The sequence below is a fragment of the Schistocerca serialis genome, chromosome 10 (genome assembly GCF_023864345.2).
Source record: "Schistocerca serialis cubense isolate TAMUIC-IGC-003099 chromosome 10, iqSchSeri2.2, whole genome shotgun sequence".
NCBI lineage: Eukaryota > Metazoa > Arthropoda > Insecta > Orthoptera > Acrididae > Schistocerca > Schistocerca serialis.
In genome coordinates this window covers 87,681,292-87,969,649 of record NC_064647.1, presented here as the reverse complement: position 1 = coordinate 87,969,649, position 288,358 = coordinate 87,681,292, and the positions used below count along the sequence as shown (strand labels likewise).

General features: G+C 43.7%; 1 protein-coding gene and 1 pseudogene across 2 annotated transcripts; both read right to left on the bottom strand.

The window, feature by feature from the left end:
• Positions 1 to 49,823: 49,823 nt before the first annotated feature.
• On the bottom strand, positions 49,824 to 207,513 carry LOC126424827 (cytochrome P450 4g15-like). Of its 2 annotated transcripts, none has more exons than XM_050087621.1 (7): positions 207,452 to 207,513; positions 173,050 to 173,287; positions 149,668 to 149,869; positions 128,928 to 129,161; positions 105,671 to 105,901; positions 89,029 to 89,229; positions 49,824 to 55,071 (listed from the first exon to the last, which is right to left on the bottom strand). In XM_050087621.1, exons 2-7 carry the CDS (start codon positions 173,262 to 173,264, stop codon positions 54,643 to 54,645), a joined length of 1,512 nt encoding a protein of 503 aa, XP_049943578.1. In that variant the 5' UTR covers positions 173,265 to 173,287; positions 207,452 to 207,513; the 3' UTR covers positions 49,824 to 54,642. The 2 variants fall into 2 exon arrangements, with proteins under 2 accessions (XP_049943578.1, XP_049943577.1); XM_050087620.1 differs by lacking the exon at positions 207,452 to 207,513 and adding an exon at positions 187,228 to 187,283.
• On the bottom strand, positions 154,807 to 154,924 carry LOC126425635 (5S ribosomal RNA; annotated as a pseudogene).
• Positions 207,514 to 288,358: the final 80,845 nt, after the last annotated feature.

Below are 288,358 nucleotides of genomic sequence, written 5' to 3'. Positions count from 1 at the left end.
AGTCGTGCTTGAGTAGCTCAGATGGTAGAGCAGTTCCCCGCGAAAGGGGAAGGTCCCGAGTTCGAGTCTCGGTCGGGCACACAATTTTAATCTGCCAGGTAGTTTCAACGTTCTACATATTCATTGTTCAAGCCTACATATCCTCAACCTTCTGCCGCTAGAGGTCTCCGGATTGTACCGTGTAACATGGCAAGGTGTAACGTAACGAAGCCGGAGCGTGATAAAAAGCGTGCTGTAATCCAGTTTCGAATTCGAAGAGTCCATCCACATATGAAGCACCCTCTCTTCAGGATGGCAACGCCAGACCACACATGAGCACTGTGACATCTGTAATAATTTGTCGCCTTGCGTTCTTTGTGACTGATCATCCTCCATACAGTCGCGACTTGGCCCCGTCCGATTTTCATGTGTTTCCGTAACTTAATGAACACCTTAGAGGATTTCAGTTTCATAGTGATGAAGCAGTGCAAGCAGAGGCGAGGTTGCAACTCGATCAACAAAGTCAAATATTCCACAGTGTCAACAAACTGGCCTCTCTTTGGGAGAAATGTGTTTGTCGCCATGGTGACTAAGTTGAGAGATAAGTGTGCAGATGTGAAGAGTAGTAGAATGTTAATAACGTTTGTTTTGAAACAGCCCCCAGGCTGTGGCTAAGCCATGTCTCCGCAGTATCCTTTCTTACACGAGTGCTAGTACTAGAAGGTTCGCAGGAGAGCTTCTGTGACGTTTGGGAAGCAGGAAACGACGTACTGGTGGAAGTAAAGCTGCGAGGACGGCGCGTGTGTCGTGCTTGGGTAGCTCAGTCGATCAGCGTGTTCGATCAGAGCTGGCTGCTCTCTGTACTACAAAAACTGAGTGAAGCGATCAACAACGAACTGCAACGGAAGTCATGTGACGTCCGCTACGACCAAACAAAGCGAACAATAACGAACAACAATGAAAAAAGTCGGTAGAGCACTTTCCCGCGAAATGCAAAGGTCCGGAGCTCGAATCTCGGCCCAGCAGACAGTTTTAATCTGCCAGGAAGTTTCATATCAGCGCACTCTCCGCTGCAGAGTGAAAATCTCATTCTGGTAACGTCTGCTTTATTTCGAAAGGTTATAGATATTTCGGAAAAAATTCGGATGCATTACTATTCAGCAGTTCTTCGTACATTTCGATTTTTTCGGAAAATGGTTAGTGGTTCGTACCCTCAGTTCCACCGTTCATCTGCCAATCTATACAGCAGACAGCTGCTGTGTAAACGCAAACAGACGAGACTCAGAACAGGAATGAAACACCCGAGGACGCCGCAGCAGACTGACTTATCCCGAGTAGTGGATCGAGACAAGCAAGTGGCTCGCGTGAAAAGGTTTCTCTAGGTGCGCGTTTCTCGCGCGCGCTCTCCGGCCTCAGTGAGGGATTCCCCTTGCGCCGGCTGGTTCAGCCAGGCCACGTGCCGTACTTACTCGTTAGACTATTTATTTCCATCTTTCAGTTTATCGAGCAAAGCTAGAGTAGGTTATAACTTTTTTCACGTAGTGACAGGTATTCTTCTGGATGAAACATTTCGAAACACGGCGGCCTCTTGTCATGCATACTCCACACCTCCTCGTCGGTCTCTCTTTCGTTGTACCTGTCAATAACTGAGAATACCGCCTGGTTTTAAGACGAGTCGCTTTTGGTGATGGAGATGGACCCGCAGGTGACGAGCGTTGTTGTGTAGGGAATACGACCAACTATTCTCCATAATCAATTTTTGCGAAGTTGCTGCGTGCCGTTGTGATTTAATTGTGGCATCGTGTTTCACGCAGTCAGTGAACAGCGGACGCTTGCAGTCAAGGGAAAACGTCATTATCACTTTCGCGGAGCTGGAGTGCCCGTTGCCTCGAGTACGATGCACAAGTTTCCATGGGAAACCCGTACGCATCGTCTATGCGGTCCCGATTTCTCCCCCTTGCGATTTATTCCCCATGCGATTTTCGTGCCTCGGACGAAGAAGTGCACAACTGGGAACAATCGTAGTCCCACAGGCAACTGCAAATTCTTTTCCATGATGGCACTGGTCCTCTTATTTCACTGTGGGAGAAATACAGAGTGTATCAAAAAGATTGATCCTATTTAATAAAATCGTAACAATTATTTTATTTGGGATACGTGCGTGAACAACGTAGCGTTGGAAAGAGCAAACTCTCGAGTCTTATATGGTTCCCGCTAAGTAGCAGCAGTGCGCGCCCACTTCAGTTCTAGTAAAAATGGTGTCGGGACAACAGAAAGTGTTTTGCGTTCCACGTTTTGCGAAGTACGGGTCAGTAATAACTGTTTGCGTGATTTAGAGGCGTGGATCCACCTACAACACAGAGCATTAGACGCTGGAGTGAACAATTCAAAGAAACAGGTTGTTTGTGTAAAGGGATATCGGCAGGCCGTCAGCGTGTGTCTGATACAGGCGTGGAACTCATCCGCCATAGTCTCACAAGGAGTCCGCAGAAATTCGTTCTCCGAGCAGCTCGACAGATCAGCATGCCCCCGATGTCTGTCTGGCGTGTGTCGCGTCGAAGTTTACACATGAAAAAGTACAAAATTCATCCGCTGCGAGCTCCTCGTGAAGGTGACAAACTGCAATGTATGGAGTTCTGTAATTTCATCCTTGTCAAGATGGAGGATGGCAGTTCTGTTCCACGCTTAGCGTTTAGTGATGAGGCAACATTCCATTTAAATGTAAAAGTGAACCGTCATGGTGTGAGAATATGGGGTACAGAACAACCACATGAGGTTGTACAACATGAGAGGGAGTCTCCATAATTTGATTTCTTTTGTGCAGTTTTACGGGAAACGGTTTATGGTCCATTTTTCTTTGCCGAGAACACTGTTACAGGAAGCACATATATCGATATGTTTGAAAACTTTCTTTTCCTATTAGAGGCTGATTCGAAAGACTTTATTTACCAACAGGATGCGGCACCGATACAGTGGCATCTGGAAGTGGTGGAGTTTTTAAAACAAAGCATTACTGAAAGATGGATCGTTCGCACAGGACCAAATGATTCAGCCTTACATTACTGACTTCCAAGGTCACCGGATCTGACTGTATGTGATTGTTTCTAGTGGGGGTTTGTAAAAGATTATGTTTATGTGCCCCCACTTCCAAAAACAACGAATGAACTGAGACATCGCATAATAGCAGCAGTGGAAGCTGTAACTCAAGGCATGTTTGCAGTGTGGGAACAATTTGAATACACCACTGACGTGTGCCATGCATCTCAAGGGGGGCATATCGAACACCTATGAAATGCAATGAAAAAACTTTTTGAGTTTCCTGTTAATTAATAAACTAAATTCATTGTATATGTTTATTAGTTTCAGGAATATAGACATGCGAAATTGGATGATTCTTTTTGGTACACCCTGTATATTAAGCGTTATGACGATAGCTTTTGAAATAACAAACAGTTTACTTACTTTATTCCATGTGTCTCGTTTCCATTTGACTGCCCCTTTTATTTTGACGACGCCTTCTGCTTTATTCTTTATTTAATTTTACACAGTGGATTGTTTGTGTACGTTTAGATTCGTATAAGAAACTGTAAAAAATTGAAAAGAAATATGGAAAATTGATGAGTTTCCTTTGATTTAGTTTAGTAATTTTTTGAGTTGATGTTTACTGAATTTTATCGGTGCAAGTGTTCCATATTGTCCGAGTGATTCTCCATCTCTGGGATTCACTTACTCTAACAATTATACTGGTATTGTTCAGAAGCGTGTATAGCGAATCTCTCTGATTTAGGCGATTCCATTAAATTCTTCTGGAGATCAATGACGCTCAGCTCTCAGAGATATCATGCAGGGAAAATCTTTAGTATGATGAATCTTTTGAAACAACTGTATATATATTAACATCACAAAAATATGACAAAATGTTGAGTGAAAAACTGGAAGGTGACTTAGTGAATTTCTTCTGATTCTTCGACAGCATCCTTGACTGGAAGCATTTTTCCCAACGAAACATATAAACGCATTTAATGATTCATGTTATAAATGTGAAAAATATCCTCCACAGCAAAGAATGGTATACACACACTCCGTAGACGGTCTGCTGCGTTACCTCTGTTCATTATGTACATAAAATATCTATGTGAAAATTTGATAATGTAGTTTGCATTTTTCAACGTGTACCGCGTACTGATGTGAGTTTTCGCGTAAATAAGTGAAAAGATTTTCTTCCGAGTTCGCCATTAACTACACATTGTTGTGGGTGTTTATAGAGGCTGTTAACCTTAACTGTTTACAGCGTACCACAGTGGCGTAGGGGAAGTCGAGACGAGCTACTTGCTAACGGGACACTGGCAGTCTCTTAGGCAGGGAAACAACTTCGAACTGGCGGACGTGCGCGCTCTCTTAATGCCAGTCCACGCGCAGTCTGCGCAAATTTCTACGCGCCTCACATCTGCGCAGAAAGATCGTTAAGTGAGCAAACCTGGAAGTTGGAGTTGGAAATCTGGATGAAATTGCTGAAATCAGTGGGTTCAAATCACATCTGCACAGACAAGCTGGAGAGTGTGGACAGGAGGTCGCCGCAAATCTGGCGCTGTTCGCTCAGGTGTTTCTCGCGCGTGTGTGTGTGTGTGTGTGTGTGTGTGTGTTTCTGTGTGTGTCTGCAGAGTGATTTTTAAAATGGCAGATGAACGTCAGTGTTTTAGATACCAGTTGTTCATTGCCGAATATATAGAAGTGTACAGGAGGAGGCATTCATGTTTATGGAAAATTAGAAACAAGGAATGTAGCGTTAGGGACAAGAAGGTAACCTGCTTATAATTCCTTAATGGTGAAATTGCGAGCGGTTGACCCTACGGCAAACAGGTAAGCGATACGTAGTCATAAAAAAATCGCTGCGGACCGTTTACTGCAAACAGTTAAGCAAAGTAACGAAATATTTTCGATCTGGTAGCTTTGAATTGCTAGCATACTCTCACTCAGTGCTGTCCTGTGCCATAATCTAACGTGAGTTGTGGAAACGCAGCGGAGAAAAGAGGGTCCTATTTGTTCTAAAGAAGAGCGTAGTTTGATTATTGTGTTAAGCTGATAATGGAAGACCTTGGAACAGTACCATCGAGGACGTAGCAGTAATTACTATTACACTTGTTTTACTTCTCAATATAATACGTAGTTAATAACAAGAGTGATTTACAGGCGAACTGTATAATTCACTACCACCGTACTACAAGTAAGACCTTCCAGATAAATTATGAATCCATGTCTCGAGTTCGCCGGCCGGGGTGGCCGTGCGGTTCTAGGCGCTACAGTCCGGAACCGCGGGACTGCTACGGTCGCAGGTTCGAATCCTGCCTCGGGCATGGATGTGTGTGATGTGGTTAGGTTAGTTAGGTTTAAGTAGTTCTAAGTTCTAGGGGACTGATGACCTAAGATGTTAAGTCCCATAGTACTCAGAGCCATTTGAACCATGTCTCGAGTTCAGAATGGAACTTTATATTCTGCTGCAAAAGTTGCTGGCAGAATTCAACCAGGGAACTGAAAACGTCGACTTAGAAACAAGCTGAGCTGAAGCTCATTGCCCACTTATGTAACTTCTAGCAATATGCTGTGTCTCAGACGTGTTTAAAACTGTAAAAATATGATCTCTAACTTGTCAGACTCGAACTTTACTTGCTTTTACAAAATCTTCCTTCAAAAGAGCGTAAATAGCACGCATGTGTTGGGTACTCTTTCACTCAATCCTTTTTCGAAATTCCAGAAGCAGATTCTCGTCATACCAGTCTTTTTCCGAATTATACTAGGAGTTATGAGCGTCAAAAAATAATCATACGTCTCTAAATCCTTCCTTAAATAATTATGCCACCCTTAGAGTTTGCCGTGCAACTCGTGAAGTAAACTTATGTGCAAGAGCTACGTTTGTTTAAGCAACCACTTTGTGGACCATTTCAAACTGTCTTTCTGTTCCTCATGTTTTGTTTGCTTTTTGTTTCTTGCAACACAGGTTGCGAACGTAGACCGTAATAGAATTTCCTTAATTTTTGAATAAATGAAATAAACTTTGAAGTTACGTACAGTACGGAAGTGTAGTCGCTTGCCACTGAAATTTCTTCTCGCACCGACAGATGGCGATCGAGCAGTAGACTGGAACTTGTGTCGTGTGAACCTACCACATCTTCAGATATGTGTTCCGCGTACACGTAAACACATTCGCGCAGATATCTGCGCCGACAGATAGTTGTGTGTACACGCTTATATCTCTAATATCATTAATTTAAGCTTTCCCTTGAAGGTAATGAAAGAAAAAAGACTTTTATAAATATTATGCTAAAATTGATTACATTTAGAATTTGATCTAAATTTAATACTTACAAGCACAGTTGTTTAATACTAAGAAGGCCACACAAACAAAACTATTTACTCAGTTCACACAAACGTCAATTTTGCATTTTGTGCATGGCTAAAGAGTTAATAACACTGAAGGAGGATTTTATCTCATGACAGGCATGCGATTTGGCTTACGTGGCTTTTGTAGGACAATTTAAGTCGGCTTGTCGGCAACAAATTAGGCCACAAGTGTCCCGCATATCAATTTGGTGGTCTCGACTTCCCCTCCACCACCGTGGTATATTGCAAAAAATTGTTTACACCGGCGTATTATAGTAAAGGCAACAGAAAAATGCAGCACTACACACTTCAGTAACATCATTCACAAATGCCGCATGAAAATGTGAAAAATACAAATCATTACCTGAAAAGCGACGTGCCTGAAAGAAATAAACCAAAATCGTGTCTCGTAGTAAAAAAAAATTAGAAGTTAATTAAAAGTAAACCACTGGTTTTTATTTTCGCAGTCTTTCAAAAACCGTTTATAATGGATAAAAATAAGATGTGCTTATGTGTATCTTTAGTAAATGATTTTTACGGCTCCGTAGCACAATCGGTAAAAACGGAACCCTCATAGGATGACTCCGTTATTCGCCTTTGTCTGTTTGTCCGACGGTCCAAAACCTTTTTTCTGAGGAAAGGGTGGGCGTATCAAGTGGAAATTTATGTCAGATATTACGGTCTTCGGTCTCCTGGCGATGTAAAAAATTAAAGCATCTAAGTCAGTGAAACGAAAAGCTACGGCCACTTACGTTACATATATCGATATTCGGAAATTCACTCATTAGAACCTAGAGGGTAATTCCCTTGACCGTGAATCACGAAATTTGCAAGGTAGCTCTCTTTACAGTACAAGTAAAGGGAAAAAATCAGAAAATTATTACCTTTTTGTTTCGGTCTTCAGTCCAGAGGCTGATTTGATGCAGCTCTCGATGCTACTCTACCGTGTGCAAGCCTCCATTTCCGAATGACTACTGCTACATCCTTCTGAATCTGCTCACTGTATCATCTCTTGGTCTCCCTCCACGCTTTTCTCTGATACTAAACTGGTGATCCCTCGATACCCCAAAACGTGTTCTCCCAACCGATCCCTTCTTCTAGTCAAGTTCTGCCACAAATTCCTCTTCTTCCCCATTATATTCAATACCTCCTCATTACTTACGTGATCTACCCATTTAATCTTCAACATTCTTCTGCAGCACCACATTTCGAAAGCTTATATTCTCTCCTTGTCTAAACTATTTATTGTCCATGTTTCACTTCCATACATGGCTGCACTCCATACAAATACTTTCAGAAAAGACTTCCTGCCACTTAAATCTGTAGTTGACATTAGCAAACTTCTCTTCTTCAGAAACGCTTTCCTTGCCATAGCCTGTCTACATTTTATTCCCTCTCTACTTCGACCATCATCAGTTATTTTTCTCCCAAATAGCAAAACTCATCTACTTCTTTCAGTGTCTCATTTCCTAACCTAATTCCCTCAGCATCACAGGATTTAATTCGACTACATTCCATTATCGTCCTTTTGCTTATGTTAATCTTACATCCATCTTTCAAGACAGTGTAATTGTATCATAGGAAAATATTTCCTTTGTCGCTTGCTGTACTACTTCATATTTGTGACTAAAAAATTCTCAAAATCTTGCAGTTCGTGGGACCGATATCTTGCCAGTAACAATACCGATAACAGGCAAAAATCTTCGACATCATCCATTCTCGGAATGGGTGAACCGTCTGTATACCTAAATGAGTTCTTACGGAACCCTCCGCGGAGTTCTACTTGCACCTAGCCAGTTCTTTGAAACGTTTGAACCTCACTTTTCCAGTTCTCTACAGTTTACTTTCGTCAATACTCTAGGATACAGAATTTGTTTACCCATAAATAAATACTATATTCCTTTTGTAAATAAAAGACACCTTTTCCTTGCTGCACTGTGTTTCATTTGTTCGAGATATGTTACGCCTTTTATTTTAAGGTATCTTCAGTGGATCCTATTATGATGCAGTTTTGTTTTCATATGTGGTGTTAGTAGATTATAAAACAGTTCACGTTTACTTTACTATTCTCCAACATTTGTTCAGCACGCCACCTCGTAACTTTCCTTTGACCAGAGACGTTGTCTTTACGAAGCAATCTGTGTGAAGACAGTTCTGTTTGACTGTGACGTTGCCTTTCGTTCCGTTCCCATCCGGTAACATCGGGTGTGAGTCAGCCTTTGTACAGTGGCGCCTTAAATCTGACGTTTAGGCCGCCCGCAGAGCGTATGTGTGTTGCAGTCTGCGGCCGTTTGGATGGCCCCTGTGGAGCTGCGTCCCTTGTGCGACTTACGAGGCACAATTCACTGTGAACTCACCAGACAAAGTATTAGTCACCACTTTAAGGGCAGGAGGTACCTCCCATATCCGCCATGTTAAATTGATCGGTTTAAATATACCTTTTCTCAGAATGTATTAACAGTAGAACAGGGAAATTTTTTCAACTACATTAACAGCACTTGCTAACAGTGTGGAATTTTTCAGAATGATGTATAAAAACAGTAATTTGAAATTTTTTAAATAATTACCATTTTCTGGGCAAATTTTTTAAATTAAACACGTCAGGGTGTCCTTTATAACACAGCTAGAGAGCTGAAAAAATGGTACTTCATCCCTAACTACTAAGACAATTGGTTGATAGAATTTCTTTGCTCTGGGATAAACGGTTTCAGAGGAAAGGTACGTTAAGCTCGGAAAAACAATGCTTAAGAGAAACTGCTACGTTTTTATGTTCAAAACTAACATATGACTTCTTATTTCACAAAAGACGAAATAAATATTCCATAATTGCAATCTAGAACCGCCAGTCCGAGTAACTAAGATATTCTCGCTGTAGCGAAGCAGCTTAAATCATTGTACAAGGACAAGGCCTTCGGCCCAGATTGTATAACAACCAAGTTCCTTTCAGAGTATGCTGATACAATAGCCCCATACTTAGCAATCATACACAAACACATGCTCGTAGAAAGATCCTTATCCAAATACTGGAAATTTGACCAAGTCATACCAATACTGAAGACGGGAAGTACGAGTAATACGCTGAATTACCGACCCATAATCGCTAACGTCGATTTCCAGTGGGGTCAGGAACATATACTGAGTTTGAACATTATGACTCACCTAAAAAAAACGACTTATTGACAAATAGTCAACATGGATTCAGAAAATATAGTTCTTGTGAAACACAACTAGCTTTTCATACTCATGAAGTAATGAATGCTACCAACAGGGGATCTCAAGTCGATTCTGAGTTTCTAGATTTTCAAACGGCTTTTGACGCCGTTCCTCAAAAGCGGCTTCTAATCAAATTATGTGCCTATGAAGTATCGTCTCAGTTGTGTGACTGGATTCGTGATTTCCTGTCCGAAAGATCACATTTCGTGGTAATTTACGGAAAGTCAACGAGCAAAACGGAAATGATATCTGGCGTTCCTAAACTATGCAAATGATTTAGGAGGCAATCTGAGCAGCCCTCTTAGATTGTTTGCAGATGATGCTGTTATTTTACCGTCTTGTTAAGTCCTGAGATTATCAAAACTAACTGCAAAATGAAACTGTGTGCCGGACCGAGACTCGCTCGGGACCTTTCCCTTAAGCGGGCAAGTGCTCTACCCAAGCACGACTCACGCCCCGTCCTCACAGCTTTAATTCCGCCAGTACCTCGTCTCCTACCTTCCAAACTTCACAGAAGCTCTCCTGCGAACCCTGCAGAACTAAGCCATGTGGGTGTCACGATTGCCACGAGTTGGGGTGGCAGTCATTAAAACAACAGTGTTTTTTTCACTGCTGCAGGATCTACTCACCAATCACCAACTTTCTCCTCAGAATATGAAAAACTATTGTTCGTGTGTACTTACATAGGGAGAAATTATGATTATAAGAAATTCCGCGGTAAAGCGGCGGTGCCATTAAGATATGGAACAGAAGATACTAAAATATGGCACCGGACTGGCTGTAAGAATAAGAGAGAACGTACATTCGCGACAAAATGAGACCACAAAAAATAATCCTATGTTTCTCTAATATTTATGTTGTTTAGTTACGTGTCCCTATATGAGTCTGGCGATATACCATCTGACTTTCGGGAAAGCATCATCCACACAATTCCGAAGACGGCAAAAGCTGACAAGTGCGAGAATTATCGCACAATCAGCTTAACAGCTCATGCATCGAAGCTGCTTACAAGAATAATATACAGAAGAATGGAAAAGAAAATTGAGAATGCGCTAGGTGACGATCAGTTTGGCTTTAGGAAAAGTAAAGGGACGAGAGAGGCAATTCTGACGTTACGGCTAATAATGGAAGCAAGGCTAAAGAAAAATCAAGACACTTTCATAGGATTTGTCGACCTGGAAAAAGCGTTCGACAATGTAAAATGGTGCAAGCTGTTCGAGATTCTGAAAAAAGTAGTGGTAAGCCATAGGGAGAGACGGGTCATATACAATATGTACAACAACCAAGAGGGAATAATAAGAGTGGACGATCAGGAACGAAGTGCTCGTATTAAGAAGGGTGTAAGACAAGGCTGTAGCCTTTCGCCCCTACTCTTCAATCTGTACATCGAGGAAGCAATGATGGAAATAAAAGAAAGGTTCAGGAGTGGAATTAAAATACAAGGTGAAAGGATATCAATGATACGATTCGCTGATGACATTGCTATCCTGAGTGAAAGTGAAGAAGAAATAATTGATCTGCTGAACGGAATGAACAGTCTAATGAGTACACAGTATGGTTTGAGAGTAAATCGGAGAAAGACGAAGGTAATGAGAAGTAGTAGAAATGAGAACAGCGAGAAACTTAACATCAGGATTGATGGTCACGAAGTCAATGAAGTTAAGGAATTCTGCTACCTAAGCAGTAAAATAACCAATGACGGACGGAGCAAGGAGGGCATCAAAATCAGACTCGCTATGGCAAAAAAGGAATTTCTGGCCAAGAGAAGTCTACTAATATCAAATACCGGCCTTAATTTGAGGAAGAAATTTCTGAGGATGTACGTCTGGAATACAGCATTGTATGGTAGTGAAACATGGACTGTGGGAAAACCGGAAGAGAAGAGAATCGAAGCATTTGAGATGTGGTGCTATAGACGAATGTTGAAAATTAGGTGGACTGATAAGGTAAGGAATGAGGAGGTTCTATGCAGAATCGGAGAGGAAAGGAATATGTGGAAAACACTGATAAGGAGAAGGAACAGGATGATAGGACATCTGCTAAGAAATGAGGAAATGACTTCCATGGTACTAGAGGGAGCTGTAGAGGGCAAAAACTGTAGAGGAAGACAGAGATTGGAATACGTCAAGCAAATAATTGAGGACGTAGGTTGCAAGTGCTACTCTGAGATGAAGAGGTTAGCACAGGAAAGGAATTCGTGGCGGGCCGCATCAAACCAGTCAGTAGACTGATGGCAAAAAAAAATAAATAAATACAATAAAAAAATAAAAATGTGAAACTCGCGAACGTACATTTCGTTTAGAGGCACGCAAGGCTTGTGCCTTGTTGCCTTTGCAAAGAAAAGTTTGGGAAAAATACATTCATTTTATGTTTAAAGAAATAGACTGGATCGGACTTCGTGAAAGAAAATAGTTACAGGTTCGTGGTCGCGGCTTACCATGAGCTAAGAACAAAATTAAATATGGTGGCCACAAAAGGAAGTAGGTAAGAGCATTCACGTACCTCAGTTTTTATGCAGCGTCGTATCGAAGCTCGGTGCCCAATCTTATATAAGATTTTGGAAAGGAAATTTCCAAGAAATAACTTCACGGGATTCCAAGGTTATGGATTCCTTGGACTGTCAATCAAAAACAGTGTCGATACGTTTTACATAGTAATTATTCAACATTTTGCACACAACCTTCTCATGCGTCTTTACCATTCGACTCACAGATAACAAAAGGCGACTCTTCGTCGAGGGGAAAAAAAAACTGAAGGTGAAGCGGTTCTTTGTTTTTCCTGGTTCTCCCTTCCTACAACTTACACACTAAAAGTACAGAAACTTACGTACTATTTGCTAACATTGAAACATCGTTGCCTGCACAAAATACAGACATAAAAACAAGTTTTGCGCCACTCCGATTCCCAGAAATCCTAAAGATAGACGTTGAGTGTGGATATTGTATCACAGACAGAGTCCCTTTGACTGTTCAGACATGTACTAAACCCGCCCATTGATGTAAACAACCATGCATGAGCTGCGCCTTTTAGACAGAGGGGGCCGACAGCGGATCAGTTCCAGTCATTCCATCAGGAAGAAGGTACACGGCTCATGTCGTCTGTAGTTCAACCATGCCTAGACGGTCAATACCACGGTTCGATAGCGTCCGCATTGTTACTTTGTCCTATGAGCGGCTCTCGACATGGAAAGTGTCCAGGCGTCTCCGAGTGATCCGAAGAGATGTTGTTCGGACATGGACAAGACAGGAAGTGTCGGTGACTTCCCTCGCTCAGGCCGCTCAAGGGCAACTACTGCAGTACCTATCTATTATGGCTACCTACCTATTATAGCTCGCAGGAACCCTGACAGCAACGCCACCATGTTGCATTATGCTTTTCGTGCAGCCACAGGACGTCGTGTTACGACTCAAACTGTGCGCAGTATTCTGCACGATGCGCAACTTCATTCCCGACGTCCATGGCGAGGTCCATCTGCAAAAACGACAGCATGCCGAATGTACCGCTCAGGATTGGCATCACGTTCTCTTCATTGATGAGTGTCGCCTATGCCTTCAACCAGACAACGTCGGAGACGTGTTTGGAGGCAACCTGGTCAGGCTGAACACTCTGTCCAGCGAGTCCAGCAAGATGCAGATTCCCTGATGTTTTGGGGTGGCATGATGTGGGGCCGAAGTACGCTGCAACCACGTCGGCAGCATATAGGCGACGCATTTGCCTTCTGGACGACAATTCGCACCCCCATCGTGCACATCTTGTGAATAACTTCCTTCAGGATAACGACATCGCTCGACTAGAGCGGCCAGCATGTACTCCAGACATGAACCCTATTGACACATGCCTGGGATAGTTTGAAAAGGGCTGTTTATGGACGACCTGACCCACCAACTACTCTGAGTAATCTACGCAGAATTTCCGTTGAGGAGTGGGACAATCTGCACCAACAGTGCCTTGATGAAGTTGTGGATAGTATGCCACGACGAATGTAGGCATGCATCAATGCAAGAGGACGTGCCACTGGGACATGCTACGTGTGATTTTAATGGGCAGTAAAAAGGGCGGAAATGGTGTTAATGTTGATCTCTATTCCTATTTTCTTTACAGGTTCCGGAACCCTCGGAACCTAGATGTTGCAGAACTTTGTTTGATGTGTGTATATCCATTCTTGCATCACATTATACACCAAAAGAAACCGTGTTATATGACCATTTCTCAAGTCTTTGGTTGCGACAAAATTACAGTCTACATTATTCATGACATAAGAAAACTTTCATATGTAAAATTGTTTATGTGTTCGCTGTGTCGATCCAGGCTGAATGTTTGGTAGGCATGCCTGGAGTAGTATCAACTCTACAGACATTCGGTCCAAATATATATATTCTCCGAGGCTCTCTTCCTGTGTACGCGGATCAGTTCACTATTTCTCATTACTCCTTTATTTTCTACTGTGTTTCATATCAGCCTCTCATCACAGACACATTTACATGAAACAGATAAAATTTTTGTTGATTAATACTTAAGTTGACTTAATTATATACATAAATTCACGGATAACTTCCATGGATAGGTTCACTGAACTTGTGTGTCGCGTTTAATTATGGACGTGGGCCAGATATCATGAGCTGTAGTGGTGCTGGTCTCTTTCGAGGTTCTAATATTCCCCCTTCCTCTTTTGTTTGCTTTATTGGCTGTCCAGTTAATATTGTGTTTCACTTTTGAATTTAAATTGCACTCTCACAATACGTCGTCAGTCAATATAATGCCAGTAGCGCGGCGTGAGGCCTACGCGACAATCACAATTGGCTGCAGGACAGAGCGACAGGCACCGCCCAGATTCGCTGCACAAAAAAAGTACTAAATTTTTCTCTTTTAGCGCGGCTACAGCACACTGCGTCTTTGTACAAACACTCATGAGGTAGCTAGCTTCCTTTAGTCACCAAGTCCTTTTCAGTTCGAAGTAAGTGGTTCGTGATACAAAAACTGTTCTCACTTACACTTAACCCTAGAGTTCACTTATCACTGAGTATGTCATTGTCACTCGCAAAAATGTTCACTTTCCCTAATCAGTTGAACATTAATATTGTAGCTCATGATACTACCAGCTCATATATGTGAGTTTATGCCCGCGTTCATTATTGATTTCCGAAAATGAGTTACACGACTTCGTTTATAATAACACTGCTCCTTATAGCTCAAAATACAAATTACTAGTAGGTGAATGCAATCCCAGCATATGCGTTGCCACTTGCATTTAATTCGTGATTGTGAGTAAAATTCTACACTTCACGGGCACAAGAGAATACGTAATTCAGGAATAACAGCACCCCTCTAATATGCGATCTTCCTGCAAATGCACAAGACCACCGAAATGACTCTACCGGCGAGTTTCTGGGGTGGGGGGGATTTCATCTTTACCTCACCCAACATTGTAACTACGCGTGGTACACACATCAAAAACAAGTAGAATGAAAGAAAAACACATAAATAAGCAAATCACTATACATAAATTCACACATAAATAGAAAACTGAAATGCTAGGTAATATAAACATCTGATTGATAATGAGACTTGGCTGCTGTACGCTATACTGTTTCTTAAGTCTATAGCTATGTTTGTAGATGTTTTCATGTTTTTGTTTTCATCATTGTATCATTGGTATGGGCACCATTTTTTTTCATATTAAACATGACATTAGTCGCTCCTTACTTTACTTCTTCCACAAAATATATTCAGATTGGATAAAATATTATAAACATAAGAGAAAAATCAGTGTATTATTCTTCTAAGGTCAACGTAAATTCTTAAAACTTTTCTGGTACCGAGCGCCGCGGGTTTCGAATTCGCGCCAGATGGCATGGACCTCGGTTACCACTAAAGTTCCCTGCAGCCGTCGCGCCGTAAGCTGTGGCTGCTCGCGCTCCTGGCCTGTGTATAATGTGAGGGCGCCACTGTGGAGCACGTGGTCCCAGCGGCCAATAGCGACGTATCCTATCGTGTATTTAAGCTCCTGTCTCTCACTCAGCGAGCCTCTCCGGCGGTAATCCGGAAGGATACCGCCCTTCGATTGGCCTTTCGGTTCTAATCGAAGCGTTAGGTATATTGCAGGTGCCAGCCACCCTACAACGGTCCAGCCAGCAGCCAGCACTCGAGCAGCGGTTCCTGCCAGCAGCCAGCGCAGTTCCTGCCTGCAGCCAGCAGCCTGCGTCCAGCAGTGGTCCCAGCCAGCGTCCAGCAGCCAGCAGCAGCAGCAGCGTCCACACAGGCCAGCCAGCCAGGTTGCCTCCCCCGCCAGCAGCAGCAGAGTGGGGCTTCAGCCCCAGTCTCCTTCATCGTTCTCCGTCCCTTTTACTCTGTGTCCCTCATCGCCTTGCCCATCCCTCGTTTGCTTCTTTGTCCTGTCCTGTGTTTTTCCCCTTATCGTAATGTCGACCCCGACCACCTCCAATACTGCCACCACCACTGCCACCATATACACATCCCGCTGCACCGCCGCCACCACTATCACGTGGTGTGCCTCATCCCCCCCCCCTCAGTCCATCCCCCCACTCCTCACTTTCCCATCTCCCTCACTATTTGTCGCCCCATCCTCGGCTCCTTCTTCCCGCGCCTCCTCTGATCTCTTCCCTCCACTCCCTCCCTCTGCTCCTTCCGTTTCTGCGGCCCCCACTAGGGTGGTCACCCGGAGGGTCACGGCCTACACTCAACTCTCCCCTTCGCCTTCATCATCATCATCATCACCGTCGCCTTCGCCATCGCCCACACCATCACCAGCGCCGACTCCAGCACCGGGACCTGCCACTCCCCACCACATTCCAGTGGCTCCCATCCCCCATACCTCCTCCACCGCCGTCAAGCACCCCAGTGGCACCCCTGCCTCCTCTACTCCCAAAAAGGCTCCACCTCATCCCCCTTCCCCAGCCCATGATGCCATGGATGTCTCCCCACCTGTCCCTGCCCCCTCCCCGTCCTCCTCCTCCACCCCCTCCTCTTACCGCTACCTCCTCTCCCGTCGTGACCCCTCTCTTCTTGAGGCCCGGAACCTCGCCATCTTCCTTCGCCAGAATTTTCCTGGTGCCCCCATCTCCCTCCTCACTCCTCACAGTCATTCACTCCTCATCTCCTCCCCCACCCCTACCATCCACACAGATCTCCTTTCTCGCATCCCTGTCACCCGCTTTGGCCCTAATGCCTCCCTCACGCCTGCTCCTTCCCCGCCTCCCTCTCGCCAACCCCAACCCCCGCGTCGCCCGCCGACCCTCACCACCATGATCACTCGGCTTAGTCCGGCGATCACGGAGGAGGAGGTGTTGGCGGAGCTCAAGGCACATCCCCATCTGGAGGTGCGTGCGGTTCGTCACATCCGTAACTCAGCCAGCCCCACCCACCTTATGCGGGTCTTTTCCAAACACGCCCCCTCCATAGACCGACTTCTGAAGGAGGGTGCCCTTCTCTTTCACCAACGCTACCAAGTTGACCCTTCCTGTTCCCCTCCTCAATCCCTCCACTGCCAAAGGTGCTTGCAGTATAATGCACACCTGACATCTGAGTGCCGCGAGGCCCCCACCTGCCCGCACTGTAGGCAAGCCCACTTTTTACGGCAGTGCCCCAATCTCCAGTCGCCACCCCTCCCCTCCTGTAATACCTGTAACCTCCCTCATCATACTTATTCCCAGAAATGTAAGGCCCGACCCCCTTCTACCACCCCTGAACTCAACGTTCCTGTCCGCCCTCTGGACGCCCCCACCCCTCCCGGCAATTCCATTCGTCCAGCCCCTACCGCTGAAAACATCATCAGATTCCTCACCATCGTCCTCCAAAATGTTCACCCGTTCCAGCGCCCTCACACCCTCCAACAGATATCCCTCGCTGCCCGTTCCATTTTCCACTTAAAAATGTATGCCACCTACTCCAACAACCAGGCCCATTTCACCTTCTCCCGTCTTTGCTTTGTCTAAATCCCTGTCATGGCGCGACAGCACCGTATCCTTTTCAACAACATCCGCTCTCTTCCCGCCAACAAGAACCTCTTCCTGCACACCCTAGCAGGATTTCGTGAGGTTTTCGATTGTGACTCCGTTGCTTCTTGCGTGTTTCTGTTCTTGGTGTCGCGCTCGGTCGCCTGTCGTTGTGTGTGTCCATTCTTCCCCGTTCGTCCGTCTTGTATGTTCGCGGGCCGCTCCCCTTCTACCCGGCCAGCGTGCGACCGGAACGGCCGCGGTTATAACAACTTTCGTGTCGAAGAAAAGACAAATTACTCAAAATAACTGGTGTTACTGAGCATCAAGTAGTGTATTTCTCAGCGAACTTGGTAATATTTCATAACGCTGATCGTAAATCGTAGTGACATTACTGTAACTTAGCTGCCTCTCAGCGCCGGTTGAAGTCTCGTAGCTTCTCTATGAACGCCACGTGAAGAAGAAATATGTTTGTTTCGGCATTAACTGATTTCTCTGCTGGTCAGTTTCCTGTAACGTACGTCGTACACACTTCTTTATTTTTATTTTACGAAACTGTTAAGTTTGCCACAGATAACGTTTACAAATCGTACCTCAACTGTGTACTTGCATTCTAACGTGTGTAAAAAGCTAAAAAATTATTTTTATTTCAGTAAGATCACATTAGTTTTTGTTTATAGGTTATATCTTTAGATGCACTTTACTTAGATTAGGTTGTCGTATATGGTGTATACCACGCTAAACTTACATTAGCAGCTACAAACCGTTTCATCCCCTACCAGCTACTTTGTTCCGACGTCTGTGCTAATTGTTCGCTCCACAGCCCTTAGTGCATGAACTTAAAGACTAAAATACCACTATGATCATAAAGTATTCAGTCAAACATTCCAAGTACACACTGTCCTAACAGTGCTAGTCAGCAATTGATGTGTATGTCCTAGCTTGCTTGTGTATTATATCCACAGCCACTGAAAAACGTAAACAAAGGTATTGAAATGCTCTGATTCACGTAGCTGCGTAAAATATACTTATTTTACCATAATCGTTTTCCTTCTTTTTACCATAGGTTACTGTTTTCACTCGTGTGTATAGACAGATGTGAAGTGTGATACTTAAATATGGTATAATTTCCTGAAGTCTCTATATGCATAGCGTCTTTTGATTTTACCATTGTAAAGATACACATGTAAATGACATCCATTATGCGAAATATTTACAGTAATGTATGGACCAGCATACCTCATTTGCCACTTTGCGTTTTTCTTGGCTAACAGACAAGATTTCGCATGGGTCTTAAGTAGTACTTTTTCTCTAACCACAAAGTGTTCCTTACAGCGTTGAGCATGTTCTCTAATAGCGATCAATTCCTGTCTTACCTTTTCGTTAAAATCTACAGGTTGTCTTTGAACAGTTAGGATGGGGTTCACGCATTCATTGTTTTCTTTCTTATTGTGTATTAAATCCGACGGTGTAACTGTTGTATAGTAAATCGGAAGGTTATTTACCACCAGTTAAAATATGTTTAAGTACTCAATCCATTTAGACCATTTGTTGGATACATACGTCCTCATAAACCAATTCTCGGAAAATCTTCTATCGGGTTGGATTGTGGGCTATATTTGGATATTAAAATCTGTTTAACCTGCTGCTGTTTCAGAAATTGTTTCCAAGCATGGCATGTAAAATTGGTTGTATTATCTGATAAGATCGCCTGAGGTTTGCCAACAGACGGAAAGTAGTCATTTAGCATACGTCTAATAATAGGCTTAGCTGCGGTTGTTTTTGTGACATGCAATTTCACATATTTTAAAAATACATCATATACACCACTTATATATTGCAAATCTCCTAGTGCAGATGGTAAAGGTCCAATAGCATCTGTACATACCAGCTGTCTCACAGTTCAGATTGACAGGCTTAGCCTGCCCGCATCTCGTGGTCGTGCGGTAGCGTTCTCGCTTCCCACGCCCGGGTTCCCGGGTTCGATTCCCGGCGGGGTCAGGGATTTTCTCTGCCTCGTGATGGCAGGGTGTTGTGTGCTGTCCTTAGGTTAGTTAGGTTTAATTAGTTCTAAGTTATAGGCGACTGATGACCTCAGCAGTTGAGTCGCATAGTGCTCAGAGCCATTTGAACCATTTTTTGACAGGCTTAGCCTTCTGACAAACAAGTGTTTTCAAAATTTGTTGTGTGTGTCGAAGCATATTGGGAAAATAGCAGTACATATTCAACTTCTTACAGCACTTGCGGGTACTGTAGTGTCCCCAAGGGTAACCATAACAGTGCATCAGCAGTTACGTTGTCGTTGCCATTCACATATATAATTTCAAAATTATGGGACTGCAAAAACAAAGTCCACCGCGCAAGACGATTATTTAACAGATTACATGTGAGTAAAAAGTTTAATACCTGGAGGTCATGTAGACTAGTACATACCTGACAAACAGATAATAATTAAATTTCTTAAATTCCCACAAAATAGAAAGGGCTTCTAACTCTGTTGTGGAACATCTGCGTTCACATTCTGATAGTGTGGGCCTAGCAAAACTAATCACATCAACACTGTCGGTGGCCCACCTTCGTCCAGCTGAAACAGACAGGCTCCTAATCTCGAAAATCAAGGATCTGCCACTATACAAAGATCTTTGCTCATGTCAGGATGTCCTAAGATATTGCAATTTACCGGAGAATGTTTTATTTCATCAAAATCAGCTTGGCACAGTTGCGTCCTTCTTTAATAGAACTAATAACGCAGGGCTATTGAATAATTGGTTCGGTACGTCCACATCCACTACCTGTCCTTTTTTAATAGAACTAATAATGCAGGGCTATTGAATAACTGGTTCGGTATGAACCGACGGAAAAATGAACAAAAACCTAAGAATGCCTTTAGCTGTCGTTTTGTGCAAGGTGCTGGAAAATTCTTTATCGCCAACAGCTTCTCAGGGTCAGGTTATATCCCTGCGGGCGAAATTGTGTGACTGACAATTCTGATGTTTTTTCTTACAAATTTAGATTTCTTGAGGTTCGCTGTGACACTAGCTGCTGAAAACCTCTGTAGCATCCTATCTAGAAGCTCTAGATGTTCATTCCAAGTAGGTGTTGCTATTAAGATGTCTAAATATACTGTGAGTTTGTCTAGGAGGTCAGGCCCTAACACAATGTTGAGTACAGTAATGAAAACCCCAGCACTCACGTTTAACCCGAAAGGCAAAACGGAATACTGGTAGGACCTACCTGCAGATACGAATGCTGTGTATTTCTTACTTTCAGGTGATAAATATTGTAGTCCATGAAACCGCTATAATTGTTCTTCTAGGTTTTCCGGTGTGGTGGTTACTGGGACAATAATTTTATTGAGCTCCCTGGCATCGAGAACAAGTCTCACCGAATTATTTGCTTTCTTTACTGCAAGTAGAGGACTGAAATGTGGCGTTAATGAGGTCTCCATAATATTCCATGCGGCATCCTCTTAATCTGCTGGGCCACCGCCTCTCTTTGCGACCATGGTATGGAATAAGTGTTTTTACAGAATGTGTCGTGAGGCCAGACATCCATGCAATATTGATACGTTCTAATATCTCCAGGTTACTTGTCGAACACGCGTACATAACTTAATAGTAAAGTTCTGTGTTCATTCTTTTGTTACTGAGAGATTTCTGTGCATTCTGATATTCTATTTTCAAATTCGTTCTGCTGTACTTGTTGACACGACAGATAGTTCGAGTCATGGTATAGCAATCTATTGACTTTTAATATTTGGATGTGGATAGCTTGACAAGGCTTGCCGTTGCTGCTTCTGACTTTTATCAGATCTACAGTACAGCTCTTTCCCGTTAATAAACAGATGACACTACCCAGTTTCTAGGTCAATTTTTGCACATTTTTCCCTGAAGAAATCCATGCCGAAAATACACCATTCCGTCAGCCCTTCGCTACTAGAAACACTGACTGAGAAACAATATCTTCAATTTACATTTTGTCATGGTTTGTACCTTAATTAGATTAGGTTTTCCACATATGGCTCCTAATATCTTGCAATTCTACACTGGATAGGTCGGCAAAGCTGTGTGGCTGTCAATCTCTTTAAACAATGCTTTCGACATTACACTAATTTTTGCACCAATATCCACAAGCATAGTCTGTAAAATAGCTTGCATCATACCATCCTCTTCATACAAATGTGGTTCTTCCTCATTGGTCAACAAACCACGCATGTCCGCTCCATCCACCTTAGCAAATTACTACCACAATAGCATGGATCGCCCCCACGACTATCCATGGCCAATGTTGGGGAGTATAACGAGGCCACGTTTTGTTTAGGGCCCCATTATTACTGTTTGTAGGTGTTCCGTTTGTTACTTCCACAATATTCACTGCCAACATGTTGTTCCTCTGTTGCGTATTCCGATCCTGATTCTGCCCTGAGTTTATAGGCGTAATGTTACTTTGCACTTGGGACTCTTAGGGAGCCGTCCGCTGTGGCCGAGCGGTTCTAGGCGCTTCAGTCCTCAACCGCGCTGCTGCTACGGTTGCAGGTTCGAATCCTGCCTCGGGCATGGATGTGTGTGATGTCCTTAGGTTAGTTAGGTTTAAATAGTACTAAGTCTAGGGGATTGATGACTTCAGATGTTAAGTCCCATAGTGCTTAGAGCCACTTGAACCATTTGACTGATAGGGTAAATTACCAATCGGGCACTGCCATTGCACAGTTCGTGGGTCAGCCTTGTTGTTGTTGCTAAATTGAGGCTGAAAATTACTTTAAGTGTTACCCCACTGATTCCTGTTGTCGTTTCTATTCCAATTTCGTTTCCGGTTACTGGAGTAGCCAGAGTAGTTTCTGTCACCATCTTTTTTTCTTTTCCTTTTATACCCTGGGTTAAAATTTTGGTTATAGTTGTTACTAAAATTGCCTCCCGAACTCGGGCCTCACATATGCGCTGCTGAGGCGGGATCGACAAAAGCCGGTCGTGACTCAGCCGCGCATGCTACATTGTTGACGCCGTACTGCGGCTGGCGCTGCGGAGGTTGGTCGCCACCATTGCTACGGAAATTATTTTGGTTGGTGTGGCTCTACCTTGCATCTTAATTAAGGCAATAGAATTCAAAAAAGAAAATACTCCAAACTGCTGTCGGGTACTTGTACTAGCTTTACCCGAAAATTAAGTGGTAGTTTAGCTTTCAGAATGCGTAGGACGTCAGTGTGTGTCACTGGCTCGTCCCAGAACCTTATCTTATTTAAATATTTCTCAAAATAAATTTGCAACGATCCAAATTTTTTATTATATTGTTCAGGGTCGAATAGGGCTTTTCTTAACCTCTATTGAACGCCATGTGACCAGCACATTATGTGATCAAAAGTATCCCGACACCCATGAAAACATCCGTTTTTCGTATTCTGTGCTTTGTGCTGCCACCTACCGCCAGGTAATCCATATCAGTGACCTCAGTAGTCATTAAACATCGCGAGAAAGCAGAATGAGGCGCTCCGCAGAGCTCACGTACTTCGAACGTGGTCAGGTGATAGGGTGTCATTTGTGTCATACGTCTGTACGCGAGATTTTCGCACTCCTAAACATTCCAAGGTCCTCTGTTCCCGATGTGACTGTGAAGTGAAAATGTGAAGGGGCACGTACAGCACAAAAGCATACAGGCCGACCTTATCTGTTGACTGACAGAGGCCGCAACGGTTGAAGAGGGTCGTAATGTGTAATAGGTAGACATCTATCCAGTCCATCAAACAGGAATTCCAAATTGCATCAGGAACCACTGCAAGTACTATGACACTTAGCCAGGAGGTGAGGAAACCTGGATTTCATGGTCGAGCGGCTGTTCATAAGTCACGCATCACGCCGGTAAATGCCTAACGACGCTCCGGTTGGTGTAAGGAGCGTAAACATTGGACGATTGAACAGTGGGAAAACGTTGTGTGCAGTGACGAATGACGGTACACAGTGTGGCGATCCCATGTCAGGGTACGGGTAAGGCGAATGCCATCATCTGCCAGCATGTGTAGAGCCAACAGTAAAATTCGGAGGCGGTGGTGTTATGGTGGGGTCGCGTTTCTCACGGAGGGGGCTTACACCCTTTGTTGATTTGCGTAGCACTATCACAGCACAGGTCTACATTGATGTTTTAAACACCTTCTTCCTTCCCTCTGTTGAAGAGCAATGGCGATTGCATCTTTCAACACGATCGAGAACCTGTTTGTATTGCATGGCCTGTGGTGGAGAGATTACACGACAATAATATTCCTGTAATGGACTGGCCTGCACAGAGTCCTGACCTGGATCCTATTGGGATGTTTTGGAACGCCGACTTCGTGCCAGGCCTCACCGACCGACGTCGACACCTCTCTTCAGTGCAGCACTCCGTGAAGAAGAGCCCGCCATACCTCGAGAAACCTTCCATCCCTAAGTTAACGTATGCCTGCGAGAGTGGAAGATGTCACAATATTGAATTCCAGCATTACCGGTGGAGGGCGCCACGAATTTGTAAGTCATTTTTAGCCAGGTGTCCGGATACTTTTGATCACATAGTGTACATTGAAAGAAACGCATTTTTAACTGTTCTAATGTCTGACAAGTTTCTGACATTTCCATCGCTCAAAACGCTCTATCGCCTTGCATGTAACGCGTAACATATTGTATCTTTAGCTGTTCCGACCACGTTTTAGCAGTACATTTTTTAATTACCGGATGCAAAGACTTCTTTGCTGTGATAAACACATGAAGTTTCCGATGTTTTTTAAGACTCTCTTCAACAAAACTGATGTCAAAGTGAGTTCAGTTAACTGCTATTTCTTTGTTTCATCACGGTGTCGTTGGTTACCATACAACTCATAATTTGGTGAACACACATGTACATTCGGGATAGGATAGTCAGTAATTGCACTATCGCTCTTGCCTGTGGGTATGTTGTCTAGCTCTTCTTCTGCGTCTTGGTGTCGTTCTATAATTGTACTATTTTTCCTGTTAAGTTGATGGACTATTGGATTCTGCCAGCCTGGTAAGTCCTGTCTCGAAGTTCTCTCTATCTGACCTATGTCAGTTTGAGATTTAGCTACAGATGTGTTTTGTGTAGTGTATACTTGTTCCGTTGTGTTACTTATTGCATTTTGTAACTCTGTTTCTAGAGTATGGTTTATGTGTGTGTCTTTTTGTTCTAGAAAGTCCTCAAGCTGCTGTTTTTGTTGTTTTGTCAACTCGTCGACTTGATTTACGGCTTCCTGCATTTTTGTGTTGAGCTCGGTTTGCTGAACACTCATAGCGTTGATATTTTCAGTTAACTTTCGTATCTGAACTAGCAGATACTTAACTGTAATTTCCAAATCATCAAGATCCTGGTTCACGGAATTTAAATCTTCTATTATCTGATCCGCTACTTCTCTTTTTAGTTGTTTCAGCTGTGTTGTCACGTTATTGTGCACATCAGTAAGTCTTTTTGCGCCACTGTCTAGCTTGTTCATTTGAGTGGTTTCAGTCCCTATCTGTGTTGCGACATTGTCTACCTGCGTTGTGACATCGCTTATCTATGATACGTTATTTTCTATCTGTGTATTAATTTGGGCTGTTATCTATGTTGTAAATTGTGACATCAAATCTGTCTGCATTACTCTAAACGTCTGCATAATGTCTGGAACTTGTACATTTGCGAAATTTGGTACAGTTTTCAAAGTTGACGTATTATCGTCTGTCGCTTGAGACTGAGTACCAATAGTCACTGTGACTGCGGAATTAGTATCTGCAACGTTTTGAGCTTCTGTGTTAGGCATAGGTTGAGAAACTGATTCCTCGTCGGATGAACTGTCCACAGTTTCAGTTTGTGATCTTAATTTCACCATAGCTGTATGAAGCCGTAAATCAGCATGCAGCCGAACTTCACTACTGTTTCGGCTCGTATTAGACGTAAACAAATCACAGATTACGTCGCGCTCGTTCGTGAAATTCAGTGTAGTAAAATATGTCTCTGTTGAAACAGAAGACTGACGAGTGGCTTCTGCACGCACAATCAATGCAAATGATCCGCCATCTTGTGATATACCTTAGTGTAATAAAACTGCTAAATTTCACGCAAATACAATTCAAAAAAATTTGGAAAAATTAATGCGTTCTTGGAGTGGATGTGAAAAAATTAAATAGCGGCCCACGTTTACTGCCAACAAAAGCGTAATAGTGCTGTTATCCTTACCTTACAAACTCTCCTGCGTTGGTCAGCTCTTTTGGTTGGTAAAAGATAAATGAATATTCCTTTTACAAAATTTTCTCTGTTTAAATTTACTTTAAATTTAGTTTGCGTACAAGGTATTAGTTGCCTCGTATTGTATGCGGTTGGCGTAACATGCAACAAGAACAAATTTATTACAGCCACATTAATGGTTGAACAAACATTAGTTAAGTAAAAATTGGGAAATTTGTGGTAAGTTCTATGGGACCAAACTGCTGAGGTCATCGGTCCCTAAGCTTACACACTACTTAATCTTACTTAAACTAACTTATGCTAAGGACAACACACACACACCCCTGCCCGAGGGAGGACTCGAACCTCCGGCGGGGGTAGACGCGCGAACCGCGACAAGTCTCCTGCGACCGAGCGGCTACACCGCGCGGCAATTACTTCAGTACTTCAGGCGAATAATTACTTATGAATTCTGTAATAACAATGGCCATGTCATTCGGACGCCATTTTCAGATCTCCCTTTTGCTTCTGGTAATGTTTATTATTGCACATTTCGGACAATAGGCGCGGCAATTTGGAAACAGAAAGTTTTCCGACAAATTGCGTAATAAATTCCGCTGTAAAGCGGCAGTGCGATTAAAATATGGAACAAAAGTTACTACAATATGTCACCGGAGTGGCTGTAAGAGTAAGAGAGAACGTACATTCGAAACAAAATCAGATCACAAAAAAAAGTAATCCTGTTTCTCAAATATTTGTGCTGGTTGGCTACGTGTCCGTATGTGAAACCCACGAAAGTACATTTCGTTCAGAGGCACGCACGGCCTGTGCCTTGTAGCATATCTAAAGAAAAGCTGGGTGAAAATACATTCATTTTATCTTTAAAGGAATAGACTAGATCGGACTTCGTGAAAGAAGATAGTTACAGGTTCCTGGTCGCGGCTTACCAAGAGCTAAGAGCAAAATTAAATATGGTGGCCACAAAAGGAGGTAGATAAGCGGATTCACGTACCTCAGTTACTATGTAGCGACGTACCGAAGATCGGCGCCCAGTCTTTTATGAGATTTTGAAAAGAAAATTTCAAAGGAATAACTTCGCGGGATTCCAGGATTGTGGGTTCATTGGACCGTCAATGAAATACAGTGTCGCTACGTTTTTATATGCTAATTATTGAGCATTTTGCATACAACACATCCTAATACGTTTTTACCATTCGACTCACAGATAACGAAGGATGACTCTTCGTCCAGGAAAAACTCATGGTGAAGCGTTTCTCTGTTTTTCCGCATTATCCCTTCCTTCAACGTACATACATATTTGAAAATAAATCTGTTTGAAAATTAATATAATATTTACAGAAAAGAGAAAAGACAGTAAATAAAAAAATGAATGTTCAATGAGCTCCTCTTCAAACGCCTTTTCCGTCCTGCAGTGTGTTTTACTTGTTCCAGACAAGTTTCGTCTTTCACTTTAAGGTACTTTCAATGGAATATAGAATAATACACTTTTGTTTTCATATGCGCTATTTGTAGATTATAAAATATTCATGTCACGCTGCTACTGTTCTCTAACATTTATCCCGCATATTGTCTTATAATTTCTGTTTCACCATTCCGTATGGGCCTAAGTGAAGAGACATTGTCTTAACGTTGTGCTTTGTGCGAAGGCAAATCCGTTTGACGGTGACTTCGCCTTTCGTTCCGTTCCCTTCCGCAACATCGAGTGCGAGTCAGCCTCTGTACAGTGGCGCCTTAAATTTTATGTTTAGGCCGCCCGCAGAGCGCCTGTGTGTTGCAGTCTGTGGCCGTTTGGATGTCCCCTGTGGAGCTGAGTCCCTTGTGTGACTTAGGTGGCACAATCATTGTGATCTCACCAGACAAAGTATTAGTCACCACTTTAAGGGCAGGAGGTACCTCCCCTCTCCCCCATATTGATCGGTTTAAATGTATCTTTTCTCCGGATGTATTAACAGTAGAACAGGGAAATTTTTTCAGGTACCTTAACACTACTTGCTAACAATATGGCATTTTTTAAGAATGATGTATTAAAACTGTAATGAGGAAATTTTTTTAATCATGACGATTTTTTGGGCAATTTTTTAAAAAGTAAAAACCATCAGGGTGCCCTTTATAATACAGCCAGAGAGCTGAAACAATGTCACTTCATCTCTAAGTACTAAGACAATTCGTTGTTATAATTTCTCTGTTCTGGGATAAAGGCTTTCAGAGGAAAGGTACGTTAAGCTCGGAAAAACAAAGCTTACGAAAACCTAAGTTTTCTGTTTAATAGATTCCTGCTATGTTTTTATGTTCAAAACTAACATATGACTTCTTATTTCACAAAAGATGAAATAAATATTCCATAATTGCAATACAGAACCGCCAGTCTGAGTAGCTAAGAAGAAGTAGATGTTATCTCTGTAGCGAAGCAGCTTAAATCATTGTACAAGGACAAGGCCTTCGGCCCAGATTGTATAAAAATCAAGTTCCTTTCAGAGTATGCTGATACAATAGCCCCATACTTAGCAATAAAATACGACAACAAGCTAGTAGAATGATCCGTATCCAAAGACAAGAAATTTGCACAAGTCATACCAATACCCAAGACGGGAAATACGAGTAATCCGCTGAATTACAGTCCCATAGTCACTAACGTCGATTTCCAGTGGGATTCTAGAACATATAATCTCAGGAGTTAACAAGACGGTAAAATAACGGCATCATGTGCAAACAATCTAAGACAGCTACTCAGATTGCCTCCTAAATCATTTGTGTAGTTTGAAAATCATGAATCACTTCGAAAAAAGAAAAAAAAAACGATTTATTGAAAAAAAACACGGATTTAGAAAATGTCGTTCTTGTGAAACACAACTAGGTCATCATGAAGCAATGAGTACTACCAACAGGTGTATTGAAGTCGATTCCGTTTTTCTAGATGTTCAAAAGGCTGTTGATACCGCTTTTCAGAAGCAGCTGCTAATGATATTGTGTGAATACGGAATGTAGTCATATTTGTGAGACTGGATTCATGACTGTCTGTCTGCAAGGTCACATTTCCTGGTAACTACGAAAAGTAAGTAATACGAAAATAATATCTGGCGCTTCTAAACTACACAAATGATTTAGGAGGCAATCTGAGTAGCTCTCTTAGATTGTTTGCACATGATGCCGTTATTTTACCGTCTTGTTAACTCCTGATATTATCAAAACTAATTGAAAAATGTTTTAGACAAGATATCTAATGGCGTGAAAAGTGCCAGCTGAATATAAATAATGAAAAGTGTGATGTGATCCTCAGGAATACTAAAACAAGTGCACTAAATTCCGTTTACAATACAAATCAATCAAATCTAAAGACTTAGGGGCTATAATTACGAATATCGTAATAAGCAACGTTGTAGGGAGGGCAAACCAAAGACTGTGACTTACTGGCAAAGTACTTAGAAAATGTAACAGGTCTACTAAACAGACGGCCTATACCACGCCTGTCCGTCCTCTCCTGGAGTACTGCTGTGCGGTGTGGGATCCATATCAGAAATGATTGACGGAGGACATTGTAAAAGTCCAAAGAAGGGGAGCTCTTTTTGTGTTACCGCGAAATAGGGAAGAGGGTGTCACGATATTATCTACGAACTGGGGTGTCAGTCATTAAAAAAATAGTGTTTTTCATTGTGTTTTCTCGCTTGGTGTTCGTGAGAGGAACAGTAGAGAAATAGCTTAAAGGTGGGCCGATGAACCCTGTGCCAGGCACCGAATTGCGAGTTGCAGTTTAATCACGTGCACTATGATGCAGATATCCTCTAAAAGTACTGTAATATTCAATATAACATTCTGGTTACTGGTTTGAAAGTGTTCTGCTTCACCACTATATGTAGAAGGCGGAAAGCAGGTTGTTCCTACAAGAGCACTTCCATTTGATTCTGTGCTCACAGAAGTATTAGCATCACCTAACCTTAAACTTACACAACTACCATCAGATAAATGGCTGTCAACTTATGTTGTATTTATAAACGTTATGTTCACTATGTTTTTCATCCGGGTCCTTCAGAACTTTTATTGTAAACCTAGTGGGTCGATCATAGCATTTATTTGCTCAGGAAAAAAAAAAACGCACGGGTTCATTTTATTACTATAGAAAAGAACTGAAATGAAGATTTGAAACAGCGTAGCCAGTATGTGAACGCTCAAAGCAACGGAAGAAACTCTAAGAACATTGGACACACAGAGCAAAAACTGGGGGTATCTCGCTCTGTCATTTAAACTAAAGATTAGAATCTTTAAATTAGGATTCGGTCTGAAATACTTTTATATTACCACAAAAACTACTTCAAACCACCATAACAACCAATCAAAATATTTTCATATTGTCACAATTTTCAGCCCTTAAGAAGGATGTCATGGATTTGGGCTCGAAAATCGATTTTTCGAAAATACTTTTTTTAATATTCTGAGTTTAATCTATGCTGTTCTTCTATACCTACTATATCTGCTTCGATTGTGTGCCACAGAATTCGACCATACGACCTTCCTACAGAACAGTTTACACTGAAGGCTCTATCATTATTACAATCATGTCTGTTTTCTTCTTTTAAATGGAACTTATTATAGAATATTGTGGTTTATACGATTGAATGTTAGCCAAGAACTACTTGGTTTGATGGTGCAAACTTAAAAACTTTGTAAACAATGAAATCTGGAGCATAATGATTTATGTGTGTGGCATCCGCCGTTTCGGACATGTCTGAAAGGACGGGCAGCATTCATGGCCCTTCAGCCGTATGAAAACATCACGGAAGAGGTATTTCGACATCAGCCGCAATCGGGCATTGAAATAAATCCACTGCCGAGACGTGAAAATTTGTGCTCGAGCGGTTTCCTTATCACCTTTGGCTATCTGAGCACGTTTCCCGTCCAGCCAGGATGCCCACACGTCGCCCAATACAGACACAGTGTCCCTCCTCCATTATCCTCATTGCTCGCAGCCTCACCTTATTCCCTCAAGAGGTCGAACGAACAGTGCACTGAAGGTCAACGAGCATATATTTATATGTGTGGTGCCAGTTCTTGCGGATTTCTGTCAGTGCCCGGGTAGTAGAATCGCTGCAGTACTGGGTACCGAAGGTGAAGCAATACGCAATTAATCAGGCGGTCACAGTGGTTGGCACACCAGTGTGTAGTAACAGGTAGGTGGAATGTTGTTCCCTTGACAGGCCGTCAGTATCAGGGAACACGATGTACAGCGCCAGGCGACGCCGTCCGTCGCTGCTTCACCGATGGATCACAAAGTTGAGGGCTGTGTCGACAGCACAGACAGCCCTCGGTAGTTGCGGTCAGATTCCCAAAGCGGTTCCACTGCTTCTCCTTCCAGTAACACTAGCAACAGCTCGCCTGCGTTTTGTTACGTCATAGCTACTTTGCGATCCGTTACACAGTAGCTCTTCCGCTGTTACCAATTTTTCCGGAGCCTCTAGCCAATTACGCGCAATTACACCACCTTGGCGAGGTTCTCTGGCGGTGTGCTTATCTTGTAAGATAGTGTGCAGACCATGTTTCGACTCAGTTTACTGCACAGAGAGGTGACAAAGGTTTTGGGACGGAGATATATACACACAGAGATGGCGGCGGTACGAGAAGTGTAAAAGGACAGTGCATTGTCGGAGCGGTATCATTTCTACTCAAGTGATTCATGTGAAATGGTTTCCGACGTGATTTTGGTCGCACGACGGGAATTAATAAACGCGCAACGGTAGTTGGACCTAGACGCATTGGTGATTCCAGTTCGGAAATTGTTAGAGGATTCAATGTTCTAGGATCCATAGAGTCAAGAGTCTGCCGAGAACGCCAACTTTCAAGCACCACCTCTCACGACGGACAAGACAGTGGCCGAAGTCCTCCACTTGACCGACAGCGGCGGCGTTTGCGTATGGCTCCAGTGCTAAGCAGACAAGCAACACTGCACGAAATAACCGCAGAAATCAATGTGGGACGTACAACGAATGTACAAATTAAGAAAGTGCTACGGAATTTGGCGTCAATGGGCTGTGGCAGCAGACTACCGACTCGAGTGCCTTTGACAGCAGCACGACACCGCCTGCGGCACCTCTCCTGGGCTCGTGGCCATATCGATGACTGAGACGACTGTAAAACCGTGGCCTGGTCACATGAACCCCGGTTTGAACTGGCAACAGACGATGGCAGCTCTCGAGTGTGGTGCAGACCCCACGAAGCCATGGACCCAGTTTGTCAACAAAACACTGCGCAAGCTGGTGATGTCTCCATAGTGGTGTGGGCTGCGTTAACATGGAGTGGACTGGATCCTCTGGTCAAAATGAAGCGATCATTGACTGGAAATAGTTATGTACGACTACCTGCAGACCATTTGCAGCCATTCACGGACTTTATGTTCGCAAGCAACGGTGGAATTTTTATGGATGACAGCACGTTATGTCACCAGTTTGAAGAACATTCTGGACATTTTGAATGATTTCACCACCCAGACCGTCTGCAATAAATGTATGTGGCGTAATCAAGAAGTAGGTTCGTGCACAAAGTCCTGTACTGGCAACATTTTCTCAGTCATATAGAGGCAGCATGGCTGAATATTTATGCAGGGGACTTCCAACGACTTGTTGAGTCTATGCCACGTCGAGTTTCTGGACTACGCCGATAATGACGAAAAAAATTGCTCTGGGCAATATGGGACTTAACTGCTGAGGCTGGAACTTAGAACTACTTGAAACTAACTAACCTAAGGACACCACACACATCCAAGCCCGAGGCAGGATTCGAACCTGCGACCGTAGCGGTCGCGCGGTTCCAGACTGTAGAGCCTAGAACCGCTCGGCCACACCGGCCGGCGGGAATGAGGAGGTACGACATGATATGAGGAGGTATCGCATGACTTTTATCTTCGCAGTGTACACTGCCTGCACAAATCGTGAAGCACCCAGCAGACGTGGTCGGATGGTAATGTAACTTCGTACAGGCACGCACCCGTCGTCAGGATCTGTTCTACCACAGTCGCATTACTGCTGTATCTTTTGCATTCTGTTGGTGTTTTGTTTAGCTAACAATAAGTTACACACGTCAACAACATGTTTTGTTTTTATAAGTACATGTACCCTTTCATCGTAACAGACGAAAGAGACGATACTATTATTTACGATGAATACGCGGATGTCTTCTCTGACGTTCCGGACGACTTGGCCAATTGAGAAGAAGACATTGGATATCAAAAACATGAAAGTGAAGCAGAATCGTCGGAAGATAGTGGAATACGTCCAAGAAGAATTCGGCGAACGCTACGGTTGCCAACTGATTCGGATGAATCAAAGAAGGCAGTGTACAGTAGTCAGACTTTGATTTACAGAGGACCAATAATAAATTTGAAGGATCCCCGGGTCCAAACATACACTCCTGGAAATGGAAAAAAGAACACATTGACACCGGTGTGTCAGACCCACCATACTTGCTCCGGACACTGCGAGAGGGCTGTACAAGCAATGATCACACGCACGGCACAGCGGACACACCAGGAACCGCGGTGTTGGCCGTCGAATGGCGCTAGCTGCGCAGCATTTGTGCACCGCCGCCGTCAGTGTCAGCCAGTTTGCCGTGGCATACGGAGCTCCATCGCAGTCTTTAACACTGGTAGCATGCCGCGACAGCGTGGACGTGAACCGTATGTGCAGTTGACGGACTTTGAGCGAGGGCGTATAGTGGGCATGCGGGAGGCCGGGTGGACGTACCGCCGAATTGCTCAACACGTGGGGCGTGAGGTCTCCACAGTACATCGATGTTGTCGCCAGTGGTCGGCGGAAGGTGCACGTGCCCGTCGACCTGGGACCGGACCGCAGCGACGCACGGATGCACGCCAAGACCGTAGGATCCTACGCAGTGCCGTAGGGGACCGCACCGCCACTTCCCAGCAAATTAGAGACACTGTTGCTCCTGGGGTATCGCCGAGGACCATTCGCAACCGTCTCCATGAAGCTGGGCTACGGTCCCGCACACCGTTAGGCCGTCTTCCGCTCACGCCCCAACATCGTGCAGCCCGCCTCCAGTGGTGTCGCGACACGCGTGAATGGAGGGACGAATGGAGACGTGTCGTCTTCAGCGATGAGAGTCGCTTCTGCCTTGGTGCCAATGATGGTCGTATGTGTGTTTGGCGCCGTGCAGGTAAGCGCCACAATCAGGACTGCATACGACCGAGGCACACAGGGCCAACACCCGGCATCATGGTGTGGGGAGCGATCTCCTACACTGGCCGTACACCACTGGTGATCGTCGAGGGGACACTGAATAGTGCACGGTACATCCAAACCGTCATCGAACCCATCGCTCTACCATTCCTAGACCGGCAAGGGAACTTGCTGTTCCAACAGGACAATGCACGTCCGCATGTATCCCGTGCCACCCAACGTGCTCTAGAAGGTGTAAGTCAACTACCCTGGCCAGCAAGATCTCCGGATCTGTCCCCAATTGAGCATGTTTGGGACTGGATGAAGCGTCGTCTCACGCGGTCTGCACGTCCAGCACGAACGCTGGTCCAACTGAGGCGCCAGGTGGAAATGGCATGGCAAGCCGTTCCACAGGACTACATCCAGCATTTCTACGATCGTCTCCATGGGAGAATAGCAGCCTGCATTGCTGCGAAAGGTGGATATACACTGTACTAGTGCCGACATTGTGCATGCTATGTTGCCTGTGTCTATGTGCCTGTGGTTCTGTCAGTGTGATCATGTGATGTATCTGACCCCAGGAATGTGTCAATAAAGTTTCCCCTTCCTGGGACAATGAATTCACGGTGTTCTTATTTCAATTTCCAGGAGTGTATTTCCCAAAGATACTCAGAGTGCCCAGGATATCGTAGAATTATATACTGGGAGCGATCAATTAGAATATATTAGCAATTGAACCAACGAGTTCAACAATCAGAATTCCGAAGAAGGAAACTGGATCAAAATAATGCCAAATTTGTCAACCTTACAGGACCCGAACTTAGAAAATGGTTTCATCTTGCTATCCTTATGGTAATTGTAAAAAAAGCAAGGATCGATAATTATTGGTCAACGAATCCGATGATAGACACGCCGATATTTCGCAAAACGATGTCCCGCAAATACTATCATATTTACGTTTTTCCGACAACAGCTATAAATTGGATAAGGCCGACAGGCAATTCGTCATTGATTATTTTTTCAAAAAGTTTAAAGAAACCTTTAATCTAAGTAAAAAAATTTCAACTGACGAAGGAATGATACTGTGGCACGGACGGTTAAATTTTAAAGTTTACAATCCGTCGAAAACTACGAAATATGGCATACTCTTTCGGATGAGGTGTGAGTACGGGATACATTTCCTCATTCAAGATATACTCCGGCGCTGACAGGCCTTTAGCAAAAACACTGATGTAACAATTGACTTCTTCTTATGGAAAATGGCATCACCTCTACATGGATATTATAACAGTGCAGAACTTACTTGAAAATAAAATTCGAGTTTGTGGAACGAAATGGCAAAATAGAGGATTTCCGTAAAAAAAAGCGCTAGAGTCAATGTGTTTGAAGCTTTTGATGAACGGAAAGGTGAAGTATTCGCACAGGTATGGAGAGCTTCGAAAACTAAAACGATAAAAACGATCTCTACAATACATAATGCCACTTTGACTGGCACTCACATAAAATGTAGAAAAACCAATTACACAATAAAAAACCTGAAAGTGTATTACACTACAACAAATACATGAACGTATTGGGTCGGGCAGACCAATATTTCAGTTATTACCTGTGGTGTCACCGCCAGACACCACACTTGCTACGTGGTAGCCTTTAAAACGGCCGCGGTCCGCTAGTATACGACGGACCCGCGTGTCGCCACTGTCAGTGATTGCAGACCGAGCGCCGCCACACGAAGGTCTAGAGAGACTTCCTAGCACTCGCCCCAGTTGTACAGACGACTTTGCTAGCTATGCTACACTGACAAATACGCTCTCATTTGCCGAGACGATAGTTAGCATTGCCTTCAGCTACGTCATTTGCTACGACCTAGCAAGGCGCCATTTATCCTTTGCTATGTATGTAATGAAGCATGAACCTCCGTTGCGTGCCGCAAATGTTAAGTTCAATAGTTATTCAGGACAAGCTATCCCTGTGTTAGGACAGTGCAGCCTTCGTGCAACATACAAGGGACAAACAAAACTTGTGTCATGTTACGTCCTTCGTTCTTCTTCTGCAGTGAACTTTTTTGGTTTAGATTTATTTCAGTTGTTTAGCTTGTCTATAGTAAATCAGGTCCTCTCAGTGAACCAGACTATGCCTTCAGCCAGTGTTTCTCGTCTATGTGAAGAGTTTACAGACATTTTTGCACCGGGCCTTGGTTGCGCTAAGAACTATCAAGCACGTTTGGAAATGAAAGTAAACGCGCAACCGAAATTTTTCCGAGCGCGCAATGTTCCCCACGCATTGCGTGATGAGGTCGCAAAAACATTACACGATTTGGAATCACAAGGTGTAATTGAACATGTGCAGGTTTCTCTCTGGGTATCATCCTTAGTAATTTTGCCAAAACCTTCCGGAAAATTGAGACTTTGTGTGGACTTCAAGGCAACAGTGAATCCACAACTAGTGATTGCAACTTTTCCTTTACCCCGCCCGGAAGATCTTTTTGACAAACTGTGCCCGGATAAATATTTTTGGAAGTTGGACCTAGCAGATGCGTACTTGCAAATACCGGTGGACGAAGAATCCCAGCGCGTTTTGGTGGTTAACACGCATCTTGGTTTGTACCGATTCAAAAGACTGCCATTCGGGCGTGCATCCGCCCCTGCATTGTTTCAGCAATATTTACAAACTGTTTGTGCGTCGGTCCCTATTGCAGCAAACTATCTGGACGACACTGTGATCTCCGGAAAGACGGAAGAAGAACATTTGGCCAATCTCAGAACATTATTTCAGGTCTTGCGACAAAATGGTCTTCGCTTGCGGAAGGGCAAATGTGTGTTTTTTGCACGTGAATTGCCATATCTGGGACATGTACTCAATGTCCAAGGCATACATCCCAGTCCAGAGCACCTCCGTGCCATACAAGACTTGCCTTCGCCGCAGAATTTGAAGCAGCTACAGAGTGTGCTGGGAAAAATTAATTATTATAACAAATATGTGCCGCACGCCTCTTCAATTTCAGCTCCGCTTCATCGCTTACGCCGTAAAGGTGTTCCGTTCGTCTGGACGACGGAATGCGAACGCGCCTTTCGCCAGTTGAAATCGGCGTTGCTTTCTAATACTTACCTTACGCCATTCGATCCCCAGAAACCCCTTTTGTTGATGGTAGATGCATCGGATTTCGGGATCGGTGCAGTGCTTGCGCAGAAAGATGGTTCGCACGATCGCCCTATTGCCTTTGCGTCCAAATTGCTCTTGTCTGCGCAAAGAAATTATTCACAGATCGAGAAAGAAGCTTTGGCTCTCGTAATTGGTGTTACAAAGTTTCATGATTTCTTGTATGGTCGTCACTTGACCATCATCACAGACCATCTGTCGTCTTCGCCCGTCGGGTGCTCCGACTCGATGGAGGTCGACCCTTCGGCCCCTCCTGACTATCTACGGGCGCATACACCGCATGTTGGAGTGCACCCTGGACTAGGTTTTCAGGCGTTTCCTAGCTCCCCTCGGACCGAATGGCCGGGTGCGGGTGGCACAGCCTCGCCTGTTGTTAGGCTCCCCACCTCGTCGCATACGTCAACATGGGGTCCTCCCCACGGCGGGCGGAAGCCTTATAACACAACCGTTCGCCGATTTGCGGGGGAGGAATGTGGTGTCACCGCCAGACACCACACTTGCTACGTGGTAGCCTTTAAATCGGCCGCGGTCCGCTAGTATACGACGGACCCGCGTGTCGTCACTGTCAGTGATTGCAGACCGAGCGCCGCCACACGGCAGGTCTAGAGAGACTTCCTAGCACTCGCCCCGGTTGTACAGACGACTTTGCTAGCGATGCTACACTGACAAATACGCTCTCATTTGCCGAGACGATAGTTAGCATAGCCTTCAGCTACGTCATTTGCTACGACCTAGCAAGGCGCCATTTATCCTTTGCTATGTATCTAATGAAGCATGAACCATCAGACCGATGTACACCAATTATGGATTAAAGTTAAGCAATACATCAACTACGTACTTTATTTATTAGACTCAACTCCTTTAATTGTTCCAGACCTCACGCCAGTCTGCGTGAGCTTAACGCGTGCTATTCGGCTACAAGTCATAGTGGATTGGCTGTCGGGTCAGTCCACTACATTACCCTATATACAGAAAAACGGTAAAATGACCAAAAAAGATTTTAATGTACCTCTGTCATTGCGCATTATTTAATGCATTCCGTACATGTCAATATTTCAATGCAGAACACAAGAGTCATCGATTTCAAGATTTTTTATTGAAAGTGTCTGATTCGTGGATAAAGACCATGTACCTGCTTCTGAGCAAAACTTGGAGGTTGCCACTACATCGCGTACGTCTCATCATGATCCGGTTAACAGACTTTCCGTTCACATAAACCAACATCAACTAATACTTATTTGCGAAACGAATAAACGAAAACGGAGAAACTACCATGTACGTTCCAAAAACAAAAAAGAAGAACAACAAACTTAATGTGTAAGTCTTGTGGACTTGCGTTACACCTTGGAAACTGTTTTGCTGCATATCACATGGAAGAGAAATACTAAGTACCGAAAACAATGCAAATAAACAAATACAAGAAACAAACAAATTTTGTGTTTATTTACAAAAAATGTGTGTGAAATCTTATGGGACTTAACTGCTAAGGTCATCAGTCCCTAAGCTTACACACACCCATGCCCGAGGGACCACTCGAACCTCCGGCGGGTCCAGCCGCACGCTCCGTGACTGAAGCGCTATAGACCGCTCGGCTAACCCTGCGCGGCTATTTATTTACGTATGTATATCTTCGACATTTAATGAAAGTAGGGGAAGAGGGTTGAGAACTTATGAGAAGTAAAGATGAGATTTGTAAAATTTAACAGTTAATAATCTCCCGGTAATGTCAAAACCGGCCGGCGACAAGCCAAGTAATCCGAATTAGCGTTGCCGGCGCCAAGCGAATGCATTTGTACGCGACGTGCGGACGGCGAAGTGTTAGCGTCGTGTCGCGCCTTCTCTTACCTGGCGTAGGGCAGCAACTAGTCGTGGCATGGACTCTACTATTCGATGGGAATATTAAGCCTTTTTGCCTCTATAGTCGTGTATACTTGCGAAAGTATTGCCGGTGCTGGATTTTGTGTGCACACTGACATCTCGATTATGCCCATGTCAGGCGATGACAAATCGTCCGCTAGAACAGCTCAATGTTCTTCAAACCAATCGTGAACAATTGCGGCCGACATGGTACATTGTCATACATAAAAATTCCATTTTCATTTGGGTACATGAAGACGGTGAATGGCTGCAAATGGTCTACAAGTAGCCGAATATAACCAAGATCGATTCAGATGGTCCAGAGGACCCAGTCCGTTCAATGTGAACACAACATACTCTACTCCGAGGCCACTACCAGCTTGCACAGTGCCTTGTTGACAATTTGGGTCCATGGCTTCGTGGGGTCTGCACCACACTCGAACTCTACCATAGGCTCTTACCAACTCGAACCAGCAGTCGTCTGACCACGCCACGATTTTCCAGTCGTTTAAGATCCAAGCAATATGGTCATGATGGTTGCTGGTGATGTCGTATTACACTACTATCCTTTAAAATTGCTACACCAAGAAGAAATGCAGATGATAAACGGGTATTCATTGGACAAATATATTATACTAGAACTGACATGTGATTACATTTTCACGCAATTTGGGCGAAAAGATCCTGAGAAATCAGTACCAAGAACAACCACCTCTGGCCGTAATAACGGCCTTGATACGCCTGGGCATTGAGTCAAACAGAGCTTGGATGGCGTGTACATGTACAGCTGCCCATGCAGCTTCAACACGATACCACAGTTCATCAAGAGTAGTGACTGGCGTATTGTGACGAGCCAGTTGCTCGGCCACCATTGACCAGACGTTTTCAGTTGGTGAGAGATCTGGAGACTGTGCTGGCCAGGGCAGCAGTCGAACACCTTCTGTATCGAGAAAGGCCCGTACAGGACCTGCAACGTGTGGTAGTGCATTATCCTGCTGAAATGTAGGATTTCGCAGGGATCGAATGAAGGGTAGAGCCACGGGTCGTAACACATCTGAAATGTAACATCCACTGCTGAAGCTGCCGTCAATGCGAACAAGAGGTGACCGAGACGTGTAACCAATGGCACCCCATACCATCACGCCGGGTGATACGCCAGTATGGCGATGAGGAATACACGCTTCCCGCAATGTCGCCAAACACGGATGCGACGCTCTTGATGCTGTAAACAGAATCTGGATTCATCTGAAAAAATTACGTTTTGCCATTCGTGCATCCAAGTTCCTCGTTGAGTACATCATCGCAGGCGCTCCTGTCTGTAATGCAGCGTCAAGGGTAACCGCAGCCACGGTCTCCGAGCTGATGGTCCATGCTGCTGCAAACGTCGTCGAACTGTTCGTGCAGATGGTTGTTGTCTTGCACACGTCCTAATCTGTCGACTGAGGGATCGAGACGTGGCTGCACGATCCGTTACAGCCATGTGGATAAGGTGCCTGTCATCCCAACGGCCTCGTATCACTAGCAGTCGAGTGATACGAGGCCGTTGGGATCCAGCATGGCGTTCCGTATTACCCTTCTGAACCCACCGATTCCATATTCTGCTAACAGTCATTGGATCTAGACCAACGCGAGCAGCAATGTGGCGATACGATAAACCGCAATCGCGATAGGCTACAATACGACCTTTGTCAAAGTCGGAAACGTGATGGTACGCATTTCTCCTCCTTACACGAACCATCACAACAACGTTTCACCAGGAAACGCCGGTCAACTCCTGTTTGTGTATGAGAAATCGGTTGGAAACTTTCCTCATGTCAGCACGTTGTAGGTGTCGTCACCGGCGCCAACCTTGCGTGACTGCTCTGAAAAGTTAATCATTTCCATATCACAGCATCTTCTTTCTATCGGCTAAATTTCGCGTCTGTAGCACGTCATCTTCGTGGTGTAGCAGTTTTAATGGGCAGTAGTGTATTAGCATCGGTGGTCTGCTGCCACAGCCCATTAACGTCCGATTATGCCGCACTGTCTTATCGGATAGGTTATTCGTACGTCTTACATTGATTTCTGTGGTTACTTCACGCACTTTTGCTTGTCTATTAGCACCGACGACTCTACGCAAACGCCGCTGCTGTCGGACGTTAAGTGAAGGCCGTCGACCAGTGCGTTATCCACGGTGAGAGCTAATGCCTGGAATTTGGCATTCTCGACACACTCTTGACATTGTGGATCTCGGAATATTAAATTCCCATAATATTTCGGAACTGAATATCCCTATGTCCATTGCAGCTACCACTCCGCTTTCAAAGTCTGTTAATCCCTCGTGCAGCCATAACACGTGGGAAACCTTTCCACAGGAGTCACCAGAGTCCAAGTGGCAGCTTCACCAATGGACTGCCCTTTCATACCTTCTGAAAGTGATACAGCCGCCACGTGTATACGTGCACATCGCTGTCCCATAACATTAGTCATGTCCGTGTATATCAGCAAAGTGGAAGAATTTTTCCAATGCTAAATACAGTGACTAGTTTAAGCAGACAGTTCACAAGTGCTCGCGCAATTTTGAGAATATGTTTGTTAGAGCATGTTTGACATGAATCTAAGGACTCCACAACTGCATGGCTTACCCATATTCCACAAGTCAGTACCGTTCAGAGGTACCTGAATTACTAGCTCCAGTACACAATATTGCCAGGAGGCAGATCACCATCTTGATGAGAACAGTGAATTTCACAGGGAAATATAGCATTAAGAGCAGTTTCCATTTATTTAACACGTTAACAGATGCTAAGATTACAGCAAATGGAAGTTAGTCTCTTTGGATCTACACAGCTTGCTCACAAGCATTCCTTTTAAAGACGCTGTAGATGCTGTGTCTCAATCATTTTATTTACGTGACACTAATCGAGAAGAACAGCTGAGCATATTTAGTACAATGAAATGTTATTTAAGTCACAATTATTTCTGCTTTCAAGAAACCTATTATAAGCAAACAGATGGTCAGGTGACGAGTTCATTCTTATTCCTTTTGCTAGCAGAAGTGCATGGACAAGTGGGAAACCGATTTTCTTACGAGTGAACAACTGGCAAAACATGTTGTGCATTGGTACAGATATATCGATGATATTTCCTGTATGTGGAAAGGTTGCACAAGACAACTCACAGCCGGCCGGTGTGGCCAAGCGGTTCTAGGCGCTTCAGTCTGGAACCGCGCGACCGCTACGGTCGCAGGTTCGAATCCTGCCTCGGGCACGGATGTGTGTGATGTCCTTAGGTTAGTTACGTTTAACTAGTTCTAAGTTCTAGGTGACTGATGATCTCAGATATTAATTCCCATAGTGCTCAGAGCCATTTGTACCATTTGACAACTCACAAGGTCATGAAAAATATGAATCAAAGGCACACTAGCACAAAGATCAGTATGCAGCCGTCGGCACACGGGCCGTACATCCGAACGTTGAGCGTTGAGCGTGCCGAGTTTCTGACGTCATAGCGTGGAATAGCACGTTCGGGAGTCTTTCCTAACGCGCAGGGCAATATATAGCGCGTCAGATATTCCGAGCGTGCGTCTGAGCGTTGACCAATCAGATGGCACAACGACACCTACGTCACATGCACACCATATCCCTTCAGCACAGAGTTGTCAGGCGCCATATTGGCAGTCATTTCCAGCTACCCCTCCCCCCCCCTCCTACCCAACAACCATGGACCTTGCCGTTCGTGGGGAGGCTTGCGTGCCTCAGGGATACAGATAGTCGTACCGTAGGTGCAACGTCAACGGAGGGGCAGCAGCCTTTCCAGTAGTTGCAGGGGCAACAGGCCGGATGATTGACTGATCTGTCCTTGTAACACTAACCAAAACAGTCTTGCTGTGCTGGTATGCGAACTGCTGAAAGCAAGGGGAAACTACGGCCGTAATTTTTCCCGGTGGCATGCAGCTTTACTGTATGGTTAAATGATGACGGCGTCCTCTTCGGTAAAATATTCCGGAGGTAAAATAGTCCCCCATTCGGATCTCCGGGCGGGGACTACTCAGGAGGACGTCGTTATCAGCAGAAAGAAAACTGACGTTCTATGGATCGGAGCGTGGAATGTGAGATCCCTTGATCGGGCAGGTACGTTAAAAAATATAAAAAGAGATATGGATAGGTTAAAGTTAGATATGGTGGGAATTAGTGAAGTTCGGTGGAAGGAGGAACAAGACTTTTGGTCAGGTGAATGCAGAGTTATAAATACAAAATCAAATAGGGGTAATGCAGGAGTAGGTTTAATAATGAATAAAAAATAGGAATGCGGGTAAGCTACTACAAACAGTATAGTGAACACATTATTGTGGCCAAGATAGATACGAAGCCCACGCCCACCACAGTAGTACAAGCTTATATGCGAACTACCACCGCAGATAACGAAGAGATTAATGAAATCTATGATGAGATAAAAGAAATTATTCAGATAGTGAAGGGAGACGAAAATTTAATAGTCACAGGTTACTGGAATTCCGTACTATGAAAAGGGAGAGAAAGAAACGTAGTAGTTGAATACGAATTGGGGGTAAGAAATGAAAGAGGAAACCGCCTGGTAGAATTTTGCGCAGAGCACAACAAAATCATAGCTAACACTTGGTTCAAGAATCATAAAAGAAGGTTGTATGCATGGAAGAAGCTTGAAGATACTGACAGGTTTCAGACAGATTATATAATGGTAAGACAGAGATTTAGGAACCAAGTTTTAAAATGTAAGACATTTCCAGGCGCAGATGTGGACTCTGAACACAATCTATTGGTTATGAACTGTAGATTAAAATTGAAGAAACTGCAAAAAGGTGGGAATTTGAGGAGATGGGACCTGGATAAACTGAAAGAACCAGAGGTTGTAGAGAGCTTCAGGGAGAGCAATGGGGAACGATTGACAAGAATGGGGGAAAGAAATACAGTAGAATAAGAATGGGTAGCTTTGAGAGTCGAAATAGTGAAGGTAGCAGAGGATCAAGTAGGTGAAAAGACGAGGGCTATTAGAAATCCTTGGGTAACAGAAGAGATATTGAATTTTATTAATGAAAGGAGAAAATATAAAAATGCAGGAATACAAATGTCTCAAAAATGAGATCGACAGAAAGTGCAAAATAGCTAAGCAGTGATGGCTAGAGGACAGGTTTAAGGATGTAGAGGTGCATATTACTAGGTGTACGATAGATACTGCCTACAGGAAAATTAAAGAGACCATTGGAGGAAAGAGAACGACTTGCATGAATATCAAGAGCTCAGATGAAAACCCAGTTCTAAGCAAGAAGGGAACGGAGAAAGGTGGAAGGAGAATATAGAGGGTCTGTACAAGGGTGATGTTCTTGAGGACAGTTTTATGGAAATGGAAGAGGATGTAGATGAAGATGAAATGGGAGATATGATACAGCTTGCAGAGCTTAACAAAGCACTGAAAGACCTAAGTCGAAACAAGGCCCCGGGAGTAGACAACATTCCATTAGAACTACTGAAAGCCTTGGAGAGCCAGCCCTGACAGAACTCTACCATCTGGTGAGGAAGAGGTATGAGACAGGCGAAATACCCTCAGACCTGACAAAATTATATAATAATTCCAATCCCAAAGGAAACAGGTGTTGGCAGATGTGAAAATTACCGAACTATCAGTTTAATAAGCCACAGCTGCAAAATACTAACACGAATTCTTTACAGACGAATGGAAAAACTGGTAGAAGCCAACCTCGGGGAAGATCAGTTTGGATTCCGTAGAAATACTGGAACACGTGAGACAATACTAACCTTACGACTTATCTTAGGAGAGAGATTAAGGAAAGGCAAACCTACGTTTCCAGCATTTGTAGACCTAGAGAAAGCTTTTGACAATGTTGACTGGAATACTCTCTTTCTAATTCTAAAAGTGGCAGGGGTAAAATACAGGGAGCGAAAGACTATTTACATTTTGTACAGAAACCAGATGGTAGTTATAAGAGTCCAGGGGCATGAAAGGGAAGCAGTGGCTGGGAAGGGAGTGAGACTGGTTTGTAGCCTCTCCCTGATGTTATTCAATCTCTATATTGAGTAAGCAGTAAAGGAAACAAAAGAAAAATTCGGAGTAGGTATTAAAATCCATGGAGAAGAAATAAAAACTTTAAGGTTCGCCGATGACATTATAATTCTGTCAGAGACAGCAAAGGACTTGGAAGAGCAGTTGAACGGAATGGACACTGTCTTGAAAGGAGTATATAAGATGAACAACAAAAGAAAAACGAGGATAATAGAATGTAATCGAATTAAGTCGAGTGATGCTGAGGGAATTAGATTAGAAAATGAGACGCTTAAAGTAGTAAATGAGTTTTGCTATTTGGGGAGCAGAATAACTAATGATGGTAGAAGTAGAGAGGACATAAAATGTGGTCTGGCAATGGCAAGGAATGCGTTTCTGAAGAAGAGAAATTTGTTAACATCGAGTATAGATATAAGTGTCAGGAAGTTGTATCTGAAAGTATTTGTATGGAGTGTTGCCATGTATGGAAGTGAAACATGGACGATAAATAGTTTGGACAAGAAGAGAATAGAAGTTTTTGAAATGTGGCGCTACAGAAGAATGCTGAAGATTAGATGGGTGGATCACATAACTAATGAAGAGGTATTGAATAGAATTGGGGAGAAGAGAAATGACCACATAACTAATGAGGAGGTAATAGAATTGGGGAGAAGAGAAATTTGTGGTAAAACTTGGCCAGAAGAAGGGATAGGTTGGTCGGACATATTCTGAGGCATCAAGGGATCACCAGTTTAGTAATAGAGGGCAGTATGTAGGGTAAAAATCGTAGAGGGAGACCAAGAGATGAATACACCTAACAGATTCAGAAGGATGTAAGTTGCAGTAGGTACTGGGAGATGAAGAAGTTTGTACGGGACAGAGTAGCATGGAGAGCTACATCAAACCAGTCTCTGGACTGAAGACCACAACAACAACATACTTAAATATGCCGTTTCTGAGAACCAGCAAATTGAGAATCATTCGGAAACCCGATGTTAACTGAATGATTCGTTGCAATAAAATAATGAGAATTATCTTATCCGTGGCAAAAATATTATTGTAACTTGCGTGTTACGATGGTATGCCATTTGAAGGCAACGACACACTGAGGATCCACAAAAACGGATTGTTTATGGCACAGTTTATTATAATTAAATTTCAGTTAGTAACACAGCTACGATCAAAGCTCTTACCACGTGTCACACCGTAGGATTGGCTAATACATGTTTTTTATCATTTTAGCGCAGTGAGTAGCGTTATCGACTCCAAATGTAATGTGTGATTTGGCGGTGGTTGGCGTCTCGTCAATTTTTTTTTTTTTCCGAACATTCGCGTAATAGTTTCTGATGCTTTATTGTTACCTTAATATATGTATGTACTATAGTATTTGATGTTATGTAAATACAAGTTCACCTTTTTTTGAAGAGTGAGTTTGTTCGATTGGCTTAATCTACAGGACAGCTTGCGCTACTTGCATAAAAATATTTTGCTCCCTTTTCTTTTACGTTTCTTAATTCACATGTTACAAAGATTTTCCTACTGGGTACGAACAGTGATCAAGTAAAAATGACCTTGGGGTTTTACTAAAATGTGAGAATGATGACATAATGCTTACTTTATGTGGAGAACTACTGCAAATTTGTATTGCACTGTTTATAATAGAACTCTTATAAGCCTTTGTCCTTACTTATAGGACATGGTACTTTTCTTTTCGTCTTAAAATACGTACATGGATATTGAAGTTTTTATTTGTGTATATTACATGTACAAAAACGTGAATAGCGTATGGACAATGGAGGAAATGTGCGTTTTGATAGAGTTAACGCGGGAATTTTACGCGCACCCATTTATTAAACAGTGTGTACGAGCTAGAAATATCCAGCAGCTGCCGCTGGAGTGCGTTGTGATCGCGTATTCCACATGTGGCCCACTTACCGTAGGCAGAAGTCGCATCGTTCCTGATCGTTCAGCAGCACCTTGAACTCGGCACGTTCAACGGTGACGTTCCACAGCAGGGTCCGTGTGCCGACGGCTTTAGGGTTTTCCAGCATTAAGTTCCGAGACATCAGCTTACAGATAGAAAGTAGCAACCATAAATTTAAAATTCACCGAAAATACTCCTTTACTGACACATTAATTCCAGTCTTCAAAGTTGCACCGTTCTACCACGTGATGCATCGTGTCCTTTCTATCCTCATGTCCCGAGAAGACTGTGACCTGGAACTCAATACAATAAAAATAATAGCTGCAAATAATGAATTTTATTCCAACATTACTGACAGAATTCTCATTAAAGAAAACTGAAGACGCAAGCCACATCCTTACAATTCACAGTGAACAATATATAAACAGACGGAACATGAAATAGTGGAGTCTACCTTTTACGAGGAAAACGTGAAATGGATAATCAAAATTTTAAAAGTTTTCTATGTCCCACAGATAGTAGGCAAATGTCTGTTAAGTTCAAAAGGCAAAGAACCAGACGTCATAAAAAGTGGAATTCGTAAAGTCATCTCCCGGGGCTGTTAGTCCTGCTATAGTGAACAGACTGGAACGTCAGCCTCCTCTGGGTTCAGAGAGTGCACCGACACTGCACATTATGTGCATCCTTTGCCTCGCACAGCATTCATGAAAACCACAAATACATAATATGTACGTACAAGTCCTACAAATAAAAGGAAAGGCTGCAAAACTCACTCAGTTAGAAATTTTAGAAATTAAGAAACATATATATGACTGAATGAACAAACTCAGTTCATTTATTCATCCCTTCTAGACAATATTGCAACTCTTAGATATCAGAAAAACCTTGTTTCCTTCATCAAAATAACAAAAAATTCCATTGCAGAGCACAGATCTACTTCGATGTACGTTTACTCACAGTTATTGTAAATTCTGTACTTATCTCTTTCGTAATATTGTCCTAATGAATTTTGTAAGAATATTTAATTTGTCAAAACTGTCAACAGAGACATCTTTTACAGTTTAAGTCAAGAATCGATAGATTTAGATAGTTGACATGGTTGCCTTTGCTTCATTGTCATTTTTAGGATCAGTCATGTACTAGAAAATGGACTTAAAACCCAAAACATAGGTTATCGAATCCACGCTAAAAGATTGTTGTATTTAATTAATCAATTATAAATGAGTTTTTTCTCTACACTGATCATCTTTCATCGTTTTACTAGCTTTAATCATAATTCTGCTCTAATAGTTGTACGTTCATAAGCCATAACCATGTACGCTGTTGTTAATAGCAGCCCCATCTTTTCTTGTCACTGCTGAGTTCCGCCAAAGATGAGAGGAAACTCAAAGATGACATACCGACGAGTTAAAATTCCACAGAGCGGCTAACACAAGAGTCGCGGCGCTGCAAATGTTAACTCAGCCGCCATTTCCACGGCCGTTCCTGGACTGGGGGGGGGGGGGGGGGGGGGCGCAAAGAGTTCCTGGTTTTCATTAAGTCTGGAGAAACTGACGCATCCCCATAATTTCTATTTTTGTTCCGTAAAATTTTTATTGTAAACTTATGGTGGCATTTCTTTCATTTGATGCTCAATGTATTTGTTTGTAATGGTCACTGTTACGGTCTTCCAAATCCAAACATAGCTCTAAGCACAATATGACAGTTCAAGCAGACAATGTGCTACTGATGTGTTGATTATAAAAAAGTAAGAGACTTGTCGAAGGACGTTTTGAAACTTCAAACCATTGGTAAAGTAACTCAATAGTCTCGGAAAACAAGGAAATTGGCTCAGGCCCTATATTTTTATTCTGTTAAGACGTATAGCTACTTACGAAGGTTTGTGAAATTACCTCATCCAAGAACAGTTCATTGCACTTACTGAGAATTTAGTTATTTATAAACTGTGACCATATTTTTACAGCAACTGAATTTGGGAAAAAAGCCCATTATGTGTAACAAAAATGTTCACCTATAGCACTATTTCATCTGAAGAGTAAATTGTTTGTGTGCATCTAAATCTTTTGAGTAGACAGTTAAAGTTGCAATACTACATACCAAGTTTATTTTTTTAAAGGTTAGAGAAAAAGTAGAACGTCATTGAAAACACTGTAGAAACTAAATGCCGAAGTAATCACTGTAGAAATGAAATATCAATAAAACATTGTAAAATGCTACGGCAGTGAATTACTCGTTTGTCTTGTAAGTTATTATTATTGTTGTTATTATTATTATTGCACTACTTGTACTAATTACCGACAATACACACTTTTTTCAAAGATATCATTACTGATGGTGGTCTGGTTTGCTGATTAAAACACAAACAAAATTACAAAATTTCTGCGATAATCGCCGTTTCTGTTAGCTAATCATTAAAGCGTTTGGCAGATTACTGCATAATTTTCATGTGGTAATTACTGAAATTGCACAGATTTATTTCCAGTTTGCGAGTAACGAGACGTTGTCGTGAGTAGGCGAACATGTTTTGAGTTGTCTTGCGGTTTTTCGATTAATATTTTACTTATAGCTGCTATTTTTACACATAAATCGCTGGTGTTTACTGTTTTCTGAGAAAAAATTAAATTATGATGAGCTATTTGAAGTGGTTATGAGTTCATGGAGGTGTGACAAAGCACACGATGTCCTTGATCACAGAAAAAATTGAGGACGGGAAATCGATTTGTTTCAGACTGGGAGAATGTTTAGCCACCCTCCGAAATTTAAACTTGTTGTGACACACCCTCAGGATAGTGTGGCCTTGCTGATGCTTCAATAAAATCTGCGACCGCCGGTACACCTAGACCAAACGGACGATCTTGGTAATGACTTTACTCCAAAGTTTCATACCAGAAAGCATAAAATTAGAATTTAAAGTGCTGAGTTTCTAAACTGGCTGTCCACCGTTTCGGGAGTGGAGTTTGATGTTTAATTAGGACAAAACACGGATAATACTGTCAACAGCACACACAATTTCCAGGTTTATTTTATTAAATTGTGTACATTTATTTTAGGTCACACACACACACACAAAGTGCAAAATGAGCGAATGGCCCATACAATCGGTCAGATATTGTCTGCCTGAACTTCATTTCAATGCTCACAGAAAAGTTGATTGCTTAAAATCTCTGAGGAACAAAATTACAGTTTCAGGATTTAACTAATACATTTCACACAGTTCTTATTAACAATTCCCTCTTATCAAAATTCCATCTCCCGCACAGCTCAAGTGCACCAGCACACTCTTTTAATAGTAGTTGAGTTTAAGCAAGCAGTAACTTCCATTTGCATTATAATGCAGCATACCACAGTCTTCATGTCGCTTTCACTTAGCAAAATACTCAAAACGGTCATATCATAATATCCACATAGCGCTCTATATATATTGTCACGTCCTATTCCTGACACAGCAATGCATATTATCTTGTTTCTCCACCAAATATAATCAACATTGACAAAATATTACATAGATAAAATATATCCCTAATTAGCCATAGCATTACTTTTCGTAGAGAATAATGCTTCCAGATTATCTTAGTAATTACAACCTAGACAATACCCATACACACCAATAAGAGAAACAGTTCTACACTTCGTCAGAAGACAAACATTAACAACAGAAGCGATATTTTACACAATAAAATTGGAGTATCAACAAATTATTGCATATATAGATCAGTATGTGATCTCAATAGAGAAATCTCAATTCGAAGTGCTCATCAGAAACCACTCATCAGATAAGCTGCAGCTTGTTGCCCATCAGTGTGGACAGCAGTCATAGGTGCTGCCTGTTGGGGGCACCTGCAGAGACATGTGGTGGACAGTGTGGAGGCTAGCAGGCGGTGCACTGTCCCCTACATCATTCTAGCTGCTCTGCAGCAGAAAGCAAAATTACCTCCTGACAATGACCAGCAAGACCTTCAGCTCCATCCGTGCGAATGGTGGTAGTATATGCTGGGATCCTCCAGAGACATGAAGGAAGCCCTGATTGACCAGGGTGTAGGGCACTGAGTGGGCATTGTGGTGCAGATCATCTCAGCACCAGTGTGGCAGGAAGTGGGAGCGCTTCACGATGGTGGCCAGGAAGACCCTGAGTTCTAATAGTGTGGAGTGTTATGGTATGCAGTGGGCTCGTATAGAAGTATGCAAAAGACTCAACCTGCATGGACAGCTTACACTGGGTTCTTGCATAAGCGACATACAGGAGGCCCTGATCATCAGCTGGATAGTGTACTGTCTGATAGTGGGTACATTGACTGCCAGGCCTATTCCAGCAGCTGCACAGCAGGAAGCGGATGTACCTTCGGCCACGGGCCAGGAAGACTCTGACCAGCATCAGTGTTTGTTATTGTGGGCCTAAGCATCTCAAGACTGATTAACTGGATGTTATGTATCCCAGTGGAGAATGCATTGTATGCCATGTCGTCCCAAAAGACCTGTTGTAGTAAAGGGAAACACTCCAAATATTAGCCAGGAAGAACTTAAACTTCTGCAGAATGGACAGTGATGATATTAGGCTTTTCGAAGGAACAAACGAGACGGTTATCAGATAGATGATCTATATGGTGATAAAATTTTATTATCCTTCCAGTGAGCATGTAGCAGGAAACAAAGTCTCCTCTGGGTACTGGCTATGGAGACTGACGGGTCTAGTTATTTGGAGGGTGCTCTATGTGATGAGACCCTGCACAGGCAAACAAGAGACCCTGATTGAATGGATTAAACATTGATCAGGTAGAACATAATCATCACTGATTTACTATTGATATAAACCCCTCGAGGCAATAGCAGCGTCTCCTGGTGATGAATGACTGCTAGGCTGACACACACATGGTGCATGGAGTATGAGTATGCTGTTCATGTGAAGAATGAGGAAGGCAAGCGATCTGTCTGCTTGGAAAGTGCCTGACTTGTCTGGTGTTCGAGGAGTGCTGCAGTCAGTATTTCAACATCTGGTGAAAACAAGGTGAAACCACATCCCAACTTCCTGAAAATTGGCGACCAACCCTCATCACATATGTCGAACATCGTAGGATGACCAGCCGGGAAAAATAGTAAAGGTGGGACTAACATCTGACTTTAATACTGAGTAGAGAACAAGTGTCTAAGTCCACTGAACACTCCTAACGGTGGGTCTCCACAGCTGACAACCAATGCATATGCCAATGTTAACACCACACATTTTCTCTGCCTTGTGATGACTGGGTGTTGTGTGATGTCCTTAGGTTAGTTAGGTTTAAGTAGTTTTAAGTTCTAGGGGACTGATGACCATAGATGTTAAGTCCCATAGTGCTCAGAGCCATTTGAACCATTTGAACCACAACATTGACAGTTACAAATGAAATGGACACATGACTATTGGTACTTGACATTGGCGCAGTGTTGGAGCACAGCATGGCCTGATAAATCCTGATACCTTCTTCATCATGCCAATGGGAGAGTGTTCATCAGTGTCTTCCAGGTTCAAATGGCTCGGAGCACTATGGGACTTAACTGCTGAGGTCATCAGTCCTCTAGAACTTAGAACTACTTAAACCTAACTAACCTAAGGACCCCGAGGCAGGATTCGAACCTGCGACCGTAGCGGTCGCGCGGTTCCAGACTGTAGCGCCTAGAAGCGCTCGGCCACCCCCGCTGGCCCATCTTCCAGGAGAACAGCTCGTTGATGCCTATACTGTGGGACAGAGACATGCTGGCAGCGACGCCACTATGCTCTGGAGAACGTTCATATAGGCATCCATGGGTTCAATGGACCTTGTGCAAGACACCATGACGACCAAGGAGTATCATACACTGGTTGTAGTCCATGTACATCTCTTTGTGACGATCATGTTTCCTGACAGCAGTGGCATTTTTCAACAAGATAATGCGCCATGTCAAAAGGCCAAGAGTGTGGTGGAGTGGTTTGAGGAACACAGTTGTGAGCTCAAATTGACGTGCTGGCGCAATAACTCGCCCAAACGTACCTAGTATGTCACTGAACGTGGCGTCAGACCTCATCGCCGGCCTTCTTGGAATTTGTGATAATTAGGTGACTGGAGTGTCGAGATGTGGTGTCAACTCCCTCCAATGACCTACCAATGCCTCACTGTTTCCATACCATGATATGTCGCCTCTGTTATCCGATCCAACGGCTGAGATACCGGCTATTAGGCACGTGGTCGTAATGTTATGGCTGATAAGTGTATATAATCTGAAGGAGAGTGCATTGCCATCCATTTCCTGCTGCTGTGTAGCAGGAACTGGCAGTGCCTCAAACCAGGCCCATCTTGTTTTTCCATTTTCTGGGCCTCTGCAGAGACACACTGGTATCCCTAATCACCCTATAGTCTATAGGCTGATAGAGAACAGGATGTACTCCAGGTCCTCACAATAACTGTGTGGCCGGATGCTGAAGTCCCTCAGGATGAAGAACAGGAAAAGAATGAGCTCGAGCAGTGTAGAGTGCAATGCTATGTGATTGCTAGAATGTGGTAGATCCTGCATGTATGAATGGTGTACAGTCTTAAAGAGAATGAACTATCCTCGAGGTAGTCCAAATGGTTGTCTAGCACCTGAATTTTGGATAGGAAGGGCTTTAGGTTTAGCAGTGTCATGAGAGCCATCCTCTGCAGAAGAATGCAGGAGTACCTGATCACGTGCTTGAAGGCTGGGTGGATGGCGCACAGTTTCAAGGAGAATGCATTGTCCTTAGTGGCCTATCCTCCAGCTCGTCCCAACAGTTGTGCATCACCTGGGTATTGGGTAGGAAAACCTTGAAACTTAGTATGTCGTGGGAGTGACTCTATGTTGTAGGCCTCTGCAGAAGTGAACATGAGTCCCTGATCAGATGCCATGAAGGTTGATAGATGCGAAGTGATCCTGTCAGTGTCTGCTTAGTAGGAAGCACATGACCTCCTGGATATGCATCAAGAGGTCCAGCAGTGTGTTGGCAGTGCTACAGGCTGGGTTTGTTTATGGGCGTGCAGGAGGCCATGACAATAGTATGTAGGTTGGTGGAGAGTGGGATGAATTAGGTCTTCCCAATGGCTGTGCAGTAGGAAACTGAAGTGCCTTAGGATGATGGCCTCAAAGAGAATGAGTTCCAGCAATGTAAAGTGTGTTATTATGTGATTAGTGCCATGCAGCAGAATCTACTTGCATGAACCATGTAATGTCTTAAGGAGAATGCATTTGTCTTCCAGGTGCTCCCAGTGGATGTGTAACAGGAAGCTGAATCTCCTGTGAGAACTGGCTAGGAAGACAATGTCACAAGAGCAGTTAGATGTGCTAGGTCCAGGAGGAGCATACATGTGTCTGTGATTGCTTGATGTGAAGGCCGATGTAAAAGGGTGTAGCACTGCAAGTCCTCCAAGTGGCTGTTTAGCAGGAACGGAAGTGACTCCCGCTGTTCACCACGAACATACTGAGGTCCAGGGGCACATTGTGCTCCTACAGAGTGGACATCTGCAGCGGCACACTGGAAACCCTTATCATCTGGGCAGTGTGCAGGCTGAAAGAGAATATATTGTGCCCCAGGTCCTCTCAATGGCTGTGCATCAAAATGATGAATCTCCTGTGAATACTGGCTAGGAAACAATGAGCTTTATTAGTGTCATGAGAGCAATCCTAAGTGCTAGCAGGAGCGGAGTTCCTGATGTGTATCATGTGACAGATGATGGAAAGGATGTAGCGTTCCAAGTCCTCCCAGTGGCAGTGACCAGATAGCAGAAGGACCTCTGGTCGTTAACCAGGAACCCAATTAAGTCCGAGGATGTGTCGGGTGGTGGCGCTATAGGCCAGACTCTTGCAGAGGCACGCAGTAGACCTCGATCGGCTTGACGGTGTGTATGGTGATGGTGAGCGTGGCGTTTTCAAGGTCCTCCCAGCGGCTGTGCGGCAGAAACCGGAAGCGTCTCAAGACGGTCGCCAGGAAGACTTTGACCTCGAGGCGCGCGTACTGGGAGCCCACGCAGTTGCGTGAGCCCAATCCGAACGGCAGGTAGCTGCAGGGGTGCTCCTCGCCACTTCGACCCTCCAGGAAGCGCGAAGGGTCGAACTTCAGCGGGTCTGGGAAGAACTGCGGCAGGCGGTGCGTGAGGAAGGGCGTCACGAATAGTATCGCGCCCTTCGGGACTGGTACCCGTCCTTTGGACAACCATATCTCCTCCCCGACCACCCGAGAGAGCATCGGAACCACCGGGAACAGCCGCAGCGTCTCCTGTGGCATCATCACAGGCATTGAGATACAGATTGAGTATACAGGCTTCTACTTTCCTAAGGTGCCAACAACACCCTACCCCAGATTCTTTAAGGAATTGAAGACCCATGTATAAAACAGCATCAGACATCTGTTCATAGAAAGACATCATGTTTACGCCGGTGACTGTTAAACTTTTTATTTTCAGTATTGCAATTTCGGCCTTATGCCATTATCAAGTGCAGAAAATGACAACGACATATAAATTTGGCAGCCTGTATAAAGTTGACATGGCTTAAAGCGAAAACATTTTCACTTGATAATGGCCTAAAGCCGAAATTGCAGTTGTGGAAATATAGAGCATAACAGTCACTGGCATAAACATGATATCTTTCAAAAAAAATTTCACATGACTGTGAATCCCAGTTATGAAAAGTTAATTAGACGTCTGTTGCTTTGCAAATCATCTGACTTGTTAAATATATGATGTTAAGCAGGTAAAACCTTTAGGGTTGAAAACACAAAAAGTAGTTATGTCGGTTTTATTAGCTTCTAATTATTCACCCATAGAATAGTGGAAAAGGTGATATAATTTTTTTTTAATTCTGTAGATAAGCATAGGCCATACATTTTCTTTGTTTATTAAACCTAATCTGATTAGGGCCATCATTTCCTCTCTTACATCAGTCCAGGTTTTCACCCATACAGTCATAGTTACCTAAGAAATAACAATTTTAATATGACAGTGTGTGAGTCAATGTCAGTAAGAAACACAATGAACTCTTGGCTGCTACTACTGCTCTTGATGCCAATGGTAATAATAATAATAATAATAAATAATAATAATAATAATAATAATAACAATAACAATCATGATAGTGGCACATATAAATAGAATGAATAGGTGTACAAAATAAATGTTTTTTGACACACTGAGCTCTGAGGAAAGGAAATTTAAGAAGACTGCATCACGTAAGCGCACGGGGAAATGAGGAAGATCTGGTTGGAAACAAGGATGTACAGAGGCAAAGAATGTGTACGAGGAGAATGGTAGTCATTATTGTTGCTCCAGGAGATATGTCATTAATTGTCTTCTGGAGCTAGATATGTTACTCAGTTCTCTAATATAATCCAGGAAGGTACCCGGTAGAGGCATATCAGAATTACCTCCCTACATAAGTTTTTAAATTCCGTAAGTATTTACACCAACGATATTCAGACCTATTTACATTTATTTGGAAACGTAGTTCCTCTCCTAATCTGCGTGTCGTACAATGATAAAATTTTATAGGTATCTTCAGTGGTATATGTGAAACTGCTTGCAACCTGGATACCGCTTTGAGTTATCAGAAAAGAAATAATACACTGAAATGTCGTGCCTGATGCGGGAAGTAAACTGCTTGAATAAACAAAATTTAGTAAGCGGGGCTGCAAGCGAGAAAAAATTTAGAACAGGTTTGGAATTATATTTGATGTTTGTTGAGAGTCGCTGGGCGCTCTCGTTATCAAACACTGGATAAGTATATACTTTATACGTCCTAAGAATAATCATGATGTACGCAAACACACACGCGATGATTGGTCAGCAGCCGTACACAGGTTGTAATGAGACACCTTTCCTAACCTTTTTTTATAGAAATAGGCGATATCAAAAGATATTTTAAATCTTGTATAGGTTAAAATTATCTCAGCTGTTTCACTAAAAGAATTTCATATGATTTTGAATAGAATGTATTATATTTCAGGCTAAAACGTATAAAAAGAAATTAATTTGTTAGTACTCCATACATACAGTTAAAATTACTGTTCTTTTAGAGGTATTTGAAATTACGAAATATCTGCCATGCTTAAAATACATATTACTAATTGCACAATCTAACCTAATTATGAAATTTTTTTCTGGTATCGTTTATAAAATAACGTTATATCTTGGTGATGATACTTCTTTTGTCAAGAAAGTTTGTAAACTCTTTTGCTTTTCAAACTCTTTGGAATAATGTGAGCAACGCAGAGTGTAAGGCGCAGTGGGCATGCCTCTGATGACACTAACAATGTAAATTGTGGTGTTATGGAAGTGAAAATTTTAAAGACTGTGTGATACTGAAAACTGTGACAAAAAATAAAATTCAAGAGTAAAACAGGCAAATCTTCAAAAATTATGCAGATCAACAGGAATCTTACGCCTCTCCAAGCTTTCGAAACTTTTGAACAGACAGGAAAAATTAATGCTGATGTGTGCTTGTGTGAGATTACAAAATGTTGATATACTCTTCGAAGTAGGTCTCACGTATGTGTTAGATATCTTATTACTACGTTACGTTAAATGAAACTTTAAGATATTCTGATGCCTTAACAACCATCAGTGTTTTTCTTAAGCGTACTTTAGCTTCGTAGTTTTCATTTTAAAATCGTGTACAGCCCGTACTGTTGTGGTCTGATTGTCGCACTGCCAATACCTGGCGCCGCTGCCTGTTAAAAAGGGGCCCCATACAAGCTGCTCTTCTATGTTTTACAAAAGTCTACAGAAAAAATTTAGCTTTGAACTTTTCCGAGGAACTGTATTTACTAAAGTTGAGTACACTTGCGGGATGTACAGCTGAACCGGTAGCATTGAAGTCTGGGATTTCAGTACACTTCATGGATCGAGGGTTCGAATCTCAATCTGATTATTCCTCTTTCTTCGTAAAGTTTGCAGTAGCTACATCTTTTAAATGTAAAAGTCATAAAATATGTGCTAGTTAACACATGTATAATGGACATTTCTTAGTGAAATATCCGAGTCTTCTTAAATTCTTGAATTAAGTCAGGTGATGCTGAGGTAATTAGATTAGGAAATGAGATACTTAAAGTAGTAGATGAGCTTTGCTATTTGGCCAACAAAATAACTGAGGGTTGTACAAGTGGAGAGGATATAAAATGTAGACTGGCGATAGTACGGAAAGCGTTAGTGAAGAAGAGAAATTTGTTAAAATCGTTAACATCGAATATAGATTTAAGTGTCAGAAAGGCTTTTCTGAAAGTATGGAGTGTAGCAATTTATGGATGTGAAACACGGACAATAAACAGTTTAGACACGAAGAGAATAGAAGCTTTTGAAATGTGGATCTACAGAAGAATGCTGAAGATTAGATGGGTAGATCATGTAACTAATGAGGAGCTACTGAACAGAATTGGGTAGAAGGGGAATTTGTGGCAGAACTTGACTAGAATAAGGGACCAGTTGGTAGGACACGTTCTGACGCGTCTAGGGATCACCAATTCAGTACCGGAGGGATGCGCGAAGTGTAAAAGCCATACAGGGAGACCAAGAGATGAATGCACTAAGCTGATTCAGAAGGATGTAGGTTGCAATATTTACTCGGAGATTAAGAGTAGCATGAAGAGCTGCATCAAACCTGTGTTAGCACTGAAGACCATAACAACGTAACAACTTGTTCCTATTAGGTCTACAACTTTGCTCCAACCGTTCTTTCCTCGAAGTTCGAAGCTCTGTTGCGCAAAACTAACAAAAAATTGACGATTCGAAGTACTGGTCATCGCTGGCAACAACTTTTTCCCAGCTTTCGAGCACCATAAGAATCCCGCGGCGGCACAACTGGTCGACTTTGGAGGAGGTCCATGACCCGATTGTATTCTGCACTTGTTCATACATGACCGGAAGTGATGGTTAGGGGGGCGGTCAGAGGGAGCAAGATATACGGCGGGTGGCGTAGGACTCCCCGTTTCAACGTCTGCAAGTATGTCCTGATGGGTTTTGTGACATGGAATCGATCAATGACATGCTGCAAAATCACGTGTTCATGTATGTCGCTGCGTTGCGGCCGTTTCTCTTTCAGTGCTCGGCACAGACGCATCAGCTGCTTTCGTTAACAATATGCTGTGAGTGTTGCCGTCCGTTTGAGTATCTTCGAAAACCTCTCTCTCTTCCACCGCTGCGCCGGTCTTCCACGCCAAAATCAACGTTCTTAAAAGACTGAAACCGTTCTCTGCACGTTCTTTCACTAATAAGTGCCTCACCACAGGTTCTACACAGCATTTAATGAGCCTCAGCCGCAGATTTCTTCATGCTGAAGCCAAAAGTTAAAACTTCACGCAAATAATGAGAAATGGGCTTGTAAGTCGATATATCCAATAGAGAAAAACTTTAGGATGCAATCACAAATCGACTAAAAAATGCTAACGCTTACTGTACGACACGACACAAAACCACTTGCCCCTACTGCCATCTGCTGGAAAACGGTAAAAGCAAAGTTGTAGACCTAATAATTACATACTGCTCGAAAAATTCCATTTTCCATTGCAAACATAGGCTGTTTACTGTCGATATTTTATGAAATATTGTTATAAAGTTTCTTTTAATTTACGTCTATGGTCACAAACATTTTGTTAGCAGATTACCGGTTTCGGTCGATGATGACCATCATCAGATCTGTTTTATAAAAACAAAATCCTGATTTACATCAGCCGTAGTGGCAGCGTCAAATGTTAAATGCAGAATCAGCACCAGCATTTAACATTTGACAATGCCTCTATGGCTGCAGTACATTAGGATTTTGTTTTTATAAAACAGATCTGATGATGGTCATTATCGACCGAAACCGGTAATCTGTTAACAAAAAGTTTGTGACCATAGACGTAAATTAAAGGAAACTTATTGTATATACGGGTCACTGTTTTATTCGTGACAATGTCGAAGCTCGTGAAATTGTTATAAAGGTTATTTAAACTAAGAAAACATAACAAAATAAATTTTTTTGACAAAATGGAACATGATGTCCTCTTTGTTTGCACCTTATTCTTTGTTTTATACCACAGATGTGGTCTCGCACTAGCAAGGGTGATAAGTGTCGTGGAAACAAAGAAAACAATAATTTTCACAGCACTGAGCACACTATACAACTGCTGCATTCTTACGGTTGCCACCCTAGAGCCAAGTTATGGGCTTTGTCAGAAGAAGTGACAACATATTTAAGCTGCCAGACGTAGTGGAACTCAAGTTCGAAGGTTTGCCACACGTCACTGTGAAGCAGTGGCGGGGTATAGAACGGCACGTTAAAAGAGAAGAAGAGCAAATGTGGTTCTTGGGTGGCTTCGTAGAGTCTGTTGTTGATTGAATCATTATCAACGTAGCAGAAATGTATTTCTCGGATGCGGATACGGAAGGAATTGAACCACTAATTGTAAGTACGAGGGTCGCCCAGAAAGTGATGCACCGCATACTTTTCTCTCAGCCGAAAACAAAGCTACGAATGCGAAACGCTACGTACGTAAGTCCCGTCAGTGAGCAACACAAGTTTCCGTCACTTTCGACAGATAGCGTAGCTGGAGGACAGATTCAAAATAGCGTCAGTAGGTGATGTACGTTACAAGCGACATGATGTCATTAAATTTCTCACTGCAGAGGAAGAAACGGTGGGGAATATTCACAAATGCTTGTGCAAAATCAATGGAACATCTGCTGTCGACTTGCTGCACACGGAGGGCGATGTCATCGAAAAGCGGTTCGGCGGAGCTCCACGATTTGGAGCGGTCGGGGAGACCATTCACGGCTGTCACAGCTGACATGTTGCAGCGAGCTGGTGTCATTCTCCATTGAAGGGTGCCATTCGTGGAAGACATATTGAGAACAATGAGGAGGTGATTCACACAGTGACCAGGACAAGGTGCTGTGGCCTTCTCCACCAGACATCACGGTGCCTACAGAATAAGCAACCAAACTGACAGCCTGTAGCCGCGGGTTGCCCGGTCGCAGGCACACCGAAGCACTACACAACCGACAGACAATATTGATGAAAGGCCACAACAATAACAACAACAACAATAACAAAACAGCAAAGACACCAGCGGCCACCAGGGGCCACCACCGGACCACATAAACATAAGGAAGAGGTTGCTGCAGATCCCAGAACTCTTTTCACACGTCAAACCACGTGATGGAAAATAGTTCCGAGGTATTCATCCGCCGAAGCGCTATAAACGCCGGCGCTCGGCCGCACATCGGATCAGAGGGTTGGATCCCCTCATTCGAAGGCGTCAGATTGCAAAGCCTGGGCTACTCTCAGGTTGGAATCTCCGTCTTCGAAGATTGTGTCCGTCTGTCTGTCTGTCTGTCTGTCTGCCCGTCTGCCCGCCGCTTACTGCTGTAGCTGTTCGTTCGTTCGTCCGTCCGTCCGTCCGTCCGCCTGCCTGCTCGCTGTCCATCACCGCCGCTACCGCTGCTGCCTGCTGTCCGTCCGTCCGTCCGTCTGTTCGCCGCCGCCGCCGCCGCCGCCGCCGCCGCCTGGTCGCCGCCAGCCGGTGCTCGCCGCCGTCGCCGCCGCCGCCTGGTCGCCGCCGCCGCCGCCGCCGCCGTCGCCGTCCGATCCTGGTCTTTGGCCGTCTTCGTCTTCCTCCGTCCTCGTCTTCCTCCGTCTTTGTCTTCGTCTGTCCCCTGTTTGTATCCTTTCCTTTTCGTTCTGTGTGTTATTGTTTCTCCCTGACGTCATGTCCACTCCCACCACCACCGCCACCGCTACCACCACCGCCATAGTTTACACTTCCCCTTCTGCCGCCTCCACCACTATAACGTGGTGTGCCCAGTCCCACCCCCCTCCTTCCATCCCTTCTCACTCTCCCTTCGCCCTCGCTCTTTGTCACCCCCTCTCCAGCTTCTTCCTCCCACTCCTCTCGATCTGATCCTTTCCCCCCACTCCCCCAGCCTGTCGCTGCAGCTCCGTGTAGGGTGGTGGCCCGTCGGGCCACTGTCCATGCCCAGCTCTCCCCGTCGCCTTCGCCATCACCGCCGTCGCCGTCACTGTCACCGTCACCATCGCCGTCGCCGTCTCCGGCGCCGCCTGCTGCGTCCACGCCGGGACCTGTCCCTTCCCACCACCTCCCTATAGCTCCCGTCCCTCTTGTCACCACCCGCAATTCTGCAGCCGTTAAGCGCCCTAGTGGCACCACCACCTCCTCCGCCCCCAAAAAGGCCCCGCCCCATCCTCCTTCCCTCCCCCAGGGTGCTATGGATGTCTCCCCACCTGGCCCTGCTCCCTCCGCCTCTTCCTCCTCCTCCTCCTCCTCCTCCCCCCCCTCTTTCTACAAATACCTCCTCTCCCGTCCCGATCCTTCCCTTCTTGAGGCCCGGAATCTCTCCCTCCTCCTCCACCAATACTTCCCTGGTGCACCTATCTCTCTCCTCACTCCCAGACGGGATTCCGTTCTCATCTCCTCCTCCAGCCCCACCCTCCATACTGACATCCTTTCCCCCTCCCCATCACCTGTTTTGGCCCCAACGCCTCCCTCACCCCTGCTCCTTCCCCATCTCCTACCCGCCAACCCCAACCCCCGCGTCGCCCACCGACCCTCACCACCGTGATCACTCGGATCAGTCCGTCGATCACGGAGGAGGAGGTGTTGGTGGAGCTGAAGGCACATCCCATGCTGGTGGTGCGGGCGGTCCGCCGCATTTTCAACTCGGCCGGCCCCACCCGCCTTCTGCGGGTTTTCTCCGAGGACGCCCCCTCCATTGACCGTCTCCTGAAGGAGGGTGCCCTCCTCTTCAAACAGTGTTACAAAGTCGACCCTTCCCGTTCCCCTCTTCAATCCCTGCACTGCCAGAGGTGTCTGCGCTATAACGCGCACGCCACAGCTGAGTGCCACGAGGCCCCCACCTGCCCGTATTGTAGGCAGGCGCACTTCCTCAGGCAGTGCCCTAACCTCCAATCCCCTCCTTCCTACAATACCTGCAATTTCCCCCATCCCACCTACTCCCAAAAGTGTAAAGCCCGACCCCTCCGTCCACTCCTGAACTCACCGTCCCTGTCCGTCCTCTGGACGCCCCCACCCCTCCTGGAAATTCCCTTCGTCCCCCCCCCCCCCCCACTGCTGAGGACATCATCCGGTTCCTCACTATCGTCCTCCAGAATGTCCATCCCTTTCAGCGCCCCCACACCCTCCATCAGGTATCCCTCGCCGCCCGTTCCATTTTCCACCTCAAAATGTACGCCACCTACTCCAACAACCAGACCCATTTCACCTTCTCCCGCCTTGACACCCTCGTCTAAATCCCTGTCATGGCGCGACAGCAACCTATCCTTTTCAACAACATCCGGTCCCTTCCCGCCAACAAGAACCTCTTCCTGCACACCCTTGCCACCCACAGCGTGGATGCCTTCCTCCTTAATGAAACTTTCCTCCAACCCCACCACTCCATCCACATTTCGCCCTATCTCCTCCACCGCTCCGATAATCCCCTCCCAATTGCATGTGGCGGAGTAGCCATTGGTCACCACCACCAGATCCCCGTTCGGCTCCAACCTCTCCTTCCCGACCCCACCAAACACCTGATCCTTAGTCTCTTCTTCCCCAGCCTTACCGTTACCTGTGCCACCATCTATGTCCGCTACAACGCCCCTATTCCCTTCGACTTCCTCTCCCACATCGACTGTACCTTCTCCTCTTACGTGATCGCCGCCGACCTCAACATCCATAGTCGTTCCGCCGCCCAGTTACGGCGGTGATATCGGTTCCTCTTCTCTCTTCAAGGCGACCTAATCCCCATCCCCCAGCACACCCGTCCCGAATCCAATTCCACTCCTGATGTTATCCTCTCCTCCCCCAACCTCCTTGGCCGCATAATGGTGGATGTCCTGGAGCCTATTGGTGGCGACCATCTCCCTGTCCTCCTCACCATTTCAGACGGTCGTCGCCCCCACCCCGACCCTCGTCATGACCATCCCCCTAAGTATGTCCATGACTATTCCTGTGCCGACTGGAATGCCTACCAGGATACCCTTTCCACCCAGGTCGATAGCCACCCCTTCACCTACCACCACCCTGACGATGTCACCCGTGCCGCCTCCTTCCTCCAGCAGACCTTGTCTGAGGCTGTGGAGGCCCACGTCCCTACTGTCGCCATCCACCCCCACCGTCCTACCTTACCCCCACAGGCTGTCCTCCTCCTCCGTGAATCCCGTCGTCTCTACCGTGCCTTCCTCCGCACGCGTGACCCGGACACCCTACGACGCCACCAGCAACTCCAGTGACACATTCGTAATTTGCTCGCGGCTAAGAAACGCCGGGACTGGCGACAGACATGCACCCGTTTAAATGCTACCCTACCAATAAACTTGTCCAAGTTCTGGTCGGCCTTCCGTCGCCTTACCGGAACTAAACCCTCTCCCTATTATCCTCTTCTCCATGATGATCACCCTTTCCCTGACACCCTTAGTAAGGCCAATCACTTTGCCTCCTACCTCTCCGATGTATTTTCCATCCCCGATGATCCCCAGTTCGATTACTTCCTCTTCCCGGATCGAACTGACACCTCTGTCCCTCCCCTCGCTCCTGGTTTCCAGTACTTGGACAACATTGCACACACGGAACTCAATGCCCCTATCACTACACAGGATCTCATTGATACACTCCGCACAAAACACAACACCACTCCTGGTCACGATCGTGTCACATACCGTCACCTTCGTGAAGCTCCTGTCTCTTGCCTCTCCACCCTGGCCAGGCTCTACAATGTAGTCCTGTCCACCGGTTACTACCCCGACCTGTGGAAAACCTCCCGTATCCTCATGTTCCTTAAACCTGGCAAACCGCCGTCCGCCATCTCCTCCTACCGTCCCATCAGCCTTACCTCGGTCTTCAGCAAGGTCCTGGAATCAATCCCCACCCAACGCATCCACCAGCATCTCCGCCAGCACCGCCTCCTTCCCGTTACCCAGTGTGACTTTCGGCCGTCCTTCTCTTCCGACGACCTTCTCCTCCACCTCACTCATCTCCTTTCCGAACAGCTTAATTGCTGTCGCTCCGCCATCTTCCTCTCCCTGGACCTCGAACGTGCATATGACAGCATATGGCATTCCGGTCTCCTCTTCAAGCTCCAAACCTTCGCCCTTCCCATTAACTACGTCCGTCTGATCGGCTCCTTCATCTCCCGCCATCCTTCCTATGTCACCATCCATAACACAGATTCCTACACCTTTTTTCCCTCTGCCGGTGTGCCCCAAGGCTCCGTCCTCTCCCCTCTTCTCTACCTTTTGTACACGGCGGACATGCCGCCGCCGTCAGCCCCCGTCTACCTTCTCCAGTTTGCCGATGACACTGCCTTCCTTGCCCTTGCCCCCACCCTACAGCGCTCCCTACACCTTCTCCAATCCCATCTTGACCAGTTCACCGCTTGGTGCAACCAGTGGTTGCTCAAGGTCAATCCCTCCAAAACCCAGGCGATCTTTGTAGGCAAAACCACCCCTTCCTTCCGCCTCCTTGATTTCTATCTCACCATCTATGGCCGTCCTATCGCTCTCACTCCCACCCTTAAGTACCTTGGCGTCACCCTCGACCGTCGCCTCTCCTGGACTCCCCACCTCCGGACAATCCAAGCCAAGGCACGCTCCCGACTCAGTCTCCTCAAGCTCCTCTCTGGCCGTACGTGGGGTCTGGGCCCCTCCACCATCCTCCACACCTATAAGTCCCTCATCCGCCCTATCCTTTCTTATGCCCATCCGGCTTGGATCTCCGCCCCCCCTACCTTTTATAAATCCCTCCTAATCCTTGAACGTCATGCTCTCCGCCTCGCCTATCGCATCCGTCTCCCCTCCCCCATGCGGATCCTGTACGATCTCATCCCCTTCCCCCACCTCCTCCTTTTCCTTGAAAGGATACGGATCCTGCACACCTCCCGCAAACTCGATCCTCCTCACCCGCTCGTCTCCCCGAACCTCTCCCACCTCCACCCGCTGCCGCGCCTGTATTTGCACGTCCCACCTGGTCTCCATCTCTCCACCCTCCTTACCCTCTCCCAAGGTGGCTTCCGCCAGCTCCCCCTCCCTGATGATGTCCTCCTCCCCTGCATCTACCCCTCCTATCAACTTTGATCCTCCCCCCCCACCTCCTTTGTCCTTTCCCCTAGGCACCCTCCCTCCCTCCCTTCCCTTCTCTTTCCCTTCCCCCCTCCCTCCTCCCCTCTCCCCCAGGCTTCCCCTCCCCCTTCCTCCCTCCCCCTCTCTCCTTTGCCCACTGGCATCTCTGGTCTCCCCTCTCCCATTCCCCTTCCCCTTCCTCCTCCTCCATCTCCTCTCTTGGCAGGTCCCCGGACTCGTTCACGCTCAGTGGACATTCGCGCGCCGGAGATCATCGCCGTCAGTGTTTCGTGTGTGTGCCTTCGTTTGTGTGTAGTGTTGTTCGCCGTCACGCCACCACCGTTCACATGCCGTCGCCATCATCCATGTTATGTGCACCGTGTCGCCTCGTGTTAGTGATGTTTCTCGTCCAGCGTGAACGGCTCCATGTTTTTTCGATTTTTAGTGTCTACATTTTTTGCCCACCGTTTTTGCTGTCTACTCTGTGCCACCTTTATGTACTACTTGTTGTCAAACTCAAGGCTGAAGGGCGGCGTATTGTGCTGCTGACAGCCCGCCTTTGTATAAGGTGTTTAAATTCACAATAAAGAAAAAAAAAAAAAAGCCGCACATCGGCAGTTCATCGACCGCCAGCAGACGTGGATAGCTGCCGCCCCGGCAGCCGGGCTTGAATCTTCTCGCTGATCTTTGGATTAGGCCTGGTATATCGGAGAAGTCTTTGGCGGAGACTAGTAGGAAATTATTTCAGTTGCTTTCTATATTATTCTTGTATGTAGTTGTGATTCGAAGATGGATCACTATTTTGTGTTGGTGTTATACTTCGAGAATTTGTTTGAGTTAATTGAACAGTCCAATAAATTGTTTTCGGACTTTGATCGTTAGTTAGGATTGATACCGATTGATACCGACAGGGCATACACGCCCATGTTTTGGACAGGAGGGAGGCCATAGAACGGGATGGAGGTTACATGAAAAAATAGGGTGTGTAGATAAGACAGCATTCTTTCGTGTATGCAATTCTCATTATGTTCAATAATGATTCGTTGAAGAAAAAAAATGTCGTGCATTGCTTTCTAGGCACCCTCGTAATACGTTCAGTGACTTCCTTATTTAACTATAAGGTGAAATCCTATAACATATTTTAGCGTCACATACCTCGCGCAGAAAAATTATCCTATGTTTAAGTTACGAATCTGCGACATTTTTGGTTTTACTACAATCTTATGTTAGCTAAGAACGAGACCATATGTTTCCTGTCTGGTCCCTTAAGAAATGTGCGGTGTTTGCTAGAGTTCTGCCGAATATTACTTCATTCACTTTAAAAATTAAATGACATCCGGAACTATATTATTTCTCTGCAACGGCTCACATCTCTGCACTAGCTGGCTACCCAATGCTGTCCAGATTAAATGCACCGGAAACGCAGTTGTTTCGTATTATCGCTCAGTCGATGTTCACAGCCTAAAACATAGCATAAAACGTACCGTTATTGTTATACTTGACTGTACTCAAGAGAGCAAAGCTTTGGCTACACGTGAAACGAAATCCAATGAGATTCCAGAAAACGCGGAATAATACGTAGTGTTACGTTTGTATCATATTTATTCTTATGAACACAGTTTAGTCTGGATTTTTCATCTTGCTGTTTACAGAAAAGCTAGTTATCCACCCATTTCAATGTTAATGTCTTACTTCCAAAATTATGTTTTCTTGCTATGATTTACACTGAGGAGACAAAAGTCATGGGATAGCGGTATGCTCATATGCAGATGGCGGCAGAATCGCGAACACAAGGTGTGAAAGGGCGGTGCACTGGCCGAGCTCTCATTTGTGCTCAGGCGGCCCATGTAAGAATTTTTCACACGTGATTATGTCCGCACGACGCGAATGTACAACTTCCAAATCCGAATGGCATCCGGAGCTGGAAACTTAAGACAGTAAGTTTCGGAAATCGTTAGGGAATTCAATATTCCGAGGTCCAAAGTGTCAAGAGTGTCGAGATTAGCAAATTTCGGGCATTACCTCTCACCGCGGACAACGCAGTGGCTGGCAGCCTTCGCTCAACGGCCTGGAGCAGCAGGTTTTGCGTAGAGTTGTCAGTGCTGACAGACAAGCAACACTGTGTGAACGTATCCCCCCAGGACAGTGCGGTGAAATCTGGCGTTAATGGGCTCTGGCAGCAGACGACCGACGCGAGTGACTTTGCTGACAGCACGACATCGCCTGCAGCGCCTCCTGTGGGCTCGTGACCCAATCGATTGAACCCTAGACGACAGGGAAAGTGTGGACTGGTCAGTTGAGCGCGGATTTTAGTTGATAAGAGCTGACGGTAGGGTTCGAGTGTGGTGCAGATCCCACGAAGCCACGGACCCAAGTTCTCAAAATTGTGCTTTGCAAGGTGGTGGCTCCATAATGGTGTGGACTGTGTTTACACGTAATGGACTGGGTCCTCTGGTCAGTCTGAACCTATCACTGAGTGCAAATTGTTACGTTCTGCTACTAGGAGACCATTTGCAGGCATTCATGGACTTCATGTTCCCAAACAAAAACGGAATTTCTGTTGATAACAATGCGCTAGTCAGGACGTTGTGGACAGTCCTAGCAAATAATTTGGTCGCTCAAATTCCCCGGCATGAAACCCATTGGACATTTGTGGGAAATAATCGAGAGGTCGGTTAGTGCACAAAATCCTGCAATTGTGGACGGCTAGAGAGGTTGTGGGGCTCAGTATTCCTTCAGGGGAGTTCCAACGACTCGTTGACTCCACCCCACGTCGAGTTTCTGCACTACGGGAGGCAAAAGGAGGTCCGACACGATGTTAGCGGGCATCAGAGGACTTTCGTCACCTCAGCGTATTTTTGCAGGTACGTTCGGTGGTGTGAGTGAATCCTGACTGCAAACTGTGTCCCGAACAGTGTCAGTAGTAAGGAGGAAATGAAATTAAAACGTCTTTCCTGATGCTCAAGTTTTACTGCATGTAGAGCGCAAATGGAGTAAATTTCCTTTCACGATTTTCCGGAGGCCGTCAGCGAGACAAAGTTTGGAAAGTGTTTCTAATTATGTTTAACGTTTCTTGAAGTGACTGACTGCTCTCTTTCTCAAATACTAGATGAAATTAATCTGGATTATTTGCGCACCAAGACTTACACTGCCTCGAGGCATGTACACGGTTTCTGACTGTAATACCTGTAACGTACAATTGTATCCCTTAATGAGCAGATTATGATAGCATTGTAATTCGGTCAATGATCACATGAAACGCTGAATTCAAGTTTTTGTTTCCCCTGGAAGCTGCCAGACGTGCATCTTGCTAACTGCAATGTGCGCCGTTTCATGTGTTTTGTGGTACAGATCGCCGTATTTTATGGGATTACATCAGTTCGCAATACTGACCGGTGCCGAATCATTTCGTATTGTTTGCTAGGTGTTTTCGGTTGTGTAGCTATTCACAAGGATCTGCGGTACATGTCAGATATCACATAATTAAAATATAAAGTAAAAAACGACCCTGTATTTTCAGCCGACGGAATAAAAAGCGAACTTTGAAGGTATAAGCCGTTAAGGTAGCTTCACATCGGTAAACAACTCCAACAAACAGAAACTTGCAACTGTCGTAAGTTTGGAAAACTTACAACTGTTGAGAACTGTTGAAAAATGTTGACAATGGTTTCAAACTCTTGTAAACACACGTTTAAAATTTTCATTTTTTGTACAGGAAAGCAGAGGAAATGGACTGTGAATTTGCCATTTGTTATTGTGGGAGGTGACGTTTTTGCTCTTTCAGAGTACATGATGAAATCATACGCAGGATGGCAAGAGAAAGGCAGCCAGGAAAGAATGCGAGATTACCGAATATCTCGCGCTAGAATAATTGTGGAGAATTTTTTTGGAATATTGTGAGCAGTCTTCTAGCGTCTTAGAATAACTATGCACTCGGTCCTGAAATAGGGACATAGTCACTTCTGCAACTGTCTTTGCAGTTTTCTAAGAGGAAACAAAGAAATTGCCATAATTTACTCACCACCCGGCACTTTTGATGTGGAAGATCCAGAATCAGGCAGGGTTTCGGATGGCAATTGGAGGATGCCTCCGCAAAATAAATGTCTTCAGAGAAAGGGGGGCAACACAGGAAGAACCGAAAAGAATATAAGAGATGAATTATCGGGTGTTGGTGTAGTGAAATATCAAGAGAAATATCAATAAATAGATATCGAGTGAAAAGACTCATGTAATTAAAAACTTCCGAAGAAAACCCTTATAGCTTTAGTTATTAACGATGTAAGCCATTAATTTTCAAACTATTTTATATGAGATGTTGACAAAATGATGACAAGAGAAATAAACAAATTACCGGTGACAGCACAGTTGTAATCACAAAATTTACGACCAAAAGTCTTACAGCTTCAGTTACACTAGAGAATGACATTTTACTTACGTTTGTAAGTATTTTTTTCCCCTGGCTTCTTCACGCCTTCCAAATACTTCATATGCTCGTAAAATATCCATTTGGAAACGTAAATCTCAGTTGTCTCAGACCCACTTTTAGTTTTGACCGTTTTACAATGATCACGGTTGTACTATGTTTTCATATTTGTCAATTTCCTTTCACAGTCCCCAAGCGGGACACCAATTTTATCCGGAACTTCTTTCAACAAATCTTTCCTTTTATGTCCGTCTTTATACGCAGAATCAGAAGAATCCCACAGGGGTTCCCTCATTTCATTTTCTAACAGAAACTGAATTGTTAGATTTGTTGACGACGCGTGAGTCGCCATTGTTGAAATAAACACAGCAGACGAAGAAAGAAACACTGCAGATGACACGGCAAATGCACATGCGCAAGTCACCCAATTCTTACCGTGTTTGCTCACTGACCATAAACTACAAACACGAGACAACATTTCCCTCAACTAGTTGTTCAGACTCATGACTTCAGACAACTGTTGACAACAGTTGAAGACTAAGTCAAACATCGCGTTGGAAACAGGTGTCAACTGAGGTTATTGGAGTTGGTTTTCGGTGTGAAGGTAGCTTCAGACTCACATACAGGGGCTACAGTCAGCGCACTTCTCTACGTCACAAAGTTTTAGAAGCAGAGCGTCGTCGACCAGACATACAAGACAGTAGTAATTAACGAAACATAAAAATGGAGGATATACAATAAAATATTCACCTAAATTTCTGTACTTAAGAACTGTAAGCGTGGCGTTTTGTCATTGTTTTTTCATACTGTCATGCAGAGTTTTTTCCTTTTTATCCGGATGCTTCTTACTGTTCTGTTTTTGTTTATTTACAACATGCTGCATTACACACTATCTGTAATACTACATGTATGTATTCTGTGTGTGTAGTGTTAGTAGTGCTTGTGTTGTATGATGGTGGTGATTGTGGTGGTGATGAGAGAAGGCAGAGGGTGCAGCCCTGGTGCCGGCGGCCCACAGACTGCTCGCGAACTGCACCAAGGTGGCTGCCGAACGTAACGCCCCCACCTGACGGACGGATCACCGTCTACTGTGTTGCACACCCCCACTTCATCACACACTGCGAAGAGGTTTGGTACTTAAACCAGGGCACTGACGGCAAGGCTGATGGTCAGCAACTTTATGCCACCACCTCTCCTCGCCTTGTCGGCCAAATACGGCCGATAATTTTTTTTTTTCCACAAACAGAGATTCGAACCCGCTTACGCTCCCGGTCGAGCGGCACCGCATAAGCGCGCCTTAGTGACTTTTCCTTATTGATCTCATTTTGTTCGTTACGTGACATTTGTTCGGGGCGGACGTCGCATGACACCCATTAGAGCTCATCGTTGATCCATTCACTCAGTTTTTTTTATCACACAGGACAGCTAACATTCCGACCGCACACGCTGAGCTACCGTGCCAGCTTTTCGTTCTGTTTGCTCTGGGCGGACGTCCCATGAGGCTTGTGCAAGTTCATCGTCGTTTCGTTAACCCAGTTTACTTATTACAGAGGGCGCGGCTGATCCTGTGACCGAGCATACTGATCTAACATGCCGGCCACATATAGGAAGTAACTGGGATCGAACCTATGACATCTTCACATCTTCTTAGCCCTTGATATACTGGGAAAACTACCTTTTTTTTAACCTCATTTTGTTCATTGTGGTTCGTTACATTTGTTCGGGGTGCACGTCCCTTCACATCCGTTCAACTTCAATACTGATCCATTATCTCAGTTTTTTTTATTACAGAGGGCAGCTAACGCTTTGACCGAACACGCTGAGCTACAGTGCCGGCTTTCATTGTTCGTTTCGTTTGGTGTGGGTGGACGTCACATGACATGCGTTCAAGTTGATCGTTTATTCCTTTACTCAGTTTTCTTGTTACAGAGGACAATCGGCCCTCTAAGCGAACACGCTGAGCTACCCGGCCGGCGAGACTTCGGCCGCAGAGGCGCATGCTTACTGTCGTGGTTTCTGAATAGAACGATAGGAAGTTGGGCTTCATACCATCCTAGATCACATTACAGATTACTGCGGAAACAACTCCCAAACGAATTATGTTATTGTAACTATTAGTTATTCTAATCTTAAGACAAATGAGTACACAATAGAGAAACTGTATTCCTCGTTTCCCCATATGACACTGATTTATTGCGCTGCGTCAGCTTCGTGGTTAACAAACTTTATATCCTTCCGGTCGGGTTTGTTTCGAACCAATTAACCACGAGATGTCGTTGTCATAGTTGAGACCTCGGTTACACTCCTTAATTGACTACAGCCTGCTCAGCACTGCTCGAGGCACCTGGGGCTGCACTTACGCGGGGTCCTCCGACCCGCCGAGAGTCCGCCGTTCATAGTGAGACGGGCAGCGGCGAGAGGAGCCACCCCTCACTCCCATTCCCTCCCCTCCCCCCGCCTTCCCATCCCCCCCCCCAGGCACCACCCTCACAGCACGGCCGGTGCGGCCTGGCGGGACCGGCGCACCGGCGCCGTCGGGGCGACTTCCTGCGAAGGGTTTCACCCGACCAGTCGTGTTTCTTTCGGCACCAGCAGTCGGTCCGAGATCGCAGAGTTCAGTGAAGGCATTAAAGGAGAATTAACGTCTCAAAATGAATAAAAGCGCTTTGATAGGAGTATGAAGTGAACAAGTAATTTGGGACCGACTTGACCAACTACCACGAACGTGATCTCAAACAACTCTCAGGGAAAAAAAAGGAAAGCAACTAAATGTATCAGGCATGTATTTATCCTTTATTAAACACAACAACGCCTTTCAAAATAGCCATGTTACAATTCTGGAGGGTACTTTTGTCCAGTCGTTGCAACTACAAAAATGAGTGGCTTTTTTTTTTTTCCACCAGACGCATTTCACTTTATTGAGGTAAAGCATCATGAGTTGTCTGTAATTAAGTTGTTTACATTTTGATTTGCTTTAAGGTCGAAAAACAGTTCGTTAACAATATGTTACCTATGGTGATTTTCCCTTGATTTCTCGCTTACATCGGGACATGTAGAAAAGTAATGTATGCTTCACTTTTCTATCATCAGAACAGATATTCCTTTTCTCAAAAGTCCCCTTTATTTTCGACTTCCCGTCGTAGTTAGATGATAAAGATTTGGGGCATTTTTTGTTTTCTAGATCGCCATCATTTTTAATCTTCATAAAAACTCTTACACTTTATTCATACATCGTTTCCTGTTCACATGCCAATATGTAAGTAATCTTTTGTCTGTACTTTAATGTACAATAAGTGTAATTACGTTATCGGTGTAGCTCTGGTACATTGTTTGTTTATTCTCTGTACCAGATGCCACTGATGATGGGCTGTAAGCCTGAATACAAGTATGGCTAATAAACGCTTCGGAAGTGAATCTCATGGCGTGCAGTTACTTGTCCTTTATGAAATAGACCCAAGTTGCGGAGCAGCTAGCATACAAGATTTTTCAATAATTTATGGAGGCCTGCCTCTATGGTGATCAGTCCTCTGACTTATTTGATGGGCCCGTCACGATATACCACAAATAATACCCACGGCCAAACCTGTTCGTGTGGTTGCGGGCGGTGGCGATTACCAGAAGTAGAAACTGCCTGGGTGAACACTGACACCGTCAGAATGTGGCAACAATTCGTGCATACTTGAGGAAGTTGATGCCAAAGGGAGCGAGATGTTGTCGACAGCCCGCTATTGGGAACTGAAGTGGGAATTTTCCATGTGAGTTCAGACTCTCTGTGGCTGCCGTGGCCATGAGGTTGCCCACCCATCAGGCAGACTTCCTATCATGAATATACACGCATGAAAAGTTTTGCATCAACCCAGTTCCCAGGACTCCTGAAGGTAGACGTAGACTGTGGATATTGTATCACAGACACAGTCCCTTTGACTGTTCAGAGATGTCAATAAATCCGCCCAAAGATGTAAACAACCATGCATGATCAGCGCCTATTAGACGGATGGATCTGACAGCCTATCAGTTCCACTCATTCCACCAGGAAGGAGATACACGGCTCGTTTTCCTGTAGTTCAACCGTACCTACACGGTCAATACGACGTTTCGATCGTCCGCATTGTTACTTTGTGCCAAGGGAAGTGTCCAAACGCCTCGGTGTGAACCAAAGCGATGTTCTTCGGACATGGAGGAGATACAGAGAGACAGAAACTGTCGATAACATGCCTCGCTCAGGCCACCCAAGGTCTACAACTGCAGTGCATGACTGCTACCTATGGACTATGGCTCGGAGGAACCCTGACAACAACACCACCATGTTGAATAATGCTTTTCGTGCAGTCACAGGACGTTGTGTGACGACTCAAACTGTGCGCAATAGGCTGCATGATGCGCAACTTCACTCTGGAAGTCCATGGCGAGGTCCATCTTTGCGACAACGATGCCATGCAGCGCCGTACAGATGGGCCCAACAACATGCCGAATGGACGGCTCAGGATTGGCATCACGTTCTCTTCACCAATGAGTGTCGCACATGCCTTCAACCAGACAATCGTCGGAGACGTGTTTGGAGGCAACCCAGTGAGGCTGAACGCCTTAGACACAATGTCCAGCGAGTACAGCAAGTTGGAGGTTCTCTGCTACTTTGGGGTGGCTTCATGTGGGGCCAACGTACGCCGCAGGTGGTCATGCAGGGCTCCGTAAAGGCTGTAAGACTAGTGAATGCCATCCTCCGACTGATAGTGCAACCATATCGGCAGCATATTGGCGAGGCATTCGTCTTCATGGACGACAATTAGTACCCCCATCGTGCACATCTTATGAGTGACTTCCTTCAGGATAACGACATAGCTCGACTAGAGTGGCCAGCATGTTCTCCAAACATGAACCCTATCGAACATGCCTGGGATGGACTGAAAAGCAAAATTTTGTACCGTAAATAGTTACAACTGAAAGAGAAACAGCCCTCTTTCACTATAATTTTAACAAATTAACCTGGTTTCAACACTGTTAGGAGTGTCTTCTTCAGAATTTAAAACAAAGAATGATCTATATTCTATAACATGGTCACTGATTTTCGTTCTTCACTGCCAGTGTTTACGCCTGTTCGTTTGTGGTGAGTGTTGCCAACGTATGAAACGAATTTTCGTGTGTGGGATGTGTGATGTGTGAGACAGAGAGAGAGAGAGAGAGAGAGAGAGAGAGAGAGAGAGTGAAATTGTCTCGTATGTAGGTAGAGACGTGAGAGGAGTGGTTTTTTTGCAAGCGGCGTTTGGGGGGGCGGGGGGCGGTGGAGGGTGATGATAGCGAGGAAAGACAGGAATGGCATTGCACAGTGATTACGAAAAGAAAAAACAGTCGTCTCACGTCTCTACCTACAAACGAGACAGTTTCACTCTCTCTCTCTCTCTCTCTGTCTCACACATCACACACACACACACACACACACACACACACACACACACACACACACACGCGCAAATTCGTTTCATATGTTGACAACACTCAGCACAAACGAATAGGCGCAGACACTCTGGCAGTGAAGAACGAAAAACAGTTAAGAAAGCCAACTGTGAACAGTGCAGCACAAGGAATAGCGCAGAATGCCAAAAAATGCCAAGGGCAGGTGTCGAATGAAGCCTGTCGACACCAATCACTGGTAGCAAGAGGAGAAGATGCAGATTATGTAAAGAGACTACGTAAGTAGCTTGCACACTAACTTTATAAAGAAAACAATGTTTTTAACGTAAAACAATAAAAAAATATACACGTGTGTATTCAGTTTATAGAACAACCACAGAAGATACTTTGTAAATAGGAGAGGAACGCGTCTGGTGTAATTCTTTTTAATCAGACTGCAGTCAGCTGAAGACAGATAATCTATGGCAACAGATTTAATAATTTTATTTACTTATGTGGGGAACAAAATGAGAATTCTTGGAGTAAAGGAAAAGTATATTGTGTCGTCTTAATTTCCTCTATACAGGGCCACGTTTTATAGTCATCCACGGTTAAACGCAATTTGTATAATTTTCACAGTAGTGTCACTGAAAGGGGTCAATCATACTACTCGCTGACGACATTGCTACCTTGAGTGAAAGTGAAGAAGAATTACGTGATATTCTGAATAGAATCAACATTCTAATCAGTACATAATATTGCCTGAGAGTAAACTGAAGAAAGACGAAAGTAATGAGAAGTAGCAGAAATGAGAACAGCGAGAAACTTCACATCAGGATTGATGGTCACGAAGTAGATGAATTTAAGAAGTTCTACTACCTTGGGAAATAACCAATGACGGGCGCAGCAAGGAGGACAACAAAAGCAGACGAGCACTGGCAGAAAGTCTTCCGGCCAAGAGAGGTCTACTGGTATCAAACATAGGTCTTAATTTCAGGAAGAAATTTCTGAGAATGTACGTCTGGAGCACAGCAGTGTATGGCAGTGAAACGTAGACTGTGGGGAAAACCGGTATAGAAGAGCTTCGAAGACTTTGACATGTGGTGCTACAGACGAATGCTCAAAATTAGGTTCACTGATAACGTAAGGAATGACGAGGTTCTATGGAGAATGTGTAGAAAACAACGACAAGTAGAAGGGACAGGATGATAAGACATCTTTTCAGTACTTGAACGGTACTAGGGACAGCTGTAGAGAGCAAAATCAGTAGAGGAAGACTGAGATCGGAATACATGCAATTAATTGAGGGTTAAGTTGCAACTGCTAGTTTGACATGAGGTTGGCACAGGAGAGGAATTCGTGGCTGGCCGCAGCAAACCATTCGGAAGACTTATGACTTTAAAAAAAAAAAAAAAAAGCAAAGCCTCAGACAAACTGAGTGGTAGAGTTTCGTTAGAGATGCCCACGCGCCTTCCCACCACAGAGATGTGTCATAAAGTATATAAGCCGGGCGGACACAAATGGGGAATCATTATAGCCACGATACGTGCCACAGACCTAGTAATTAATTTACATAAGCGATTTCGACAAACGCAAGGTTGTTATGACGTGGCAGCAGGCAACCAGCATCTCAGAAATGGCGAAGCCGGGCGACCGTTCGCTTGCTACTGTCTTCAGCAACCACGAAAAGTGGATGAAGGACGGTGAAATCGTGGGTAGGAAACAAGTTGTTGGAGATCAGTGCCTGAAACCAGAACGTAAAGATCGCTCTCTAAAGCACGATGGGCAACGACGTGTGGCAGGTGTGACGGCAGAGTTCAACGCTGGCGCAAGCGCACGTTTTCCGGTGCTCACTGTTCAGCGCGCGTTGCTGAGCACGCGGCAGACGACGCCTGTGTGCTCCCATGTTGACTCACCGACATCGCCAATTGCGGCTACTGTGGACGCGGACTCGTCGAGACTGCTCTGTAGCTGATGGCACACACTGCAGCCACCAGCTATGCACACACTAACTACCGGGCGCAGCCCCTGCATATGAACCTGGCACCACCACGTACCTACAGAGGGAGTTTTTGAGTACGTGCCACGTAGAGTCGCTGCTCCCTTGCATTCTAAAGGTGGGCCAATACACATCTGGTCACAGTTTTAGGGTTTATCAGCGTATTTAGGTATTGCAGATTCTTCTAGGGCGCTTGGTTTGTTAATACAGTTGCAAGCCACGAGAGCTACAGGCCAACAGTTCAACTTGCTGATGCTCTCCAATAGCAGCACCATCACCAACAATAAATTCAATAAAAATTTCAAAAATATTGACTACCTTCTATGGACGCTCTCGTACTACATTTTGTGATCGCAGTCGCGAAATGTGGAAGCTAGTGTGTAATCTTCATCTCAGTGGTGCTTTCCAGCACTACCACAACCGAGAACATAAAAAAATGTAGAATGAAGTCCAGAGCAATACGGAAACTTGAGGCCAGGGGAAGGCGGGGGAACATTCTCACGCTGCAGTTTGGAATACCGCAGCTCATACCAAACAGCTCAGCTTGATGGTGTTCTCTAAAAGTGCCACAACCGAAGACGACAGCAAATCTAATACGAAGCCCCAGAATAGTGGACCACATGTGGAACCTAGGGCCATCCTCTTCTAACACGACTTGTGACTGCATTTGTGGGGAAAGTAAACTACTATGTCTGCATGGGGAACTAGAGGCGAATTTCGCGTAAAATTTGTCAAAAATGGTTCAAATGGCTCTGAGCACTATGGGACTTAACATCTATGGTCATCAGTCCACTAGAACTTAGAACTATTTAAACCTAACTAACCTAAGGACATCACGAGGCAGAGAAAATCCCTGACCCCGCCGGGAATCGAACCCGGGAACCCGGGCGTGGGAAGCGAAAACGCACGAGCTGCGGACTAAAATTTGTGATAGACCACTTTGAATACTATTTCTGATCTAGTCATTGTCGTAACGGCCTCTTATCACTTAGAGGGCCCGCACAACATACAAGCAAGGTGGGCTGCCGACCTCCCTTCAAGAGTTCGTATCAAAATATCGCCAGTGAATGTAAACATCAAGACTTTCCTCATAAACACGGTTCTACTTCGTGAAAAGCCATTTGACGGAGAGCCAACAATTGGAAGTAATGCGACTAAGTGTAGCACTCCGCAGAATCGGTGTTATAAGCATGCCAGAACAGTCAGACCGTCAGCGTGTACTGTGGTGTGCGTACTGTAAGACCTTCGGTACACACACCATCAGATTATTTGACTTGTCGCTCTAACGAAGTAGGCGAGTGTCAGCAATATGTCTCGTGGTCTTATCGTGGCGTGTTTATCTTCTGCCGTTAGGTCAGAGGATAGAAATGCCACTTGCACGCTTAGAGTAGCAGATTGACGGTGACCAACTTGATTAATTTTCACACACATTTATTAAAATAATAATAATAATAATCATAGATATAACGTAACTTGATTCTGGATGCTGTTTACAATTGACAATCTGAAGTTCCTTTGGTCTTGGTATGTTAATCTTATTCTCACATATCTGATACTTGACAAAGTGTCTATTCATTTATCTTCATGGCTATTACAGGAATATGATAATTTTATCAGGCGCAGACTGAAACTTGACTACAGACTGATGCAGACAGACTCATCGGAGGTCTGTACACTCGTTATAATATCTCGCGCGTTCAGGTATCACTGCGCGAGTGTGATCCGCGAGGAGAAAAGGTCTACGTTAGCAGCAATCTCACTGGCTGCGTTACATATTAATACGCGGATCGACGAAAGCAGAATTTGGTCCGTCTCCAAGACAGCGCCATCTCATAGTGCGGAGACGGACGAGCGCTGCGCCTGAACTGTTGTGTTTAGCGGGGCGCGCTCTGTTGGGAAAGTTGTGTACGCGCTGACTACACGGAACTATGTACACAACATGTACCTACAGCTAGGACAGCTCTGGCCAATACCTACACCAGCTCTATCCCAGTAAACACTCGCCGTAGTCTTTTGTAGAAATTTGTATCTTGTTGGGTGTAACGCCACTTTGGAACTATGTAGCGTAGTATTTTGGTTGCTATCTTTTCTTTTCATTGTCTTGTAACTTTTATCGAGCTTTCGCCACCACCACAAGAATTATATTGTTTCTTGTTGTTGTTGAGTTTGGAAATTAGTGCACGCCAACAAGGCGTTTTAGTTAAATAAAGCGTATTCGATCTTCACCGTTAGTTCTTTCCTGCCGGCCGCAGGACACTAGAGTTATGGATCAGTGCCTTGGCGAAACTACTTTAAAGAGTAATTCATAATCCTGTATTGCATGTTGTTGCCATTTTGCAACAAACCGTAAATTTATGTACAATAATTAAGGATAGCACTTGTATGTCCGTAATGTTTCCATACGGCAACACACACAGTCTCACCCCATCGAGCTAGACTTTGTTAGGCATCGTAATGTTGGTAGAAATAGTTAAATCAATAATAATCTTTGCTAAAGGTCGAGTGTAGTTAAACACACGCGACAGCAGCTGAAAGAGTGATGCATTTCTACCTGTTGGATTACACCTAGTTAGGTTTTAAGGTGTGTAAAATGATGCTTAATGATAGGAAAGAGTTTATTTCCCTGTCTGTTATTGGCAACAAATCTAAAGTAATGAATAAATCAAAATTTCAGTGTTCAAGCTGTTACATAGTATTTTGTCTATCTGACCCTACTGTCAAATATTTTTTTCAATAAAACTGGTTTCCTAAAGAAACCGTGCAGTAGTGGGTTAAATGGTTGCCCTAACTGAAATACTTGTTTGGAAAGCTTCTTGATGTCGCTCTCCAGCACAACAATCAAGATCAACAAGTCCAACCTCCCCCCAGGGGGTCCACAACTCTTTTTCTGGATATGTGCGAGCTAATGTGGCCCTCCTTCCTTCCCGGGCTGCATACCTTCCATTTCCGCATCCTTCCCTATCCCCCATCTTCGCCCCACTCCCCTCACCTCTGGCTCTTTCCTTCCCCTTCTCCCCCTCTGGGAGTATGGTTTGTGCCTACGTCCGGAGACGGACGCTCGTAAATGTAACGCATTCTTCGCCTTCTCTGCTTGTATATCTTTATCCTTCCTTCGTCCTTCTCTTTTCCTTACCTCTTCTCTTTACCCTTTTCTCCGCTGCAGCGTTTGAGACCTCTCCTCTTTCCTTTCTCTTTTTTTGTTTTTCCCTTTCCCTTTCTCCCTCCCTGTGCGTGTCTGAAGGCCGACCCACGCATTTTCGTGCGTAGCCGGTGACGGGGTAACGCGTAATTCCCCGCCCCGGGTAGACAGGTAGGACACGTACGTACCCCCTGGTAACGGCCAGGCCCAGGGAGGGGTGATTACCCGAGCTGATACCTTCCGAAAGTGCCGATTGGTCCCTACGTCCGTTTGTCGGGAGGTGTGACCTCAGGTGTGAACAATCACTTAAGGCGGGAGTGCCCTCAGAGAGGGGCCCCACAAGGGAGGAGCGCGCCATCGGAGACGCCGGTAATCATGGGGATTCTTCCGAAATGGTTTCCTCATCTTCCACTATGTCTGCTCACAAGCGTAAGTTCACTGAGTCTCAGCCACAGACAGTTCTTCCATCGTTGCCACAGTTCCTTGTTGTTTCAGAAGTCTGACAAAGGTCACGAATTCTCCATGGTCAACCCTTTCATTATTCAGAAAGGTGTTGACGCAATTGCAGGTCCTGTAAAGTCTTGTTCCAGATTACGGAATGGCACCTTGTTGTTAGAAACAGTCAGTGCCCTCCAGGCACAAAAATTGCTGCGTACTTCACTGCTCCACACCTTCCCTGTCCGGATTGAAGCGCACCGCACTTTAAATTCCTCACATGGAGTCGTTTATACACGCTCCCTCGACGGATTGTCTGACGAGGAAATTCAGCACTACCTGTCTAACCAGGGCGTAACGGCTGTTCATAGAGTTCTGAAAAGGGTTGACATGAGCCTCATTCCAACTCGCACTGTCTTCTTGACATTTGACAAAGTTCAACTCCCATCGAAAATGAAAGCAGGCTATGAGAATTTCCGTTCGCCCTTACGTCCCAAACCCTATGCGTTGCTATCGGTGTCAGCAGTTCAATCACACCAGCCAGTCCTGTGCCAATCCGGCCAAATGTGTTACGTGTGGCAGGGATGTCCATGAGGGTGCTTGTCCACCTCCATCCCCTCGTTGCATCAACTGTAAGGGTGACCACGCTGCTTCCTCTCGAGATTGCCCCATTTTTAAAGACGAAAAGCTCATTCAGGAAATCAGATTGAAGGAAGAGGTGTCGACCTTTGCTGCTCGAAAATTATTCGCCAGTCGACAGCCCACTGTGCTTCAGACAGGAAAATACAGCACTGTCCTTGCTTCTCCTTGGCCAACAAAGGAGGCGGCCACGCAGACTTGCGACCTCACCTTTAGTGCCATGGTCGTCAGATGGGCCAGCGTAAAGATCGCCCATTCAACCTCACTTTCGCCTGCCCACTCTATGGCTCACCCTTCATCGGGTTCTGCTAAATCTCGAGCACAAAAGTCAGACACGAAGACTTCGAAAAAAGAGCATACTTGTGAAGATTTTTTACGTACCCCAACTTCACAACCATCGGTTACTCCTTCATCTAAACATCATGTTTCGAAGAAGGCTAATAAGAAACCCTGTTCATCTCCTTCTCCACCAAGGCGTGTCTCATCTACAGCACCGCCTGGCGGAAATCGCCCTCGGCCGTCTTCTGCGTCGCCGAGGCGCACTGCTGGCGGCCGATCAACCAGCCGATCGCTTGTGGCAGGAGCTGCTCCTGAACAAACTATGGATCACGATCTTCTGCCTTCGGCTGAATGCCATTCCATGCTGTCGGTCGCAAGCTCTGAGCAGTCGTTGAGTTGACAGCAACCTTGGTCACATTCCTCCATTTTCTGTTCACTCTATGACCATTATCCACTGGAATATCCACGGCATTTGAGGCCAATCGGGATGAATTGTCGATCCTCTTACGATCCTACTCGCTGGCCATCCTCTGTCTTCAGGAAACAAAGCTGTGTCCCCATGACCGCTTTTTTCTCCCCCATTTTCAGTCCGTCCGATTTGATCTCCCCTCTGTTGAAGGCACTCCAGCCCATGGAGGACTCATGATTCTTCTCCATGATACTCTCCATTATCACCCAATCTCTTAAGCCCTTCCTTCCAAGCTGTTGCTGTCCATCTTTCCCTTTCTTGATATACCTTTTCTCTTTGTACTGTATACATTCCATCGGCCACACCAATGGCATGAGCTGATCTCCTTCATCTTCTTGGTCAGCTTCCACCCCCCTGTTTGCTGGTTGGCGACTTCAATGCCCACCACCCGCTTTGGGGATCTCCACATCCTTGTCCACGTGGCTCACTATTGCTAGACGTCTTCCACCAAGTGGATCTAGTTTGCCTCAACACTGGGGTCCTTACATTTTTGTCTGCCTCCACGACAAATTTCTCTCATTTGGACCTTTCGGTCGGTACTGTTCCGCTAGCTCGGCGCTTCGAATGGTTCGCCCTTGATGATACACACTCGAGTGACCACTTTCCATGTGTCCGTAGACTGCAGCCTCAACTGCCATATATGCGCCCGCGACGCTGGAAGTTTGCCCAAGCCGATTGGACACTTTTTCCGTCTCTAGCGACATTCGATGACCGTCACTTTCCTAGCGTCGACGATGAGGTCACACATATTACAGACGTTCTTCTTACAGCTGCGGAACATTCAATACCACGCACCTCCGAATTGCCCGGTGCCCCCCAGTTCCTTTGTGGAACGAGGCATGCCATGACGCAATACGTGAGCGGCGACGTGCTCTTCGTGTTTTCCGCCACCATCCTACTTTGGCCAACTGTATCCGCTATAAGCAGTTTCGTGCGCGATGCCGTCGCGTCATCCGCGATAGCAAGAAGGCAAGCTGGAAATTCTTTATTAGCTCATTTAACACCTTCACTCCCTCCTCGGAAGTTTGGAGGCGGATTCGACGGTTATCAGGCGCGCCTAGTTTCTCCCCAGTCTCTGGGCTCACTGTCGCGCATGATACATTAGTGGACCCCATCGCAATTTCTAACTCATTGGGTCAACACTTTGCTCGGATTTCGAGCTCTTCAAATTACCCGCCAGCGTTTCTCCCGAAGAAACCTGCAACGGAAGTGCAACCTCTTGCTTTCTTCTCTCAAAGTCGCGAAAGCTATAATACTGTTTCTCCATGCGGGAACTCCAACATGCACTCTCTTCTTCTCGCTCCTCCGCCCCAGGACCGGATGGTATCCACGTCCAACTGTTGCTGTATTTATCAACCCATAGTCTGCGTTACCTCCTTCGCCTTTATAATCGAATTTGAACCGACAGTACTTTTCCCAGACGATGGCGGGAAGCTATCGTCGTTCCTGTTCCGAAACCTGGAAACGACAAACATCTCCCCTCTAGCTATCGCCCCATTTCTCTCACGAGTAGTGTATGTAAGGTTTTGGAGCGTATGGTGAATTGCCGTTTAGCTTGGTGGCTGAAGTCCCGCAGTCTTTTAACACCTGCCCAATGCGGATTCCGAAAGCATCGTTCTGCAGTTGACCATCTTGTTGCTCTCTCCACTTATATCATGAACAATTTTCTCCGGAAACGCCATACAGCAGAAATATTTTTTGACCTGGAGAGAGCATACGATACCTGTTGGAGGACAGGCATCCTCCGCACACTGTTCTCTTGGGGCTCTCGAGGTCGGTTGCCCCTTTTTCTTCGCGAATTTATGGCAGAGCGCACATTTAGAGTGCGGGTGAACACTACTCTCTCCTGTACTTTCTCCCAAGAAAACGGGGTACCCCAGGGCTCCGTGCTGAGTGTTGTACTGTTTGCCATTGCCATAAATCCAATTATGGATTGTCTCCGTCCTGATGTCTCGGGCTCCCTCTTTGTGGACGATTTTGCGATCTACTACAGCTCTCAACGGACCAGCCTTCTTGAACGACGTCTTCAAGGATGTCTCGATCGCCTCCACTCTTGGAGCATCGAAACCGGCTTCCGTTTTTCTCCCAGTAAGACCGTTTGTGTTAATTTTTGGCGACGTAGGGAGTTTCTTCCACCCTCCTTACATCTAGGACCTGTCAACCTTCCGTCTTCGGACGTCGCAAAATTCTTGGGTCTTATATTTGACAGAAAACTGTGCTGGTCCTCCCACGTTTCCTGTCCGTCGGCTAGCTGTCTGCGATCCCTCAACACCCTCCGTGTCCTGAATGGTACCTCCTGGGGAATGGACCGAGTCGTCCTTCTCCGCCTCTATCGCGCCTTAGTGCGCTCGAAATTGGACTGTGGAAGCATAGTTTACTCCTCTGCTCGGCCGTCTATTCTTCGTCGTCTCGACTCTATCCACCACCGTGGATTACGTTTAGTGTCTGGAGCTTTTTACACCAGCCCTGTGGAAAGCCTTTATGCTGAGACTGCTGAACCTCCGCTGTCCAATCGGCGAGCAGTCCTTCTGAGTCGTTATGCTAGCCATCTGTCTTCCATGCCTGCTAATCCAGCCCATGACATTTTTTTCAACACCTCCTTTGATGTAGGGTATGCAGGCCGCCCCTCCTCCCTACTACCACCGGGAGTCCGCTTCCGTCAACTGCTCCATTCTCTTTCCTTCCGCTTTCCTAAAACCTTCTTGACAACTTGGGGTACAGCACCGCCTTGGCTCCGTCACCGGATCTGCCTGCTCCGTGACCTTTGTCAATTTCCCAAGGATGGTACCCCTTCACTTGTTTATCGTCGGGAATTTGATGCTCTATGTGCACAAATGAAGAAAGCCACATTTATTTACACTGATGGCTCGAAAACATCGTTAGGTTTAGGGAGTGCCTATATTGTTGGCGACACCCCAAATCAATTTCGGTTTCCCGACCAGTGTTCGGTTTATACTGCGGAGCTTTACGCTGTTCTCCAGGCTGTCCACTACATCCGCCGCCATCAGCGGATACAGTATGTTATCTGTTCAGATTCTCTCAGCTCTCTCCTCAGTCTCCAAGCTCTTTACCCTGTCCACCCTCTGGTCCACCGGATTCAGGACTGTGTGCGCTTGCTCCACCTGGGGGGCGTCTCGGTGGCGTTCCTCTGGCTCCCGGGACACGTTGGTATCTGTGGAAATGAGGCGGCCGATATAGCGGTCAAGGCTGCAGTCTCTCTTCTTCGGCCAGCTATTCAATCGATTCCCTTCACCGAACTACGGAGCGTTTTATGTCGTCGTGTTGTGCTTTTATGGCACGCACATTGGTCGACACTTCCCCATAATAAATTGCGGGACGTGAAAGCTCTTCCTTGTCCTTGGACCTCTTCCTCCCGAACGTGTCGTCGGGAGGAGGTAATTCTAACTAGACTCCGGATAGGGACTGTCTTTTTAGCCATCGAGATCTTTTAAGCGGCGATCCTCCCCCACTCTGTCGCCACTGCTCTCAGCTGTGGACGGTAAGACACCTTTTAATTGAGTGCCCCTATTTTACTCCATTACGCGCCCGTCTACAGCTGTCGCCTGATATATCGTCAATTTTAGCAGATGACACGCGCTCGTCCGATCGCGTTCTCGAGTTTATTAGTGCCAGTGAAATGACGTCAGTCATTTGAAGCTTTTTTTGGGGACAAGCAACCCCTTTCTGTATTGGATTTTTAAGCCTTGCTTCTGCTTTTAGTTTCTCCAGTTTTTTGAGTTTCGTTCCCATTGCTACTGGTTTCCATTTTTGGTTTTTACTGTTTCCTAAGTCACGGACCGGGCGCTAATGACGATAGCAGTTTTGCGCCCTAAAACCAAAACAAACCAAAAACAAGTCCAATCTGAAGCCTCAAACTGTGGTCCACGTAAGGAAACATTGACGCACTCTAGCATAGCGTGCCTTGTGACTGCAGTTGTGCGACCTGGAAACTAGTGGGTGGCAGCGCACTACAGTAGTGATCTCCACCGCTACCACCACCATCACCAACAAATCTGAAGTGTTAAAATACCAGACCACTAATGGAACCGTGGGTCATGGCAGCTACTCCTACTTTGTGTTCTTGGGGAACTAGAGGCAACACAAGCGGGAAATTTGTCATATACCACTTACTTAAATCGTTGCTCCAACTAGTATCTACATCTACATGATTACTCTGCAATTCACATTTAAGTGCTTGGCAGAGGGTTCATAGAACCACTATCATACTATCTCCGTACCATTCCACTCCCGAATAGCACGCGGGAAAAAAAACACCTAAACGTTTCTGTTCGAGCTCTGATTTCTCTTATTTTATTTTGATGATCATTCCTACCTATGTAGGTAGGAATCAACAAAATATTTTCGTACTCGGAAGAGAAAGTTGGTGACTGAAATTTCGTAAATAGATATCGCCGCGATGAAAAAGTCTTTGCTTTAATGACTTCCATCCCAACTCGCGTATCATATCTGCCACACTCTCTCCCCTATTACGTGATAATACAAAACAAGCTGCCCTTTTTAGCACCCTTTCAATGTCCTCCGTCAATCCCACCTGGTAAGGATCCCACACCGCGCAGCAATATTCTAGCAGAGGACGAACGAGTGTAGTGTAAGCTGTCTCTTTAGTGGACTTGTTGCATCTTCTAAGTGTCCTGCCAATGAAACGCAACCTCTGACTCACCTTCCCCACATGTCCATGTAGTGTTTCCAACTGAAGTTGTTAGTAATTTTTACACCCAGGTACTTTGTTGAATTGACAGCCTTGAGAATTGTACTATTTATCGAGTAATCGAATTCCAACGGATTTCTTTTGGAACTCATGTGGATCACCTCACACTTTTCGTTATTTAGCGTCAACTGCCACCTGCCACACCATACAGCAATCTTTTCTAAATCGCTTTGCAACTGATACTGGTCTTCGGATGACCTTACTAGACGGTAAATTAAAGTATCATCTGCGAACAACCTAAGAGAACTGCTCAGTTTGTCACCCAGGTCATTTATATAGATCAGAAACAGCAGAGGTCCTAGGACGCTTCCCTGGGGAACACCTGATATCACTTCATTTTCACTCGATGATTTGCCGTCTATTACTACGAACTGCGACCTTCCTGACAGGAAATAACGAATCCAGTCGCACAACTGAGACGATACCCCATAGGCCCGCAGCTTGATTAGAAGTGGCTTATGAGGAACGGTGTCAAAAGCCTTCCGGAAATCCGGAAACACGGAATCAACCTGAGATCCCCTGTCGATAGCGGCCATTACTTCGTGCGAATAAAGAGCTAGCTGCGTTGCACAAGAACGATGTTTTCTGAAACCATGCTGATTACGTGTCAATAGATCGTTCTCCTCGAGGTGATTCATAATGTTTGAATACAGTATATGCTCCAAAACCCTACTGCAAACGGACGTCAATGATATAGGTCTGTAGTTCGATGGATTACTCCTACTACCCTATGTGAAGAAGAACTTGTCTCTAAGCACCTCGATTATGCTATCCAACACTACCACCACCACCAACAGCAAATCTAAATGCCAGAATAACACGTAGGTGGTATGCTGTTGTACACTGCCCAGTGACTCCAATTGTGTGACATGGCAGGTTAGTTTACTTCAATGGTGCTCTCCAGTACTATACCACCATCAACAATGAAGCTAACGTTTTAAAACAGCGTCACAAAGAGAGCCTAGAGGGCATCCTCTCATAATGAGTTGTGTTTGTAGCTGTGGGACATGGGAGCTAGTATGTATCAATAGGAAAGATGAAATTTTTTCAGAGATCAGTTTACAGATTTTTTTCTCCTCTAGTCATCGATTAGTGCCATGGGGAGACTTCTGTAAGAAGAAAATCTGAGATGTGTGTCCCAAATGGAACATGAAGAAGAACGCCCTTATAACAACTTCATGGTGCTCTGTAGCACTACTACCACCGACATCAACAAATTCAGTGTGAAGTCTCAATAACAGTAGTCCACATATGCAACCCTGGGGACATTCTCTGATGGGACATCTTTTGACTGTATTTGTGAGACCCAGCAATTACTGGCTGACTGTTTACCTCAGTAGTGCTCTACAGCACTACTACCACCATCAACAGCAAATCAAACCGGAAGTCTCAAAATAGAGGTACACATGTAGACCCTTATGCGCATACTCCCATAGCGTGATGATTGTATGCAGTTCTGGCACATGGAAATTAGTGGGTACCTCTCCACCTTCATGGTGATCTCCAGAGCTGCTTCGACCACCAACAAAGAATCGTCTGAAGTCCCAGAACGGTGTCCCACAGATGAAAATTGGTGGGCGTCCTCTAGTTGCACGATTGGCGACCTCACTGATCAGTGGGTGGCGGCTCACCTTGATGATGCTCTCCAGGACCCTGAGGCTGGCCAGCTCTGCGAGGCTGGGAGCACGCAGGTAGTCGCCGCCCTCGCCGAAGACGTCCTTCAGCTCCCGTCGGGCCGCGTCCTGCCACTCTGGGTGGAGCGCGAGCAGCGCCAGCGCGAAACTCATGCACACAGCCGTCGTGTCGGTGGCGGTCAGTGCCATAGTCATTAGCTGAAAGAGCGGCACTGGAATCACACACTGCAACACCATTCCAAAGCCAGCAGTGAACGAGGAGAGGAAAACTGTATACACTATTATACAAGGAATAATAGCAGTTCAGAAAGGTTTGCTTATTTTAAGTTTGTAGTATAGTGCATTGAATACACGTTTAAAGTTATAAGTGAGTTGTGGACCCAGCAGTGTGACATCTAGCACACAGAACTTCCGACTCTGGCAACAACAGTGGCCCTGAATGACATTTTCACTCTGCAGCGGAGTGTGCGCTGATATGAAACTTCCTGGCAGGTTAAAACTGTGTGCCGGACGGAGAGTCGAACTCGGGACCTTTGCCTTTCGCGGGCAAGTACTCTACCAACTGAGCTACCCAAGCACGACTCACGACGCATCCTCAGGACGGTAGGAGACGAGGCACTGGACGAAGTAAAGCTGTGAGGACGGGTCGTGAGTCATGCTTGGGAAGCTCAGCCGGTAAAGCACTTGCCCGCGAAGAGCAAAAGTTCCGAGTTCGAGTCTCGGTCCAGCACACAGTTTTAATCGGCCAGGAAGTTTTCGCAATAGTGGCCCTAACTGGGTTTGTTATCGAGTCGAAGTAGCCACGTGGGTCCGCCACTCGTTGTCACCTGCCTTCCCTTTGTTCTGACAGCAAAGGGGATAATGTGGTTGCGTAAAGCCCCTGATCACCAATCTCAGCACTGATATCCTGGCTTAAATTCCAAACCTCTCCAGAGTCTTATGGACTGAGAACATCAGACTCTGGTGATGTGAACTCTCCATCGGATGGATTGGGCTCACGACGGGACTGTACGAACTTCCCCTTACCGATTTGATTTATACTCACAGGATGTGTGGGGCACAAATAGGACGTCAACGTGTGCAAATAGGGAGACGCAACACTCAATCGTTTTCATGAGATTCTGATTTGAAAATTTTAGGCGTTCTTATACAGGGAGTTTCAGAATTTATGTTGCTCACTTCCGGACGTTGTAGATGGCCTTAGTAGATCAAGTTACACATAGGAATCAATGTCCAGAAATGGTTCGATTCTACGTCACAAGGAAAACAATATGTACAGATTTCACTCCTGTTTACTGTAGTGTTATAACGACCACCAAGTTCGGTGCGCACTGTGTATATGCGCAGTGAGTTTGCATATACTGTGTCCAACATGCGTGGTGTAAGGTTGATCACTCCTTCCGCAGCCACAATCTGTGGAACCAGATCTTCTTTCGACTGGACAGGAGTATCGTAGACAAGACTCTTCATGTGGCCCCACAAGAACAACTCCGAAGAAGTTAAATCTGGGGACCGCGGTTGTCGAGCATGTGATCCGCCTCGACTGATCCACTTGTCCCCGTAAACTGCGTTCTCGTGGTTTCGGACGCGAACTACAAAATGAATTGCCACGCCATCGGGCTGAGACCACAATTCGTGCCGAATGTCCAGTGGCGCACCTTCCATAAACTCCGCCATCAGTTGTTGTAGGAATATCGGGAACCTGACACCGTTAGGTGGGGAACAAGGATATACGGGCCAGTCACACTACTTTCGCGGATACGAGCAGCTGCCCAAACACTGGTACCGAAGGTATGCTGAAATCTTTGTGTATAAATGCCTTTGGGGTTTTCTTCATCCCGAATGTGGTTGTTTTGAGCATTCAAAACACCTTCTCTCTTGAAGTGCGCTTCGTCGGTGAACAAAATTCGCCTTGAAAACTGAGGTAAATCCACGCAATGGCGTAAAAACCAAGTACAGAGATTGACAAATGGCACGAAATCTTTGTGTACAAGTGCCTTTGGGGTTTTCTTAATCCCGACTGTGGTTGTTTTGAGCATTCAAAACACCTTCCGTCTTGAAGTGCGCTTCGTCAGTGAACAAAATTCGCCTAGGAAACTGAGGTAAATCCACGTAATGGCGTAAAAACCAAGTACAGAATTTGACAAATGGCATGAAATCTTTGTGTACAGGTGCCTTTGGGGTTTTCTTAAACCCGAATGTGGTTGTTTTGAACATTCAAAACACCTTCCCTCTTGAAGGGTGCTTCGTCGGTGAACAAATTCGCCTTGTAAACTGAGGTAAATCCACGCAATGGCGTAAAAACCAAGTACAGAGATTGACAAATGGCACGAAATCCGCCGGGAGCATAGCGTGTGCTTTCTGACGGTATACGGCAGTTGTTGGTGTCCGTGCAGAACACTCCAGACAGACGAGTGAGAGACATCCAGGTAACGTGCAGTGACTCGAGTACTCGTCGATGGGTTCTCTTCAACTTTACGAGGCACCTCCTCTTCCAGTACAACAGTGCGCCGTCATCTTGTAACACCCCAGTTTGCACTGTCGCTTGTGAACTTTCACCCAGCAATTGTTCTTCTGTGGCAAACATGGCGTGTGATGGCGTGTCACGATTCGAGAAGTACGCGTGGCTCAGGCGTGGAGCTACTCTTCCACTAGTGCCAGCTTCTCTGTAAATTAACACCGTATCTGTGCACTCTGCGAACGTGTACTCCGGCATCCTGTCACTACAGTACTTGCCTAAGAAACATCTAGCGCCCGATTGACAAGGGAACCTCCCCATCGCACCCCCCTTAGATTTAGTTATAAGTTGGCACAGTGCATAGCCTTGGTAAACTGAACACAGATCAATCGAGAAAACAGGAAGTAGTTGTGTGGAACTATAAAAAAAATTATTAAAATATACAAACTGAGTAGTCCATCTGAAAGCTAGGCAACATCAAGTACAATGTAAGCTCAGGAGCGCCGTGGTCCCGTGGTTAGCGTTGAGTAGCTGCGGAACGAGAGGACCTTCGTTCAAGTCTTCCCTCGTCTGAAAGTTCTACTTTCTTTATTTTCGCAAAGTTATGATCTGTCCGTTCGTTCATTGACGTATCTGTTCACTGTAATAGGTTTAGTGTCTGTGTTTTGCGACCGCACCGCAAAACCGTGCGATTAGTAGACGAAAGGACGTGCCTCTCCAATGGGAACCGAAAACATTTGATCGCAAGGTCATAGGTCAACCGATTCCTCCACAGGAAAACACGTCTGATATATTCTATACGACAGTGGTGACGGCATGTGCGTCACATGACAGGAATATGTTGACCCACCTAACTTGTACATTTAGCGAATGGGTAAAAAGTTTCTTCTACCTTGCCCGATTTAGGTTTTCTTGCGGATGTGATAATCACTCCCAAAAAAGTAATGAAAACATAAGAGTTTGTCACATAAACTGAAAATAAAAAATTAAAGTTTTCACTCGAGGGAAGACTTGAACCAGGACCTTTCGTTCCGTGGCTGCTCTCGCTAACCACGGGACCACTTCGCTCCATGACTCCCACTGTCATTGATGTTGCCTATCTTCGCATGGACTACTCAGTTTGTATATTTTACTAATTTTTTTCATAGTTCCACACAACTTCTTCCTGTTTTCTCGATTGATCTGTGTTCAGTTTTTCAAGGCCTATCCACTGCGCCAACTTATAACTAAATCTGAGGTGAGGGGGGGGGGGGGGGGAGGGTGCGATGGGGAGGTTCCCTTGTGAGTAGCTCTTTTCTCCTTGTAACATGGAGACGAACCGTTATGGACGTGGGCCCCTGTGTTAAACATGATCTACTGAGCCTCCACCACAACCTCCAGAAGTCCGTAACACGAATTGCGAAACACGCTGCATAACTTGTACGGTCGCTAGTCCCCCCCCTCCCCCCCACCCCCCCAAAGAGTTCGCAGCCGAGCGAGATAAACGTTAGCTCTGTAGTTGCATTTCACAGCTGTTGTAAGTTGGCGTTATATGTAAATAGAAGGTGGAAGGGGGAGGACGGAAGGGAAAGGGGTTAGAAGCAGTACTTCTACACAACGGCAATAAGTATGCTTCTATACCAATTCGGCTGCAGGATCGTCGAATGCTAGCGACCATACAGTGACAATGAGCACCTCCATAATTTTCAAGCTGCATTTTCTCGGAATCGGTTCAGTTTTGCGTTTTCCTGTTTACATTTGTTGAAGTCCGAATCGTCTCCCACACAACCTTTCACTACGAATCAAATCGATGAGGGGAAGTTCGTATGGTTCCGTTGTCAGGGGCCCTCTTATTGCTGTATGGGAGGAGTACACCACGTGTTTGCTGGCACTGGATTTCGCCTTCTCAGGTCTCTCATCCAACACAAACACGACACCACACGAAGAAGGGGTGCCAGGGCACGTGGAGGATAGGAAAAACCTTAAGAATCTGATGGCTTAATCTGCCAATCAGTCGCGCATACGACTTAATTGATCGACCAGAAGTGCGTTTGGATGACACATGTATTTGCGTCAAGTCCATATTGCTTCAATTTCATGTCAGAAATCATCATATTGGCTAGCAAATGGTGACTTAATAGCCTCAAGGCGATGCTTGACCAGGCGTTCTCACAGGGTGGGAGATCGGCAGAACGTGCTGGCCTTGGAGAAAGTAGAACATCTTCTGTACTCAGGTCCTGAGAGCAGGGCCAGCGTGTAGTCCACCTTTGTCTTGTTGAAGATAACGTCAGAGATCTGAAACAAAGGGTGTGGTGTCACCGCCAGACACCACACTTGCTACGTGGTAGCCTTTAAATCGGCCGCGGTCCGTTAGTATACGTCGGACCCGCGTGTCGCCACTGTCAGTGATTGCAGACCGAGCGCCGCCACACGGCAGGTCTAGTCTAGAGAGATTCCCTAGCACTCGCCCCAGTTGTACAGCCGACTTTGCTAGCGATGGTTCACTGTCTCCATACGCTCTCATTTGCAGAGACGACAGTTTAGCATAGCCTTCAGTTACGTCATTTGCTACGACCTAGCAAGGCGCCATATTCAGTTACTATAATTACTATCTTCAAGAATGTATTTTGAACAGATAATATTGTGAATCATGCACCGTCAAGAGCGACGTTCATCATTAATGGATTAAAGTTAAGTATCAAACTACTTATGTCTGAATTCTAATTCCTTGTCATGTTCCACACCTCACGTCAGTATAGTTATTCCCTCCTCACGCCAGCCTGCGTGAGGTAAAACGCGTGCATTTCGGCGTTCTCTAGTAACACGGTGTTGGCTCTGCGCGCCAACACTACAAAGGGGACAGTCACAAGCCTTGTTTTTGGGTCATCAGTCTTCTGGTTGGTTCGATGAGATCCGTCACGAATTTCTCTCTTGTGCCAACGCCTCCTTCTCAGTGTCGCAATTGTACCTTAAGACCTCAAAAATTTGTAGCGTGTATTCTAATTTTTGTCTTGCCCTACAGCTTTTTCCCTCTACAGCTGCCTTTAGTACCATTAGTCATTCGTATATTCTGTCACCCTGTCCTTGTTCTCTGTGTTTGCCATATATTTCTTTTCTCGACGACTCTGCACAGAACTTCCTCATTCCATATTGTATACAGTCCAGTCGCCTTAATGTGCCCACAGCCTGCGTCCGACTCCGACGTGCAATAACCACTGACGGACGGCGAAGTGGATGGTCTATAAAGTGTGTCGGGCGGGACGCGGAAAACAGCGCAGTCGTCATGCGTAAGCGAAGCGACGTTCAAATGGCCATGGTCGTGGGATTTAGGATCAAGGGTGCAAGGATGGAAGCATTTCTGAAATGATTAACTTTGTAAATCGTTCACGTGGCGATGCTTGGTTTGTGGGGCGCTCAACTGCACGGTCATCAGAGCCCATACAAAGTCTCAATTTGTACACAGTCAAATTTTTACAGAATCCAATTTAGCCACTGTCACGAATGATGATGACGACGAAGATGGTGATGAAATGTTCAGGACACACAAACACCCTGTCCCCAGGCAGAGAAAATCTCCAACCAGACCAGGAATCGAACCCGAGACCCTGTGATCCAGAGGCAGCACTGGACCACGAGCTGTGGACAACTGTTCACGTGACGCCTTGCTTAATGTATACCGTGCATGGCGAAATGGTGCTATCCAAAACAGGTGACGAGGCAACTGTGGTGCACCACGGGCCATAGATGACAGGGATGAGGGACGGCTGCAGAGATACGTGCAGCCGAATGGACCTTCAACCATTAAGCAACTGACTGCCCAGGGGGCTACCAACGGTGTCTCCTCAACGACCGTTCACTGGATGCAGCTGCGTATCGGCCTCTTCAGCAGGTGCCTGGTTCACGCACTCGTGCTGACTGCTGTTTCCTGTCAATGAAGGCTGGAATTTGCATGACAATAGTGCAACTGGGCGTCCTCTGAGTGGCCACAGGCACCTTTTCACATGAATGACCGTCACTCTGCTCCATCTATCAGATGGCCGTTGGCGTATAAGACATGTGATGTCTGAAAGTGAACAAGGAAGGAGTGTTGTGGCCTAGGGAATTTTTTCTTGCCATTCCCTGAGTGATCACGTCAATCTAAAAGGCACATAGGATCAACAAAAACATGAATCTATCCTTGCGGACGCTGTGCACCCCTACATGGAGTTTGTTTACCCTTAGCACGTTGGCATCTACCAGCAGGACAATGCAACGTGTCACACAGCTCGCAGTGTACGTGCTCGCTTTAGACAACACGAGAGTGAGTTTACCGGTCTTCCCTGGCCACAACATTCCCTGTATTTAAACCCATTCGAGAATCTGCGGCACCTCGTGAATGGCTCCACGGCCCTGTCGGTATCTTCCTGTTGCCTGTTGTAACTGCGACCATGACGGTCGCGGGGTAGCAATGACGGAAGGTGCGGCGGGACCCGCAGAGGCCCGCAAACAACAACACAACGAAAGAGGACGGAAACGACCAACGAAGGACAGAACGAATACAAGAAGACCGAACATCAGAGGCACAAGGTAACAATCTCGTATGTGTACCAGGAAGTAAGCAGTCTAGCGCAAAGCGAGGTGTAAACCGACGTAAGCGAGATTAGACAGACTGGCTGAGCTTTTTTTTTTTTTATTTTGCACCTCATACAAAGCGGGCTGGCAGCGGAAAATTTTACTCCGCTCTTCAGCCACAAGCAGTACAATAAAAGAGAAAAACAATGAAGACAGAAAAGTAACTGGTGGCTAAAAAACAGGAGATACAAGGATTAAAAACATGAAGCCATTCACACTAGACGAATAAACAAGAAAACTGTCGGCACTGTGCACAAACACTGATGATTTAGACTTCACATGCGAACGAAGGAGCGTGGGCGGCAAAACACTGAATCACAAACATGACGCACATACACTAAACCGATGGCGATGATCTCTGGCGCGCAAATGTCCACTTAAAGTGTACGAGTCCGGGGACCTGCCAAGAAGGGAAGAAGAAGGTGGTGGGGGAGGGAGAGGGGAGAGCAGAGATGCCAATGGGAGGGGAGATGGGAGGAGGAATGAAGGTATGGGGGGTAGGGGAAGCCCAGGGGAGAAGGGGGAGGAAGGGAGAAGAAAGGGAAGGAAGAGAGAAAGGAGGGTGTCCTGAGGAAAAAAACAGAGGAGGGGAGGATCAAAGTTGATAGGAGGGGTAGATGGAGGAGGGCATCATCAGGGAGGGGGAGCTGGCGGAAGCCACCTTGGTAAGGAGGGTGGAGAGATGGAGAGCAGGTAGGACGTGGAAATACAGGCACGGCAGCGAACGGGGGTGGGAGAGGATGTGGGAGAAAAGCGGTTGAGGAGGATATTGTCCGGCAGGTGTAAAGGATCCGTATCCGTTTGAGGAAAAGGCTGGCTGAGCAAGTGGCCGGCGTTTAAGTACGCTATCGGGTGCGCCGCTATTGGCCGCTGGGACCACGTGTTCCACTGTGGCGCCCCCACACTAAAAGCGGGCCAGGAGGCGCGATGGTGCAGAGACCTCAATGGGTCTTCGACGTCCATGACGTCTGGCGCTGATTCAAATTCCGCGGCGCGGTACCAGACTTCCTGGTGCTCACATTAACGTGACTGGACCGTGTATGTGTTAAAAATCCTCTGGTAGTCCGGTATGATACGGGCCCCATACACATGAGCAATACTGGAGGAAGGGTGGCGCGAGTGTTTTGTAACCAAGCTGTTTGTATACTAATTGCATTTCTAACGTACGAAGTCTGCCGTATTCTTCACATATGCGTCCATACAATACAAATTCTTGCACCTTGGCATTTGTATGAGTTGACTGACTGCAATTGTGTCTCATCGATACATTTGATACGTGGCGCCAGTCACTTCTCGGTATTCGTTTGAGATCTCTGTGTCGCGTGCCCGCGGTTTTCCTCTTTGGTCGCTTTTCGGCTGTTTAAGCGCACCGGCGCTGCGGGGAGAAGGCTGGTCTTGGTCGGTCGGCTGGCCTCCTAGCTGGCGGTCGCTCTGCGCTCATGCTCTGCCTCTTCCTGTCACGTGGGCTGTGGGGCCGCGGGCGGAGACGTGCGTGCTGTCGGCGAGTGTGTGATGGGCCTAGTGAGGGGGCGACGGCCTCGCCTGTGCTGCTAGACGGTGTGAACGTGAGAAAGTGGCTTTGGAAGGTATCAGCCCGCAACCGGATACACTACAAAATCAGACGGTGGAAATTGTTCAGCTTCTGAAAGTCCTGCTGAATATATGTATGTTGAATTTCGTACTGTTTGCAGATAATGGCTATCTCAGTGTTTGGACGCCGTTGCTGCACAACTTATTGAACAGTGGTTACCTGTGTGAATGAGTTTGGCTGTTTTGGACGCACTTGAGGTACTGGCAAGGAGTGGACATCTAAGTGCGTGTCTGTGCCCTCCGAAATAGCCACAGGTTCGATTTTCTGGCACTTCTTTCTGCCTCTACCTATTAAGTGTAATCCACATATAGTGGCATTCTTTTGTAAAATTAAGGGGTTTATGACAATGTTTTTCTTCTTGCATGTAATTATTATTGTGTTCTGGTTTCTACACTGTCTGAAAAGTTCTCATAGTGAATTTTTATGTATCGTGGTTCCTGTGCAAAGGGAGTGTTAACTGTTGTTGCAGACAATGATTGGAAGAGATTTAATTTGGCTGCAAAGAGTTTTTAAATTTTTCTGATGTTTTAAGGATTGTGTTACCCTGGATGCGCCCAGTTACTGTGTGGTTTTATGTTGTTCTTTCAGTGATACAATCAGCGGTCCGCGTCATCAGTTGTAGCTGGCCGTTTAACTGAGGGGCGACGCCTCTGCGGCGGCCAGTTTGAATTGTAGCCGATAGCGCGGTCGCTTTCTTTATCAGTAGACTCAGTTCTTCGGTGAATTTAAGTTGAGCATTTTATTATTTGTTCCTGGTAACGCCGAGGCTTCCGTCTTTCCTTCTTCAGCGTTCCTTTCAGCTTTCATTCAGGATCGATCAGAGTCCTAGTTTCCGTTCACGGATGTGTTATTTTTGGCACTGACATTTTGTAATACCTGAAGGATGCCTTTCATTTTACTGAGTTTTTAATGTCTTATTTAGAAAGAGAAATTGTCAGTTGTTTCTGTAGTTATATCTTAAAAGATATCCTGCTTCTGTGGGAGTTTTTGTCAGTAAACCACTTACTGTTTGTATGGTTCTTAAGATTTATGAAAAGATGGCCTTAAAATTATTTATTGTTTGGGGCTGTCATTGCCGCCCGTAGACATGTTGTCTGTTTACTAATGTTTCAAATTCTGGGACAATTATGTATATTGTTCTGGGGTAACAGCAGTTTGCTGTAATCAAGCAATTGTTAAATGAAATCTGTTGGATATTACAAACCATAGTTCGTGTTTGATTGGCAGTTATTGCCTTGTCTTTTTGAGTTGAAGTATCCGTCAGGGTGTGTGCCGCGTCTCAACATTAGTCATTTTTGTTTCATGAAGTACGCAATGTCGCATTACTGAACATTTAAAGCAAATTGCCATTCTCTGGAACACTTTTAAACCTTTCCAAGATCTAATCGAATATTTGTGAAGCTTTTTTTTAACAGTACTTCAATCTAAATAACTGTATCAGCTGTAAAACTGTCTGCAAGGTAATTAATATACAACATGAAGAGCAGGAATCCCAAGACGCTACCCTGAAACGAACCTGATGTTTTTAGGTACTGACTAACATTTTGTCCGATGATCTTACTTTGCCATAAGAGTTCCAACAAAGTAGTCGTAATATGACTGTCTGTCAACTGTTTATCCTCGGAACCTACCGAATCCTGCGACTCTCCGGGGCCAAGGAGAGTGCGTGTTCCTTGTTTCTCGTGCAGATATCAGACGAGGACGAGACTGTTGTTTCTTGTGCTGCATAGCCCACAGTGTTGCATGTCTTAAATCCACAATGGGCACATTATGCGTGCCTTCTACAAGAGCTGTGTGGGAACCACCCAGGGCGATGGAAGCAGAACAGAAACACCGAGAGCGATGGAGAGAACCACGGGGAAGTGTCGCATCAGAAGGAACAGCAGAGAGAAGACAGAACACATTATTTACTGAGGAGTCATTTAAGTTCGGGCGTGCAACCACGGAAAGCCTATGCCCTCAGTATTTCGGGTACAACAGTCGCTCCGTCGTTTTAAACCCGCGCACTACGACCCCGCGCGTGCCGCCCGACGTACACTAACGCCAGGGAGTGCGTACTGTACCAGCGTCGGTGCAGCGCCGCGTCACTGCTCATTCACTGGGCTGTAAGAGCCGGGTGTACCTGAACCCTTTTGGCCCCAGACGTTCCTGCGTCATACCACCGCCTTCTTTCTTTTTTGGTAGGTGGGGGGCGCAGGTACTAGTGGCTTTGCCGATGCTACTTCAAAACAGAGAACTCTGGTGATGTACTGCAGAACTTATACGAATACAGTGCACTATAGAAGTCACATATAGCATTCAAAGCAACAGTCAGCGTGGAAATTGAGCTTCCTGATTCTAGCAGATTCTGATATGCTTGTACTTACAGCGGCCATATTGAGTAGATCATTTACAATTAAAATTATTGTAACGTAAATCTGATTTGTACTGCTGCTTTCACGATAATTATCGAAATGAAACAGCTGGGACAGCATACAGTTGCGATACAAAATTTATTACATTTTTAGGCCCATTTTTGCTTGTTATTTCAGACTATAATTTGTCTTCGGCGATTAGCTTTATTAATCCAAGGATCGGAATAATGCACAGCAAACGGCTCATTGATGACAGCCGTCTGTATTAGCCGCTGTGTCTCCTGCGATTGAAAATGGATAAAATCGAGTTTCATACTGTTATTCAACACTTTCATTTGAATAGTTAGACTGCCGCACAAATCAATACAGAACTGGATGAAGTTCACGCAGGCTCTGCGCCATCACTGAAGACATTTATTTTTGGAATAACGATCTTAAACGTGGTCGGACAAACACTCCAGCCGTTCAGTTGAGATCACTACAAAGGAAACCACTGACAAAACCCATTGTGTGGTAGTGCACGAGCGACGCATAAAAATTCGTTAGGCATATCAACTGAGTGAGTGCATAATATCCTAAACGGAGAATTGGCTACTTAGAAGGTGTTTGCGAGGTGGGTGCTACGATTGCTCACAGTCGACCGAAAGCGCAGGTGGCACAATATTTCGTCACAACGTCTGGCAACGTTTAATAGCAATCCGTAAGATTTTTTACGCCGATATGCGAATATTGATGCAACCCACGTCTGTCATTACACATCAGACTCAAAATTGTATTCAAGACAAGTGGCAAAAGGTGGTGAAAGTGCACCGATGAAGACATAGACTTTTGTGAGCTGCTAAGATGACTTTCTGGAATTCCGAAGGAATAATACTCATAAAAAGACGGAATCATAACTGGACACTATTGTGCTTCATTGCTGAATCGTTTCAAACTTGCGTCGGCTGAACAATGACCACAGCTGGCCGGGAAAACAGTGCTTTCTCACCAGGTAAAAGCACCATCCCACACATCGGCGATAACAATGGCGAAACTGCATGAATGGGGTTTTGAATTGATTCTTCACCCAACCTGTTCATCAGACTTAGCCCCCAGTGGCTTGTTCCTGTTTCTTAAGTTGAAACTTTTGCCTGCTGCGAAGAAATTTTCATCAAATCATTAAGTGAGGCTTGTAGTCAACGAGTATTTTACCGAGTTTGCGAGAATCTATTGTTCTCGATGGGAAGAAAGAGCTGGAGGATCGAAGGATCAAGTGCATATCCCTCAAGCGAGACGATGTGCAGAAGTAAAGTGAGTTGTCTACGAAAGAAACCTTTTTTGCTTGCTTTTTTACCGGTCTTATCAGACCACTTTCGTACAAGGGTTGCGCAGAAATTAATGTACCCCACTTTTTTCTTCAACAATTCTTTATTGAACCTAATCAAAACTAAAGAATAATGTGTTACCCACACACCCTATTTTTCCACGTCATCTCCATCCCCTCCTGTGGCCTTCCCCCAGCGTGAAACAAGGGCGTGTACGCCCTGTCTGTAGCAATCCTTGTCCTGGTGGCGAAGCCAGTGCTTCACTGTGTGAATCATCTCCTCATCGTCCTGAGAATGTCTTCCACCAATGGCGTCCTTTAATGGCGAATGACAACATCAGCTCGCTGCAACGTATTACGTGCGACAGCTGTGGATGGTCTCCCCGACCTGTGTAAATCGTGGAGCTCTGTCGAACCGCCTTCTGATGACCTCACCCTCTGTGCCCAGCGACTAACTGTATTTCTGTCGACAGTAGATGCTTCACAGACTTTGCATAAGCGTTTGTGACTATTCCCCACAGTTCGTTTCTCTGTAGTGAGAAATTCAATGACGGGACGTTCCTTGTAACGTACATCACCTACAGACACAATCTTGAAACTAACCTGGAGCTACGCTATCTGTCAGAAGTGACGGAAACTTGGTGCGCTCATTCAGGAGACTTCAAATAATACATACGGAACGTTCCGCATTCGTAGCACTGTTTTCGGCCGAGAAAAAAGGAAATGCGGTGCATTACTTTCTTGGGAACCATCGTGTATTGTATAGTATGCTACCACAATGAAGAGTAATTTTCTGTAAAACTATTCTTTTATATTCCAAAGTGCAACTACCCCCTCAAAGCAATTAAGTGTTTACTTTTTCGCAATTTATTCTTGTACTCGTTGCTAACTATAATAACAATATATATATGGTTGAGGAAACTGATACAGAGAGGTTCACATCGAAGGGTTTCCTGCCACATGTGGACAGTATGGCGTTAAAGAAAAAGTCGAATCTTCACCAAGAACGAGGTTGAAATGATTGATCGCCCTCCACCGAAGACGGCAGCCATTTTGAGGTGAGTCAAGTCAGAGGTGGCTTGAGACTGCACGAGGCTGGTGTTCACAAGACGCCTCGCGGGTGTGGCCTCTCGGGCACTGCGTGGGCAAGAGCGCGAAGCACCCAGGAGGGGACGGAGAAACGAAGTGAGATGGTAAGTTCTATGCCGTCATTTCAGTGACTGCAGAATCAAGTCGAATTTACAAAGAACTTATTAGTACGGACACTATCACAATCGAATGCTCCACAAATGTGGATACCACACCGTTCGATTAGACATCAAACGGAGACAATGAGTCGAGCATTTGTCACACACTTTCGGGTGCTGATAACGCCATCTCACACGTGTGCGCAGCATCTCCGTACCCTTCACAGCATTTACCGAGCACCCCTACATACCCTGCCAGGCCTGGCGACGGCACTAAACACGAACAACAACAGTGCAGCCTGGTGGCCGTTGCGGCAGTCACACAGAACTGCAACTCCAACCCTTTACATGGTTGCTGATGTTGCGCAGGTGTTCGGAATTACATTGACACCCGACTGTGTACTAGCACATTTTAACTAAACTTTTTGGAAGCAGCTGATAGTGGGTCCACATAAATATTAGGTTAGTCAGTAAGTTCGTAGAGTTTTTAGATAAGTTTATCAACAAATACACATAATTGAGACTTTAGTCATCAATAATATATTCTCCTTCACTATTTACAACGGTCTGCCAACGCTGGGGTAATTTTTAAATTCCGTGACTGTAGAAGTCACGTGGCTTGCAGGCGAAGAACTCGGCTAGCCACGTCGGGAGCGCATTTTCGTCCGAAAAGGTAGGCCCTTGTAGGATGTTAGAGATCGGGAAAGATGAAAATCGGAGGGCGCAGAATCAAGTGAATAAGGTGTGTTCGGAATGGCTTTCCAAGGCAATCCCTGTAAAGTGTTTTTTGTCAGTCTAGCACAAAATTGGCGGGTGTCACTGGGGAGCAGTACCGATTCGAGCATTCTTCCTGGTCGTCGTCCTTGAACTACGTCTGTAAGACGTCTCAGTTCTTGACAACAGATGTCAGCAGTGGTGGTTACACCGTGGCTAAGCAATTCGTTGTACGCCAGGCCGTCGCTGTTCCACCAGATGCATAACATTATCTTTAGCAGATATGCATAGGTCTTTGTACGGCGAGTTTCTGCTTTGTTTGGGCTCAAGCATTCGTTTCTTTTCCTTATGTTACCATAAAGACACCATTCCTCGTCACAGGAACGGAACAGTCGGTGTTGTTCATGACGAGGAAGAAGAGACGCACATACAGCTCCTGCAGATTTTTTGTGATTCTGTCTTAGAGCGTGAGCTACCCATACACGCGATTTTCAAATATTCCCCACTGGCCAAACTCGGCCAACATGGGCGAAAGCGTGTCTGCTGTTACTGAGAGCTCGGCAACAGTGATCCGGTTCCTCAGATCGTTCAGAGTGGTTGGTAGAGGCGGGACTTAAGCAGCTTCCTTCACACAACCTCATAAGAAATAGGCTCAGGGTGCGAGATCGGGAGATCTCGGTGGCCAGAAGTGCAGAGCCATCCTCGAGTCCCCTGCGGCCGATCCAGCGCTGAGGAAGGGAGTCATTCGAAAGGCCTCGTACATCATGGTGCCAATGGGGCGGAGCTCCATCCTGTACGAAAATGAAGGCCTGAGAATATTCCATAACTTGAGGGAACAGCCATTGTTCCAACATGTCCAGGTATGTGATTCCCGTTACAAAATGGCTCTGAGTACTATGCGACTTAACTTCTGAGGTCATCAGTCGACTAGAACTTAGAAAGAATGTGTCTGCTGTTACTGAGAGCTCGGCGACAGTGATCCGGTTCCTCAGATCGTTCAGAGTGGTTGGAAAGGACTAACTTAAGGACATCATACACATCCATGCCCGAGGCAGGATTCGAACCTGCGACCGTAGCGGTCGCTCGGATCCAGACTGTAGCGCCTAGAACCGCACGGCCACTCCGGCCGGCGATTCCCGTTACAGTTCTTTCCGCAAAAAAAAAATGGTCCGTAAACCTTTGTACGTGATACGGCAGAGAACACGTTGCTCTTCGGCGAGTCTCTTTCGTGGTAAGTGTGGATTTTCCAAACCCCAATTGCGAACATTGTGTCTGCTGACTTTTCTATTATGGTGGAACGTCGCTTCATGACTAAAAATTACACGCTGTAGAAATGCGTCATCCTACTTCTTTGCTAGCACCTAGCCATGAAATGCGAGTCGCTTCTTTGTCATTGGGGTCGACAGCCTGCACAAGTTGTGATCGGTAGGGCTTGTACATCAAACGCCGTCTCAGAACTTTCCATACAGTTGGTTGTGGTATTACAAGCTCTCGACTGGATCTGTTTGTAGACTTAGTGGGACTGGGCACAATACTTGAATCCGTCGGACATCATTCTCTGACACACGCGGTCGGCATGTACTTTTTCCTTTGCACACATTAACAGTCTGTTTAAATTGCTTAAACCAACGGCTAATGCTTTTGCGAGTTGGTGGTTGAATACCGAACTTGGTACGAAATACCTGCTGCTCGACAATTTGCAACTCACTTTCCGCGAACTCGAGGACGCAGAAAACCTTATGGTCCACAGTCGCCATCTCACTCACAGCTGACAGTGAAACGGAATGACGGCCCTATTGTCGCGCGAACTCTACCGGCCGCTTCTGAAACTATCACCGCCCGCCCGCCGCCGCCACCCAAGAACTTTCAAAGTTCCTCTCTTCATTGGTTCAAAAATGGTTCAAATGGCTCTGAGCACTATGGGACTTAACTTCTGAGGTCATCAGTCCCCTAGAACTTAGAACTACTTAAACCTAACTAACCTAAGGACATCACACACATCCATGCCCGAGGCAGGATTCGAACCTGCGACCTTAGCGGTCGCGCGGTTACAGACTGTAGCGCCTAGAACCGCTCGGCCACCCCGGCCGGCTTTTCATTGGTATAAAGCTTGTTCATTTTGGATTTGTACTTCAATGTATACGAATTTTGGAAAATGGACCAATCCTTTAGACTAACCCTGTAATAATAAGAATAGTTGTGGGGAAAGAAAGCAGGAAAAAACAGTCAGGTTGAAGAAGAAGAGGAGGAAGAAGTAGGTCAACAAAATAGAAGGAAAAAAAAAAACAAATGGGAGAATAAAGCAGACTGCATGGGGAAGGAAGAGGACGACAAGAAAGGGGTGAAGTAATGAAGGAGAAGTCAGTGGAAGATAAGCATTGTGAGGTGTGATTAGAGAGTAATTAGAACAGCGCGGCACCAGCCCAGCCGCTTACGCCTTACCTCGTCTCGGACTTCCGAGACTGGGAGGGTGGTCTGCCCACCAGGCTTCACCAGAGTCTCGAGCAGACGCCGCCGCGTCTTGGCTGGTCCCTCCTCTGTGGCCGCCGACCTCAAGGCGATGCCCTCCTCTACACCCTTCCGCAGGTGCCCGTAGTACTTCAAGATGGCACGGCCCTCTGAAGTCAGCCGTAGCAGCGACAAGCTCCGCCACCACGGCCGCAGCATCATCGTCTGTGAACAACACCGGCATTTGTCAAACATAGCCCTCGTTTGGGTACTCTCTGGGGGCCCTTGCAAGACTGGTCCCCACTAATCAGGTATTTCATGATGAACAGATCTGCTCCAACTTTTTATCACAAATGCTTTACTTGGATAACGCAAATTTCAGGATGTGAATCTCATCTTCAGGCGCCATAAAAAAAGGGAAACTGAAAGGGATGTACAGGGTGATTCCCGAAAATATGGAAATATATTAATAAGTTATTCTACAAGCGAAACTAAAGAAAAAAGCTTGTATAAACATAGGTCCGTAAATGTTTATTTACGAAGTTACGGCAAATAAAAGACGGTTTGTAAACATAGGTCCGAAAATGTTTAGTTACGGAGTTACGGCTAGTAAAAGATTTTGCCTGAAATTTAGCAACTTCACCTATATGAAGCCATCGCAAAACTATACGAGGTTAAAGTAAAGAACGTTGTTACTGGTCTGGGGAATGTAATAAAATATGTCCCAGATGTGTACCTGCAGTAGTTTTCCAGAACCTGCAGAGGAGCAAAGATTCTTATACAATTAAATTTGTTTGCTTTCCATTGAGAATGTAGAAACCTTTATGTCATTGTTGGCAGCCGTTAGTGAGTTGTTTCAGTCGTTTCCTAATCTTGAAACGAGTTGGTTTTCTGTATTGTTCAGTGCAAGAGTATAATAAGAACAGTGTGTTTAAGTGAAAGCACGTAGTAACTGTTGTAGTTTGTAGATTATTTATGAAATAGGGATGCCTTTCAAATTGACGACAGAGGAATACGTCGATATGGCGTTTATTTATGGCAAATGTGACGGTAATGTTATGGCTGCAGTTAACGAATATCGCTTACGTTATCCAGCTCGGAGGATTCCGAATGCACGAACCATTAGTTAAGTATTTAGAATGTTACGGGAGGCAGGTTCTCTACCTTGCGTTCAAGATCAGTACGAGCGCTCGATACGTGAAGACGATGATAACGATAATACGGATGCTATTCAACGAAGTCCGGGTACGTATCTCTCAACGACGAGGCACTTCACAATTTAAGGTATGGCGTTCGCTGAAGTACATTAATGTGTATCATTATCATAAACAAAAAGTGCCTCATTTACATCCGGGGGATTGTGCCCTTCGCTTGGAGTTGTGCAATTGGTTAAACACTAATCGGCAGTTACACAAATACTTTTTATTTGCTGAAGTAGTTATTAAATTAAAAATTTTAGGAAATTACGTGTTTGCTTCTCTGGATGTTCTGGAAAACTACTGCAGACACACGTCTGGGACATGTTTTATTAGATTCACCAGACCAATAACAACATAGTAAATGGAAATCGTGCTTTACTTTAACCTCGTACAGTTTTGGGATGACTTCATATCAGCGAAGATGCTAAACGTCAGGCAAAATATTTTATTAGCCGTAACCCCGTAACCAAACATTTTGCGGACCTGTGTTTATATGAACTTTTTTCTTTAGTTTTACTTGTGGAATAACATATTAAAATGTTTGCATATGTTTGTGAGTCATCCAGTATACAATTAATTAACAATAAAAGGGTCCATAAAAATGTGAATATTATGTCATACCTTGATTGCGTACGAGAAAATCGTGCTGGACATTTAAAAAATCCAGCAAATTTATCAAGTAACGTACGAGATTCCGTGTGGGTGAAGCATGAAAAGATTCTTTTATATAAGCAGTACTACACTAGCTCAACGTGACCTAAGTGGCAAAACCATGAACATAACAGCAAATAAACACTCATGGTCAGCCTAATGAAACGTATGAACTTACTGCAAACGACAGGATATGTGGCACGGCCTAAGAAAGTAAGATCAAGGCACGAATGCCGTTGAACGCCAATTTCTGGACCTCAGAAGTACCTTACCGTACAAGTGTCGATCCCGCGCCGCGTTATGGACGCCCAGCAAGACCGGTCGACACACTGACGGGCTGACAACAACAATGTGACTCAGATCGTCACAGAGTGGCAGCCGGCAGAACGAGCATCGAGGACGCGAATGACGACAGAAGAAATCGTAGCTCAAAACACGGCCGCATCCCCACGTTTTCTCCCAAATGCCACCGGTTACTGCCGGCCGTGGTGGTCTCGCGGTTCTAGGCGCGCAGTCCGGAACCGTGCGACTGCTACGGTCGCAGGTTCGAATCCTGCCTCGGGCATGGATGTGTGTGATGTCCTTAGGTTAGTTAGGTTTAAGTAGTTCTAAGTTCTAGGGGACTGATGACCACAGCAGTTGAGTCCCATAGTGCTCAGAGCCGTTTGAACCATTTGAACCACCCGTTACTAACTGCGCTAACACCACATTACTTTAAGAAAGATGTTAATTAAGGTAGAGCCGACACAGAACAAATACTAAAAGAAAAATACGCAATGCGTATTCCGATTGGCAAGGAGTAAAAATACTAAAAATCTATTATGAAATTCTCGAACAACAAAATAATAAACATTTATAATGACATTGTCATGCAGTTAAAAGTAATATGGTCGTAGTATAACATAAAAAAGGGGACAAACCGACACAACACAAATTAAACGTAACAGTGGAACAAAATCAATATACAGAGTATGAAATATTGAGAATACAAGGCTACGGGTGTCGATAGTGCAATACAACGTAAAAGGTAACCTGCATAATCATGGTGCATAGAATCTCCAGTAACGGAGACGTGAGTGTGACTGGTGAACACCTAGAAATACTGAATATATATACAGCTGCAGAGTTCCACATTAAATACTAAGGTGAGGAAACGATATACGCTGGTGTCCGAAATTGAAGCAACAAACCATAGTTTCCCCTTCCTGTGTCTAATTCACGATATAATCGTACAAACTGTCAACCAGATCTCCGTACGACCGTGTCCTGCGCGGAAGATGGCATTCTGGTCAACGGGCAACGATGCGAACGATGACGTCAGGGCACCCATCAAACGGGACGGTGGTTTTCAGATAGTCGCGCATCCACAGTCGCTGTGTACACGGTCACAGACGGCGAAGTATGGCTCGGAGAAGCCGCCTACCAGGCTCTCTGCGGTGGCCTCAGCAGAGTTGTCTTTACTGTCCGGGACCTGCTGTATGTGTGTCTCTGACGCGTCTTCACAGAAGGGAACGTCTAGTATGGAGTCGTCAACATGCACCGTGGACGGTGGAAGAGTGGAACAATGTTCTTTTCACAGGAGAGTCGCGATTTGGTCCGGACAGTGATTCTTGGCGGATTCGCATCTGGAGGGAACGTGGAACACGATTTCGAGACCCAAAAATCGTGGAAAGGCACCGATATGGAGGAGAATCCCCAACGGCGTGGGCAGGAATTATGTTTACCACTCGAAGCCCGCTTCATGAAATTGTGCTGGTAAATCCGCAAGACTTAACTGCTGTCAGCTATCGTGATGGGATCTTGGAACATCATCTGCATTGTTGCGAGGTGCTGTGGGCCTAGACGTCGTATTGGTGGACGATAAAGCTCAACCTGATAGAGCACGTGTAGCTGATGTTTTCTTGGAAGCAGAAGATATTGCACGCATGTCATGGTCTCCTCGCTCTCTTGATATGAATCCCACAAAGCACGTCTGCGGTGCACTAGGGGCAGTATCCAGGAACCACTCTCCAAGACTTGCGAGCAGCGCTGCAGGAAGATTGGGAGTTATTGCCTCGACATGAGACTGATGACGTATTCACAGCAAGCCCCGTCGTGTGTCACGCCTGTATTGCTGCCAGAGGTGGCTACACCCACACTGAGCACAAATAACCAGTTGTCTCGATGTGTGTCCAAATGCGTTAAGTTGGGAAAAACGAAGGTCAATTTTCGTCTACCGTTATGTATAGTGCAGTTGTTTACATTCTGTATTCTTTATATTGTTCCTAATTTACTATCACCTGATTATACTGTTTGGTCGCATAATAAACGAAAACCTGGCAGAATTTCGGTTGCTCAGTTTTGGACACCAGTGTAATATGTACAACCCCTGAAAAGTAAAACTGAATCTAGTTCCCTAAACGTTGTGTGACACCTGTCAGTTGATTTTATTTATTTATTTATTTATTATTCCGTGGGACCACATTTAGGAGAAGTCTCCATGGTCATGGAACGAGTCAATACATGAAATTATAACACGATTGTAGAAACAGATAAAATGAAATATAAGAAACATATTCAGGCGACAAGTCGTTAGTTTAAATAAAGAAAATCAAGAATGTAACACTGGAATTTGCTTAATTTTTTAGCTCTTTCAGGAGCTCCTCGACAGAATAGAAGGAGTGAGCCATGAGGAAACTCTTCAGTTTAGACTTAAAAGTGTTTGGGCTACTGCTAAGATTTTTGAGTTCTTGTGGTAGCTTATTGGAAATGGATATAGCAGAATACTGCACTCCCTTCTGCACAAGAGTCAAGGAAGTGCATTCCACATGCAGATTTGATTTCTGCCTAGTATTAACTGAGTGAAAGCTGCTAACTCTTGGGAATAAGCTAATATTGCTAACAACAAACGACATTAAAGAAAATACATACTGTGAGGGCAATGTCAAAATTCCCAGACTATTGAATAGGGGTCGACAAGAGGTCTTCGAACTTACACCATACGTAGCTCGAACAGCCCGTTTTTGAGCCAAAAATACCCTTTTTGAATCAGAAGAATTACCCCAAAAATTAATAGCATATGACATAAGCGTATGAAAATATGCGAAGTATACTACTTTTCGTGTTGAAATGTCACTTATTTCAGATACTGTTCTAATGGTAAATAAAGCGGCATTTAGTTTCTGAACAAGATCCTGAACATGGGCTTTCCACAACAGCTTACTATCTATCCGTACGCCTAGGAACTTGAACTGTTCCGTCTCGCTTATAACATGCCCATTCTGTCTGATTAAAATGTCAGTTCTTGTTGAATTGTGGGTTAGAAACTGTAAAAACTGAGTCTTACTGTGATTTAGCATCAAATTATTTTCTACAAGCCACGAACTTATATCATGAACTACATTATTTGATAATGTTTCAATATTACACACAAGATCCTTCACTACCAAGGTGGTGTCATCAGCAAACAGAAATATTTTTGAATCACCTGTAATACTAGAAGGCATATCATTTACATAAATAAGAAACAGCAGTGGCCCCAGCACCGACCCTTGGGGAACGCCCCATTTAACAGTGCCCCATTGGGACTGAACATCATTACCACTCTCAATATTGCGGAGGATTACCTTCTGTTTTCTGTTCTTAAAGTAGGAGGCGAACCAATTGTAAGCTACTCCCCTTACTCCATAATGTTCCAACTTCTGCAGTAATATTTTGTGGTCAACACAGTCAAAAGCCTTCCTTAAATCAAAGAAAACACCTAACGTTCGCAACCTTTTATTTAATCCGTCCAAAACCTCACAGAGAAAAGAGACTATAGCATTTTCAGTTGTTGAGCCATTTCTAAAACCAAACTGTACATTTGACAGCAAATTATGTGAATTTAAATGCTGCAGTAACCTTGTATATACAACCCTCTCGATAACTTTAGCAAACACCGATGGCATAGAAATAGGTCTATAATTGTCAACATTATTCCTGTCTCCCTTTTAATAAAGTGGCTTCACTACCGAGTACTTTAATCGGTCAGGAAACCGACGACTCCTAAAGGAAAAGTTACAGATATGGCTAAGTACTGAGCTAACATACGTGGAACAATACTTCAGTATTCTGCTAGATACCCCGTCATATCCATGAGAGTTCTTGGTCTTTGGTGATTTAATTATTAACTCAATCTCCCTCTTGTCAGTATCATGGAGGAGCATTTCAGGTAACTGTCTCGGAACACTTTTTTCTAAGAGCGCTATATGATTCCCTGTTGGGACTAGGTTTCTATTTAGTTCACCTGCTATATTCAGAAAGTGATTATTAAGTACTGTACATATATGCGACTTGTCAGTAACACGGACATCCCCACTACGCACTGATTCTATATTCTCGACCTGTCTCTGCAGACCAGCCACTTCCTTTACGACTGACCATATGGTTTTAATTTTATCCTGAGACTTAGCTATTCTATCTGCATACCACATACTTTTTGCCTTCCTAATAAGTTTTTTAAGCACCTTACAATACTGTTCGTAATGGACTGCTGCATTTAAATTTTGACTGTTTCTAACGTTTTGATATAATTGCCACTTTGTTCTACAAGATATTCTTATCCCTTTAGTCAGCCACCCAGGCTGCCTGTTTGTGCTAGTACCCTGTTTTGAGCGTTCTAACGGAAAGCAACTTTCAAAGAGCACGAGAAAAGTTTTGAGGGAGGCATTATATTTATCGTCTACTGTATCAGCACTATAAACATCTTGCCACTCTTGTTCCTTGATAAGGTTTACAAAAGTCTGTACAGCAACTGGATCAGCTTTCCTAAAAAGTTGGTAATCATATTTAACATGTGTTGCAGCACAAAAATCATTTAGACTTAAAATTTGTGCATCATGATCTGAAAGGCCATTCACCTTTTTGCTAACAGAATGCCCTTCTAATAATGACGAATGAACAAAAATATTGTCTATGGTTGTTCTAGTGTTCCCTTGCACTCTCGTTGGAAAGAATACGGTTTGCATAAGATTATATGAATTAAGGAGGTCTACCAGCATCCTTTTCCTTGCACAATCTCTTATACAATTAATATTGAAGTCACCACATATAACTAACTTTTTGTATTTCCTATAAAGTGAACCAAGAATCTCCTCTAGCTTTAGCAAAAATGTTGTGAAATCGGAGTCTGGGGATCTATAAATAACAACAGTAAGAAGTTTAGCTCCACTAAATTTAACCACACCTGCACAACATTCAAACACCTTTTCAGTGCAGTACTTTGAAACATCAATTGACTCAAATGGGATACCGTTTTTCTCATACATGGCTACTCCCTCACACCGCTAAGAGCTCCTAGAAAAGCTGCCAGCCAACCTGTATCCTGGTAAAGGAAGCCTCTGAATTATCTCCTTATTTAAGAAGTGTTCAGATATACCAATAATTTCAGAGTCAACATCTATAAGCAGTTCACTAACTTTATCTCTAATACCTTGTATATTTTGATGAAATATACTAATTCCCTCATTAATCGGGTACCCAAGCTTTGTAGAAAGTGGTTTCTTTGTTAGAGAGACTTCCCTTAAGCAGGAATACCTATCAGCTGACTTCAATCTAAAAAAGGTACAGCTCTAACACCCACAACTATCGGAATTTTCCCATGAGTGATCCCACCACCCCCACCTATGCTGTCACCTATAAGTTTTGCCAACCTCCCCTTCCCATACCTGTTGAGGTGCAGGCCATGTCTGGTGAAACCCATCCTACTGATAGATTGATATGACATGCAGACTCCAACATTAGAGTACGATATGTTATAGACGCTACTTACGTGACGATGCCATTGACAGACTACAGTCTCAACTGGCCAGATTTCTTAAGATCGCACGTAATTAGAATTATTCTCACGGTCATACGCGATTGAAATAGAGGGGAGGTTATTAAAAGCTTAAAAGCGGTGTAGATACCTGCGGAGGCCAATATATCATCCTCAGACGGACAAGAAAAAGACATGTACTCTATCATCCTTCTACAATGACATGCCTTCATTTTACTTCCTTAGCACTGACATATGCTCTGTTTTTACAATTCGTTCATAGGTTACATGAAGCTTGAAATGTGTGCTAATTCGGTGTTACGTTCACGGTTTTTAGGTTAGGCCCCATTTAGCCAGTGTGCTACTGGTTCATGTAAAGAACTTTTTCATGCCCCACCCGCAGAGGATGACGCACGGAACCTAATAAATTTGCTGGACTTCTTTGTATGACCGACACGAGTTTCTCATACGAAATAAAGGTACGACACGATATTTACCTTTGTATGGACCCTTTTAATGATAAATTTTATATAGCATCACTCTTAGATTCCTTTGTTTTTTGTAGTGCGTGAAGATGGGATTTACATCATGAAAGATTTACGTTGTGAACGTCAGGTTGTGTGTACGATTTTATCCAAATAAAGGAATTAATATATCACAAATGGAGCAGATTTATCCATTATGAAAAATTGTAGCAATAGTTATGGATGTCCTCCAGACAGTATACTACAGGGTGATTCAAAAAGAATACTACAACTTCAAAAATGTGTATTTAATGAAAGAAACATAATATAACCTTCTGTTGTACGTCATTACAAAGAGTATTTAAAAAGGTTTTTTTTTTCACTCAAAACAAGTTCAGAGATGTTCAATATGGCCCCCTCCAGACACACGAGCAATATCAACCCGATACTCCAACTCGTTCCACACTCTCTGTAGCATATCAGGCGTAACAGTTTGGATAGTTGCTGTTATTTCTCGTTTCAAATCATCAATGGTGGCTGGGAGAGGTGGCCGACACACCATATCCTTAACATACCCCCATAAGAAAAAATCGCAGGGGGTAAGATCAGGGCTTCTTGGAGGCCAGTGATGAAGTGCTCTGTCACGGGCTGCCTGGCGGCCGATCCATCGCCTCGGGTAGTTGACGTTCAGGTAGTTACGGACAGATAAGTGCCAATGTGGTGGCGCTCCATCCTGCTGAAATATGAATTGTTGTGCTTCTTGTTCGAGCTGAGGGAACAGCCAATTCTCTAACATCTCCAGATACTGTAGTCCAGTTACAGTAGCACCTTCGAAGAAAAAGGGACCAAAAACTTTATTGGCTGAAATGGCGAACAAATGTATAACTAAATGAAACTTTATAGCTCCCTTAATTCGCCGACAGATAGTGCTTAGCTCTGCCTTTTGTCGTTGCAGAGTTTTAAATTCTAAAGTTGTGGTATTCTTTTTGAATCACCCTGTATATTGACAAAAAGGACGTGTGTTGAAGTGCTGACTCTGGGAAATCAGGCACAGAGGTATAAGAGCTAACGCACTGTTCGTGGCCAAAAATCTGCTTTGACCAAGCTGGTTGATGCTTTGAGGGAGGATGTGAGGAATGAGAAGGAAGAGGAGGCATTATTTTATTATTATTATTATTATTAAACAATTTTGGCCTTAAGACAACGTCTGAAACTGAATGTTACGTGTATACTAATTTTTTTCATGTTCCCCTCTTTTCCTCAATGGAAATTCAATTAATCCTTTAATTGTTTTCCTGTTTCCATTGTCCTTCCTTCTTCTTTTCTTTTAACTGTTTCTGAAAATTTATCTCCCCATTGATTCCTGCATGTTTTAGGTTTTCTTCTATTTCTTGAAGCTAACTGATTTTTTTGACTAACCTGCTCACTACATCAAAACTCTTTGTGACTGTTGTTCAGTCTATGCATACGGCCACATAAAGTAAGTCAGTCTGCGAGTCAGAGACATGGCAGTTATTGCTCATTGCACTTTGCATGCTCACTGTAGTATCTTCATAAATTAAAATACTGAAGGAGAGACATAATAAGGTGGAATCGTTTGTAGAAGTACGTAGAATTTAGTTCGAGTAAGTTTGGTGAAAACCGCATCATGGTCACACTCACAAGATACTTTAGTTTTAATTGAGCATAACAATCTGAATGACCGCCATTCTCGTGGAGTAAGGCCACGGTGTCCACACGAAGGCAAGTCAGAGTGTCTGGCACTCAGGTTACGGCGTCCAGAAGTTTGGAAGGCTGGAGGAGGCGTACTGTAGTGTGCGTACTGTAAGACCTTCGGTACACGTACCATCACATTATTTGACTTGTCGCTCTAACGTAGTAGGCGAGTGTCAGCAATATGTCTCGTGGTCTTATTGTGGCGTGTTTATCTTCTGCCGTTAGGTCAGACGATAGAAATGCCACTTGCACGCTTAGAATAGCAGATTGACGGTGACCAACTTTAAACAACTTGATTAATTTTCACACACTTTTATTAAAATAATAATAATCATAGATATTACGTAACTTGATTCTGGATGCTGTTTGCAATTGACAATCTGAAGTTCCTTTGGTCTTGGTACGTTAATCTTATTCTCACATATCTCTGATACTTGACAAAATGTCTATTCATATATCTTCATGGCTATGTACAGGATTATGATAATTTTATCAGGCGCAGACTGAAACTTGACTACAGACTGATGCAGACTAATGCAGATTGACTAATCGGAGGTCTGTACACTCGTATAATACCTCGCGCGTTCAGGTATCACTGCGCGAGTGTGATCCGCGAGGAGAAAAGGTTCTACTTTAGCAGCAATGTCATTGGCTGCATTACATATTGATACTCGGATCGGCGGAAGCAGAATTTGGTCCGGCTCTAAGGCAGCGCCATCTCGTAGTGCGGAGACGGACGAGCGCTGCGCCTGCGCTGTTGTGCTTTGCGGGGAGCGCTCTGGTGGGAAAGTTGTGTACGCGCTGACTATGTGGAAGTATGTACACAACACGTACTGACCGGGATCCGACTAAAAAGACAGCGTAGTTCATGCAGGCAGACAACCATTTGGTGGGACCTGGTGGAAGAGCCCAAGATAGGGGAGAAGAGAAGTGGGAAAACAGTGCGTGATGAAGTTAGGATATTGTTTACAGAAAAAAAGCTTCGACATCTGGTAGATCTGAGTCAATGGATCTACACTGCAGTCAAGACTATAACTCGCGACAGGAATAAATAGTTTTATTTCATGACAAAATTTGGTGCTATATTTTGATAAATTCGGTGTTATTTTTTTGCCAAATTCGGTGTTATTTTTTGCCATATTTGGTGCTATTTTTTGCCAAATTCAGTGTTGTTATCTTTGCAAAATTTGCTGTTTTTGGGAAATTTAGTGTCTTTACCAAATCTGGTGTTTTTGCCAAATTAGGTGTGTTTTTTTACCAAATTCTGTATTGGGTTTTTGCGAAATTCCTTGTTGTCTTTTGTAAACTCGGTGTTCTTTTAAACCAAGACGATGTTTTTTACCGAATTCGATTTTTGCCAAATTCTTTCGTGTTTTTCGCCAAATATGGTGGTGTTCTTTTGCTAAATTCAGTGTTATTTGCGTCGTAAAAACAGAGTTTGTTACACAGTAAATGAACTTTTGTTTTAAGATCATACACGAACCTCAGTCTTAAGGAGACTGGAAGACAAAATGTGGTTTCAACATTCAGTAACTATCAGAATATTAGTACATTTCCGTCCTTGTTTTTATGACAGTTTTAGACAATGGAAAATTACAAATTTCGCAATACGTCGTGAAAACCATTAATTTTGTGTTATTTTAAGCGTTATTGTTTTCGCGAAATTTTTTGCCCCTAGCTATGACACATATAAGGATTACGAACATGTGGCGAGAAGTGGACTACCATTACACCATCTTTCGAGCTATACACGGTGCCCACATTGAATTGCACCAATATGCATAATAATTAGTTCCTAGGTTCAGTGTTGAATAAATAAAGTTGTAAACCGATATAGGTACTGAAATATGAACAGATGTTTTCGCATACCTCTAGCCCGAACTCACTGCACTAATGTCATTAACGATTCTTAAAGTGTTCACAGTGATGTCCCTGATACGCAGGACGGACCGGACTGTGGGTGATGCGGCGCTGTCAGGGGAAAGCGACCGGTTTCACGAGCGCTCGGCCATGGGGCGAACGTCAGCTCCACAGCGCTGGAAAAATAGTTTGCTTTTGCTCCCATTAAGTCAACGTGGTACGGAAACTAGAAAATCTGAAAAGGGAAAGGCAAAGCCTCAATCTAGATATAGTAGGGGTCAGTGAAGTGAAGTGGAAGGAATACAAGGATTTCTGGTCAGATGAGTATCGGGTAATATCAACAGCAGCAGAAAATGGTATAACAGGTGTAGGATTCGCTATGAGTAGGAAGGTAGGGCAGAGGGTGTGTTACTGTGAACAGTTCAGTGACCGGATTGTTCTAATCAGAATCGACAGCATACCAACACCGACAACGATAGTTCAGGTATACATGCCGACGTCGCAAGCTGAAGATGAACAGATAGAGAAAGTGTCTGAGGATATTGAAAGGGTAATGCAGTATGTAAAGGGGGACGAAAATCTAATAGTCATGGGCGACAGGAATGCAGTTGTAGGGGAAGGAGTAGAAGAAAAGGTTACAGGAGAATATGGGCTTGGGACAAGGAATGAAAGAGGAGAAAGACTAATTTAGTTCTGTAGCAAGTTTCAGCTAGTAATAGCGAATACCCTGTTCAAGAATCACAAGAGGAGGAGGTATACTTGGAAAAGGCCGGGAATACGGGAAGATTTCAATAAGGTTACATCATGGTCAGACAGAGATTCCGAAATCAGATACTGGACTGTAAGGCGTACCCAGGAGCAGATATAGACTGAGATCACAATATAGTAGTGATGAAGAGTAGGCTGAAGTTCAAGACATTAGTCAGGAAGAATCAATACGCAAAGAAGTGGCATACGGAAGTATTAAGGAATGACGAGATACGTTTGAAGTTCTCTAACGCTATAGATACAGCAATAAGGAATAGCGCAGTAGGCAGTACAGTTGAAGAGGAATGGACATATCTAAAAAGGGCCATCACACAAGTTGGGAAGGAAAACATAGGTACAAAGAGGGTAGCTGCGAAGAAACCATGGGTAACAGAAGAAATGCTTCAGTTGATTGATGAAAGGAGGAAGTACAAACATCTTCTGGGAAAATCAGGAATACAGAAATACAAGTCGCTGAGGAATGAAACAAATAGGAAGTGCAGGGAAGCTAAGACGAAATGGCTGCAGGAAAAATGTGAAGACATCGAAAAAGATATGATTGTCGGAAGGACAGACTCAGCATACGGGAAAGTCAAAACAACCTTTGGTGACATTAAAAGCAACGGTGGTAACATTAAGTGTGCAACGGGAATTCCACTGTTAAATGCAGAGGAGAGAGCAGATAGGTGGAAAGAATACATTGAAAGCCTCTATGAGGGTGAAGATTTGTCTGATGTGATAGAAGAAGAAACAGGAGTCGATTTAGAAGAGATAGGGGATCCAGTATTAGAATCGGAATTTAAAAGAGCTTTGGAGGACTTACGGTCAAATAAGACAGACGGGATAGTTAACATTCCATCAGAATTTCTAAAATCATTGGGGAAGTGGCAACAAAACGACTATTCACGTTGGTGTGTAGAATATGAGTTTGGCGACATACCATCTGACTTTCGGAAAAGCATCATCCGCACAATTCCGAAGATGGCAAGAGCTGACAAGTGCGAGTATTACCGCACAATCAGCTTAACAGCTCATGCATCGAAGCTGCTTATAAGAATAATATACAGAAGAATGGAAAAGAAAATTGAGAATGCGCTAGGTGACGATCAGTTTGGCTTTAGGAAAAGTAAAGGGACGAGAGAGGCAATTCTGACGTTACGGCTAATAATAGAAGGAAGGCCAAAAAAATAATCAAGACACTTTCATAGAATTTGTCGACCTGGAAAAAGCGTACGACAATATAAAATGGTGCAAGCTGTTCGAGACTCTGAAAAACAGTAGGGGTAAGCTATAGGGAGAGACGGGTCATATACAATATGTACAACAACCAAGAGGGAATAATAAGAGTGGACGATCAAGAACGAAGTGCTCGTATTAAGAAGGGTGTAAGACAAGGCTGTAGCCTTTCGCCCCTACTCTTCAATCTGTACATCGAGGAAGCAATGATGGAAATAAAAGAAAGGTTCCGGAGTGGAATTAAAATACAAGGTGAAAGAATATCAATGATACGATTCGCTGATGACATTGCTATCCGGAGTGAAAGTGAAGAAGAATTAAATGATCTGCTGAACGGAATGAACAGTCTAATGAGTACATAGTATGGTTTGAGAGTAAGTCGGAGAAAGACGAAGGTAATGAGAAGTAGTAGAAATGGGAACAGCGAGAAACTTAACATCAGGATTGATGGTCACGAAGTCAATGAAGTTAAGGAATTCTGCTACCTAGGCAGTAAAATAACCAATGACGGACGGAGCAAGGAGGACATCAAAGGCAGACTCGCTATGGCAAAAAAGACATTTCTGGCCAAGAGAAGTCTACTAATATCAAATACCGGTCTTAATTTGAGGAAGAAATTTCTGAGGATTTACGTCTGGAGTACAGCATTGTATGGTAGTGGACTGTGGGAAAACCGGAAGAGAAGAGAATCGAAGCATTAGAGATGTGGTGCTATAGACGAATGTTGAAAATTAGGTGGACTGATAAGGTAAGGAATGAGGAGGTTCTATGCAGAATCGGAGAGGAAAGGAATATGTGGAAATCAGTGATAAGGAGAAGGGACAGGATGATGGGACATCTGCTAAGACATGAGGGAATGACTTCCATGGTACTAGAGGGAGCTTTAGAGGGCAAAAACTGTAGAGGAAGACAGAGATTGGAATACGTCAAGCAAATAATTGAGGACGTAGGTTGCAAGTGCTACTCTGAGATGAAGAGGTTAGCACAGGAAAGGAATTCGTGGCGGGCCGCATCAAACAAAAAAAAAAGAAAAGTAAAGTGTCTAATCTAGTAAAATCACGTCGGGAGCGAATTTTTGTGATGTTTTCAAAGTATATATTCGTGACGACACACGCAGACTTAGACTATGGCAGACACTGCACAAAGCTTATGCCAGGTGAGACGCCAAGGCCAACTTTGATTCCGTAAGGAGACGCCGTCACTTCTGTTGATGTTGGTAAGTGGGACGCCTTCACTATTCCAGTGTGCATTCTCAGAGACGTTGTTTTACCATCGCTGATGAACACATAGCTCTGACAGTGGGCTTAGTTTATTTACCTTTCTGTTTTTTGGAGAATATTGGGAGATTGATTACCAGCAGTTCCTGGACAATACTGACGTTGTGGTTTGACATCCCATGTAGCAGGTGGCAATGCACGAGTTCAGTAATGTCAGACTCATAGGAAGAAGTTACGGTCGCGGTAGCTCATTGAATTCGGATAAAGCATCCTATATGACTGTTCAACATACGCAACTAATGAAAATCTACAAAATTAAAACATGTGTGCGTAAAAATCTTATTCCAAGATGCCAAATTTTCTTTAGAGTTACCGGCTTTTGCTAAGTACCGAACCATCTTCAGATCAATCTAAAATGTTTTTCAGTGTATGATGCTCCTTGCACAACGTCGTATTTCTAGAGCCAAATCGCCTAGTTAAATGAAATCCTAAATTTAAAGTCTTAACTGGTTGCGTAAATTGACATCAATCAATAATAACATAACCAAGTAACATGTTCACTTTAGGATTTTACTTAACTAGGACCAATTAGCTACAAAAAAAAAAAAAAAAAAAAAAAAAACATGATTTGCAAGGAGTCTCCCACACTGAACAACATTTCAGATTGATCTTTAGATGGCTCGGTAACGAGCCGAAACAATCGGACAATTTGGGACCTAACGTAAGATTTTTATCCACACATGTTTTAAATCAGCACATCACGTCTCTCCCGCGATTGGTAATGTGAAAGAATAACGTCTACGACATTCGAGGACACTTTACCAGATATGTCTGTTATTCATTTACGGGTGTACCAACCTCCTCCAAAGGGCTGTTATTTTACAAGGGCGACCAAGCCTACACATCATCACCAGTTGCGTCCAAATTTTTTGTTTATGCAGGGCTAAGCCAGAAGCGTAAGTGACAGAAGTGGTAACTCCAGATGGCTATGTGTTTAAAAGAAAGGGCTTTTATTCTTTCTGAGACGTGGGTGAGGCATGAACCATCTATGATAGCGTGGGTTCAGCGTAGAGTTTGGTACAACGGAAAGAGAACAAAATAGTAACCCGAGAGTCGTGGGATTGAATTCCTAGGCTGAAACTTCCCTTTTTTTATCAATTTTTACAGGGCAAACAACACGAATCGATGCCCAGTACAAACTTCGTTTACATTAATAAAATGTACTCACACATGGAATAGTTTGGTAGCAAACCACACGTAACGCATCATTTCGCCAAATATTGGCAGGGATAGTTCGTGGAGTGTATTTCGATCCAGACTTTTTGGGATGTGATTTGTTTTTCTCTCTCGACGAGATAGGGAAGTTTGGAAGCTTCTTAACGTTTAGCTTACTATACAATTGGACGTCGCAGGATTGCCCTGGCGGAGTGCATTTGGGGAGGGTACGGCCAATTTAATACTTTCAACACTGCCCAATGGCAATCATTATTCATCTTGAAAAATCGCGTTTTATGACTGTGGATTTGTTAATCCTCACCACGAGTCAGTTAACAGAAGAATTTTTTTCTCCTGCACATTGGGTTTGTTCACATCAGGTATAATATGTTGAGCATAATCACGGTTTATTTGCTCTGTAAAAACCTTAAAACTGGAAATAATAGTATGTTTACTAATTTGTACTTTGTCACAAAACCTTCGGATTACAGTTCTGCGCCCCTTCTGCCGCTCCAAGCATTGCCAGAACTTCACGCTAACATACAAAGTGACAATTACTGAACTATACGAAAAAAGACCTGAGTTAGTTACAACATACGGCATGCACACACATTATTGAATACGGGAAATAACAGACATTCGGATTTAGGTTATGACATGTTCGATACCCCTTCCATCATTGGCGATGGCCGCGCGGGGTAGCCGTGCGGTCTTGGCGCCTTGCAACGGTTTGCGCGGCTCCCCCTCATAGGAGGTTCGAGTCTTCCCTTGGGCGTGGGTGTGTGTGTTGTCCTTAGTGTAAGTTAGTTTAAATTACATTAAGTAGTGCGTAAGCCTAGGGATCGATGACCTGAGCAGTTTGGTCCCATAGAAATTACCACAAAATATCCATTGGCGATGATGTGGCGCAGACGAATAGTGAAATTCTGCATGACCCGCTGAAGTGCCAGAATATCGATGCTCACGATGACCTCCTGAATGGTCTGTTTTCAGCTCAGCAATGGTTTTGCTGTAAGCATGGTCTTTAATATAGCCCCATTGCTATCCTGTGTGAAAGTGAAGAAGAATTACATCATCTGCTTAATGGAATGAACAATCTAATTCGTACAGAATATGGATTGAGAGTAAATCGAAGAAAGACGACAGTAATGAGAAGTAGTAGAAATGAGGACAGCGAGAAACTTAACATCAGGATTGATGGTCACGGAATCGATGAAGTCAAGGAATTCAGCTATCTAGGCAGTAAAACAACCAAGGACAGACGGAGCAAGGAGGACATCAAAAGCAGACTAACAATGGCAAAAAGGGCATTCATGCGCAAGGGAAGTCTACTAATATCAAACATAGGCCTTCATTTGAGGAAGAAATTTCTGAGAAAGTACGTCTGGAGTACAGGATCGTATGGTAGTGAAACATGGACTGTGGGAAAACCGGAACAGAAGAGAATCGATGCATTTGAGAAGTGTTGCTACAGACGAATTTTGAGAATTAGGTGGACTGATAAGGTAAGGAGTCAGGAGGTTTTGCGCAGAATCGGAGAGGAAAGGAATATGAGGAAAATACTGATAAGGGGAAGGGACAGGATGATAAGAGATTTGTTAAGATATGAGGGAATGACCTCCATGGTACTAGAGGAAACTGTAGAGGGCAAAAACAGTAGAGGAAGACAGAGACTGGAATATACCCAGCAAAAAACTGAGGACATAGGTTGCAAGTGCTACTCTGAGATAAAGAGGTTGGCAGGCCGCATGAAACCAGTCAGAAGACTGACGCCTAAAAAGAGAGAGAAAAAAAGACCTGGTAGCGCTGACAAGGTATACGAACAGCATTAAATGCTGAGTGATCACTGAAGGACGTGGGACGTGGAGATGCCGCTGCAACGTGAGAAAACATTATCAGCACCGGACGTAATTTCAAAAGGGCTGCTCTGCAGGGCTTTATTTGGCTGGCTGATAAAAAAAAAAGAGCACCACAAAAAGGAGTGCCATGCGTTACGACCAATCGAGGCCCATACCAGTGGCTTCTGGGTACCCCGGAGTCATCTTGCTATTGGGGAATATCCCAACGATTATTGCGTGAGATTAGATTAGATTAGATTAGATTAGATTAATACTAGTTCCATGGGTCATGAATACGATATTTCGTAATGATGTGGAACGAGTCAAATTTTCCAATACATGACATAATTAAGTTAATTTAACAACATAATTAAGTTAATATAACAACTTTTTACTTTTTTGTTTTTTTTTAAATTTTTTTTAATAATCTTTTTTTCTGAATTTATATCTAAAAATGCCTCGGTGGAGTAGAAGGAGTTGTCATTCAGAAATTCTTTTAATTTCTTCTTAAATACTTGGTTATCTGTCAGACTTTTGATACTATTTGGTCAAAGTGGCAGTATAATTCACCCCTTTCTGTGCCAAAGTTAGATTTAATCTTGAATAGTGAGATCATCCTTTCTGCCAGTGTTGTAATTATGCACACTGCTATTACTTTTGAATTGGGTTTGGTTGTTAATAACAGATTTCATAAGAGAGTATATATACTGAGAAGCTACTGTGAGTATCTCTAAATCCTTAAACAAATGTCTGCAGGATGATCTTGGGTGGACTCCAGCTATTATTCTGATTACTCGCTTTTGTGCAATGAATATCTTATTCCTCAGTGATGAATTACCTCAAAATATGATGACATATGCAAGCAATGAGTGAAAATAGGCGTAGTAAGCTAATTTACTAAGATGTTTATCACCAAAATTTGCAATGACCCTTATTGCATAAGTAGCTGAACTCAAATGTTTTAGCAGATCATCAATGTGTTTCTTCCAATTTAATCTCTCATCAGCTGGACATTGGACATTGCGCACCATAAAGTCCCCAATTGAGGGTGAAGAGACTACTCGATCGCGAAATGCCGATTCTCAGTCCCCCAAATGATTGATTATTGACGAACTCATACAAATGAAAGTGGGCTTCGTCACTAAACCAAAGTGTACAGCGCATACTAATTCCCGTCGTATCCCGCGACCAATTGTGCAGTTTGAACGTCCTAACACAAACCGTTCAGAATTTATGACGATTTTGTTCTACATAGTTCAATAACTGTCAATGTGTGCTTGGTTCATTATTTTTCTTTTTTTCCCCCTAAACGCAGGGCCATCAAGCTCCCACGTCTATTCACTTGCATTTCTGACCAACCCCTGCATTAATATAAATTTGGACAAAATCTGGGAAACGGAGTCGGCGCGCTCCTCTTATTAGAAGAGGCCTCTTATCGTATGCCGCATACGGTGAAGCGAGGCCTCGTGCCAGCAGCTGCAGTACGGGCGTAGAGATGGGATCAGGCGAGGCGCACGGGTGGAGGCGGAGGTGGGGCTGGACGTCGGAGAGGCGGTGCAGGGGGTAGCTTTCATCTCACTTTAGGTGAGGAAAACCCTACGTCATAGTGATGTAACATTACGTCATCGTGACGTAAATAACCTAAATCGACTACATGAGTGCGTATATCGATCTTTGTGGTTGTACCGATAACGTCAAAGCTAAATGTAAATATATGTGTACAAACGAAGTGACAGGAGTTATCTGTTACGCTCATCCCAGTTGAATTAATAATTAAGCTGTAATCGAAACACTTTGGGATGGTATTATGTGTTTCAGGAACATAATTAATGTCTGAACGAAGGAAGCATAACGAAAGTAAAAAAAAAAAGCTTTTAGTCAACTAAAAAAAAAAAAAATAATCCGATGAATCGTGCATAAATCGTGTGTATAGAAGCGTGAAATAAATATTAAGCTGCAATCCAAAGAATATGGGATGTTATTGTGTGTTTCATGAACATAACGAATATCTGAATGAACGAATCATAACCGTGACGCAAGTGTCTTGTTATTTTTCTAGCCTGAAATGAACGCTACCCTATTTTTTTAAAAAATCCGATGAATCGTGTCTAAATCCTGTGGATCGAAACATGAAATAATTAATTATTAAGCTGGAATCCAAAGAATATGGAATGTCCTTCTGAGTGAAGGAATCAAACCATAACGAAAGTGTCTAGGCATTTTTTAGTCCGATTAATGGTGCGTAAATCACGTGGATAAAAATGTGAAATAGGGAGAAATTAAAGTGTTTCGTATTTTTATAACAGCCAATGAATTGTACATAATTCATGTGGGCAGAAACGCTAAACGAGAAACTGAACTTCGAAGTAATTCCGAATGTTGCTGGAAATATTAAACCACCTAGTTCCATTTAATTTTGCCTTCATGTTGTAAATCAACTAAGAACAATGAACAGTGCAGATTCGAGACGCACACAACAGTCGATGTATACAGAATGGACACAACAGTCGATAGGACAACTCGTGAAACTCATGATGACGCGTACCTACGTCACATCGACGTAGGGCTCTCCCCACCTAGCGTGAAATGAATGCTGCCCCGGCGCTGGCGGACCGGCGGGCACGGCTGCCGGTCAACAGGGCCGCACACGCCGGTTTCGCTTCCGCTTCCGCCCCCCTGTACAGTCGGTTTGTTTACGGTGCGTTGTCCGTTACGGTTTGGACACACATTATTTTCTCTCACGTTCAACCGATGTGTTTTGTTTCGATTGGTACTAAACAGCCACAAAACAAATTAATGTGCAGTACAAGAGGAAGTAGCGGCGAATGGTTCAAGCGTTTCTGTGTGTTTTTGTGATTGATTGATTGGTCTCTTCAACTCCCGGGTCGTTACAATTAAACTTGGGCTATTTATCACGTTATAACACAGAAACCAATTACCATACGAGTACAAATTTTGGTAACACTAATGTCCAGATTATGGGATGCACGCTTTCGATGCGTCACAACGCCACCATCAGTTCCAACTATGGCCACCGGGTGCCGGGATCAGTCATCGTGATTCATAGTCTCACACATCTGACCAGTTGCAGTGTACTTGACGTGTCAACATGAGCTTGGGCAAGATGAGCGGGGCATTCCTGTTGAAGCACTATTATCAAGACAACAGTAATGCTGCAGCTGCACTTCGAGAATATTGCCAGCTGAAAGGATTACGGAAGGGTCCTCTTCCTCCATCTGCTGTGTGCAGCACTATGAAGAAGTTAGAATCAGATGGCAAGAGGCCGACGACCGGTTGCTCCACAGGTGGTTGATGAAAACGCCGTTGCCATGGCAGACAACGCTGAGCGCAATTCCCGATCGTCAGGCAGTGCGCGTGCTGTGTCACCACAGTTGAACATGCCGTGCTCCACCGTGCGGAAGGTGTTTCGAACTATTCTCAAACGGTATCCGTACAAGATCCATATGGTTCAGCAGCTCGCACCACAGGATGCGCAATGGCGTGTTGACTTCGCTATCCGACTGTGCTGCTGGTCCCGGCGGAGGTTCCAGTCCTCCCCCGGGCATGAGTGTGTGTGTGTGTTTGTCCTTAGGATAACTTTGGTTAAATAGTGTGTAAGCTTAGGGACTGATGACCTTAGCAGTTAAGTCCCATAAGATTTCACACACATTTTGAACTTCGCTCTCCACTTTCTCACGAGGACTGAAGTTGATGAGGGCTGGCTCTACACGTACAATACAAGAGGAAGTGGCGGAGAATGTTTCAACTGTCTCTGTGTGTTCCTATGATTGATTGGTTTGTCTCTTCATCTATAGACAGACGAAGCTCATTTTTCTCTGACAGGCGAGGTCAATACACAAAATTGCCGAGTGGGTGGATCTTCACCTCCAGTCACTGTGCACGACGTACCTCAATAAGGTGAACATGTCACCATGTGGTGTAGCTTCAAGGCTACGTTCATCATTGACACATTCTTCTTTGAACAGGTTGGCGTTCAAGAACCAAAGACGTCCAGTGTGACTGGCCAGCATTACTGCAATACGCTTCGCCAGCATGTCGGACCCGTCGTACAGGACACAGACGCATTGAACTCAACAGTTTGCATGCAGGATGGGACCCACCGCTCATTGCTCGTGAAGTTCACATCCTCCGAGACACATTTGGAAATCGGAATGAAATTTTCAATCTGCAGCGGAGTGTGTGCTGATATAAAACTTCCCGTCTGCCAGACTGAGACTCGAACTCGGAACCTGTGCCTTTTGCGGGCAGGTGCTCTACTAACTGAGCTGCCCAAGCACGACTCACGACTCGTCCTCACAGCCAGAGTCCGAGTCTCGGTCCGGCACACAGTTTTAATCTGCCAGGAAGTTTCGAACTTGGAAACGATCGAATTATCAGCCGATCGTTTCGAAATGCTGGGCCGGCACGATCACCTGATGTCACTCCCTGTGATTTCTGGTTGTTGGGCCACCTGAAGGACGCGTTTCGCCAGGGGGACATTCACGCCTGTACTGATCTGATGCGCAGCATATCAAAAGAGGTAGCCAGCATACCTACAGACATGTTTGGTTCTGCTGTGCCGAATGCAATCCTGCGCTTTTGGTCTCTTCTGGGCACTGAAGGGCCCCCTATTGAGCCCGTTTTGTAGAAGTAATGAGACCGGTATGTAACGGTGTGTAGCACCTTAGCAGCACATTGGAAGTGTTTCAGTTGGATTGACTCTGCATTATTTCACTTCCCCATATCCTTGACATTTATGCTACCAAATCTGGTACTCGTATGGTAATTAGTTTCCGTGTTATAACGTGTTAAATAGGGAAAGTTTCATTATAACCACCCGATATATACCATCCCCCGTATTGTTTCAAAACCTTTTCTGAGGCTGTTACGTACTACTTTTTTCCGTCTCTGTGATACCTTCGCGGTATCGGCCGCTAGTTACGATACTGTGTTTCCTGCAACGCTGGGGTGCTATTCCAATGCCGGAGAGGCCTGGCAATAGTGAAAATGTAGGGGGAAAATAGGCTGAGAATGTGAATTGAAGTTTGTGTTGGGGAGGTAGTCGACTGGGGTAATTCGTGTAGCAACATCCCGCGTGTGGCTGCGGTGGTGTAATGGTCAGCATTTGTGCCTAGGAAGCAAGAATGCCTGGGTTCCAGTCCGGGGAAAATTTAATCTTAAGATCTTTAACTTCCATTATATTTCCATCCTCTTAAGATTTCGGCATACGATACAAGTTGTAATGTAGCCTAGAAGGTGAAGAAGCAGATGCAGTAGCAGACAGAGCCACTGTCGCAAAGCTAGTGGGTGAATTCAGTGCCTTAATCGGGCTTACCTGTACGACGGCCAAGACGTGTCTTAACGACGTAGAGACCTCGTGCTCCGGTATGTCCGGTATGAGCCGGTCGGGGTCGGCGCCGACGGCGGCGCTGCAGAAGCTCCGCATCGCGCCGAAGAAGGCCGCGGTGTGCACGTCTGCGGGGGCGGCGCCGCCCGCGCTGTCGCTGGCCAGCCGCTCGCTGAAGTAGAGGCCGCCCTCGTGGAACGCCTCCAGGAAGTTCCCCAGCAGCTGCAACACGGCGAGCCCGCGCTCACTGTACTGAGCCCACCCGCAGAGCTCGGAGGTACAAAGCTGATGCTGCGCCGACCTGCCAGTTTGTAAAACTACGCTCTTCTTTAATAACTTCTCTTATGTACTGACAACATTTTCATTATTTCCAAAAACACCTTAAGTGTTTCGCCATTCCGTCATTTTCAAATGCTATAAAGTACAACAAAATAACTGGCATCAGAAGATATGAAAGTAGGAGGGCTGTTCCAAAAAATAAGGTGACTTTTCGGCCCCGCCCGGCTAGCCGCGCGGTCTAACCCGCTGTTTCCTGAGCGGGAAGGCCCGGCGGATTAGTGTCGAGTTCCGGTGTGCCGGCCAGTCTGTGAATTGTTTTTAAGGCGGTTTTCCATCTGCCTCTTCGAATGCGGGCTGGTTTCCTTTATTTCGCCTCAGTTACACCATGTCGGTGATAGCTGCACATACACTGTCTCTACGTACATATACACCATAATTACTGTACCACGCAAACATTTGGGGTTACATTCGTCTGGTAAGAGGTGTTCCCGGTGTGTGTGTGTGTGTGTGTGTGTGTGTGTGTCTGTGTGTGTGTGGGTGGGGTGGGGGTTGCGGTGTGGGGGGGTCGTTCACTGGGGGCCGAACTGCACAATAACCCCGGGTTCGGTGTGGGGCGGCGGTGGAGTGGGTGAACTGCTGTGGCCTGTTGTGGCGTTGTGAACCGCTGAGAGCTATAGCGGGACGAACCTCTCGTCGTTTCTAGGTCCCCAGGGGCTTTTCGAATTGCGCGGGCGACGTACATTCGATAATCGATCTTTTTTTCTGTTATTCGCATGTCCCGAACATGTGTTCACAATTTCAAGTGTATGTCTTTTGTTTTTGACAGATACAAGGGTTAGACGTGTTTTAGTGTGCTCGGCGATTTTTGATTATTATACGAAATGGAGCACAGAATTTGCATCAAATTTTATGCGGAAAATGGAATCAAGTGCTCTAAATGGAATGTTGACAGTGGCATACGGTGAGTCTGCTAAGTAAAAAAAAAAAAAAAAAAAAATTCAAGTGGTACAGGCACTTCCAAGATGGCCGAGAAAATGTCAATGATGAACCTCGCTCTGGTCGCCCCAGGACACCAACAACAGATGATAACGTCCAAGCTCTGAATTACCGTAAGAGAGGTTGCTGAGGATGTTGGCATACCGGTCGGCTCGTTTCATGTAATTTTTTCGGATATCTTGGCTATGAGACGCGTGTCAGCCAAGTTTGCCCCAACTTGTCAATTTTGATCAGAAGAACCGTCACAGGAGCTCTTGAATGTCTTCAATAATGATTTTGATTTGCTCAAAAGGGTCATAACTGGTGATGAAACCAATGCCCACTTGTCCCAATGGAAGCATCCCAGAGACCCAAGACCGAAAAAAGCACTCCATCAAACGTCAAAGCTTTGCTCGCTGTTTTTGTTTTTCAATTACCGTGGCGTAGTGCATTATGAATTTTTGCCTCAAGGTCGTACGTCCCTTAACGTTATCGCCGTCCGCGAGAAGCAATACACAAAAAATTTCCGGAATTGTGGAAAAACAATTCATGGGCTTCAGTGCACCAGCTCATTCATCGTTACTTGTGAGAGATCTTTTGACCAACAACAACTCGACAATCATGCCTCAGCCACGATATTTACCGAATTTGGCCCCTGTGACTTCTTTCTGTTCACAAAACTGAAGAGACCTATGAAAGGACGAACATTTTCAACGATTGAGAAAATAAAAACTGCATCGCTGGAAGCACTCAAGGCGGTACCAAAAAGTGCTAATGAGAAGTGCTTCGAGGATTGGAAGAAGCGTTGACGCAGGTGTATTGTATCTGAGGGGGCTTACATTGAAATATAAATAAATATTTTTTCATAAAAATATAAAGTAACCTTACTTTTTGAGCACACCTCCTATGTTACATTTCATCATTGGTAATTGGCATAGTACAACGACTACAATATGACTTTCAAGTTACCAGTGTTACGTCAGTCACATAAAACTGTTCGTTAGGTACATTGTACCACGTCAACATTCTCAGTACCGAGCCAAGGGCAAACTGCTATCGAAGGAAAATTTTGGAATCCAATTGGGCTAAACCACTCGGAGGCGCTGGATACGTGGTACACGCTGCATTTTGATTTGTTTACAACTACAGTTTTCATCTTTACATCGTTGAAAACAGTTTCATCAGTATATGCGGAAATCACTTTACAATGTTTTACAAAAAATTAATCTTTACAAAAAAGTGTGTAAGAGATGTTTTGAGTTTTGACAACTTAAAGCACATAAATTACTAGTATCAGTAGAACTTCATAAATATCATTTTATAGTAATTTACAAAGTCTGGAAATACCAGCTGAGGGATGTAGCATTTGTGTATGACGAACCTGAGGTGCCCACGTGTTGCTCTTTCTGACAATGGAAGCAAATGTACGTCTGCACAGGAAATTCAAATCATTTTAGAGGCGCAAACTTGGAACCTCATACATAAATTCCATCAATAACATACGACAACCATTCCAGATTGCCTACGTAATTGAAACGCATTACCCCTCAGCATCAATTTAAAGCACCATTCAAAAAACAAATGTTCAAATGTGTGTGAAATCTTATGGGACTTAACTGGTAAGGTCATCAGTCCCTAAGCTTGCACACTACTTAACCTAAATTATCCTAAGGACAAACACACACACACATACACACACACACACACACACCACACACACACACACACACACACACACACACACACACACACACACACATGTCCGAGAGAGGACTCGAACCTACGCCGGGACCAGCCGCACGGTCCATGACTGCAGCGCCTGAGACCGCTCGGCTAATTCCGCGCGGCTATCCAAAACACAATCATGTGAAAACTAGAGCGGTATTAAGGTTAATGGTTTACTGGTAATTGTGCTACCTCACGTAACTCGCTCCCTTCTTACTTATATTACATGTCGCAGTTTTCTTTTTGGCCTATTTTTTTCTCCAAGTGTCAAAGAAAACTCTTACAGAAATAGGTATAATTATATCACAACAATAAGCGGCGATCGTACGTAAGGTAATTGAGCAACTGAAAAATTAATAATTATAGAGGTTACTATGTGGTGGGAAGGAAATTGGTTATAATCGGCACACTTGAAATAACGTACAAGAGATATTCTGTGATTATATGACCATAAAACCTTTTTCTGTGAACAACAAGCACTGTCCAACTGCATGACCCAATTAAAGAATGAGGCAATGGGATAAAGGGTACAGAAGATTAATCTTTTCCGATAAATGGCGTGCCATTCTGTACACTGGGAAACTCACACTCTAGACTCAATGAAACGCCTTAGTTCAGCTACGTTTGCAGTACGCATGATAGCAGAAATAGGTGAATTAAAAATGAAGAAGTTAGTTTATTCGGCCAAATTCCATTCACTAATGAGTTATGGAATCATCTTTTGGCGAAACTCCTCTCACAAAATTCAGAAACGAGCCATTAGAATACATCTGGTGTCAGTCCTAGATCATCATGTAGAGACGTCTTTAAGAAACTTGGTATTCTAACTACTACTTCTCACTACATAGACTCACTGATGTCCTTTGTCATTTCCAACATGTCTCTTTTTACACAAAATAGTGCAAAACATGATTATAATTCCAGAACCAAAAACAATCTGAATAAGTACTATAAAATCTTAACATTAGTACAAAAAGGAGTCAAATACATGGGTACTCAAGTATTCAGTAACTTACCAGAGCACATCATAGGTCTTGTAAGTGAAAAAGATCGGTTTGAGAGTGAATTACGTAACTTCCTGTTGGCCAACTCCTTCTACTCCATCGATGAATGTCTTCACAAGCTCATAACTCTGTCTGCATTGAAATTGTACAATATCTATGTATCTGAGTAAAAAAAAGAAAAGGAAAGAAAAAAAAGAAGAAAAAAGCTTTGACTCTTTCCACATCCCAGGAACTCAAGGGATCCGTGGAAAACGGTAAATGTAATGTAATGTATTACCCCCAAGACTGTACAACTTTGCGTGACTTCGTCCTGTGTTTTGTTTTGTGGACAAGATGAATAAAAGTATAATAATTCACTACACATTTAGGGTCATTCGCTACTGTTGATCAAAGGGCGGTAGAGTTTTCACAAGTGGTTGCTCAGCGCTTCACTCTGCATGGCACAAATTGAAAACTCTTGTCAACAGCGCTACTGTAGCTATTCCATAACGCTTTCGCGTAATTTTATTAACAAGCTTTTGTGTTCACATTATTACAAATAGTTTTACAAGATTTTTTAATATGTCAAGATTAACCTTGTGTACCCTTTATCCCCCTCCCCCTTTCTTTAATTGGGTCATGACGCTTTACAAAAAAGGGTTTTATGGTCATACAATCACAGGATACGTCTTGTACGTTATTTCAAGTGTGCCAATTCTAACCAAATCCTTTCCCACGCTACAGTAAACTCTATAATTTTTAATTTTTCAGTTTTTCAATACCCTTACGTACAATCGCAGCTTATGGTCGTGATATAATTGTACAGTGTGTTCAATAAGTAACCATTCAGTTTATAACTGGCCGTAATAAAGTCATGGAAGAGATGCTGGAAGTGATCCCTTTGAACTTGAAGACACAGTTGCACACGTTTCTGCATGTTCGTGAAGACGTTGTGCAGAACATCGGGAGTGGTGTTCCGAATGTGACGTGGCAGCGCAGCTTGGAGTTATTGTATGGTGTGCGGATGGCCTCATAGGCCTTTCCCCTCAACATATATCATAGAAAGTAATTCGGTGGAGCCGAGTCGGGTGAACGCGGAGGCCAGAATCCTCAAGAGACGATTCGGTCACCGAAGACGTCCTTTAAAAAGTTCACCGCCTTCTGGGCGGTGTGTGCAGTCGCCCCATCCTGGTGGAACCACGTATTCTCAATTTCGTCCTCATTCAGTTCACCTACGAAGGGCTGTACCGTCCTGTACTTATCGTGTCCTGAAAGAAAATCCGCCCAATGATGCGTTTGCGTCACGGCGCACCAAACACCAATCTTTTGATCATGCAGGGGGGACACCTTAAATTTGTGCAGATTCTCCGTGGTCCATTCACGTAACCCGAGAGGTGAAACCATGCCTCATCCGTGAACAACGTTGTGCCAAGAATCCCCTCACCACTTGATGAGGACATGGAGGGGTATGTGGTCAGCACACCGCTCTCCCGGCCGTATATCGGTTTACGAGACCGGAGGATGGGCAGAAACAGGTAGCAAAAGTTGACAGGCGCCGGACGAAAGGTGTGTCTCAGTCTTAGCACGACCGACATTTTGTATGGATACACGGACAGTGACGTCCGGAGACTCTTGTGGAAGATGTAACATAAGTAAAAGTGGAACGAGTCACGTGATGTAGCACAATTACCAGTGAATCATTAGCCTTAATACTACACTGGTTTTCACATGATCGTTTTTTAGATGGTGCTTTAAATTGATGCTAAGGGTTAATGTGTTTCAATTACGTAGGCAATCTGGCATGGTTGCCATATGTTATTGATGAAATTAATGTACGGGGTTCCAAGATCGCGCCTCTAAAATTCTTTGAATTTCCTGTACAGATGTGCATTTGATTGCATTGGCGGAAAGAGCAACACGCAGGCGCCACGAGTTCCTCAAACGTAAATGCTACATGACTCAGCTGGTATTTCCAGACTTTACACCCCAGCGCCAATCAGCGCGTTTTTCCTACGTATTAATTTCGACCACTCCATACTCTGTTGCACGTCTTTTATAAGGAAATACTTCTTTGTAAAACATTGTAAAATGATTTCCATGTTTACTGATGAAAATGTTTTGAATGATGTAAAGATGAAAACTGTAGTTGTAAACAAAACAAAATGCAGCGTGAAATTCGAAATTTGTGCTAAGTTCCTATGGAACAAAACTGCTAAGGTCGTCTGTCCCTAGGCTGACACAATACTTAATCCAACTTAAACTAACTTCCGCTAAGGACAACACAGGCATCCTTGCCCGAGGGAGGACCCTCCGACGGGAGTAGTCGCGCAAACTGTGGCATAGGGACTGATGACCTTAGCAATTAAATCCCATAAGATTTCACACACATTTGAACATTTTTGAACTGTGGCAAGACTCCTGTGAGCGCGCGGCTACCCCGCGTGGCAATGCAGCGGCTACCACGCATCCAGCGACGTGTAACGGTTTAGTCCACTTGGTTACCAAAGTTTTCCCGTGTTAGCAGTTTGCACTTGTTTTGTGACTGAGAATTTTGACGTGACACAAGGTACCAAAAGAACAGTTTTATGTGATTAACACAAACTGGTAACTAGAAAGCCATAGTCTAGTCGTTCTACTATGTCTCTTAGCAATGGTGAAATTTAACATACTTTCATTTCTTCTGATGCCAGATTTCGTTGTGTTTTATAGCATTTCAAAATGACGGAATGTCGAAACGCGTAAGGTGTTTTTCGAAATAGTAAAAGTGTGGTCAAGACATAAAAAAGTTGTAAAAGTGCATCAAAGTGGCCGCTTCGTGTCACAGCGTTTTTATGCAGACAGCAACTGCTGCCTGCCCTAGCAGTGGGCAGGATCGCTACATGCCGTGCGTGGGACTGAGCCACGCCTCACAGCCGGCTACAGAGCTCTCGTCGACAGCACACTCACACAGGGCAAGTTCACTCCTGCGCGGAAATGCAAACACCTTTAGGGGCAAGGTCCCTTTATTGATAAGTGAGGTAACAGCTGGCGCACCACATATAAAATGCTTCGATTCTCTTTCTTCGCGGTTTTCTCACCGTCCATGTTTCACTGCCATACAATGTTGTGCTCCAAACGTACATTCTCAGAAATTTCTTCCTCAGGTTAAGGCCTTTCGTCAGTACTAGTCTGCTTTTTATGTCCTCCTTGTTCCGTCGGTCAAGGGTTACCTTGCTGCCTAGGCAGCAGAATTCCATAACTTCATCTACTTCGTCATCATAAGTCCTAATAGTAATTTTCTCGTTGTTATCATTCCTGCTACTTGTCATTCCTTTCGTCTTTCTTCGATTTACTCTCAGTCCATGTTCTGTACTCATTAGACCGTTCATTTCATTGAACACATGCTGTAATTTTTCATGGCTTTCATACAGGATTGCAATGTCATCTACGAATATTAACTATGATATCCTTTCACCTCGAATTTAATTCTACTCTTGAGCTTTTCATTCATTTCCAACGTTGTTTCTTCGACGCATAGACTTAAAAATTGGGGCGAAAGATTGCGTCCCTGTCTTATACGCTTTGTAATCCGACCACGTCGTTCTTGGTCTACCAATACTATTTCGCAGGAACTATCCACTTAAATTTCACTACAAGCCAAACTACTTCTGACAGCAATCAATACTCCACCACCAATTTATTTAATCTATCTCTTCTGAACACTGTTAGATCGTTAGAAAAAAATTCTGCTGAACTTATTTCCGTCTTTAGCCACCTTTCTGTAACTATAACTATTTGAGCTTAAGTGCTTTCTATTAGGGCTAGGAGCCCTGGTTCTTTCTGAACACACCTACGACAATTTACAACTACAATACCCGTCGTTTCTACAACTACCTTACTGTGTTTTACCTGCCCCCTTTTAGACGGACGCCCTTCCTGTGGTTCCCTGAAGCCTTCTAACCTGAAAGATCGCCCCCGCTACCCGTGCAGCCGCCTCCTGTGTGTAGTGCTGGTAACACTGCCCTGCCGTAAACTGTCAGGTTGCGTAGGCAGCTGTATGGCTCCAGTTGACTGCAGTGAGACAACAACGGTTCAAATGCATTCCAGAGATGTTGCAGGGTTCAGGGAAGCGATTTTAAAATTTTCCCGGTGAACTGAATGTTCAAACAAATTTAGGAGTTACAGCCAGTAATCGTTGAATACACCCGACGGTATTTCAAATGGACACAAAATTCCCCATAGCTATCCATACAAATTTCTCGTACGTATGTTACCGCTAAATTTAAAAAAAATCTATTATGCCTTAAAGAACGTGCTACCTCTCTCCCTCGTTTGTACATTAAGCACAATATCAAATCTACCTCAGTGAGCTGATATTTCTAGTTCTGCAAGTACACCAACCTTTCTTCCTTTCTTCGCTACGCGCGCGACCTTTAAATCTTCTTCAGTGCTTTGTTTGTGTGTGTTTGTCTACCGCAGACATACCGTAACTGTCCAGTCTTGAAGCGTCACTGTGCTCTTAGCACATTGTTGGAAATTATCACCCTGTCTGTCCTACGTTCCTCACGTCGCTTGATTCACGCTGTTTTTCATTTCATACAACACTCTTTATTCCAGTTCATTTTTCCCGCTCCTGAATTAATGCCTAAAACTATGGAAGACGTGCACTTCATTCACCATTCAGTGCTAGTATTTCATATTTATAATCCCAGCATTCTGGTATTCGGTAATATAATAATTCTGGTCCTGTTAATAATTTCTATGGGTTGCCTAATTTATTGGACGATGTTATCAGTTTGTCTCACACTGATCTGTGAGAGGAGCTCGGTGCTAGGAATATTCTTTATTTATGGGCGAGGGCAGCAGTCTTCCTAGCAGCCATGATGGCTCCCCGTTTCCCATCCTTTTTCCGTTCGCCAAGGTAGCAGGTGGTATCGTTTGAACTTACAGTAGTCGCCAAAGTTTCTCCTGTTCTCAGTTCCCCAACCTGGCAATCCAACCTCCTATCTGCTAACGTCGCGAGGTCGCCTCCCTGTGAGATTCCGGCCCTCTGATTGGCCAGTTCAGATGCGCGCTCGATTATCGCGGGTGGGCGCCAAACGCCCTCCGCGGGGTGGGTAGTGGACGAAGGGGCAGTATGCGGTTCTAGTGTGACCGTACCTGAGGCCGGAGGTGCCGCTTCCAGGAGATGAAGTTTCGGCAAGCATGAGCGCCGACGTACACTGTAGCTTCGCGCCCTGAGGCCAGAGGAAACCATATACACTCCTGGAAATGGAAAAAAGAACACATTGACACCGGTGTGTCAGACCCACCATACTTGCTCCGGACACTGCGAGAGGGCTGTACAAGCAATGATCACACGCACGGCACAGCGGACACACCAGGAACCGCGGTGTTGGCCGTCGAATGGCGCTAGCTGCGCAGCATTTGTGCACCGCCGCAGTCAGTGTCAGCCAGTTTGCCGTGGCATACGGAGCTCCATCGCAGTCTTTAACACTGGTAGCATGCTGCGACAGCGTGGACGTGAACCGTATGTGCAGCTGACGGACTTTGAGCGAGGGCGTATAGTGGGCATGCGGGAGGCCGGGTGGACGTACCGCCGAATTGCTCAACACGTGGGGCGTGAGGTCTCCACAGTACATCGATGTTGTCGCCAGTGGTCGGCGGAAGGTGCACGTGCCCGTCGACCTGGGACCGGACCGCAGCGACGCACGGATGCACGCCAAGACCGTAGGATCCTACGCAGTGCCTTAGGGGACCGCACCGTCACTTCCCAGCAAATTAGGGACACTGTTGCTCCTGGGGTATCGGCGAGGACCATTCGCAACCGTCTCCATGAAGCTGGGCTACGGTCCCGCACACCGTTAGGCCGTCTTCCGCTCACTCCCCAACATCGTGCAGCCCGCCTCCAGTGGTGTCGCGACAGGCGTGAATGGAGGGACGAATGGAGACGTGTCGTCTTCAGCGACGAGAGTCGCTTCTGCCTTGATGCCAATGATGGTCGTATGCGTGTTTGGCGCCGTGCAGGTGAGCGCCACAATCAGGACTGCATACGACCGAGGTACACAGGGCCAACACCTGGCATCATGGTGTGGGGAGCGATCTCCTACACTGGCCGTACACCACTGGTGATCGTCGAGGGGACACTGAATAGTGCACGGTACATCCAAACCGTCATCGAACCCATCGTTCTACCATTCCTAGACCGGCAAGGGAACTTGCTGTTCCAACAGGACAATGCACGTCCGCATGTATCCCGTGCCACCCAACGTGCTCTAGAAGGTGTACGTCAACTACCCTGGCCAGCAAGATCTCCGGATCTGTCCCCCATTGAGCATGTTTGGGACTGGATGAAGCGTCGTCTCACGCGGTCTGCACGTCCAGCACGAACGCTGGTCCAACTGAGGCGCCAGGTGGAAATGGCATGGCAAGCCGTTCCACAGGACTACATCCAGCATCTCTACGATCGTCTCCATGGGAGAATAGCAGCCTGCATTGCTGCGAAATGTGGATATACACTGTACTAGTGCCGACATTGTGCATGCTCTGTTGTCTGTGTCTATGTGCCTGTGGTTCTGTCAGTGTGATCATGTGATGTATCTGACCCCAGGAATGTGTCAATAAAGTTTCCCCTTCCTGGGACAATGAATTCACGGTGTTCTTATTTCAATTTCCAGGAGTGTAGGTTCAAATGGTTCAAATGGCTCTGAGCACTATGGGACTCAACATCTGTGGTCATAAGTCCCCTAGAACTTAGAACTAATTAAACGTAACTAACCTAAGGACAGCACACACATCCATGCCAGAGGCAGGATTCGAACCTGCGACCGTAGCAGTCGCGCGGTTCCTGACTGAGCGCCTAGAACCGCTAGACCACCACGGCCGGCTATATAGGTCATTTTACTGATGTGCATCCCTTAAATTACGGTTTACGCAATTTTTCCGGTTATTAAGACTGTAGGTTTTCCTTGTACAGTTAGGCATAATATGCGCGATGTGGTGGTTAGTCACAGTAGCTTGCAGTTCGGTACTAAACTGTATGCTTTCATGCTCACTTTTCCACTTCGACTGGCAGTAGCTCTTTCAGTTCTCTAGTGCAAAATTTAGAATTTAGGTCATCCTATCTTGGAAACCTGTGCCCTTTGTCCTACGCCACCGGCCGGAGTGGCCGTGCGGTTCTAGGCGCTACAGTCTGGAGCCGAGCGACCGCTACGGTCGCAGGTTCGAATCCTGCCTCGGGCATGCATGTGTGTGATGTCCTTAGGTTAGTTAGGTTTAAGTAGTTCTAAGTTCTAGGGGACTGATGACCTCAGAAGTTAAGTCCCGTAGTGCTCAGAGCCATTTGAACCATTTGTCTTACGCCACGTGGTGAGTGTCTTGCGCCCCTTCATGTTTCGTTAACGTAGTCGGACCGCGAGCCTAAGTTATTTAGTATCGCCTGTATGAATCGTTTCGCGTCTAGCTGGTTTTATTCCTTTAGTACAGTCTTTGGCTGGTTCATGGCGGTGGTAGTTGCATGCCTGCAACCCCTTCCTTTAGTAAATTGAACACCATTTGATAATACGGCGACCGTTCCTAAAATTCCTTTTCTCCTGCTATCGTGGCTTATTATGAACGTACGTTGGGGCAGGCTGCTGAACTCAATTCTTTCTTCCCCCACCCCCATTTGATTGTACAATTGTTCAATATTCAAGTGTTAAATAAATGAGTCCTTTAATCTTTACATTCTCCCTTTCAGTACGTGAAATAACCTTTAGTATCGCAGTAGAATAATGCAGAACTATAACGGTTGCTATAAGGTCGTTCAGGTCTCCCGCCTATAATGATAGGATAGAGATTCAATATCGCGCGCCTGGCACGACCGTTGTACGCATGGCACCGATAATAGTAATAATAATTTTCAGTCATCCCCGTTGATAAACTGGGAAGTGTTCACGGCTCAGTGTGAGTACGTGAGCACTAAATCCACTTGATGTGGTGAAAGTAGTGGCCTTGCCTTGCCTTGCCGTGCTGGTTTGGAAAAAAATATAAAAATTACAGCCCCTAAAGCAAGGGATAGTAACCAGAAAAAAGAACACGAGCCACCGCTTTTAACTATATCTAACGAACTTTTGCACTTGGAATTCGAAATGGACATTAAAAAATTAAAAAAAGATAATCACTGAACAACGTCCTCAAGCGTTCGTGTATTCGAGGAAGTGTTATAATATGAACCCCACTGTTGTGTCGGTAGCTGGGCCGACACCGTGAAGTTGAGATGGCTGAAAATGCACGCTATACTAACGCAGACGGTCGTGAAGTCTGGAACATGAGAACTTATAAATGAATAAGAAGAAAAGTATGTAGATGCTTATTACTTATCTTTTAATTAGTCCTTGGAATACATCTCTCTTGAATACTCGTAAGCTATAGGCACTGATACAAATGGCGCCTGGCTAGTTCGTAGCCATTAACTTAGCTGATGGCTATTCTGTCTCTCGGCTAATGAGAGAAAGGCTTCGTACATCTGGTCGGTAGCTAGGTTCTCGTACAACTGGGCGGTAGCTAGGTTCTCGTACAACTGGGCGGTAGCTAGGTTCTCGTACAACTGGGCTCTAGCTAGGTTCTCGTACAACTGGGGCGAGTCCACTCTCGTATCACGAGACCTGCCTTGGTGGTGGCGCTAGGTCTGCGATCACAGTGGCGACACGCGGGTCCGACATGTACTACATGGACCGCGGCCGATTTAAGCTACCACCTAGCAAGTGTGGTGTCTGGCGGTGACACCACACCCACTACACCTAAATTAACATCAAAATTAAAAGTTCACAAAGAGAATCACCCAATTAGATTAGTCATTAATGCGGGAGGGAGTCCTGTTTACAAATTGACGAGGTTGCTCAACCAGTTCCTTATGTGTTTAGCAATAACTACTAGGGGTGTAACAATGTAGCCTAGATTAACGAAATCAAGATAAACCGACCACTGAATTCTCCCAACTAGTCTGCCTGCTACGGTACATGATCATCGTCGTTATCTTCACATCCGCAACCTCCAGACCTTAAGTTAGATTATATTAGACATAAATATTAAATGACCATGTATCATAGTTGACTTGTTATAATGCTGGGAGATGAGGTTTCCTGTTGAATTTCGAGAAGACACACATCGCTTACTTTCTTTTTTCTGCGTTTCCGCCATTGCTCAAATGGTTCAAATGGCTCTGAGCACTATCGGACTTAACATCTGAGGTCATCAGTCCCCTATAACTTAGAACTACTTAAACCTAACTAATCTAAGGACATCAGACACATCCATGTGCGAGGCAAGATTCGAACCTGTGACTGTAGCGGTCTCGCGGTTCCAGACTGAAGCGCCTAGAACCACTCGGCCATAGCGGCCGCCCCCGCCTTTGTGCATATTTGATTTTTATTTGTATTGTACCGTCTTCGTACAGAACACATTTCCTGTGGTTATAGGTGATTTTTGTTTTGTAATAAAACTGTATTACCTGGAAAAAGATATTTACACCCCTACAACTAAGCAAAATAACACGCAGTTTTCGAAATAAGCCCCCTTATTTCAGTCAACTAACCACAAATTCACAAACAGAATGGTCTTTGAGGACTTCCAGATCTACTAAATTATGGCGTAAAGCTGTCACACATGTCTGACACGAATCTTTATTCCATCACTATAATCTATAAAAGAATTATCACAAATTTGGAACCACTTATGCGACTGATGGGAATATTTTTAATTAATAGATAAATACTCTGGTTGTGTTCTAGTATTTATTTTGCTATTTTAGGTAACAAACGGAAGAAGCAATGTCGATTATAGTCAATCAAGCCGGCCGAAAATTTGACGCCAGTCAGCCAGTGTACTCTTTTGTGGTACGCTGCGTAGACCTTAGGTTGTATATAAAATTGCGCAGTACAGAATTAAAGATTTCAGCAAGATCTAGATTAAAAAATGTCGAAAAACAGCTTGAATCTCTAAAACGCAACAAAGCTCCACGGCCCGACGGAGTTTCTGTCACGTAATTTGCTTCCGAATAAGCTCCATTCTTGACCGTAATTTACCGCGTGTCTCTCGAACAAGGAGTGAATGGAAAAGGGCACAAGTCACAAGGACATTCAAAAAGGGAAGCAGAACCGACCCACAGACATTTCGCCCAGTAATATGGAGCAAATGTGCGGGGCCGCTATCAGGCTGGACTAACGGGAGTCATATAGCAAACACAAAGAAGGCCAGCACGAATCGTAACAGGCTTGTTTAACTGGCGAGAGAGCGTCAGTGACATGTTGAGAAGTCAGAATTGGCAAACACCCGAAGAAAGACGTATATCACGCCAGAACCACCTTGAAAAATTCCAGAGGCAAAATCGTGGCAGAAGCGATGCATATTCTTCTTTTCCTTCTCCACCCTATGTATATATCTCGCGAAGACAAAATTAGGTAAGTAAGAGACTAAGAACTCGCACAGAGGCAGTCATTCTGGAATAGGAAGAAACCTTAACGTATGGTACCCTAAAGTACCCTCTGCCAAACACAGCACGGTGACTCGCAGAGTACGGATGTAGATGTACATAGTATTAAACCTTTGATGTGCATTTAGGCCAAAAGACTAGTAGCAGAGTGAGCAGCCAAACATTCATTTATACCAACCGGTGCTTGTGCATACTAACCTGTGGCAGGCCATGTAAGTTTGTGAGGCAGGAGGGTTAAACACACATCATTTATGTCTTTGGTGCAATGTATTCATTTCAGGTTCCACATCAGATGAGCATAATGAGATTGAGGACTCAGCACCGCCAATGCCTGCCACTTCGAATGGTCCAGGTGATCAGATGAGCTGCGCTTCAGCTTCGTTACCTGCAGATAACACTTACGTTCCAGGGGGTACATTCCGAAAACGACATCGGTCTGCATATTGGGACTAAACCATCTGACAGTGTGCTTGCCACCGTACCACAAAAGCTCTGGGATCCTCCTGTTGAATACAGCTACCCACATTCTACTCATAATAACGGTGGGAAGACTGAAAGAAGGTTTCTGAAAAAAGAGCCCTTAGATAAATATAAGCCATGGTTAGTTTTGTCTCCATCCAAAGAAGGTCTATTTTGCAAAGTGTGTCCTTTCTTTGCGCCTACTTTTAAGGGTGAGTATCATGTGGAAATGAAGTTAAACACAATAGTGACTAGACCTCAGATAAAATCTGCTAAGTTATTAGGTAAAGATGGTGACCTGGAAAATCACAGTAAAGCATTATGTCATCAGCAAGCTTTAGGACGTGCCAAAGACTTTTTGGTTTCTCACCAAAAACCAAATAAATCGGTGGAAAATCAAGTTGACAGCTACCGACTAAAGAGAATGAAAAAAAAAAAAAAGAAAACTGTTTTCCTTTTCAAAACGTAATATTTCTTGGATGGCAGAATACACCTTTTAGAGGACATAGAGATGAGGACTCTGTTTCTTCTAATGATCCTGAACTATCAAATAAAGGCAACTTTAAAGAGTTGATGAAATTTCGCGCTGAAGAATGTGAGGGAATTGAATTAGAAGCACAGTATAACTCTGGTAATGAAAGACGCACATTTTTAAGTATAACTGTTCAAAATGAGTTGATTGAAAGCTGTGGCAAAGAAATTATTTCTCAGATAGTAAACAGAATCGAAGATCACAAATTCTACAGTATTGGGTGTGATGAGACAACTGAAATCAGCCACAAAACTCAGGTGTCAATTTTTTTAAAGATATGTTTATAAAGATGTGATCAGAGAAGATTTCATGTGTTTCATCAATCCACGTGAGCCGCAGACAAACCTGTGGAAACAAAACTTCAACGCTGGATCCAAACTAAAGAAAAACGAAGATTTCTTTTCAACATCTGACGATGAAAATGATCAACTTGAGCCTTTTGAAGATGGCTGTGATTCTAATAAATGTAATAAAGGTAGAGCAGATGAAGAGGCATAAGATCCCAAAATGACTGGAATACAGTTAGGTACAACTGTGATAAACACTATGAGACATCTTAATCTCGACCTTAGTAAATGTATTGGTATTGCAACCGATGGCTGCTCTGTCATGAGTTCCGAGATGTTGGAGCAGTTGCCACAATAAAGAAAGAATGTATTAATGCTGACAGAGCCCAATGTTTCAACCATTCTTCGCATTTATCTATTTCTAAGTGTGCAACAAGTGAGAAACTCAATTGATATCGTTAAGGAGGTTGTTTCATTTTTTACAGCCCCTCCAAAAAGAAATACTGTACACGTTAAGCATACAGGCAGTCAGCTTGTCTCCATGTGTGAAACAAGATGGGTAGAAAGGAAGTTACCTGTAGAGCCGTTTCTTAAAAAATTGAAAAATTCGTGTTGTGCCTTGAGGAAATTTCACAATGGTCACATTTTTCAAGTGACACCTCTAGTGTAACAGCTACGACGCTTTTATATGCTATCAGTAATGAAGAATTTATCTTAACTCTAGTGTGTCTTGCTGATGTGCTCCGTCAAAAATTGCCTCTCAGTAGATTTTTTTCCAAAAAGAAACTATTGACGTTACAGAAGCAACTAATACCGTAAACGACACTTTATCAGTCTTAAAAACAAAGCGAGATAACGCAGTTGCAGAGTTCAGTTTCCTTTATGATGAAGCGAAGAGAACCGCAGATGTTGTTGGAAGCACCATCTGAACACCCAGAATTACATCTCACCAAATTAACAGATCTAATGCTGCTCCATCGAATCCACAAAGTTATTTTAGGGTTAATGTCTTCATTCCCATTCTCGACACAATTAGCAACGATCTTGGAAGCAGATTCTCTAAAATCTTCCTAATTCTCTTCAACCTGAACACTCTTCTACCAAAAGTCTGTTCTTCGTCGACAAGATCCGTGGAGTCAGTGATTAGTGATACCGAAACAGTGGTTAGAAGGAATGAGATTTTAAGTCTGAAGAGGAGTGTGCGCTGATATGAAACTTCCTGGCAGATTAAAACTGTTCGAGTCTCGGTATGGCACAAAGTTTTAATCTGGCAGGAAGTATATCAGCGCACACTCCCCTGCAGAGTGAAAATCTCATTCTGGAAATATCCCCCAGGCTATGGCTAAGCCATGTCTCCGCAGTATCCTTTCTTTCAGGAGTGCTAGTTCTGCCAGGTTCGCAGGAGAACTTCTGTAAAGTTTGGAAGGCAGGAGACGAGGTACTGGCACAAGTGAAGCTGTGAGGATGGGGCATGAGCCGTGCTTGGGTATCTCAGATGGTAGAGCACTTGCCCGTGGAAGGCAAAGGTCCCGAGCTCGAGTCTCGGTAGAGCACACAATTTTAATCTGGCAGGAAGTTTCAGTGGCTAGAAAGTATTATAAACTGTTTTGAATGGATGAAAGTGACTGCATCTCCAATTTCGGTGCAGAAGTCAAGTTGTGGGTGACAAAATGGAATCTTTAATGTCGATCCTTTCTTGTCTTCCTGTCTCAACTGCAACAGCCGAAAGATCTTTCTCTACAATGAAATTGATTAAGACTTGGTTATGAAATCTTTGTGGGTAAAACCACTTAACTGGGCATGCTTTATCGTAAGTACGTAGGGACATTGTTATTAACAAAAAATATTAGATAAATTTATTGCAAAGGGTGAAATGAGGAGAAGATGTATGCTTTCCGAGGTCTAGATGTTGTTAATCCAGCTGATGGGAAAAGATAGAGTAATTAATAATTACGAAAATATTTTAGTTTTTGCGCTTTTATAAGAACTGTAAAGACAACAGACCACCTGCTAATGTGCATAAAACGGATCAAATATGTACTTTACAAATAGAGAGCCAATACAAAAAGTGTTAACGTAACTTCTACTAAAATTTAAATCACTCACTACACAGAAATATATCATATTATATACAAAATTATTGTTTTATATCTCTTATATAAGTTTGTAATGACAATTGCTCATAGAATTTTTTTTTCAGAACTGGTATCATTCTAAACTGTTTAAAAATTGAAAACGTAAAAAGAACTATGGATTTATTTATGACTTTACTAATAGTGTTTTAAAATAAAGTATTTCAGTTTACAAAACGCTTATGTAACATGATACTTTCCTGTTAACAATTATGTAAATGTAAGTAACTATGAAACGACTTTGAAGGCCAGACGTCTGTATCGCCAAAATAAAGCAATCACCCCCCCCCCCCCCCCACCCACCGCATAAAATTTCTAAAATTCTCCACTGGACAGTACCCGAGACAGCTTGGCTGCAGTCCCACGTGAAACGGAAATCCAAAGACGTTCCAGCAAACGCGGAGAATACATAGAGCAATGTTTACAACAGGTTTACTCTTATGATGAACAAATTATACTAGGTAATATATCTGCACCTAACACAGCTGATGTCAAGATATAGGCAGTCTGCGAATTTATTTGAAATTACCTAGGTAGTACTTTAAATGAAGACAGTAGACGTTTAAGTTCACTCTAACATATTACGTAGTATGAGTAATATTCGTTAAATAAATGCCGATTGAGACATGTCGCAAAGAAACTTTTGTCAAGCTGCGTCCTAAATACGAGACGTGTTTCGGCATTTAGATTACGTAACTATGGTGTGGAATGTCTACTAGTTCTTTATTCTCTTCCAACAGCAACAACAACAGTAGATCGTGGTCACTAACTTGGGAGACATGCGTTAACTCGCGCGAACTGTTCACGACAGAGGTACACGCTGGTTGCACGTGGCGCAGTCGGGAATTGTGCTCAGATAAAACACTTTAACTTCTTGTTCCTCCATACTCTAGTCACGTGTGGCTTCACTACCAACTATAAAACCAGTCCCAATACTTAAGCTACGGTTAGTACACAGCAACGTATCAGTTAAAATGAGCCAAACGTAAAGAATCCAATGGCCACATTTCTCGCTGAAACCCTTCAAATGTTATTGTGCAGAGCTCTTGGTTCAAATGGCTCTGAGCACTATGGGACTCAACTTCTGAGGTCATCAGTCCCCTAGAACTTAGAACTACTTAAACCTAACTAACCCAAGGACGTCACACACATCCATGCCCGAGGCAGGATTCGAACCTGCGATCGTAGCGGTCTCGCGGTTCCAGACTGTAGCGCCTAAAACCGCACGGCCACTCCGGCCGGCCTGCAGGGTTCTAAGAAGTATCACAGTAAGAATGACCAATATCGTAAAAACATTTCTCATCATCGAGCCGTGATAGGAAACTGTAAGATATGAAAGGAACCATTATGTGTGCCAGTTAGTTTCCTCAGACTCGAATGAGAGATATTGTATACATTAGTGAAGAAAGCGCGCAAATGCGAAGCATGTCTTTTTTAATATCTTAAAGGAAAAGGAGAACCTCAACTTCAGTGGTTGATGTAGCTTTGCTTCATTTACATACAGTATTTTTTACAATTTAATGAGCTTTCATTGTTTACAGGAGGAAAACAGGAAAACTATTTTTTTCATGTACTGCTGCTGACACCCTGTGTGGTCTTTTCTGTAATTTTAACTTAAGCATTACATCAAACAACTGTTTACACGTAGTTAAGCCCAGCAGCTAAACTGTGAAATCAATAAAATAAACAAAACACATGCTGTCGCCTTTGGCTTCAGACATAGCTATTAACTAAAATTGTAATACAGCAATTGCACGTTGTTAATCAGTTCGTTACTGGTTCCAAAATATTTTGTCTGTTAACATATTGCTTCCTGCAAGGTATCTTGCACCGTTACTTTTTAAACACATGGGCGTCAGGACAACCAAATAAATATAATATCAAGCAGTATGTTGTTTCTAGCTATGTACACCGTTTTTTATTGTTTATTTTTGCTGTCAATGGTTTCGATATCCGAAGATGTACGTAATTAAGTTGCGCCCCACTTCGCGAGGTATGAAATGACGAGTGACGTTGCAACCTCTGGAGCTGTATTCAGTGTGGCAACTACTCTTTCTTGAATATTATGTTATTCGCCCCTTGATGTTATTGATGGAACGATATGACTTATGGTCCGCTCTAATACAGTAATTTCTTGAAATTCAATGTATGTTGAACGGTGAATTGGAAGATGTGCGAGTGGGTCGGAGATTAAAAGCTCATATCCTCTGTGTTCATTCGTATGAGATCGCACTCTGTTTATATTCAAGCAAACGAGAAAAAGTTTATTATTGACAACATTTATATCGAGGACTTACCAAACCGTATCTTTCTTTTCTCTAAGTAAGTGTAGCGCAACGTAAAACTCGCTGTGTAGCAGTTACTTTTAAAAATTACAACTCGACCTCCGACAATTTCCTCTCACTGTACATCACTTTTCACTCCAATAATTAATTCTTAGTGTATTGTAACGTAACATTTTGCGTTTCTCGCCCAACTAGTTCAACGAATGCCATTACTTGTCCTTTTCCATTCAGTAGTCTTTCAACTGTCTTTGTCTTCCTCTGATTTCACCTTGTAGCTACATCTCCGGGTATTGTACTCATGCAAAAGAAACTATAGAGGTACAGTATTTTATATATTAGTTTACAAACGTTACGTAGCACAGATTGCATAAATGAAAAGGAGGGAAAAAATCAAAGAACATTCCGTCACACATTCACGACAGTTTTGCAGCTTTCCCTAGTACTGAAACCACGAACCGCCTCTGTCTCCGAGATAAATATCACAAAAAGCCTACAGTTTGCGCGGGATGACAGTGAAAGCCCCTTTATGTGCGACCGTAGCATGATGATGCTGCTTTATCATTTTCCACTATTGTATTTTAGCTAAGGTTTGTAAGTCTTGACATGTTGGTTTTGACTCACCTCAGAGTGAAACGTGGGGTTGATGAGTTTGCGATGCGTCTTCCACCGGCTACCATTGAGGGTGAGTAATCCGTCGCCGATGAAGGTCCGCATGGCGCTCGTGCTCATGGGATCTCGTTCTACCAACTTGGACGTCACCAGGACGTGTTGCACGTCGTCTGGGTGAGCGACCATTATCACCAGCTTCGGGCCCGCGTAGAACCTGCGACCAAGACCACAGCACCCAGACATTTTATTTGCTGGCATGGCGGGAAAACAGCTGTATGTACACTGAAGACTGCAGAAACTGCGACACTCACTGGAACAAAACGTCACAGAAAAGCTGAAGCACACAAGAAGAAGCTTTACTGTACTGCTCTAGAGACGTCCACTACTCCGTCCAAACAGGCCTCGAAAGGCCCGGGTGTACCGACCGACCACCCTGCTTGCCAAGAGGGGTCACCAGACCCGTACCATAACCTACCTAAGTGCTGGCCAAGCACGGCGCTTAACTTCGCTGATCTGACAGGAATCAGTGTTAGCGCTGTGGCAAGGCCGTTGGCAGATACATCTAATACTCATAGATAAACTAAGGGTTTATGAATTTGATGGTATAGCTAACCAATGAATAACGTGTTTAATGAAAAGCAAGCATAAACTTGTACATGGTAATTAAAGAATTAAGGCTTTCACGACCGGATGACGTAGCTGCTCGTAAACCTTTCCGGATGCGAGGTCGTGGTCCAAGAAACTCTTCTGTTCCTGACGTTTCGTCCAGGACTGCTTGGACATCCTCAGAGACGCCCCTCGGCTGAGTCTTACCGACTGACCGGTCCGAGCGACATATATACTGTAGGAAAGGGGGACATAGTCGAAATAACACGTCATGAGCAGAGATAGTCCTTGTCAAAGATAATACTTAACTATCGATTGTCATCTTGTCAACGATGAAATTGTATAGTGATTCTGCAGAGCTACTGTCCATATGTCGCTAAGTTTCATTTCCTCTTTCCTAATAAAATTATCCTGGTGCTTATGAATTTCAGTGGCTTCCCTACATAGTCTTGGGTAATAATTTGATGTTGTAGATAAAACTTCTGTTTCAGGAAACTTCACTTCGTGGTCTCCTGACTGAAGAGCATGCTCTGATACAGCTGATTTCTGACTTTTTCGTAGACGGCAAAGAGCTCGGCGCCAGTCTCAGTTTCGGCTCCCATCTCCTCATTGCCACCTGGAACCCTCCCCCACTCCTCCCTCCCTGTCGTCGCTCGGTCATCTACACTGCCCAGTGATGAAGAGGAGGTTTTGCGGGGAGGGATGAGGTATCAGATATCGATACCACCCCACGAGCGTCGCCAAGTTGGCAACAGAACTGCAAGTTCCAATTAGACACTGACAGGGGACGCACGGGATGTGGCGGAGCCAATGGTGTGTGCCCATGGAGCCACGCCCCCAGCGGCTCTGTAGCACGGCTGGCGGCCACTCGCTCTCAGAGCCACTGCGCTGTGACACCACCGTTTGTGCTTAGCACAGGGAGCCTGACTCTTGTTGACATTGATATTTCTATCGCTGTTTAATGGTTTACCCCATTCGCTAATCATTTCCGCTCCCGTTCAGATTTCGTACGACGGCATTTGCTACACCACTCTGCAGCCCACCTCTCCTCACCGCTGACACAGGAACCGCTGGCTGCGCTGCGTGGAGCCTCTTGCCACATATCCACTATCTTCCGGGGTGTGTGCGATTAGGTCTGATAGAATGGGACTGATTGTGTTGAAACCCAGAAAATTCATCTGCTGTAATGCATTCCTTAACTTATGTGCAAAGTTCAGCAACATGCAGGTGACCTGCTTCTGCTGCAGAGGGACACGGTTCAAGCCTCTGCGCCTCTTCAGACGTTTGGAGAGCTGGGCTGGGGTGATGCATCTGATAGCCATCATTCCGTGAAAAATATTCCAGGCAATGGTAGTGCAGACAGTGAAATAGACATTGTCGAATACTTACTGACTGCGTGTCAATCTTGCGAGGCTCTTCAGTGCGTTAGACAATTAACAGCTCTAGCTGTTGAACGGTTTTGCGTAAAAGCTCTTTGTACACGAGTCACAAGCGACTCCACCCAGTGCAGCCCACACAACAAGTGCCAGCAGTTTCTGAAAGGAAGAGATTTATGCAGTCTACCAGTAACACAATTAATGGTGAGAGGACAATATCTTTCTGGTCAGTCACAATAAATAAGCACTCATTTAATAATACTTGTTTTGTGAATGAAACCTCCTTTTCATGCTACAACTTAATTTGTTTTCCCAAGGCGCGTTTTACCTTTTTATTACTCTAAGGTATCTTCAGTGGGATTTAGAGTGATTTAGGTTTGTTATTTTTAGATCATCAAACAGTTCACGTCGCGTTTTTTATGTAAATAAGTAGTTTGTTCGCACCTTCGTCTCCTCTCATCTGGTCTGCCACTTCATTTGCGAAATGTAAGCACAAATTAGTAATCCGAACTTTTCCTTCCCACTGTTCACCATGTTTCTCCTTCTTCTTTGTGCTGCACTATTACTCTTTTGCCTCTAGGTATAGCTATTAGTTCGAACACTGAGCTTTTGAAGATAGTAAACATTGTGACTTATTTATGTGTTTCCTCCAGTTTGGTTTGTTTACCTACATATTACCAATCCGACAAAGTATATGTCCCCCCGATAGCTGAGTGGTCAGCGTGACGGGCTCTCGTCCTAAGGTGCTCGGGTTCGATTTCACACTGGGTCGGGGATTTTCTCCGCTCAGGGTCTTGTGTTGTCTTGGCCTATGGGGCACGGATTCGATTCCCGCCTCGGTCGGGGATTTTCTATGCTCAGGGACTTGGTGTTGTGTTGTCTTCATCATCATTTCATCCCCATCGGGCGCGCAGGTCGCCCAATGTGGCGCAAAATGTAATAAGACCTGCACCAAGGCGGCCGGACCTGCCCCGTAATGGGCCTCCCGGCCAATGACGCCAAACGCTCATTCCAGCAAAGTATATGTTGAAAACTACCTTTATGTCTATGTGTGTGGGGAGGTGGTGTATGGGGAGGACGGGGAATTGATAGTTTGGGTTGTAGAATGTTGAAAGTGAATGTAATAGCTAGTAGAGATTGGCTGAAAGCTTTGGAGATTGGCTAACTTGAGTTTTGGTTTAAATGTTCTGTGGAGGAGTTCATGGACAAGTGAGTGAAGAAGTGTTGGGTGGTATTATTATTATTATTATTATTATTATTATTATTATGACATTAATCCTCATTTGGAGTGAATTGTTTGATATGTGTACTTGATCATTTCTGCTTTAGTTTTCTGTATGTGGTAAATTTCTTGTAGGTTAGGAGGTGTTTTTTATTGTTGATTCTAATTTTTTTCATGGCTTCTTCTCTAGCAGCTTGTTTGCTGTTATATTCTCTCTGGTCTTCTGGAAATGTGCAGCTGTTTGTCCCATAGTTCCAGGCTCCCATGTGTTCTTTGTATCTGGCATCAAATGTTCTACCTGTTTTTCTATGTATCTGCCATTACAAGTGTTAGACTGTAGTTGATATATACCTGATTTCTGGTAAATATCTCTGTTTTTGTTGATTTGGGGGTGTATTTTTGTATAGAACTGTCTGTTGTGTATGCTATGATTATTTCCTGTCATTTAAAAATGTTGGTGATTTTATGTGCAAGTATCTGTTTGTACGTTTTGTTCAACATCTTGTGTTTTCTATCATATTTTTCTGATTATTCTGTGTTGTTGTTATGGTACTGAGTGTATTGTTAGGTTCTGTTGCGTTTTTGTCTGTGGTTTGGTGCTTTCTGCTTTTGTTTTACTTTTAATTTTGTTGTTTAGCTTTGTGACTTTGTTACTATTGTAATCGTTGTTTTGCTGTCTGCATTATTATGTCCAGTTCTTTTGGGTAATTTTACTTGGTGAGTGGCACTGTGTTGAGTCTATGGGGCATGGGTCGAAATGCTGCTTGCTTTTGTAAGTGTGGGTGGTTCGAAGATTGGGAATACTAATGTCCGTTCCTATGGGTTTACAGTAAATTTCAAACATATGTTTATGGTTTTGTTTTATTGATCGTTCTATCCAGAAACTTAATTTGGTTATTCTGGTAACTCCACTGTGTAAACACGAGTTCAGTGACGTTATTTTCCCCACTGACGTAAGAGAACTGGACAGGAAATGCTGTACAGGTATAGTGTGTCTACAGAACGTAAGCCGAGTAGCATTGTGGTAGTGGGGGAAGTTATTTTTCCCTGAAGAACGTTGCGGCTGCCGTACCAGAAGTCAAAGAAGTAGTTTCGCCTCTAGCAACACAGAACAGTCTGCAGACGTTTACGTGGGTTCCAACCACCTGAGTTAGTATCAGTGGCAGCTCATGTTCGTATTCCATGCAGTGTTGATCCACTTTGTGGGGAAAAAAAAATCACTCCCCGGGCATGACTGGTCACTCGGTCGGCAATGATTGATAAGGCGCCCTGCGGAGGTCGGTGTAGCTTCGTGAAACTCCGCGCAGTCGCTCTTTGTGCTACAGTGGGGTACGAGAGCGGCGGACCACCTGCTCGCTCTTCCGTTTCGTGACCTATGCTATGAAGGCGGGGAGCGCAGGGCCAGAATCCGACGCCCAACCTTCCTCTCCGCCTTCACTCTTTTACAAATCGAGAACACCATGCATCCACGAATACGGCTCTGTTGGACTCATAGGTGGCACACACCATTTAAAATTTCTTCTTAACGCACTTAAGATAACAGTAGATATTAATTTTATGCCATTAAAACACTATTTTCAGTAATATGCGATTTTTGCATGCAAAGCGGAAAGTATTACTCGAAGATGAGAAATTAATTGGACCATCTTTGTGAGATATTTATTGTAGTCTAATTTTGTACTGAGAAGCATTTTCCCTAGAAGTCACGGATTTTGAGATATTCGAGTAAAAATGTAAATAAAACTAAAAAACTAAACTCCATCCGAACAGGCCTTGGAAGGCCGCCGTCTCATCCTCAACATAGAGGCGTCACTGGATGCAGATATGGAGGGGCATGTGGTCAGCACACTGCTCTCCCGGCCGTATGTCAGTTTACGAAACCGGAGCTGCTACTTCTCAATCAAGTAGCTCCTCAGCTTGCCTCACAAGGGCTGAGTGCACCCCACTTGCCAACAGTGCTCGGCAGACCGGATGGTCACCCATCCAAGTACTAGTCCAGCCCGACAGTGCTTCACTTCGGTGATCTGACGGGAACCGGTGTTACCACTGCGGCAAGGCCGTAGGCAAAAATATAAATAAAGTGACCTTTACATGGTCCCCCACCCTCCACCGCGACCTGCATGCCTCACCAGTCAGGAATTTCAGTATGCTATTCACGACTATGCCCCTATCACGTTTTTTCCACTTAATCTGAATGAGCAGCGCTTGCAGTTGAGGTGTTGCGGTCAAATCAGGAGCATATCACTTCATGGCGCTTTTGAGATGTACTGAGCAACCTCGTAATCTTGAGCAGTTTTAGTCACAAACCCTATAGTTACTCCCACACGCTCATCAGGAAGAATACACTCTTATACCCAAACCTGGAATCATAGAATAAAGGCAAATAATAGAAAATGATAATAGAAAATGACCGACATATCACCTTTTTATTCAAATAACACATACATTAACATAAATATTGTGCGACTAAAGACAGTATATTTTAAAGCAAGATATTTGACTTCAGCATGTTCATAAAAATTCCTGTTATTTACGAAGCTCATTCAATAAATAATGTCCGACATTTTTTTAAAAAGCCATGACTATACATAGACAAACGTCCTTGTTGGTGCTTCACATTTCATGTTTGTTCTCTGCGCCGGTGAAGTTTCGAACCGTCCTGACATATGACAGGGCCGTTCTTCAGCGTCAAAATGGCGTCTACACACGACTCACGTTACAAGCAGCGTGCTGTTATTGAATCATTGTGTGCAGAAAAAGAAATGGTGGTGAACATCCGTAAACATTTGTGTGCAGTGTATGACGATGCAGCAGTTGGTAGGAGTGCAGTTGGACGATAGGTAAAGAAAGTTATAGCCTCAGGAAATGCAGAAACAGATCAGCCACGCTGGGGACGTCCTGTCACAGCCAGCGCTCCAGACATGCTGAATCGTGCGGATGCCATTATTCGGTGCCGACCGGCGATTCACAACTCGACAACTGGCTCTACAGTTGACTGTCAGCATTGGAAGTGCGTCTGAAATCATCAAGACCCTCAGATATACAAAGAAGTGTTCACGATGGGTTCCACAAATGCTCACAGCGGACCACAAATTCAAAGATAGGTCATTTCATCTGATTCGTTTGAGCGTTTTGAGACCAACGGAGAGGTTTTACTGTGACGGTTCGTTACGGGAGACAAAAGCTGGGTGCACCACTTTGCGACGGAAACAAAAAGGCACTCCATGGAGTGACATCATCCTCATTCACCACAAAAGAAGAAATTCGAGACAACCGCCTCTGCTGGAAAAGTCACGATGACAGTCTTCTGGGATCTTAATGGGGTCATTCTCGTAGATGTGATGCAAAGAGGATCAATTGTCAATTCAGAGGCATACGTGAAGACACTGAATAAACCCAAGCACCGTTTGCGACGTGTTCGATCGACAAGAATCCAGCACAAATCTTGCTCCAACACCATAATGCTCCCCCACACAAAAGTCTGAGAACCCAGGAACACATCGCCAAATTGGATAGAACATCATTGCCTCATCCACCCTACACTCCAGACCTGGCACCCTCGAACTTCCATCTCTTTGGGCTGCTTAAAGATTCCCTACGGGGAACACACCTTGAAGATGACGAGAGTGTCAGTCATGCAGTGAAAACATGGCTACGCCTACAGGACAAGAACTTTTACTAGCAGGGAGTACATGCTCTTCCATGATGCTGGCACATGGCCATAGAAGCTGATGGAGACTACGTAGAAAAATAGTACACAGACAAGACATGTTGATGTGTATTGTCACTAAATTCTCATTCTTAACTACAAATATGTTCTGAGAAAAAAAAAATGGGGCATTGCTTATTGAACGTCTCTTGTCTATAAACATTCGTAATTAAACAATACATATCCAAATACACAATGTAATGGAACACAATATCCTTTTTGGTGCCTTGGGTTGTAGCACCCACATCTTTTACTTATTAAAGAACTCTATTTATTTCGACAGACACACATGTTCATCAACTTGTCACACTTGATCGCTGCTCCAAACCACACTTCCAGATTCATTGTCGTCTGCTCCACAGTCACTTGCTTAGAATACCATCAAATTACTCACGAAACTGAAAAGGGATAACATCCATCATCCTCTAGTCTTTCAGGTTACAGAGGAGTAACATCCTTTTACACTCTGGGCAGATTATGAAAATGAGGGACTATATCGGCCTTAACCAGAGGAAATTCATATTCCACCATTCCAATGCTCGTGGGTGACACCGAGATGGTGTTTTGCCTGAACAGTGCACTCAAACACTTTGTTAACTGCATCCCGCTACGGTGCTGCCATCACGCCTCAATCTGTTTCACGAAATATAGGGACTTGTCTCTATGACAAGTTCAATTTCTACACGAAATGAAATTTCAGCACTGGTTTGGACGGGGAAAAAATCACTGAATAACAGATGGCAAGAACCTTTTTCACCTCAGTGCCTCAGTTATCATCCATGAGAACTTTACGGCATTTCAGTTACGGTGGCGTCAGGGCAGAACTTCGATGCGCATGGCGGTACAGAATGTCATCGAAATTTGTTTCTCCCACCACACATGCTCATAGTTTTTTAGGTTATTAGGCAATGTAGGTCACAAGTGGCAGACACATATTTTGTCCCGAGAAAACCCTCTCACACTCCCACTACCCATTTTCTCTTTTTTCGTCGCGCTTTGAGAAAGTTTTACCGTATCCAAAACTTCATGATAGTGGTCAGATAGCGATATTAATAAACCGTTTTCTGTGACTGGTAGTATACACAGTCCATTAGAATAATGTATACACACTAAAAATATAACTGATGTGTTTATTTTACATTTAATAATTGATCACACATGTTGTACAACAAACAGTATAGCACATGGTTACTTTAAATGCTCAAAATCTTCAGCGTTGGCGGCTGTACACATAACAGAATTACGAGCGGTCGCCATAACTACGTCATTCAATGTTACTGTGGAGATCGCTCCGCATTTCACTGTAATCTCCTGGCGAAGTTCCTCCAGCGTGTGTGGCTTACGTTGATAGACATTATGCTTCACAGTTCCCCACAAGTAAAAGTCCACGGGTGTAAGACCTGGCGACCATGGAGGGAACTCAATGGACCCTCTTCGTTCAAACCAATGCCCCGGAAAACTGTCAACCAGGAAAGCTCCTATGGCTAGGTGGTAGTGCGGTGGCGCCCCGTCCTATTGGTAGAAGACCTCTTCATCAGCTCCATAGAAAGCACGTATACCTGGTAAAACTTATGTGCGTAACATTTCCAGGTGGACTTCTCTAATGACAGTAGCATCAAAGAAAAAGGGTCCTACTAATCCCCTATATGATAGTCCACACCACACATGAACCCCTGGTAGATCGACCTCTTTATCCACATAAACATGAGGATTTTCAGTACACACTGTTACGCCGATTCGCGGTTCCATTAAGTTTTAATGGTACCTCGTCACTCTACACTATCTTCTTCAGAAATTGTCCATCATCAGTTACCATTTGCTGATACCATTCGCAAAATTGCATTCGGCGAGCAGCATTGTCATCATTAATCGCGTGCAATAATTGTGGAATGTAAATAATCGTGGAATGTAAACTTTCCACTTTCAGAATTCTTCGTACACCTGTACTGCTAAACGCACTTCTGGTCCACATTGCGTCACAGACATCTGTGGAGAATTAACGTTTCCAACACGAGAGCCAATGAAGCAGGACTAGTAGCTGTACACTGTCTTCCTGATCTTACTTTGTGAATATCACAAATCGTTCCAGGCGATTCACACTTGTCAATGATGCATTTAATTGTTAGGCAGGTTGGCGGTTCCGTTTTAAACTCCCGCCTCCACTGAGGTTGCATTTCAACAGGATTACCAAACTTTAAAAACCACTTCACAATACATTTTCGTTGCTTCAATATCAAGCGTGCTTCAGCCATCTTAGTTTCCCAATACCGAGATAAACATCTGTTGTGCCAAAGACCATACTGCAACACATTCGTAACTCAAACCGAACGACAATATCGATGTCTCGATAAAGCCCGACAAAGAGTGTATACACTTTTCTGGTGGCCTCCGTATTTCCTAGCGGAAGACAGATTCAAAATTCTATATGATCACTTAGGTTCTGTTTCAAAAGGAGTGGCAGACTTTCAGGATCCTCGAAGAGTTAACGTAGAGCCCAGTTACAAATATGCATTATAAAACACAAGAAAATATCCTCAGATTTTAGCATTCCTGAGTCGTGCGTGGCTGGTGTTCACGGCTTCTCTTAATTTATATCCTGATTTTTTTCTTTTTTTACCATACTGCCACCTTGGTATGTTAGTTTCAGTTTCTGTTGTCACTGAATTGCTGCTTTGTCTGCCCATGAGTGGGAGCATCGATATAGCCCTGCTGTATTATCTTTGCTGACTGCTATGACTTCCCGGTTGACGTTTGTCATGCAGCGAGTTGGAACACGCCTGCAGTGCAGTTTGGACCTGGCAGTCGTAGAGTTGGGACGCGGTGGAAGTCGGTCGGGTTGGAGCAGTAGTGAGGCTTGGATATCCATGACTCGCCCAACCGTCGCCGGCACACATGATAGCACTCAAAGAGGAGTGTACTTTGCCTTATTATGCAAAACTTCCCTATTTACCTTGTCACGTTCCACTAAAGAAAGACTAATTTTTAAGGATGATGGGTAGGTGAAGCCAGAAATGCTGTGTGTTTTGGATCAACACAACGGAAGATATTACACGTTTATTTTTGTACCAAGGACGTAGTTTTTCCTAAGCTATTGAACTTAATTCCTCACTTAATAGCATTAATAAACCAGTGTTTCAGAATTCTCTAGCCATTGCGTCTGCACAATATGTATGTGAGGTGACATTGTGCAAACGCTGCTGTGCTTTGGCAAAAGATACATATTTTAACATGGCAACAAGTGAAATGTAAGTTTTACTCGAAATTCGACACTCATGGTGCTTCTCTGCAAATTGCAAATGGTTATCAAGACAGGCGAACATAATCCTCTGCTTTTGTTGCATTTTCAGCGGCATTCTTTTTGGGTAATAACAAAAGCAGATCGTTTCCAGTGGCCACCATGCAGGGGTAGGAGTGCAGGGGCTCCACTTAATATTTACAAAAAATGTGAGCGCGGGCTTCAGATGAGAACGACGCCTCCCCTCCAGCGCTTGGTATTTCCCTTACACAGCCTGCCCCCCAGCCTCCCGCACTACCGCTCTCTCCACATATACCCTGCCAACTGTGCATCTACCGGCCACGTTAGTTTATGTGCACTTCACTTCCCTTCGCAGGTGTTAAAATTCAAATTGTGTCCTTACACAGGGTGGGAAGGGGCTGTGACGCTCAAATCAAGTTAAAGAGGTTGAGGATGATTATTTCGCTTCGCCCTATTAGGTGCCACAGCATGCTTCACTGGAGCCAACAGTAACCAGACGATTTGTCGCCAGTTGCACATAATGCAGAATCTAGGTGATGCATGGAAAAGAGGTGCTCGTATCTTTCACCACTGGTGGAACTGAAGTCCCAGCAGACCTTCTCAGCAGTCACCGTGTTGCGCCAGAAATCTAGATCTCAACTGGCGTTGAGGATAACGGTGGAAAAATACTCGGCCATAGTCTGGGCAGTGTCTCGCAGGTTTGTCTGAGACCTACATTCCCCTCACGTCAGCCACTGGGACCCTCCTTCCTCTCTCAGAACTCTTCCTGCTTGTCTTCCATTCTTAGTGGCACGGTTTATACCGTTTAGAAGCTGTCCCCGAGATATCTTTTTGCTGTCTCTAATAGTCGGCGACATCTCACCCTCACTACTGAGATGTCTCCGAGGTTCTCTACAGCTGGCTGGCACTTGAGCCTGCGCATAGCCACCTGCCTGGGCCTGATTGCCAGGTGGTTCAAAAAGGGCTCCGAGCACTATGGGACTTAACATCTGAGGTCATCAGTCCTCTAGAACTGCACCAAACCACAGCCGAAATAGTTTTAAAAGTATTTTGAAACCGTCGCTGTAGTCCTTTTTTGGATTTGCGTTTGGTACTGCAGTACAATTTTCTTGAATGAACTTAACTGCGTCATAGCAGTGTACTTTCGTTGCCAACTTGAATTTGTGAAACAACCAGAAGTCGTCTGGGGCCAAATGCAGCGATTACGGCGTGTGACACAGGACTACGATCCATATGCTGGCCATAAACTCGCTCACGGTCTTCGTTTTGTGGGCTGGGATGTCGTCATGGAGGAGCGACAGGGAACCTGCCTCTCGGTATTTGGGTTAAATGGTTCAAATGGCTCTGAGCACTATGCGACTTAACTTCTTAGATCTAACTTAGAACTACTTAAACCTAACTAACCTAAGGACATCACACACATCTATGCCCTAGGCAGGATTCGAACCTGCGACCGACTGAAGCGCCTAGAACCACTCGGCCGGCGACAGGTGGTGTTCGTCGCTCCACCATAGAATTGGCTGCCTTTCTAGCTCTCCTGAAGACTATAGAATGGATACCTGGTGGCGGGATAGATCCTTTGCTAATATGATCCACCCATTTCTGGACACTGCACGGGGTTCAAAGACAGAAAGCCATAAAGTGCCCATTGTGGGGCTTTCTGTCAGTCACCAGCATGTCTGTCAGGTAAATCCAGATCGGGAATTCACCACTTGGGTGATTGAGCACTTTCCACTAAGTGGAGCATGCAAGGACCAAAGAGCATACTAAACGAACGACCCTACTACAGTGCTCCCACCACTTTCAAGAAACATGCAAGTGACAACATGAGAAGCTCACAATTGCACTGGCCCCTGGGGCAGGTGGTTGCAGAGCCCCAAAGGTCTTCGTGTGCATTAAGATACCCACCAGGGTGTAAAGGGTGGGGGAGCTGAGTAATGGATTCACTGAGAGCGTTTTTGACTGGCAGGTAAGCTGAAGATGCCATCAACCTGCGACCGAACCGCCGAATCCTTTCGTCAGTAAATGGGGTATGTTCTCAACTGACTCAGTTGTTTTAACCCCCTACCCGGACGGAATGACCCACTTCCTAATTCCGAATGTATATCACCAATACGGACTTGTAGCTGTCACGCCTTTGCGCTTACTGCTATGTATTTTAACAGTAAAAAGCTCAGTTCTAATGGTAAGAGGTAGTAGTGAATTCAAGTTGTTAATATTTGAATACAGCACAGCTGCCACACGCTCAGTTCACTTTTACTCCGCTCCTACCCTCGCCACTGCACAACATTAACTATGTGTTCTTGGACCTTGCTAACCTATTAAATTCACTTGCGTGTTCATTTTGACCGTTACTAGCCAGTATTTACCTAATGATTAAAGGACACTCCTAACCGGACTATTTCCCAAAGAACTTTGATGATTGAACGGGTTCGATCCACAGCCTACAGTGCCCTACAGTTCACATGGTAATACTGCCTACCTGACCCACTTAACTTGGTAGTGAGCTTATGTATCCAATCATCACTGCTAGCAGCAGTGGATAATCCTATCAGCACGACGAGAGCAGCAGACTTACTGTCGAATCCTCCTGAAAATACTTATAACTACGGTCCCCAGCTCTGAAGGAGCAAAAGACTATAACAATTTTTGGCTCGTTTCAAAGTAAAATGGCTTGAATTGAATTTAAACTTAATTTTGAATATTACTATTACTGAGCATTCAAGGTGATTCAACAAAGCAAATACTCTTTCAATTTCTGTGTGTTGCCTTGGTAATTACTACCAAGACTATTTATACAACTTGGGTTAACAAATTTCTATCCTTAGACTTTAGGTAATGATTTTGGATATTACTCTTTGAACAATTGATATAGAATTGCTTAAGTGACGTTATTTAAAAAGTTACTCAGAAAAATTTAAGTTAACTATAAAATGGCGACTCATCCTGATGTGACCATTGCTATTTTCAACCTTTTTGTACGCTAAAGTATTGTACAACAAAAATAATTGTAAATGAAAGAGGCGATGGTGGCCTCAGTCTGATTTCACTATATTATGTTTGAGGTTACTACACTTTACAATGAACAACATGCATCGTAATTTTACTCATAACTGTATTCTGTCTTCTGTAATTGCATAAAAAGAAAAACTGGTTTTCTCCTTTTACATTTTTATAAAGATCGAATTAACAATTACGAGCAGTCTTGCCTTGAATGGACGTGCCGGTGCTGGTGGTGAGATGTATGTGGATAACGCAACTCTTCGCGCCTCATGCCGTTAATGGCGGCTGGAACAACGAGCCATAGCACTCGTACAAGCTACTGCACGTTCGCCATAAAATCTGGGTGCAGGAACTCTTACAATCGGCCTCAGTGGCATAGAGGCGGCTTCGATAACCATTCGTCGCGTTTTACTCCACAAACGGCGACGATATTCGCCTCTTCACCGTTGCACAATCACTTTTGTGCGAGCACAGTTACACACGTCCGATCACGTCAACACTCCCCAGGCCATTCTGTTGTTAAGTCCCTCTGTCTCCAGCTACCACTAGCGACTAGCGACCACGAGTGGGGCCCTTACCCTACCACATTTTCACGAAATCATTTAATGTTTAAGATATTTTATATTTATTACCGTGGAGTTCATGCCAGTCATAATGATTTAGTACTATCGCTGAACAACATTAAATAACTTATAATTAACAAGAAAAAGAATACATTTGAGTCCGAGAGCTTAGTGCATTGTCTGATAGATAGTGTGGTGGTGTGTTTCCGCTAGTTCCCGCTACTGTCAGCTCACGCTAATTCCCAATAGATGGCATCAGGGTGTGCTCCCTGGCAGTCTCACGCCAGCGCGCCCGTTTCCGACGCGCGGGCTCCAAATTACTGGCACCCTAACATCATTTCAGTTCCGTTACACATGCCCCACATCTTATTGAAGTATCTAACAGTGATAATTCAATAAGAAGTCTCTCCTATAATGAATCTGAAAACGATCATTAAGCTTTTTACAAAGGTTTTTGCCCTTTCTTACTGGTACTCCTCCACACTTATATTACATATTTAAAATTTAACACCAATTCTTTCTCTCTTTACAACTAAACATTACAGAAATGATTTAAATATACTCATTCCAATTTTCTTACTTCTAAACACAGTACACTTTAAACATTTTTTCACAAAAACTTTAAATACACTTCTTTTATCTCAGGCAAGTAAAACACATGTAATGCACCTATTACTTTATAGCCCGTCCTTTTCACTTTACCTCCTCATTTTTCTACTTCTTCCACAACACTTATTTACACATCTGTTAAGGCTTTCTTAGAAGCTCAGTCTTTCCCTATCTGTTTAGTCTCTACTTAAACTAGAAGTTTCATTAGAATACTGCAGCATATTTTAATGAACATTTACCTTTCGCATAGAACAAAAGAAACAAAACTGTTTTCATATTACTTTACTTTAATATTTATTTAAATATATATATATTTATTTATTTATTTTCAATCTGGTAGAATCCGTGGTTCATACCTTTTGAGATCCACTACGTTTCTTACTCCCAGGCGTTTGCATGTTAATACGTACTCTAAATAATAAGCATTCACATTGGGTCTGGACACTATTTTAAATGGTCCATTATATATATATTTAAATTTGATGATCACGTTATTAATTTCACTTGACTTTTCATGTGTTTTTACAAGAATGAGATCACCTATTTTGAATTTAGGATTCCTTACTTTTTCGTCGTGACAACGAATTCTCGCATCTGCTTGTTTTCTCATCTTGTCATTTACTGAGTTCTTTTTACTATCACAATGTAATTCAACTCTATCTGGAAATTGTAGTAGGTCTTCTACTAGACTTTTACTTCTTGTCTATTTCAGGATTTTTTCTGGAGTAAATCCAGTGCTCTCGTTTGTTAATGAATTCATGATTTCTTCGAATTCACTCACGTACATGCCCCACTTCTTGTGGTTTCTATGGCAGTACGTCCTAAATAACCGACCTATCTCGCGCATATATCTTCCTGCCGGATTGCTTGATGGGCGATAAGCTTAGATATGTACCACTTCTACCTGTTTCTCAGTCATTCCAGCCTTCCACATTTTTGAGCAAAACTGAACACCATTATCCGATAGTATTCTCTTTGGCTTCCCTACTTACACAAAATAATCGCACACCACTTTATCTTACACAGCTCTGGCAGTAGCTTTATATACTTTGAGAAAAGTTCAGCTGCTACAAATATGTACACAAAACCCCCCATGGTTTTCAGTAATGGTCAAAAGATATCTACTGCTACTATTTTTAATACTTCATCAGGTCTTATTGATTGCATGGGCCCTTGATTAGTGGCATTCGTTACTTTCGCCTTTTGGCATAGATCGCAAGATCTTATCCTCTGTGCTACCCTTCATGCCATGTTGTTAAAGGTAATGCATTCATCTAACTTATCGGTACACTTCCGTGCACCACAGTGACCATATGCCAAGTGAACATAATCTATCAGCACTTCAGTGTGTTATTCTGGCCAACATACTCTCCACTTCCCTGGATTACTTAATCTTTGAAGATACAGTACACCTTTATGTATTTTATATGAAGCCCTTATGTTAGTTGCATCCAGATTGTCAAACTCCATCTTTACTGACTTGAGTGCATCATCATCACTTTGATACCTTCGCATATTCCGACATATTTCCCTAATTTTTTTTCTTCCTTCCACTTTTTTGAAGTAATTCACCTCAAAAACATCTTCCCTGTTCTTTACACTTTCTAGTGTCTCACATCCTTCCGGTAAGCTCTACAAAGAATCCGGTACTGCATGTTCTTTCCCTTTAACATACTTGATCTCTATGTCAAATTGTTGTAAAAACAGCGCCCATCTGGTCAACCTGTTATGTAACTGTAGTGTCGGCAGACTTGCCAACACTACGTACACTAATAGAAAGAGGCGGACAAGATGCACGCACTAACTCACGCAGGGTGGCGTGAGGTCTGAAACAGGATACGTAATGAATGCTATAAAGAAAAGTACGTAGCTGCTGGAATACTTAACTTTAATCCATCATTTGTATACAGCGTTCTTGATGATACAAGTGAGACTCTCTCTAGATAAGTGCAATGTAATGCTAATGGCGCCTTGCTAGGTCGTAGCCATGGACTTAGCTGAAGGCTATTCTAACTAGCTGCTCTGCAAATGAGCGAGTCTTCGTCCGTGTAGTCGCTAGCAAAGTCGTCCGTACAACTGGGGCGAGTGCTAGTCCGTATCTCGATACCTGCCTTGTGGTGGCGCTCGGTCTGCGATCACTGACAGTGGCGACACGCGGGTCCGACATGTACTAATGGACCGCGGCCGATTTAAAACTACCACCTAGCAAGTGTGGTGTCTGGCGGTGACACCACAGTGACAATCTGCAGTCCTTCAAAAATAATAAAGCTTTGTGGTCTGTATGGACCACAGTCTTATGTCCCCATTAGAAAAGTTGAAATTTCCTAAAACCCCATACTATAGCTAAGGCCTCCTTCTCTGAAACCGTGTACTTTCTTTCGTACTTAGACATGGTTCTACTCGCAAATGCTATCTGTCCATGAGTTTTTTCCCCATCTATCATTACCTCCTGAAATATGGATACTCCCAATCCATAATCTGAACTATCTGCTTCCATGTGGAATGGTTCACACAGATCAGGTTGCCATAACATTACGTTTTTAGCCAAATTGTCTTTTAGCCAGTTGAATGCTGTTTCACATCCCTCAGTCCATATATACACACTGCTCTTCTTAAGTAGGTTGTTCAGATGTTGGCTATTGAACACCTGATCATCCACATACTTATGATAAAAGGAACAAAGTCCTATAAACGACTTTAGTTGTTTTTTATTCTTGGAAGCCGAACAATTTCTTATTGCTTTGACTTTATCAGGATCCTTTCCAATTCCCTCTGGTGTTACTATGTGACCTGAAAACTTTATTTGTTTCTTCACAAACTCGCATTTTTTCAGGTTCAGGGTCATTCCTCCTTTAATTAAAGCTTTGAACAACCTGTCACATAAATCCACGTGCTCTTCCCATGTCCTTGTATTGGTAGCATTTGCCATTGAACAAAAATGCCCTGTACTTCCTAGACTCCTCAGTTAATGGGATTTGCCAGTATTCTGCTGTTAGGTCTACACTAGTCATGTACTTTACACCATTAAACTTCTGCAATAAATTATCTATGTTCTCAGGACGATCCAACTCCCTATTCTCTACTTTATTCAGTGTATGAGCATCTATCACTATTCGTACACTTCCATCTTTCTTTCCTACTATCACCAGTAGGTTATTATATGGGCTAGAACTCCGTTCAATGACCCCACATGAAACCATTTTATCTATTTCCTTTTGAACTGCTTCTTTCTTAGACAAGGGTACATTATATGGTGGTTTAAAGAAAGGTTGATGTTCCTCGCCCTCCATGCAATACTCATAAATTATCACTCGACCCGGTTTGTCCGAAAATACCTCCTGATTTTCTTTCAGAATTTGCCATAGATCCTCCCTTCCGTTTTATCCACTACCTTTCGAAGGATTGTCTCTTTATCTCCATCTTCAACTATCTGCCTCACCAGAAACGAATCGAATTTTTGACCTATTCCTGAATCATAATCATCTCTAAATTCTGCCCATCTCAGCTGGTTCTCTTCCATTACTCTAGATGATTCAAATGGTATTTCGAATACTGCACTATCAACTATCAAACTATTATCCCTTTCTCACAATCTATAATTACGTCCTGTTTTATTAACCAGTCAATGCCTAAAATGATATCGGAACTGAGCTCTGGAACTACTAAAAATGCATTCGAAAATAGCTTGTTTTTTATCTTAAATTCCATCATCACTTGATGCTTAACGGGCTTACTACACTTCCCTGTCACCCCTATCACTTGCTCTTTGATCATCTCAAAAAATGAGTGCAAAATAGCACTTATTTCAGCACCCGTATCCAACAATACATATAAATCGTACCCACATACATTAATGGGTATGATTGTTCGCATCCTATTGTCCTCCTTCATGCTATCTTTATCTTCCCATAACAAACCCTTCTCCACTGCTAAGTCTTGCCATATTCTTTTTCCGGTTTTTATACTGACCATTTTATACGGAGTTTTCTTTCTCCTTTTCATCCTAGATTCTTCCACCACTTTTTCCAATAATTCTTCATCTAGGCTCTTTAATGGTGTCTCTTCCTCATTCGAATCTGTCATGCCTGAACTCTCGATTGCAGAATCGGAAACTTCCTCTACTTCTTTTTCTCCCTGGATGCTTTCTGATGACTTTGACGATAATTCCTCCTCCTTAGAAATATGACCTTCTTCTGATTCAAATAATTCTCGCAAATTATAATCCATTTCTATTCTTTCCGTTTGTTGGAAAGTACATCCGCCACTCTTACTATCGATATTTTCCCCTACTAATGGAATTCCACTCTCACTCAACTCATTTGCTTCAGTGCTACAGGGATCACAACACTGTTTCTCTTGGTTAGATACACTTTCGCTAATTTCTTTAAAAGAATCTTCAACACAGTCGTGTACTCTTGCTGTCACTAGATACACATTATAATCGGCATGGCTCTCTAACACTGTCATATTCGCGTCCGAATTAATCACTTGAGTGGAAGATCTTTCTAATTGTGCAGGCTGGCTTTTGAGCTTATGTACGTATTCAGCATAGAAGATAATTTCTGAATCGGCATGCGTCTCTTCACTATGGCCCTTTTTCTTATCCACCCTTTCCTCTTGAACTACTTCTCGATGTGATTCGTTGGCTATTTGTACAAATCTTTTACCATAAGTAACATCACTCCACCCTTGCCCCTGACTCTCTGCACAGTTGCCATCCCTACCGACAAACAACCCCTTCTCTGACTCTTCCCTCATTAATTCGTCACTCTGACGTCGAATTGTACTTATTCCATTCACCTGATCCTTCAAATCCGACCGATATTCTTTTCATACTTCATTTCCCTTAATAATTCCTCCCTGCTCTCTCTTCTCTGTTTGCATCCCTGCATTATACTTCGCAAAGTTTCGTTTATGAAACTGCTCTTCAGGCGAACGACGCACTATCCTACTATAGTAATGAATACTCCGATCTTCCCTATATTTGGGCCATTTCTTTCTTTCCGCTCGCGTTAGGCCCTTGACCTGCGCGGCATTTAGTTTTCCTGATTTTGATATTGCACCCTGTTTGCCTGATAGTTTCCTCTCCCTCGCTGATTGTTACCTCCTTGACCTCTTCCTCTCATCATGTTAATTTGCTGTTCATTCCTACCACCTTTCACTATTGCATTCTGATTTCTGAAACCTCGAAACTCTCTAGTTTCACGCCACCTATCTTCATTCTCAATTTTTTCTAAAAATTCATCGAATGTTCGATAAGTGCCTCCTACATAACGCTTTGAATCGTCACGTAGCTTTTTCCACAACTCCCACACTATCTCCGATTCAGGTCTATGACCTTTAAGATACTCCAAATGCTTGAACCATTCTTCACAGTATTCTTTCATGAGCCCACGCCCAAGTTCTGGCATTCTGGATACAACGAATTCTCTCCACAACCTATCTCTCTGTTGTGTGCCCCAGAATTCCTCTAGGAACTTTTCTTTGAAGTCTGTAAACTTCAAATTGTCCATATCCAAATTCAATCCCCAAAGTTTAGCATGACTTGCTAAAGCGTCTATTACTAAATTAATTTTTTCTTTATACAACATGTCTGTTGGTAAGACACATTCGCAATTTTTTATAAAATCCATTGGATGCCATCCACCTTGTTTCTTTTGAGGATTGTGTTTTTCCTCCCTACTCAGTATTTCTGATTTATTCATTACCAATGGGATACCACTTCAGTTAAGAAACGTCTGATTCTGAACTTGCTGACTTAACAATTTTATCTCACTACGCAGTGTAGTTTCCTGCTTCTGCACACCTGCAACAAAACTCAACATGGTATTGTGCAGTGTTTCAATATCAGCTGCCGTTTCTTTAGAATCTCTGTCTTTACAACTGGTACTATTACCTGTAATTTACTTTCAATTATCGGTTCTAATTTTTTACTAACCAAAGGTTCCACTGATTTCTCAATTTTTCTGGATTTTGGTATCAAATCATTTCTCTATTTCTGTGACTTTTCTCTGAACATTTGTTATTTCAGCCCTAATGCTATTTACTGATTTGTTTACCTCTGTGATACGTTGGCTTTGCGAATTCAAAATATCTAAATTGGCTTTTATTTTTCCAGATAGGATTTCATCCATTTCTGCTTTCGAACTAGCATTCCCTTCTCGAATTTGTACCATCATCCTATTTAACAAACTTGTTAATTCCATATCCTCTCCCTTTTGACTTGCATCCACAGATACATTTGGTTCACTAATATAAATTTCTATTAAATCAATTATTACTTGTTTAACTACTACTATTGGACTTCCTTTTGCTGCTTTACAGGTTGTCGTCTTGAACTTACCAATTGTGATGTATTTGTCTACAACAGAATTTTAATTTTAAAATTTTTCTTGAAACTACAAGTTTATATAAAACACTTTTATTGCAGCCATTATTCTAGAAGCTTGGTAAGTCCTGTCACAGTCGCCACATGCGACTGAACTGCCGAATCCTTCCATCAGTAAATGGGATATGTTCTCAACTGACTCAGTTGTTTTAACCCCCTCCCCTGACGGAATGACCCGCTTCCTAATTCCGTACGTATATCACCAATACAGACTTGTAGCTGTCACGCCTTTGCGCTTACTGCTACATATTTTAACGGTAAACAGCTCAGTCCTAATGGTAAGAGATAGTAGTAAATTCAAGTTGTTAATATTTGAATACAGCACAGGTGCCACATGCTCAGTTCACTTTTACTCCACTCCTACCCTCGCCAATGCACAACATTAACTATGTGCTACTTGGACATTGCTAATCTATTAAATTCACTTGCATGTACATTTTGACCGTTACTAGCCAGTATTTACCTAATGATTAAAGCACACTCCTAACCGGACTATTTCCCAAAAGGCCTGTGATGATTGAAAGGGTTCGATCCATGGCCTACAGTGCCCTACAGTTCACAAGGTAGCACTGCCTACCTGACCCACTTAACTTGGTAGTGAGCTTATGTATCCAATCATCACTACTAGCAGCAGTGGATAATCCTATCAGCACCACGAGAGCAGCAGACTTACTGTCGAATCCTCCTGAAAATACTTATAACTACGGTCCCCAGCTCTGAAGGAGCAAAAGACTATAACAATTTTTGGCTCGTTTCAAAGTAAAATGGCTTGAATTGAATTTAAACTTAATTTTGAATATTACTATTACTGAGAATTCAAGGTGATTCAACAAAGCAAATACTCTTTCAATTTCTGTGTGTTGCCTTGGTAATTACTACCAAGACTATTTATACAACTTGGGTTAACAAATTTCTATCCTTAGACTTTAGGTAATGATTTTGGATATTACTCTTTGAACAATTGATATAGAATTGCTTAAGTGACGTTATTTAAAAAGTTACTCAGAAAAATTTAAGTTAACTATAAAATGGCGACTCATCCTGATGTGACCATTGCTATTTTCAACCTTCTTGTACGCTAAAGTATTGTACAACAAAAATAATTGTAAATGAAAGAGGCGATGGTGGCCTCAGTCTGATTTCACTATACTATGTTTGAGGTTACTACACTTTACAATGAACAACATGCATCGTAATTTTACTCATAACTGTATTCTGTCTTCTGTAATTGCATAAAAAGAAAAACTGGTTTTCTCCTTTTACATTTTTATAAAGATCGAATTAACAATTACGAGCAGTCTTGCCTTGGATGGACGTGCCGGTGCTGGTGGTGAGATGTATGTGGATAACGCAACTCTTCGCGCCTCATGCCGTTAAGGGGGCCGGAACAACGAGCCGTAGCACTCGTACAAGCTACTGCACGTTCGCCATAATATCTGGATGCAGGAACTCTTACAATCGGCCCCAGTGGCATAGAGGCTGCTTCGATAACCATTCGTCGCGTTTTACTCCACAAACGGCGACGATATTCGCCTCTTCACCGTTGCACAATCACTTTTGCGTGAGCACAGTTACACACGTCCGATCACGTCAACACTCCCCAGGCCATTATATTGTTCTGTCCCTTTGTCTCCAGCTACCACTAGCGACGCTCGTATCACCAAGAGTGGGGCCCTTACCCTGCCACATTTTTATCGAAATCGTTTAGTGTTTAAGACATTTTATATTTATTACCCTGGAGTTCATACCAGTCAAAATGATATACTACTAGCGCTTAACAAAATTAAAATTATACATTAATAACTTATAATTAACAAGAAAAAGAATACATTTGAGTCCGAGAGCTTAGTGCACTGTCTGATAGATAGCGTGGTGGTGCCTTTCCGCCAGTTCCCGCTACTGTCAGCTCACGCTAATTCCCAATAGATGGCATCAGGGTGTGCTCCCTGGCAGTCTCACGCCCGCGCTCCCGTTTCCGACACGTGGGCTCCAATTTACTGGCACCCTAACATCATTTCAGTTCTGCTACAAACCGATGGCCAACACGTACCGATACAGTGACTGCTTGTAGGCTAGCTGCGATGGAGAGAAGCGAGGAGTGGTAGAAGTTAGTCACTTCTCCTTTCGCTCACTCTCGCTTTGTCCTTTTTGTAGAGAATGTAGCCACGTTGCTAATGGGCAACAGATAACATAAGACGAGGCTTCTGATGCATTGGCCTGGACTACGCTGTTAGATGCACTTTCTCCACGTGTATCCTGAACCCATGCCAGTGCCATCAGGAAGACATCAGTGTCCAAGTTTGCAGAGTCTGATGACTTCTGACCTGTCTGTTTTGGCCTGTTGTTTCCCGTGCCCAGCTTGGATTTTGGGTACCTCATTTAACAGCACCGCAGGCTCACTCAGATGTGTTCCTGGTTTTTGTAACTTGAAGGAGTGCAACCTTTAGTTTCCTGTGTTATGTGCCACTGATCAACTGTTGCCCCAATTCTCTAATGCTCCTACGTCTGCAGAAGTTTCGCTTGGCCCACTATTACGTTGTTGCTATACAAAGATTAGACAGCTCGCAATGCCCAGTTTGGGCCAGCCTCTTAGACAGTGGGATTTTCTGCCTGTGTGCTATGTTGGATTTAATCACTCTCCCAGCAGACGCCTTGAGCTCACCTCATCAAGTCTCCGTACTGGCGGTGGAAGTCTCGAATCTTGTGGAGAGTCACTGGATGCTCCAGGAAGTCCAGAGCGTTCCCGATGATGGGCAGTGTGGGTGGCCCTGGGATGTCGACGTGGGGTTTGGTGACCCACAGCCACCACAGCACCGCCAACACGCCGGCGCAGCACCACACCACCGACTGGATCAACAGCCACGCCCACCATGCCATGGCTCAACAGCTAGCGAGGTCGCCTGAGAACAAACCTGCAGTGAGTAGCTTAGTTGGCTGTAGTCGTGTTAATGGTATAAGTAGGGCTGAACATAACAAAATAAGCCTAGTTTTTTATTGAAAGTAAATATAACTTCGAAGGGGTGTTCCAAAACCAATTTATGTTTTGTAACCCAGGATTATCAGGGACCACTTCTCAATAAAGAAAGATCATTGGAGGATTCCCAAACAGCAAAGACTGGCCAGTAATTCTTGATGCAGGAATTCAAATACCTCTAATTAGATCAAGTAGTTCCTGATGTAGGAATGCAAATACCTCTAATTAGATCAATCTCTAGATCAACATGGAACTTTAGAAAATCTAACTGGACTGAATTTTACAAAAAACGTGATAAATTGATCAGATGGACAGTCCCATTAAGAGAAAATTATGAGGCATCCGCTGGAGCAGTTTTACCAATAGCAAACAGCGTGCGCCTAGAAGATTCTGGAAGGAATACATTCTACACTAGACTAATGACTGTGAAGAACTATATGTCCTATTTAACCACCAATGTGTGAGAAACAGGTAAGGAATTACTAAAGCACCATGATGAAGCTCGTAAAGAATGAGGGAACAAAAAACCGAGAGTCTGTATTTTACGAGGTCAAGCAGAGATCCATGGAGTCTCTTAAAAAGTAGCAGGAAGTCGATCTCCTACCTGCAAAGACCCCGGAGTAACGCCAGACCAGATTGCAAATAGATCTCCCTCCATAGCCCCTCATATAAACCACATACAAGAGTTGTTAAGAAAAAGCTTAGCAATCTGTAGCACAAGGCATCCAACAAATCAAAGTATTCCAGGGACTTCACCTTAGATGACGCAGTGCAGCATTCGAAGAAACGAGAAAACGCAAAGCTCCAGAATTCGATGGGATACACGCAGAGTTCCTCATCAATTGTGGGAATGAGACTCGTAAATGACTTGCGATCTTCTTCATTAGTATTATGCGGTTGGGTAACTTTCAGGAAGCCTTCAAAAGAACGAGTCATTGCTATACTGAAGCCTGGCAAATCAGTGAATAAATAAAGCTGTCAGTTGTAGTCCAAACGTATTCCTGAGATGCTGATACAAGATTTTGGAAAGAAGCACCCTTAACAGAATCGGTCCAAAGGCCCGTGAAGATACTCCCATGCAATAAGCAGTATTCAGAAGCTGTACATGTCAAGTACTTACCTTAAACTCACACATGAAAGCTGGGCTCCAACAACTACTAAACGACGCTTTCATTCATGTTACAGCCGCTTATGATGTAGTATGGAAACGAGGAAACTCTTAAGTTTTACATACTGCCATAATATAATTAGGCTCATAAGGAACATATTATGTGAGAGTTACATCTTAGTGGTCCACTGCATGAATATTTCAAAAAGTGGAGATTAACAACGAGTCCAGTGAAGACTGAAGTTAGCAGCTTTTACCTTAACAACAGAATGGCGAATGCAAAGCTAAATGGAACCTTTAATGGTCACGTCCTCCACCGCCAAGACTTCCCAAGACAGGAGCTTGTCGTACAAGAAACATACTAAACACCGCAGCAAAACTGAGATCGCGCAGTAACATCACACAGAAGCCGACAGGTTCTTTATGTGGCGCAAAGCCACAACGCTTAGATGTTCTTCTTCAGACCTTGTCTACTCTGCTGCCGAATAGTGTGCATAACTCACGTATGAGTAGAATCCAAGTTCAGACAAACACAGCAGTGAGGGTAACGACAGACTGCACCACATCTGTTCCTCTTCACTGACTACCACGTCTAAGGCATATCGTACAGCCAGGTCTGCGAAGACAGAATACCATTCTCAAACAATAAGCACTTAAGATGGGCCGATTAAAAATCAGGCAACTACCCGTCATCTTGCGAATTCGCACTGTTTAGCATGTGTCCAGCATATGTAAGCAGATGTGCTATTGTGTACCGTGTTTGTGTGATGTAATAAGCATCTGTGAGCAATATGTATATGGACACGGTCTTTTGGACAAGGTGCTTTTGTTTTTAAATATTTTAGCGAACGTTTATGACTTTTATCCACTTGAAGTCTTGTGTGTGAGGTTACGGGTAAAATGGTCATATTTTACCACCAAAAGATGTTTAAGAGCTGAAGATGACAGTAAAAACTGTTGAAACCAATTGTCTTCGATAAAGAAATATTTTATGCGATCTTGGCTTTTGAATGGTTTTTAACAATTAAAATGGGGTTGCCCTTCACCACTCTTAAAATGAGAAAAAATTTTATGTCGATAGAATTCTTAACGACGCTGTCCAAGACCGTGGTTTCCATCACAGTAGTGGATTCGGCATTCAATTTATTAGAATCTCGCCGACCATCCCATTCACAATAGTTGTGAGACGTTGAGAGACTGTGTATTTCACGGATTATCAGCGCGTGATCTGACAAAAAAGAAAAAGAAAGGCTTCTAGGGCGTAGTGGGCTTCGGAAGTCGAACTGTGCTATAAACAGTGGAGCGAAAGCGATAATAGTTGGAAGTTTGACTGCGATCCAGGCAGTGAGGATACGTACAGCAAAACTCACAGAACCTGCAGAAAGTGGATGCGTCGTTCGTCGAAATATTGTTCAGAAAATGGAAACAACAATTCGGTAAAACACCCATGAAACAGGGAATCAGTCACACAGAGAAAACCAAAGAGACAGTATGCTGGGATCGTTTCGAATACAATGCATGTGGTGTTTAATAAATATCGCTAAATATCAAATGTTGCGAAAAATGGTGTCGAAATTACAAAGCTATGTAGTTCCTCTGAACTCTTAAATTCACAAAAATGTCCTCACAGTTGAAGAAGAATGTAATAAATTCAATTTCAAAGACGTCGAGTGACAAATCTTCAGTTTAATATGTCATAACTGCAAAATACTGACCTAAATTATTTACAGACGACTGGAAGAACTGGTAACAGACGATTTCGGTGAAAACCAGTCTGGTTTCTAGAAAAATGATGGATCATGAGAGGTAATACCGACTCTACTATTTATCTCAGAAGACGAAGAATCATCTATAGCATTTGTAGTTTTAGAAAAAGTCTGTTTGACAATACTGATTGAAGTATGACTACGAATTATGCCCATTAAAATTCCGAAGGTGACGGGGAAAAACACAGGGAACTAAGGTGTTTTTAGCTTGTGCAGAAACCAAATTGCGGTCACGAGAGTTGAAAATGTGAAAGGGAAGCGGTAGTCGACGAAGATGAGACAGGGGTTTCACCAATCACAGATGTTATTCGATCTCTCCATTATAAGGCGAAATTTGCAAACGGGAGCAAAAGTTCAAAGAGAAGAAATAAAAAGTTTGAGATTTTGTATTTCTGTTAAAGACAGCAAAGAACTTGGAACGAATGGTGTATTAAAACGAGTCCACCAGATCAATATCAACACATACGAGGGTAATGAGAGTAATCGAAATAAATCACGCGACGCCGACGGAATCAGATTAGGAAATAAGACACTACAAGTAGCGGACAAGTTTGCATATCCCAGCAGGAAAAAACTGGCAGTGGCCGAAGTTCAGAGGATACAAATTGCAAACCAGTAATAGTAAGATAACCGTGTCTAAAGAAGATAAATTAACTAATATTGAACATAAATGTTAGTATTAGGAAGACACTTCTGGAGGAATTTATCTGGAGTGTAGCCATGAACGGAAGAGAAACTTGACGAAAAACGGTTGAGGCAAATGTAGATTAAAAACTTTTAAAATGTGGTGCTACAGAAGATTGCTGAGGATTAGATGGGTAGATCGAATAACTGAAGAGGAGTACTGTACGGAATTGGGATGAAAATAGCTTTGTAGGACAACTTGTAAAAGCGTGAAGGTCTACTAAAGAGACTGCTTACACCACACTCGTCCGCCTTTGGAGTATTGCTGTGCGGTGTGGGATCCGCATCAGGTGGGACTAACGGATGACATCGAAAAAGTTGAAAGAAGGGCAACTCGTTTCCTATTATCGCGAAATAGGGGAGATAGTGCCACAGACATGATACGTGAATTGGAGTGGCAATCATTCGTTGCGACGGGACCTTCTCATGAAATTTCAATAACCAGTTTCCTCCTGCGATTGGGAAAACATTCTGTTATCACCCACCTACATAAGCAAGATAAAATAAGAGAAATCAGGGCTCGCACCGAAAAATGTAAGTGCTCGTTCTCCCCACGCGCCGTTCGAGAGGGGAACTGTAGAGAGTTTGAAGGTGGTTCACTGAACCCTCTGCCAGGCACTTAATTGTGAATAGCAGAGTAATCACGTAGATGTAGATGTAGATATTTGATACTGCAAAAGCTACAGCTTTTAAATGATTACATGGTGATCGAGAATTATTTCACACGACAGGCGTCTTGTTACGCATCCAAGAGTGTCCTCAATATTGCCAGAGAGTACTCGTAATTCAGCCAGAAAGCGAGTCGCTCAGAAACTTCTCCTTCGACTGTTTCTTGAGTGTTTTCAACCAGTCAGAATGCTCTCGCAAGTTGATTAGTGGGAGAGATACAGAATTTACAAATAAGGCCTGCGCTATTCGTCACGATTTTATATTGCGAGTGCGAGAACACCAGAGAAATGTGCAACAAACGCCAGGGAAAAGGAGAAAAAATTCTACACGAATCGTATGCGACCCGCAAGCGCTGGATTTTCTGTCTAATACTTTTCGCATTTTGGAACTACCGACAACTATTTACATGATTACTGTAGAAACGAACAAATTTATTTAATGTTACTACGGAAACTCTTACATAATACTCATCCGTAAAAAGAACCTGTAAGTTTTCAGACACATCACCAGACTTTCCGAGAAATGACATCCACACAATCCCGAAGACAGCAAGAGCAGATAGATGTGAGAACTATGGTATAGTCAGCTGAACAGATTATGCATCCAAGTTGCTCACAAGAATAATACATATCAGAACGGAAAAGAATGATGATGGTTTGTTAGGTGACTATCAGTTTGGTTTTAGGAAAGACGAAGGCACCGCAGAAGCAGTTGTAACGTTGGGCTCGCCGATGGAAACAAAAGTGAGGAAAAAACAGGGAATCTTCATAGTATTTACCTACCTAAAAAAAGCATTCATCGTGTTAAATTTGTAGAAGATGTTCTTAAATCCTAGGAAAATATGTGTACGCTATAGAGAAAGACGGGTAATATAAAGTATGCACAGGAACCAAGTAGGAAAAATAGGAGTGGACGATCAAAAACAAAATGCTCGGGTTGAAAACGGTGTAAGAGTGGGATGTATTCCTAGCCTCCTACTGTTCAGGCTACACATCGAAGAAGCAACGACGGAAATACAAGAAAGTATTCAATGAACAGTGGATGAAGTCCGTCCTACAGGCATTACATGCATTGATCAAAAATGATAGTGCATTGATAATGGCTAGTTTCTAGCTTAAATATAGATCTGCCAATAAAAATTCCTAAGGATGAATGATAGCTGAAGTGTATTATTTACAAATACAAGAAAGGTGTTTCGTGGTAAAACAAAACGTGCTTCCTTCTTTGGACTTTTTTTATGCCCTACGTCAGTTCTATCTGGTAATAATGCCAGACCCTCACAGCAATACTCCAGATAGTACGGACAAGCGTAGCATAGTCAGTCTCTCCCCATCTTCTAAGTGTTCTGCCACAACGCTTCTCTTACTCCACAACATTATGTATGCCATAGTTCCATTCTGAGTCATTTACTTTAAATCGTTTAGCAAAAATTCACATTCTGTAGATTAGTGAGATTTATCGTGTAACCGAAACTTAGCGGATTCCTTGTAGTAGCTCTCATGTGGATGACATCACACTGTTTATTAATTACGGTGAGTTGCCAATTTCCGCACCACGCAAATATCTTATCTAAATCGTTTTGCAATTGGTCTTGATCTTCTCATGACTTGATTGTACAATAAACGACAACATCATCAGCAAATAACCTTAGGCGGCTTCTCAGACTGTCTCCTAAATTGTTTGTATCGATAAGGAACAGCAGAGGGCTCTGCTGTAACACTTCGCCGGGACACCAGATATTAGTTTCGTTTTCCTCGGTGACTTTCTGTAAACTATTACGGACTGTAACCTTTGTGACACGAAACGGAAGTTCCATTGCCACAAATGAGACGATGCTGTATAGGCACAAATTTGATTACAAGTCGTTTGTGAGGGGGGAAGCCTTCTCGATATGTAAAAATATGGAAGCAATTTGAGATCCCCTACCGATAGCACTCATTACTTCGTGGTTCAAATGGCTCTGAGCACTATGGGACTCAACTGCTGTGGTCATAAGTCCCCTAGAACTTAGAACTACTTAAACCTAACTAACCTAAGGACATCACACACATCCATGCCCGAAGCAGGATTCGAACCTGCGACCGTCGCGGTCGTTCATTACTTCGTGAAAATAAAGAGCTATTTGTGTTTGACAAGAATGTTTTCAGAATCCGAGCTCACTATGTGTCGATAGACCGTTATCTTTGAGTAATTCGTAGTGTCCGAAGACATTGTACGTTCCAGAACTCTAATGGAAATCGACGCGAAGACCTTGCCTTTGTTAAGTGATATCCTACATCAAGGATATCTTGCGCGAAGTTACTCATGTTGGCAGTTGTTCTTCAATGGAATTTTGTAATATTTATTTCACCTTCTTCGGCGAAGAAATGTCGGCAATGCGTGTTTAGAAAAACTGTTTTAGGGGTACTGTCATCCGTAGCATCACTATTCTTATAGCGCAGCGAAGGTATTGATTGTGTCTTGCCGCTGGTGCGCTTTACGTACGACCAGAATCTTTTTCAGATTTCGAGACAGAATTTCTTTGCGGAAACTTTTAAGTGCATCTCGTATTGAAGACCGCACTAAGGTTCGAGCTTCAGCATAAAACATCGTCAGTCTGAGAGATTTTGCGTTCTATTCAATTGGCATGTATTTTTCGTTGCTTCTGCAACAGTGTTCTGACCTGTTTTGTGTGTCATGGGGCATCAGTACCATCTTTTATTAATGTCTTTGGTATATATCGCTCGATTGCCGTCGATACTATTTCTCTGAATTCTAAGCGATATCTGGTGTACACTTACATAGACTGGAAGGAGTGCAGACTGTCTCTTAGGAAGGTATCGAGAGAATTTTTGTCCGCTTTTTCAAATATATATATATATATCATTGGCTTTGTTTTCGGTGGATTTGGATGTTACTGTATTCAGTCTTGCTACAACGATCGTGTGGTCACTGATCCCTGCATCAGTCATGGTGATCCCTATTTGCACAAGATTCTTTGTCGCTGAGAGGTGAAGTATGTTTTCGCAACCATTTACATTCCGAGTGCAATAGTTCAAAATAATTTTCGTTGAAAGCATTCAGTACGATTTTATGCCTACTATTTACGATTCGCGACACAGTAATCAAAGATTCAATAAGCTGGTCTGGCTTAGGTGCCCAACAACATCATCCTGTGATATAAAGGACATCAACGTAACTACGTTGTATAATGGAGACAACAGACGTAGTACTTAAGAAGGCTCGACCGCTTATCGCAGTTTTTTGCAATTCATACCATTTAACAAATTGGCTCGCGCAGGACTGAGAAATCAGATGCTTCCTTAGCTGAAGAAAACTGTCAGACAGGTTGAAGAGAAGCAAAACAAGAGTGGAAGAAGATTATGGAGAGGATCTGGCCTGCGGATGTTGTGGTTAGTAGGAGACAGGGCAGCACACATGCGAGCAAAGTACAAAGAAATCTTTCAGTGCCATCTTGTAAATGACAGTTTTTCAGCACTTAGGTACCTGTTTCACACGAACTGCAAGGAATGAGGGTCTGAAATTCTGTTGTTGTTGCGACCTTCAGTCCAGAGACTGGTTTGATGTAGCTTTCCATGCTAGTCTATCCTGTGCTACCTTCTTCATCTCTGAGTAACTACTGCAATCCACATCCCTCTGAATCTGTTTAGTGTATTCATACCTTGGTCTCCCTCTACGATTTTTACCCTCCGCGCTTCGCTCCAATACTAAACTGATGATCTCTTGATGCCTCAGAATGTGTCCTATCAACCGATCCCTTCTTCTAGTCAAGTCGTGCCACAAATTCTTCTTCTCCCCAATTCTATTTTGTACCTCCTCATTAGTTATGTGTTCTACCCATCTAATCTTCAGCATTCTTCTGTAGCTCTGCATTTCGAAATCTTCTATTCTCTTCTTGTCCAAACTACTTATCGTTCATGTTTCACTTCCATACATGGCTACATTCCATACAAATACTTTCAGAAAAGACTTCATGACACCTAAACCTATACTCGATGTTACTAAATTTCTCTTCTTCAGAAACTCTTTCCTTGCCATTGCCAGTCTACATTTTATATCGTCTCTGATCATCATCAGTTATTTTGCTCCCCAAAGAGTAAAACTCATCCACTACTTTAAGTGTCTCATTTCCTAATCTTATTCGCTCAGCATCACCCGAGTTAAGTCGACTACATTGCATTATCCTCGTCTGCTTTTGTGGATGTTCATCTTGTATTCTCATTTCAAGACACTGTCCATTCCGTTCAGCTGCTCTTCCGGGTCCTTTGTTGTCTCTGACAGAATTTCAATGTCGTCCGCAAACCTCTAAGTTTTTATTTCTTCTCCATGGATTTTAATTCTTACTCCAATTCTAAAATTCTGTGGGTTGATTTATGCAGATATGGCACAACGTATCCCTGTTTGTAGATATTTCTAGTAATTACACTGTCTGCTTAAAAAGTGTCTGATCAGCTGTTAGCGGATGTTAATGTAGGGGTGCTGTGTCCTGCCTCCGCCTTTATGGCGGCATGAACTTTTTATTTATTAGATTAATATATGTGCGTAATACTATTTAGTTATGTTTCTGTATATTTATGTACCGTGTAAGAGAAGAGACAAACTATGCCGCGGAAGCGGACTCAAAATGTTGCAAGAACCAATACTGCCGGCCGGAGTGGCCGAGCGGTTCTAGGCGCTACAGTCTGGAGCCGAGCGACCGCTGCGGTCGCAGGTTCGAATCCTGCCTCGGGCATGGATGTGTGTGATGTCCTTAGGTTAGTTAGGTTTAAGTAGTTCTAAGTTCTAGCGGACTGATGACCTCAGATGTTAAGTCCCATAGTGCTCAGAGCCATTTGAACCAATACCAAGCGAGGAATACGCCGTAAGAGTGTAATACAACGCCAAACAAATCCTTCCTCCACGGACTGCGAAGGCAAGTTTCCGACTGACTACACCGAAAGCAGGTGACAGTTGTCATCCTTTTCGCGCTCCGTACGCAAAAGCAGGAGGTAAATACGTGGTACATCTACATCTACATCTACATCTATACTCCGCGAGCCACCTTACGGTGTGTGGCGGAGGGTACTTATTGTACCACTATCTGATCCCCCCTTCCCTGTTCCATTCACGAATTGTGCGTGGGAAGAACGACTGCTTGTAAGTTTCCGTATTTGCTCTAATTTCTCGGATCTTTTCGTTGTGATCATTACGCGAGATATATGTGGGCGGTAGTAATATGTTGCCCATCTCTTCCCGGAATGTGCTCTCTCGTAATTTCGATAATAAACCTCTCCGTATTGCGTAACGCCTTTCTTGAAGTGTCCGCCACTGGAGCTTGTTCAGCATCTCCATAACGCTCTCGCGCTGACTAAATGTCCCCATGACGAATCGCGCTGCTTTTCGCTGGATCATGTCTATCTCTTCTATTAATCCAACCTGGTAAGGGTCCCATACTGATGAGCAATACTCAAGAATCGGACGAACAAGCGTTTTGTAAGCTACTTCTTTCGTCGATGAGTCACATTTTCTTAGAATTCTTCCTATGAATCTCAACCTGGCGCCTGCTTTTCCCACTATTTGTTTTATGTGATCATTCCACTTCAGATCGCTCCGGATAGTAACTCCTAAGTATTTTACGGTCGTTACCGCTTCCAATGATTTACCACCTATGGCATAATCGTACTGGAATGGATTTCTGCCCCTATGTATGCGCATTATATTACATTTATCTACGTTTAGGGAAAGCTGCCAGCTGTCGCACCATGCATTAATCCTCTGCAGGTCCTCCTGGAGTACGTACGAGTCTTCTGATGTTGCTACTTTCTTGTAGACAACCGTGTCATCTGCAAATAGCCTCACGGAGCTACCGATGTTGTCAACTAAGTCATTTATGTATATTGTAAACAATGAAGGTCCTATCACGCTTCCCTGCGGTACTCCCGAAATTACCTCTACATCTGCAGATTTTGAACCGTTAAGAATGACATGTTGTGTTCTTTCTTCTAGGAAATCCTGAATCCAATCACAAACCTGGTCCGATATTCCGTAAGCTCGTATTTTTTTCACTAAACGTAAGTGCGGAACCGTATCAAATGCCTTCCTGAAGTCCAGGAATACGGCATCAATCTGCTCGCCAGTGTCTACGGCACTGTGAATTTCTTGGGCAAATAGGGCGAGCTGAGTTTCACATGATCTCTGTTTGCGGAATCCATGTTGGTTATGATGAAGGAGATTTGTATTATCTAAGAACGTCATAATACGAGAACACAAAACATGTTCCATTATTCTACAACAGATTGACGTAACCGAAATAGGCCTATAATTATTCGCATCTGATTTATGACCCTTCTTGAACATGGGAACGACCTGCGCTTTCTTCCAGTCGCTAGGTACTTTACGTTCTTCCAGCGATCTACGATAAATTGCTGATAGAAAGGGGGCAAGTTCTTTAGCATAATCACTGTAGAATCTTAAGGGTATCTCGTCTGGTCCGGATGCTTTTCCGCTACTAAGTGATAGCAGTTGTTTTTCAATTCCGATATCGTTTATTTCAATATTTTCCATTTTGGCGTCCGTGCGACGGCTGAAGTCAGGGATCGTGTTACGATTTTCCGCAGTGAAACAGTTTCGGAACACTGAATTCAGTATTTCTGCCTTTCTTCGGTCGTCCTCTGTTTCGGTGCCATCGTGGTCAACGAGTGACTGAATAGGGGATTTAGATCCGCTTACCGATTTTACATATGACCAAAACTTTTTAGGGTTCTTGTTTAGATTGTTTGCCAATGTTTTATGTTCGAATTCGTTGAATGCTTCTCTCATTGCTCTCTTTACGCTCTTTTTCGCTTCGTTCAGCTTTTCCTTATCAGCTATGATTCGACTACTCTTAAACCTATGATGAAGCTTTCTTTGTTTCCGTAATACCTTTCGTACATGATTGTTATACCACGGTGGATCTTTCCCCTCGCTTTGGACCTTAGTCGGTACGAACTTATCTAAGGCGTACTGGACGATGTTTCTGAATTTTTTCCATTTTTGTTCCACATCCTCTTCCTCAGAAATGAACGTTTGATGGTGGTCACTCAGATATTCTGCGATTTGTGCCCTATCACTCTTGTTAAGCAAATATGTTTTCCTTCCTTTCTTGGCATTTCTTATTACACTTGTAGTCATTGATGCAACCACTGACTTATGATCACTGATACCCTCTTCTACATTCACGGAGTCGAAAAGTTCCGGTCTATTTGTTGCTATGAGGTCTAAAACGTTAGCTTCACGAGTTGGTTCTCTAACTATCTGCTCGAAGTAATTCTCGGACAAGGCAGTCAGGATAATGTCACAAGAGTCTCTGTCCCTGGCTCCAGTTCTGATTGTGTGACTATCCCATTCTATACCTGGTAGATTGAAGTCTCCCCCTATTACAATAGTATGATCACGAAACTTCTTCACGACGTTCTGCAGGTTCTCTCTGAGGCGCTCAACTACTACGGTTGCTGATGCAGGTGGTCTATAGAAGCATCCGACTATCATATCTGACCCACCTTTGATACTTAACTTAACCCAGATTATTTCACATTCGCATTCGCTAATAACTTCACTGGATATTATTGAATTCTTTACTGCTATAAATACTCCTCCACCATTGGCGTTTATCCTATCCTTGCGGTATATATTCCATTCTGTGTCTAGGATTTCGTTACTGTTCACTTCCGGTTTTAACCAACTTTCCGTTCCTAATACTATATGCGCACTATTTCCTTCAATAAGAGATACTAATTCAGGAACCTTGCCCTGGATACTCCTGCAGTTTACCAATATTACGTTAACTTTTCCTGTTTTTGGTCTCTGAGGACGGACGTTCTTTATCAACGATGATAATGTCCTCTCTGGTAAGCCGTCAGGTATTTTATCGTTTCGCCCAAGGGGGGGTCCCTCTAACCTAAAAAACCCCCGTGTGCACGCCACACGTACTCTGCTACCCTAGTAGCTGCTTCCGGTGTGTAGTGCACGCCTAACCTGTCTAGGGGGGCCCTACAGTTCTCCACCCAATAACGGAGGTCGATGAATTTGCAACCATTATAGTCGCAGAGTCGTCTGAGCCTCTGGTTTAGACCCTCCACACGGCTCCAAACCAGAGGACCGCGATCGACTCTGGGCACTATGCTGCAGATATTAAGCTCAGCTTGCACTCCGCGTGCGATGCTGGTTGTCTTCACCAAATCAGCCAGCCGCCGGAAGGAACCAAGGATGGCCTCAGAACCCAAGCGGCAGGCGTCATTCGTTCCGACATGTGCTACTATCTGCAGCCGGTCACACCCAGTGCGTTCAATAGCTGCCGGAAGGGCCTCCTCCACATTACGGACGAGACCCCCCGGCAAGCACACCGAGTGCACACTGGCATTCTTCCCCGACCTACCCGCTATTTTCCTGAGGGGCTCCATAACCCGCCTAACGTTGGAGCTCCCTATAACTAATAGGCCCGCCCTCTGTGACTGTCGGGACCTTGCCGGAGAATCGGTCACTGGCCCAACAGGAGAGGCATCTTGTGGTGGCTCGGAAACGATGTCATCACCACTAGGAAGCACCCCGTACCTGTTGGAAAGGGGTAAGGCAGCTGCTCCGCGGCCAGATCCCACCTTCGCCTTTCGGCCAGGCACGCGCGAGCCCACCACTGTCCGCCATTCACCCTGGAGTGATGGCTGACCGGTAAGATGCTCACTGCCGGAAGACGCAGCGACACCAGGGGTTCCATGTGATTCCAAGGCCACCGAAGTAGGCATAGGTCTCACCACAGTTGCCCCAACGCCACTACGAGCCGACGCCTGCGCCTCGAGCTCGATGAGCCTAACAGACAAAGCCTCCACCTGCCCCCGAAGAGTGGCCAATTCTCCTTGCGTCCGCTCACAACAACCACAGTCCCTACACATGACTATGTTTACCCTACTCTATACGGTGACAAATTCCCAAGATAATCTTCTGATGAGCTACTCTGATAATCAAGAAACACTCACTGAAATACGAGACGCGAAAACTACGCTAGGTTTTCCCAGAAAAACTATTTAAAAACTAAGCGCAGCAAATAAGTACAAAAACGCTTTATACAAACAGTACTCGCTGCTGCTGGTGCTCTCGCTCTGGCTGTCACAAGACAACTGCTGATTCAAGTGACTAGTGGCTAACGGCCGCGAAACAAACAAAAGACGGTTTTAGGGCGCTTTCTGTTCTAAACGATCAAGAAAACACTAAGAAATCTAACACGAAAACTACGTAAAGTTTTATCAAGAACTGTTAGTTACTATGCAGAGCAGATAAACACAAAGAGAATCCCTTCCTTAGTGGAAGGTCGTAAACAAAATGCAAAATAAACGCTTTATACAAACAGTACTCGCTGCTGCTGGTGCTCTCGCTCTGGCTGTCACAAGACAACTGCTGATTCAAGTGACTAGTGGCTAACGGCCGCGAAACAAACAAAAGACGGTTTTAGGGCGCTTTCTGTTCTAAACGATCAAGAGAACACTAAGAAATCTAACACGAAAACTACGTAAAGTTTTATCAAGAACTGTTAGTTACTATGCAGAGCAGATAAACACAAATAGAATCCCTTCCTTAGTGGAAGGTCGTAAACAAAATGCAAAATAAACGCTTTATGCAAACAGTACTCACTGCTGCTGGTGCTCTCGCTCTGGCTGTCACAAGACAAGTGCGAAGTACCCTCTGCGATTCACATGAAAGTGGTTTGGAACGCACGGACGCGGCAGACTCGACAAACTCGTCTGGCAAGTTTTTCCAGCAGACGCGGACACGGCCTGCTTTCGCCCATGTGCCTGCCTGAGGTGTCCAGTTAGGATGCCCTGCGGATAACATTGTTGCGTCACAAGATCGCCTGAACCTCAGTCGAATCCACAGTCGCTGTTGCTTTGCCGTATTAGAGGGTGGTCAAAAATTCTCGACCAGTTTCTAGAAAATAATCCATCCACTTGTGTAATACGCATGTATACAGTTCCGCTGTGCGGTTCGGTAGTTTTGGTGCAGCACATAAATGAGGCAGTTAATAGCAGGATTAACGGTTGTACTGCTATGGGAAGAAACAAAAATCAATGTGTGAGAGAGGAACTTGGAGTCCATGTCTTCTTTTGTTGTTTGTTTGTTTTGCACATAATGATTGTGTATTTTGTATGCTTACAAAATATAAATTGTATTTTGTTTACATAACTAAAAATCAAGTTCCGATGTAGGAAGGAACTTCACTTGGGAACGGTGAGCCGTGGCACCATTGAGTTAGTAGTGTTCTGTCTGGCGCCACTGGCCCAGGTGTAGTATCGACTATCCCTCTTGCGGTCCCATTGACAATATCTATGAGGAAGAGTCGGTATCTGTGGATTGTGTCCTCAGAAAGTCTTTTTTTTTTCCTTTATTGATTTTCGATTCCCACCCCCTCCCCCCCACCAGGGGAGAACAGGCTGACAGCTGCGTAATACGCTGCTGTACAGACGAGAGTAAAGTTAAACAAACAATTGTGAGAGAACAAAGGTATATATAAAAAATGCGACAAAACGGTGACTTTGTTAAAAACAGTAAAATAGCAGAAAGTGGCGGAATGTAAAATACAAAAACACGGCGTTCACGATCGTGTGAAGACACACAGGGAGGAGCCATGCACAATTAAAAAACACGGCGACAGTCTGCTGTCTTTTCGTATGAAATAAAAACACAACTAGCGACAGTGTGGTGGCTGTTGGCAACACTGACATGAGACACAACACTGGACACTCACTTCAACCAGCACTGTAGAGGCGACACGGCGCCAGTTTTTTCTTTGGGGGGGGGGGGGGGGTGAGGGGACATCCGGACCGATGAAGGGGTAAAAGCGGGGAGGAGAGGAAAGGGAAAAAAAGGGGTTGGAGGGAGGGGACATAGAAAAAAGGGGGGCTGGAAGGACGCCAGAAGGAGTGGGAAAGGCAGTGGGGGGGGGAGAGCAAAGGACTCGGGGGAGAGAAGGGAGGTAGAGACAGGGTAGGCGGGGAGAAAACAGGATGGAAGGGGGAGAGTCAGAGAGTCTTTGCTTGCCTACATATATACGACGTTCGCTGGCCCGAGAGGGATGCACGAAGTTTGGGGATTGGTGGTAGCGTCGCGACAAGAGGTGGTCACGACGTCCGAGCGGCCGAAGCTACGTGCTGCGCAAGGAGGGCCTGCGCAGAGCGAAGATACCGGGGTACTTGACCGGGGTCAGCGTCGACTACAAGCAGCAGGCCGACATCCCGTCGGGTGGTTGGCAACATTCGTGCCGGACGACCGCTCGTGCTCTGGCTGCCCCTTCTACCTGGCTTTCATCGGCACCACTCAGTAACTGCTGCGACGTACCGTGGATCCATGGAACTGCTTGCTATAAAGGGGAGCAACTTTCTGTAATCATCGTGGTGATTTGTTTCACTATTCTCCTTATTATTTTCTTATCGGTACCGGACCCTCAGAATTTCACTCGATCGGCTCTTTGGTCGTAGATATAGGCAGTGGTATTATACTAAGACACTAGTGGTCGTTTGTGGTTTGTCCCGCTATTATATGGCCTTTCCTTTCTCGTTTGCTCCCGATAATTAATGTTCTAATTAATCAGCTCTTGGCCGTAAATAAAGCCAGAACATATTTGGAAGGAGAAACAGCATTGGTCGTATTTTTTTTTTTTTTTTTTTGTTTTGTTTTATTATCCGCAAAATCGATTTTCGGTAACTTAGTGACCATCCTCAGTGCTGTATTATACAATTAAAATTGGTAGGCACTGGTATCAACAAGCTTAGAGTGATCACATAAACAGTTTATATTTATTTACGTACTACGCGAATAAGTAATAAAAATTGGGGCTTCCTATTTTCCCCCTTCAAGCTAGACAACTTTCGTTCTTTGTAGTTTTTTCGTTTTACGCTTATTTCGTGAGATATTTGGCCCGGTCATGATCAATAGACCACCCTGTATTGTTAAATAAACAGGTTGTGTGAAAAGAAAGTTATACTGGTGGGTCCACCCTCCAACGTTATCCTTAATTGCAGTAAGTACCACGTATCAAACGGCTCGACCGATCTGGCTGTGTTTGTTGTTATTGTTGTTGTCGTTGTTTATGTTGTGTTGTAATTGTCGTGACAAGATTTGTATGAAAGAAAATTTTTGCAAAATCCACCGGCAAAATCGGAAATTTGGAGGTTATTTTTATATGAAAACCTTAGTTATAGAAGTATGACTGTCTGTTTGACAGTTCTGGTGTCACAAGTTTCATGACAATAACAACTGAATATTGATAGTTTGCCACAAACAATACGAGTGAAAGCGATATTGCAGTGCACTATCGGTGGTGATATCTTTGGTGTGTTTTAAAGATTGAATACGTAACGTGTATCCACAGGACATGTGACCTGTAATTGAAGAAGTGTCATGATGATCTCTCCATTGGCAAAAGATTCCGGAATAGTCCCCCATTCGGATCTCCGGGAGGGGACTGCCAAGGGGGAGGTTACCATGAGAAAAAGATTGAATAATCTACGAAAGGATAACTTTCTACGAGTCGGGGCGTGGAATGTCAGAAGCTTGAACGTGGTAGGGAAACTAGAAAATCTGGAAAGGAAAATGCAAAAGCTGAATCTAGATATAGTAGTGGTCAGTGAAGTGAAGTGGAAGTAAGACAAGGATTTCTGGTCAGATGAGTATCGGGTAATATCAACAGCAGCAGAAAATGGTATAACAGGTGTCGGATTCGTTATGAATAGGAAGGGTGTGTTACTGTGAACAGTTCAGTGACCGGGTTGTTCTAATCAGAATCGACAGCAGACCAACACCGACAACGATAGTTCAGGTATACATGCCGACGTCGCAAGCTGAAGATGAACAGATAGAGAAAGTGTATGAGGATATTGAAAGGGTAATGCAATATGTAAAGAGGGACGAAAACCTAATAGTCATGGGCGACTGGAATGCAGTTGCAGGGGAAGGAGTAGAAGGAAAGGTTACAGGAGAATATGGGCTTGGGACAAGGAATGAAAGAGGAGAAAGAGTAATTTAGTTCTGTAGCAAGTTTCAGCTAGTAATAGTGAATACCCTGTTCAAGAATCACAGGAGGAGGAGGTATACTTGGAAAAGGCCGGGAGATACGGGAAGATTTCAATTAGATTACATCATGGTCAGACAGAGATTCCGAAATCAGATACTGGATTGTAAGGCGTACCCAGGAGTGGATATAGACTCAGATCACATTATAGTAGTGATGAAGAGTAGGCTGAAGTTCAAGACATTAGTCAGGAAGAATCAATACGCAAAGAAGTGGGATACGGAAAAGATATGATTGTCGGAAGGACAGACTCAGCATACAGGAAAGTCAAAACAACCTTTGGTGACATTAAAAGCAGCGGTGGTAACATTAAGAGTGCAACGGTAATTCCACTGTTAAATGCAGAGGAGAGAGCAGATAGGTGGAAAGAATACATTGAAAGCCTCTATGAGGGTGAAGATTTGTCTGATGTGATAGAAGAAGAAACAGGAGTCGATTTAGAAGAGATAGGGGATCCAGTATTAGAATCGGAATTTAAAAGAGCTTTGGAGGACTTACGGTCAAATAAGGCAGGAGGGATAGATAACATTTCATCAGAATTTCTAAAATCATTGGGGGAAGTGGCAACAAAGCGACTATTCACGTTGGTGTGTATAGTATATGAGTCTGGCGATATAACATCTGACTTTCGGAAAAGCATCATCCACACAATTCCGAAGACGGCAAGAGCTGACAAGTGCGAGAATTATCGCACAATCAGCTTAACAGCTCATGCATCGAAGCTGCTTACAAGAATAATATACAGAAGAATGGAAAAGAAAATTGAGAATGCGCTAGGTGACGATCAGTTTGGCTTTAGGAAAAGTAAAGGGACGAGAGAGGCAGTTCTGACGTTACAGCTAATAATGGAAGCAAGGCTAAAGAAAAATCAAGACACTTTCATAGGATTTGTCGACCTGGAAAAAGCGTTCGACAATATAAAATGGTGCAAGCTGTTCGAGATTCTGAAAAAAGTAGGGGTAAGCTATAGGGAGAGACGGTTCATATACAATATGTACAACAACCAAGAGGGAATAATAAGAGTGGACGATCAAGAACGAAGTGCTCGTATTAAGAAGGGTGTAAGACAAGACTGTAGCCTCTCGCCCCTACTCTTCAATCTGTACATCGAGGAAGCAATGATGGAAATAAAAGAAAGGTTCAGGAGTGGAATTAAAATACAAGCTGAAAGGATATCAATGATACGATTCGCTGATGACATTGCTTTCCTGAGTGAAAGTGAAGAAGAATTAAATGATCTGCTGAATGGAATGAACAGTCTAATGAGTATAGGGTATGGTTTGAGAGTAAATCGGAGAAAGACGAAGGTAATGAGAAGTAATAGAAATGAGAACAGCGAGAAATTTAACATCAGGATTGATGGTCACGAGGTCAATGAAGTTAAGGAATTCTGCTACCTATGCAGTAAAATAACCAATGACGGACGGAGCAAGGAGGGCATCAAAAGCAGACTCGCTATGGCAAAAATATCAAATACCGGCCTTAATTTGAGGAAGAAATTTCTACGTCTGGAGTACAGCATTGTATGGTAGTGAAACGTGGACTGTGGGAAAACCGGAAGAGAAGAGAATTGAAGCATTTGAGATGTGGTGCTATAGACGAATGTTGAAAATTAGGTGGACTGTTAAGGTAAGGAGTGAGGAGGTTCTATGCAGAATCGGAGAGGAAAGGAATATGTGGAAAACACTGATAAGGAGAAGGGACAGGATGACAGGACATCTGCTAAGACATGAGGGAATGACTTCCATGGTACTAGAGGCAGCTGTAGAGGGCAAAAACTGTAGAGGAAGACAGAGATTGGAATACGTCAAGCAAATAATTGAGGACGTAGGTTGCAAGTGCTACTCTGAGATGAAGAGGTTTGCACAGGAAAGGAATTCATGGCGGGCCGCATCAAACCAGCCAGTAGACTCATGACCAAAAAAAAAAAAAAAAAAAAGAGATTGAACTGATGGAGCTTCGTGGTAATGTGGTGTTGCGAACACTGAATTGACTTCAGTTCATGGTTTATTTCTGTGGAAAAAATGCCGCCAGTGAGACGTCGGAATATCGGAAGGTGTACGCGCAGCGCAAGCCAGCTACATGGTTGCCGAGTCAACAAGACTGACGAAGAGCGTAGACAGCGCTTGGAGGCAAATGGAATACAAATATCTGAAGCGCGATCCGTTACGACTCCGGAACTTTGATTTCAGATTGATTCCATTTCAATAAATTCATAATGTTACAGAAATTATTTTGTTTCAGTTTACACGATTTGAAGGAAAGATTCGGTTGGGTGAATCCCTTCTCGACTAACTATCGGCAGACAAGGTACAGCTTCAACCATTGTAGATATAGACAATGGTGTCATACAATACTAAATACAAACTGTTGAATCGTCTGCGAGAAAGAACACGTTAAGCTGTGAGAAATGTGCGGTTTTGTTTTCCTTTTCGCAGTCAATTTTTTACATAAAACAGGAGAAAGTGTTTATGGCTAAATTTATGATCCACTTCGTAGATTAAAACAACGCGAAATACTGTCATTAAGGCAATTACCCTCACAGATTCAGCAGCTGGCAAGGTACTAACTCGTGCACTAGCGACCCCAATCGATTTACCCACACACTTTGACTTCTTTTCCTAATCAATGTGCCGTTTGGAATTGTTGTTGTTGTAGCGGTCTTCAGTCCTGAGACTGGTTTGATGCAGCTCTCCATGCTACCCTATCCTGTGCAAGCTTTTTCATCTCCCAGTACCTACTGGAACCTACATCCTTCTGTATCTGCTTAGTGTATTCATCTCTTGATCTCCCTCTACAATTTTTACCCTCCACGCTGCCCTCCAGTACTAAATTGGTGATCCCTTGATGCCTCAGAACATGTCCTATCAACCGATCCCTTCTTCTAGTCAAGTTGTGCCACAAACACCTCTTCTCCCCAATTCTATTCAATGCTTCATGTGATCTACCCATCTAATCTTCAGCATTCTTCTGTAGCACCACATTTCTAAAGCTTCTATTCTCTTCCTGTCTAAACTATTTATCGTCCATGTTTCAATTCCATACATGGCTACGCTCCATACAAATACTTTCAGAAACGACTTCCTGGCACTTAAATAAATACTCGATGTTAACAAATTTCTCTTCTTCAGAAACGCTTTCCTTGCCATTGCCAGTCTACATTTTATATCCTCTCTACTTCGACCATCATCAGTTATTTTGCTCCCCAAATAGCAAAACTCCTTTACTACTTTAAGTGTCTCATTTCCTAATTTAATTACCTCAGCATCACCCGACATGATTCGTCTACATTCCATTATCCTCGTTTTGCTTTTGTTGATGTTCATCTTATATCCTCCTTTCAAGACTATCCATTCTAGAATGAGATTTTCACTGTGCAGCGGAGTGTGCGCTGATATGAAACATCCTGGCAGATTAAAACCGTGTGCTCGACCGAGACTCGAAGTCGGGACCTTTGCCTTTCGCGGGCAAGTGCTCTGCCAGTGCTCTCAGTAAAGCTGTGAGTACCGGGCGTGAGTCGTGCTTCGGTAGCTCAGATGGCAGAGCACTTGCCCGCGAAAGGCAAAGGTCCCGAGTTCGAGTCTCGGTCGGGCACACAGTTTTAATCTGCCAGGAAGTTTCATATCAGCGCACACTCCGCTGCAGAGTTAAAATCTCATTCTGGAAACATCCCCCAGGCTGTGGCTAAGCCATGTCTCCGCAGTATCCTCCTTTCAGAAGTGCTAGTACTGCAAGGTTCGCAGGAGAGCTTGTGTAAAGTTTGGAAGGTAGGAGACGAGATACTGGCAGAGGTAAAGCTGTGAGTACCGGGCGTGAGTCGTGCTTCGGTAGCTCAGTTGGTAGAGCACTTGCCCGCGGAAGGCAAAGGTCCCGCGTTCGAGTCTCTGTCGGGCACACAGTTTTAATCTGCCAGGAAGTTTCACTATCCATTCTGCTCAACTGCTCTTCTAAGTCCTTTGCTGTTTCTGACAGAATTACAATGTCATCGGCGAACCTCAAAGTTTTTATTTCTTTCCATGGATTTTAATACCTATCCGAATTTTTCTTTTGATTCCTTCACTGCTTGCTCAATAGACAGATTGAATAACATCGGGGAAAGGCTACAACCCTGTCTCACTCCCTTCCCAACTACTGCTTCCCTTTCATACCCCTCGACTCTTATAACTGCCATCTGGTTTCTGTACAAATTGTAAATAGCCTTTCGCTCCATGTATTTTACCCCTGCCACCTTCAGAATTTGAAAGAGTATTCCAGTCAACATTGTCAAAAGTTTCTCTATGTCTACAAATGCTACAAACGTAGGATTGCCTTTCCTTAATGTAGCTTCTAACATAAGTCGTAGGGTGAGTATTGTCTCACGTGTTCCAGTATTTCTACGGAATCCAAACTGATGTTCCCCGAGGCTGGCTTCTACCAGTTTTTCCATTCGTCTGTAAAGAATTCGCGTTAGCATTTGCATCCGTTACTGATCGTTTGGTAATTTTCACATCTGTCAGCACCTGCTTTCTTTGGGATCGGAATTATTATGTTCTTCTTGAAGTCTGAGGGTATTTCGCCTGTTTCATACATCTTGCTCACCAGATGGTAGAGTTTTGTCGGCACTGGCTCTCCCAAGGCTGTCAGTATTTCTAATGGAATGTTGTCTACTCCCGGGGCCTTATTTCGACTTAGGTTTTTCAGTGCTCTGTCAAACTCTTCACGCAGTATCATATCTCCCATGTCATCTTCATCTACATCCTCTTCCATTTCCATAATATTTGCAATAAAAATGAATAAAGTCAGAGAGAAGGGGAAGGAGAACATGGACAGAGAGATGAGGAATGAGGAGATGCGTTAGAGAGAGTGTGGGATAAGAGGAGTACTGGCAGTGGGGGGAAGGTGAAACAGAAATAGGAAGGAGGAGGAGAAGAGGAAAAAGGGAGTGGGCAAGACCAGAGGGATAGAGAGAGAGAGAGAGGCTGGGCGACAGAAGAAGACTATGACGTATACCCAATTCCCATACGTATTTAGCAATTGCGAAGCATTGCCGGCTTCACTAGTAAGTAATAAAAATTAGATAATAGTGATAACAATGAGCTTTTACGTAACCAAAGTAATAACTTTTCATGCAACTATAGTTTATAACAATAAACATAAAAAATCTATAGAATTATTGTTATTTTGTATCAATAAAACGTCCTTCATCACGATCAGGGCAAGTGTTTCCTGTTATTATTGACAAGTGGGAAGGTTACATATTAATAACAGAAACATACACTGCTCAGCCAGAACATTATGACCACCTACCTAATAGTTGGTCTGTTCAGCTATGGCGTGTATAACATCTGCGACGTGTCGTGGTGTGGAAGCAATGAGGCCTTGGTAGGTCGCTGCTGGGAGTCGGCACCACATCTACACACACACACAACTCACCTAATTTTCGTAAATTACGGGGAAGGGGATGATGAGCTCTGACGCCACGTTCAATCACATCCCAGATGTGCCCGATTGGGTTCAGATTTGTCGAGTTGGGGGAGCCAGCACATCAATTGAAACTCGTTACTGTGTTCCTCGAACGACTACTTCACACTCGTGGCCTAGGACATGGGGCATTATACTCTTGGAAAATGCCACTGCCATTGGGACACATGGTCTTCATGAAAGGGTGTACGTCTGCAACCAGTGTACGATACTTCTTGGCCGTCATGGTGCCTTGCACGAGCTCCACTGGTCCCACGGATGCCCACGTGAATGTTCTGCAGAGCATAATGGACCTGCCGCCAGCTTTTGCCCATCCCGCAGTACAAGTGTCAAGGAGCTGTTCCACTGGAAGACGACAGATTCGCGCCCTCCCATCGGAATGAAGAACACATCGGGATTCATCAGCAAATGCACCGCTTCACCACGGTGCCTATGTGCAGTGCTGCTGATCACGTGCCCATTTCAGTCGTAGTTGCTGAATGGCGTCGTGTTAACATTGGCACATGGATGGATCGTCGACTGCGTGCGCCCATCGTCAGGAGTGTTCGATGCATTGTGTGTTCAGACACACCTGTTCTCTGCCCATGACTAAAGTCTGATGTTGGTTCCGCCACAGTTCGCCGCCTGTCCTGTTTTATCAGTCTGGCCAGCTTACGACGTCCCACATCTGTGATGACGGGTGGCCGCCCAACCCCACGACGTCTGGACGTGATTTTACCTTTGTTACGCCACCTATTGAGCACACTCACCACAAAACACCACGAACACCCGACGAGTTTCCGAAATGGTTGTGCGGAGCCTCCGGGCCATCACAATCTGCCCACTGTCACACTCGGAGCGATCGCGCGTGTTGTTCGCTCTGCTCTCGGATGGAGCTGACACTGATACTACATGCACTGCTTATGTGTCTGACTAGCCAGGTCACGCTGCCATCGACTAGACTGGTTTATATCGATAGCAGATCTGTGACCACAAAGTTCTAGGTGATCAGTGTATTTTATATAAGCTCAACGATGTATTCAACGATTGGTTGTTATGTTTCCCTTTTGCCTTTTTAAATTTTGCCTTTCTTTTGAGAAATTTGTGTTTGGTAGCGCTGTATGATAAATATGTATTTTGTATTTTTTACTACACCACGTCTGTTTCCCATTATAAATTAACAATTTTAATAAAATCTGAATTATAGAATGACATTTTCAATTTTGTTTTAAATGTTATTTATTTTTAAATAACAGACAAGAGGATAACTATCTAGAACAAAATTCTTCCGTAACTTACGCAGCCCTTTAGGTATCCTCACTCAGTTTCTAGACAGTTTACTACTTCCGGTTGATAAGGCAATCTAGTGAAACACTGATTGGATGTGCAAACAAAACGATCGAAACGAAGTAGCGCCTGACAGGTATGTAACACAATCTAACATATAGGTAACGCGGTTACGATCTTAACTGACCGGCGCTACTAGGAAAGCTACCGTAGTCCATGCTTATTTCTGATGGTATGGTAGTCTTATAGCTCTCTGCACCTATGTTTATTGTCAGTCTATGTATAAATTTTCACAGCACTTCTACAGGGCTTGCGTTATTTTAAAGCATTGCTTCCATCATTGAAGAACGGAAATGAATACATTCTGTAGCATGTCCTGTGAAACAGGTGACACCGGATCCTGGATTTCAGCTCTTAGATCCGGAGATCTCTCAGCTTTGTCCTGTATGTGGTGTCACCGCCAGACACCACACTTGCTAGGTGGTAGCCTTTAAATCGGCCGCGGTCCGTTAGTATACGTCGGACCCGCGTACCGCCACTATCAATGATTGCAGACCGAGCGCCGCCAAACGGCAGGTCTAGAGAGACGTCCTAGCACTCGCCCCAGTGGTACAACCGACTTTGCTAGCGATGGTTCACTGACAAATTACGCTCTCATTTGCCGAGACGATAGTCAGCATAGCCTTCAGCTACGTCATTTGCTACGACCTAGCAAGGCGCCATTACCAGTTACTATTGATACTGTAAAACATTTACCGCCAAGAGCGACGTTCACCATTTATGGATTAAAGTTAAGTATTCCACCAGCTACGTCAGTTTTTTCTACAGTCTAATTTCCTTGTCCTGTTCCAGACCTCACGCGAGCCTGCGTGAGCTAAAACGCGTGCCTTTCGGCTTCCTCTCATACCGGTGTTGGCTCTCCTGCCAACCCACAACACTGTAGGCCATTGACTCCTGTTCAAGTTGTGCTTCCAGGATTTCGAGGTTAATTGTTTCCTGTAACTGTCTCTTGCGCAAAAATCGTTCAAATGGTTCAAATGGCTCTGAGCACTATGGGACTCAACTGCTGAGGTCATTAGTCCCCTAGAACTTAGAACTAGTTAAACCTAACTAACCTAAGGACATCACAAACATCCATGCCCGAGGCAGGATTCGAACCTGCGACCGTAGCGGTCTTGCGGTTCCAGACTGCAGCGCATTTAACCGCACGGCCACTTCGGCCGGCGCAAAAATGAAGAGTTCACAGAGATTGCAATGTTCGTGAGTGCCAGTCGTGCTCTCACTTCTGGCTGGTTCCGTTCAGTGGCAGCGTAGGTGGCTCCGTACCACACTTGGCGACAGTCACGTTTATTAACTTTTCCACAGATGTGGAATGTGGCCTCGTCAGTAAATAAAACGCGCTCCGTGTGGTGTCCTTTCTGTACAGCTTCTATCAGATCTTAACAGGCAGCTTTGCAACATGCCTACTTTTCATGGTCTAATTTCTGAATAACCCGAACGTGGTACACCCTTTTCTTTAGCGTAAAGTGTAAAACTTCCAAAACCGTTGATTTTCATACATCTAACTAGTTGCTTAGTTGGCGAGTTGATGCGATTAGACTTCTTTCTATTGTCATTAGCTGTACCTCCAGATAAGACAAACTGCATAATCACATACTAACATCAGTCATATGTTCTTCTATCGTAAGGATTCTTTTTAATTACTTTTTAAACGAATTACCTGAAGAAAAGGGTAGGCTAACATTATCACAGAAATCTCTTAGAATTATTTGTTATGTAAATGCATATGTTATTTGTTATAAATGGATCGAGACGTTATGACAACCCCCCCCCCCCTTTCCTGTGTATTTCGTTAGTTACATCTACGTTCGCCAGTGAACCAAAATATTAAGAACACTGCCCAACGTGACATAAAACCACCTGGTGGCACAACGGACCACGATGCTTTGAAGAGAACAAAATGACGCGCGAAGGACGACATATAAGCCTAACAGAGAGGAACGGGGAGTCATTAGAGCGATGATGCGGGTCGCTTTTTGGGAAACACACTGACAGAGAAGACTCTGACAAATGCGACATTACTACTCGTAGTTTCTCCATGGCCACAGGGCGCTGATTGCGCAACTTTAGGTTCAGTCAAAAATAATTTTATTTCGCAATAGAGCTAACTACTTTGAGCTTGTAATATGTCACGACATTAACCGTAAACTTAAACAGCATAATGCATTGACCGCCAAAGCGGATAAGGCGAATATCTTGGTCGTTACATAAATTTTTTGAAAACATTATCAGCGATCTTTAAAATTAAAATTTAATGATTAAAAACAGTCTTGATCTCAACTTTTTATTTTTATTGGAGTGACCGGTTTCGATTCTATTTAATAACCAGACTCTGAAAAAACATATTACCGGATAGCAAGTATATATTAAAAAACGTAGAACTACTAAATAAATATACCCAGAACGGTGGGTGGACTCTGTGGTGCAAGTTGAGCCGACTCTCGACGCTGGAATAACTGCTAATCGGACAAGGAGGGAACGGTTATTAAATAGGCTGGTTACGCCCACCGTCCTGAGTGTGACATCATTGCTAGCCAATCGGAAAGACGTCTATAATTAGGTAAGCACAAGAAGTAGATCAAAAAGTACGTTATAGTTAAATTACATCGTAACATCATTATAAATGATTATTCGTCATAAAATGTAAACTATAAAAGTTACTTGGTTTAAGATCAGCTAAAAGCAAGCTGCCCTCTAACGTCTATTCTGTGAAGATGCACCAAAGGTTATTAAATCGACAGGGAGATGCTACTCGCAAAGATACATCGAGGGTTGCCGTGGAAACGGCGTCCTATTCCGATGTGGTAGTCTACAGTGCTGTCAGAGATTACAATTGACGAGGACCAATGGCCTCTGTCGATATAACATGTTGAATTATAGTTATATTATATCGTAGCAATACGTAAGTCTCCTTATTCGTCATGAGACATAAACTGTAAAGGTTAAACACTTGAGATCAGCCAAATGTACGTAGCCCTCTAATGTCAGTTCTGGGAAAGATGCATCAAAGGTTGTTATATCTATAGTGAGACGGTACTAGTGGAGGTACATCGAGAGTTGCCGTTGAAAGCTAACGTATGTTCAAGTAGATTAATAAACTTTATAATCTCTTCTGTATCTATAATCTTGTGTTGTAAGACATTATTTTTAATAATACCAATTGTTTAATTTATTGATATGTTTTATTTTTAACATCAAGTGAGGCAAGTGTAGCACCATCGGGTATATCTATATTGTAAATTGCCTATGCCAGTTCATAACTGTTTTTAATGTTAAGCATTTTTGATAGACGTAAAAGGACTTTAAGATCTCATTCAATTTTTAATTAAGTTTCTGTGAGGGACAACTCATATTATTCACAACTGGGCGGATAGGCCTATTTTATGTATGAATCTTCACTTGAGATCGCTATTTGGGTAATTGCGGATTAATTACCTTCTAAGCCATGTTTTCACTAGGTGAAAATAGCATATTATTGTCATCAATCAGTTTTCTTACCTTAGTTTGAAATTTTGGGGTTGGTTCTCTATTGATTTCATTTATCTCATTTTCTTGAAAAAACGCTAGAGTTTTCGAGATGTAATCGGCTTCATTGATAATTACTAAGGTGTTTCCTTTATCTGCTTTGATGGCAATAGCATTACCTGAAAGCAATTTTCTATTAATATTTTTAATTATATTGGATTCCTTGTTCGTTTTATGTCTACTTTTTCATTAGTAATGAAATCTTTCGTTTTTAAAACTACTTTACATGTTTCTGATTTGTTAGCTCTAGGACTTTTCGTGGCCACCTTTACCTCTGCAATTATCCGTTTCGTATTATCATGATTTAAATTATGCTTTAAATTATGTTTTGCCGGCCGGAGTGGCCGAGCGGTTCTAGGCGCTACAGTCTGGAACCGCGAGACCGCTACGGTTGCAGGTTCGAATCCTGCCTCGGGCATGGATGTGTGTGATGTCCTTAGGTTAGTTAGGTTTAGGTAGTTTTAAGTTCTATGGGACTGATGATCTCAGATGTTAAGTCCCATAGTGTTCAGAGCCATTTGAACCATTTTTTTAAATTATATTTTAGACCTTTATTTAGTAATAATGTTTCACCTGTAGTAAATTGGATGTCGGTGAGATTTGAAACTCTGGGATAAAAGTTATGTAAGTTATATGGGTGATCAAACGAGCCCCCATGTTGTTTATTAATAACAACTTCTATTTTTGTACGATGTTTATGTAGAACATGATCATGCATAAAATGTATCTTTTCATCAATGACAAATAGTTCTTTAGAAAAGATGTGGCAATTGACTACTTAGCAATAGTTGTAACCAGTACATTTCATTATTTAAACGATCTTTCGTCTTAAAAGTATCTCGGATTTCTGATTTTATCCATAAAAAGCTGCTCTTTCGTTGTACAAATGGAATTACAGGAGAATTTGCTTTAATATTAATCTTGACATAACTAGGAACAACAAAATTTGCAATACACTGTTTATTGAAGCTTATTTTCATGTTGAGCTTCATGATTTTAGTTCTCATCCCTCTAAATTTCTTAAGGTTTCCTAGTACCTGACTAGTCAGTGAACATGAAACTTTTCGAAAACATTATCAGTCATCCTTAAGATTAAAATTTAAAGATTAAAAACAGTCTTGATCTCAACTTTTTATTTTTATTGGAGTGACTGGTTTCGATTCTATTTAAGAACCATCTTCATACTCCGAAGAAACACATTACCAGACAGAGAGCTCGTTATAATAATAAGTATATACAACAAAATGTAGAACTAATAAATAAATATACCCAGAATAGTGGGTGGACTCCGTCGAGCAAGTTGCGCCGACCCTCGACGCCGGAATAACTGCTAATCGAACAAGGAGGGAACGGTTATTAAATAGGCTGGTCATGCCCACCGTCCTGAGTGTGACATCACTGCTAGCCAATGAGAAAGACGTCTATGATTAGGTAAGCACAAGAGGTAGATATAAAGTGCGTTATAGTTAAATTACATCGTAACATAATTATAAATGGTTATTCGTCATAAAATATAAGCTGTAAAAGTTACTTGGTTTAAGATCAGCTAAAAGTATGCTGCTCTCTTACGTCTATTCTGCGAAGATGCACCAAAGGTTATTAAATCGACAGGGAGACGCTACTCGCAAAGATACATCGAGGGTTGCCGTGGATTCTTAAATAGAATCGAAACCGGTTACTCCAATAAAAATAAAAAGTTGCGATCAAGACTGTTTTTAATCTTTAAATTTTGGTCGTTACACACTGTGCACCAGGAGTGTGGCTATGAATAAAAAGAGTCATGGATTATGTTTACAAAATCACTTTATTCATTCAAAACAGCCTCCCCCTGCACCAAACCACAGCCGAAATAGTTTTAAAAGTATTTTGAAACCGTCGCTGTAGTCCTTTTTTGGATTTGCGTTTGGTACTGCAGTACAATTTTCTTGATTGAACTTAACTGCGTCATAGCAGTGTACTTTCGTTGCCAACTTGAATTTGTGAAACAACCAGAAGTCGTCTGGGGCCAAATGCAGCGATTACGGTGTGTGATACAGGACTACGATCCGTATACTGGCCATAAACTCGCTCACGGTCTTCGCTTTGTGGGCTGGGATGTCATCATGGAGGAGCGACAGGGAACCTGCCTCTCGGTATTTGGGTTAAATGGTTCAAATGGCTCTGAGCACTATCGACTTAACTTCTTAGATCTAACTTAGAACTAATTAAACCTAACTAACCTAAGGACATCACACACATCCATGCCCGAGGCAGGATTCAAACCTGCGACCGTAGCGGTGGTATTTAGGTTAAATTCGGCGAATTCTCACTCAAAAACAATGGAGGACTCATAAACGTGATGTGGCCTCACTGCTGCAGTGCCATTTTCCAACGAGCGTCAGACACGTACTGTTTACATGTGCGACCAGAATGCGTGCTGCAGCCGTGTTAGCACTTCGGCTTTCTACATAGCTCATTATTAAATTTCAACGGTCGTAGCGCCACAAATCGCTATGTGACAGCATTGCAGTCAGGAATTTCATACAAACGGTCGTATCGGAACTGGAGCACCCTGTGTACATATACATATGGCGATTATACTGACACGTTTAGCAAATTATTTTCGGAAAATATTATGGAAATTAGTAATAACCCACCATATAAACTCGGGAAAGGTGTAGACAGAATCTAGTTTCTATTCAGCGGTAAGAAAGATAATGACAGTTTCAGAATAATGAATCTCAAAACACCATCTCTACATCTATAGATTAGAACGCACAAAAACAATGCCGCCAGACAAACAGTTAACGTTATAGATAAAACCTAGTTACATCATGCAGAAAACGATCAATAATCTACCAACAAGGAACCACTTGTGTGTGCGGTCGCAAAAGGCAGATGATGTTTACGGCATTCGACGCCCCATATATTGTCTGCCAGGTAATCACAACATTGGCTGCCAATGGCAACAGTGGGCGGGACCGGAGGTGTCCAATGGTGAGCACAGCCTTAGGCTACGGAGCGCAATTGAACTGCTTCGTCGACGAGTAACTCAGAACGGTGCTACTTTGTTAGAGGTGTTGACAAAGCAGAGCAAAGGCGGCGATGAACAAAACACACATTGCGTTATATCTACAACGACAGTTGCCGAAGTTGACATTCCTTCAGAAAGGAACCCAAGGAATTTCGGAGAGTGAGTAAGAAGTGGCAGATGAAGTATTAGCGTTTCTGCAAGATGAGACAGTGCAATATGTGGGGTCGTATTTAAGAGGGTCGTAATGTGTAATAGGCAGACATCTATCCAGACCATCACACAGGAATTACAAACTGCATCAGGATCCACTGGAAGTACTATGACAATTAGGCTGGAGGTGAGAAAACTTGGATTTCATGGTCGAGCGGCTGCTCACAAGCCACGTATCACGCCGGTAACTGCCAAACGACGCCTCGCTTGGTGTAAGGAGCATAAACATTGAACGATTGAACAGTGGAACAACGTTGTGTGGAGTGACGAATCACGGTACACAATGTGGCGATCCGATGGCAGGGTGTGGGTATGGCGAATGCACGGTGAACGTCATCTGCCTGCGTGTGTAGTGACAACACTAAAATTCGGAGGCGGTGGTGTTATGGTGTGGTCGTGTTTCTTACGGAGGGTGCTTGCACAGGCCTAAACTTATGTTTTAAGCACCTTCTTGCTTCCCACTGTTGAAGAGCAATTCGGGGAAGGCGATTGCATCTTTCAGCACGATCGAACACCTGTTCATAATGCACGGCATTACTGTTCCGCTACATTTCCACCTGGGGAAATTAAAGGAATTTTCGAGTTAATAGAAACTATATTAAACTACATCTGCTTTACTTTTCAAAACCAGATCTACCTTCAAACGCGATTCCGTTAGTAGGCACACTGTCAAATATTTTCGTCAACAATATGAAAAAAAAAATTCTTCAAAGGTCGCCCTGAAATTACCGCATGTATAGTATACTACAAACATTATGTTGATGATGTTCTCATCTTATTTCGCGACTCACAACAAGCAATTGACGGATTTGCAAGCGTCTTTAGTAAATTACATAATAATGTTACTTTCATAGTCGGCGGAGTCGTTACAGAATAACATCCCTGCTATGGCCTGCACAGATTCCTGACCTGAATCCTATAGAACACCTTTGGGATGTTTTGGAACGCCAAATTGGTGCCAGGCCTCACCGACCGACATCGATACCTCTCCTCAGTGTTGCGCTTCGTTAAGAATGTGCTGCCATTCCCCAAGAAACCTACCAGCACCAGATTGAACGTATGCCTGCGAGAGTGGAAGCTTGATGACAGTCGCTGTAGTCCTTTTTTGGACTGTCATCAAGGCTAACGGTGGGCCAACACCATATTGAATTTCAGCATTCCCGACGGAAGGCACAACGAAATTGTAAGTCATTTACAGCCAGGTGTCCCGATACTTTTGATCACATAGTGTAAATGCTAGCGACCATCTACATTTCGCACCTCAAATTGACCGCGATATGGATTACAGTGATTTGAAGGGAAGCAGTGGATGGTTACATAACTTCAAACAGTGCTACAGAATTGGTAGACGTAAGATAAAGAAATCTCAAAGAGTCAACTTGACGATGCACAGCAGACTGCGGAGTCGTCCGAAATTTGGCAAATGAGATAAACAAAGTTATACCATCGTTCAGTAAATAATTTGTTTTCAACTCCGACATATCGGGTTTGAAGAGGAATGCATACGAAAGGAATCCTGGAAATCAGAGGTACCAAAGAGATTTGTATCAAGATCAAGTAACATCAATGCTTTAACACATTCGTACACAGATATGCCGACTGTTAAAATGCATGGAAAATTGACTGCAAAGTTATTTATAATGCTGCGAGAAGTTGGAGGTGCTCTCCCCCCTGCGATTCTTCCACGTGTGTGTTCTTCCAGTAGGGCAGTAGGGAGTATTTAGGTGACAGCAAGCAACAGTGGGAAAATGGGCATACGAGAACTACAGCAATGGGATGAGCACTGCTTTTGGCCAACACCCGGTCAAAATAACTTGCTTGATTACTGGTCTGCACATAAAACTCATATTCCTATAGAACAAGCGATCCCTCCCAAAAAAGAGTGCGACATTGCAGTTCATATCACCTGGAACCACTGGATAAATTCCGCCTCTGGATGTTTGTTTTTTCCGTGCCTATAAATCATATTATCACACTATCTGCAGCTACGCCTTAAAGCATGGTTTCACGAAAAACTCGACGATACTCTGTTTCGCATTTAGTTGCATACCGTCACATTACATCATTTCTCATCACCCCATTACACCAATGTGATTCTGTATGCAGTCCTTAGGAGTGGATATCCAGCTGGACGTCCTGCACTAGCTGCAAGGGGTTCACCTCAGACGATGGTGCGAACCTTTGTGATCACTGTGGAGCGCCATTTTTCATTTGATGTTTATGGTGCAAGTTAATAGTTTGTTCCGAATATTTCTTGAATGTCAACGATGTCCATTTCGTCAGGTTGATCTCTGCACCTCCCAGACACTCATTTTCTGTCGTCCTCCTAATGCACATGGTGAGTCATTAGCAGCGAATACTTTTCTCTCATAATTAGTAGCACAACACTTTAGAACGAACTTTCCTAAATACTGAACTTGCAGCCCCCCACTCGAGAGGTTCCTTATAAAAGGTTGTCATACCTTTCGAAACAATTGCTCTGTAAAAAAACAGTTACAAATTTGCGGAAGAGATTAGACATGCATGAAACCCTACTAATGCGACGTTCGCTTTGCTTGGCATGCCAAACATGTATATCAATCCTACGCACGAAACTGTAGCAGTCATTAAAGGAAAGACATTTCCACCTGGGGAAATTAAAGGAATTTTCGAGTTAATAGAAACTATATTAAACTACATCTGCTTTACTTTTCAAAACCAGATCTACCTTCAAACGCGATTCCGTTAGTAGGCACACTGTCAAATATTTTCGTCAACAATATGAAAAAAAAAAATTCTTCAAAGGTCGCCCTGAAATTACCGCATGTATAGTATACTACAAACATTATGTTGATGATGTTCTCATCTTATTTCGCGACTCACAACAAGCAATTGACGGATTTGCAAGCGTCTTTAGTAAATTACATAATAATGTTACTTTCATAGTCGAGCAGACTTAAAATTCAAAGATTCTCGAAAATCTTGGAATTATCGGGACTGATACCTGGCGTATCAGTGTCGGTAACAGGCAAAAATTCTCCATATTCTCGGTTGTCGGGATGGATGAACTGTCATTGTACACAACGAAATTTGTACAGAACCCTCACAGCGCGAGGCCTACTCACAACTGGCCAGTTTTCTTTCCCGTATGGAACAGAAAACCGACAAAATGAATACCCAGACAATGGCGGGTTTGTACACTGGCGAGGCAGAGAAGTGCGACAATCTGGCGAGACGATCGCTTGGCAAGCAGCTTCCAAGCCATCGCTACCACTTACCTGGGACGCTCTCGCTCGCCGCCTAGACAGAAACTTGCGCAATACGTGGAGCGGCTAACGCGTGTACACAACTAATGCTGGCAGGAGCCCATTATATAGGATGGCCCCAGCGCAGCCCACGTGTGGCGGGTGGGGGGGGGGGGGGGGGGGGGGGAGGGGAGGGGAGCAGTAAAAACAAGAGGAAAGCGGAACAGTACACATTTCTTGAATCCTTCTTTTTTTTTGTATCTAATCGTGCTGCAGCTTTACACGGCGTGCTTTCCTTTCTGTGAAAGAATCTACTACCTCATCAAACGTTTTACTATATGCAAAATAAAAATGTCATTGTATAATACTGAAAAAGCTGTCGAAACGAATAGTACCCGAGACTAGTGTGATTTCTTCATTTGATTACGTTTATTTTGTCACTGTCAGCTAGATAAAACGAAATAGGTCTTTCTAATATTGCAGCGATTCTAAAACATGCCAAATAAGTGAAACTGTTTTGGCACAAATGGTCGTTTTTATCTACCTCGTTTACAAAAATAACACGACAGAATATAATTCACGAAATATCAATATCAAATGCTTGTTAAGGATACTACATGCAAAAAGTTTTAGGTTAGGAAGAAGTTTTACATTTCATTCATATGCTCCAGTTTCTCAAGCATGAGATCGAAAAATACTAGTAGTACGAAATTTTTATATAAATTGGCAATTTTCATATTCTTCCACGTAATTTGTGTAATGTCCCCGTGTCCTCTCTTTCCTCGTTCTAACAAACCATCATGTCGTCACTAATTCCGTAACTATTCACGTAGACGTTATAACGTATACGTACAACGCGTTTTCCGCGCTATTCCGAGAATACAATTAAGCGGCTGCTAACCAAGGGCTGTGCAGCTCGCCATTAGTAGTGTAGCGATCTGGCCAAAATTTTCTGTCAAAATTTCACTTTCTTGGATACACCGAGAAGATAATTCGTAATCTTTCTTACCTGTCATTCCTGTTAGTCATTTATTTTCACTGTGGTAGTCTGAATCTATGTATCTCGCTAATGATTGTAATCACGCTTATCATTCGCACATGTAGCCAGTCACATTAAGCGGATGGCATTCACCCGTTCGGGTTTATTCGACTCAACTCGGTCAGCCCCATCGCCTTTTGTCTGCGGAAAGTTTTTTAGTTTTTTATTTCTAGATGCGACGGAGATTCCACTGGCAGAGACATCACGCACTCAAAAATCTGCTTACGATTCGTTCAGAAATCAACTTACAATTTAATTGCGTAGGCTTCCGCGGCCAGAGTCAGTCGACATAAAAGTTTTCTGAGTGTGATACCGCGTCATAATGTACACAACTACTGCTGCTGGAGAAAAACCAACGATTCGGCCACGATTGCATCTGCCTTCTTCAAGATCTACTGGTCAAGACCCAGAAGACGGCAGCTGCAACCGAGGCCTAAACGTTGGTTTTTCTCCAGCAGCAGTAGTTGTGTACATTATGACGCGGTACCACACCCAGAAAACTTTTATGAGAGAATGTGTTCAAAAATGTTCAAAAACCAACAGTATTACGTTTCAAAATCATATGAACATTCGATAGACCAATGCTAGATGCTAGGCGCTTTGTGAAAAAAGTTTTCTTTTCTTCAAAAATATGAATTTGGTGCCCCTGAAATTGCCGCCGGGGGAAGATACCCCCCCCCCCTCCCATGCTCCTCTTACCCCAGCCACCAGATCCGTGCCTGATATTCTATAGTCATTAGACCATTAGATTGTAATTCTTCTTCACTGGGGTCAGCAATGTGGCCACCGCATCTCAACAATGATATACTTTGACCTTGAATTTTAATTCCACTCCTGAACAATTTTGCTTTCGTCATTGCGTCTTCGACGGACAGATTGAACAGCGGCGAAAGACTACATCCCTGTCTTACAACCTTTTTAAAGCATTCACTTCGCTCCTGGTCTTCAGCTCCTATTGTCCGCTCTTGGTTGTTGTACATTGTATATTACCAGTCACGCTCTATAGCTTATCCATATCTTTCTCAGAATTTCGAACATATCGCTTCACTTCACACTGTCGAACGCTTTTTCCCGGCCGACAAATCTTACCACCGTGTCTTAATTTCTCTCGACTTTTCCTTCCATTATCAACCGCATCGTCAGAATTGCCCCTCTGGAACCATTACCTTTCCTAAAGCCAAACTGATCATCATCTAACAAATCCTCAGGTTTCTTTTCCATTCTTCTGTGTGCTATTCTTGTCAGCAACTTGGATGGATGTGCTGTTGTGCCATGATTCTTGCTCTCGTCGACTCTTATAGGTGAATATTAATATGGGATATGTTCAACGTTCGCCTTTATGACGGCTTATATTCGGATATGGATACTTTCAGCGAAATGTCTGAATGTCTTTGCAGTAATGGCTGCCAACTATTCCTCAAGACACGAGGACAGAGGAAGCAGGATGTTGGACTCTGGTGTCTGAGGCGAATTAAACGTTCTTACTCTTCCCAAAGGTGATCCATTAGGTTCTGGGCTGGAGTCTGGGCGGGCAAGTCCATTTCGCGAAAGGTATTGGTTAAGGAAAGGCAAACATACATATCTAACGTTTGTAGACTTAGAGAAAGCTTTTGACAGTGTTGACTGGAATAGTCTCTTTCAAATTCTAAAGGTGGCAGGTGTAAAAACAGGGAGCGAAAGCCTATTTACAATTTCTACAGACACCAGATGGTAGTTAGAAGAGTCGAGGGGCACGAAAGGAAAGACGTGGCTGATAAAGGAGTGAGACAGGTCTGTAGCCTATCCCCAATGTTATTCAGTCTGTATATTGAGCTAGCAGTAAAGGAAACAAAAGAAAAATTTGTAGTAGGAATTAAAATCCGTGGAGAAGAGATAAAAACTTTGTGGTTTGCCGATGACATTGTAATTCTGTCAGAGACAGCGAAGGACCTGGAAGAGCAGCTGAACGGAATGAACACTATCCTGAAAAGAGGAAATAAGATGAACATCAACAAAAGCAAAACGATGATAATGGAGTGACTAGGAAATAAGACACTTAAAGTAGTAAACGAGTTTTGCTATTTGGGAAGCAAAATAACTGATGACTATCGAAATAGGGAAGATATAAAATGTAGATTGACAATGACAAGGAAAGCGTTTCTGAAGAAGAGAAATTTGTTAATATCGAGTATAGATTTAAGTGCCAGGATGTCTTTTCTGTACGTATTTGCGTGGAGTTGCTATGAACAGAAGTGAAACATGGACGATAACTAGTTTAGACAAGAAGAGAATAGAAGCTTTCTAAATGTGGTGCTACAGAAGAATTCAGAACATTATATGGGTAGATCACGCAACTAATGAGGAGGTACTGAATAGAATTGGGGAGAAGAGAACTGACTAGAAGAAGGGATTGGTCGGTAGAACACGTTCTTAGACATGGCTTTACTATTAGAAGGAAGCGTGGAGAGTAAAAATCGTAGAGGGAGACCAAGAGCTGAATATACAACGCAGGTTCGGAAGTATGTAGGTTGCAGTAATTATTCGGAGATGAAGAGGCTTGCACAGGATAGAGTAGCACAGAGAGATGCATGAAACGAGTTTCTGGACTGAAGACTATAACAACAAACAGCAACATTGTCTCAAGGACCATTGCCTAACGAACGCTGCTTTACCGCAGAGTGCACTGTGATGCTTTAAAAAAATATATATAAGTGTTGATATAATTACAGTGGTGCTGACGTTAGCACTCATCGTCGCCGAACTGTTTGTCTGCTGCACACAGTGCACGTGACTGGAAAATGTGTTCATGCCCTTCCGCACTTAGTATTTTGTTAAGCGCAAGGTGGGGACCACACTTAAACCACGCAAGACACCTCCGTAACGTATCAGCACCTGCTCCCTGGTTAGCGTGAGGCGCTGCGCAAGTGGGCAGGTAGCGGTCTCCAGGTTTTCGCCAAACGCAATCCCTTACACACGACAGGGCACAGCGTGATTCATCGCTCCAGATCACACGTTTCCAGTCACCCAGCTGCCAGCGACGCCGCTCTTTACACCACAACAAGCGTCGCTTAGCATTCATGAAGTTCCATCTTGCTGGAATAGCTGTGCGTTAGCGACTTCAGTTAATCAGTACAACGGAGAACCAGTCAAAGTTGCTAATTTCACTATTTTTATACACTGGATGTATATTCTCGGGCTGGGACGCATTTTCAAATCATCGTAACATAGTGAAAACTGGTACTTTCGAAAATGCAAAAACCGTGTCAAAAATGTGCAAACCAACAGTTTTCTAAATACTTGTTTTACAAATAAAACTGCCTTTTCCTGCTGCTAGTTACTTTATTTATCCTATACACATTTCGCCTTCTCTGGTTCTAAGACATCAGTGGGATCTTTGAAAATACGTTTTTGTTAGATTATTAAACAGTTCACTTCGCGATTTTTCTTTAAAAAAGTAATTACTTACGATTTGCTGATCTGCGCTACCTCACATCTGGTCTGGAGGTCGCACTACCACTGTTACCACTGCCATATAATCGTATCTTTGTGTTCTGGCCTTCCATACACTGTTCACCATGTTTCTCACTCTTTTTTGTGGTAGACTATTGTTCTTCTATCACTCGGTGCATCTATTTCGTCATACACTGTTTTTCACAACGTAAATATTCGGCTCCATTACGTGTTTCATCTTCTTTAGCATGTTTACCTATTTGTTGCCAAGCTAACGAAGTATATGTTTGAGACTAACTTCTATTTATGATGTTTATACCGTGCGTGAGTATAAGTGAGAGAGAGAGGGGGAGGGTTGTACTAGCTGTTAGCGAGTGGTTGAAAACTTTGGTGACAGCTGATTTGACTTTTCGTTTCAATATTCTGTGGAGAGGTTCGTAGAAGAGTGAGTGTAAAGATGTTGGGTTCTATTTTTATTATATTGGACAGTATTTGACCTGAATCAAATGAAAGGAGTGTTGATATAGAAAACATGTATTCCAACATACCAGTACCAGTAACAATAGAAATTATAGATAAGAACCTGAAATCTTATAGTCAACTCCCTGATGAACAGATTAAGGAAATATGCACACTAATAAAACTCATAACAGAACAAAATTACTTCCAATTCAATAATGAATTTTGTTTACAAGAAGATGGATTACGAATGGGGTCCCCAGTTTCAGGAGCCTTAGCAAATATTTATGTAAACCACATTGAACAGATCATTTTCACAAAACTAGTAGCAAAAGAATACAACATATTATATTGGTTCAGGTATATGGATGACACCCATATGGATGACACCCTTTGCTTAGTAGATGAACCACAAACAATAATTGAAAAACTACATACTATCAACAAGATACATAAAATTATAAAATTCACAATTCAGAGAGAACAGAATAACCAATTTAACTTTCTGATATAACAATCAAAAACGAAAACAACAATATAAAATTCACAATTCAAAGAGAAGAGAATAACCAATTTAACTTTCTGGATATAACAATCAAAAATGAAAACAACAAACATACGTTTGAAATTTACCGTAAACCCACAACAACGGACATTATCATTCCCAAATCGTCGAACCACCCACACACACAATAGCAAGCAGCACTTCGACACATGCTCCATAGACTCAACACAGTACCACTCACCAAAGAAAGCTAACAAAAAGAACTGGACATAATTACATAAATAATGGTGACAATAATAACACAGTCACAAAGCTAAACGAGAAAATTAAAAGTAAAATAAAAGCAGAAAGCTCCAAACCACAGACAGCGACACAACAGAACCATACACAAAAACACAGTCCCATAACAACTACACAGGATAGTTAGAAAAAGATGAAAGAAAACAAGATGGTACACAATGACATACACAAACTCACCCATAAAATCACCATCATCTTCAAAAGACAGGGAATAAACATAGCATACACAACAGACAATTCTATACAAAAATACACCCCAAAACTGACAAAAAAACAGAGACATATACCAGAAAGCAGGTATATATCAGCTACAATGTAACACTCGGGAAGGCACATACACAGGACAGACAGGTAGAACATTTGATGTCAGATACAAATAACACATGAGACCCTGGAAATATGGGACAAACCACTCCACATTTGCAGAACACCTAAGAGAAAATCGCCACAAACCAACCATTGGAGAAAACGACATGAAAATAATTAGAATCAACAATAAAAAACACCTCCTCACCATGCAAGGAAATTACCACATAACAGAAAACCAAAGCTGAGGGGAAAATCCTGTTGAATGACCAACTGCACATGCCGAGCAGTTCATTATTTACACTAATAGATAAAATAATAGAATAACGTTCACAAAAAGTATTAATATAATAACATTGTGCAATATAATAATAATAGAACGCCCCCCCCCAAAAAAAAGAACCTCGTCGCCTCTATCCCCCTCTCTCCCTCACTCATACTCACTCACGGTATTAACATCATTAATAGAAGTTAGTCTCAAACATATACTTCGTTAGCTTGGCAACAAATAGGTAAACATACCAAAGAAGATGAAACGAAATAGTTGTATCGAGTGACAAAATAACAATATTCAACCACAAAATGAGTGAGAAACATGTTGAACAGTGTATGGAAGACCAGAACACAAAGATGTGATTATATGGCAGTGATACCAGTGGTAGTGCGACCTCCAGACCCGTTGGGAGGAAACGAAGTTCAGCAAATCGTAAGTAATCACTTTTTTTACAGAAAAATCGTGAAGAGAACTATTTAACAATCTAAAACCAACCAAACTGTATTTTTAAAGATCCCACTTATGCCTTAGAACAGGAGAAGGCGAAATGAGTATAGGATAAATAAAGTAACTAGCAACAGGAAAATGCACTTTTAATTGCAAGACAAGTATTTATATGCTTGCTGCGGAGGATGGCCACACAAACAAACTTGTTGTTCAACATTTTTCTGTATGTGCAGTAACTGTCCATTTGCACATTTTTCACATGGTCTTCGCATTTTCGGAAATACGAATTTTGCCTATGCGTCCCAGCCCGAAAGTAGTCATCGAGTGAATAAGAAAACTGAAATTTGCAGCTTTGACTGGTGTTTCTTTGTACTGATCGCTTAGCACTGCCTCCAAAAATGTGTGGCATATGGGCCACTGCACTGTATTGCTTTTGACTCACTACACACAGCCACTGTGTCGGCTGAACTGCTGGCAGCCCTTTGGAAGTCACGAGCGATTCCTGTCGCCGACTTCACGCTATTTCTTACAACCTCCCTCAGCAGAACTCGGTGTTTCCAGTCAGTCAGTACGTGAGATGTGCCTTGTCTTGGTTATGCTGTGATTGTTCCTTCGCGTATCCACTTCACAACAGCGTCACCGACAATCGTCTTTGGCCGTTTTAGAAGGGTTGATGTTCTGGCGTAACCACAAGCGCCGGAACGAAGACAAAGAACGCAAGACCAGAGAAGGCGGTGAAACGACGTCGGCCAATGGTGGGCGGAGTAGGACCGCACCACCACGGGAACGCCATCACGTCGAAGTGAATATAAGCGCCGTTCCTGGCCAGCCTCGGCCGCTCAAATCGGCTCAGAATACGGACATTGTTGTTGTTGTGATCTTCAGTCCTGAGACTGGTTTGATGCAGATCTCCATGCTATTCTATCCTGTGCAATCCTCATCATCTCCGAATAATTACTGCAACCTACATCCTTCTGAATCTACTTGGTGTATTCATCTCTTGGTCTCCCTCTACGATTTTTACCCTCCACACTGCCCTCCAACGCTAAATTTGTGATCCCTTGATCCCTCAGAACAAGTCTAACCGATCCCTTCTTCTAGTCAAGTTGTGCCACAAACTCCTCTTCTCCCAAATTCAATTCAATACCTCCTTATTAGTTATATGATCTACCCATCTAATTTCCAGCATTCTTCTGTAGCACCACATTTCGAAAGCTTCTATTCCAAACTGTTTATCGTCCATGTTTCACTTCCATACATGGCTACACTCCATACAAATACTTTCAGAAACAACTTCCTGACACTTAAATCTATGCTCGATGTTAACAAATTTCTCTTCTTCAGAAACGCTTTCCTTGCCATTGCCAATCTACATTTTATATCCTCTCTACTTCGACCATCATCAGTTATTTTGCTCCTCAAATAGCAAAACTCCTTTACTACTCTAAGTGTCTCATTTCCTAATCTAATTCCCTCAGCATCACCCGACTTAATTCGACTACATTCCATTATCCTCGTTTTGCTTTTGTTGATGTTCATCTTATACCCTCCTTTCAAGACACTGTCCATTCCGTTCAACTGCTCTTCCAAGTCCTTTGCTGGCTCTGATAGAATTACAAAGTCATCGGCATACTTCAAAGTTTTTATTTCTTCTCCATGGATTTTAATACCTACTCCGACTTTTCCGTTTCTTTCCTTTACTGCTCGCTCAATATATAGATTGAATAACATCGGGGAGAGGCTACAACCCTGTCTCACTCCCTTCCCAACCACTGCTTCCTTTCATGTCCCTCGACTCTTATAACTGCCATCTGGTTTCTGTACAAATTGTAAATGACCTTTCGCTCCCTGTGTTTTACCCCTGCCACCTTCATAATTTGAAAGAGAGTATTCCAGTCAACATTGTCGAAAGCTTACTCTAAGTCTACAAATGCTAGAAACGTAGGTTTGCCATTCCTTAATCTTTCTTCTAAGATAAGTCGTAGAGTAAGTATTGCCTCACGTGTTCCAATATTTCTACGGAATGCAAACTTATCTTCCCCGAGGTCGTCTTCTGCCAGTTTTTCCATTCGTCTGTAAAGAATTAGCGTTAGTATTTTGCAGCTGTGACTTATTAAACTGATAGTTCGGTAATTTTCACATCTGTCAACACCTGTTTTCTTTGAGATTGGAATTATTATATTCGTCTTGAAGTCTGAGGGTAGAGTTTTGTCAGGAATGGCTCTCCCAAGGCTGCCAGTAGTTCTAATGAAATGTGGTCTACTCCTGGGGCCTTGTTTCGATTCAGGTCTTACAGTGCTCTGCCAAACTCTTCACGGAGTATCTTATCTCCCATTTCATATTCCTCTACATCCTCTTCCATTTCCATAATATTGCCCTCAAGTACATCGCCCTTGTATACACACTCTATATACTCCTACCACCTTTCTGCTTTCCCTTTACGGACATAAATGGACAGGATTTGTAGAGTATTAGCACGGCATCACAGAGAGTGCTACGATATCAGATAGTAGTGATCCATATCCATTGTTTGTCTGAGTACTGGGTAAAGCAAGGACTCGGATTTATATTGCGTGTCGTCCTTTGTACATTAAAGTTAAGTATTGTCAATCTGCTTTATATAAATAAAACTACTAATCCTTTTTTCTTTCTTTTCTATTTTTTTTCTTTTTTTGTCATTTTCTAATTGGTTTCATGCGGCCCGCCACGAATTCCTCTCCTGTGCTAAGGGCTTCATCTCAGAGTAGCACTTGCAACCTACGTCCTATTATTTGCTGGGTGTATTCCAATCTCTGGATTCCTCCACAGTTTTTGCCCTCTACAGCTCCCTCTAGTACCATAGAAGTCCCTCCATCATGTCTTAACGGATGTCCTATCATCCTGTCCCTCCTCCTTATCAGTGTTTTCCACATATTCGTTTCCTCTCCGATTCTGCGCAGAACCTCCTCATTCCTTACCCTATCTGTCCACCTAATTTTCAACATTCCACTGTAGCGCCACATCTCAAATGCTTCAATTCTCTTCTGTTCCGTTTCCCCACAGTCCATGTTTCACTACCATACCATGCTGTGCTACAGACGTACACTCTCAGAAATTTCTTCTTCAAATTAAGGCCGGTTTTTGATATTAGTAGACTTCTCTTGGCCAGGAATGCCCTTTCAGCCATAGCTAGCCTGCTTGTGATGTCCTCCTTGCTCCTTCCGTCATTGGTTATTTTACCACCTAGGTATCAGAAGTTATTAACTCCAACTACTTTGTGGCCATCAATCCTGATGTTAAGCTTCTCGCTGTTCTCATTTCTACTACTTCTCATCACCTTCGTCTTTCTTCGATTTACTCTCAATCCATACTCTGCACTCATTAGACGGTTCATTCCATTCAACAGATCATGTAGTTCTTCATCACTTTCACTCAGGATAGCAATGTCATCAGCTAATCATTTCATTGATATCCTTTCACCCTGAGTTTTAATCCCACACCTGAACCTATATTTTTTTTCCATCATTGCTCGATGTACAGATTGAACAGTAGGTGCGAAAGGCTACATCTCTGCCTTACACCCTTTTTAATACGAGTACTTCATTCCTGATCGTCCACCCTTTTTATTCTCTATTGGCTGTTGTACATATTGTCTATGATCTGTCTCTCCCTATAGCTCACCCCAATTTTCTGAGAATTTCGAACATCTCACACCATTTTACATTATCGATCGTTTTTTCCAGGTCGACAAATAATATGAATGTGTCTTGATTTTTCTTTAGTCTTGCTTCCATTATTAACCGGAACGTCAGAATTCCCTCTCTCGTGCATTTACCTTTTGTAAAGCCAAACTTATCGTCATCTAGCGCATCCTAATTTTTTTCCATTCTGTATATTATTCTTGTAAGCAACTTGTACGCTTGAGCTGTTAAGCTGATTGTGCGATAATTTTTGCGCTTGTCAGGTCTTGCAGTCTTCAGAATTGTGTGGATGATGCTTTTCTGTCAGATTGTACGTCGCAAGACTCATAAATTCTACACAGCAACGTGAACAGTCACTCTGTTCCCACTTTCCCCAATGATTTCAGAACTTTTGATGGAATGTTATCTATCCCTTGGGCCCTATTTGATCTTAAGTCCTGCAAAGCTCTTTTAAATTCTAATACTGTGTCCTCTATTTCTTCTAAATCGACTTCTGTTTGTTCTTCTATCACATCAGACTAATCTTCTTCCTCATAGAGGCTTTTAATGTATTCTTTCTACCTATCTGCTCTCTCCTCTGCTTTTAACAGTGGAATTCCCCTTTGCACTCTTAATGTTATCACCCTTACTTTTAATGTCAGCGAAGTTATTCGGCTTTCCTGAATGCTGAGTCTGTCCTTCCGATAATCATTTGTTTTCCGATGTCTTCACATTTTTCCTGCAGGCAATTCGTCTTAGCTTCCCTGCACTTCCAATTTATTTCATTCCCCAGTGAATCGTGTTTCTGTATTCCTGAGTTTCCTTGAACTTTTTGGTACGTCCTCCTCTCATCGATCAATTAAAGTATTTCTTTTGTTCCCCACGGTTTTTTTGCAGTTACCTTCTTCGTATCTACGTTTTCGTTCCCAACTTCTGTGATGGCCCTTTTTAGAGGTGTCCATTACTCTTCAACTGTACTGCTTCCTCATCTATTCCTTATTGCTGTACCGACAGCCTGTGAGAACTTCAACCGTATCTCGTCATTCGTTAGTACTTCCATATCCCACTTCTCTGTGTTTTGATTCTTCCTGACTAATGTCTTGAACTTGAGCCTACTCTTCATCACTACTATATTGTGATCTGAGTCTATATCTGCTCCAGGGTACACCTTACAATCCAGTATCTGATTTCGGAATCTCTGTCTGACCATGATGTAATCTAACTGAAATTTCCCGTATCACCCAACCTTTTCCAAGTATACTTCTCTTGTGATTCCTGAACAAAGTATTCGCTATTACTAGCTGAAACTTGTCACGGAACTCAGTCTTTCTCATCTTTCATTCCTTGTCCCAAGCCCATATTCTCCTGTAACCTTTCCTTCTGTTCCTTCCCCTACAACTGCATTCTAGGCCGCCATGGCTATTAGATTTTCAACCCCCTTTACAAACTGTATTACCCTTTCAGTATCCTCACACACTTTCTCTATCTCTTCATCTTCAACTTGCGACGTCGGCATGTATACCTGAACTATCGTTGTCGGTGTTGGTTTGCTGTCGATTCTGATAAGAACAACCATGTTACTGAACTGTTAACAGTAACACACTCTCTGTCCTACCTTACTATTCATAACGAAAACTACTCCAGTTATACAATTTTCTGCTGCTATTGTTATTACTCATGTTACAAGAAATCGTTGTCTTTCTTTCCACTTCATTTCACGGACTCCTACCATATCTAGACTGAGCCTTTGCATTTCCTCTTTCAGATTTTCTAGTTTCCCTACCACGCTCAAGCTTTTGACATTCCCCGCCCTGACTCGTAGAACGTTATCCTTTCATTGATTTTTCAACCTTTTCCTCATGGTAACTTCCCCTTTGGCAGCATACTCCCGGAGATTCGAATGGGAGACTATTCCAGAATATTTTGCCAATGGAGAGACCATCATGACACTTCTTCAATGAGAGATCACATGTCCTGTCGATACAAATAACGTGCCTTTAATGCAGTGGTTTCCATTGCCTTCTGCATTCTCATGCCGTCGATCATTGTTGATTCGTCCGCCTTTAGGGATAGTTTCCCACCCCTAGGACAAGAGAGTGCCCTGAACCTCTGTTGCTACTCCGCCCTCTTTGGCAAGGCCCTTGGCGGGATGAGGGTGACTTTTTACGCCGGAGGTCTTCGACCGCTAAAATTTAAGCAGTGGTGGGATTCGAACCCGTGACCGAAGACGTTTTGATTATGAATCAAAGACGCTACCCCATTTTCTTTTAAATCTAATAACCATGGGGTATTGGAGCGCTGTTGCTGGAGAACAAACAGAAAAAAGGGTTATGGGAGAATATGGTCTAGGCCGTAGTAATGAGACAGGCGAAAGACTATTGAGTTCTGCAACAAATTTCAGTTAGCAACTGCATATACTCTGTTCAGAAGTCACAAGAGAAGGAGGGATACTTGAAAAAGACTAGGATATTCGGGAAGATTCCATTTTTTACATTATTACATTTAGGAAGTGTACAAATGATAATTCTGGAAACTGAATATTACAACAACAAAGGTGGCATTCAAAGAATAAACAAAAAAAAAAATTGAAAATGTAAATCACTAATGCAATTCCAGTGAAAAAAAGTTCTTCAATAAACGTAACCGGTTCCATTTGGTACACCGCCATAGGTACCTGACATGTTCAACAACGCCTTTGAAGGATATCTGCAACGGAGGCGTTCTGCTTCGCTTAGTGCCTCAAGGAAAACGGCAATCAATGAAGTAGTCAGTCGTTCTTCTCGCGTTGCTGACAAGACAGGACGTTCAGCCGTAACGTTAACCGCAGCTTGGCACTCCCCAACTGAGTGGGTGGTTAACGGAAACACTGCGTAAATAATTTGGGAAGAGCGTACGGTACCGCAGTGTGCGTTCGAGGGCATTGTGAGAATTTTGTAGGAACCACAAGTAATCAATCTGCTCTTTCTCTCCGTCGCTAAACATACAGGCGACGGTAAGTCCCTTGACCCATGCAAGCGCATGGTATTTTGCGGCGGGAAAGTAGGATTCATCTGGACGGAGGAGGGTCTGAGGGTCAAACGTATCAGGCGTGACACAGAAGTAACAATCTAATGTCGCCAAACTCCAGACGACGACACGCATGTAAAACGAAGTTCATCGGTATTCAAGAGCTGACAATGTGGTCAATAATTGGAGTCGTGTCGCATATTTTTGTTGGCGTTCTGATACCATTTCGAACGCACTGTGGTCGACAGAAAGTTGTAGTGTATCGTTTTCCACACTTTTGACCAATGAACCGTAGGGTACTTGGTTTCCACCACGTTATGTGGAACAGCCCGCAGAAGGTTGATATAAAAGTCTTTCGCCTTTGGTGGGCGTGCAGCGGGGAGATTCGAGCTGACATAGCTGTAATTAAGAATGAAGGTCGACACATGGGAGAGTTGTGGGGTGACTTGCGCAACCAACACCGGCGGGACGTTAGAGACTGGCATCAGAACCAGTAGTAAACGACCCTTGAGAGAAGCTTTTCTATCGTTTCCAGATGTTGCTCTTGCAAAGGGCAGCTACTCTTGCCTTGACGTTAACCAATTCCCCCACCCCCCACCCCACCACCTTGTGTAATGGGAGGGTAACAGTGTGGTATAGTACTTTAAATATATGACCTGCAGAAACGTAGTAACTGAAGGCCGCCTGAAGTTGGCGACCTATCTGCAGCAGTAGTGGGAGGACTGGCTCCACATAGTTTTGTTTTGATGCCACGTAGAGGTTAGGTATTCAACACGTTGTAGTTTATTCAAGTCGCGGAGCAGGTTCTGGCGCACCATCGCGTGTTTGATCTGTAGTAACAGTTGATAGTTTGCTGCTACTGTTTTGCGTACATCCTTCGTGAACGTGAGTCCCAAATATCGCAGATCAGAAACTGGCGGGAGGGGAGCGAGGACTTCCGGTCCGAGACCACGCCCAGTATCCAACGCCGCCGACTTGTGGATGTTCAGAAGACTGCCTGCGGCCTGTCCGTATGGCTCGATCCAGGTTAGAACTCTTTCAACTTCATCATTGGAACGAACCAGCAGTAGCAGGTCGTCAGCGTACGTCCTATAGCGAAAGGTGACGTCTAGCAGCGTGCTGCCTGAGATCCTGTGGTTAAGGTCCCCCGAGGAGTGGCTCGCCTGTGATTGCGTAAAGGTAGGCAGAAAGTGGATAACCTTGTCGTAGAGACCTCTTACTGGGTGCTGGCCCTACCGTCCTTCGATTGACCTGGACGTGTGAGTTGGCTGCGGTCCAAAGACGGCGGAGGGTGTCAATGAGGCCCGGGGAAAATCCCATACGGTCCATCACTCGTAGGGGGTAGTTATCGCGCACTCTATCAAAGGAACGATTGAAATCGGTGGAGACGATCGCCGCTCTCAGACGGCACGCAGAGGCGATCGCTATTAAGTCCCTGCAATCACCGGTGGCCACGTGTGTGTTTGGCTTCTCCCCCCTGCGACGTCTGTTTTGGGGCGAGAATCATCGGCAAAGTCGTCTTAATACGGCCCGCCATAAGCCTGGCGAAAATCTTGTAGTCAGCGTTCAGCATTGTGGGTGGCCGATAGCCGTTAATTGATCGCCCTCCACCTGGCTTGTGTACCGGTATGAGAAGTCCTTCTGTAAACGTTGTCGGCACAACACAATCTCGAGTCATAAGTTCGCGGAGCATTATGACCTTGCGAGGCATCATGAAGGCACTGAAGGTCCGGTAGAATTCGATGGGCAATCGAGGTGACTTACTGGCTACACCTTTGACCAGGGCGAGTGTGACTTCCTCCGTTAGTGCATTCATTGTAGCCTCATCGATAGTACGTGTTAACTGCTGTCACACTTTGTAGTGGCCTCGTCATCTATGGTTTGTGCCGACGTTGATCCACCACCGCATTTACTATGGTTGCTTGGGTCGTACAGGAGCGACCGTCTTGTGTCCTGAGTTGTGTGATTAAGTGTTGGCGATGTCGGGGCATATCCGCCACAACGTGGTGCATGGTGGGTTCCTCTGCAGCCGTTCGGTCGTGCCGTCGCGAGCGGACTACGGCACCTTTTAGTCGGCGCTTCTTCAATGATGGTATGTGAGCCTTGCCCTGGTCATGTTGAATCTTCCGGTGAAGTGGGTGAGGTATCGAGGTCCGTGAGTGCCGCGTAGTAAAGATCCAGGGTTTGCCGATGCCACGCAGCCACATCTGTGCCAAACTGCATAAGTGTCCTACGGATTGCCGGGTGCCAATGAAGCCCGGGGAAAATCCCATACGGTCCATCACTCGTAGGAGGTAGTCGAGGTGTGCCGGCGTTCACAGTCAGTCCAAGTGGCTTCAACTTGCCGACGGCAATCCAGGTCCTGCGGGTGAGTTATATTAAGCTTCCAAAATGCCTTGCAGAGCCAGATTTGTCGGGGGAGGAGATGTATACAGCAGATATAGGCATTATGATCGGAAAAGGCCTGAGGCCATACTTCGAGGGCCACCACTCCTTGTGTGAGGCCTTGCGATACATACACTACTGACTATTAAAATTGCTACACCATGAAGATGACGTGCTCCAGGCGCGAAATTTAACCGACAGGAAGAAGATGCTGTGATATGCAAATTATTACCTTTTCAGAGCATTCACACAAGGTTGGCGCCGGTGGCGACACCTACAACGTGCTGACATGAGGAAAGTTTCCAACCGATTTCTCGTACACAAACAGCAATTGACCGGCGTTGTCTGGTGAAACGTTGTTGTGATGCCTCGCGTAAGGAGGAGAAATGCGTACCATCACGTTTCCGACTTTGATAAAGGTCGGATTCTAGCTTATCGCGATTGCGGTTTATCGTATCGCGACATTGCTGCTCGCGTTGGTCGAGATCCAATGACTGTTAGCAGAATATGGAATCGGTGGGTTCAGGAGGGTAATACGGAACGCCGTGCTGGATCCCAACGACCTCGTACCACTAGCAGTCGAGATGACAGGCATCTTATCCGCATGGCTGTAACGGATCGTGCAGCCACGTCTCGATCACTGAGTCAACAGATGAGGACGTTTGCAAGACAACAACCATCTGCACGAACAGTTCGACGACGTTTGCAGCAGCATGGACTATCAGCTCGGATACCGTGGCTGCGGTTAACCCTGACGCTGCATCACAGACAGGAGCGCCTGCGATGGTGTACTCAACGACGAACCTGGGTGCACGAATGGCAAAACGTCATTTTTTCGGACGAATCCAGGTTCTGTTTACAGCATCATGATGGTCGCATCCGTTTGGCGTCATCGCGGTGAACGCACATTGGAAGCGTGTATTCGTCATCGCCATACTGGCGTATCATCCGGCGTGATGGTATGGGATGCCATTGGTTACCTGTCTCCGTCACCTCTTGTTCGCATTGACGGCTCTTTGAACAGTGGACGTTACATTTCAGATGTGTTACGACCCGTGACTCTACCCTTCATTCGATCCCTGCGAAACCCTACGTTTCAGCAGGCTAATGCACGACCGCATGTTGCACGCCCTGTACGGGCCTTTCTGGATACAGAAAATGTTCGACTGCTGCCCTGCCCAGCACATTCTCCAGATCATTCACCAATTGAAAACGTCTGGTTAATGATGGCCGAGCAACTGGCTCGTCACAATACGCCAGTCACGACTCTTGATGAACTGTGGTATCGTGTTGAAGCTGCATGGGCAGCTGTACCTGTACACGCCATCCAAGCTCTGTTTGTGTCAATGGCCAAGCGGATCAAGGCCGTTATTACGGCCAGAGGTGGTTGTTCTTGGTACTGATTTCTCAGGATCTATGCACTCAAATTGCGTGAAAATGTAATCACTTGTCAATTCTAGTATAATATATTTGTCCAATGAATACTCGTTTATCATCTGCATTTCTTCTTGGTGTGGCAATTTTAATGGCCAGTAGTGTATATGCGATGTACTCGGCTGGACGAATGACTGGTAAGATGAGTGGACTTATTCCCATGCATCGCACAAGTAAAGTTCTCGGATCATCGCACACAGTTTCGGACAGGGCATGCAGTGTGGGATTTGGTCCTTGGGGTGAAGTATGCCATTAAAATCGCCGTCGAAGACGCTGTTTTCGTACCGTCCGAGGAAAACGCAGACGACATCCGTGGAGTAAAATCTGGTGCGGTCGTGGCGTCTGGTGGTAGCCGCCATCGTGTGCAGAATTGTAGGGTTCCCCGTAATAGGATAGACGTTCACTACACGCAGGAAGCGGCTACTAGGGTAGCGGAGAACGTCTGGCATGCACTTGGGGTTTCTTAGGTCAGAGAAATACCCCCCAGATAGAAAATATTAATATGGTTTTAGTAAACTGCTGGAGCATCCAAGGAAAGGTCCCAGAATTAGTACCGCTTACTGAAGGTTATAATGCTCAGATAGTATTTGGAAACAGAAAGCTGGTTGAAACCCGACGCCAATGACAACGAAATCTGAATTTCAGATTGGAATGCTTATGAGACCTGGTACCAAGGAAGGCACGATTGGGCTACGATTGTGGACGGAGCTGTAATCAATTGCTGTTGGTTACTTTATTTTTCAATTACGTACACTTTCTTTGGAAACAACAACAAATAAAAAATTACAATAAATTAAAAAGTGTTCCACTGCTGAAGGTCTTAATGACAATAAATTCAAACTATTTCACGGCTGAAGGCAGAGGACAGGTTAGTCGCCAATGGTGGCGGCGTGTTTATTGCAGCAAAAAATTGAAATAAAATCTAGTGAGGTTACCGTGGATCGCGAATGTGAAATAATCTGGGTGACACTGAGTATCAAAGAACGGACAAAAACGGTGATCGGATGTTTTTATAGACCACCTGGGTCAGGATCTGTAGTTGTATAGAGCTTCAGAGCTTGCAGAATATCATTAGTATTTTCCCTGATCATGCCGTTGTAATAAGGGGTGACTTCAACTTGCCAGGTATTGAGTGTTATGCTATCAAAACTGATACCAGACAGAGAATCGTGTGGCATTGTTCTGGATGTCGTGTCCGAAAATTACCTTGAGAAGAACCAACTCGAGAGGGTAACGCCTTAGACCTCCTGGCAACAAACAGACCTGAACTTATCGAATCAGTTAACGTAGAGGAAGGTATCTGTGATCATAAAGCTGTGACAGCATTTATGACGACGGGTTCTACAAGGAATGTTACGAAAGGTAGGAAGATATATTTGCTCAGCAAGGGTGACAGGGTACAAATTTCAGAATACCTCAGAAGTCAGCATCAAATATTCAGTGATGAGGAGGAAGATGTGGAGAACAAATGGAAAAAAAAATCGAATGCATCGTTTAATACGCCCTAGACAAGTATGTTCCGAGTAAGGTTTTAAGGGATGCGAAAGATCCACCATGGTTTTATAGCCGTGTTAGAAAAGCGATACATAAACAAAGAGCACTTCATCTCAGATTCAAGAGAAGTAAGAACCTAGCTGACAAACAAAAACTGAACGAAGCGAAAATGAGCGTAAGGAGAGCAATGAGAGAAGCGTTCAATGATTTCGAAAGTAAGACGTTGTCAATCGACCTGAGTAAAACTCCTAAGAGATTTTGGTCGTACGTAAAATCAGTGGCTGGCCAGTATGACCGAGCTGTTGTAGGCGCTTCAGTCTGGAACCGCGCGACCGCTACGGTTACAGAGTATCTAAGCAGACTTGCGATTAGAGTCAAGACTTTATTGCAGGGAGAAGTCAACACGTCGCTCTTAACAGGACAAAATCGACAGGTGTAAAGGTAATATCCGGAGTACCACAGGGAAGTTTGTGTGGACCGTTGATGTTTACAACATATGTTGTCGAAGCCGGAGCTGAGTAGCCCTGTGGTGTAGTAGTTATGGTACTAAACTATTGAATGGAGGGTCGTGAGTTCAAAACGCTCCTGGACAGTATGATTTTAATTTCTATATTCGGTTCGAGTACACTCTACAAGTACCCAGAAATGTCAATAATCGTTGGACTAGAATGTTCTGTAGCTGTATACGTATATATAGTGTACGTGCAAGTGCTGAATAAACCTTCGTTAAGTGAAGTTAGTGTTCGTCATTCATGCAGTTACACCTTCTTCTACGTGACAATATAAATGATCTAATAGAAAGCGTCGGATGCTCTATGAGGCTAATCGTAGATGATGCAGTTGTCTATACGAAAGTAGCAACGCCAGAAGATGTAAGAATTTGCAGAACGACCTACAGAGAACTGATGATTGGTGCAGGCTCTGGCAGTTGAACCTGAACGTAAATAAATGTAACATATTGCGCGTACATAGGAAAAGAACTCCACTACCGTACAGCTACACTATTGATGAAAACAGGTGGAGACAGCGTCTGCCGTAAAATATCTAGGTTTAATTATCCAGAGCGACCTTAAGTGGAATGACTACATAAAACAGATAGTGAGAAAAGGAGACACCAGACTCAAATGGTTCAAATGGCTCTGAGCACTATGCGACTTAACTTCCGAGGTCATCAGTCGCCTAGAACTTAGAACTAATTAAACCTAACTAACCTAAGGACATCACACACATCCATGCCCGAGGCAGGATTCGAACCTGCGACCGTAGCGGTCACGCGGTTCCAGACTGAAGCGCCTTTAACCGCACGGCCACACCGGCCGGCCACCAGACTCAGATTCATCGGAAGAATCTTAAGGAAATGTTACTCATCGACGAAAGAATTGGCTTATAAGGCGCTCGTTCGCCCGATTCTTGAGTACTGTTCATCTATCTGGGATCCCTATCAGGCATGACTGATAGAGGAGATAGAGGGGATCCAACGAAGAGCGGCGCGTTTCGTCACGGGATCGTTAGCTGGCGAGAGAGCGTTACGGAGATGCTAAACAAACTCCACTGGCAGACGTTACAAGAGAGGCGTTGTGCATCACGGAGAGTTTTACTATTGAAATTTCGTGACAGCACTTTTCAGGAGGAGTCGGACAACATTTCACTTCCCTCCACATACATATCGCGTATTGACCACGAGGAGAAAATTCGAGAAATTATTCCCACGCACTGTTCGCGAGTGGATCAGGATTGGAGGGATCAGATAGTGGTACCCCACACACTGTGGTGTAGATGTAGAGATCATGTAGTATTATGTGCATTTGGTGCAGTTTTCTGTTTAAGAGCGTTTTTTCGTAAAAATTGTGATACCACAAAAAACACTCAATGAATTTTAATACAACCTTTTGCATATAAAACTGAACTGTTTCTCTGAAATTGCTGTATGCAATTTTCTTATGGCTATTTAAATATGGCGGTCTGTCAGACAGCACCTGGGACAGATTGTGACAAAAAGGTGCCTTGAGAAGCTAAGGCATTAGCAACTGCGAAGAACTGCCGAGTTCATATTACTGGATAAATATTGCAAAGTAATTGTGAAACTTTGTTGTTTTGTAATTCCACCATTATGTGGACAACGAGACATTACAGCCAGGGTGATATGTCAGGAGGTTTGGTACATGCTAGACTGACCATTTAAACATTTTTTCTTAGACCTTTGTCGGTAGGCTTTCTCGGGGTAGTTCGATGCCAATTCAGTCCCATCGGCCTGTCTCATGGGTCACACAAACGTACTGATCTTCTGTGTTTACGTTTGACACCCCCGATAGTGCTGTCTGGTTCGGGTCCCGTACACTCCGTAAAACACCCGCACTGATTTTAAAATAGTCAAAGGTATTGTGGTAGGCTATACTGGGCCGTGTTACTTTGATTTCCTTACTTACACACTTAGTTGACCTGCTTGCCTAAGATCGTAGGTACCTTGCTTTGTCACTGACACACCGTTCTCTGAGTTGAGTGCAATCATGGCTTTAGTGGAAACGAGGCCCGTGGATATGATTAGTACAGTCTACAACTTATTGAAATTTTGTCGTTGGAACCATTACGTTCCTACAGATGTTATAAGATATTCGACGGATAGCGCAGAAGAAATCTGAGGGCCATCAGAGAAAGGAACGTACTTATTTAGCTGAAACAATGCCTGCCATTTCACTCTCTGTCGAGTACAGTTAGTTCTAAACTCTGGTGCCTGGTCAACCTACAGATCTCTACTTCTCATTTTTAGTCACAATTGCTCAAAGAGTTTTCTTTCAGGCATTGAGGTTCAAATGATTAGACGAGAAGAGGATTTAATTTTTCACACAATAATGACTTTTATTTTTAACTTGTGAAATAAGACAGTGGAGAATGAATAAGCAAGAACTCTTTGGTGGCTCACTGTTGCTTTAATCTGGCTCAATTTTTAACAGGAAAGAATAGTGGATTAGAGACAGCATGTGGTCTCACTTCGGATTCGTTAACATACGTTCACATGTACTGCTGAACGACAAACGAAAAGAAAAAAAAAAAAAAACGAGAAGATTAATTAATAACGGATGTTAAAATTCAGTGGCTCAGGCATCGAGCAGGTGGTGGTGGTTATATGCATGAATCGCTTCAGAAATCACTGGTTTGCCGGCCGGTGCAGCCGAGCGGTTCTAGGGGCTTCAGCCTGGAACCGCGTGACCGCTACGGTGGCAGGTTCGAATCCTGCCTCGGGCATGGATGTGTGTGATTCCTTAGGTTAGTTAGGTTTAAGTAGTTCTACGCTCTAGGGGACTAATGACCTCAGAAGTTAAGTCCCATAGCGCTCAGAGCCAAATCACTGGTTTGATTATGACTTGCGTTTTCGGAGACCATTAGACGCGACGAAGTGGAAGCATTACAGATTATTGATTTCACGAAATGCTGAACGGCGATATACGTGCGGATGAAGCCCAGAGTCACACACAGAACCCGATTACAAGCTTGACGATTCAGAGAGAATATTCACCAGAGACATTTTATTTCGGTTACTTTTTCAGATGCGGCAAACAATTATTAATGACTTTTGGCGGTATACCATGTTTCAATTCAGAGAAGGAAACACTGTAGATCCAGTGCCCTCTTTCCACCTCGTGTACCCGCCACAACACAAAGACATTACACAAAAGCACAGACCAAAATTGTGAACAAATATTTTCCTTGAAATGGCGTAAACAACCAGAGTAAATTTATTAATCATATGACGGCTATGGCGAATTATGTCTAGGTGTGTGACGCACCTACACTTACTGTGACACGCGAAGGAATTCATGTTGCACATTCCAAAGAAAGCAGATGCTGACAGGATTGAAAATTACTGATCTATCAGTTTAATAATCCACGGTTGCAAAATACACACATCTAAAAATGTTTTGCATCACCTCGGTTCCGAGAGTTCCGGGACCTGTAGAGAAAACTGGAATAGAGATCAACATAAACATAATTTCCGCCCTTTTTATTGCTCATTGCATTTTCTACCACCATACAGCGAGACCTTCAGAGGTGGTAGTCCACATTGCTGTACACACCGGTACCTCTAATATCCAGTAGCTCCTCGTCTTGCATTGATGCATGGCTGTATTCGTCGTGGCGTACTGTCCATAATTTCATCAAGGCACTCTTGGTCCAAATTGTCCCACACCTCAACGGCGATTCGGTGTGGCTGGTGGGTACGTGATTCCTGAACAGCCCATTTCAATCTGTCCCAGGCATGTTCGATAGGGTTCATGTCCGGAGAACGTGCTGCCCACCCTAGTCGAGCAATGTCGTTTCCTGAAAGAAGTCATTCACAAGATGTGCACGATGGGAGCGCGGATAGTCGTCCACGAAGAAGAATACCTCGCCAATATGCAGCTGATATGGTTACACTATCGGTCGGAGGATTGCATTCACGTATCGTACAGCCACTATGGCTACTTCCACGGCCACCAGCGGTATATGTCGGCCCCACATAATGCCACCCCGAAACAGCAGGGAACCTCCACCTTGCTGCACTCGCTGGACAGTGTGTCTAAAGAGTTCAGCCTGACCGGATTGCCTCCAGACACGTCTTTGGCGATTGTCTGGTTGAAGGCATATGCGACACTCATCGCTGTAGAGAACGTGATGCCAATCGTGAGTGGTCCATTCGGCATGTTATTCGGTCCATCTGTAGCGCGCAGCATGGTGTCGTGGTTCCAAAGATGGATCTCGCCATGAACGCTGGGAGTGAAGCTGCGCATTTATGCAGCCTATTGCGCACAGTATGAGTCGTAATACGACGTCCTGTGGCTCAACGAAAACCATTATTCAACATTGTGGCGTTGCTGTTAGGGTTCCTCCAAGCCATTATCCGTAGGTAGCAGTTCAAAAATGGATCAAATGGCTCTGAGCACTATGGGACTTAACTTCTGAGGTCATCAGTCCCCTAGAACTTAGAACTACTTAAGCCTAACTGACCTAAGGACATCACACACATCCATGCCCGAGGCAGGATTCGAACCTGCGACCGTAGCGGTAGCGCGGTTCCAGACTGTAGCGCCTAGAACCGCTCGGCCACCCAGGCCGGCTAGGTACCGGTCACCCACTGCAGTAGTAGCTCTTGGGTGACCTGAGCGAGGCATGACATCGACAGTTCCTTCTCTCTGTATATCCTCCATGTCCGAACAACATCGCTTTCGGTCTGCAATCATATGAATTATTTGAAAGTCAAAATTCTGTTGTCCCTGGGTGACGTCAGGCAGGCAACCTGCAACTTGGACAGGATTAGCCACTTAGTAACATAGATGTTCAATGTTCAAATAAATGAGAACTACTGCTTATTCAGATTTATGAAAGCTTTCTTTCTCTGTCTCTTCCTGCTGATTTGCAGCAATCACTGAGAATTCTCTTACTGTAAATGAAGAAATGACTTGAACAAGAAATATTTAAGATGTATTTTTTTAATTGATAGAAGCTTGCTTTTTAGGAACATAAACGAAAGGCAAAACTGGTAGAAGCCGATCTCTGGAGGATCAGTTTCGATTACGTAGAAGTGTTGGGACACTCGAGACCATAATGACCCTACGACTTATCTTAGAAAATAGGTTGAGGAAAGGGAAACCTACGTTTCTAGCATTTGCAGATTTAGAAAAAGCTTTTGACAATGTTGACTGTAATATTCTCATCCCAATTCTGAAGGTAACATCTGTAAAATACAGGAAGCGAGAGGCTATTTACAATTTGTACAGAAACCAAATAGCAGTTATAAGATTTGAGGGGCATGAACGGGAAGCAGTGGTTGAGAAGGGAGTGAAACATGGTTGTAGCCTATGCCCGATGTTATACAATCTGTATATTGAGCAAGAAGTAATGGAGCAAAAGAAAAAATGTAGAGTAGGAATTAAAATTCATGGAGAAGAAATAAAAACTTTGAGGTTGGCCGACGACACTGTAATTCTGCCAGAGACAGCAAAGGACTTGGAAGAGCAGCTGAACGGAATGGACAGAGTCTTTAAAGGAGGGTATAAGATGAACGTCAAGAGAGACAAAACGACCACAATGGGATGTAGTAAAATTAAATCAGATGGTGGAATTAGATCAGGAAATGGGACACTTAAAGTAGAAAATAAGTTTTGCTATTTGGGAAGCAAAATAACTGATCACTAACGAAGTAGAGAGGACGTAAAATGTAGAAGAGCAATGGCAAGAAAAGCGTTTCTGAATAAGAGAAATTTGTTAACATCGAGTATAGATGTTTCAAATGCCTCTAAGAACTATGGGACTTAACATCTGAGGTCATCAGTCCCATAGACTTAGAATTACATAAAAATAACTAACCTAAGGACATCACACACATCCATGCCCGAGAAAGGATTCGAACCTGCGACCGTAGCAACAGCGCGGTTCCGGACTGAAGCGCCTAGAACCGCTCGGAGACAGCGACCGGCTCGAGTATAGATTTATGTGTGAGGAAGTCTTTCTGTCTTGAAAGAAGAATACAAGATGAACATCAACAAAAGCAAACGAGGATAATGCAATGTAGTCGAATTACATCAGGTGATGCTGAGAGAATAAGATTAGGAAATGAGACACTTAAAGTAGTAGATGAGTTTTGTTCTTTGGGACAAAATAACTGATGATGATCAAAGTAGAGACGATATAAAATGTAGACTGGCAACGACAAGGACAGAGTTTCTGAAGAAGAGAAATTTGTTAACATCGAGTATAGATTTAAGTGTCATGAAGTATTTCCTGAAAGTATTTCTATGGAATTTAGTGATGTATGAAAGTGAAACATGAACGATAACTAGTTTAGACAAGAACAGTATAAAAGCTTTCGAAATGTGGTGCTACAGAAGAATGCTGGAGATTAGATGGTCACATCATGTAATGAATGAAGAGGTATTGAATAGATTTGGGGAGAAGAGGAATTTGTGGCACAACTTTACTAGAAGATGGAATCGGTTGATAGGACATGATCTGAGGCATCAAGGGATCACCAATTTAGTATTGGAGGGCAGCATGGAGGGTTAAAATCATAGAGGGAGGCCAAGAGATGAATACACTAAGAAAATTGAGACAGATGTAGGCTGCAGTAATTATTCGGGGATGAAGAAACTTGCACAGGATAGTGTAGCATGGAGAGCTACATCAAACCAGTCTCTGGACTGCAGACCACAACAAGAACAAAGTAGAATTCGTAAAACCTGAACAAAACGCTCTCAGATTTCGCCATACGATAAACCTAAGTCAGTTGCTCCAAAGTAATTAAAATTATGACATCTGTTCACTTTGCTGAATATTAACAGAGCTGTAAAACAATAAATACTTAGGCAAAGCAACTGAATAAAGCATTCGGATACCTATGTCCAATCGTTCGACACAGGCGTTCTGAGGGAACGCCTGACCATTCACCCGTCTTCTTGTACTCTCCCGCTCAGCGGCCACGATGACCTCTCTGTGACCAGCCGAACCAGCGCTCCTATCGACCTCTGCACACCAAACCGTTAGCTTTCTCTCGTCTTTGGTTTGACAGCCCTTTTCTTTACCTTCCCCAGACAGTAGTTCAGTTGATAAAAGACTCAGATTCCTGCCACACCTCTCTTGTTCGCCTGCTGCCACATTCAAAACCACTCATGCCCGACTACATGCTTCAAGATAGAGCAGCAAAGAGAAGAGGGCCCAGAACGAGCACAATATTCAGTAAAAGAAACGCATTGACCCATTATTATTTCATAGGCATGTTGATGTTTATTCCACGGGGTTCGGTCGGGGTTGACACGCCAGACTACAATTAGCTAATCACACGAATACTGAATTTGTACTGTTGTTGTTGTTGTTGTGGTCTTCAGTCCTGAGACTGGTTTGATGCAGTTCTCCATGCCACTCTATCCTGTGCAAGCTTTTTCATCTCCCAGTACCTACTGCAACCTACATCCTTCTGAATCTGCTTAGTGTATTCATCTCTTGGTCTCCCTCTACGATTTTTACCCTCCACGCTGCCCTCCAATACTAAATTGGTGATCCCTTGATGCCTCAGAACATGTCCTACCAACCGATCCCTTCTTCTGGTCAAGTTGTGCCACAAACTTCTCTTCTCCCCAATCCTATTCAATACTTCCTCATTAGTTATGTGATCTACCCATCTAATCTTCAGCATTCTTCTGTAGCACCACATTTCGAAAGCTTCTATTCTCTTCTTGTCCAAACTATTTATCGTCCATGTTTCACTTCCATACATGGCTACACTCCATACGAATACTTTCAGAAATGACTTCCTGACACTTAAATCAATACTGGATGTTAACAAATTTCTCTTCTTCAGAAACGCTTTCCTTGCCATTGCCAGCCTACATTTTATATCCTCTCTACTTCGACCATCATCAGTTATTTTGCTCCCCAAATAGCAAAACTCCTTTACTACTTTAAGTGCCTCATTTCTTAATCTAATTCCCTCAGCATCACCCGACTTAATTAGACTACATTCCATTATCCTTGTTTTGCTTTTGTTGATGTTCATCTTATATCCTCCTTTCAAGACACTGTCCATTCCATTCAACTGCTCTTCCAAGTCCTTTGCTGTCTCTGACAGAATCACAATGTCATCGGCGAACCTCAAAGTTTTTATTTCTTCTCCATGAATTTTAATACCTACCCCGAATTTTCCTTTTGTTTCCTTTACTGCTTGCTCAATATACAGATTGAACAACATCGGGGAGAGGCAACAACCCTGTCTTACTCCCTTCCCAACCACTGCTTCCCTTTCATGTCCCTCGACTCTTATAACTGCCATCTGGTTTCTGTACAAATTGTAAATAGCCTTTCGCTCCCTGTATTTTACCCCTGCCACCTTCAGAATTTGAATTAACAATAACATAAAAATAGTGAGTGCCCGCCAGGAACGAGCACAGAAGTGCCATTTCCATTACACAATGGCACCGATTGTGTCATTCCAGCTTGAACGATATTTTAGGATGGAGTGCACGATTCTTTTGTAAGCAGTTTCCTTTGGAAGCTGATTATAATTTCTCTGGTAGCGCGCGCCGCAGAATTTGAATCCGCGCCAGACGTCATGGACGTCGAAGACCCATAGAGATATCTGCACCATCGTGCCGTAAGCTGTGGCGGCGCGCGCTTCCTGGCCCGCTTTTAGAGTGAGGGCGCCACAGTGGAACACGTGGTTCCAGCGGCCAATAGCGGCGCCCCCGATAGCGTACTTAAGCGCCTGCCTCTCGCCCAACCAGACCCTCTCTACCCAGGTCGATAGCCACCCCCTCACCTACCACCACCCTAATGATGTTACCTACGCCGCCTCCTTTCTCCAGCAGACCTCGTCTGAGGCCATCCACCAGCACCGTCCCACTTTACCCCCACAGGCCGTCCTCCTTCTCCGTGAATCCCGCCGTCTCTACCGTGCCTTCCTTCACACGCGTGACCCGGACACACTACGACATCATTGGTAGCTACAAAGACACATCTGAAACTTGCTCGCGGCTATGAAACGCTGGGACTGACGACAGACATGCACCCGTCTTAATGTTACACTTCCTGTCGGCCGCCTTACCGGATCTAACCCCCCCCCCTACTGCCCTCTCCTTCATGATGACCAACCCTTCCCCGACAACCTTAGTAAGGCCAATCACTTTGCCTCCTACCTGTCCGATATCTTTACCCTCCCTGACGATCCTCAGTTCGATTACTCCCTCTTCCCACATGTCCGTGATCGAACTGACACCTCTGTCCCTCCCCTCGCCCTGGCTTCCAGTACTTGGACAACATTACACCCACTGAACTCAACGGCCCCATCACTACTCAGGATATCATCACTACACTCCACACAAAACGCAACACCGCTCCTGGTCACGATCGTGTTACCTATTGCCACCTCCATGATGCTCCTGCCTCCTTCCTCTCCACACTGGCCAGACTATATAATGTGGTCTTGTCCACCGGCTGCTACCCTGGCCTGTGGAATACCTCCCGTATCATGATGATCCTCATACCCGACAAACTGCCATCCACCTCCTACCGTCCCATCAGACTTACCTCAGTCTTCAGCAAGGTCCTGGAATCCATCCTTACCCGACGCATCCACCAGCATCTCCGCCAGCACCTTTTTCCCAATACCCAGTGTGGCTTTTGACCGTCGTTCTTTATCGATGACCTTCTCCTTCACCTCACTCATCTCCTCTCCAAACAGCTCAACTCCCGTCACTCTGCCATCTTCCTCTCTCTCGACCTAGAACGCCTACGACCATGTGTGGCATTTCGGTCTCCTTTTCAAGCTCCAAACCTTCCCCCTTCCTATCAACTACGTCCGTCTGAGCGGGTCCTTTCTTTCCCAACGTCCTCCATATGTCACCATCCATAACACGGATTCCTACACCTTCTACCCCTCCGCTGGTGTGCCCCAATACCTCTTGTATATGGCGGACATGCCGCCGCCTTCACCCCCCATCCACCTTCTCCAGTATGCCAATAACACCGCCTTCCTTGCCCTCGCCCCCACCCTGCAACGCTCCCAACGCATTCTCCAATCCCATCTTTACCGGTTCACCGCTTGGTGTAACCAGTGATTGCACAAGGTCAATCCTTCCAAGAGCCGGGCGATCATTGTGGTCAAAACCACCCCTTCCTTCCGTCTCCTCGACTTCTATCTCACCATTTATGGCCGTCATATCGTCCTCACCCCCACCCTTAAGTACCTTGTCGTCACCCTTGACCGTCGCCTCTCCTGGACCCCCCATCTCCGGATAACCCAAGGCAAGCTCCCAACTCTGTCTCCTCAAGCTCCTTTCTGGCCGCACATGGGGTCTGGACCCTTCCACCATCCTCCACACCTATAAATCACTTATCTGCCCTATCCTCTGCTACGTTCATCCCACCTGGATCTCCGCCCCTCTGACCTTTTACAAATCCCTTCAAATCCTAGAACGCCATACGCTCTGCCTCGCGTACCGCCATCTCCTGTCCCCCACGCGGATCCTATATGACCTTATTCCGTTCCTGCAACTCCTTCTCTTCCTCAAATGGATACAGATACACCTTCCAAAAACTTGATCCCCCTCACCCGCTTGTCTCTCCCATCCTCTACCGCCCCTGTCCGATGCCATGCCTGCGTTCCCACATCCCACCAGCTCTCCATCTCTCCACTCTTTATACCCTCGCCCATGATGGCTTCCACCAACTTCCCCTCTCTGATGATTCCCTCATCCCCTCCTACCAACTTTGATCCTCCTCTATCGCACCCTGTGTTTTTTCCCGAGGGCACCCTCTCTCCCTTCTCTCCCTCCTCCCTTCCTCCCTCCCTCATCCCACAGGCTTCCCCTACCCCCCTACCTTCTTTCCTCCCCCTCCCAACTCCTCTGCCACTGGCATCTACACACTCCCCTCTCCCTTCTCCCCCCTCCTTTTTTCCCCTTTTGGCAGGTCCCCGGACTCGTACACATATAGTGAACTTTCGCGCGCCGGAGATTATCACCTAGTGTTTGTGTGTGCCATCGCGTTCGTGCTCAAGTGTTCCAGTGTTTAATCGTTCTGTGCTCCACCGTTCGCGTGTGTCATCTGTCATCTCTGTACGTGTCCATGTGTCTGAACATTTTTATTTTGGACTCTGCGCCCATGAGCGGCTCCGTGTGTTTTAATTTTGTGTGTCTACGTTTGTATATCCACCATGTCTGTTCTGCGATTGTCTTCTTTTGTATCATTAGTTTTATCTGTGGACGAAGAGCGGCGTAGTATGCCGCTGCTGGCTTACCTGTATCAGGTGTGAAATTAACAATAAAGAAATAAAAAAAAAGCTCAGCCAGCCAGTCTAATCTCGCGTACGTCTGTTGACATATCGCCTCGCGTTAGACAGCTTACTTTCTTGTTCTGTGTACGAGTGGACGTGTTTGTTAGGTTTCCTTGAGATTCCGTTGTTCTATCTTGTTGTTGTTCGTTCTGTCCTTCGCTGGTTGTGTCCGTCCTCTCCCGTTGTATTGTTGTTCGCGGGCCTCTCCGCGCTTTCCGTCATTTCTACCCCGCTACCGTCCCGGTCGCAGTTACAACACTTTCCAAGTATTCTACCAATGGACAGAAATCTGCCCCCTGACACATCATCGGAGCAAAGTATTGGATTGCTATCAATACTGTCTGCAAGGCTATTAATATACAACACGAACAATAACAGTCCCAACACACTTTTCAGGTTACTTCTACATTTGTTTCTGGCTCTGAATCCATAACATACTGCGACCTCCTCAGCCCTGTCAAAAATTTCGACATATACCGCATACGATTGTACGAGGGTCATTCAATAAGTAGAGAAACAAATTGGGCTGGAGAAAAAGCTGTTAGTAGAGCAAGTTTGATATTTTATGGCTTTAAGTTGGTGTCACTGGGAGGAGCCCTGATCAGTTAATGTGTCAACATTGTTTTGTTTATAACCTCAAAAATACATTTCAAGATTGCGAATCCGCTTGAAATTTCCACATCAGTTGGAGAACGTTGTTATTCGGTTTTAACATGTTGAAGGCGAGAAACCAGTGAATATATACTGTACAACGTCTAAAGTTTATGGTGAAGGCTGTATGAATCGTGCAAATTTTTGCAAGTGGATAGAGCAGTTCACAAGTGGTCGCGACTCAGTGACTCACGAACATCGTTCTCGCCGACCAATTGCAATTTCAGCAGCGTGACTTCAAAGTAGAATTGATGACATGATTCGTGCCGACTGCCGTGTGACTGTGGAAACGGTAGTTGATAAGTTTCAGGTTATTCTTGGTACAGTTCATAACATTATCGGTAACAAGCTGGTACCGCAAAAAATGTGCAAGATGGGTCCCCAAAGGAGTTGACGCGGCTACACAAGGAAACAAGGTTGAGAGTGTGCAGTTCGGTTGAACTGTTCAGGATCTTCTCCAAACTAATTTCAAAGAAGTGTGGCAAGATGACATCGTTGTTTGGGTACATGAAGACCACGAATGATTGAAAGTGGTCTCCAAGAAGCCGAACGTAACCATTTCCAGTCAATTATCGGTTCCATTCCAAGTAAACACAGCCCACACCATTGTGGAGCCACCATCAGCTTGTACAGTGCCTCCTTGGCAACTTGGGTCCCTCGCTTCGTGGGTTCCGTGCCACTTTCAAACCTTACTATCAGCTCTTACCAACTGAAATCGGGACTCATTTGACCAGGCCTCGGTTTTCCAGTCGCCTAGGGTCCAACCGATATGGTCTCGAGCCCAGGAGAAGCGCTGCAGGCGATGTCTTGTTGTCAGCGAGGGCACTCGTGTCTGTCCTCTGCTACTCATAGCCCATTAACGTCAGCCGGCTGCGGTGGCCGTGCGGTTCTAGGCGCTCCAGTCCGGAGCCGCGCTGCTGCTACGGTCGCAGTTTCGAATCCTGCCTCGGGCATGGGTGTGTGTGATGTCCTTAGGTTAGTTAGGTTTAAGTGGTTCTAAGTTCTAGAGGACTGATGACCACAGCAGTTGAGTCCCATAGTGCTCAGAGCCATTTGAACCATTTGAAACAATTAACGTCAAATTTCGCTCACTGTCCTAATGGATACGTTCATCGTTCGTCTTACACTGATTTCTGGTGTTACTTCACGCAGTGTTGCTTGTCTGTTAGCACTGACAACTCTACCCAAACTCCGTTGCTGTCGGTCGTTTACTGAAGGTTACCGGCCACTGCGTTGTCCGTGGTGAGAGATAATGCCTAAAATTCCGAAATGGAGTTTCCCATGCGCCTAGATCCAATAACCATTCCGCGTTCAAAGTCTGTTAATTGCAGTCGTGCAGCGATAATGACGTCGGAAACCTTATCCCGTGAATAATTTGTGTAAGCGATACTTCCGCCATATGTACATTTCTTATACTTTTATCAACTCAGCATACTTCATTACGTTTGTGTTCAGAATATGTTCTAAGATTCTACAATAAATGGATATCAAGGATACTGGACAGTAGTTTTATGGATAACTTCTGCCAGCCTTCTTGTTGAAGGGATCTGTGTTTTCTTCGAACTACTAGAAACCTAGCAATATCATTGACGTGGTATGGTAAAAAATCTGAGCAGTCGTTTGTTAGGCCGTAGAGAGTGAATTAGTCCTGGAACTGCTAGAGAGAGAGAGAGAGAGAGAGAGAGAGAGAGAGACTGTGCACTTGAATCGCTGTCAGGGCGCGTGGCAGACGAGGTCAGCAAGTTTTTTTTATTGAGAACTTGTTCTGAAACCGGGAGTTGCCTGGGGCAGAATAATATTACGTGAGAGAAGGCACGAGTAGCATTCTAGATACGAGATGCTTACAGACGTACACTTCGCTAAGGATATTCTGAATGCAGCTATTCTGTTAGTAAGGTAGTTTGGTCGCGGTGCGTGGTAGTGGGTGTGCGTGTGGTGGGCAAAAAGTCCTCTGAGGCACAGCTAAATGACTTACAAATCATACCGCATATGTGGAAATATATTTATAGTTTCATTCGGTCTAAGGCGCTGCAGTCATGGACAGTGCGGCTGGTCCCGGCGGAGGTTCGAGTCCTCCCTCGGGCATGAGTGTGTGTGTTTGTCCTTAGGATAATTTCGGTTAAGTAGTGTGTAAGCTTAGGGACTGATGACCGTAGCAGTTAAGTCCCATAAGATTTCACACACATTTGAACATTTTTTTATTGTTTAATTTACGATGCAATGTAATGGTGACAGAGTCCTCAACGTGTTCCATCCAGACTTTGCTGGGTCATTATATTCACGAAGAATGATGCAAATGACGAATAAGCTAATTGATTTACGAAAATGGGCTAAGTTACGAAAGGGATTATGCTTATGAAGAACAAGCGAAATTTTATCCGAAGTTACTGTAGTGTACCGCTCGATTTTTCATTTATTAGTTACGAGTATTATTATCTTTAAGTCTATCTGGATTCTTTCTTTGTTTCTTTTCATCGTTGGTAAAGTTTGATTGATGAAAACGCGGTGAGAGATTAAAAAATGGCTGAAATGGCTCTAAGCACTGTGGGACTTAACATCTGAGGTCATCAGTCACCTAGTATTAGAACTGCTTATACCTAACCTAAGGACATCACACACATCCATGCCCGAGGCAGGATTCGAACTTGCGACCGGAGTAGCAGCACGCTTCCGGACTGAAGGGCCTACAACCGCTCGGTCACAGCTGCCGGCCTGAATGAAGAATCCGAGCAATCATCGTATTATGTCGGGTGAATGAAACAATAAACGCATTTTTACATGTAGGGTAAATTCCGTAAGTCAAAGAGTGCATAACTTATCCTAAGATTTATTGCTACGTATTTCGCCAAGTTTTGCTTCCCACATTCGCCCGTTGTCACGTGCCGCAACCAAAGTCGCTTAATAACAGCATGAGACTAAGGTCTATGTGCCAGCAGAGCGACGAGTGCGTGGCAGTGGGTGGTCATGGAGAAAAGTCTGTCAGTATGTACTCACGGGCAAGACTTTTCTACAGGGTGTTCCGTAATTCATGGTCACACCTCCGGAGGTTGCAGAGGGGACTGAGTAGATCAAGTTTTACATGGGAACCCCTGTGTGGATGCAACGGCGCTACAGAGCGTCGAAGTTACAGGCGCAGGCGTCTGTAAAGGTATGTACAGAGGGACAATAACAAATTAGTTACGAACTACGGCGTGCACACGCTTTATTCAACATGTAAACGTCGCTACAGATATTCGGATCTTGGTTATGTCATGTTCGATATGCTTGCCGTCATTGGTGATAATGTGGCGCAGACGAATAGCGAAGTTCTGCAGGACCCGCTGAAGTGTCGGAACATCGATGCTGTCGATGCTCTTCTCAGTGGCTGTTTTCAGCTCAGCAGTGGTTTTGGAGTCATTTTTGTGCACCTTGTCTTCAATATAGCCCCACTAAAAGGAGTTGCATGTGTTCAGATCCGGAAAATATGGCGGCCATTCGAGGCTCATGCCAGAGGCCTCTAGTTACCCCAGAGCCAGAATGTGGTCCCCAAAGTGCTCCTCCAGGACATCAAAACCCCTCCTTCTCCGACGGGGTCGAGCTCTGTTTTGCATAAGCCACATCTTGTCCAAATCAGGGTGACTTTGGATAATGGGGATGAAATTATCTTCCAAGCCCTTCACGTACCGTTCGGTAGTCAACGCGCCATCAAGGAATATCGCACCGATTATACCGTGACTGGACATTGCACACTGCACAGTCGCCCATTGAGGATGAGGAGTCTGTCCCCCAAAATGCGCCAGTCTTGCTTATTGACAAACCCATCCAGATGAAAGTAGGCTTCGTGGCTAAACCAAACCATTCAAATTCCCATCATGCCCCCTGGCCAACTGTGCAGTTTGAACTCCTAAGGTAAACGGTTCAGAAATTATGACGATTTTATTTCATATGGTTCAATAACTGTCGCCCTGTGTATACAAGGTGATTACGCGAGGATGTTACAAGCTTTCTAGGATTATGGAGAAATGTATCAATTTGAGGTAAGGGTCTCTGCACCGGAAACGAACGAGTCGAAAGTTATAACCGTAATCCATTCTGATACCTCTGAAAGTGAAATAAACGTACCGGTAGTGCTGTTGCTAAGATTGGAGTGGAGGCAACATCAGACTTCTTCAGTAGAAACTTCCGGGCTGAGAGGCCGTGGTCGATGTACAAAGTTTCCACCTAACATTTCGTCTCCATCTGCCCCCTGCCTCCTGCAGTAGCCGGGTACCTAAGAAGACGTCTCCAGCAGATGGAGACGAAACGTTAGGTGGAAATTTTATACATCGACCACGGCCTCTCAGCCCGGAAGTTTCAACCGAAGACAACACAGGCTGTGAAAGCCTACACTGTATGATTAACTTCAGAGTTGGTAGTATGACCCAAAACAAGAAAGAATGTCTGGTTAACGTGTATTGTTAAATCATATCTGACGAGATACAAGCACTTTCTCAATAGTGTTTCACAGTAGAGAAGATTTGTTGAATACTCTACGCGCTCTGCCATAAAACGCAGTCTTTCATTCGCCCCGCCCACAACAGTTTCTGTGTGATGGTTCCAGTTTACGTTCACCTGGTGCCCGATATTAGGATGAAGCCGCTGGCCGCAGTGCTGCCATCTGTGACTTGTTGTGTGCAGCTTGCTCCGAATACTAGCAGAAACAGCGTAGTGCTCCGTCCTGGTAGATAACGGGCCCAACGGGGACAAATCTAAACCCTCCATATATATGAAGATAGAACTGTTCTCGAAAGAACAGATACCTTTTCCCAAGATTGCAATCTTCTCTAGGTCTACTCCAAAGGATCCAGTAATTCATAATTTCATATCAAGCCCTATCGAGTGCACACCCACCTGCTAGTGAAAATTAACGTACATTTTTAATGTCATGTGTTGCCAACAATCGCAATAGGTGTAGTTATTTCTGGTCAACCACGCACACATCTCACTGTTGATGAGTAAGCAACTGATACTTAAGCTATATTCGTGGATGCACGGTAGGTGTGTAGTTCGATTGTTGCTTAGGCACAAAAGTTTGTATCCTTATTTTAGATCAAACACCCAGCAGCTCATAAGAAAAACCGATACGTAACATTTGATTTTTCTTAGTTAACAATTCGATTACGTGTTGGGTTTGTATCTCCGTCACAGAACTTAACATCATTCACTTCATCTTTAAATGCATGCACACTTTGTTACTTCAGAATGGAGGTATATCAGACATCTTTCGTGGTTAGCTAACAGGGACGAAAGGGTCTTGATAGGAGTCCCGGTTTATTACAAAAATTGTCGTCTCTTATTTTCAAGTTTAGTTTTGGTTACTGGTATTGGTAAAAATATCGGTAATTCATGACTCTTCATGGCTAGTCATCAATATGATGTGATTAGATTAGATTAGATTAGATTAATTCTTGTTCCATAGATCATGAATACGACATTTCGTAATGGTGTGGAATGTGTCATTTTAAATGAAAGATTTCTTTACATACCATGATTCAATTTCTTTGCAAGAATTTTTTACACACACACACACACACACACACACACACACTCTCTCTCATTCTTTTGTATTTCTCTCTCTCTCCTCTCTCCCTCTCTCTCTATCTCTCTCACTCTCTCTCTCTCTCTCTCTCTCTCTCTGACACACACGTTCTTTTTTTTATTTTTATTTGTTTGTTGTGCTCGACTATCGGCGAGGCACGATAATGCCTGTGAATGAGTTTCTTAGTTTTGAGTACACTTACGAAAGAAAAGTAAAAACAACTATGAGAGTTACTGATTTATGATACAGAGTTTGCAGTCAATTCAGAGTTTTTTTAGTACCTACGCTCCAGTCCCTAAACCTAGTTACAGAAATGCGAATCAGACGCATTATGTATTCCAGGCCGTAGCACCTGCGACTAGGAGACACCAGCTATGGTCACTTCCCAGCCCGCTGTAGGATCACATCGGTTCGTCTTCTTCCCGCTGGTACTGTAACTGAGATTTGACAACAAGACAACGTATGTTTGGCAACTCTGTGATCGACGAGTTACTTCCTTGTGTGCACGGAATTAAGCCTCAAAGTTCACTTGATTTTACCTGTCATTTCCATTAAATAATCTCAGTTATTATCGCTTGAGGTGTAGCAAAAGATTGTAAATTTACGGTTTTCAGCCCAGGAAAGTCGTTGCAGGTGGAAATCGCAACTAATCTCGTACTTTAAATAGCGGTTTACGAGTTCTAGCCACTATTAGCCTCGTAAGAGGAAGATCGGAGACATATCTCTTCGCCCGCTCTGTGGTAACGTGCTGAACTGTAAAAAAGCGTCTGTTATGGTTCGCCGTTCCAGTCTCACTGACTTCAACATTTTTACCCCTTCTGTGAAAGAGCTACAAGCAGTCAGATCAAACATCAATAAGGAAATCGCAAGAAAATACTTTCGGCTCATAGTGCAATGGTGAAAAACTTACAATGCAGCACAACAGGTAACGCCTCCTTCCGCTGCTGACAAGCAAATTTTGGGTTTCTAGAAATACATAACTACACTCCTGGAAATTGAAATAAGAACACCGTGAATTCATTGTCCCAGGAAGGGGAAACTTTATTGACACATTCCTGGGGTCAGATACATCACATGATCACACTGACAGAACCACAGGCACATAGACACAGGCAACAGAGCATGCACAATGTCGGCACTAGTACAGTGTATATCCACCTTTCGCAGCAATGCAGGCTGCTATTCTCCCATGGAGACGATCGTAGAGATGCTGGATGTAGTCCTGTGGAACGGCTTGCCATGCCATTTCCACCTGGCGCCTCAGTTGGACCAGCGTTCGTGCTGGACGTGCAGACCGCGTGAGACGACGCTTCATCCAGTCCCAAACATGCTCAATGGGGGACAGATCCGGAGATCTTGCTGGCCAGGGTAGTTGACTTACACCTTCTAGAGCACGTTGGGTGGCACGGGATACATGCGGACGTGCATTGTCCTGTTGGAACAGCAAGTTCCCTTGCCGGTCTAGGAATGGTAGAACGATGGGTTCGATGACGGTTTGGATGTACCGTGCACTATTCAGTGTCCCCTCGACGATCACCAGTGGTGTACGGCGAGTGTAGGAGATCGCTCCCCACACCATGATGCCGGGTGTTGGCCCTGTGTGCCTCGGTCGTATGCAGTCCTGATTGTGGCGCTCACCTGCACGGCGCCAAACACGCATACGATAATCATTGGCACCAAGACAGAAGCGACTGTCATCGCTGAAGACGACACGTCTCCATTCGTCCCTCCATTCACGCCTGTCGCGACACCACTGGAGGCGGGCTGCACGATGTTGGGGTGTGGGCGGAAGACGGCCTAACGGTGTGCGGGACCGTAGCCCAGCTTCATGGAGACGGTTGCGAATGGTCCTCGCCGATACCCCAGGAGCAACAGTGTCCCTAATTTGCTGGGAAGTGGCGGTGCGGTCCCCTACGGCACTGCGTAGGATCCTACGGTCTTGGCGTGCATCCGTGCGTCGCTGCGGTCCAGTCCCAGGTCGACGGGCACGTGCACCTTCCGCCGACCACTGGCGACAACATCGATGTACTGTGGAGACCTCACGCCCCACGTGTTGAGCAATTCGGCGGTACGTCCACCCAGCCTCCCGCATGCCCACTATACGCCCTCGCTCAAAGTCCGTCAACTGCACATACGGTTCACGTCCACGCTGTCGCGGCATGCTACCAGTGTTAAAGGCTGCGATGGAGCTCCGTATGCCACGGCAAACTGGCTGACACTGACGGCGGCGGTGCACAAATGCTGCGCAGCTAGCGCCATTCGACGGCCAACACCGCGGTTCCTGGTGTGTCCGCTGTGCCGTGCGTGTGATCATTGCTTGTACAGCCCTCTCGCAGTGTCCGGAGCAAGTATGGTGGGTCAGACACACCGGTGTCAATGTGTTCTTTTTTCCATTTCCAGGAGTGTATATTTATGTAATGCCACATTTGCATACCTTTTGAGTATGACACAGCATACCAATTAAACACAGACCCAATCAAAATCTAAGTGAGTAGTATTTTACTAACTCGCGTCGATGAGGCATGCTTGTGTACAGATACTCAGTTTTATTAAAACAGACTTTCGTCGTAAGGTTATCGTGGGTAGTTTTATTTCGTTTCTTATACTACAGTGCACAATTTTCGTATGGTTTCCTTTGTTGAAAAAATAGTAAACATGAGAGCGAAATTAATCATCAACGATATATGCGAATTCTCTGATGTTATCTATAACAGTCTGATGATGCACATGCAGTTTATTGATTACATGCATGTAGAAAACTTGTTCTGAGTTAAAGCTGTCAAACAATGTTTGAAGAAGAATAAAATGCCACTACCACACGACAGCTAATGTAGAAAATACTTTTTTGACGTATTTGGGCACGATGCGCGCTCTCCATACATAATACAAAAGCTTCGAGATGCATCTGCTGCTTGGCTGTCTATTAAACCTGAAAAGAACAAAATGTCACAGAAGTTAGCCCTTTCTCCACATGCGACTATTTTGGGTTGAGAAGTGAAGGGAATTATGTTCAAAGTTCCATTAGATTGGTAACTTTAGCAAACAGCAAATTGCTTTTTGAAACAAATTAGCAGTAAATGTACTCGAACTCGCGACATTTTATCTATGGTGCACGACACTTAGCATTCCGCTACTAGCTGATACGTAGCTACAACAGCTCCAGAGCTGAACAACAATTCCTCCAGAACTTCTGCATACCACAGCGCTGCGAGATAATGCAAATGGCCGGGTCTAGACTTCTGAGAGAAACAGTTACGGCTTTCCTGTTGCGCTGCATGACGTTTTTTACAGACAGATAGCGCAATAGAATAGCTCAAGTGGAAAGGAACACTTCCTATTTAAATTTCTGCATCCTACACTATTGGCAGTTCTGTGTAGGTGGCAGTTACGTGATTTTATTTCGGTGGTTACAAAATAGAGTGGAATGTATGCACTGGGTAGCCGAGGCAGCTAGTTCATGGTGATTCGGTCAACCAAGTAAATGAATTTACTGAACATGCTGCAATTTACTACAGGGAGTCTGTGTGTCAGAATTCTCATCCAGTGTGGCGCAATGGCGTTACGATAGAAAAATGAAGCGCAGGAAAGAGGGTTTGGTGGTCTGTTGGACTGATTGTGGTTTCTTATACCTATGGTCTGGGTTCGATTACCACTTCTGTCAATGATTTTAGATAGGGAGAGAAAGATTCCATTCTCTTCTGACTACACCAAGTGAAGAAGATATAATGGCAGTATGGTCTGAAATGCACATTAAAGATGATATTCCTTCTCTGCCGTTAGGTTGAACCACAATAAAGTCTGGAGTGGCGACATGTAGAAACTCTATCACCAGTAACCTTTCTCATACTAGTTATTTATTTCTAGTGATGAAACAAACGCTATGTAGGGTCACAGGACACTTATTCCGTCTTTTATCTGAGCTTCTGTATGTCGATAAAATTGGTTCTGAACTGAGAATGCAACTCAGACCGCCCTTAACGCAAAATTTGATCCCTTCGTGACAATACAGTTCGGCAACAATTTGTTGTTTGTTCAAAACTGCAGATTCCTCAACATCTCCACATATTACGTGTGAATGGGTTCGAATCCTGGACCGGCACTAAAGATTTCATTATGTATTTTCAAGCTCTAGCTTGAGAACACCTATCTGCTGGTGGATAATAATTTTGATTTTTAATGTTTTTTCATTCGTTTTCAGCACTAACGATATCTGACGTTTTTGGTTCCCAGTGGGACACAGAACTATATGCGAGATCACTGTAAGTTCAAGATGTTATTCCGAGTTGCTGGTGGAGAAAAATTCGGTAGCTGATGTCTCTTTGTGTGCAGTCAACAATGATATGTGTGGGGCTCTATTCCCAGTGAGCATTGAACTCTTTGTCATATTATTCCTGGTTCAAACATGCTCACATGTAGCTGCTGGTGCAACAAACCCATATTTAACGTTCGTTTTCTCTAGAATATAACAGCGACAGGTGCCGGGTTGGAGTCCTGGGAAGGAAAAAATTAATGTTTCGTCTCATCATTTCAGTTAAAACATCTAGCTACTGCCGAGAAAATCCGATATGTCACAGTTGGTGGTGCTTCTATATCAATCCGATTAGTTTCTGGGTTCTAATCCCTGTCGAACACAAATATTTGTCTCACGGCCTTTCGAGTAAGTTACATGTGAAGAAGCAATATTTAACATCTCTCGTAGTTCGTTAACAGGGACAATAGATGCTGGGTAGAAATTCGCGTCCGTTAAAAGTATTTTCGTTATGTAATTTAAGATTGATATTTGCTAACTGATACTGTCTAAAATCGAGGTATATCACTCTCTGTATGCCTTATCAGGAATGACTGTTAGTTTGCGTCAGTCACGAAATCTTTGCTTAGTCTGCCTGACCTGGGTTTGAATCCATATGCAGTACGAGACGGTTCACCGTGTCATTTGAAGTTCATACATATTCTCAACTATCTGCTCGTGAATAACTTAAATTTTAATGTCATTTTGTGTTAAATAATAAATACTGTATGTTACTTCGAAGAGGAAATCATGAATACGACGAACTTACTACCTGCATTACCTATCTGACGTAATAATGAGAGTGGTAACATTTCAGGTATGTCATTTATTGTAATAAATGTGAGCTTACAAGCCTTAAGGACAGTCTTATCTGTGATAAGGTGTTGCGTGGTATTTGTAGCATCGTGGTATTACTTTATGAAGTGGACTGACAAGGCAGCCAGTCCACAGTGACGGGTAGCCGATAGAAAGGCACGCGTACACACTCACGCCGACGGGCCTCAATTCTGGAACAGGATAACTATTGAATGGTAGCAAGAAAAGTACGTAGCTGCTTTATACTTAACTTTATTATTTGATGACTACAGCATTCTTCTTGAGACATTTATACTATAACTCTCAAAGTAGGTAAGGCTAATGGCGCCTTGCTAGGTCGTAGCCATGGACTTAGCAGAAGGCTATTCTAACTGGCTCTCGGCAAATGAGAGGAAGGCTTCGTCCGTATGGTCGCTAGTAATCTCCTCGTACAACTGGGGCGAGTGCTATATCGTCTCTCGAGACCTGCCTTGTGGTGGCGCTAGGTCTGCGATCACACAGTGGCGACACGCGGGTCCGACATGTACTAAATGGACCGCGGCCGATTTAAGCTACCACCTAACAAGTGTGGTGTCTGGCGGTGACACCACACTTTACATCTTGTGTTACTGCGATACAGAGCAGTGTTTTCCAGTGGTGACATGTTGGAACCGTTTTCAATAGTCGAACGACTGTACCAAGGAGGGATTAGAGGACCTACTAGACAGCCGCGTTATACCGGTTGCATGCGAATCAGGCGAAATGCAGTTCAGGTCGTTCGGATACTTTTGAGCACGACTGTACATTAAGAAATTAGAGACAGAAGTACTCTTGTGTGAAGAGAGTTACATACAGTGGCAGTAGAACATTTATATGGTTTTAACGAGGGCAATGTTTAGGACGAGTCAAGCAGAGCAAAGCAGCACGCATCAGCCTTCAGCTGTTAGCTCTGATAATGAAGCAGTAAGAAGCGTTGTAGGACCGATGGCTACAGATAGCGCAACAGAACGCCCTGTAGACACGGCTGCGGGTGTAACAGCAAGTACGCAGCAGGGATTACATCCGTTGGTAATTATCATGAGACAGATGCAGATGATAACCGAGAGCATGAGTACTTTGAAAACCGACATTAATGCGAAATTTGCCTCAGTTACTGAAGGGCAAAATGATTTGAATACGAAATTAGCCTCAGTTACTGAAGGGCAGGAAAATCTGAAAACCGATGTTAAAGCACAATTAGTGACAGTCACTCAAACTCAAGAAGAGATGAAATTAGTCCAGACTGAGATTAAGTAGCAGTTACAAGACAGTTTTTTCCGAATTAGATCAGCGGATAGAGGCGAAGACCAAGGAACTCAAAGATCAGGCCGAAGAGACGGAACGAAAATTAACTGCACAAATAGAATTGGTGAAAGCCAATGTGAGGAATCTACTCAGCGCGTACGTGTAGAAATGAAGGAGTATGTGGCTATTATGATAGATACCGTACGGGAACAAGTGGAAATGGTTCCGCAATTAGTACAAAAGCAAGACGCCATGGCATGTGCAATTGCGCAACTTCCTGAATTGGCACGTACACAGACTAACCTAAAGGAAAGCGCTGAACATCTGACAGAGCGTCAAGACGTTATAGACCACCAAATTAATGTATTAACGGGTAAATTATCCGAAATCACATTAGAAAACAAAAGGCTAATGTGTGAAAACGTTGCGAAAAATGTTAAGGCAGCATTCTAGAATTTATCTGGCAAACAGGAAGAGAATTTGTTTGCGAAAGGACTTGAGGAGGTGCGGCAGCAGTTAGGTGCTGATTTTGAGCATTGGAAACAAACAATAGAAGAGTCGATGCGCGCTTCACAACAAAGCTCAGAACAAATGAATACAGGGCAGCAGCAGAAGTTGGCAACGACAATAGAGTCAGTTACTGCCCATTCGCACACAATACCGACTTGTGCAAGTAATTCAAACATTAAATTGCCACAAGCTGGTTGTTCGTGTGAATTCTTATCTACCGGAGATTACGAAAGCCTTCGGAATGCCGAAGAAAAAATGATAAAGCATCGGCTATTCCAGATTTTTAACCCTGACAAAATGGGGGTCCATCCAATTGTTTTTATTCGAAGTTTCAGAGGAGTGCTACCCAGAAATTGGTCGGAGTGGCAGAAGATCAGTTTGTTACAGGATATATACAAGGTTCGGGGGCGATCTGGGCCTCGGACATGACTTCTGTTTGCCCGACATATGACGATTTTGAGAAGGCGTTTTTAGCAAAGTTCTGGTCAGAAGGGGTACAGGAACGCCTAAGGCAGGAGGTGCTCTACCCAGAGCCTTTCCCCTTTTCGAAAGGAAGCCTTAGAAGGTATTTCGAAAAATATATAGATAAAACAAGATACTGGGACAGACCTATGCCCTTGCCAGACATAATAAACATACTTAAGGCAAGACTACCAACTAGCATCCGGAATCAATTGATTTACAGCAACGACAAAGACTTGGAGTCGTTTCTCACGACGTTAGACCATATAGATATTATCGAAGAGAACAATCAGAAAGCCCGTAATAACAGATTCCAATATAGGGCGATAGAACCTCTGCCAAACGGTAGGCAAGGTGGAAGTATGGGTTATACCAATGGCGATCAATCGACACTTAGAAGGAATGAACAGAGATCGTTAAATAATGGAGGAACCCCTCAAAATCTCAATAGTAATCCTGGCAATGGTCTTGCGAGGGGTTATTCAAGGAACAACAGGAACGGGAAAAGATACAACCCCGTATGGGGGAACGAAAGAAATTTCAGACCCCAAACCTGGAATAATAACAATAATAGAAATTGGAATCAACCGGGAGGAATGAATTCAAATAGCCAACATCAGTGGGGACGGACATCTCCGAATCAACCGGTAATTACCGAAGTGACGGATGATGTCAACCAGCAGATAAATCAAAATCCAACAAACTCGTAAGGACTCACTCACGCCCCGGAGGAGCGGTCAACAATTGGTTGAGGGGAAACAGGATATGTGTACCCATGCTAACGTATAATGATGGACGATTACTGGCAGATGAACTGACCGAGGACAGATGAGGATAAGGGACAGGTGGCAGTAGCCGAAGTGCAAGTCATTATGGAGACCGTACCTATAGTGGCGGTTTTAGACACAGCTGCAACCACAAATGTTATTTCGGAGGCACTATTCAACAGGATCAGAAATATAAGACGAGTACCAGTCGTTCCAGTTCAAAATTGCAGAATAATAGCCGCCGTTGGGCCTCGATCGGCTAATGTCACTACTTGGTGTGGAATTCGGAAATGTAGCTATATTAAGCACATTCCTTGTTGTGAAATGTGTGTGAAATCTTATGGGACTTAACTGATAAGGTCATCAGTCCATAAGCCTACACACTACGTAACCTAAATTATCCTAAGGACAACCACACACACCCATGCCCGAGGGAGGACTCGAAGCTCCGCCGGGACCACTTGTTGTGAAAAATTTGGTGGTAGATTGCATTATCGGAGTCGACAGCCTACGTCAATATGGATGCAGAATAGATTACAAAACAGGAAAAATTTGGTTGAATGTTAATAAACAAGAAATTGAGTTGGAGTTGTTAAAAAAAAAAAAAAGCCTTATGAGAAAATATAATTGTGGGATCAGTGTGCAAGTAATCAGGACGGCCCAAAATTCTAAAAAGCACGTAATTAATGAGTTCCAAGTCAAAGAAGATTTCAGTCAATTAGTGTTTGAAAAGTTAAATGAATCCGACTGCATTATCGAAGATCAGAGGAAGCAGCTCAATAAATTATTATTAACGTATGAAAACGTTTTTGATGAAAGGCCAGGAGTTATTAAGGGATACGTATGCCATCTCTACGTTAAGCCGCACGAAAAGTATTGTAGAACTTTCTATCCTGTTCCCTGGAGGTTAAAGGCTCAAGTTCAAAAGGAAATAGATCGCATGTTGAAATGGGGTTTGATCGAACCCTCTACAAGCCCATACTGCTCCTCATTGTTAGTCGTGCCAAAAGCAAATGGGACTGTTAGACTGGTACTCGACGCCAGATAAATAAATAAAATCATAATTCCAGTGAGAACACATCCGGAAAACATAGATGAACTTATGCAACGGTTCCAGGATGTCAAATATTTGACGAGTATTGATTTGCGGAGCTCTTATTGGCAGGTCAAGCTGGATGAGTCATCAAGGAAGTATACGGCTTTCATTTATTCTGGAAGAAGTTACCAATTTACCGTAGTTCCTTTCGGACTCAACATTAGTGCTGGAATCTTAATATCAGCTCTAGATTATGCACTAGGCCCAGAACTCAGAAGCAGGATAACAGTGTCTGTTGATGATTTGCTCATTGCATCGAAAACTTGGGAGGAGCATATTACCTTACTGAACCGAGTGTTGGACGTGTTCAAAACCACGGGAATAACTGCTAACCTACAGAAATTCCATTTTGCAGTAAACAGGTTGGTTGGTTGGGTTGAGGATTAAAGGAACCAAACTGCATAGGTCATCGGTCCCTGCAGTAAACAGAATGAAGTTCCTGAGGCATGTAATTGACGCAAAGGGAATTTTACCAACCAAGGAGAAGCTAATTGCAATTAGTAAGTTTCCAACACCCAGGAATAGGAGGCAATTAAAAGGGTTTATGGGCCTTGCCTCATTTTTTAGAAGATTCATAACAAATCAGGCGATGAACGCAGCAGCTCTAAATAGTCTGTTGAAGAAGGATGTGCTCTGGCTCTGGACATTAGAGTGTCAAGAAGCATTCGAAGAGATAAAGAAGCAATTAGTAAATGCACCGCTTCTGTACCATCCGGACATGCAAGAAGAATTTTACTTGTCAACAGATTCTTCGAATGTGGGTATTGGAGCGTGCCTTTTCCAAGTACGCAAGATAAATGGACAACTCACCTTCTGTCCTATTGCGTTTGCTAGTCGTGTTTTGTCCAACTGTGAACGATCTTACACGACGACAGAATTAGAGGCTCTTGCGGTCATCTGGGGATTTAAAAAATTTCATTATTATCTATATGGGTCAAAGACTGTCGTATATTGCGATCATCAATCATTAATGTTTTTACAATTGTGTAAACTGTTACACCCCAGACTGGCTAGATGGACTCTCGCTTTGCAACAATACCAATTTAAGATCGTGCATGTCTCAGGGCAGCGAAACATTATTGCTGACGCTCTATCAAGGTCACCACAGGGTTTGACTAAAGAGATCGAAGTAAATAATAACTCAGAATTCCCTGTATTGCTGCTGCAGGAAAATCCATATAAGACGTACTACGTCAATTTGTGTGCGCATATGGCACAGTTACAGAAAAGAGATGCTCAATGGGGAAGTGTCATTCAAAGGTTACAACAGCAACCTTCGGATCAGATGGCAAATTATTTCAAGCTGGTAAATGGCGTATTATTTTTCAGCTGTGGAAGACCAAGCAAAGTACTTTGGTGTGTTTGTATACCTGAGACGCAAATAGAGAAACTCGTATGGTTCACCCATTTAACCTGGGGACACTTCGGTGCGACAAAATGTGCAGACAAGATAAGTGTGTACTGTTATTTTCCCAACATAAAGCACAGAGTGCAATGAGGTCTTGAAGAAATGCATAATCTGTCAAAAAGCAAAGCCGAATTCAAAAGGGAGTAAGCACCCATTATGCTCTATATTAGTCCGAGAACCAAAAGAATTAATTCCGTGCGATCTGTGTGGACCGTTACCTACTTCAAGAGGAGGTGTTAGATATGTGTTGACATTTCTTGATGTGTGTACGAAATACATAAAGCTATACCCGATAAAGGCGGCTACAGCTAAAGTAATAGCAATAAGATTGACAAGGGATTATCTTCCACATGTTGGTATACCTAAGGCGATAATAACAGACAATGCTAAGATATTCACGAGACTCCGATGGAAACAGGGTCTCAAGTCGGTGTGAAACACATACTAACATCATTTTACCACCCACAAGGCAATTTGGTTGAGAGAATTTTTAGAGAGTTCAATCGCTTTATGAGGACCTATTTCCATAATAAGCAGACTGCGTGGGCAAATTATGTGGAAGAATTTGAGTAGATATACAACAACATGCCCCACTCCTCCACTGGTTATACACTTCATGAATTGATGTTCGAGGCAAAAGAAGAAAACTTCTGGACTGAACATATGCCCAAAACTCAGGAAACTGAGATGCCTTAGGAAGAAAAAATAAGACAAGCCATAATAAATATGACGCAAAAGGCTGATCAGAGAAAACAACAATATGACAAATTAATCAAGAGGGTACAGGCGTACCACGTCGGAGAGAAGGTACTAGTCAAAAGACATACCAAATCATCCTTAATAAAGAAGAGTATAAAGAAATGGGAGTTTGTTATATACTGCCCCATACATCATTCTACAAATTTCGAACCCTGGTGCTTATCTGTTAGCATACCCGGGATCTAACAAAATTAAAGGGTTGTTTTCCCATAACGACTTGAAAAAATTTAATGAAGATTAGAAGATCTTGCGAGTGACAGAGATGAACGCTCGTAAAAACATAACAATAAACTGTGTGTGTTTAGTGTTAGAAAACTTTAAACTGAAATAATTAATCAGTGACACAGATTGTAGAAATAGTGAATAACTATAACTATCGAGTGCTGCAAAGAAGATAGTGGAGATAGGCTTCACCTGTGTTTGGGTAAACATAGAACTTTAGCCTTGCTAATGTCATCAAGAAGTATAAAGGATCTGAATGACCTTCAAGAAGAAAGAAATATTTCCCGAAAATGACGCTGCATAATCAAAAGAGGTTCCCAGTGAATGTTCATATGTAATTTCAAGTGCACGCTTAGATGTGTAAACGTGTGAAGTTTTGCGGTTAAGTAGTGAATTATGAGTGACGGTTAACGCCGCAAAGATAATTTCCCGCGCAAAACAATTGACGTCGGCGCGAGAGGTAGAATCGATATAGACGACACAGATATGCTTTGTAAGAGACTCGCATCAAACGCGAGGGGAAACTGATTGATGTTGAACTTCAAAAAAGTGTCATAATTAGAGGTTAAGAGTTCTTGATTTATTGTTGAATGTCAAAAGAAATTAATATTCATAGAATTAGTAGTTATTTAATGGGTCTTGTTCACTTTGGAATTTCGTTTGAAAATCCATTTCCATATATGTGCATGTATGAATGCCGGATGAATCAGAGAAGAAATGAAAGAAGTGAATCTACATTCCTCACTACTAATAACTTTTACATTACAGCAATCAAGCGGAGAAATATATGTATTTAGGATAAAGTTTTTATGAGTATAGATAAATGAGATAACTTTTCAAGGAAATGATGGATTATGTCTTTGTATAAAATGAACCACACTCTCCATTATTCGATGATTTGAATCCAAAATCTACTGCAAGTTGCATGAATCCTTTAAATTACGAAGAATAAATCATTGACAGAAAATGTGTCAGAATTTTTGGACTTATAAGCACAAGTGGTGATGTGAAGTCCAAAAGAAAATTCAAACTAGAGTAAATATTATGATGTTTTCGGCAACAGCATTAGTCAATGGATAAATGGAGACCTTAAGTCAGTGGCTAAATTCCTTGCAGTACATCGTAAGAAAAAGGATGCATGAAGCCATAGGGATTTTGTTTTCAAAATGGAGAATCTTGGACGGTGAAACCTAACCAGTTCTTTTACAGGAAGAGTTTCCCTTTCGGTCATTGCTAATTCTTTTGGAATGAATGTTGCATGTAAAATCTGGTATCCCTGTCCCTTCTACTCTTCCCATTGTGGGCCGCGTAGAAGTCCGACTACAAATGTGGACGTCAGGGACATACAAGATCCGGGGGAGTTTCAGCACCGCAAGATATTGTCCTGGGAACAAAATTGTAAAAAAATAAAAAAAAATAAAAAAAACCTCGAGTTATTGATTGTAAATTTTTTCTATCCCTATCTTTCCTTTAGAGATCAATTTCAAAATTATTATTTTTTCTTCTGTAGGCTTCCCTATCTTCTATGTGCCGTAGGCTGGGGGTCTAGGCTTAAGAGGTTTTCCAAGGTTTCCCTGCTTAATTAAGTTCCCAAATGGGTAGACCCTGATAATAGTTTCATGAAAGATCATCTTCCTTGGTTGTGCACAGCAGACATAACACCTTGATGCACGTAAAAGCAATACAGCCGCGGTACCTGTCTCTTCATTTCTTCTGTTTTCAATGTTTCTTTTCTTCGTCTGTCTTAAACATAATTATTCTTTTTTCAGTCGGAGGACTGACACTCATCACTTCCGGGCTACCCACACTAATAGATAGCTCGCAAAGTGTGTTCGGTAAATCAAAATTAGGCTCACAAACTTCGCTCTCTGCGAAGGGCATTGTAATGTCCCCACAGCAAATACCCTCTACCACGCACCAATTAATAATTTTCAATCAAACCATCCATATTCATTCACTTTGGAAAAGTTATTTGATCTGATTTTCTCGTAATATATGCGGCGACAGCTCGTCGACGCCAAAGTATTTTCTAGTGCGTTTATTCTTTGAAATAACAGAGATGCATATATGCGTTCTCCATGGTTGTTAGCGTGGTAACTTGGACAGCTTCTGGAGTATGTGTTGAGGGATTGACGTGTTTCTGAGAGATACATGTTCTGCTTTTCTTCTCGCTAAAGCGAGCCAATTAACATTTGTGCCGTTGGCGGTCTGTTTTGAAGAGACAGAGATTGTAAAAGGAAAATAATTAAGGCGTTGACTCACCAGAGATCTGGACATGTAATGGAGATGGATTTAATACACGATTTCCTCCATAAATAAGGTTTGTGACTTTTTTGTTCTGGAGTGAATGAACGAATGAGTTTTTTTCTGAATCATTTGTTGATCACGTTGGCCCTGTAATTAGTGGGGAAGTTTCAGCTGTGTCGAAGAGAGCCTGCAATCACTGAGTCTGTGTTAAATCGTCCAAAAAGGCTTCGTACACATCTGGAATTTGCAATCTTTCTTAAAAGGAACAAATTGTCCAAACGATTGATTCTCCCGACTGACTGCAGTTTTTAATAGTAATAATAAATGTAAAGATCTCTTACAGCAAGCCAGCCGCTTATTACCAAGACGAAGGACTCCACCAAAGACTCTATTTGGTTGATTCTTTTTATCACGTAATGAAATCTTATATTAAAAACCATACATAGATAAAGGAGAGAAAGAGAAAGAGCGAATGAAAATAGAGATAATACTAATAATCCTCCATTAGTCTAATTTTTCGCCTGTCTTATCACGGATCAGCCAAGAACGGGGAGGGCCTTACTTTACTGTATAGACTTATGTGTGAACGTGAAGGGATCTTAAAGACAACAGATACACGTCTATACGGACAAGATATGACACAGAGATAGCGGCTAGCTGCATTGATCATCTATTCTTAGATTAAAGAGACGGCAACTTATTATCCGAACGTTTAAAATGTTAAAAGATCAACAACGAACTTAAATGGATGTCTTACGACGTCCGCCCCGAGGAGATGCAACCAACGAAGTAAAGATAACAAAATGAAAAAAAAAGTTGGATAGAGCGTCTGCCATGTAAGCAGGAGATCCCGGGTTCGAGTCCCGGTCGGGGCACACATTTTTAGCTGTCCCCATCGAGGTATATCAATAACACCTGTCGGCAGCTGAGCGTTTCAATTAATTGTCATTTAAATCTGGTGCGACTGAGTGTGTTCACGCCCAATTCTAAACACAAAATAGGTGCGCTGATCTCGCATACCTCGAGTTATGCGTAGAGAAACACTAGAATTCTGTTTGTACAGTTGTCATCACGTAGTCCACAAAATCATCATGTTATTAATAATTATTTTGACTATTGACTGGATGTATTATCATTACGAGAAAATGATTCCAAAATCTCTGTAAGTGTGATACTTAACATTGTTCCCAGCCAATTAAACTGATTAATCCAAATTTGAATAACAAGAAAGGAAGAAGTTTTGTGATTAATATATACAAGAAGTATTGAAAAAACTTAATCTTTGAAAATTCAAGTATTTCTTTTTTATGTAACAGTTTTCTTTTTTTTTTTTGGTCTTCCGTCCGAAGACTAGTTTCGTCCAGCTCTGCTACCTAATTTATTCTGTGCGTAAAGCTGCGTTTATTTTAACCGGTTTGTCGTGCTCAAGCCTCGATCTACTCTTCCCCCCCCCCCATCCCTCCCCCCCCCCCCCCCCACCCGATTCAAACACTATCTTCCACAAGCAACTTTATGATTCCTAGATGCCTCAGGATACATAATTTCAAGGTCTATATCCTTTCAATCAAGTTGTGCCGTAACTAGTATAGCTATGGCCGTCCTGACCGATTTATTACAGAGAAAACGTCAGCAAGTGGGACCCTCAAGCACGACCCTTCTACTCCAAAGCCAGTGAATTCCTTACATTTTCGGGGGCGCTAAAATGAGACAGCCAATAACAAGGTAGTATTTTACTGGATATTAAAGTGAGGCAGACAATCAGATCAGCTACTGTCAAATTATGTAAGCTTCGTGTGAAGTAAGTAAAACTGACGCTAAGATCAAAGAGATTTGCTTTTGAATTGTATAAATCGGCGCCATCACACACATACAAACACACAAACACACCCACATACCCACCCACCCACCCACCCATCCACCCACCCACACACACACACACAAACGCGCGCAAGCGCTCACACACGCACACATCGGTGTTAATGTTTTTCTGTGTTTTCATATGTCAAATACAGTACTGCTTTTACATGTTACCTCGCTCTATCTGGCAAAGTAACTCAGTAAACGTAACCCAGTAAAAGTGCATCTTTATTCCATAGCTTTACTGCACATACACACACACACACACACACACACACACACACACACACACACTGCACAACGCTAGTCTCTGTGAATGCTGTACTGCCTCATCATTAAATTCTATCTCATTTACACACAAATAAATCAAAAGGTTATACACAATATTTTCACATCTCTCTGATTTATACACCACAGTATATTTATCATCTCTTTCTCTCTCTATCTCCCTGTAATGCTTATTTTAGAGAAATGACAACATTATATTACAGAGGGAATGAAAGTAGGACTGTTTTCCCCAGAAACTGACACCTCCTCACTCCCAGGGTTTGACACCTCTGGTAGCTGACACCTCCACACTTCCCTACGCCTGCGGTAGTTAACATCTCCAACAGCTGGCAGTGTGGGAACAAGTTTGACTCTCTAAGTCTCAACATTTTTCCTCATGTTCAGAAACGAATAAGTACATGAGCTTCATCATTAGTAAAATAAAAGTGTGTCAGTGCTGCTACTTGCCTCAGAAAGAGAAACCTTGGGGAGGCTAGTGTGTGAGAGAGATATATACGTCTTCTTGTATCTCAAGCGAACCTGCTAAGAGAGATAACAGAAGTCAACTCTGCTAATGTTGTGTGACATTCCTCGCATGAAGCATGAGCAACATATTACAGAGGGAATCCTGTAGATCCACACACATGTTTAGAAGAAACAGAGCACCTTTAACGACTAGAGATAAGACATTCATATTCACAGGACATGTGCATTAGTATGATCTGAAGAAATGATTAGCATTTGAGTCACCTCAGTTGAGCATGTGTCCTGTTGCTTAGTAGGCGCTGGGCCCACCATGGGCGCTGATAACTTGTTCTGTCCGCGATGACATCAATGTGTGTAAGTTGCAAATGGCTTCCTCTGGTATAGCCACCCATGCTGCCTTCATTTGGCTCCAAAGTTCATCTCTAGTGGTTGTCGTTGGATCACAACGACTGAACCAGTCGTTTCACCATATCCCACTCCTTTTCGATAGGCGACAAGTCTGGTGATCTGGCGGGTCACACACTGTGACACCTAGAAGGTACATGTTTGTGCAGCAACATGGAGCTTTGCATCATATTGCTGAAGCGTGGCGACTGAGGTGATGAGCAGAGAGGGCAGGGCTACAGGTGGCAGGACGTCATTCACGTACGTCACACTGGTGACAGTGCCCTGGACATGCACTACCTGTGATCTGTGGCTGTACCCACTTGCAGCCTATACCCTAGGGTCTTCAGTTGGCGCTGAATGTCTTGTGTGAATGCAGTGACTGTGACACCACTCCTCCCGTCTATGGTGAACCATAATGCTGCCATCGTTTTCACACAAGCGGAACCTGGGTTCCTATGAAAACTCTGATGCCATTCCTGTCCTCACGTCGTTCCATAACCCATTACCGTCTAGCATGTTTCTGCACATTCGTAAAAGGCAAGTGGCTAAATGGACGACGCTTACGTAAACCTTGCCATAATAAATGGCGACGGACTCTCAGCCCTGATAGTGTACGAAGTGCTACAGTGCTCCACTGTTGTCCCAGAGCCGAGAAGGACGCAGATCTGTCCTGCAGTATCAGTCAGATGAGGTGCCCATCTTCTTGGGGAATGGTCTGGGTGATGCAACCTGACCCGTCGTGTTCTACGGCTTTCCGTGTACCATGCTGCACACACCTGTTGCACTGACAAAACACTTCGTCCCATACGACCAGCAATTTCCCGATGGATGCATCACATTCTCTCATGCCAATAATGCGTTTTCTTTCAAACACACTGATTTGACAGTACGGTTCGCGCATACATCTGCGAGGTCTCCTGCATGTCTGCTCATGTCACACAGATCCATTATATTAGGTTTATAGCGATGAGTCGGAGGAACACTTTACCAGTAGGTGACGTTGGGCTGCAATATCGATATTGACCTTCAACCTGCGGGTCAACATGGTTCAAATGTATATCATTTCTGCAGAACATACTAACGCACATGGCGTGTGAATATGATGATCCTGTCTCTATTCATTCAAGGTGTTCTGCTTCGTCTGAACATGAGTGTAATACTTATTATAATTTTTTATACACACACATAAAAAAAAGTGTTGCATCACCCCGGTTCCGAGAGTTCTGGAACTGGTACAGAAAATTGGAATAGAGATCGACATAAACATCTTTTCTGCCCTTTTTATTGCTCATGAAAACCACACATTGCATGTCCCAAAAGCACGTCGTCTTGCATTGATGAATGCCTGTATTCGCCATGGCATACTGTCCACAAGTTCATCAAGGCACTGTTGGTCCAGATGGTCCCACTCCTCAACGACGATTTGGCGTAGAACACTCAGAGTGGTTGGTGGGTCACGTCGTCCAAAAACAGCCCTTTCCAATCTATCCCACGCATGCGCGATAGGGTTGATGTCTGCAGAACATACTGGCCACTCTAGTCGAGCGATGTCTTTATCCTGAAGGAAGTCATTCTCAAGACGGGCACGATCGTGGTGCGAATAGTCGTCCATGAAGACGAATGCCTCCCCAATATGCTGCCGATATGGTTGCGGCATACGTCGGCCCCACATAATGCCCCCCCCCCCCAAACCAACAGGGAAGCTCCACCTTGTTGCAATTCCTGGACAGTGTGTCTAAGGCGATCAGCCTGAACGAGTTGCCTCTAAACATGTCTGTGACGTTTGTCTGGTTGAAGGCATATGCGACACTCCTTGGTGAAAAGAACGTGATGCCAGTCCTGAGTCGTCCATTCGACATGTTGTTGGGCCCATCTGTACTGCGCTGATGGTGTCGTGGTTGCAAAGATGGACCTCGCCATTTACGTCGGGAGTGAAGTTGAGCATCATGCAGCCAATTGCGCACAGTTTGAGTCGTAATACGACATCTTATTTCAAAATGATGGCATTGCTGTCAGGATTCCTCTGAGCCATAATCCGGTCAGCCACTGTATAGTAGTCCTTGGACTGACTGGAGGCGGCATGTCATAGGCAGTTCCTGTGTCCTTGTATCACCTCCATGTCCGAACAACATCGCCTGGACACTTCCCTTGTTGAGAGCCCTTCCTGCACAAAGTGACAATGCGAACTCTATTGAACCGCGGTATTGACCGTCTTGAAATGATTGAACTACAGACAACACTAGCTGTGTACATCCTTCCTGGTGGAATGACTGGAGCTGACTGGCTGTCAGACCCTCTCCATCTAATACGCGCTGCTTATACATGGCTGTTTACATCTTTGGGCGGGTTTAGTGGCATCTCTGAACAGTCAAAGGTACTGTGTCTGTGATGCAATACCCACAGTGAAGTCTATCTTCAGGAGTTCTGGGAACCCGGGTGATGCAAAACTTTGTTTTATGTGTGTATTTTCATACAGTACCAGTACATCACAGTAGTTGAAATTTTAATATTTCTAAATTTTCACACAATGTTTTTATTCAGTTTTTATACATTACATTTTAGCCTATTACACACACTATTACTATGATAAGATATATTCAGAGTTTAAATTGTAAAATGTTTTCACATTTTTCACATGTAAACTATCTGAGCAATTATGGTGGACATTTCTTGATCACAAACCCATGTGAACAAGCAAAATTATATAAATTTTCAATTTATCAAAAAGTATACAACATACTTGAACTCAGACAGTCTCAAGATAATGTGAACATATTATACTGTGTGTAGAATAACAACTGCTACCGGACACAATAGAAAATGACATTATTTAACATGTGACTGGTTTCAGGCTCGTGCTCATTTTCAAATGGTCTACATTCATAAGCCTAATTCTCCTGCATGATTTATTGTTAACTCAAGAAATAGTCCACCGTATTTTATCAGCAGGAAGTTAAAATCGTTCTCAGAAATGTTTTTAATTAGGAAAAGAATTTCTCAATTGAGAGTAACTGTTGGCTTATGGAAGATATCAAAGTTGCACGAAGTGTAGTGCATGCTTATCTGCCTCAGTGGACATAGTAAATCCTTACATTGACATACCTAATCATGACAGAATCCAAATAATTACAAACAGCCTACTGAAACAGAAAAAGTTATCCAAGACTGAGGCATATGATGTCATTGAGTTACTAGAACTAATCATGACACACCATTATTTCACTTTTAACAACAAAATATACAAGCAAGAAGGTTGCCTCGCAACAGGCAGTAATTTGGCAGGAATCCTTGCAGACATTTACAGTAGTCATATAGAAAATTAATTCTTCAGTCATGAACTTTATTTAAAGAAAAAAATTATTGGTAACAAAAGGTATGTTGATGATGTCATTACATTGTGAAGGGGTCCAACCGAAGAGATTGATAAACTTGCAAATTCTCTCAGTAGCATGCACAAAAACATTACTTTCACTGTAGACCATCAAGAAGCTAGAGGAATCCATTTTCTTGCTCTTAAGAAACTCCAATGTAAAAAACAAACGTGTTTCAAATTAAGAAAACTCACCAGCAGTCATATTGCCATAAACAACTCTTCCTGCCACCCAATACAATACAGAAGGGCGTTCTTCAGACCTACGCTTCGTTGTATAAAAAGTCCTGCTGAGGGGAAGTACTAATAATTAACATAGTATAATATACAATTAATAAGTGAAAAACGAAATATGTTTTTGTAAAAATGAATGTGGAAGTGATGTGGATACACCAGGTATATGTAATTACTAGAATACTGTATTTTACAACACATGACGCTTAGCCACATCTAAATGTTTCAATTGGTCTGTTTAGTCATATGATGGGTTTGTTTTTGATTTAATCAATGATCTCCAGCACTCAGTATGGAAACTTGTACATGAATGTATGTCACCTGAAGATGCACACAGGCTCGAAAACTGTCATATGTTAAAAAAAAACACCATCTATTGTGACTGGCAGTGATTAATATTCAACACCCTACAAAGGAACAGTCAAGGAGTTCACTCATATCCAGTATGGATAAAATACACCATATTAAACTGGTATTAGCGAGTTTAATCTAGTCGATCAGGTTAAGTACGTAATTCACATCAGTTAAAATTTACAACTGCAATCAGATGTTTACATTTTCACACACACACACACACACACGCACACACACACACACACACACACACACACACACACACACACATACGCACGCACACGCGCGCGCTCACACACACACATACAGACGCACACACACGAACACACACACAAACACACACACACACACACACACACAAGTTTTTCATGTCTTTCATTGTTCACATTTTTAAACGTACTCTCCAATTTCACATTTTCTACATTTTTCAGCTAGTAACATTATTGGCATTTTTTCATGTATTTACAATAAAATCTGTCACCTTCCTCACTATCATTTTTCATGTGACACTGATCCCAAGACAATGTATTCGCCTTAACCTGAAGTTCATCATTCAGTGTAGATAAAAGTAGAAGCTACATAGTGCTTTGATTGAATTACATACTGTGCAATTTTTTTTAACTTCTGAAACCAACTCAAATTGCCTGTTACTATCAATGGTTAACCTATTAGCAGACGCCCAGAGGTTGAAAATACCGCTACAGCTGTAAGGTTCGTTTATTTAGGACACGACCGGTTTTGGGCTCTTATACGTCCATCTTCAGGTGTCATACTGAAAACAGCAAGAGGCGGGAGATAATTTTCACACGCAGCCATACATACGAAAAACAGAAACAAAAATAAAAAAGATTCTATAAGAATTTTTTTTTTTAAACCGCAGCACAAGTTGGTGCTGTACAATCTAAGTCAATGCTGAAGTGGCACCAGACAATACTACAGACGACTGCCTGAGTAAAGAAATACGCAAAGAATACCAGGACACGTCTTACACTTGGTGCTGTGACTCCGAGCGCCGCGATGGACGAGTACAAGACACGGTGTGCTACCAGCATGGAGTAGCGTACTCGAAGGAGGAAGCAAACTGGTAAACCAGAGTGGCAAAAGTACTGTCATGTACCGACTGAAAGAAGAACACGGGACCACCAACCCGGCCGTTCACTGTTTGCATTAGTGATCGACATTTAAAATGAAAAATCGAAAAAAAGGAACATTATATAGAAAGTTACATGAAAATTTCAAATGTAAATCACTAATTCAAATTGTGAATGGCCGGGCTAGTGGCCCCGTGTTCTTCTTCCCATCGGCAGATGGCAGTACTTTTGCCTCTCTGGTTTACCAGTTTGCTTCCTCCTTCACGTAGGCTACTCCATGCTCTGCGCTTGCTAGTAGCACACCGCGTCTTGTACTCGTCCACTGAGACGCTCGGAGTCACAGCTGGAGGTGTAAGACTTGTCCTGGTATTCTTGGCATACTTCTTTATCCAGGCAGTCGTCTGTAGTACTGTCTGGTGTCACATCGGCATTGACTTAGGTTCTACAGCACCTAGCCTAACTGGTGGTTTTAAAAAATAATTCTTATGGAATCTTTTTTTCATGTATATTGCTGCGTATAAGAAGTATCTCCCGTCTCTTGCTATTTTAAGTACGACACCTTAAGATGAGCATATAAGAGCCCAAAACGAGTGGTGTTCTAAATAAACGAACTTACAAGTGTAGCGGTATTTTGAGCCGCTGGTATAAGGCTCAGTTGCGGATGTTCCTCCGACAGGATTGATTATATTAGGTTCTTCTAACACCATTATGCCGTTTTCCTTGCGCATTATACGTCCATACTGTCTCAATTGCCTATATTTTTGGTCACAGACCAACAAATTTTACAACAGGTACACCATTCATTTTGTCTTTGATTAATCCAACCCCTTCTCATTCTCCAGCGGGATATCATATCTGATACTTGAAGTATCAGACCTTGCGTGGACATTATTCCTAACATCCTCATAACTATTTGGAGTTGTAATGTGATAGATTAAGCTATCAGTGTCTTTGTATCACAGCATTACATGTTTTACTGGAAACGTGTTTAATGTATATCCATAATGACAGTCGATAAGAATGGTGTTCAAAATATCCAAAATTGCTAACGGCTTTATCAGAGACTTTATAAACCTGATCAGTTCAGTTTTGACAAAATTTTCGTTAAAAATAACAATTCTCTGAAAATGTCGTTTGGCAGTTAATGCACCTGCTTCACATCTACCCACTGGATATTGCTAGTCTTAAGTCATGCATGTTTCACATATTTTGCGTCGTTTTTCCAAACACACTATTGGTATTACTCAATCGTGTTTGTGCATTGATCTCAGAATATGACTTCACCCAGGGAGCTTACCTAATTGATAAAATTCTAGGAATCTGTTTTAAAATCAACTGAAGTTGAAAACATTCTATAATGAATAACATAGAGATCTAAAATAATTTCTTAGCTTTGTTACCGTCGAGTGTTCGTGATATTTTTGCTGGACGTAAGGGCAAATTTGAACGAAAAACGTGAATACTGTCAAGATATTCGACATTCACTTTAAAACGTGCCCTATTTTAGATTAGTCTGGCACGTTTTCAACACCGTCTGGAAAAAGCCATACAATATTTGAAATTGGAAGCTGTAATGGCTATTCACATCAGAACTTGTTATGTAAGATTCGCCAGTGTTATCAACTGAAGTGGCCATGAATCCGTTGTTGACAACGACATGTCTGTAAGAACAATGGACAGTACCACCTGTAACGCCAACTATCTCGAGTTCTTCAGTACTGGTAGTAAGTTGCAATTGCTTAAGTAATTTCCAGTGGAGAATTCATACGAAATCAGTTGAAGTAATATAATGTGCAGGATTCAGTTAATGAGTCATAAGGCATAGACCGGAAAAGTTTTCAACCACATCAGCGAGTTCAACAATTTTCCTTCTTTAGGGGCAGCAGCATAATACATTAGATAATGACATGATCATTAGGAAGATGCACAAGAATAGCTGCTTATAATATCTAATCTTCATTTACAACATATCGTTTCAACACTTTTTTTTCAAATACCTACGAATAAAATTTTATAGGAACCGTATATAAATGTGATTATCATTTATATTAAAGTGACTGTATTGTACTAACGTTTAGAATGATGTGATGTCCATATTACGTCGTTAGTGAACCGTCTTATACTATCACTGTTTTGGTAAGATAGTAAATGACGTAAATATATTGAAATAATACGTCAATTACAGTTTGACAGTAGCACACTGTTTAAAAGAGTTAACAGTGTTACGACAAGTTTAGCAACAAACTGAAGTTACCGATTGTAATTCGTGGTAGAATCAGTTGCAGTCGTAGTTGTGACTCTGGTTCAATTCCGATCAAGTACACTTGCCTACTGCAGCTGGTCTACTAACTACACTGCAGCTATGACGTTGGCCAAACAGGAAGCAGTTTAAAAGTCAGATATAACGAACACATTGTAGACAGCGAGAATAATCAATCGAGCTTCTCCCCACGTCTGTAAAATCATAACCGCACTGCTGATTCCATGGAAATTACACTCCAAAGCCTGCACAGAATACTAAAAGAATTTGCAATGATCATTCTTGAAGAAATGGAAATCTATACTCAGGCGAGAAAATACCGATAACGAATATTAAACGAGCATACAGCATTTATTGAACTCCTAGAATAGGACAATGGATAAATCATAAATAACAAGCGCAACAACCATACAGCTGAAATATCTATAGAGTAAGTGTCCGGATGCGCAGAATAAATTTTGTGTTGTCAGCCTGGTCACGTGACGTCGGGATGCTGCAGATTTGTCCGTAAAGGGTCCTGTACGACTACGAGAAGGCCGGCCGGAGTGACCGATCGGTTCTAGGCGCTTCAGTCTGGAACCGCGCAACCGCTCCGGTCGCAGATTCGAATACTGCCTCGGTCATGGATGTGTGTGATGTCCTTTGGTTAGTTACGTTTAAGTTGTTCTAAGTTCTAGGGGACTGATGACCTCAGATGTTAAGTCCCATAGTGCTCAGAGCCATTTGAACCATTTGATTACGAGAATATCATACATCACTAGTACAGACTCTTTATCTTCGTAGGTGGCGTGGATTTGGCTTAGATGTTTCGTGAAGATGATAACAATTTGTGTTTTATACCTGGAATAAACTGGTTTGAAGAGAAACAAAGGAATCCAACGAGCTGAAGTCGGAAGAGCTTCTTTGCGACAAATCTCTCAGTTCGGATGCAATCATTTTTTTTACTCCAGGTCAGCCCTGTAATTTTTCGGAATTATAAGGCACTAAATCGTATTACCGAGTCTGATGTAGTTTATTTTTAATGTGATAGTATTGTAAAACGACTTGATACCATTGTAGCGCCTTTGAAAGTGACAGAAAACTACATAATTTGCCACGTATTAGCGATTATACCATCTGCTTCATAGATTTTTTGCCGCTTCAGTAGATTTAGTTTCTTCTTTCTTGTATGTTAGCCTACAGTTCTGTTGACTGGAAACACTTTGGCATATATATTTCGCGCATTTGCGTCCCACCACATTACTGGCTAAGTAATAAGTGAATAAAAATTACAATCGCTGATCAAATGCACTTCAAAGTCAGATGCATCCCACATATTACAAGTATACTCGTATATGACAAGTTGCCCTCTGCTCTCGCCGCTACCCTGTCATTCCCCTTGAATCACAGTGTACTGCTTGAACTTATTAACCATAGGTCCTGTAACATTTATTTTAGCTCTTCAGTGTCGGACCATACGACAGCATCAAGGGAAGTGGGCGATACACATGGGTGGAATCTTATGTAGCAATATTTTGTGCTCGTTAATCAGACGATTAAGGTAATAAACCGAAAGTAAAGTTCAACAAAGCAGCTGGATTTGTACTTTCGTTACATTGTGAGTGTGTGTATGTGTGTGTGTGTGTGTGTGTCAGATTTTTGTTCCCCATTATTACGATTCACCTGCAGTCTGTTGATTTCTTATTGACTTATTTCCAGAGCAGAATATGCAATTTACTCTTGAGTATTCCAGTGTTGTGATGAAAACAAACAAAGCAGTTGCTGTGTACAGCCTGCGCAGCATGCGGTGGCCAGTTCGCAGAGACCAGTTGTCGTCCAAAGCGCTGGGCGCGTTCATTCCTTTGTGCGGAAGTTAAGGTCGACAGTGTCGAAACCTTTCGGCTGAATCGAGGCGCTCGCCCTGGAATCCTTATGAAACGACCTTACAGAAAGTAATCGGTAAAAAAATTCACTTGTGCTTTTCGTATGGCTTTGTACGTCAGGTTCATTATGGCGAGCCCAACATTTCGTTAATGGTCATAGTTACTGTGATATATACGTGGAAGTAAGATACTGCACGAAATTTGTAAAAGTTTGAAATGGAAAATAGAGTTCGCTATGATTTTGCGTTTGGTGCGTATTACATAACATTTTGTTGCATATGAAAGTTAGCTAAAAATTGAAGTTTTCTTTAGACATCGGTTGAAGTCTCTGTCTCGAGACAATTGATATGACGTAGCACACTTGTTTGCGATGGCGTTGCGCCAGTGATAAAGCGAGGGTGAAAAATCCACAACATTCATCAGATTTCATAAACGGTTTCGGATATCGAAATCAGATTTTGGTAAATGATAGCACGCAAAAATATTTAGCCATATGGTTACTATGCAAAACTTCATTACCTGCTGTGTTATTCCACAAACTACAGACTTTTTTAACATTAATTTTAAGGGCCATCGATAACGGGTAAAACCAGAAATTCTATGGATTTTGGAACTATGTAAGTGAAGACATTACACGTTTATTTTGTACCGAGAACGTGCTTGACGTAAGTTGCTGACGTAGTTTTTCCTCAGTTTCTCACTTAATAAACCGCTTTTTCAGAAGTCTTTTGCAAATGCACAGTATGTTAGTCAGGTGAGACCAGGTAAATTCCTCCGTGTTTTGGCAAAAGAAGCAAATTTTAACATGGCAGCTAGAAAAAAATGGGTAGGTTTTACTCAGAATTTGCCATTGTGATGCTTCTCTGAAAGTTACAAATGGTTAACAAGCCTGGCGAAAATAAATCGCTGCATTTTAGACGAAATTCTTCTTAGATACTAACCACAGCAGAGGTGACGGTAGATCTTGTTGAACGGCCACAATCCAAGTGTTGGCGTGGAGGGGCCCCACTTAATATTTACAGAAAATGTAAGTGTAGGCTTGAGGTTAGAACGGCTCTTCCCCTCCAGCGCTCAGCATTTCCGCTACAGCGGCTGCCCGTATCCCACACCATTCTGCTTATGTCATCTGCTCCGATTCCATGAGCGCCATCCAGAGTCTCAGTGATCCGTATCCGGTTCACCCTTTCGTGCACCGGATCCAACCCACTCTTCTGCAGCTGGCGGACGACGGTTCTCCGGTTAGCTTTATGTGGATTCCTGGCCATGTCGGTATCCCTGGGAACGAAACTGCAGATGCCGCAGCCAACGCTGCGGTCCTCCAGCCTCAGACAGCTTCTTGTTGTGTGCCTTCATCTGATTTTAGCAGGGTCATTTGTCAGCGCATTTTATCGCTGTGGCATGCCGATTAGACTACACTCACTGAAAACAAGCTTCGGGCCTTGATACCTCTCCCCACGGGCTGGACGATCTCTTCACGCCCTTCTCGGCGGGAGGAGGTCGTTTTGGCCCGGTTACGAATTGGACACTGCCGGTTCAGCCACCGCCATCTGCTGACGGCTGCGCCGGCGCCGTTCTGCCCATGTGGGCAATTGCTGACGGTACGCCACATTCTAACGTCCTGTCCGAATTTTAATACACTGCGCATTGATCTTGGCCTGCCATGTACTCTGGATGCCATTTTAGTGGATGACCCAGGAGCAGCTGCTCGCGTTCTTCGTTTCATCCACTTGACAAACCTGTCTAAGGACATTTGATTCTGCTGTTTTCTTTTAATCCCTTGCCTGTTAATGTGCCTTTTATAGTGTTGTCCTTTTTAGTTGCTGTTTTAACCTTGTGCGTCGCAGTGCATTCATAACTTTGTCTGGGCGCTAATGACCACTGTAGTTGTGCGCCCCAAAAACCACAAAAAAAAACAATGCCCACCGCTGTCCACACGTGTGCCCTGCCACTGCGCGTCTAGTGAGCGCGGCATTCTGGGCGCGCACAATGCTAGACTTTTGAAGGAAATGTACTTTAAATAAATGCTGAAATTTCACTCAGTGAACATACCACATATTCCAACTTTTGTGTGCTTACCATAATTTCATTTCACAAGCCTATTACGCTATATTTAAGTTACTGTTACTTACAATTTTCTATCCTCTAAAAAGTTTTTGCACGCTCTCTTTCCCTCCCTCCCTCCCTCCCCTCCTCTCTCTCTCTCTCACTCGACCACTCCTCCTCTCTGTCTCTCTCACACACACACACACACACGCATTCTCTCTCTCTCTCTCTGTCTTGCAGAAAATACTAGCTAAGCAAGAGGAGAATATTTCGTGAACATTTTGCTTTTGAATAAAACACTAAACTGGTTCTTCATGTACCACATGTACCACATGTTAAATATATTTCAGTTTACGGTTCAAATGGCTCTGAGCACTATGTGACTTAACTTCTGAAGTCATCAGTCCCCTAGAACTTAGAACTACTTAAACCTAACTAACCTAAGGACATCACACACATCCATACCCGAGGCAGGATTCGAATCAGCGACCGTAGCGGTCGCGCGGTTCCAGACTGTAGCACCTAGAACCGGTCGGCCACCCCGGCCGCTGCCCGATTAAGGGATCTGACATTCCACTCTCCAATCTGTAGAACGCCAGTTTTCTTTCTGCTGATAACGACGTCCTCTTGAATAGTCCCCGCCCAGAGATCCGAATGGGGGACTATTTTACCTCCGAAATATTTTACCCAAGATGACGCCATCACCATTTAACCATACAGTAACGCTGCATGCCCTCGGGAAAAATTACAGCTGTAGTTTCCCCTTGTTTTCAGCCATTCGCACTACCAGCACAGCAAGGCCGTTTTGGTTAGTGTTACAAGGCCAGATCAGTCAATCATCCAGACTGTTGCCCCTGAAACTACTGAAAAGGCTGCTGCCACTCTTCAGGAACCACACGTTTGTCTCGCCTCTCAACAGATACCCCTCCATTGTGGTTGCACCTACGGTACGGCCATCTGTATCGCTGAGGCACGCAAGCCTCCCCACCAACGGCAAGGCCCATGGTTCGTGGGGGGGATCAAAGTAGTAATATAACGTGAACTTCTTCCGCTTCCACGGATTTCTCTTTACATCTGTAGCAACAACAGTAATTCACACTGCTTTTGTGAATAGACATATGGTGAAAACGCAATAAATGCGTGTAATATTACAAGTTTAGAAATATGCAGATAGCACAAACAAACGGCGGTATCCTTAGTGAATGTTGACAACATGTTTCTACTCTATGGCAATAACTGAGGATAATCGCGACAAAATTTATTTAATAATATAGTATCCTTTGTCATCTGTTTAATCTTTGTATACATTATACGTCGTAAGAGTGAACTATCAAACTACTGTAAAACCGTAATTAACGTATTATTTCAATGTATTTACATCATTTACTGTCTTATCAAAATAGTGACAATTACAAGACAGTCTACAAACGATGTAATATGGACGTCACACTTACGTGACACTTAGATTTATACACGGACTCGCTAAAATTGTATCCTCAGGTATTTGACAAAGGCGACAAATGCTGAGAACAATACGTCGTGAGTAAAAGTTAATTATTATAAGCAGCCGTGGGAATCTCCAGAAGAACATTTGTGAATGCACAGTGAAGCCTAGCATTTATTCTGTGGCCACAAGCATACCGACAATCTTCTTTAGTTCAAATGGTTCAAATGGCTCTGAGCACTATGGGACTCAACTTCTGAGGTCATCAGTCCCCTAGAACTTAGAACTACTTAAACCTATCTAACCTAAGGACATAACACACATCCACGCCCGAGGCAGGATTCGAACCTGCGACCGTAGCGGTCGCGCGGTTCGTGACTGTAGCGCCTAGAACCGCTCGGCCACCCTGGCCGGCTCTTCTTTAGTCTTTGATTTTTAATACTGTTCTTTGTATTGACAAAGACTTTTCAGTTCGTGATGTATGAGCTTAAAATTAAAAGTTATTTCCTAACTACTTCGTTGGATCCCTTTAGCAGACGGAGATATGCTTTAGTTGGGTAAAGTGGAAACCCCGTATATTGAATTACGTTGTAGACGGTCAAGCGCAGAGACGGCGAGACGCTTTGTTGAAGCACATCGAAGATTAGCGACGCGAATTTGAAAACCAGAAAAACGCTGCGTTAAACTTATCTAACGCATCAAGTAACTGCCGTTCGGCGGATGACAGTAACAAGATGACGATACGCCCACAGCAGTTCTATCCTGATAAACCAAAATTACGGCATGCAACGCTCGATTTGACCTTCCAGCACCACAGCATTTTAAAGGAAGACACCAAATTTACGATCACCGTTAATACGCTCGACAACAAAACATCTACGATCAGCGCAAATATACACACATCTAATGTGCGTGAATTCCTAAGGGACCAAACTGCTGAGGTCATCGGTCCATAGACTTACACACTAATTAAGATAATTGAAACTAACTTATGCTAAGAACAACACACACAACCATGCCAGAGGGAGGGCTCGAACCTGTGGCGGGAGAGGCCGCGAAGTCCGTGACGTGGCGCCTCAAACCACGCGGCCACTCCGCACGCCTATACACACATCAAAAACAGTTTTGCATTAACTCGGTTCCGAGAGTTCCGGAACCTACACAGAAAATTTGAATAGAGATCAACATGAACATCATTTTCACCCTCTTTTTTGGTCATGAAAACCACACATTGCATCTTGTGCGCCGGTCGGGGTGGCCGAGCGGTTCTAGGCGCTACAGTCTGGAACCGGGCGACCGCTACGATCGCAGGTTCGAATCCTGATCGGGCATGGATGTGTGTGATGTCCTTAGGTTAGTTAGGTTTAAGTAGTTCTACGTTCTAGGGGACTGATGACCTCATAAGTTAAGTCCCATAGTGCTCAGAGCCATTTGAACACACACACACACACACACACACACATACACACACACATATACACACACTGCACAATATGCTTCTCTTTGAATGCTGTACTGTCTCATCATTAAATTCTATCTCATTTACACACAAATAAATCAAAAGGTTATGTACAATATTTTCACATCTCGCTGATATATTCACCACTGTGTATATATTCCCTCTATCTCTCTTTCTCTCTCTATCTCCCTGTAATGCTTACTTTAGAGAAATGACAAGATTATATTACAGAAGGAATGAAAGCAGGACTGGTTTCCCCAGAAACACACTTAATGCAGCTGACACCTCCTCAGTCCCAGTGTTTGACACCTCTGGTAGCTGACACCACCACACTTCCCTACGCCTGCAGTAGTTAACATCTCCAACACCTGGCAGTGTGGGAACAAGTTTGACTCTCTAAGTTTCAACATTTTTCCCCATGTTCAGAAACGAATAAGTACATGAGCTTCATCATTAGTAAAACAAACACGCATGTGAGATATATACTAAGTGTGTCAGTGCTGCCACTTGCCTCAGAAAGAGAAATCTTGGGGAGGCTAGTATGTGAGAGAGATATATATGTCTTCTTGTATCTCAAGCCAGCCTGCTAAGAGAGACAACAGAAGTCAACTCTGCTAATGTTGTGTCACATTCCATCTATATCTTTTGCATGAAACATGAGCAACATATTACAGAGGGAATCCTCTAGATACACACACATGTTTAAGAGAAACAGAGCACCTTTAACGACTAGAGATAAGACATTCATATTCACAGGACATGTGCATTAGTATGATCTGAAGAAATGATTAGCATTTCAGTCACCTCAGTTGAGCATGTGTCCTGTTGCTTAGTAGGCGCTGGGCCCACCATGGGCGCTGATAACTTGTTCTGTCCGCGATGACATCAATGTGTATAAGGTGCAAATGGCTTCCTCTGGTATAGCCACCCATGCTGCCTTCATTTGGCTCCAAAGTTCATCTCTAGTGGTTGTCGTTGGATCACAACGACTGAACCAGTCGTTTCACCATATCCCACTCCTTTTCGATAGGCGACAAGTCTGGTGATCTGGCGGGTCACACACTGTGACACCTAGAAGGTACATGTTTGTGCAGCAACATGGAGCTTTGCATCATATTGCTGAAGCGTGGCGACTGAGGTGATGAGCAGAGAGGGCAGGGCTACAGGTGGCAGGACGTCATTCACGTAGGTCACACTGGTGACAGTGCCCTGGACATGCACTACCTGTGATCTGTGGCTCTACCCACTTGCAGCCTATACCCTAGGGTCTTCAGTTGGCGCTGAATGTCTTGTGTGAATGCAGTGACACCGCTCCTCCCGTCTACGGTGAACCATAATGCTGCCATCGCTTTCACACATAGAGAACCTGGGTTCCTGTGAAAACTCTGATGCCATTCCCGTCCTCACTCACGTCGTCCCATACTCCATTGCCGTCTAGCATGTTTCTGCACATTCGTAAATGGTAATTGCGGAAGTGGACGACGCACACGTAAACCATGCCATAATAAATGGCGACGGACTCTCAGCCCTGATAGTGTACGAAGTGCTACAGTGTTCCACTGTTGCGCCAGAGCCGAGAAGGACGCAGATCTGTCCTGCAGTATCAGTCAGATGAGGTGCCCATCTTCTTGGGGAATGGTCTGGGTGATGCGACCTGACCCGTCGTGTTCTACGGCTTTCCGTGAACCATACTGCACACAACTGTTTCACTGACAAAACACTTCGTCCCATATGACCAGCAAGTTCCCGATGCACGCATCACATTCTCTCATGCCAATAATGCGTTTTCTTTCAAACTCACTGATATGACGGTACGGTTCGCGCATACGTCTGCGAGGTCTCCTGCATGTCTGCTCATGTCACACAGATCCATTATATCAGATTTATAGCGATGAGTCGGAGGAACATTTTACCAGTAGGTGACGTTGGGCTGCAATATCGATGTTGACCTTCAACCTGCGGGCCAACATGACTCAAATGCTAATCATTTCTGCAGAACATACTAACGCACATGGCATACGAATATGATGATCCTGTCTCTATTCATTCAAGGTGTTCTGTTTCTTCTGAACATGAGTGTAAAATTTATTATAATTTTTGATATACATACAGCAAAAAAAGCGTTGCATCACCCCGGTTCCGAGAGTTCTGGAACTGGTACAGAAAACTGGAATAGAGATCAACATAAACATCATTTTCACCTTTTTTATTGCTCATGAAATCCACACATTGCATGTCCCAAAAGAAAGTCGTCTTGCATTGATGAATGCCAGTTTTCGCCATGGCGTACTGTCCACAAGTTCATCAAGGCACTGTTGGTCCGATGGTCCCACTCCTCAACGACGATTTGGCGTAGAACGCTCAGAGTGGTTGGTGGGTCACATCGTCCACAAACAGCCCTTTCCAATCTATCCCACGCATGCTCGATTGGGCTCATGCCTGCAGAACATACTGGACACTCCAGCCGAGCGATGTCTTTATCCTGAAGGAAGTCATTCACAAGACGTGCACAATGGGTGTGCGAATTGTCGTCCATGAAGACGAATGCCTCGCCAATATGCTGCCGATATGGTTGCGGCGTACGTTGGTCCCACATAATGCCCCCCCCCCTCCCCCTCCAAACAGCAGCGAATCTCCACCTTGCTGCAATTCCTGGACAGTTTGTCTAAGGCGTTCAGCCTGACCGAGTTGCCTCCAAACATGTCTGTGACGATTGTCTGGTTGAAGGCATATGCGACACTCCTTGGTGAAAAGAACGTGATGCCAGTCCCGAGTGGTCCATTCGCCATGTTGTTGGGCCCATCTGTACTGCGCAGATGGTGTCGTGGTTGCAAAGATGGACTTCGCCATGGACGTCGGGAGTGAAGTTGAGCATCATGCAGCCAATTGCACACAGTTTGAGTGGTAACACGACGTCCTGTGGCTGGACGAAAAGCATTATTCAAAATTCTGGTATCGCTGTCAGGGTTCCTCCGAGCCATAATCCGTAGGTAGCGGTCAGCCACTGTATAGCAGTCCTAGTACTGCCTGAACGAGGCATGTCATAGACAGTTCCCATGTCTCTGTGTTACCTCCATGTCCGAACAACATCGCCTGGACACTTCCCTTGTTGAGAGCCCTTCCCGCACAAAGTGACAATGCGAATGCTATCGAACCGTGTTATTGACCGTCTTGACATGATTTAACTACAGACAATACTAGCCGTGTACGTCCTTCCTGGTGGAATGACTGGAACTGACTGACTGTCATACCCCCTCCATCTAATAGGCGCTGCTTATACATGGTTGTTTACATCTTTGGGCGGGTTTAGTGGCATCTCTGAACAGTCAAAGGTACTTTGATACAATTTCCACAGTGAACGTCTATCTTCAGGAGTTCTGGGAACCGGGATGATGCAAGACTGTGTTTGATGTGTGTATTTTCATACAGTACCAGTACACACCAGTAGTTGAAATTTTACATGTTTCTAAATTTTCACACAATGTTTTTATTCAGTGTTTTTACATTACATTTTAGCCTATTACACACACTCTTACTTGATAAGATATATTCAGAGTTTGAATAGTAAAATGTTTTCTCATTTCTCACATGTAAACTATCTGAGCAATTATGATGGACATTTCTTGATCACAAACCCATGTGAACAAGCAAAATTATATAAATTTTCAATTTATCAAATATATACAACGTACTTGAACTCAGACAGTTTCAAGATAATGTGAACATATTATATTGTGTGTAGAATAACAACTGCTACCAGACACAATAGAAAATGACATTATTTAACATGTGACAGGTTTCAGGCTCGTGCCCATCTTGAAATGGACTACATTCATAAGCCTAATTCTCCTACATGATCTATTGTTAACTCAAGAAATAGTCCACCGTATTTTATCAGCAGGAAGCTAAAAATCGTTCTCAGAAATGTTTTTAATTAGGAAAAGAATTTCTCAATTGAGAGTAACTGTTGGCTTATGGAAGATATCAAAGTTGCACGAACTCTAGTGCATGAAAAATTTGCCTCAATGGAGATAGTAAATCCTTACATCGACATACCTAATCATGAAAGAATACAAATAATTACAAACAACCTACTGACACAGAAAAAGTTATCCAATCTGAGACATATGATGTCATTGAGTTACTAGAAATAATCATGACACACCATTATTTCACGTCTAACAACAAAATATACAAGCAAGCAGATTGTCCTGCAACAGGCAGTAATTTGGCAGGAATCCTTACAGTAATCATATAGAAAATTAATTCTTCAGTCATGAAGTTTATTTAAAGAAAGAATTATTTATAACAAAAGGTATGTTGATGTCATAACTTTGTACAGGGGTCCAACCGAAGAGATTGAAAAACTTGCAAATTCTCTCAGTAGCATGTACAAAAACATTACTTTCACTGTAGAACATCAAGAAGATAGAGGAATGCATTTTCTTGCTCTTAAGATCTCAAATGTAAAAAACAAACTTGTCTTTCAAATTAAGAAAACTCACCAGCAGTCATGTTGCCATAAACAACTCTTCCTGCCACCCAATAAAATACAGAAGAGCATTCTTCAGAGTTATGCTTAATTGTGTAACAAAGTCCTGCTCAGGGGAAGTATCAATAATTAACGTAGTACTAATATATAATAAATAAGTGAAAAACGAAATATTTTTTGTAAAAATGAATGTGAAAATGATGTGGATACACCAGGTATATGTAATTACTAGAATATTGTATTTTACAACACATGTCGCTTAGCCACATCTAAATGTTTAGTCGTATGATGGGTTTGTTTTGGATTTAAACAATGATGTCCAACACTGAGTATGGAAACATGTACATGAATGTAAGTCACCTGAAGATGCACACAAGCTCTAAAACGGTCTTATGTTTAAAAAAATTACCATCTATTGTGACTGGCAGTGATTATTATTCAACACCCTACAAAGGAACAGTCAAGGAGTTCACTCATATACATTACGGATAAAATACACCATATTAAACTGGTATTAGCGAGTTTAATCTAGTCGATCAGGTTAAGTACGTAATTCACATCAGTTAAAATTTACAACTGCAGTCAGTTGTTTACATTTTCACAAAATGCACACACACACACACACAAGTTTTTCATGTCTTTCATTATTCACATTTTTAAACGTACTCTCCCATCTCACATTTTCTACATTTTTCAGCTAGTAACATTTTTGGCATTTTTTCATGTATTTACAATAAAATCTGTCACCTTCCTCACTATCATTTTTCATGTGACACTGATCCCAAGGCAATGTATTCGCCTTAACCTGAAGTACATCATTCAGTGCAGATAAAAGTAGAAGCTACATAGTGCTTTGATTGAATTACATACTGTGCAATATTTTTTAACTTCTGAAACCAACTCAAATTGCCTGTTACTATCAATGGTTAACCTATTAGCAGACGCCCAGAGGTTGAAACTACGGCTACAGCTGTAAGGTTCGTTTGTTTAGGACACGATTGGTTTTGGGTTCTTCTTAAAAAAACCACAGGACAAGTTGGTGCTGTACAACCTAAGTCAATGCTGAAGTGGCACCAGACAATACTACAGACGACTGCCTGAGTAAAGAAATACGCAAAGAATACCAGGACACGTCTTACACTTGGTGCTGTGACTCCGAGCGCCGCGATGGACGAGTACAAGACACGGTGTGCTACCAGCATGGAGTAGCGTACTCGAAGGAGGAAGCAAACTGGTAAACCAGAGTGGCAAAAGTACTGCCATCTACCCACGGAGGTAAAAATAAAAGGATTTGTCATGACGCCACAAACTTGAAGCCGACCCAACTGAATGTCCGCCATGTTAGCTACCCCAAAACATTCGCTTCTGGTAGTTTGATTCCGTGTAGTCGTGAAGTGTTTTGATAAAAAAATGCCGGCTTGCGATGCTTACGGGTGTACTAATCATTCTCATCGTAGTCTAAAGTGTAAACAAAACACATTTCATTCGTAATTGGACTTACTTAAGCGCTATTTTCTTATATGTACTTGAAATTCTAATGCACTGTAAAGTTTTACTGTATGGTTTTATTTCTGTGATTTGACTTTAGATTTCCTATCAATCCAACGCGAAGAGCTCTCTGGGTGAACGCCTGTTACAGTGATTGAATTATAAGTACTTAAAGCTTTACATATTTGTTAAAGCGAAGTTCCCTATCTAAGTCCAGGCTATTTAGATTATTACATTAATCGCTGTGCTGTCGTGTTACCCTGTAAATGGCTGTTATCTGCCAAACTGAATATCACTTTGTAGGTACAATTTAAAAACAAAGCAGACGTGTAAACTAAAAACGACCTGACAAGCTTAAATTCAGTTCTTTTCCTTCGTAATTTCACGACTCTTTCACTTTGTTGACATGACAGCTGGCTTGTTTACATAATCCCTGCATATATCTAAGGGACACCAAAGGAAATAAGGTAAGTTTCTTGCACTCTTGAACATTTAAAATTTGGATTTGACTTGAAAAAGCAACGAATACAAACAGGTGCCTCTAAACTATCAGTCACTGCTTTTGGAGTTCTGGCTTTATCAAGTTAATAGAAATAGACTGCGAAAGCACGCTCTTCATAGCACATACTTCTCTTCTAGGTTATTCGAAGTTTAACAAAAAGGAATTAAAGTACTGAGGCCAGAAGCGTCATATTTTCGTGTCGTATCACTGTATCGAATACGCATTTAAGACCAGAAAAACGTTTGAAGTTGCGTTCCTTAGGCTGTGTTTTTCACTAAAACAGTGTATCATTTACTATATAAAACAAATATCGTGTACACACGACAGAAATAACGAACAAGAAGCAATTGTAAACACGCGTCTGCTAGTATTTTGGGGGATCTAAGATGGCGAGAGATCCCGCCCACTGGCTTCAAAACAACGTACAGCATATGTCTTTAGCGCCATCTCCCCTTATTCTACCTCCATGCATCTACCGATGGAAAGAACACTGGGTCACTAGCCCGGCCGTTCACTATTTGAATTAGTGATCTACATTTAAAATGAAAATTTTAAATGTGAGTCACTAATTCAAACTGTGAACGGCCGGGCTAGTGGTCCCGCATTCTTCTTCCCATCGACAGATGGCAGTACTTTTGCCTGTTTGCTTCCTCCTTCGCGTAGGCTACTCCATGCTCTGCGCTCGCTGGTAGCACATCGCGTTTTGTACTCGTCCACCGCGGCGCTCGGAGTCACTGCACCACGTTTAAGACTGCTCCTGGTATTCCTCGCATACTTATTTACCCAGGCAGTCGACTGTAGTACTGTCTGATGTCACTTCGGCATTGACTTAGGTTTTACAGCACCTACACCGAACGGTGGTTTTTTAAAAACTCTTATGGAATCATTTTTTCATGTATATTGATGCGTATAAGAATTATTTCCCGTCTCTTGCTATTTTCAGTACGACCCCTGAAGATGAGCATATAAGAGCCCAAAACCCGTGGTGTTCTAAATAAACGAACTTACAACTGTAGCGGTATTTATAGCCTCTGGTATAAGGCTCAGTTAAGGATGTTCCTCCGACAGGATTCATTGTATTAGGAGAAGTCTTTTTATACCCTTTTCCCTGCACCTTATGCGTCCATACTGTGACAAGTGCCTATATTTTAGCTCACAGACCAACAAATTTTACAATAGGTACACATATATTTTGTCTTTGATTAATCAAAGCCGGCCGCTGTGGCCGAGCGGTTCTAGGCTCTTCAGTCCGGAACCGCGCAACAGCCACGGTCCCAGTTTCGAATCCTGCCTCGGGCACGGATGTGTGTGATGTCCTTAGGTTAGTTATGTTTAAGAAGTTCTAGGTTGTAGGGGCTGATGACCTCAGATGTTAAGTCCCATCGTGCTCAGAGCCATTTGAACAATTTTTGATTAATCCAACCCCTTCTTATTCTCCAGCGGGATATCATATCTGATACTTGAAGTATCAGACCTTGCATGTACATTATTCCTAACATCCTCATAACTATTTGGAATTGTAATGTGATAGATTAAATTATCAGTGTCTATCACAGCTTTACATGATTTACTGGAAACGTGTTTAATGTGCATAGATAATGACAGTCTATAAGAATGGTGTTCAAAATATCCAAAAATGCTAATGGGTTTGCCGGCCGGGGTGGTCGAGCGGTTTTAGGCGCTACGGTCTGGAGCCTCGCAACTGCTACGGTCGCAGGTTCGAATGCTGCCTCGGGCATGGGTGTGTATGTGATGTCCTTAATTTAGTTAGGTTAAGTAGTTCTAAGTTCTAGGGGACTGATGACCTCAGAAGTTAAGTCCCATAGTGCTCAGAGCCATTTGAACCATTTTGCTAATGGGTTTATCAGAGACTTTATAAGCCTGATCAGTTCAGTTCTGACAAAATATTCGTTAAAAATAACAATTCTCTGAAAATTTGCTTTGGCAGTTAATGCACCTGTTTTGTACCTGCCTTCTGGATGTCGCTAGTCTTAAGTCCTGTGTGTTTCACATATTTTGCGTCATTTTTCGAAACACGCTATTGCTTGCAATCATGCGTGTTTGTACATTGATCTCAGAGTATGACTTCAGCCAAGGAGCTTACCTAAATGATAAAATTCGATGAATCTTTTTTGAAATCAATTGAAGTTGAAAACAGTGTTTCAGAGTTCTGTAATGAATAAAATAAACGTCGAAAATAATTTCTTAGGTTTGTTACCGTGGAGTGTTGATGACATTTTTGCTGGACATAAGAGCAAATTTGAAAGAAAAGCTTGAATACTCTCAAGATATTGGCCATTCACTTCCAAAACGTGCTCTATTTTGGAATAGTCTGCTGTAATGGCTATTCACATCAGAACTTGTTACGTAAGATTCGTCAGTTTTGTCGTCTTATGTGGCCATGTATCCCTTGCTGACAACGACATATCTGTAAGAACAATGGACAGTACCACCCGTAACGCCAACAATCACAAGTTCTTCAGTACTGGTAGTAAGTTGCAATTGCTTTAGTAGTTTTCGGTGGAGGTCCACACGAAACCTGGCGAAGTAATATAATGAGCAGGATTCAGTTCATAAGTCATAAGGCATAGAACGGAAAAGTTTTCAACCACATCAGCGAGTTCAACAATTCTCCTTCTTTAGGGCCAGCAGCATAATACATCAGATAATGATATGATCATTAGAAAGATGATTATAATATTTAATATTCATTTACAACATAACGTTTCTGTATTTTTTTATCAAGTACCTGCGAATAAAATTTTGTTGGAACCGTATATAAATGTGATTATCATTTATATTAAAGTGAGTGTATTGTATTCACGTTTGGAATGATGTGATGTCCATATTACGTCGTTAGTGAACTGTCTTATAATTATCAATGTTTTGGTAAGATAGTAAATGACATAAATATATTGAAATAATACGTCAATTACAGTTGGACGGCAGTATACTGTTTAAAACAGTTAAGTGTCATGACAAGTTTAGTCACAAAATCTATGTTGATGCAGAATTTGGGGTAGGACGTAGTTGTGACTCTCGTTGATGTTCCGATCAAGTACATTTGCATACTGAAGCTAGTCTACTAACTAGTCTACTAGTCTACTAACTAGTCTACTGCAGCTATGACATTGGCCAAGGAGGAAGCATTTTTAATGTTGTGACTTGGCTAGACAGCCAAGCCACTAGGAGGTAGCCGAAACGCACGCATTTAAGCTCACGCAGGCTGGCGTGAGGTCTGGAACAGTTAAAGGCGTTGAGTCTAGTAAAAAAAGTACGTAGCTGTTGTAATACTTAACTATAATCCATAACTGGTGAACATCGGTCTGACAGTACATGCATCACAAGATAAATAGCAATTGATAATGGCGCCTTGCTAGGTCGTAGCAAATGACGTAGCTGAAGGCTATGCTAACTATCGTCTCGGCAAATGAGAGCGTAATTTGTCAGTGAACCATCGCTAGCAAAGTCGGCTGTACAACTGGAGCGAGTGCTAGGAAGTCTCTCTAGACCTGCCGTGTGGCGGTGCTCGGTCTGCAATCACTGATAGTGGCGACACGCGGGTCCGACGTATAATAACGGACCGCAGCCGATTTAAAGGCTACCACCTAGCAAGTGTGGTGTCTGGCGGTGACACCACATTTAAAGCCAGATATAATGAATAAATTGTAGACAGCGAGAATAATCAATCGAGCTTCTCTCCACATTTGCAAAATCAAAACCGCACTGCTGATTCAATGGAAATTACACTCCAAAATCTGCATAGAATACTAAAAGGATTTGCAATGGTCGTTCTTTAAGAAATGGAAACCTGTATATGGGCGAGAAAATACCGACAACTAATATTAAACGATAATGCAGAACTGAGACAGAAGTATTATCTCAAATACTTTATTGAGCTTCTGGAACACGAAAATGGATAAATCGTAAATGACGAGCGCAACAACCATAGAGCACAAATATCTCGATAGTGAGAATTCGGAATCGTAGTACAAATTTTGTGTTGTTAGTGTACATTGCCAGCCTGGTAAAGTAATCTCGATACGCTGTAGGTTTGTCTGTGAAGGGCCCTGTACGTCTAGAATGTCATTACATCACTAGTACAGGCAGATTATCTTCGTAGGTGCCGTGGATTTAGCTTAAATGTTTCGTAAACATGACAAAAATTTGTATTTTACACCTGGAATAAACTGGTTAAGGAATACAAGGAGATGAAGTCTGAAGAGGTTCTTTGCGACCAATCTCTCAGCTCGGATGCTACCATTTTTTGGTATCCGGATCAGCCTCGTAATTTTTCGGAATTATAAGACACTTAATCGTATTACCGAGTCTGATGTAGTATATTTTAATGTGATAATATTGCAAAACATCTTGATACCAGGGCAGTGACTTTCAAAGTGTCCGAAAACGACGTAATCTGCCACGTATTAGCAATTATACCATCTGCTTCATCGATTTTTTCTAGTTTCTGTAGATTTATTTTCCTCTTTCTTGTAGGTTAGCCTACAGTTCTGTTTGCCGGTAACACTTTGGCATATACACTCCTGGAAATGGAAAAAAGAACACATTGACACCGGTGTGTCAGACCCACCATACTTGCTCCGGACACTGCGAGAGGGCTGTACAAGCAATGATCACACGCACGGCACAGCGGACACACCAGGAACCGCGGTGTTGGCCGTCGAATGGCGCTAGCTGCGCAGCATTTGTGCACCGCCGCCGTCAGTGTCAGCCAGTTTGCCGTGGCATACGGAGCTCCATCGCAGTCTTTAACACTGGTAGCATGCCGCGACAGCGTGGACGTGAGCCGTATGTGCAGTTGACGGACTTTGAGCGAGGGCGTATAGTGGGCATGCGGGAGGCCGGGTGGACGTACCGCCGAATTGCTCAACACGTGGGGCGTGAGGTCTCCACAGTACATCGATGTTGTCGCCAGTGGTCGGCGGAAGGTTCACGTGCCCATCGACCTGGGACCGGACCGCAGCGACGCACGGATGCACGCCAAGACCGTAGGATCCTACGCAGTGCCGTAGGGGACCGCACCGCCACTTCCCAGCAAATTAGGGACACTGTTGCTCCTGGGGTATCGGCGAGGACCATTCGCAACCGTCTCCATGAAGCTGGGCTACGGTCCCGCACACCGTTAGGCCGTCTTCCGCTCACGCCCCAACATCGTGCAGCCCGCCTCCAGTGGTGTCGCGACAGGCGTGAATGGAGGGACGAATGGAGACGTGTCGTCTTCAGCGATGAGAGTCGCTTCTGCCTTGGTGCCAATGATGGTCGTATGCGTGTTTGGCGCCGTGCAGGTGAGCGCCACAATCAGGACTGCATACGACCGAGGCACACAGGGCCAACACCCGGCATCATGGTGTGGGGAGCGATCTCCTACACTGGCCGTACACCACTGGTGATCGTCGAGGGGACACTGAATAGTGCACGGTACATCCAAACCGTCATCGAACCCATCGTTCTACCATTCCTAGACCGGCAAGGGAACTTGCTGTTCCAACAGGACAATGCACGTCCGCATGTATCCCGTGCCACCCAACGTGCTCTAGAAGGTGTAAGTCAACTACCCTGGCCAGCAAGATCTCCGGATCTGTCCCCCATTGAGCATGTTTGGGACTGGATGAAGCGTCGTCTCACGCGGTCTGCACGTCCAGCACGAACGCTGGTCCAACTGAGGCGCCAGGTGGAAATGGCATGGCAAGCCGTTCCACAGGACTACATCCAGCATCTCTACGATCGTCTCCATGGGAGAATAGCAGCCTGCATTGCTGCGAAAGGTGGATATACACTGTACTAGTGCCGACATTGTGCATGCTCTGTTGCCTGTGTCTATGGGCCTGTGGTTCTGTCAGTGTGATCATGTGATGTATCTGACCCCAGGAATGTGTCAATAAAGTTTCCCCTTCCTGGTACAATGAATTCACGGTGTTCTTATTTCAATTTCCAGGAGTGTATATTTCACGCATTTGCTTCCCACCACATTACAGACTAAGTAATAAGTGAATGAAAAATCCGATCGCTGGTTAAATGCACTTCAATGTCAGATGTATCCCACTCGTATATGACAATTTGCGCTCTGCTCTCGCAGCTAACCCGCAATTCCCCTTAAAACACCGTGTACTGCTTGAACTTATTAACCATAGGTCCTGTAACATTTATTTTAGCTCTTCAGTGTCGGACCATCTAACAGCATCAAGGGAAGTGGGCGATACACATGGGTGGCATCTTATGTAACATTACTTTGTGCTCGGTAGATCAGATCGTTAAGGCAACAAACCGAAAGTAAAATTCAACAAAGCAGCTGGTTTTGTAGTTTCGTTACGTTGTGTGTGTGTGTGTGTGTGTGTGTGTGTGTGTGTGTGTGTGTGTGTCTTTGTCAGATTTTTGTTCCCCATTATTACGATTCACATTCAGTCTGTTGATTTTTTATTGACTTATTGCCAGAGCAGAATATGCAATTTACGTTTGAGTATGCCAGTGTTGTGATGACAAAAACAAAGCAGTTGCTGTGTACAGCCTGCGCAGGATGCGGTGGCCAGTGTGCACTGACCAGTGTTCGTCCAAAGCGCTGGGCGCGTTCTTTCCTTTGGGCGGAAGTTAAGGTCGACGATGTCTGAAACATTTCGGCTGGTCAGTGATGACAGGATCAAGGCGCACGCCCTGCAATCTCTCTGAAACGATCTTACAGAAAGTAATCGGTAAAAAAAAATTCACTTGCGCTTTTCGTATAGCTTTGTATGTCAGGTTCATTATGG

What these genes read in the sequence shown, in the direction of transcription:
- LOC126424827 (XM_050087621.1), bottom strand. Translation starts at nt 173,264, where the DNA reads ATGGCATGGTGGGCGTGGCTGTTGATCCAGTCGGTGGTGTGGTGCTGC. An exon ending in CAGTACGGAGACTTGATGAG is followed by an intron (nt 149,870 to 173,049) that starts GTGAGCTCAAGG and finishes TCTTGGTCGCAG; the next exon opens with GTTCTACGCGGGCCCGAAGC. An exon ending in TCTCGGAAGTCCGAGACGAG is followed by an intron (nt 89,230 to 105,670) that starts GTAAGGCGTAAG and finishes CCGCTCTTTCAG; the next exon opens with CTAATGACTATGGCACTGAC.